The sequence below is a fragment of the Anthonomus grandis genome, chromosome 5 (genome assembly GCF_022605725.1).
Source record: "Anthonomus grandis grandis chromosome 5, icAntGran1.3, whole genome shotgun sequence".
Classification (NCBI taxonomy): domain Eukaryota; kingdom Metazoa; phylum Arthropoda; class Insecta; order Coleoptera; family Curculionidae; genus Anthonomus; species Anthonomus grandis.
The window spans coordinates 25,864,427-26,152,784 of record NC_065550.1 but is presented as its reverse complement, the minus strand read 5'-3'; the positions used below and the strand labels follow the sequence as shown (position 1 = coordinate 26,152,784).

At 28.1% G+C, this 288,358-nt stretch overlaps 1 protein-coding gene and 1 non-coding gene across 8 annotated transcripts; one reads left to right on the top strand and one right to left on the bottom strand.

The window, feature by feature from the left end:
- The first annotated feature begins 114,232 nt into the window (after positions 1 to 114,232).
- LOC126736637 (homeobox protein prospero) lies at positions 114,233 to 284,225 on the top strand. Of its 7 annotated transcripts, XM_050441095.1 has the most exons (9): positions 129,485 to 129,711; positions 136,410 to 136,454; positions 250,853 to 252,515; positions 252,618 to 252,758; positions 255,307 to 255,603; positions 260,079 to 260,366; positions 261,099 to 261,280; positions 279,485 to 279,644; positions 282,750 to 284,225. In XM_050441095.1, exons 3-9 carry the CDS (start codon positions 250,935 to 250,937, stop codon positions 282,927 to 282,929), a joined length of 2,829 nt encoding a protein of 942 aa, XP_050297052.1. In that variant the 5' UTR covers positions 129,485 to 129,711; positions 136,410 to 136,454; positions 250,853 to 250,934; the 3' UTR covers positions 282,930 to 284,225. The 7 variants fall into 7 exon arrangements, with proteins under 7 accessions (XP_050297048.1, XP_050297049.1, XP_050297052.1 ...); XM_050441091.1 differs by lacking the exon at positions 129,485 to 129,711 and adding an exon at positions 114,233 to 114,279 and having other exon boundaries at positions 250,853 to 252,758; XM_050441092.1 differs by lacking the exon at positions 129,485 to 129,711 and adding an exon at positions 122,124 to 122,195 and having other exon boundaries at positions 250,853 to 252,758.
- On the bottom strand, positions 242,498 to 242,570 carry Trnaf-gaa (transfer RNA phenylalanine (anticodon GAA)). Its single transcript has one exon. It is a non-coding gene; the product is annotated as a tRNA-Phe (tRNA).
- Positions 284,226 to 288,358: the final 4,133 nt, after the last annotated feature.

Sequence of the window (288,358 nt, the reverse complement as noted above, 5' to 3'; positions counted from 1 at the left end):
TTATCAGGTTCAATAGAAAAATATAGTAACATCTCCCTAATTTCACCTTAACATTTGATTTGGAATTAAACCTTATACATACCTGAAATAATTGGCAAAAGTTATAAATAACTCCAAAAACTTAGAAACAAAGGAAATCAAATATTTTTAAATACTTTATGACCCTAGACAATGACGCCTAATATGAAAAATAAAATGAAAAATGAGTACTCAAATATGAAATATATATGTAATACTTAATCCTAATTACGTTTACATATGGAAATGCATAACTTAAATGGATATGACTTTCATAAATTAGAATAAGTTTTTATAAGTGAGGTTAGTAATAAGGAGGCAGAATTTTAATTATTTTAAAAAGTATTGAAGCTGTTCAACATTTTGCTTTATTACAAAAGCATCATAAGGATTTTGTGTAGGGCTTTAAGCAACAAGGACAAAACTGCTATAAGAATGTACGTAAAAATACAGTTTCTTTTTCTTGTTCAATTACGGTTCTGATTTGAGAATCATTATGGCCAAGTGGATTAAAAAACACAGTAACATCTCCCTAGCCTCATAGTGGAAGCGGTAGCTAGAAAAAAACCGCAAATTGTGATACAAGCAAGACGTTTGGTACATGTATATTATAGACCCAAATAATCATTCTGGCCCGAAGTTCCTACGAAAATTTCCCTTAGGGGAGGAATGGGGAGAATAACTACCACTTACTGAAAATTTAAATAGATTTCTTTACAAATCGTAGGTAAGCGTGCATTTATCCTGTTAGAAAGTCTTGTGGTTGGTAAATAGACACTGACAGTAGTTTTAGTAGTCCTAAAGGGAGTAAAAAATAAGTTTTAACCCTTAAAAGGGAAGTTTACCGACTAATTTTTTTTAGAGACAAACGTATTAGTTATAAACATGTTAGTTATTATAGGTATTTTATCCCAGTTATGGCACAACTAAAATAAAATATGGTCTTAGAGGGTGCTACGAAGGCAGGCAGGCACCCCTAAAATGCGCCCCTTCTTGCCTTCTCAACTAATTGAATTGATTTTCTATTCATTTTCTATTCAGAGATTTTCATCTTTATTGCTTCCCTCTATAAAAATAAAAAGGAGTATTAGAATACAATAATTGATAAACACACGTTTTATTAATGCAGTCTCCGTGGCAAACTTTGCAGGCGGGTGTGTACGTGACTGCATATTTTTTAGAGCAGCATTTGTTTGTGTCACAGCCAGACCGACAACCACACCTATCCAGCTCTTTAACCGATGCCCATATCCAGTCTAGCTGCGACCAAACTGGCTCAAGGGAACCATCTTCCCGCCTCTTCCACCCCCATTGTTCTGGGGTGGTCGGCTAGATATGGAGCCTTCCAGTGCACGTCCCCATATCTCTCCAGCTTGGTACTTAACGTGTTTTATATGCTTTAAAAGGGCACCAGCGGTAAGAGGTATCCCTGAAATGGACTTCTTTCCAGTGACAAATAAGTGACGACGGGCTTCGGTGATATCGGTTATTTCGCTGCGTGAATCGTACATATCAATCGTACATTTTTCTAGAGCTTTTATGTGTGCATCAGTCAGCTGATCGATGCTGGAGGGGTAGGACAAACACTTAAAAGCTGAAGTAATGTCTGAGTCTTTCCAAGTAGACCAGGCACTTCTCTTACCTAAAACACATTATATCAAAACAATTTCTCTTACAATGATAAGAGTACGCACCCTTTGATGTAAAAAAGGAAGTTGAATCACACTCTATAAAACCGTGAAATCCACGCAGCGCAACTGCTTTTTCTCTACCAAGTTTATTTACGATTTCGTGGACGGGAATGTATTTTTTTAATTTAAATTTTTAACCGTGATCTTGAAGCTCGTGGAAATGAGATACTCCCACAACAACTACGTCTGTATCGGAACAGCGGATCAGAACTGACTCGATTCCGTTGGCAACCATATCTTTTACATGAAGAAGTATTCTGCCGTCAGCTTCCTCCATTTGGGAAATATCCAATCCTTGTAACTCAGAAGTAGATCTAGGTGACGTTACAATTTTATTGTCAACATTTGTAACAATTTGAAATTGTTTTAGTAAAGTTATAAGATTTCTAGCGAGAAAACGGAACAGTTTTTTAAATAAGTCGTTTCAGTTTTTTGGAAGAATATATATAACAAATAAAAAATAATGGTAAATACTATTGTTAAAAAGTTATTTGTGTCAAATTTTCTTACCTCTTTCGGGAATATCTGTCTGGCGAACTCGAGTACCTCTTCGATGATCACGAGTGGTCGCTTTAAGACTCATATTGCAGTAAAGATCCCAGGCCACATCTATTCTAAGACCACTTACGCTGTTAGCACTTTTTGTTAGAGCAGGAACTAACTATTTAGAACAGTATTCGGAGACATTTGGGGAAGTGCCCGTGGGCTTATATAGATAAAAATAATATTATAGGGTAAAATAAAAAATAATATTTTAGGGCATAAAAAGTCACAAACAAGTACAATTTGTTTAAAAAAGAACTGTCCTAGAATATTGTCCATAAATTTTTTTTTGTTTCTTGTAAGTTGAGCATTAGGGGTGCAAGAGAAGGTGCCTCTCCCCCTCCCCCACCACCCCAAATGCTTCCAAAGTTTCTAGTTTTTTGATTTGCATCAAATTTATTTTATGAAAATGTACTAACTTAAACATTTATCTTTTGCGCTAAAGTTTCAAAAAATTAGAGGGTATCCACCCCCTTTTAGGGGTTAATAATTGTTTTGACTACTTTTAAAGATTACTGTTACCTTTTTTTAACACCTGATCGTAATTCACAATGTTTTGAAACAGAATGAAAGCTGGTTTACTGACATTTGGTGAATAAATACATCTGAATTTTGAGGGGGGTTAGAATGGTGCTTCCACTCCTCCCCTAAGGGATGTATTTATAGGAACTTCGGGTAAAAATGATTATTTGAGTCTATAGTACATGTGTACCAAACGCCTTGCTTGTATCACAATTTGCGGTTTTTTTGTAGTTATTCATGTGTACCGCTTCCACTATCATATAAACGTATGATTGTGAATTAGAAGTTTATTAAGGGCTGTTGCAGGTATGGGTATGGAAGTTTGCTAGAACTTCACAGGATATTTCCGAGATGTTCTAAATTTTCTACGTATACATTGAAGGCATGTTTTTGAGAGATTAATAATGATGATGTAGTTTTTTATAAACTATTTTTTTAAATAGAAAAACCTAAAATAGAAAAAATTAGACAACATGAAATAAAAGGCTGCTCAACTAGCTGGAATTGAAAAAAAATTAAAAATTGAAGCAAAAGGCTTAAAGCAGCTGCCTGATTGCTTGGAAGTAAATAGAAAATTAGAGAACTGAAAGAAATATTCAAAAATCAAAAGTTCCAAAAATTGATTAAATCCTTGAAATGCAAACATCAAAGGGATAACTACACTTAGGAAAAAAAGAGCCTAACTGCCTGGAATAGAGGCAAAATTTACTAACAGGCAAGAATAACTACTCAACTGCCTGGAATTGCAAAAATATTGAAAAGCTGGACTAAAAGACATAAAAAAGCTGCTAAACTGCCTAGTGTTAAAAAAAATTAAAGAACTTAAAGACTGAAAAAAATATTTAAGTGCCTGGCACTAAAAAAATCATTAAAAAAAATATATATTTTTGAAGCATAAAAATTAACATGAAAATTACACTTAGGAAAAACACTGCTAAACTGCCTAAAGCAGAGAAAGAGTTGGCTTAAAGTCAAAAAAAAAAAAACGTTGGCTTAAAAGATCATCAATAGTTGCAAAACTCCCGGATAATGAAAACAAAATTAAAAAACTTAAAGACATAAAAATTTGAAGTAAATATTAAACTGCCTGACAAAAAATATCCAAGGAGAATAAAAAAAATCAAAAATAATACACTTTACAAAATACATGGCAAAAATGACAAATGACTTTAAAAATACTTGGAATGAAGCAAGATATAGGCCCTAAGCCTAAAAAACATGAAAAAATTAGTCAAATGCCTGAAATAAAGTAAATGTGTACAAAAGAAGAAGACAAATAAAAATGTTTAAAATAATTACGTTTACAAATGCAAATGCATAATTTAAATGGATATTGTAAAAAATTATGATAATCTTGTCAGAAGTAAAGTAAGTGATAAGAAGCAAGAAGTTTTACTATTTTAAAATCTATTGAAGCACGTCAACGTTTCGCTTTATTACAAAAGGCTTATAGGAGCAAAGACCAAACAACTATAAGATGTACGTAAAAAACACATTTTCTTTTTCTTTCTTTAATTACGGTTCTGACAAACAGAAAAACCTGAAATAGAAAAAATTAGACAAAATTAAATAAAAGGCTGCTCAACTAGCTGGAATTGAAAAAAATATAAAAATTGAAGCAAAAGGCTTAAAACAGCTACCTGACTGCTTGAAAGTAAATAGAAAATTAAAGAACTGAAAGAAATATTCAAAAATCAAAAGTTCTAAAAATTGATTAAATCCAAAAAATGATTGAAATGCAAACATCAAAGGGATAACTACACTTAGGAAAAAAAGAGCTTAACTGTCTGGCATAGAAGCAAAATTTACTAACAGGCAAAGAATAACTACTCAACTGCCTGGACTTGCAACAAAAAAAAAACCTTGAAATATAAAAATCAACAGGAAAATTACACTTAGGAAAAACACTGCTAAACTGCCTAAAACAGAGAAACAGTTGGCTTAAAGTCAAAAAATTAATAGTCCCGGAATTGGAAAAAAAATTAAAACGTTGGCTTAGAAAGTCATCAATAGTTGCAAAACTGCCAGATATTGAAAACAAAATTAAAAGGTCAAAGACACAAAAATTTGAAGTATATAATATTGAAGTGCCTGACATAAAAAATATCCAAGGAGAATAAAAAAATCAAGAATAAAACTACACTTTACAAAATACGTGGCAAAAATTATAAATTACTTCAAAAATACTTGGAATGAAGCAAGAAATAGTCCCTAAGCCTGAAAAACATTAAAAAAATAGTCAAAAATAAAATAAATGCGTACAAAAGAAGAAAACAAATAAAAATGTTTAAAATTATAGCGTTTACATAATATGCAAATGCATAATTTAAATGGATATAGTAATAAATTATGATAATTTTGTCAGAAAAGTGAGTGATAAGAAGTCAGAAGTTTTACTGTTTTAAAATTTATTGAAGTACGTCGACATTTTGCTTTATTACAAAACGCTTATAGGAACAAAAACCAAACTACTATAAGATATACGCAAAAAACACTTTCTTTATTTACGGTTCTGATTCTGTAATTATGATGTTCGAGTGACTGTGGTAGTTAAGTGTTCATATCTGTTTTGGAATGTGCATGCATTAAAATTTTTTATGATAGAAAAATTATGTATTAAAAACAGAGCCTTTTTAAGTAATCAATACAAACGTGGAGGCTCGTAGTTCAGAATCAATGTTCGTAAACCAGTAGCATAATGTAAAGTTATAGCAGCTTAGCGTGGTTTTGAAATAAATTTTGATAGCATTAATGGAAGAAGCTGCTTCACTGCTTGAAGATTCATACATAATAAAATACACTTATTATGAAGTGCTTTAATCTTTTCGCTAGAATATTATTTTCTATATTTTTTATATCGTGTTTTTTCCATATCTGCTCATCGCAGGTTTTTATTTTCATACTCAATACACACATCATGATGATTCTTTTTGGGGGAAACCAAACTTAGGTTTTTTTATTTGTTTTTCTTTAAAAGTATGAATCCTAAGAATTTTTTTTTTATGTTTCTTTATTACCTAGTCAGACCGCTGTTCACGAATTTCACTAAAAAACACTTAATCAATGATTTATTTTCTTTGAAAACTTTAAAGTTGTCATTGTAAAAATCAATGGTATAAAGAAATGCTTTTCAGCATACTTGGATTAACTTTTTTTCATTATGGAGCTCATAAACCGTATTACGTCATATACAATCTTCATTTTCTTTGGTTTTCTTAGATGTTGGTTATAGACTTACATGCTCAGCGACAAAAATCTTCTGTTAATTCTAAGTTATTTTCTTCCAAAAGTTAAAAGATAATTCTTTCCAAATATCTTCACTAAAAGTACTGCAGAACTTTTCCTTAGCATATTTGTGATAAAAGTTTATCATTAGTTAGTGTGATAAACATGGCTTACTTAGTTTTTTTGCTGCAGGTGCAACAATATATTTAAATTTATTGTTTTTGTTCCGAGAAAAACCTACATAACCCTCACTCTTAATTCTGAGCACTCTATCTTTATTTATTTTCCATTTATTTTTATTAGCTATATTTATCTTTTTTGTTCTCAAAATATCTCCCCATTGAGCTCTAGTAACTTTTTAAACTTCATAAATTAGAATTAAAGAAACTCAAATTACAATAAAATAAACTCTCAATTTAAGCATCATTTTTAAAATCATCCATTGTCTTCGCTATCGCTATCAGGCTTGCTGCTAGCAATATAATCAGCATTAAAGACATGATTTGAGAACTATATTATTGGTAGAATAAACACGACTCGTTGTAGGTTACAAATCCTTATCACAATCAATTTCTTGTTCAACAGATAAAAAAATATTAAAATTAATATAACTTTTTGTATGCCTTTTTCTTTGTTTTTTGCTTACCGTTTTTTTAACACACCCTTTTGAAATTTATTTTAAAGTAAAAATTACGTTTAATGATATAGAGCATTGAAACGTTCATTATAACCTATAATAATGGCAGGCGATGACCTAACGGCAGATTATGACAGCTAGCAGGTATTGTTGAATTAGAGAATTACATTTATAAATGACGCCCAATACTGGGAATAATATAATAAATTTGTTCAAAAGCCTCTCAAATATAATACTTAAGCGCAATTACGTTTATATGTGCATATGCATAACTTTAATGGATATGATTCCCTATAAGTAAGTAATAAGGCAGAATATTAAGAATCATAAAACCTATTGAAGGGGGTCAAAGTATTATGTTAAAGTTCAATAAAAAAATATATTAACATCTCCCTCACATCATCCAAACGTCTGATTTTGAAATAAACTTTATACGTTTAATAATACGTGTAATACACATCGAAAATGATAGAAAGCATAGCATCAGAGAGAAGTAAATCTAATTTGGCGGATGTTGTGTACGATATGCAAATTCGACCGCGTCCCAAGGCGTAAAGTTACCATCTAGTTTTAAAATTTCAACTGACGCGAACATATTAGGGACAAAAGTCGATACGGCCACGTACGGCTCTATTTTCTATTGGTGAATTTACGCCGTCACGTGACCGTTAAAATTTTCCCGCAAAGCGTAAAAGCCCTTAAGCCCCCGGCCCTCCCGGTCCGTCCTGAAATTTATTCGACGTTAGGCAGATAATGTAAGGGACCTCTGCTGGGGTCCAGTCTAGGGACTCTTTTCCTAGTATAGAGTTTCCACTCTGGTTACAATGTTGCTCAGTCTAAAATATATATTTGCAAATATAATTTTTAAATGTATGTTTCATTTATTTTTTTTATGATTTAGTCACAAGATCAGCCATGGAAGACAAAATATTATGCCAGCTTAGGGCTGTTTATTAATCCGAGCTTAAAAGAGCTTTATACTCCTAAAAAATAAAGAAAGAAATAATGTTACGACCACTCACAAATTTATTTTTCAAAAGCTGCACGTGTTTTGCTCTATTATCAGGAATAAAATATAATTAAATAAATAAATTAGTAACAAAATAAATTAAATTAAATTGCCTAAGGGTGTTCGAATTTCAGCATTCAGAGAATGTTATACTAAAAAAATTAATACTGATAAGCAAAAAAATAGCAAAAAGAATAACAATAAAAAAGCGCATGGATTTTTTAGTCGTAGTTCATCAGAATCCAGATCTCTGGTGGTTTTAAGCTCAAAATAAAAAATGTGGAGGCTCCTGGATCAATAGCAGCTTAATCAGCACTGATACGAGCTGTTTTTAGTTTTAGCTATTTTAGCAATATATTTGTTGCTAAGAATATATTTGTTGCCAAGAACATTAAAAAGATTCTGGAAAGGCTTGCGATAAAACTGATGTGACTTTAAAAACTGAAGTAAATTTTATAGGACCTTATTACATTACTCTGATGAGATGCCTAAGATACTACTGATTTTAAGCTGGTATAATTACGCTTAATAGGCTGGTGTAATAATGTTGCGTTAAGTCAAGCTTAATCACAAAAGATATGAAGAATTATTTGAAATACCTGAAAGATGTAAAAAAATTACGTCAACGAAAGATCAATAATATTGACTCTAAAAGCCTAAAAGATATAGAAAATTAATTATTGCTACCTTATACCTGTTTTTAAAAGGTGTTCTTTCCCTGACATATGATAGTCAAGAGTATCATATGTCGAGCTTATATTATATATAATAATGCTGTTTTTATATAAATACTTGATCAGGTGAAAGGTTTGAATAACATGGATATGCTATTTACATTATTTGAAATATCTAGAATAAAGTAACAATTGATTTTCAGAATCAATTATTCGCAACATTATAATTTCCTTGTTTCCTGAGAACCTTGAACAATTGTCATCAGAAACGAGGTCACAGGCCTTGAATAGAAAAGTGTTTAATAGGCTAATAGATAATATATAATAGATAATAATAATCGATATATGGAAAAACTACTTAAAATACCTTAAAGACGTAAATATAAGTCAAATGCGTAAAACATAATAAATAATGAATGATATATAAAGTACAATACGTGATAGGTAAGATTGGCTAATACTTCGGTCTTTAAATATGTTATCTTCTGTAAATACTTAAACAGTTTAAAAATCTGGAAGATAAGGAATAATTATTTTAAATACCTTAAAGTTTCAGAACTTAAAGTAAAATATTAGGTTAGTGCAAAGGTCCAATAGACGAGAAACTAAAAGATCATTATTTCAAGTACCTCAAAGAATCAAAAACTAAGAAAACTGTTTTAAATAAAATAAGAAATTAATTGAAAAGAAAGGCTAAAAAATATAAAAATGAATATTGTCCAAAGTCATGAAATAGTAAACTTTCAGTGCCTAAAAGTTACTAATTTGTCGTAAAATACCTGCCGTAAAATCCAATAGCCAATTTCGAACACTTCAAAAGCATACAAAATTATGTCAAATGACCGAAATAAAATAAAAAATGAGTTTAAAAGTCTGGAAGACATACGACAATTTTAGATGCCTCAAAAATATAAAAAGTTACGTCAAAAGCCTAAAATAAAATGACAAATAATTCCGAAAGCATGTAAGGAGGAAAAAATATTAATATCTAAATTATATAAGCGATTATTTCATAAATCTTAAAAGAATGAGAAGTAGCGTTAAATAAGTAGCATATAGGAAATTATCCGAAATGCGTGGAAAAAATCACATAAATATTTCAAATGTTTGGAACACGTAAACATTGAAAGAAAAAATCTGAAATTAAAGAAGAAAAAATTAAAAATCCTGGAAAAAATGAAAGAAATGTTTCAAATTTCCAGAAGACCTAATTTAAATATCTGGAATAAAATTAAAAATATATTCTAAGGTCTAAGAGGTATGTTTTTTTTTCAAATTTAATAAAGTCAAGTATTTTGAATAAATAGAAAGCCTATAAATTGACGTAGACTGTCTGACGTAAAATCACATAGCCTGGAAAACATGCAAACATTATTTAAATATTATTGATAAAAATGCTTCAGGGACATAAAAAATTACATAAAATACAATAAATAAAATAGAATATAGAATATATAGAGTCAAAAAAGTGAAATATAAAGAGTATTTATCATATTATGTCTAATTGATAGTTCTGCTGAAGTAAAATCAAATAACCTGGACAAAATGCGAAAATTATTTAAATACTATCTATTAAAAAAATGCCTCAGGAACATAAAAAAATTACGTAAAATGCGCAATAAATAAAAAATGAGATCGATAATGTGAAAAATTAGGAATATTTATTATATTTTGTCTAATTAACAAGTGACTCCTAATAAAATATTTTAAATGTCTTAATGACGTACAAAATTGCACGAATACGTGAAATTAAATTAAAAAGTATGCCAAGTACTTATACAAAAAACGCGAGAATTTAAATAAAAATTCTAAAAAAATTAGGTTAAAATCTACCAAGAAAATTACAAATGTAACAGCACAAGAAGAAAAAATAAATTCAAAAGCGTAAAAACAGAAAAAATAGCCTAAAAAATAAGTCGAATAGAGTAGAAGATATAAGATCATTATTTGAAGTGCATGAAAAAAAGCAATAAATTATGTCAAATAAAATTAAAAGAAAAATAAAATCATAAGGCTGAAAAATATGGAACAAATATTTTAAATGCACCGAAAACATAAGAATTGAAGTAAAATTGCTGGAATAAAGTTAAAAGTTATTTCAAAGACCTAAAAATTCTAAAATTCACGATTTTTTTTTTAAATTCCATGTGGTCAAATGCTTAAAATAAGTTGAATGAAATTGATCAAAGACTTAAATTAAATAAAACAGTTATTTTTTTAAATGCACATATTATTGACGTAAAAATTTCTCAAATAAAAAAGGTTTGGATAACTTAACACAATTATTTCAAATGCCTGACAGGAAATAAGAAATGACTCCGAAAGCTTGAAATATATAACAAATAATTTGCCTAGAGCATAGTAGATTAAAATAAGTATTTAAAATAAAGAAATTTATGAAGAATTAAACCAGTATAAAAATTTATATATAATAAATAATATATAATAAACAAATACAACTCTTCTGTTTCTTATATATTTTCGTTATGATTATTTAGAAATGACTAATATTATTTTAACTTATTTTTATTGGTTAAATTAATATCTACTAGAACAATAGATTTAAAGACTAAAATGCATAATTTAAATGGAGACGACTCTTGCAAGATTTAGTAATTTCAGAAGAACCGGTCTAGATGTTTCTTTTATGCAATGTGTCTTTAACGTCAAGTTATTTATTTAAGATAATAATATTCTAGAAATCAAAAGTTATATAAATATAAAAGTTGCATAATCAAAGAGATAGTAAAACGTAAAAAAATTAAAAAATAAGATTGTTATTAAATATTGTTTTTTATTTTCCTTGCGATTTACTGGTCTTAGCTTTAATCAAAATTTTCTGTCAAAAAAATCTGGCAAATGGCCGCCTCGACTTTCGTGACAGACTCTTCATTTTCAGAAATTTTCAATTATATTTTCACATAATTGCGTCCCAATTTTGCTAATAATACGTCTACTTTCGTTTTTTAACTGTGGAATTGTTGGTTTATTAGCGTATACGAGGGATTTTAAAAAACCCTAAAGAAAAAAGTCACAAGGCGTTAAATCGCATGATCTTGCGGGGCAGTTCTGGTCTCCATTCCGTGAAATGATACGACCGGGAAACTTTCTTTGCAACAATTAAATTGCTTCACGTGTAGTGTGACATGTCGCACTATCCTGTTGGTACCACATACCGCCCGTATCCATACCATCCAATTGAGACCATAAAAACTCAGTGAGCATATTAGGATAGCGTTCGTTGTTCACGGTAACTGCATTTTCAGCCTCGTCCTCGAAGAAGTACGGTCCAATTACTCCACCTGTCCAAAGTCCGCACCAAACAGTGACTCTTAATGGATGCATTTTCTTCTCATGAATGACTCTAGGATTTTCTTCGCCCCAAATTTGGCAATTTTGTTTATTAACAAAGCCATTAATGTGAAAGTGTGCCTCATCGGTAAACAAAATTTTTTTCGAAAAATCGACATCCATTTGTTGTTTTTGCAATACCCAAGAAGAAAATATACGGCGCGTCGCATGGTCCACTGGCTTTTATTCTTGGGTCAATTGAATCTTATAGGCATGCAAATGAAGATCTTTTGTTAAAATTCGGTAGGTAGTGGATTCTCTTCGAAATATGCAACTGCTGTGCACGATGACGGATAGATGTTCCCGGATTCTCGCCAACACTTTCACGCACTGCGGCAATATTTTCAACAGAACGGCTAGTACGGTGACGCACTGATGTTTTTACATCCACGACAGAATCATTTTGTTCAAATTTATCAATTAGTCTTTGGACGGTCGTGTGATTTGGTGCATCGTATCGACCAAAAATGCCCCGCAATTTACGAACTGTTTCCGCAAAACATTCTCATATTTGAGAAGTGTTATTTCAAAAAGGGACATGTCCACAAAAGTTCAAAATACGTTTTATACTAATTTTTCTATCTTTTATGTCATTCCTATCGACTAACCCCTTCAAATCGTTTCAAGAAAATACATGTCCCCGTTAAATTCCCATATGAAGGTGTTGTGTTCGATCAAAACTAGACATGTCCACCTCACATGAAAATTAAATCTGTTTTATTTAAAATCGGACAAGTCCACTATTATTTCTTATGGGCAAACACCGATTTTATCCAAAATCAGACATGTCCATTTTGTGCCCGCTTTCTGCTATTTCTGTTATGACGATTCAATTACACCAACTTTTAATCGCAACGCATCTCGGTTTGAGAGTAGGGAATGGGGGAACCGCTTGAAAAAAACACAGACGGGAAGAAACACAAAACTAAAAGAAAAAAATTTAGAAAATTCAGTTTCAAACGAAAAAAAACTTAATGTGAAGGCGTTTCTTGCAAAACAATTTAATAATGAAGAATGTGCAACCGAGGACGCAGCAGCTGAAGAAGGTGAAAATGAAGCAGAAGAGTGCGACTGCTTAGAACCTGACAATGACATACATATTTGAAAAAATATGTTGTATTTTTCATTTAAATAAAAGTTTATGAATAAAAACAGTGCCTAAAATTTATTTATACTTTGTAAACACGTAAAAACCTAAATTAATAATTTAAACTATTAGTTCAAACAAAATGGGACATAAACATTTAGTTCATTCCAAACAAGACATGTCTAAAATGATTTTTGATTTTTCTCTTAAAAAAAAAGAAGTATTCAAAACATCTTTTGGAAATATGCTTTTAGGGAGTCAAAGAATTATAATTTATTAATTTTAATATTTTAGCTCTAAAGGTCTCATTCTGAAACGTTTTTTTCGTTTTTCTCAAAATTATAAAAAGTGGACATGTCCTTTTTTGAATAAACACTCCTCATTTGTAGTGTGTTTTAACAAGAATAATTCGTTGTTCGACCGTATATCGTTCCATGGCTACTAATCGCAAACTGTTTACATTATTCTTTTCATTTTTTTTTTTACATACTGCGATAAAAAAAGAAAAGGTGTGTTCCTATTGGGACACCCTTTATGTTTGAACTGACATGGCGTAATTAATCACATGTTTATTTTACCCGACTTTTTTTCTTTAGGTTTTCCTCCACATAATCTACCACAATTATTAGAAGATGTTTCTCTAAATGTAAGACCGAATATGTGGTCCCTACGTATTGGGGCTCCACCACATTTTAGACGAACATTTTATAAACATCTAGACAATTATTTGTCAAATAGATGGATAGTACGAACGCATATAGATACGCAATGGACCCATTTCTTGGCCTTCTCCGTCCCCAGATTTAACGCCTTGCAATTTTCTTCTGTGGGGTTATTTAAAAAGTTTGATGTATTATAATAGAGCAGTAAATACTCCGAAAGAACTTCAAGAGCGCATTTAAAATTCTTTTGAGTTAATTTTGAATAATATTTGTACAAACGGTAACGTGTATGTTATATGTAACTTTTATATAGATATATGATTTTTGGTATATTAATTTCTTTTGACGAGTTCAACCAGGTGTTAAAATAACTGACTGAACTTTGAAAACAACCTGTATATCTCAAATATACTGAACCAATTTAAGATAAAATAAGAAGATTAATTATAAATATTCACCTTAATGAGAATTTACTAAAAATTACCCCAACAAAAATTCGAGGCTATTATTCAAATAGTATGGAGTTCGTTTATAAAGTATCATTTAATGTAAATATAATACACACATACAAATATAGATTGCATATAACTTAAAAGCACCCAACTCAAAATTCAAAAATAACTCCCCTTTAAAAACTCATTTCAACTCATGCTTTCCAACGGGTATTACCATTCCATTTTAAGTTTTAATAAATAGAGTTCGCAGCGCACGTAGTTTTAATGTTAGTGGAGATTTATCTTTAATTATATTGGAGTTTCCAAACCCAAATTACCTAAAAACTAATAACTAGATAAAATTGCCCTAATACCCCTGCGGCAGTGGTGAATGTAGAATTTGTAATGCAAGAGGAAATTCAACTATTTATTTCAGTAATCTACTTGAGGCTAAAAGCAATTTATTGTCAAATTAAGGTTTTGTTTCAGATTTTAATATTATCTAGGCCGCATCGTATTGTCTGTTTAACAAAACATTAAGTATGTTTAATTAATACTTGTAAATATAATTGGAAATAAAATTTATAAAGAGCACATTATTAGTTCATTATAAATTTCATTATAATTTCATGCCCGTAGCAAATATATATAAATGTAAACATTTATATTAAAATAATTGATAAATTATATTTTAATGAATACGGAAATGATCTGAAAGGTAATATTTTTAAAGTAAAAATATACAAATTTTATTTATGCTTATTAATAAACCTTTTATTGGCATGTTACTTTTAAAAATACGAGTTAATAAATTACGTTTTCTCTTCACGTACATTTCCTTTTTAACCCCTTTGTTTAACCCTTGCAGCAGCGTGAAAATTAAATTATTTATAGACCGTTATAGCAAAGAAAAACAGTTAATTAAGCAGGATGTGAACGGAATTTTCACTTTCAGAGCGAATTTTCTTATTCTATTATCTTTATCTTTGTATGTCAATATTTTATGTAAGTGATATTAGGGATATTTTACAGTAAATAACGAGAATTTAAAGAGCGAGCAAAAAAAAACTAAAATATAATTTTTATTTAAAATATTACGTAAGTTTCTTAGAGAAAGAGAAACTTTATTCCCATAGTCTTATTTGGTTGGTAAAGGTAATTTAATAAAAGGTATGTGGCCTTAATTGGTATTTCTCGGTTTTTATTTTTCTAAGTGAAGTAAATATCCTTCAATTTAAATATTTAAATAATATATAAATTTAATAATTATTTAAAAAAATAAATTAACATATAAGAATTTATATCTAAAATGCATAACTTAAATACACTCGCCGGTACAAAATTCCGCCACCCTGAAATATTGACCTAGTTTGATGTTTTATAAATTTTTAATTTTTTATCAGATTCTCACGATTTTGCCATCAGTTTTTAAATACATTTGTTGTGATTTTTTAAAATCATTTTGTAAAGAACCATTTTTCGATTAGGCTATATTATACAGGAGTTAAAAAAAAACTGTTGTTTTTTCTCGTAATTTCAAAAGAAATTATCCCTGTGGGAAAATTAAGGCTGTTTACATACTGTTCCTTGTAATCTTTAATCTATTCTAAATATTTCGATTTTTGATTCATTCTATTTTCTCATTTCTGCTGCGAGCTGCAAATTTTTTATTAAAACGCTGATTTGAAGCTTATTTTTATATAATTAATGTCAAGTTTTCGGTTAAAAATTATCGACGTTGGCTAAGGACGCAATTAATGTGACATAAAGTTTGACAGTGTAATAATTATTATAAACAATATTTTTCCATCGTTTTACAAGCTGTGGCTGACGCCAACTACAAATTTGTGATCATAGAAGTGGGTGCATATGGAAAACAAAGCGATGGAGGAATCTTTCAGTCGTCACAAACATATGCTTTGTTAAAAAATGAAGGGTTTAATTTACCCAAGACAACAACATTAGCTGATTCAGACATAGAATTCCCATTCTATTTGATTGGAGATGAAGCATATCCGTTGACACATTTCCTAATACGACCATTTTCTCGAAGGCAACTTACAGATGAAAATGAGAATTTCAACCGTAGGCTATGCGGAGCTCGGAGGTGTGTGGAATGTGCATTTAGTATTCTAGTGGCTAGGTGGAGAATATTAACGAAAGCAATAGAGACCGACCCTTCCGTAGCAGAAATCATATTTAAATGCGCTTGTTTGCTACACAATATTATAATATACCGAAAAGGAATCCATGAGTATGATATAAACAATCACGATCAAACTTGCAGTGACATGATCAGCCAGCCTGCCTCACGTGTAAACAGCAGAGCATCAAAACATAAGCAATAAGCATATAAATTAAGAGATATTTTGAAATCGTATTTAGTAAGCCACTAATATAATTGCTATTATATTTCTCGTAAATTAAAAAAAAATGTTTTTTTTTTAATATAAAATAAACTAGTATGTTTAACTTACGTTTAGTTCTGCAGCTACCTCCTGCCATAATTTGTCAACTTTGTCCCGATCTCGATAGCCTTTGTTTTGTTGATCCCATAGTGGAAGACGCACTCGGACTGCATTTATTAATTTTTCTGCATCCATACCACACGAAATACGGACAAATATAACTAGACAATAACTAGCAGCACGAGGACCCAAGCGATTAAAATCAAACTTGCTTGAAAATCAAACAGACGCGCGAGATCGCGTTGCATCGCATCGCATCTTAAAGCAGCAACAAGCGCGCTGTTTGGACGCTTGCTTTTGATTTTAGAGGTTTGTATTAATCGCACCGCATCGCATAGCATTGCTTATCGCTTAATCGCGTCCTGTGTGCACGTACACTAAGCTTAGGAAATTTATGCTGATTTCCAAAGGCAAGCTGCTTAATACACATTATAGCTTAAAAAAACATTTCATAAGTAACATTATTTAACACAAAAAAGAAGAGTGGTTTATTTGGAACATTTCTCTACACAATTTTTTGCAAGCACTTCTTTTCCGGATCGGCGAGAATTTAGGCATACATTTTTTCTATGTCCACTACATCTACAACTCTTAATAAAATGTGAAAAATAAGATTTTGCTTGGGAAGTCCTTTATATCTCCCAAAATAATAAATCTTCCAGAGTAATCCATTCCTGTATAAAACTAGTATATACCCTTAATTTACCACCCTTTATAAAACCGGATTTTAAACTTCTCTTCGAATTTTAAAAATGCATAATTTAATTGGACATCACAGACAACTGATAACAAAAACTTGTTATATGAAATTGAGTTCTATTCCTTAATAGACCTCGGTGGCATTGTCTCTTTGACGGTCAAATAGTGCCGGCGTACAATTAACACTGCTAGTGTGCGTCCGCCGTCTCGACATAATACACAACACTATAACTACCGCTGAGGTTTATAGATTAGGCGTGGGCTTATTAACACTTCATTATGAGCTGGGCGACAGATTTACCACCTGCTCTCTCATTGACACCTTGCCCTGCGAATATTATGCTTCAGGCGGACCCGATTTGTACGGACGGGACTTCTCACTGGACACAGGACGAAACCACATGTAAACGCATGGATGAAATTACTTTTCACATCGATTTGATTTAATTTAAAATATTGTTGTATTTATTTAGTTTTATGTTTAATATATCGAATGTGATAAAATAAGACTAAAATAGTTCAAAGATAAAGATAAATCAAGGGGTGTTGCAACGTCTAAAGAACGAAAATGAGGTTATTTATGCCAAAAAAAATGCTACTTTGCACAGGTAATAAATATGAAATCCAAAATATTAGCTAACGTTACATATAGTATCCAGTGTTATCATTACTCTTAATAATAAAAATAATATTAATCTATGTTTATCTTCGAAATTGTACAATGTATAAAAAAAGCCCTAAATAAAAAGAATAATAAGAAAAAATATGGAAATGTAAATAAGCAAACGGTTATACACAAAAGTCCTTGTTAGTGGAGGTTAGGATATATTATTTAATTTTTTTTTCAAATTAGTTATAATATTATGATTATAAGCCAAAAGTAAGTATGCACGATTTATAGCTAGTAAAAATAGCAAAAATTAAAACATTCAACATTTTTGAGACTCCCTCTTTATGTAGTTACATAAAAAGAGTTTTTTTTATAAAAAAAAGTTTAATTTTTTTTTGTATATCTTTGTTTTTCTAGATTGAGACCATGGTTCCATTAAACATTCACTAGTTATGATTTGATCGTATCAATTTTGTGTCTTCATAATTTGCTATATTTTATTTTGAGTCTAGTTTGCTTGTGTGCATACTTTGGGTAGGTTACCAGTTTATCTTTTTGCTAGGAGTGTTTATTAGGCATAAAGGTATCCTTTTTTTAAACCGTCTCAGTACTATACTTTTAACAAATAATTGTCTTAAATCTAAAATGCCTCTGCCTTGGTAAAGTTTATTTGAAGGATACTTTTTATTTTTCCCAAGAACGATTTTAAATAGTAATTTTTGCAAAAATTCTAGACATTCTGAGATATGTTTTTAACCCATTATCCCACGCTAATATACCACACGTGAAGTGTGGTTTTATAAGAGATGTATATAAAGTTTTAAGATAATTGACATTAGAGTATTCTTTTAGTTTTTTAAATTTTTCAATAAAAGAACTTTAATTATTCGATACATTAGACAAATGATTTGTCCATTTAAAATTACGATCTAATAGGATTCCGAGATACTTTATTTTATTAGTTGAATTAACTTTAATTTCTTGCAAATTGGACAGGAAGTCGGAGTAGCTGCCAGAGGGCATAAAAAACATTTTTTTTTCTGAATATATTGTTAGCATTTGGTTAACAAACCATTAAAAAAGTTTACCTAGATCAGTTTCTCCTGCTTCTTTTAGAGTTTTCCACGATGCTCTTCTATAATTTAACACTGAATCATCTGCAAAACAAAGAATTTCTCCAGCGGAGTTAGTATGGAATAGTTCATTTATATCTTTTATAAATAGAATGTGCCACAGGAAAATTTCTTAAGAAACACCTATTTATGTGGGAACTTCTGGACTTTGGTGGTTCTTAATTTCTACACACTGTATTTTTTGCGATATATAGCTCTCAAGTAGCCTAAGTGGGAACATAATTTTCAATGATATCCTTCAACCTAGTATGATCAACAATGCCGAATGCCTTGTCTAAGTCCATAGATACACATATAATTTTTCCTCTTTGTCTATATTTGAGTAAATAGTAGCAACTAGCTTGGCCAAAGTATCCTTGGTCAATACACACGCTCTTAACATGTATTTATGTGGTAATTTTGGTGATATTTTTTTTAAATTATATTAACAGCAGTTAGGATAGATATTAGTCGATGATTATTTATAATTTGTTCTGATCCTGATTTGTAGATTGGTTTGATCACAGCTTTGGAAAGACCTTTGAGAAATGACCAATTTCAAGAGACTTAATAATTTCAAAAACGAATGGCTGGGTTTTAAGTTGTTTATTGTCTTTTAATATTTCACTTACAAAGTTGTCAAGGCCTGCTGACTAGTGTAGTGTACCTATTGTTTTATCAACCTTTGTTTCATTTGTTGAAAACAAGAGTAAGTTTTCATTTATTTTTTGTACAGAGACATTTATATTTTTATCTATTTTTATTTTTTTTTACTATTTCTTTCCCAATTTAATTAAAATTAAAATGTTCCGCTTTAAGTTTTTTGTCGTACATAATCTATCAATTTATATTAATTATTTTTATACCTGATTTCTTAGTTTGGTTTTTGGTTAGAATGCGTTTTAAGTTTTTCCAGAATATGTCGGATCTATTCAGTTAATTTGTAATCCATTTTAGATTTGTAATTAGTAATAAGCGCCCGTTGAACTAAGTCATTTTACGTATTACGAAATTTTTTTAATTGTTCGTCATAATTTAAATCGCCAGGTTGCTTTTTCATTCTTTTGTAAAGTTCAGGTTTCCACAGACTTTAAAATCCAAAGGTTTTTCTTCTTTTTGTTGTGCTAAAACGTCATTGCCCATTTTATGCAATTATACCTGTAACTCTCTTAAGTGTAAGAAAAGGCTTTTAATATTACTATAGAACGTTAAAAATTGTTTATTGCTATCTAATATTAGTTTTTAAAACTCTTTGGTCTCATTTACTGTTCAATGTTTAACTGTTTCTTTTTGAAAATTTATTATGTATCTATCTATTTTAAATTACCTTTTTTTTTACAAAAAAATAATTTAGATTAAACTTAAATTAGTATTTCTTTTTTTATTTTCTTTTAGTTTTAATACAGTACTTGAATCTTACTATTTAAAATAAAAATTTGAACGAAGAACACAAGAAAAAAAACAAACTAAGAGTAATAAAATAGGCACTTACGTAAAACGCTTTAAAAAATGTAGATAAAAATTATTAATTTTTTAACTACTTTAGTTATTAACCTAAAATTAAAGTAAACAGTTGAAAATTTTTATGATTGGAATTAGAAATAAAATTTAATCAGTAAAATAAAAATGCAATCATTAGTATAATTCCTTATTTACTATAATTACGCTGTTATCCAGGGAAAATAGCACCATGACACTTTTTAGGTCCGTTGTGCAAAGTATAAAAAATAGGCATGTAATAACTGAAATGGGGAAAAAGCTCAAAAGGTGAAAAGCATACCTGTCAGAAATATTTAATAATGAAAGAGCTCCTAGACCACTACTAGAAGCAATTTTTATGTACTTAGATTTAAATATTAAGACTTAACATCACTAGATTTTGCCATTTGGGGGTATTTAAAAAGCAATGTTTTTATAATCTCACCTGAAAATATTAGTGATTTAAAAAATCGAACTTCTCGTGAATTTAGAGAATCAGCGGACAAACACTTGCCAAGGTTTGTAAGAAATTTTAAAACATACTTAATACACTTAATAACATAAAATTCTGTACTCTGTGAACTGATTAAATTATTTATTTTTTAAAGACGTTTTTACAGCCTCACTTTATTAGTTCAGAAACGTCATTTTCTCTATACAGTTGAGTTATATATTGTATGCACTTTATTCTGATGTATCACACTATAGGATAGCTATTTGACATACCAAAGGATAACGTCAATAAAATATTCATTATTACCAGATATTTTAGCTAACTATTTACTGGTACGTCAATCGATTTAATTAAGGGTGGTTCGTTTTGAAAAAAAAGCAATGTATATTCAGAATATGGCATATTATACAGTGACCGCCTAAAGTTCCGCATTAATTCGACAAAAATTAGAGACATGATTTTTTGAGATAATGCTCGGACCCGTCGATTTTTATTTTAAGTTGCGCATTATTTCACATAAATTTTTGTATACAAGGTGGAACAAATAAAAGATATGACGTCATCGGTCATTTTTTCTAAATGGAATGCTATATTTTTTATTGCATTTATGAAATATTGGCGAAATATCAAGCAAGTTTCGTATAACACACCTTATATCAAAACTCAACTGTTTCCGAAATATTTACATTTAAATAACAAGAAAACAAATAATAAGTACGTCAATTTACAAATTAAGGTAAAATCGAGGATAAAAACAATGTTATAAATACTGCCAATTATTTCTATTTCCATGGTTGCACTTGTAAAGAATCTCCATTTTCGAATGTCACTGTCTGTTCGAAAATTAATAGTTTTTATCAGAATAAATTATGGCTAATTTAACGGACACCCAACGAATTGAAATGCTAAGGTACGGGGATCGAGTGCGCACGCAAAAAGAAGTGAACTGTTTAATGCCAAATACCCAAACCATCCTATTTCTCAGTCAATAGAGCACAAATTCATAACTCAGGTCATGTTAGAAATTTTCCAAGATCAATTCATCTAAAAATTTCTGAAGAAACAAAATTAAACGTTCTGCTCTCCGTCGAAGAAAATCCAAACAATGCAACTTCACAAATTTCAGTTGATAATAATATAGCCGGAACGTCAGTAAGACGTTTTTTAAAAGCAAATGAATAGCCCCCTTATAAAATTAGACTAATACACGAATTAAATGAGGACGATCCTGATCGAAGAAACCAATTTTGCGAGCAACATAAACATTTGCAATAATAACCGTCAGTTTGTGTTACGAGTTTTGTTTCCGGATGAAGCAACTTTTGGTTTAAACAATGTCGTAAATCGGCAAAATTGTCGGTACTGATCAGTGTCAAATCCACACTGGGCAACTTTTTCAAAAAACGAAGAAAACTTTACAGGATAACGCTATTTCAATTTTCTTCAAGAAGATCTTATCCCTGCTTTGGCTGCCCTATACCCAGACGAACAAGATCCTGCTGTCCCGACCGATAATTTGTGGTTTCAGCAAGACGGCGCACCGCCATTTCTTTCGAGATGTCTGTAAGATGGATTGGACGAAGAGGGCCAACAGAGTGGCCTGCGAGGTCACCAGACCTAAATCCCTGCGACTATTTTCTATGGGGGTACCTGAAAAGTAAAGTTTATATTGAGAAGCAAAAAACAACGTAGAAGATTTGAAAAATAGAATAAGATATGAAATTAGACGTATATCACCCGAAATAATTGATAGTATTTTACATAAGTTTGTATACCGTCTTGCTTTCTGCCAAGAAGTAAATGGGAATCAGTTTGAACCCTTGATACAAGAGTTTTCACAGTATATAGCATTTTATCCTCCATTTTATCTTAATTTGTAAATAGATGTACTTACTTGCTTTCTTGTTGGTTAAATGTAAATATTCTTGAAACAGTTGAGTTTTGAGATAAGGTGTATTATACGAAACCTGCTTGGAATTTTGACTGTATTTCATAAGGACAATAAAAAATATAGTATTACATTTAAAAAAATTACCGATGACGTCATATCTTTTTTTTTGTTCCACGCTGTAAAATAAAATTTATGTGAAATGATGCGCAACTTAAAATAAAAATCTACGGGTTAGAGCGTTTTCTCAAAAAATCATGTCTCTAATTTTTATAGAATTTATGCGGAACTTTAGGCGGTCACTTTATGTATGGAAAACTTTATCTATACATGATTGAATCAATTTCTGACAATTAAATAAGTTTAGAGTCGATTTTTTTTAAGATGTCTTAATTAATAAAGGATCACTCATTTATCTCGATATGAAATGTCTTTCAATTACTTATTATTTGCAAGTATAGAATGCCAAATAAAGACAGCGATAATCGATGCAGTTGTAGTATATCATTTTATAATTTATTCAAAATTTTAATTCGAGATCGTCGAAAATAATTTGGAGAGGCAATTTTCATATGGATCTATTAAAGATGTCAATCTGGAGCAATTTGAACTCGATTTACCTAGCTGCGGCTGGAAACAAATATTTTATGTACTAAATATTGATTAGAATATAAAGTACTTCAACTAAATTATACTTGAACTCTTTAATTTGCACGATTTAATAAAACAATATGAAAACGGAAAAATGACAAATATAAGGCACTAGGAACTTTTAAGCCAACAAAACTTTCAAAACATGAAATGGAATGAAAAATCAATATAAAACTTATTAAATCAATTTATATAAAGTTTATTTATTTATTATATAAAGACCAATAGCCAGAGCTACGTAAATTATGGCTTATAAAATCAAGGAATAATATTTTACTAATAAATTTAAGTAATAGTATCAAAAATCTTTTGATAAAATATTTAAACAATAATAACACTCCAGCGCCTAAAATTTTGAATTTTTTATGATAATCACAATATACAAAATATAAGCAATTGTCACTTTACTTTTTTGGTTTGGTTATATTTGGCGAAAATAAAATATTGTAGATAGTAAAACAAATAAAATTAAAAGATACTGATGTGAACATCCTTAATATTTATATAATCCAGTGTTGCAGTTTGTTTATACCTCGTTTTATTACATATATTATAACTGAGTGAATATTAAATTCCTATTTTTCGGTTGCATGGTAGCATGTGCCTGTTCATGCTATCCCTCTGTCTAAAATTAAAAATCCTATCGAAAAAATCTTCAATTTGCGTTGCGTAAGAAATCCTACGTAAACTTTTAAAAGTATTTAAAAAAAAATTGGAAAAATAAATTTACAACAGTATATTATTTTACCGAAACATCAATACGGTTTCAGAGCTGGTTATAGCTGTAAGACAGCTTTAGCTCACAATAATGATGATATCTTTAAAGCGATGGATAAAAGTTAAATAACTGCTCTAGTTTTTCTCGATTTTAGTAAGGCGCCTGGTATGCTAAATAATGGTTTTTTACTCTCAAGTTTATATTATATAAGATTAGACGTAAATGCTTGTTGCTTTAATCAACTTGGTTTTTAACTAATAGAATACAGAAAGTAGTATATCAGTATTCTAAAACCAGTCTGACTACTAATGGTGTATTGCAGGGTTTTATAATTGGCTCTTTGCTTCACACCATTTATACTAATAAATTTTTTTTATGTATTAAATATTGCAAATCTCACTTTTATGCCGTCGATATGCAGTTATATTTTTGATGTCCTTTAAAAGAGGCTTAGCTAGCTGTAAATTATATAAATTCTAATTTTGGTAAATACTTTGTTAAATCCCAATAAATCATTCAAGAAAAACGCCATAACTTCAGCAATTAATAATATATATTTATAAACAAATGCTTTTTTTCTCACCAAAGATTATACTATTGAAAAAGAAATACTTTCATCTTTAAAGAATCCAAAGTTTCCTTAATTTTTTAGGCAAAAAAATATTCTATTTTATTTCATTTCATTTATTTATAATCCAAAAATGTCGTTACATAAATTACATAATATCTAAGTAACTTATTACTTGTGTATGCCTATATATAACTATATTATTAAAGAAATCTGTCAATCTTTACCATGTTGGATTCCAGCTCTTTCTTAAAGTTGTATGCAATCCGTTATCAAAGCTATTTGATACAATCAATAATAATAATATTAATAATAATAATAATAATAATAATAATAATAATAATAAAGAAAAGTGAGGACCCTACTTACTAAAATGCACAACCACCACCCTTGAAGTGCCACTGAAAGAACAATGCTTCCCCGCTACCTTGGAGGAAAAAGATTAATAGATCTGGGTAAAGAACTTGAAAAACAAATCACTAACTTAAGATCCTATTTTTACAGGCAAGGAGAAAATTCCACACTGCATCGCGCAATAAATCAAATAGACGATTCCACTCCTCTACAACTTAAGAGCGAGAAAGCGCGCAGCTGCCATCATACGGACCAGGAAAAACTCCGCATCTGTATGGAGAAGCCCCTTCATGGGCGGCATCCTAATGAGATCAGCCAAAATCATGTCGACACTGGTTCGTCGAACTATTGGTTGGTATCAGGCAAGATGTTTCCAAAAACCGAGGGCTTTCTACTCGCCATCCAAGATCAGGTTATACCAACAAGAAATTATCTCAAGCACATCGTCAGAGATCCGTCCGTACAAAACGACAAATGCCGGTATGGATGCCAAACATTAGAGACAATCCACCACATAACAGGAGGATTTCAGCGACAGAATATAAAGAGCGGCACGACTCAGTTGGGAAAATTTTACATCAAGAGCTGGCAATGAAGTTGGAACTTATTACAACAGAGAAGGTTCCGTATTATAAATATACTCCAGAACCCGTAGTGGAAAATGACCGATATAAGTTATATTGGGACCGCAGTGTACTTACCGATCAACATGTAAGGCATAATAGACCAGATCTTATTTTAATAGATAAAATTTCCAGGAAAACAACTCTAATTGACGTAGCTATACCGAACAACAATAATCTGCAAGAGAAACACACTGAGAAAATCGCCAAATACAGAGATCTAGAAATTCAAATCGGAAGGCAATGGAGAATGGATAATGTTCAGACCATCCCAATTGTTATATTGACAACGGGTGTAATACCAAAGAGTCTACTGGAATACCTTAAACAACTAGGAACTGGCGAACATCTATATAAGCACATGCAAAACGCAGTACTACTGGCAACTGCTCGCAGCACCCGAAAATTCCTAGGAGATAACTCTACACTTCAGGTCACTTAAGGGCACCAAAAAGGCCCCCACAGACCACAGAGCTTAATTCTTTTGATATCGGAGGTATCTGGGATAAGTAAATGATCCGCCCCCCCCCCCTTAGAGGGAGTGCGAGCCTTAACTGGCTTTAAATAATAATAATAACAAAAGGACAAGATATAAAGAATTCAATATACCATAGAAAAAAGAAACAATTCAGAAATTAGTTAGTAATCTGCAATATAACCTATTATTTTTTGAGTAAAAAAATAACCCTAATAATGGCCTAAAACTATTAAAATTTTTATGAATATAATTCTTGACCTTCCGATTGAAGACTTTTTGATTTGTTATATTTTTAATATCAGAGGGGATTAGGTTATAAAATTTTGCTCCTAAATAATCTATAAAATAAAGGTTAATTTGCTTATGATTCTGTGGCAAAGTAAGATTGTTATGCATATTAATCCTGGTACCTTGGAAATGCGTGATTTGTTTTTTTGAAATATTAGTACTATGTGCAAAAGAATATGCTTTTTCTATATAAAGATGATTTTTATCGCTAATATTAAAGTTGTATAGTAACTCAGTTAAGTAAAGTCTATTTTGCTTACAAATTACTTTAAGAATGTAATTTTGGACAACTCTTAACGGTTGAAGAGTAAACTTGCAAGTACCACCCCATACTATTATGCAAAAATAAAGGAGAGACACCACTGAAGACTTATGCAGAACCAAACATAATTTATTGCTCATTACTTCTTGAAGAACGTAAAATTTTTGTATTAGGTTTCGGAATTTACCACAAAGATAATAAATATGATCACTCCATTTTAAGTATTGGTCAATTATAATTTCCATATATTTTGATTTGTTTGTTTTTGACAATGATACTAGTGAAAAGTAGTCTGCTCTTATTACATAAGGAAAAAGCTATATAATTTGTTTTTTCCATGTTAATCGTGAATTTCTGGGTACATAAACAATCTCTTACTTGCCCAAAACCCACATGCAAAGTATTTTTTACTTCTTCCCATATATTGTCTCTAAAAATTAAGGTTATGCCATCTGCAAAGCTAACTATTTGATCAGATATTTAAGTTTAAACAAAGAGTTTATGTATACGATAAATAGAATTAAATCATATTTAGCTTCTTAAGTATAAGGAAATTTTAAATTCAGGGGTTGGAAATGTGCTACTTAAAACAAACATAACAGAAAGTAGGAAAAGCATTATTTTAAATGTCCCTTTGTGCCGAGCTAAGGCAATATAAAGTTCCGTCGAAACTGCAATTACGAAATCTAAATTCGAGGCAGTAACAAGGCAATTTTAAGGGTCTTGTTGGCAGGGATTTCGGAACAAACGAAGGCCCCCAAAACTAACCTTTAAAGGTCTCTCTCTCGCAGTTGCCCGAACTGTTATCAAAGAGAACAAACCCAGGAAAATTAGTCAGCTAAACCCAAAAGAAATAGCTTCCGGCCCTGAACGTAATTTATGGAACATTTACCGAAAATTTAATCAGACTTCCGTCCGACAACTACACAGAAATTGCATCGACCGCAGAGCTATTTTCTCTTATGATATTAAGCCAAATCCTAATCCAGCACATTCTAACTAAGCTCAAACTAATGTCGGGCCCTACGGAAGCACTAGGGGCGATGGGAGGCGACAAGGGTGGAGGAGGAGGAGGAGGAGGAGGGTGGCGAGGGCAGACGAGGGTCCGGCGAGTTTCCATTGTTTTAATCGAACTCATCTCCAGTTCTCATTTCGTGCAAATGTTAGCGACCATGGCGGGGGGATATTAACGCTCCTGAGAGTGTTCGGGGGGGACCACTAGAGGAAACTCCTGCTATGCCGAAGCTTTATCGAACCAGAACTCCGAATTTAATCTAACTTACGATTTATGTATTAATGATGCTAGATCTACTTTATTGCACCGTGAAGATTATCAACTGTAGAATGCAGTTTGTGTTGTTGGAAGTTTCCACAAAGCATTTGGTTTTCCATTGGTTTTTATATTAAACATTGCCCTTTTATGTACGCTTACTCCATCATGAAAAAATTCTCCGAATATTGGCTATAATTTATTTAAGCTATAACAAATTACTAAAAAAATTAGCAATTCTAACCAAGTCAATGTTTAAAAAATGGTTTTTATATGGCAATTTAAGTCGTAATTAAAAGAGGGAAGGGACTGTATTGCTTACAGGATAGTACGAAATAATCAAACCAGATTTATCCGAAGCAAAGTGTTTATTAATGTCTTAGTAGAGCGCTTTCGGTGTGTGAGCCATCATCAGTACTAACGGAAAGTGAATTCAACGTGATTTTTTAAAAAAAAATTTATTTAGAAAAAAATATTTAAAAAAAATGTGTGCGCTTAATATCACACAAGTGAAATAAAACTTCTTTATTCATATGTATATTTATGCATAATTTCCGTAAGTAATTTTTTCTTGGTTGATGGTCCTGAAGGACCACTTTTATATTCCGTGTCTGATCACTGCCTATCATAATTTTTTAATATTCACGGGAATATTCACAAAATCTATTCACTAAATTATAAAAATATACTTCAAAATGAATTTATAATTTTATTCACTTTAGACGTAGAATAGTTAATACATTGAATAACAAAAATTAATTTATAAAATCGTTCAATAATGAAATGAAATTACGAAATAATAAAAAAATCACCGTTCGCGTAACGCTAGCAAACTCGCAAACGAATTACTGGCTAAAATACATATATGTATTATATATATTCCAACCACTGGCTATGAGAGGAAAAAAGAAAAACACGGTGCGCGCGCAAGGCTCTCTCTTGTTGCTTTTACAGCAATACAGGGTGTTTCAGAACAATGGGATCAAACTTCTAGGGGTTGTTCAGTCCAACAGTAGAATCCATTTGAGTATAGGAACCCATGTCCGGAAATGTGTTACTACGCCACTACGGCCCTAAGACGCGTTTAAATTTAGAAAAAATTATAATTACCTAAATAGAATCTGATGCATTTATTTTCACCTTTTGTATATGATACCATCACAACAATTGTTCAAAATGTCTTCCTCCAACCTCAATACACCGATTTAAACGCCGCACATGATTTCGGCGGACTACACTAAAAATTTAATCCTCGTTTTGAATGATTTTAAATGCTGCTGTTATTCGTCCAATTAAGTCTAGCTCTGATTCTACTGGAGTTTCGTAGACTAAAGACTTTACATGTCCCCATAAGAAAAAATCGAGCGACGTTAAATCGGGTGACCTAGGAGGCCAAGAAACTGCTCCACCTCTGGCAATCCAACGGTGCCCAAACCGCTGAGCCAAATACTCGCGTAGTTGTACAGCAAAGTGAGCCGGCGCTCCATCATGCTGAAACCACATTTGCTGTCTAACGTTTAGTGGATTATTTTCAAGGAGTTGTGGGAGAACTTCCTCCAGGAAACGCAGATAAATACGTCCTGTTAACCGTTCCGGTAGAAGGTATGGCCCAATTAAATAATCATCAACAATGCCTGCCCATACGTTGACACACCAACGATTCTGATGTTTTCTTGGAAAAATTGCATAAGGATTTTTATATATATTCCTACTATTAAAAATACCATCTCTTGTGAAAGCGGCTTCATCGGTCCACAAAATATATCGTAAAAAATTTGGTTGTGCAATGTTGTGATCCAGAAGCCATCGACAAAATTGAACTCTTGGATGATAATCGGCTGCAGTCATACGTTGAACTTTCTGGAAGTGGAAGGATGGAGTTGTTGCTCGTGTAGTACCCGCCAGACAGAAGCGTTACTCGTATTCATATTCTTAGCGACGTCACCTGTGCTATTTGATAGTTTTCCATGAAAGTTTTCCATTAGCAATAAATGTTTAAAAATAGTATGCTATTTTTAAACATAAAATTTTTAAACATGACATTGAGAATTAACATTGATAAGCGTTGATTTTAAACAATTGTTGTTATGGTATCATGTACAAAAGGTAAAAATAAATGCAGCAGATCCTAATTAGGTAATTAATGTTTTTTATAAATTTTAACGCGTCTTAGGGCCGTAGTGGCGTAGTGACACATTTCCGGGCATGGGTTCCTATACTCAAATGGATTCTTCTGTTGCACTAAACAACCCCCAGAAGTTTGATCCCATAGTTCTGAAACACCCTGTATACGTAATGTAGCTCTCTCTCAAAAAAGTAGTACATTTTTCTCAAAAAGACCTCTTAATAATAAAAATCCAGAGATTGGAGGGACACAAAGTCAATGGTCTCAAATTATGTTTATTTTTTAAAAAACGATTACACGTGTTTCGCCCTAAGACATCATCAGATCGGTAAAGCTATTTGTTTAACACCACAAACATTTCATTAAAACAAAAAAAAGGTACAGAAAAAATAATGCTGACGTTCACATTAAATCCGGTTTCAAAACTCAAAACTCGTGTTGTTTTGTTTATTATATTTATTATGATTATTATGTTATTATGTTAATAAACATAATTTGAGACCATTGACTTTGTGTCCCTCCAATCTCTGAATTTTTAACTCTCTCTCTTTCTATCTCCACTAACTCATATCTTCTTCTTAACTACCGTTTGCCCCGCCCAATCACACTTTTCGTAACGCATTCACTAGCTTACTCCGCAACACAAATTAAAACAATATTTTAAGATTAGAAATAAGACACCACTAAATTTAAAAGAACGTAAAATATTTTAAAAAGTGGGGGACGTTAGTACCCTTTCATGTTTGTATGTAAACTATGTTAAAAGGTGGAAAACACAATGTTAAAATAGGTTAGAGTCATCCTACTGTCAACTCTAGAATCAGTGTCAAACCTGTCGAAAATTTAGTGGCAACAAATCGGTTTAGAAGCATGGATATATAATAGATCGATAATTTTGACCACAAAAGTTGGATAATTAATCAAAATCGTGGAATAAACTAGACTTCATCAATGAACTTGTGTGTGGGTAGAAAGCCTAAAAATAGGGTTTAATTTAGTTAAAGATGTAAAGGAACACTTAAAATGGAATCATCAATCAGAAAAAATGTTAATTAAAAAATTGTTTATTGTGCAATCTCCTATGTAACGGAACGTAAGGTCTATTGAGGTTAACTTGTATATTTATGGGGAATTATTGTTAGGCACATTAGTGATGCAGATATCTTCAAGAAAATCCAGTCAGTAGTAGTTTTTAGAAGTAACTTGTTGAATGATTTTGTAATTAGACTTTGGACTAAAATTATGGTTACTAAATCAAGTATGTTCACCAAATGCAGAAGAGTTTACTTAAATACTCAGCTATGCGTGTTTTTAAGGGTCTACAAGTACGTCTCACGTGTAAACAGTCTTACAAATCACACTGTAGCCCGTATATGCCACTTTTTTATAATGTATCAATTTTATCCTTAGTATTAACCAAAATTGAACCTAATATGTTTTTAGTTTTATAAGAAATTTGTAATTCTGACTGGTATTTAATGAAGTGATTGTAAATTTTCTTGTTGAGATAAAAAATAATGAATGGCAAAGAAATGAATTTATTGTCTTTTTTATAGTCAAGTCTTTTTTTATTGATCAAAGTATTAATTAGGTTAGGATCATAGTTGTAGGAATGGAACCTTTACTTCTTGCAATTGTTAAAGCAGTTTTAATTTATGTATTATGTTATTGTGCTGTTGATGCTTCAATTACGTAAAGAAATGAGAAATTTCTTAGTAGATTAAGTCGAAATCTTTTGTACTAAATGTAAAATAAATCTTTTTATAAAAAAAAAATTATGACATTGTGGGCGAGATAATAAATAAACGATAGTTTTAAAGTTTATTAAAGTACCTAGTAGTTAAAGTAATTTTTCTCATTTATTTTAAGCAAATAAAATGTCGATCCTCTATTCTGTCAAGCATATATTAATTAATATGTTATGGTCTCGAGGCCATTTTTCATTTCCTATAAGTAGTTTAAGTAGTTACTTTACTACTTTTATTTATTTCTGTTAGATAGCTATAGACCCATAAGCCTTCTTAAAATAGCTTTTCCCAAGATATTGAGCTTGCTTTGTATAGACGGCTAACTAGTGTTATAAACCAAAGTAAGTTATTCATCGAAAATCCACTTCGTTATTTAAAAGCTAAATCTTAACAGTATACATACGCTTTTGTATTTTTTTATTTAAACAGTACATAAGATTTACTTAACAGTAATACTCAAGATAAATTAATGTAAATGTTGCAAAAGTACATTTAAAACTGAATAGTTTAGATAGGCATAACCATTTTATAATTAAATACAATAATTAAAAATTATATATTTCTTGAGTAATCTCCATCTTGTGGAGTTTTAATCAAAATTGTCGTAAATTTCGATAACTTACACGAGTATGTGATAATATAAAATGCATAATTTGAGTAAATATGATTTCTATTTTTTATTGGAGACATTATACTTCTAGAAATTATATATCTCCTAAATAATCTTCACATTCTTTCCGTCTTTTAATTATGTTCGTAAAAACCGTAAATTATTAAAAGAAGTATTTCAAATACTTAATTAGGCTCCCATTTATAATTAAATATAATAAAAATATTTAATTGAAAATCATTTATTTTATGAGTAATTTAATAACTTGGGATTTTAAATGAAATATTATTAAATAATTTAAATTATTAACACATATATTAAAAATGCATAATTTGAGTACAAATGATTTCCTTTTTATCACTGAATACCTTATACTTAAATAAAAATTATATTTCTATTGAGTAATTTTTCTTTTCTTGAAATTTTCAATACTTTAAAATAAGTTAAATAGCACATGATATTTTTATAGACCTATCTAAAACCTATGACTATCTAGATAGTTAGAGAGTTGCTAGTCAAAAAAATTCATTTAATAGTCAAAATAAATACGATGTCAGTGTAGTTAAATGGTTGTCTTCGTATTTGAGCAGCAAAATAAAATTGGTAAGTTTCTTCATGATCATTATATAATGCGCATACCACAAGTATTCTATGGCCAGTATTTAAAATACTACCTCCTTGCTACAGATCTCTATTACTTAAGATACTCACAGAATAATCAAAATTTTGCTGATAACACCAATTTAATATTAGATATGAAAATATTGATGATCTAAATATAGAAAGTGAAGATCTTTTATAAAGAGAAACTTAATGATTTATAAAAAACTAGTGCTTAATTCTAAAAAAACAATGTTTAAAATAAAACAATCAAGAACGAGGATATATGAATGATTTAAAACTGCGGGGATGGAAATACAGGAAATCTTATTGAATTTTTATATTGATTACATTATATAACATCATTATTAAGTAAATTAGATTCTATAAGTCATGGCATTAGGGTAGTTAGAAAGTTAGTAGAATATGAATAAAAAAACAGGAAAAATTATGTACTTTGTAATAAAGCTATTCTTAAGTATGATATTATGTTCTAGAGCATACAGTTAAATAAATAGAATCCTGTAGATTGGCCTTTAGGAAATTAAATGATGACAATCTAGCACTGCATATTTTTGAATGTTTCTCTTAAAAAATAATAATTTCTATAGTCACACATTACGCAGCATTGCTTAAACTGAGCACTTAATTTATCCTGTATGAAGACTTACCTTAATAGAAGTGTGCAAAATGTGCACAAAGTTATACAATAAATTTCCTTAAAACATTAAGAGACTACAAATTATTAAATCATTCAAAATGGAGTACTAATTTAGTCCACGAGCTACTAATTCAGCTAGAGCTTTATAATTTAAATGAATATATAGATATATAATTAAATATTAAGGTAGATAATTAATGATATTGCGATATATTATATTGCTAATGTTTTGTTGGTGGCTGTATATTTGATAATTTTACTTTTTGCAATTTTTTGTAGCATTATGAAATAAATTTGTTTAATATTATTATTATTTTCACTTTTATCATAATTAATATTTTTGGGGTTCAGTTGAGGTTTTTATAGTTTGTAATGCAAAATGCTTAAACAAAATGAGAAATTAAAAATTTGAATATACTCAACCTAACTAGAAATAATCTAAGCCCATCTATAGAAAAAAAATTAGATTCGTGATATAAAAATTTTAATTCGTGTTTAACTATTAAGCTTACGACTCAAAGATAAACAATTAAATATATATTTTTTTAAACTTTTGAATAAATATTATTTTAAATAAAAATATTTAACCATATTTCCAAACTTTATCCAACTTAAGAATTTGATATAAACTATTTAGCATATTTTAATACGTTTTAGAGGGAAACTCGGGGCTTTTATGCTACGAAGTAGAACTTTCGGAATGCTGTTGTGCCAATGTTGGACTTTAAAACATTATTCATATGTACGGTTATAGTCTATGGTCAGGAAAGTTTCGTTCGCTATCTGTAGGAGTTTAGAAACTAAAATTCATCATGCCAGAATTCGAGATGGAACAAAGCAAATAATGTTTATTTAAGGTAGTATTGGGGACATTTTAGAGATGGTCGTTGCTTGGGTCGTTATTGTTTTTAATAAAAAATAATAAGGAAGATTTAGTAGCGGGAAAAATTAATAAAAGTAGTCGAACCTTTTGTAAGTAAAATCTGTATATTAAATATAAGACTATCGGTTATCGAAAAAAAACATTGTGATTTTAGCCAAAAAAAAATTGATTGCATTATATATTAAAACTTAACAATAATCAATTAATTGTAACATTAATTTTTATAATTACAGTTTTAGTATAATTATATATAATTTAAATCGCTATTAAGGTAATAGCAAATAAATGAGTCGGTGAGATCATGCATAACTTAAATGTTTAAGAAGCTCAGGTTCTTAAATTAAGCATTCTTTTCACCTTACACCAATAAGTTTATTATTTTCTTTTAGTAGGTGAAATTACAGTGAAGGTGAAAAGTAGTTTTCTTATTATTCCTGACAAGCGAATTGTAAAATTTCATTACCAATTGGTGGAATAAAAATCTATAGTTTTTCCAAGGAAGAGATGATTGTGAACAAATTTGACCTCTAATCAAATTATTAACATGAAGTCTACAGTAGTCGAGGAAATAATATTAATATATTCATTATATAATATAATATCCATTTACTACTTGAAATTCAAGTGATAATTATAAAATTCCTCGCTTTATAGTCTAAATGCAACTCCATTAGATAATATAACTATTTTGGCTTTAAACACATACAATAAACTTATATGGAATTTATACACTATTAAGATACTTTAGCCTTTTGATATTTTAATTAAATAAAATATACCTAATTTTAAAATGCAATTTCGGAAAGTTGTGATTTTTTTTTTAATATTGTATACTTAAACTTGAAATGATAATACTAAATCTCCGCGTATAACATTAATTTCTAAAGTTTTTTGTTCAAACAGATATAATAACAGTAAAGTTAAAAAAGGCATAACTTAATTAAATATGATTACCATTTACTCATTATTTATAGTAAACTCATATGCTAATTAGAAATTACTTGTGTACTTCTAACCTTTTGAAATTTTAATTAATTTTTTGGTTAGTTTTTTTATTTTATCATATTATGTATGGTATTTTTAGTTTTTTATTTGTATATTTTTTTATTATTTTACTATCTTAATCCACAAAATTTTTATTGTTTAATTATCTAGAATATTGATCAATTTAGATCAATCTAAAATGGTGTAAAAATTATATATTTGACAAGTAATCTCCATCTCTTGGAATTTGGTTAAAATGGTGCTAATTATTGTAAATTATGAAAACGTGTATTCAAAATGCATAACTTGAACAGATATCTCATTTTATAATTATATACATAATTTTTAAGAAAAAATTATATGTCTTTTTAGTAGCCTCCATTTCTTTAAATTTTGATTAAAATAGTCATAAGTAATGTAAATGATCAAAACAGGTATTTAAAATGCATAATCTGAGTACATATTATTCATATTTCTTTATTCAACAAAGAAATATACATTTATTTACTTATATTTACCTCATATCAATTTATATCAAAATAGTGATAAATAATGAATGTTATGAAAAGGTGTCTTTAAAATGACACCATTTCAGTAGACATGACTCTCGTTTTGTATTGCATGAAGTTTATAATAAAATAATTTAATATTGATTGTTAACTTCTTGGAATATGAGCAATAAAATAGTATATAAATAGTTAAAGCAGTCAAGATCTATTACTATAAAAAAAAAAAATAATTAAATTCATTTATTAATAGGAGATAATATTCCAGGGTGAATAGGGTTGCTAGTTGTAAAAGCCGAGCCTAGATGGAAAGATAATGATATATTTGAAATGTTTTAAATTATTTTTAAGAGCGAAATTTAGGAATCCTTCTGGACAACCATAGCTAAACTCGTTAGATACAGATAGAGAGTATGTTAAGAGGCTTAGAATTGCCATTGTGGAATTTATTGATAATTGTCAGTTCCTCTTTATTTTACTCCTTTATTATCTCTTGAGTGTAATCTGTGATATTTTAAACTAGTATCATTAAAGCAAAATGCAATTTTTATTAAAATAAAATTCAAAGGTCTTATTAGAAAATGGCAAATTACTTAGAATATTTTTAACATGATTATTTGGTCATGTAGATTGATATCTGTTAATGAATTCTCGAAAATGTGTTATTTATTTATTAATATTGTTAAATTTTGTTGGCCGGTAAAATATATTTTTAGCACAATACTTGAAAAGAAAGTAATCAACAAATAAAACGTTTTATTAAAAAAAAAAACATTTAAAATAAAAAATACATAGAAAGAATACGAAACAGAATGAAAATTTCAAAAGATCTGAAATTATGTAAAACGAAGCCGTCGTCGAAATCCCTTTATTAAAACTGCATTGAAAAGCAGTGGAAAGTCCACGTCCCAACACCGATTCCATAAATAAAATAACGAACAGAGAAAAATCCAAGTTAAATATTCTATAAAGAGACTGGTATGCAGCGCCGGCAGTAATTTAAATTCAGTTAGCTAGCGTTGCTTTTAGAATATTTAGGTCCAATACGACCGGGCACGGTAAAGTATAAATTCATAAAATAGATCCAAAATTGCTTAAGTATGCAGACAGTGAACGAATTATCGAATGCCCTTTTGATTCCTATCGACACAACAAACTACAACAAATTGTGGTGGGGTACGTGACGCGTTCAATATTAAAACCACTATTGTTTGACAAAACATTTGTAATAGATTACCACTTGCGGTGGCGGCTGCCAATTACACCTGCGACTGTTAGGTTAAACAATTTATTTTACTTAATAATGCAACACTGGGTAAACCAGGGTAAACCTTACAAAGAACACATTTTAAGTTTTGCATTATAGATTAGGTAAACATACAATACTATTTCTAGCTTGTAGAGAGCTTGTAATCTACAGGATTAGTCTGTTCATTTAACTACAAAATTAATAGGCAAATGGTAATAAATGCAGTTTTATTTAGCCGATAATTTATTATTAACTTAAGTATAAGTATGCATAACCTATTTGCATATTTTACTCTTATTGCTAAATTAGAAAGTAGTAGTATATTCATTTGAGTATAACTTTAAATTTTCTGTATTACCAAAACGTAAAGATAAATAACTAAGCTAAAAGTAAACAATTTCTTTCATTTTAAATATGCATAACTCAAATGGCTCTGATTTTCAGAATATTAAATAGGTTATTTAAAACACAATATTGAAATAGGCTTCGATATATAGATTAATTTTTAAATTAGATGTAATTTAATTATGAAGAGATAATAAGCGGAAGACACAGAGAAAGATAGTAAAGAAAATATCAGAAGATAGAACAGGTAGAAATATAAAGAGATAGCCTAGTTATATGACGTGTAAAGCTCTAAAGTTTTTTTTAAGACTCATATCATCAAACAGAAGCCCATTATTTTGTATTTATTAATTAAGGTGAATGAATTTTAAATGTTTCGGTTTTATGAGGTACTATAGTTTAAATAGACAATTTGTAAGGTATTCTTTGCCTACGCCTGATTCTAAATATAAGTCTCAGACAGCAATTTTACATATTTCGAACCCTTTTTATATCCAGGCTGTTCAAGAAAGTCTGCCATATATAAAAATTTATAATAAAAAAGCTACTTAAATAAAAACATACATTTCACAAAAAATGGAAAACCTAACATAGAATTTCCTGACTTCTAACCAAGTATAAGAATATTTGCCAAAATTATTTAAAAAAATTAATGATCAATTATACTTTAACACTACTGCCAACATACATCCTTGACCTATCTACACTCCTATGCAACCTAAAAAACTTAAATGATTTTGTTTGTAAATAGTTTATACATCTGCTATTCTTTTTTTAATAAAAAAGCTTATTAAGCTCAACAGGAAAATACTTGGGATAATTACTGGGTTTGTATTTTTCAAAGGAAGAAAAAAAGCAATTCCTAAATTTAAAAGGGTTAAGAATAAATTTGTCCTGGTTAAATAAACACTAAACCTAATCTATCCTTGCTAAATAATTACTAAAACCTATAAAGTAATAAGCATTTTTAAAATCATTGTAAAATCCTTTATAATACATTGATAGCTGACATGATGTAAACTATCTCGCAAAAAGTTAATCCAACTAAAAATTTCTTGCAATTGTTATCCGATACATTATTACCTTCCTTTCGACCAATTTATTTAACAAAAAAGAAATCTAAAAAGTAAATTTTCAGAGTCCATTTAAAAACACAATTTTGAAAACCAACGGCCTGTTAATAATGAAAAATAATGGTGCATCACTCTCCCGTGCATCCATGTCGTTAAATTTGATAAAGGTCAGTTAAATTTTGCAAACATGGGGACGGCAAGATACGAGATTTTCAGATGAGATTCAATTTATTTATATTTGTGTTAAAACAACATTATGAGTTTAATTTTATTCTGGCGTACCACGTAAAATAATAGAACGCATCTGACGCAAATCGCTCATTTATCATCATCAGCTTAAATTACCCGATAAGATAATATCGAGTTACGGTCAGTGACCAAAAAGTACATAACTCAACCCTTCTAAACCAACATGACCCATTAATAAATTCTTAAAAGCAAACTCTGATGGATGTAATTAATAAAAATCATAAAATCAGTTTACTTAGCAAATACGCTCTTTAACTCGAGATACACACATTAAAACCTGTTTGCAGAATATAAAATTTCCAAAGGAAACTACGTCCCCAGGGGGCGAACAATTTCTTAATGATTTATTAACGGTTTTTCGTAGAATGTATTGTATCAGAAGGACCCTAAGACTTTAATACGTTATCTCAATATTTAAATAGCAAATACACTATGTAAATGGTATGCACCCAAAGACAACGCTAACGGTCAAGCAAGAAAAAAATTAAATTATTTGGGTTATCTAAATACCAAATAAGGGATGTAATGGTAAAAAAATATTCATCTGCAAGGAGGGTCCCTTACGATTGACCACCTTGAGTATTTAAACTTGTTTGGGCTAATTTAGTTTTAAAATGATTTTTATTTATTGATATTTGTCATAGCAAGATCATGTTTTTATTATTAGTTAATTATTTATATTTGGGTTTTTTAATTTAAAAATCATGCATAACTTAATTTAATATGACTCAAAAATAATAGTTAGTATTAATTTATGATTAATAATGATGAGCACTTTATCCTGTAGGGTGTTATCCTATAATAAAATTATGTTTTTTTGTCGTGTCTTACGAAACCATACCAAAAAATATGCAGATAGTAATAGAAAAGAAACGATGATATGGAAAAACATTTTTCACCCGTTATAAAAAAAATATTGATATGTTGATTAAAATAATTCTATTGTTTTTGCAATTTGCGATCTTGGGCACTGGAGAAAGTTGAACAATTGCAATTTACGTAATTTGATTTACATTAGAAAAGTGTACAAACTGTCTTGATTAATTTTTTTTTCTTGCGTTAGTCTAACCACAGATTTAACTAGCTACGCTCGTAGCTAGCGTAGCTAGTTAAATCTGTGGTCTAACATTAGAAAAAAAAAACTCAAAACCCTTAATCTTAGACAATAGACGACGCATTTCCCAGCAAGTCCCGGCCGGACGATGGGCAATTGTTCCGTTCATTAATCACGTCGATTCTCCGCACTCTTGAACGTCAAACGCAAAGCCAACTGAAGGGTCGACGTTGCTTTGAGGGTTTCATATATAGCTAATTGCTGCCAAAGCGACGATTTTTTTTAATATATTAATGGCATAATATTGTGTAATTTGATAAAAATTATTTGCGGTAAATCAAAAAGACATAATTTAAGTCTGAGCTTAGTAGAAAAGCACGAAATTGTCGTCAGAGTATGAAGAAGCATAAAAGTTTCTTTATTTTTTACTATTAAACTAACTGCTACTTTCCTCTCAGCCTTTTAGTGCCGTACACAAGAGCTATCATATTCTGTTTCCGAAAGACCGAAATACAGAAAACAAAAATCGGGGATATTGCGAATATCCAAAAATTTCACTACATTGTAAATATCTATGATACTTATATTATTAAAAGAAGTTGAGTGTAATTAAACAGTGTAAAGTTAATATATCAGGTTTTTTAATATCTTTACGCATAACTTAAATGAACACGACGATCATATTAATTAAGAGCCTAAAATTCCATAAGAACCTAACAGTTCTATTTAAGTCTTAAATGATTTCGATAAATCTACATTCAACAATGCAATTTCAGTTCACATTTGTTTACCCTTTTCCTTTTGCGGTGATGCAGTTTACCGATATAAAAAATTTGAAAAAACGTGTTCTTTTTTTCGGAGAGACCCGTCCAAGCTTGGGGAGTAACTGAAGGTCGTCATCAATTGATAGGGTTTAAACGGATATTTGGGGTAGCTTGCTACAAAAGGGGAAATTGATCGAATATCGGCGAACGTAAACGTATATCAATTTAAGTAACGACTATTATCTCGCTTAAATTGTTTGTTAATTTGCTGTTTAGGTATTTTGATTATCTGTAATTGTATTATTTGATTTATTGATATGGATCGGCTAATGAGGTTCGCATAATATGCTGTAAAGCGTACAGGTTTATGTAGATTTTGTAGTTAAATATATTTTTTTTACTAGCTTTATGGTTATGTTAAGTGGAAAAAAAACATTCCGATACTATAAGGTAATTCTTCTAAGAGAATCCGCTATCAATGACACTGAAAAAAAGCAGTGGAATAAAATTAAAGTTTGGTAAAAATTTAATTACGTATTAATAATCTTACATGAATTATTTTATTTTATATTAAACATCTAATGTCACTAACAAAAAAAAGCTGCCTTTTGGTTGGCCAGGGCAAATTTTTTTATTAATTTATTTACGGAATCCATTTACAAAAGTGTTACATAGCATACCCATAAAAACATATATATTCAGATACAAAACCATCTATAAATCAATGAAAGGTGTAGATGAGTAAATTAATTAAAGCCCCTATGAAATAATATTCTTTAACTGCCCCTTAAAAGATGTAATCCTAGAGTCAAAAAAGCTTATCTGTCCTGACAGACCATTAGCACTTCGAGAGCCATTCGTGTAATTGGCTCATTAATACTATAATTGATATGGTGGAATGGGACTGAAAATATTTCTGATTGTCTATTCAATCTGAAAAGCGGCCACCCTTAAAAATTTATTTTGAGTTTCTTCAATCTGCTCAATGTAGCAGTTATATGACGGGGACCACACAATTGAGCCATACTCCAATATGGGCCTAACAAGAGAGCAATAAAGTAATCTAAAAGTAAACAAAGACAAATCAGTTGTAGACCGTTGGATAAAACCCAGCATTTTCATTGCCCTACCAGTCACCTGATTGATGTGACTTTTAAAAGACAACCTGAAGTCAATAAATATTCCTAAGTCAGAAACCTCTGTTTTGACACCAACTGCTACATTATTTATTTTATAAAGAAAAGCAATAAGGTTTTTTTGCTTAGAAAAAGTAATCTTATGGCACTTATTGATATTAAGGGATATTCTATTCAAGTGGCACCAATCAAAGAATAAATTAAGGTCTTTTTGCAGGAGCACAGCATCGAAAAGGGATGTGATAGGCCTGAATAGCTTCACATCATCAGCAAACATCAGCACACGACAATTTTCAAGTTTCCAAACTAAATCAATCAAAAAGAGGCAAAACAAAGCAGGGCCTGAGTGAGAGCCCTGTGGCACCCCAGATGGCACCAAAATTTCAGAGGAACATGCACCTCCAAGATTAACAATCTGGGTTCTACCTCTAATGAATCCCGAGATCCACTAAAGAAGAGGCCCCACAATACCTAAAGCCCTAAGCTTCTTTTCCCTAAGCTTTTTAAAAGCCTTGGAAAAATCTGTATATATTGAGTCAACCTGAAGTCCCTTCTCCAAGCAGCGGTAGAGATAGTTAACATACAGCACCAAATTAGCATCAGTAGATCTGCCTTTTATAAATCCAAATTGCTCAGGATTAAATAAAGATTTAAAACTCCAGGCAATCCTATGACTGACCAGGCAGTCAAGCAGCTTTGGCAATTCAGATTGGTTACACACAGTCCGATAATTGAAAATTTCATTTCTACTACTAGATTTAAAAATATTAAAGGCTGTAGTATAATGTTATTACACGATTTAATAATGTGAGCATTACAGCCATTTAGGTTATGCATAATTACATTCAAATTATCGATTTATCGTTTTTTTTTCTAATATTTATCACTTCATAAAATAAAATTATTTATAAGGAGCCCTATATATTTGCGATAATATCATATAAAATGGATTTATAAAGTGATTTAAATTTAATTTGTGGTAGTAATATATAGTTTCAAGAGAATTATAATACGAGAGAGATATACGATTTTTTTTTAAATGCGTTGTAGCTTTTGCATTGGGAAAAAGTTCTCTTTAATGGGATTTAAGGGAAAAAGGATTTTTATTATTGTGCGTTTTTATGTGAAATGTATATTTTTGTGTATGGTACGGATTTTCCAATTTTTAACTTTAAAGATTTTATACCAGGAGAACTAATAAATAACACAGTAAGCTCGTAATTTCAATTTAACTATTTTTGTTTAGAAATTATTTAAATATTAAGTAAGTATTAGACAACATAGTTTAAATTTCTAATTATTTAAAAATAAATGAAAAAAGCCTCTTTAGTATGTTTATATGCTTGTGTAAAGCTTTATTGATTATTCTCAGATAAACTAATCTCTAACTTGAATCATTTAAAATGTAAAAAAGCATTCTTGAGAATTTTCAAAAGCTGCTCAAAAATGACTTTTAATAAACAAATATATAATAAAATAAATTAAATACATATTTAGCTTTTTTAATTGTACAAAGAGAAGTGAATAGGATACAAAATAATAAACCTTAATTTAATTAGAAAATCATTACCTATTAGTAATATCTACTTGAGTTATGCACAAAATAAATGAACTTATTTTATTTTTAGGCCTATTTCTTATTTCGATTTATATATTTATATATAACTAATAATTTTACAAGATAATACAACTAACAATCTTTTCTTAAATATCTATAGAATAAGATAAATTCACTACAGTATCTACTGTTTAACAATCCAGCTACTGTATTTTACATAATAAAAAAATAAAGTCGGTATTTGATCAAGTACACTATCAAAGCAACAACAATCAATTAAAAAAAAAACTTTACAATTGCAATGACACCTCCTCAATATACTCTTTAAGCGATTTTCAGTATAAGAAAAGGTACTGTAAGTATTGCCAAACCTTAGCAGTCAGTTATTATCAACCAAATTGATGAAAATTGTGAAATAAATATAAAAAAAAAACATAATATCATTATATTAATTAGCAGTGGCATATAAACCATTTTATAAGCTCTAAGCATAAAATAATTTTTGATTTAAGAAATATTTTGTTTTAGTTTATTTTTTGTTTAATATATCTAATATTACAAAATATTTCATCACTATATTATATTATTACCAGTAATGATGATACAATTACTTACTAATATTAAAACACTCGTATCCATTTAAGTTATGCATAAAATAACTTTTACCAAGTTTTCTTTAACTTTCCTTTTTACAAAATATTAAATACAAGGTGTCGTTATTAATTTTATTTTATTAAAGGTTTTGTCTAAAATTTTTTTTTTTTTAAATTCTTGTATATACGAAGTAACACCAAAGTTTTGCGACTAATATGCCGTCTTAAAGTTTATTTCTACTTTAAGTTTAGTAACAGAAAATCAGTCTTATCGAAGTAATAACATTTTTATTTATTCTCTATGACACCTCATTTTTCTATAATTGCATAAATCATTTAAAAATTATTACTTTTTGAGGAACCTCTTGAAATGAAGTTATGAAAAGTAAGAAAATTGCAAAAATTTTATATTACCCATATAATAAAAACAAGTGAAATATTAATCAAGACTAATAATTAATAACGGAAAAAAAGTTTTATATTCAGTATAAACACAAGTTTGATCTGCATTTTTTATTTACATTGAAAATTATATAGAATATAAGCTTACAGGTTTATTCAATAATTGAGGTAAATAAAAGCCAATGAATGAGACTCCTGCATTGAAAATGCAGGTTCTGTTCTACCTACATAGCTACAACATAAAAAAACTTTTTAAACTAAACTAACGAATTAAACTAACAACTAATAAATTAAAATAAACTAACTACTAGATATAATGTACATACATTACATCTAGGTAGTTGATGATTTGGTACAGATTACAACAATACAACAATTAAATACGGAAGAATTTATCTAATACTAGCCATTCAATTACAATTTATAAACAAGAAAAATGAAAAATAAGTCTTCTAGTTCTAATGTGCATGTTACTGATTATCTAATAAGATTTGCCTTACTTTTCTTTTGAATCTATAAATGGAATTCGAAATATCAGTTATATCGGGTGATTAATGATATTAGAAATATTATAAGAGAATGATTTTTTGAAAAATTGATTTTTGTGTTTAGGAATAGTTAAAGATTTACTTCTTAAATTTAAGTGGTGAATGTCTGTCCGAAATGTAATTTTGTTGTATAGATAGGGAGGACTGCGGTATTTAATAATTTTATAAAATAGCACACTGGAATGTAGCTTACGTCTATTAAACATATTAAGCCACTCAAGATCATTAAGCTTATGTGATACATGACCTCGCCTATTAATACCATAAATAAAACGAATACAAGAGTTTTGCATTTTTTGAACTCTATAGGAGTCTTGACCATCTAGACAAGGTCCATAAACCACATCACAATGATTAAAATTTGGCAACACAAGAGAGTCGCATAGCTCACGTTTAATATTCAGATCTAAGTAATGTCCATAAGGGTACATGGTTTTTAGAGCACAATACGACTTTTTAAGATTATTTGATATGTGTCCACTAAACCTTAGCTGTGAATCGAGTGTTAAACCCAAGCTCTTGGTGCTCTCAACTACTTGAAGTTTTTGATGTCCAACAAACAAAGAAAATTCTTCATAAATAGTCCTTATTTGAACTTTACTTCCAAAGAGAATAACTACACATTTTTTAGGGTTTAATTTTAATATATGTTTACTAGAGACTTTAATAAGTGCATCAAGATCAGCATTTATATGGTTCAAAGCAGTTAAATAATCAGAAGGTGCAAAGGAGTGATACAACTGCGTATCATCTGCATAGAAGTGATACTTACAGTATTCAAGATATTGAGGAAAGCATGTTGTATAAATACTAAATAGTAGTGGCCCCAATATACTACCTTGGGGCACCCCATTAAGAACCGAAAGACCACTTGAAAAGGTTGCATCCATTTTTACCATTTGAGACCTATTACTTAGAAATGACCTTATTAAAGCTATAGCATGATTTGAGAATCCTATGTAGTGCAGTAAGGCTACCAATGTTTGATGATTTAAAAAATCGAAAGCTTTAGTAAAATCTAGCAATACCAGAGCAGTGACTTTGTTATTATCTCGGGCACGAAAAATGTCATCGGTAATATCTGCCATTGCTGTTGCGCAACTATATCCACTGCGAAATCCAGATTGCTTAATGGGTAATATTGAAAATCTATTAATATGGTTCCTTATTTGTACATCCAATACGCGTTCTAATATTGTAGACATAGTTGGTAGCACACTAATGGATCGAAAATATTTATATTCAGTAGGAATACTTATTTTTGGAAGGGGTAAGACAATCGCTTCCTTCCAACAATTGGGAAAATAGTTAGTTTCTAAGCATTTATTTATTATGTGCGTAATATATTCGCAAATATGAGGACAGCAAAGCTCAAGAAGAGTTATGTTAAGACCGTGTGATCCAAAGGCTTTACTTTTTATTTTTTTAATTATGTTAAATACCTCATAATTTTCCACTGCTCTTAACTGCAAAGAGACATCTATGTCACTTTTTTATTGGTTGAATAAAAATTTAAAAGTTCCTGATCTAAAGACTGGTTTGAGATAGTAGAGTATATAAAAAAAATTGTTAAATTGATCAACATCATTAAACTGCACCGGAATATCTTTTTTCTTAGACGGAGTTAGTTTATTAAGTTCCTCCCATTTTTCTCGAGTACTGCAATTTTTAAATTTATGCTTATAACAGGCTTTGCGTTCCATTCTTATTGAAGCTGTTATTAAGTTTCTTAATGATTTATAATATTCCCATTTTTCTGGACGTTTAGTGCGTTTAAACTGCTGAAGAGCTGCATCTCTTAATTTCTGCATTTTCTTAATATTCTATGTAATCCAGGGTAGGAAAGGTTTTTTAGGCAATGTGATTGTTTTAAGAGGAGCGTGAATATCAAATAGGCTAATTATAGCGTTGTTAATAAATACGACTTTTTGATTAACATCAACGATATTGTAAACATTATTAAACGGTATCGATTGAAGGTCATTTTTAAATAGATTATAGTTTATATTTTTTAGATTTCTAGAAATGATAGTTTTTGGTTTATAATTTAATTTGGCCATTTGTATCTCACAATAGACTATGAAGTGGTCGGAAAAATGAGAACAAATAACACCAGTGCATTCAATTTGGTCATAATTAGTGACTATTAAATCAATTAGGGAACTAGAAGATTTCGTGACTCTGGTTAGCTCCATTAAAACTTGTTTCAAATTAAAGGGCTCAAACTTCGAAACTAACTTTTTTGTGAAAAGATTATCGCATTGTAACATATCAATATTAAAGTCTCCTATACAAAATATGTTGTTATACAAAGAAAACAAATTAGAAACAATATCCTCCATTTCATTTAAAAACTGCTGAATATTCGATCTAGGTGGTCTATAAATTACTCTAATAACAAAATGTTCTTTATTGTAATTTTTGCCCAGATACATTCTAAAAACTCATAACTCTCAGAAAAGAGAATTTCAGTTTTAAATTGATTTCTAACATAAAGACCCACACTGCCCCCGCGGCCATACACCCTATGCCTTGTCCCTTTAAGTATGTCTTTTATATTATCCTTACATGTGCAAAAAAAAGGACAAGCATTTAAATCTCCTTATAACTAAATAAAAACCTTAAATGAATATTTACGTTAAATTTTTTTAAAATGACCACTAGCGTTTTTTTAAATATTTAAAAAAATAACAAAAAAAAATATGTGCAATTTATTAACTACTTAATTATTTTTCTTATTAAATAATACCGTAATAATTAACCTATTAAAAGCTCAAACTCTAATAAAATACGAAGTTCTCTTAATATTTGTCGTCTCCTGATATAAAACGTCAATCGACGCCGACGCTGCAATCTTACCCTTTTTTTAGTTCTTTGAATAATCCCTTCTATAAAAACGTCAGTTGCTTAAATAGCCGTTGGCGCTGCCTCCTGGGTATATATTCCAGCCATTTTTCGATCGAACGGAGCTTCGGTTAAGGGTTAATAGAGGGCGAAAGGGTACAACTAATGCACAATTAATGAGGCGGGAGGATTTGAGCAGGGGCTTTCAATCAAGAACAAACGGTTTTAATTTTCATATTAACTTGGTTGATGTAATATTAAAAAAAAATGCTTTTCATATGGGTGTTCAACAAAGAGCTTCAAAGATAAGGGAAATTTTATTGTAAATAAATGTTTTTTTTCTTTAGGACTTATGTTTAAAATAAATATACAAATGTATTTATTTTCGATAATATTTCGTTTGAATTTTGGTTATATGTTCTTCCTCAGATATGTCGAAATCTTTTAAATTTTTAAACAAAATTTAATGTTCTAGTTATTATTTAGTAAAAAAATAGAAATATATTAGCTTTTATCTGAAATCAAGATATGTTACATATATTTACCAAAAACTAAATAAAAATGTATGTCTTAAAACACGATGATATTACAGTTAAATACTGATGGAATATCTGAGTCCTTAAGTGGTCCTAGGATATTCCAGGGAAGGCTTATGGCACAAAAAGGAACACACTTGAAATTTTCCACCAGAATATATTCTCAAAATATGTTTGATGACTTTTAAGTGTAATTTCAGATTTTATACACATGGAAAATACAGTTGTGGCCAAAAAAATAAGAGTGCATATTAAATTTCAAATCAAACTGAATTAGCTTTCCTATATGTTGGAATTTGCAAATAAAATACTACGCATTTTCTTTCAGCATTTAATCTGCTTACTTGGTAAAACTTATAAATAAACCAAGAATACCTTATCTTTTAAAAGCAATTTTTTTTCATTATTGTTTAAGAATCTTGTGAACAAAAAAAATAAGAGTATTTTTTTATTGTAACTATTTGGTCTCTTTTTATTCAGATAAAAGATTTGTTTTTGATATTTTCCATAAATACAACTCAGTTTTAACAAGATCGTTGCATCGCGTTGGTAAATATGGATCGCTCAAAGCATTGTAGCCCCGAAGAAAGGCGTCTAATTTTGCAATTGAAGAGTCAAAATAAATCCTATACGTTTATTGCAAATATGCTTAAAAGATCACCTTGTGAAATCTCTAGAGTTTTAAAAACACAAAATATAACGGAAAATGTTCCTGGAAATCGCGGCCGTCCAAGAAAAATCACACGGAAGACTGATAAGCTTATTGTACGCGAGGTCAGTAAACAACTTTTTCCCACATCTACCTCTATAAAACGAAACTTCTGCCTAAGTATTAGCACTAGGACGATAAGAAGACGTTTACAAGACCAAAAATTATATGGTCGAGTGGCCAGAAAAGGCCCATTTCTAAGCAAAAAGAATATACAACAAAGACTGGCATTTATTAAGAATAATTTTAATGAAAATTTTCAAAGAAATTGGTGCAGCATTCTTTTTAGTGATGAGATGAAGATTATTTTATTCAGGTCAGATGGAAGATGATTCGTTAGAAGAAGGAAGAATGAAGAATTAATCCTAGAAACACAATAGGCACAGTTAAACACGGAGGTGGAAATATTAAACTGTGGGGCTGTTTTTCCTACAATGGAGTAGGTCCCATATTTTGGATTAAAGAGCCCATGACAAAAGAAATTTATTTGGATATCTTGGATAGAGTCGTGGCTACCATATGCCAAAAAAAACATGCCTATAAGGTGGGTGTATCAACAAGATAACGACCCTAAACATACGGCATGGATCGTTAAATAATGGTTTACACAAAATAGGGTTACGATTTTGGAATGGCCATCACAATTGCCTGGCCTTAATCCTATTGAAAACCTGTGGAACGAGCTGAAAAACCGAGTAGCTTGTAAAAAAAAACAAATAAGCAAGATTTATGGGAGGAAGTTCAGGAAGCTTGGTATTCCATTCTAGTTGAAACATGCCAAAAGTTGATCGATTCGATGCCATGAAGATGCGCAGCCGTTCTCAAGAATAAAGGTGATTCTACCAAGTACTGACTCACTTATCTAATGCTGCTGTCGTTTGTTTTGCGGTACATTGTAATTATAATTTTTTATGGCCATTTTTGAAAAATACTCTTATTTTTTTGTCCACCATAAAACGTGTAACAAATAAATAATTTATTTATAATTACAAATTAAACTGGCAAAGAATAACGTGTATTTATTTTTTTATCACTGATAACATATGTTGTACAAATATGAAATCGTTATTGTTTTTTTCTCTATGTAGCACAATATATTATTAGGAATATTTAAATAAAATCAGGCACTTTTGTTTTTTTGGCCACCACTGTATATGTACGACATTTAATAAATATTAGAAAATATACTGTACGGAGCTCAAAATTGAAAAGACATAAATATATATTTTTGTACAGTCGTGTATTTTTTTTAAGGAAAAATAAAACCAGTAAAATAATTAATAATGAATTAAAATCAAAATTAATTTTTCAATTTTAATCCAAATATTAATTATTATAATATTTTTTCTTATTTGTATTTTGTTTTAATTTTCTTTTTACACACTTTTAATTTTCTTAATTATATAATTGATCAAAATTTTAGGAAGATTTGTATCAAAGAAATAAAAATTTATAAAAATTCAAATTTAATTAATTTTTTTATTAATCAAGGATAAAGGTTTATAATGAATTAAAATCTATACATATTTTTTTATTTTTAAATAAAAACAATCGATCAAAACATTTCCTGTTATATATTTGTGTTTTTTTTAAATCCTTCTTAGACTTTAATTTTTTTTTAATTTTATTTTTTGATTAATATGCAATAAATAAAAATAATCAAGATAATAATTTTTAGAATTTATTGTTTTATTTGTGTTTTTAAAGCTTTGCTTTTTACAGCTTTTTTTTGAGTTTTAAAAATATTTTTAATTGCAATATATATATAATAATATTAATATTAGTATAGCTCCTTTTAAAAACTATTAATTTTATTACTATAATTAGGAAACACCCTGTAAGGAATTTAACTATATTTGCCTCAGTAAAGGAAAATCAATATGGTCCATTCTTATTCATCTTCTATTAGTTTTTTTGTCATCACTATCAAAAAGCAAAGTCTGAGCATTTGAATTCAAAATAATTATGTTGTTATTAAATTAAATTTAACGAACAAAGCTTAAAAATATAAAATTAATTTTTTTCACTAGCCAGTTATCATTTTAATTAGAAGTCAATACTATTTAATTAAGTTAGCTCTTTTGACGTATTATCAACCCAAGACTCTCTTTATGCCTTATTTTTATTACCAAAATTTAAAAAAAGTAACTTATTAAAAAAAAACAAATAAACTAAACATATATTCGAGAAAGAACTGCACCTAACCGCAGCTTATATTATGGTAAAAAAATAATATAATAAATTAAACAAATTTGTATAATATAAAATATTCTTATTTATTAGCTCCAAAAGTAGAAAAAAAAACATTTTAGCAGGTATAACCTATGGGATGTATTTGCTGACCTAACGTTTACTTAATTTAATTTTATTTATACTCACGTTTGCTTCTTGACTTCACTCAATCCTTACTAACTAGGAACAACAGTTTATACTCTAATCACAATGGGTTAAGCACTTTAACCTATTACATCAACACATGACAACCAAACTCGTATTTAGAGACATTGATAATCAATTATAAAAGTAGGTTTTAACTAGGTTCAGAGTATAAGTTTATTTACGGACCTTCAATAGGTCAGTAAAGTCGAAATTATACCCATTTGTAGTTACGTCATCCAGGTGAGAAAAAACGTATGGCGTAGATATTTTTGCCAATCAATATTAGTTTAGAAACTTTACCATCGCCATCAGAAATTAATAGTCTGCTATGTATTTTTATACGTTCAGAAATTAACAAATGATTTATTTTAGCAGCATATTAATATATTTTTATATTCGTGTATATACTTTCATTCCCAAAAAATTTTAAAAAATCTTGTATTTATTGTATTATTAACAAATTTAACAATTAACAAATATTATTATAATTAATCATAAATAATGGGACATAAACAACAAGTTCGAAACGGAATTTCACTTCAAATTGAGAATGTGATAAAATCAAATCAGGATTACGCTGCTCATATATTTTCCAAGCAAAAGACCGCAAAAACCAAATCTACAACATATTTGAAAAGTAGAATTCGGCACGAGCAAGCAGTAAACGTAACAAAAGCGAACTTACAAAAATTGTGAATAATGGTATAAAATTATTTATCTCACTGGGGAAAATTTAAATACTGACAATTTAATTTACTTGTTCATGAAAAAAAATGCTGCTTGAAGGAATATGTTAACACAATAAAATGAAAATACCATTCCAAAAAATAAAACATACGAACTCAAAAAAAACACGCCATATTGCATTACCAAGTTAATGAAATTGCAACGATATGATTGAATACTTAAACGACGATCATAAAACAAAATTTGCTAGAACAAAAAAGCTTAATCAATCTCGTCAGTATTGTCAGAGTCAGAACTGAAATCAGAGATATTGTCTTCGTCATCGTCGTCTTTGTCAGTCGTAATCACAAGTGGCAGAATGTCATAGACATCACATACTTGTATTGCCTCCCAAGCCTTTTCAATTACCTTTTCTGTATGAAAAACAAATTTTTGCCAATGATTCTTGTAATGATCTTTGTGAACTTGTTCCTTTTCCAGTTGAAAAAAAGCCAATATATTTAAAATCATCAGCTGCGATTGTTCATTATACCTATTATATTTTTTTTAGGCATTATCTAATACTTTTCGAAATAACTTTCAAGAACAAGTTGACAAACCAATATTTTTGATTGACAGTGACGGATATTTCACATAACCTAGTATATAAAAGATGAATAATCATGAGACACCAATTTTTTTCGAAAGTTTGTTGTCGCCGCTGTTTGGAATATGCTAAACAAAGATAAACAAAAATGACGTCATTACAAATAGGTATAATTTCGACTTTGTAAGTGCTTCTTTCCATTGTTGATCAAGCGGCGCCTCCTTACAGTAAACAATGGTTTAAAAAGTTAATAAAAATTATTGTGGTGGATAATTTGACCATGTAAAATCTTAGCTTGAAATTAATACTCAATAAATTTAATGCGAATTTGGTCAAAGTCGAGTTTAGTGAAAAAGATGAAGGGCAACGGATTTTGTTTACATGTTAGGTGACGAGTGTTTAAATTTGACTTAAAATGTTTAATTTTAATCTAATATAGTAAAGGGCCTTGTAGGGAATGATTTTTAAATAGAGTGTAATGGTATTACTGGCGCTTACTAATTTTGTTTTTAATCCCCTCTCGATCATCTGGGTTATTTATAAAGTTTGTAGTTGGTTATCGTTAGTATATGACACGGTCGGTATTAATCGGAATGGTAAGCGGTAAGTCATCCATAGGATAATATCCAATGCAGGGTGATACCTCGTAACGGTCCGAAACCAGGAACCCCCTAGCACTTTTTAAGGAATAAACAGTGTTACCCCGTAATGGTCCGGCACGCAACCCCGTGTATCCTGTAGACACTAGGAATAATGGGATAATGTCTAATGCAGGGTGCTACCTCGTAACGGTCCGACACGTAGCCCCCTAGCACTTTTTAAGGAATACACAGTGTTACCCCGTAATGGTCCGGCACGCAACCTCTTGTATCCTGTAGACACTATGAATAGGAAAAGGGAGTTTGCCTACCTTCTTACCTATTATACTTACATGCTGACAGCAGCGGCGGAGTGAAGGAGCTGGCTGGTATTAACGCGGTGATAACTTAATAATTATCGCGGTCGCGCGTTTATTAACAAAATAGAAACTTTCCTAACTCTACTGGGCAAAGCTAAGTTGTCAATATGAATCTTGAAAATTATTAATTTAAGTTGGAAAAAGAACCGAGTAATTCTATAGATAAATAAGAGAATTACAGAAAATTTAATAACTTCGTTACAAAAAGAGGCGATCATAGTGACTCAACGATCAAGTGGTTCTGGATGCAGAAAACTACAACACCGAAGTTGAAGTACTCTTGAATAAAGTTGAACACAAACAATTAGCAAAATTTCACATCAACTTTTAAAAAGTATTATGCTTATTTTTTTGAAGCATTGCGGACCAAACTCAATTTATACCATAGCAAGGCACCATATTTCTACGGGCTTCCTAAAATCAGTCACTAAAAGTATAAAGATACGAGTGTAGAAAAAATATAAGCGTGTAGAGACCCATTTTTGGTTTATTAGATATCATGGATATAAGCTTGGTCACCAGAGTTATAAAAAGAGAGAGAAAGAGGAAAATTAATCCTAGATATTAGATATTAGAGGTGATTAAGGAAACAGGGAAAACTTCATGAGCAGTTTCTTACTGCGACCGCAACTACTACACCTTTTCTCCTATCTGGATAATAAAGCTTCTGGTGAATAAATTTCCTTGATTTTTACACTGAAAGCTAAAAAATACTCCAAGGAAACTTTTAAAATAAAAATCAAGGTAATCTGAGTACCAAAATCAAGGTTATGGAGCATGTTACCCAAGATTGACATTTTTCTCTGACAGACAAGACATGCGTTACAAAAACCTAAATAAAAAAGCTTTTGGTGCATGGATTTCCTTGATTCTTACACTGAAAGCTAAAAAATATTTTAATGAAACTTTTAAAGTAAAAATCAAAGTAATCTGAGTACTAGAACTAAAGGGATAGAGCCAGTTATCAGAGAGTGACAAATTTCTTTTCATATACAAGACATGCGTTACAAAAACCTGGATAAAAAAGCTTTTGGTGCATGGATTTCCTTGATTCTTACACTGAAAGCTAAAAAATATTTCAATGAAACTTTCAAAGTATAAATCAAAGTAATCTGAACACTAAAACTAAAGAGATGGAGCCAGTTATCAGAGAGTGACAAATTTCTTCTCATATACAGGACATGCCTTCCAAAATCTTGAATAATACAGCTTCTGGTGGATACATTTCCTTGATTCTTACACTGAAAGTTAAAAAATTTTCCAAGGCAACTTTTAAAATAAAAATAAAAGTAATCCGAGTTCTAGAACCAAGGTTCCGGAGCATGTTACCCAAGACCTTGTGACTTTTTACTATTTTATCTAGTGAGTGCAAAAATGCTCATTAAATGCATATTTCATCAAAGAATAATGTAAAAAAGGGCCTAAGATCCTGACTTGAAATTGATTGCTTTATGACCACTGGGAACCTTCTAGGCATCCATGATAAGCTTAAAATTGTGAACATAAACAAAATAAGAATACATTCATCTTGATGGATTCATCAAAAGGGTATTTTTGAGTTGCTATTCAACAATACCTTTTTATAAAGTTTCACTTATACCATTAAAAACCACAACCAAAAAAAACCGTCGGTCCCTTACACGCGTCCCTCCCCTCGCCCCCGCTTTCCGTTCCACAAATTCGGTATTCGGGACCGTAACCGAAAAAAATAAAAACGCAAAACTGCACAAAGGATAAACATTTATGGCCCAATAAAACAAAAACAACAATGTGTATTGTATATGTAAAATAGAATTTCCTATTATGCGTGAAATAATACCGCGTTCGTTGGGTTTTAAAATGCTGCCCCGCCGCACAGTCAGTCCTATCGGGGCCGCGCTGGTCTAGCCAGAGGACACAGAGAAACGAAAGCTAAAATTGGCATCAATAAATCAAGCTTAGCATTGAATAATATCCGTATGGCAATAGCCCCAGTAGGCATATTTCCAAGTGACGTACGGATAACTTTTCTATCAAATTCGTTTTGGGATCCATGACAAAAATATATTGCTCAAATCCGGAACTGGATTTATCGCGAATTAATGAGCAACATTTTTAGTTTAATTAGTCAACGATGCCAAATTCAGTTTAGAGAGTCACCCAGATGGCAGCCTTTGACACATTAATAAACTGTGAAAGCCGTCATAAAACAAATTAATTAAAAAAAAGTAATGGGCAAAATTTTCATCAATGACCAGCAATGCATCTTAATCAATAGAAACCAATACTCTTTTCTACCAAAATATTAGAGGAGTAAAAACCAATCTAAAAGACCTTTTCGCCTCTGCTTAAATTAAGTCGTATTCTGTAATAATCTTAACTGAGACTTGAATAAATCCCTCTATTAGTAATGCTCTATTGCTGATGCTTAGAATCTTGTTGGAGAAGAAAAAGATGAAGAAGAAAAAGATAGCTTCAATAAGCCTCTTAAAGTTCTGGATTTAAAAACGTTCATTAAGCAAGAGTGAGCTGTAGTTAACTTAACAAAATTGTTTTTGTGAAAATTACCGGCATTAACGTTAGAAATAAAAAAAAGAGAAGATTAAAAACACCTCTACTATGAAAATTTGACATTTTAATTTGAATAAGTCTCCTTTACAGGCCAAAGTTAACGTTTACGTTAAAACATAAATTTAATTGTTTATACGGTTCCTTAATTTATACATTGGCAATTGACAATTCATTAAATAATTTTCAATTAGAACTTGTCCTAATAGTTTTTATATAAAAAATATTAAAAAAGAAGAGGAAGAAAAAGAAGAGGATAGTTTACATAAGCCCCTCAAAGTTTTGGATTTAAAAACGTAACCTTAAAAAAATTGCATTTGATTTTGGGACAAATTAACGCGATTAACGTTTGGAATAAAAAAAGAAAAGAAAAAGTATTTGATATTTTAACCTAGATTATGCCAAAATTAACGGTAACGTTAAAAGACAAACTTAATAGGTTTTTCGGCTCTTTAATTTGTCTATAATATTAAATATCGGCAATATCTCTCTAATTTAAGACTTGAAAATTATTATGATGCTTAAAATGTTTATTAAAAATCAGTTCTCGTTAATATTAATTTAAGATTTACAGCATTTTTTAGAATAAGACGTCTCTAATATTGGTTTAATTCATAATTTGTTTCTTACAAGTTACGTTAGATTAACGTATCCATTAAACAATTGTCCATTATAACTCGGCTTAATGTTTTTGGAAAAAAATATTCTTTATTTAAAAAACTTCGAAGAAGAAGAGAAAGAAGAAAAAAAAGAAGAGATTTTTTTATTTAAAAATTGCGTTTGAATTTGGAGATATAGGTTATATGGCTCAAATGGTTATATGGCTGTCAATAGCTTATTTATAACTCTTTTGGGACATAGTAACCCCAATGTAGATGATTAATAAATATTTGTAAGAATTGGAAGTTGAACAATCTGTATTTGTTCTGTTTCCCTGATAAGAGGGGGAATAGAAAAATTGATTTGAGAGTGTTATTCTAATGAGTAACTTTATAACCTTCCAATAATAATTCCTTCCTTACTTAATAACCTTCCCAATATTGTGTATTGCAATTCTAATAATATTCGAGGATTCTTGCCTATAAATATTAGATGAAAGACGCTTTATTCTGTGATTCTTTTGCATCCTTAGATTTACCTTAATCTAATGGTATAGTTTTATAGTCTATAACTTTTTTGTATTTTTAGTAAGTAATTAATGAGACTTAACTACTTTTTTGGGTCATGGTAATTTTAATAAATATTTAGAAATAAAGGACTCATATATCAGTAATTGTGACAACCAGTCAATTGATGATTTGAACCATATTTTATTTGAATGTAACAATAATGTTGACGCAGTGATGTTTCTGCATAATAAATTGAAAAAGTTTGGCTTGCTTCCTATGTGTCATACTTCACTTATGGCAAACGTAATTGCGGACGGTAGAATGGAGTCTATTTTCCTAAAATTTTTGAAATTGTACAAAAGGAAAATATAACTTGAACGTAAATGCACTAGTTAATAATTTTAGTTACTTCCCTTTGTATTTCCTCTATTGTTTACCTACCTATCCGAGCCTCCCTATGTTTTGTCTTTAAAAAAATGTCCTGCATTAGCTATAGGACGAGAAGCCTGTGATCCTGTCTAAGATCTCTAGTATTAATCTTTCTTGCACTATTCTTTTTTTATACTCTTTTTATTAGATACAATGTCATACTACCCAATAGTATAATGTATAATACTATATTAGCAACTGTTCTATTATGAATGAGTTCCTATGGAACACGTGGCTAAATGTGCCAAGCACAAGGCCAAAAAACGAAAAAAAATACTTTTTTTTTTAAACGCAATGCCTTGTTTAACTAAAAAGCACAAGACTGAAATCTCAATGATAATTGGGTACAGAGCTAAAACATGAATCCAAGATGAGGTTATTGACTTATTTCGATACATGTATCCTGATTTACCGCCGATATCGCAGGGTACTGTAAGCAAAATTGAAAAATAGTTTCGGGAAAACAGCCGCGTTAGAATAACAACTATTTCTCGTAAATCTGCAACCAATTAAAATCCGAAAATTACTGTGTGATTATCCGTTTAAGAAAATCCTAACATTTCGACTAGACGCGTGAATTGGAAGTGTCAGTCTTCTCTAGTAAGGGCATAGAAATTTCATATCTTTAAACTAATAATTCTCCAGGAACTCTTTAAGTCCAGGGGTTTAGTTTTGTAAGTAATATTTTTGTCATATCCCCAGGAAAAGAAGTCAAACGAGGTCAGATCAGGAAATTGTGCTGGCCATTCCATCGGCCCGCGTCGTCCAATCCACCGGTTTAAAAATATTCGGTTGAGGTACTGGCGGAAATTATTTGGTAATAGGGTGGTACTTCATCTTGCAAAAACCAAATGATATTAGCTGGAACTTGAATAGAGAACAAAGTTGGCACGACATTATTTTAGAGCAGTGTTAAATAATTATCACCATTCAAATTGCCATCGATGAACAAGGGACCTATGATATGATTTCCAATAATTTCCGCCAAACATTGACCTTTTCAGGGCATTGGGTATTTGGATCTGACTGTTATCTAGCTTTGCCATCATTTGTTTACAAAAATCTATTTTCTTACCAAAGTCGACTTACATGAGTTCGAGTTTATATCAACTAATAAGGTTGCATTCAATTTTTTTTCAAGTTTCGAATAATCGATAAATGACTAGCATCGAACATTGGCACTACTTTTTGACCAAATGTATCTGGATTTTCCTTAAATTCAAGCAAAATATCCAATTTGGGGAACTCTCCCACCGCGGGAATTCTTTCGGGTTACTATTATTAACTGTGAAAGATGAACTGATGGGGTTTAGACAAATTCTTAGATTCTGATAGCAACAGTAATGGGAGACCTTTAGCATCAACTCCTTACATACTCCTTAAAACCGTAATAATATTAATAATTATGTGGTAAATATTACACCATTTAAATTTTTCATATAATTAATTAGTATTAGTATACTTTACGTTATGCCTTTAATTTAATATTTTAGTGTTAATAAAATTGTATTTAAAAAAATTTATATGAAATAATAGCCAGGAAACTATTAAACAAAATTGCATCAAGTTTTTCCAATTAACCGCCTTGGAATCCTGATAAAATTTTGGTGTAAATTTTTAAAGAAAATTTGCAAAAAAAAACGTTCCAACTAAAACTACTCTAGGTGCCCAAATATTTAACGTAGAATGGCGTTTTTTCCCTCAAATTCATTCTCAGGAATACCTCTTAATAATCCAAAAAAATTGAAATCTATAAAATATAAATCTATGAAAATATTTTAAGTGCATCCTAAGCTAAGACCAAAAATGTCTGCTAAAGAATTAAAATCTTGATCTTGCATATGCGTTTAAAATATCTCAAATTTGATGGATGTTGGACCTTGTCTGACAAAATTGCCTCTAACTAAGAAAGTTTTTGAGGGACAAAAAACGTTTGCATATGAAATTATTAGGTAGGAAATGCTCTTTCTTTTACTGAAGCCTCCTTAAGAATATTCTAATTATCAAATATTAATAGACTATTAATAAAACGGCAATTTTCAGTTGGCTTAAGATCCGGTGACCGAGGCGGTCACTTGAAAAATTCAATATTGTTTTCACTAAGCCACTGTTTCATAATTTTTTCCGTATATTTAGAGTCTTTGTTATATTGGAACATTTATTTCAATGGCATAACATGTAACATTATCAATGTATCTAAACTGAACTAGCCTCAACTTGTGAGGGTTTATATCGAAAAAAGTAGTCAATCCCTATTTTGGGTTGAGTCTGGTTTTTCTGTTGCGATAATTTCTTTTTAGATTTATTATATTACGATAAATTCTAACTTTCTAATATCCATTTAAGCATAATATCAATCATTCTTCTGATAAGCAATAACGAAATTGCTGACCGGAATAATTTCCAAGGCCAAGCATGTTAAACCAAGGTAAAAAATACAATTTTATTTTATTTTTTTTTTATCTCATTTTTTGAAATCTCGAATTGGTTAATGTGTATTTTCCCATTATCAAAATTGATATTGGCTACTGCTAAATACCTATCGACGTGTCTCAGCATTTTTTCGACAATACTTCCATTTATTTATTATGGAAATTATTCCATTTGGTACACTGTTTATCTTAACTCCGTAGTAAAGAATATTGGTTTGGTAAACACTAATCATTTCCATCCACTTCTAGATATATCATTTTATAGCATTGCTCTTATAATCTAAAATTAAATGAATGCCTTTATGATTTTAAAAACGCTGTGATATCTTTTTGCTTTGATCTATATGTTCTGGTTAAAGTATTTAAAGCATCGCATAAGTTCTCACAGTGGTTTACCAAGGAACTTAAGATTAGTTTATCAAAACAAGAGAAAACATAAAAAATACAAACGAACCAATAGCGAGGCAGAGTATATCCACTCAAGCAACCTAACAAAACAATGTTATCAGTTATCGAAACGTGCCACGGGTTATGCATTTTGAAGATAATAGAGCTGAACTAGGTTTTGATGCAGCCAACTAGTTTGCAAAATTATTTTCTATGTTAGATAATCCAAATAATCATCCTAATCGTGATACAGATTCTTATATTACGAATAATCAATTAACTATGCATATTAGTCTTGATGCAATAAACGTAAGTGCCCTTGAAGTGGAAAAGACATTAAAGTCTCTTGGTCTAAACAAAGGTAAAGGTGCTGATGAAATCACTTATACAGTTTTGAGGTTCGGCTCCCTAACTCTTTATTACCCATTATAACTTATGTTTGATAAGTCTACACTTTGGTTACTTCTCTGATATCTGAATACTCTCATTTAACAAACCCATTTATAAAAATGGAAAAAGAAACAATGTCAAAAACTATAGCTCTATTAGTATTCAATTAGCAATTCCAAATATATCATGTTAGTTTTATCAGCTCATATTCAGCAATATGGTTTTATGCTTGGACGTTCTGTTGATACGAACTTGTACCTTTTTAGGCTATCTTTAAAAAAAATGGAATATGTGAAGAAACTCGTACAATATACACCGACTTTAGCAAGGTCTTTGACATGGTCAAGAGCAAAATTAATATATAATAAAGAATCTCAAATAAAGATTTTCAATCATTCTCAATATTATTAATTAGGTACTGAATATTGCTTTTAACTAAATTATTCCAAAAAAGTACTTTCTGGCTAGGAATGATGGACAAGTTGGTTAGAAATTTTTTTAGAGGATAATATAAGTCCAGTTCCTAAAAGCATTTTTTGTAAAATAATTGAGTAGATTCTATTTTTGCTTCTATTAAAACAATGTTTTTCATAAGTGGATAATCTTTAATAAGTTTGTTGAGCTGATAGTACTAAAATATGGCCAATGTTTAAAATCTGTAAAATTTAATTCTTTGACATTACGAGATTCGTGTTTTGTGCAATTCCGAACTACATTTTGAAAACCCTGAAAGTCAAAGACCTTCAGGTTTTCTTTTAAGCTCTTTTTTACCAAATTATGCAAACTATGTGCTGACATATAGCAAATTATGGCCTGTTGCTAATGAAACTTTCTTATTATGATCTATCTGATGTCCTACTAAGCTTGATAGGTCCCATCATTTGTCAATCATTTGTTAAATCCTTTCAATGTAACATCCGGGGTTCCTAGAGGTCTCACTTAAATCCTCTTCTGTTTATTTCACAAATGGCCTAGATACTTTGTTTACAATATGTGGAATAATAATATATGTAGATGATCTAAAATTATTTATGGTTGCTGAGAAACTGAATGCTATGGTAAAACTGCAAAGAAATATTTACATTATTTTTTCATGGCACCAGGTTACTAACATATTTTTGAATGCAAAAAATGCAAATATATTATGTTATTTAGTCGTCTAATAAATAAGCTTTCAGTACAATATTCTATCAATAATATCATTCTTGAAGAGGTAATTGTAATAATAAAGAATTCAGAATCTGGACATTAATTTAATAAAATCAATAATAAGGCTAACCATATGTTATGATTTATTAAAGACATATTTAAAGACCTTTATAATTCGTTTGTACTTAAAACATTTTATATCGCCTTTGTTAGGTCTATGCTGGAGTTTAAAATTGTTATTTAGTGTCCTTACAACTAGATTTATATTGAAAAAATTAATAAGATTAAAAATAAGTTTTCTACTTATATTCTTCGAAATCAGGAATATTCAAGATGAGCATCAAATAATAGCGCCAGTAGCGTACGGACAACTTTTCTGCTAAATTCGATTTGGAATCCATGACAAAAATATATTGCTCAAATCCGAGACTGGATTTATTGCGGATTAATGAGCAACATTTTAAATTTAATCAGTTACTGAGGCCAAATTGAGTTTAGAGAGTAACTCAGATTACTCAAACTGCAGCTCCTGATCTAGGTTTAATGATAGATTTTGCACTACATATCTTATAATTAAATATAACGATGTTGTTCTAAGTTTAAAAAATAATTTTAAATCAATAATGTAAATCTTAATGCGTTTTTCCCCATATCACCAATATAGCTAATGGACATCAAGGGCCATAAAAAACCTGCCTACGTAACATTCCTTTTAAATGTGTCATATTACTTAAAATTGACCATTTCTTTATAATCTCCCTAAAAGGACACCATTAATTTTTAAAGCCTGGACTTCGAATGCGGAAAATAAGGGACAGCAGAAGGAAATGAGCTTTAGGGGCTTTTTCCAAATTCTTTTATTACTTATTTCGTTCTGCTAATGGTCCATACTAATGGCACTTTTTTAAAAGGATTTGTTGACTTTCTTCTATACTGATTTTATCAGTCTTTATATTTTAAGTACTTTTTAGTTTTCCTGAGAACTACTTAACAAAGTATGCATAAAAGGTATATGGTAAAAATATTTTAAACTTATTTATTTATTTATTTATTTAATTATTTCAATAAATGGCAGAGCTAATTTACAAAAATTATGTAATCCTAATAGATAGAAAATACTTGATATTATAACAATATAAAACTAATATTTGAACTACAAAAAAAATATATCAAGATAAAACCCAGAAGCCTAAATCAAAACAAATAATCATTAACAAAAGTTAAAAACCTAGTTAACAAAAATAACTTAGCCCTATACAAGGCACGACCATTTACTACTTCCGCTGACATATTCTGCTTCCATTCAGGACAGGGCTACGCAGTTCTGCTTTTTAGAGTGCCAAGTAATCACAGTTCCTGCATGGGAACCCACAAATCCAATAATACTTTTTCTGCTCTACTTATCTCCACCTCAGCCTGCATTACACATTCCCTCTAAAATACTGCCTTCATTCTTTTTCGTGTCAATCCATAGTCTTTTGTAGGTGTGCTGTTGGTTAGTCTAAGTATCTAGCCTTTTTTCAATGGAGAGATACATTATGATACAAATGAGTCTATAGGGTACATTTCCTGAGATTGGTTGACTTTCAGTCACGTGAAAGTTTTGTTCCATAGGTGTTGCAATGTAGCGACACTCCATCATATTAAATTTAGTCAAGAGTCTTAAAATCATCCTTGTTTAAGTAACTTTTAACCCATCTTCCAGCTTGGGAATTTCCAGTCCAAGAAGAGTTGTTACATCTGACATATTTTTAATATTCAATATGCTGTATAAATCTTGTGTAAGTTTCTTGACTCTTATACCGAGTTTTGAAATTAATGCGACATCAACAAATTATACTGTATACATCATCATAAATGTAAAAACAGAAATCATTCTCCGATCTTTTAAAATGTAATTATGATATCAGTTCAGCAGACATTGATGGAAAAGTGTCTATTAATATTCTATCCTAATAGTGGGTAGTCGAAAATCTAGTAAGTAACGAAATTTTTTAGATTTTATAGGAAATCGTGTGTTAATGGCTACTTCTCGTTTAAAGCTTTCTCTTTAATAATGGCTTTCTGTCAATCTTTATATGTTCTTGATTCACTTTCTGATTGTGAAAGCATACAAAATACGACATAAATCATTGTCACCGAAATTGCTAGACTTGTTACGTTCTTTTCCGATCTGGTACACATTTCCGATGGTGAAGCTTCCTCCTTAGTTGATTCTTCCTTAATATTTTCCATTTCGTCATGGTCTTGGTCTTCTCGTTTGTTTTGCCTCTAGTGGTAGTTTCTTCGTGTATTCCATTACAGCTTCATTAAACCAGGCGTCTCTTAATTTAATTATATTTTTTTCCTCCGGCTCTCACAGCCTGTATCCTTCTTCACAGTAACCAACCATAATAGCTTTAGAGAAAATGAAAACTCTAAGTCTCAGTCTCAAAATATCTTTTTAATTAATCAGGTAACATGTTTCGCTAATAAAGCATCAGTAGGTCATCTAGCTATAAGGCGTAGGTCTCTTTGAGATAATGGACGAGTTCTTTCAACATAATAGCTTTTCCTACTTTGGGTTCAGTTTGTTCCTCTTTGGCATAATCGTGTACCACCACCTGAAGCCAAAAATTCTTAGCTTGCTGAAGAAGTCAATTCTCCTATTTTAAAACTCTGATGGTGTTTGACCTGATGTTAAGGTAGAGGTTGAAGTGCGGTTTAATTCATGAGTGGCTAAACACTTGAGTGGTTCTTACTATATTTAGTAGAGGTTTATTTATCCTTCCTGAAATAAAATTTAACTGAGGACTATAATCCATAGTTTATTCAATCTGAATACCTTTTTGTCTACAGTATGACAAAAAGTGGATTTGACCACATATATTACTATGGACCAACTCGCCAACCAATAAGGGAAACCCTATAACTGACCTTGCTGAGTTAAAAGATACATGGAAAATACACATAGAACAACTCTTTTATGATATAATACACGAACCTCCCAGAGTCGATAGGTTCAGATATAAAAAAAATATATATAATTACATGTAATAAAAACCATGAAGTAAGGTAAATCCCCGAGACCCGATAATACAAATATAGATTTTTTAAAACTTTTTAATAAAATTGTGTCAAATTTCTGGAAAGACTACTGCAAATAAGGGCAGTTTTTATTTATCAACTTCCTGCAGGAAATTTGTAATTCTATTAATTCCAGGCGACTACAAGCAAAATTGGATATTTAACTACCTGATAACTAGAGATTTTTTTAGTGTATGAAAGAAAATACAAAATTACTGTCGATTACTTTAAAAAAATTGCCTGGAAAAATATGTCTTTAATTCCAGACACTTGCTGATCATACGGTGTCAAATTTCCTGCAAGACTGCTTTAATTGTCACATAAAAAAAAAAATTTTTTTATTTTTCAACTGCCTGAAAGAAAAATGTTATTTGAAAAATTTCAGGCATTTTCTTGACAGTCAAATTGGTTGATCAACTAACTGATATGTAAAAATTTTCTAAGTGTATTTAAGAAAATATCCCTAAAAAACTACTCTAATTATTACCTCAAATAGAGACACTTTTTACTTCTCAACTGCCTGGAAAAAATGTTATTTTATTAATTACAGGCAGCTAAAATTCATATTGGCTGTTCAACTACCTGATATCTAGAAATTTCCTGAGTGTCTTTAAAAAAATACTAAACGACTGTTGATTACCTAAAGGAGCTGCCTGAAAAAATATGTTTTTAATTCCAGGCAGTCGATGATCAAATGCTGTTAAGCTTTCTGCAAGACTGCTTTAATTGTTACCTCAAATAGGGACAGTTTTTATTTCTTAACATTCAAGCAGCTAAAAGTTAAATTGGGTGTTCAGCTATTGTAATATCTAGAGATTCCTTCCGTTTGTAAAAGAAAATAAAAATTAACTATCGATTACTTAGAAGAACTGCCTGGAAAAACATTATCTTTTTAAACCCAGTTAATCAACAAATGGCTTTGGTGATTTTGATGCCGATAAACATTTCTTAAATTAGAAATTTGGACATAGAGATAGAAATAGAAATGTAAAAAAAAAGAAAAAAAGAAATAAAGAAAAGTTTAAAAGTTTCATTTATATATCCCTATTTTAGTCTGAAGTATGGTAAGGAGTCATAATAGAATAATGTTTATCTACGTAATTCGATTGGTGATATAAAGACAAAAATTAAAAATGTAATTTTCATCTAAATATTCCTTTGTACCTAATCTGAAATAATAAAATAACCTGAGAATAGGAGAAACATTTGCTACATGCATTTGTAGGAAAACTCTAAAAGAACCAACTTGCCAACCAACTCCAGTTTCCTTAATGGTTATTTGACATACTAAATATTATTATCTTCTTCATTATTTACCTGCACACAAATCATTATTTTTAACTTTACACCCTAACTAATAATACGACATTCAGGTTTATCAAATAATGTTAAAAATGACCGATGTTTGTAAATAATAAATCACTAAGTGCGTGTCTCTTGCGTGGCCAGCGCGGCTTTTCGTTGATCATATTTGCTGATAACTAATGATTGTCTTATATCTGCTCGGTTTTTCTAGTCCAGGCTCGCTAAGTGTTGTATGAAAAACGGACATAATGAATATTTAAAGACACCTTTCTGCCGATGGAAGTCATTATCATTTATTCCGGTTTTTGTAGAACCGTTGGGAAACATTTTTCATTGCGGGTTGTCAGGAAAGGCGACGATTAACTTAAGAGATTATTTTAATGAGCAATTTATGATTAATTCAAGTTATTTGTATATTAAACGGACATTCCTTAAAGTTATTATAATTACTAGGTCTTATTTTAAATTAAAAAAATTATGAAGTAGTAATATTTTAAAATATCAGACGTGTTTAATAAAATGGTTAAATACTAAAGAAAACTATTGGTTTCTTGACGTCAATTTAATTTAATTGGTCTTTAGGGCTCGCTACCATAGATACAGAAAATTTTGCCTAAATAAACCTTTTCTAAACCTTGCTGACCTGTTTTTGATATACAGAGTATTTGGTAATAGGATGCAAAGCTGCATGGTAGTGATAGTCATACATGTCTTAACCGAAGTGTTTTTTTTTTTTAGTTTAGGATTTAAGGGTTTTCTAGGAAAGCTTCAAAATTTGACAACAAATTGCTAATATATCTTGAACAAGCTTAAACCTAAGTAAGACACGTGTGGTTCAAAATGTTCTAAATGATCTATCACATCCAATTAAGTACTCGTTTATTTGCTTGTGATAGTCTTATTTTAGCGATATTCTTAGATTATAAGAGAACCTTTTACATAGTAAGTAGGCAAATTTTCATTCTAAAATAGTTGTTTGGGACTTATTATAAGAAAACCCGACCCTTGTCCTGTGAAAGTTTAAGAACTCAATAGTATAAAACTCCGAAAAAGACAAATACTTACGGGATGTCTGAGAAAGTATATTTTAAAATAATAATATTTAATTTAAAGATTACTGATTTTTACATTTTAATATGGTTATAAAAAATGTTTATTTTTAATTTTCCCAATATCAAATTTTACTTTTTTCTTTTGTTTGCATAATTTATTAAATTTAAACTTCTGTTATTTTTACTGTTTTTTTTAAGAATCTAAATAATCCATTTAAAATAAAAAGTCTCATAACATTTACAATGGTGCTGACTTGTGAGGTCCATCATATAATGTCCATATTTTTTGAAGTTGAATATTATTCGACTTAAGTATGTACTTTAATAATAATTTTGATTTAATTTTCGTAGTTCTTCAATTTAGTATCTTTTGGTTCTTCTCATTTTTCTTTACGTTCTTTCCTATTCTCTTCTTCCTTCCTTTAATTACCCTCTTCTTTTTGCTAAATATATCTAAGACATTATTTATCTCCATTTTATAAAATAATGTTATTGGTTCTTATAATTTTTACTTTGTATGAACTTTTATACTTTTTACTAAACTTTCTAAGGACATTTCTTATTCTACGATAACGTATTTGTCACAAACCTTTTCTGGATAGATTGTCTATTTCTTCATTTTCATGGTGGCCTTCATTATATAACTATATTTATTTAGGTATACCTTTATATGTTGTGATGTTCCTCTATATATCCTTGTATAAATGTTCTTTTAGAATATTATTGGTATATTTTGAGAAAGTTTCGGTATTATATATGTTTGTATTTATTATACTGAAACTACTGTATATTACCAATATACCTGAATAAAACAATAACTTAAAGATGGTTTATATTTTGTAATATTAATTGAAAAATTAATTTAATAAAGAAAGTAATTTGTAGATTTTAATTTTTTTAATTGAAATAAAAAAATTAAATTAATTTAAAATACACAAAAAATTAGATATTAAAAAAACTTTTAAACTAGAATTAAATTTCCTTAATCAGAAATAATACTAAGAAATTACATTTAGACATTTAAAAAATAAAGAATGAAATTTAGGTTTTTAAATAGTATTTTAATTCTAATTATGGACATGTTAATTTTTGTCCTTTGGAATTTCTTCGTGATTGAAAAAATAAGAAAAGTAAACCAATTTACTTAAAAAGAGGAAACTTAACTACAAGAAAAAATTTAAGTTCAAAATTTTCTCAAAAAAAGGTTAAAAGTAATATATTTTTTTAAAGTTTGAAATAGTTTTATAATATTAATTAATATATTTAAAAAAAAAATTATACAATAAAATTTAAAAAAGCATAGGTACGTACAACTTAATCAAATTTAAAATATTAAAATAAAAATTATATTTTCCAAATAAAAATTTTTGCAGAAAAAGCCTTGACGAAAAATTAGATTTTTTTTTTTAAATAAATGAGTGTTCATGTATTTTAATCTTAATTATAAATGTTTTTAAGTTCTTAAATAATATTTTAATTCTAATTAAGCGCATTTTAATTTTTTATTTGGGAATCTTTAGTATTTAAAAATAAATATGAAAAGTAAACAAAAAGTAAATAAGAAAAGTAAATTCACTTTACACGTTTTAATTACGAGAAGAATTATATTACATTAAATTTAGAATCATATATACACATTTTTAAGAAAAGTATGAATTCTGTAACTATTGCTAAAAAAATTAATATTAAAAGAAAAAATAAATCGTTAGTTATAATATTACTATACTAAATGAGATATATATTTTTTAATGCCAAAATTTTTGATTTAAAATAAGAAAAGTAGATCTTTTTTAATATTCAAATTTAAAGATAAATAAATTTAAAAACAAATCTGGGTTGAAATACTTTTATTAAATTTAATTTAAAATTAAATATACAATTTAAAAAATATATATATATATTTTTATTTCAATTTGAAATTACTTTAATAAAAAATTTGATATTAAAAGGAAAAATGTATACTTAAAGTTCTATAGCAAGAAAAGCATTAAAAATTCAAATTAAGGTGAGAAATTGTAAGTACAACTTAATCAAAATAAAAATGTATTTAGGTAGAAAAAAAAATTAAATTTTTATGAATATTTTGAATTTTTCCAAATATATATATTATCTAAAAATAATTAATATTTAAATAGAAGGATAATTTATACTAGTATTATACGAAAAAAACACGATAAATTAAAAAGAAAATACAACCTAAATTATATTAAAATATTTATGTTGAAAAAATCTATTAATAAAAATTTATATAATAATAAAATATATTAAAATAAATATATATAAAAATATTGTCAAAAAATATGTATATTTTTTCTTGAATTCGAAGTAGTTTTATAATATTAATGGAAAAATTAAATTAAAAGAAAAAATTTACAAGTTATTTTTACAAGTAGTATAATAGGAGACAAATTACTTTTTTTTAAATATCACATTTTAAATTAAAATGAAAACATTAGTACAACTTAATTACAGCTTGCTTAGGTATATGGTACTCTGACTGAGGAAAATATGTTATTGAACTAGGTGTATAAAAATTATTGTTATTGTTATATGTATTTTTATTTTTAATAATTTTATGTTTTTATATGTATGTATTTATGCTTAATAACGATTATTATTATTATTATTATTATTATTATTATTATTATTATTATTATTATTATTATTATTATTATTATTATTATTATTGATTTTTCTATATTCAATCAAGAGTGGTCATCATTTTTCATTGAGATGGTAATACTGGTTTTTTGTATCGTAATTTCATAAAAAAGTAATAATACATCTTGTGTGTTAATACGTGTTGTTTGTAAGGTACCCTACATCAATAGTTAAAAAAATGTAATAATTTTCGAGAACGTCAACTAATCAATCCTAAAAAAGCCAAAATCAAAGTTGAATTTCTAAAACTACTAGTGCCATCTAACGTACCGCTCTATTAGTAAATCCCCTTTTATTCTCAATATAACGTAGCACCAAAGGACATTTTTACCTGGCCAATTGTATAAAAATAGGGTCTAATCGATATTATAATCTCGTCTTTTTATTCCCCAATTCATGTTAAGAGGTCGCTTTAGAACATAACAAATAAACCTATAAAACCACATGAAACTACAAAAAATCTGGGTTAATATCACACTCTCACCCCGTAAGTCCAAAGAAAACTTCCTTGCATTTATGCCTTATAAAAAGGATTTTACTTAAGACGGACCATAAAACAGTAATAACCCTTAAGGCACTTAAACGCTACTAAAGTTATATTTCCTGAAAGACTCAAGGTTACTGTGGGGATTTAAACGGCTATCGAACAGTAAGATTCCCAGCTGGGGGTGAAATCGGACACAAAACTTCCATTGAGGCATACTTAAATATATTTATGAGATTTGTTAACGTAGTAGGAACCGATTAGACTGTAAATTAGTTTCTGATTAGGTTGCTTTAAAAATACATTTTTTCCATCATTAGTATGATCGAAGTAATAAAACGAGCATCATGCTCATTAGAGTTATGCACTCGTTAATCTTAAGGTTTGATTTAGACATTTTTGATCATTATAAAGCTTTAAAGAATGCAATGTCTATTAAGCTTATTTAGGTGATGCATTAGCTAAGCTCCTTAGTTGACATAATTTTTTTTTAAAGAATATAGTGGTTTAAATACAAGGAAATAGGTATATTGGATCCATATAAGTTATCTTTAGGTTATAGTAAAAATTGATATACAGTGTGTGCATAATTGGTGATGCTTATGTTGTAATCTCGACACTTGTTAGGAACACATAAACGATTTAATAATAATAATAATAATCTTTATTTAGCAAGTTACATAGATAAATTAAAAAAAAATTATACATTATATAAACAAATTAGTTATTATGTTTCTATTTTATTAATGGGAGAAGTTTAAGGCAACGTGTTTGCAATTTTTTATCTCTTACAATTTTTAAGATATTTTAAAGAATTTAATGCTTTTTCGAAAAAAAACCTTATAGTTGAAAATTTTAAAATCCATATTAGATTTTTATATATAAAATCATATTTTATATAAATATTGTATATAAAGAGCCTGTTTTACCTTTTCAACGATGATTTCAGATAATATATATATTTTAATTAATAAAAAAATCTTTAATTTTATTACAAATAAGGTATTTCGACTACAATAACTACAAGGTATTTTCGAAAATTTATAATCTTAGTTTTTTTCTTTAAATAATGAGAAGGGTTTAAATATTAGATTGTGGATTAAATCTATTAAAGTTATGTATCTAGGTTAGTCTAAAAAGTTGCTACAGAATTATTTTCTTTAAATAACAAGCCTTAAAATAGTAATGTATGCACCATATTTATTTAAATTATGCATTTGTTACAATTATAAGTAGAATGAAAAGGAATAATTTTATTAAATTTAGTTTGAAATTAAAATTACAGAGATTTTTACAAATATTTGAAAAAATAAAAATCTTTTTTTTTTATTTAAATTCAATGGGTTTTAAAAAATCAATAAAGAATTAAATATTATTAGGAATACCAATGTTGTCTTTAAAAGAATTCAATATTAAAAAATACTCTAAATTGTTTGATTGATGTACGCATAAAATCTTTAACAAAAATAATAGAAATTTTAATTAAAACTCACTGCACAATGAAAATATATAAAAGTAAGAAAGTTATTTTAAAAAATAAGCGTTAAAGATAATTTAATTTATAATATCCTTTCTTTTATTGAGAAATTTCTTCTAACACATTTGTTTATTGAGTTACGGAGATTATCACGAAAAACTTAAGTAAAACATTCCGGAAATATTCGAGAACTTAATAAAATATAATCGAAGTATTTGTATATTTCTTTTTAACCATAACATGGACCAAAAATTTCCACCAACACAAATTATAATGCTTAAAAATTTAATAGAATATAAAAAGGAATATTAAAAAATGTATAAAATATTTTTTTTATAACTAATACAGGAATAACTTAAGTGCCATAAATAACGGTGTATCATGTCGATTTAAGTTATGATTTGGTTATTATTAGGGGTTAGTTTTTTTTATTGTTAAAAAATTTAGGGAGTAAAATGTGCACGATATTCACTTAAGTCATGCCTTTGTTAGAAATATACATGGATAAATATTAAATAAAATAATTAATTAAATTTTTTAAATACCTGTCATGACATAGAAACGCCCATTAAACAATTTGTTGGTTTTTTTATTTAAAAAAAAAATGTTTTTGTAAACAATAAACTAAATATTTAAAAACTTTTAATAACATTGTAAAAATACCTTAATTCTTATAATTACTTGGTCTTAGAGTTACCACTTATTTATTTTTTATCATTTTATGATTCCTCATTTGTGTTTTTTAGTTTCAACCATATTACCTAGAAACGCCCATTTCACCTATTTCTCTGGCTGAAATAAGGCAACTAGCAATGAGTTCGTATCTATCTAATTGTATGTAGTATCCGTTGCACCGTCACGTCAGTAAATTTACCTTATAAATCATTCAGATACCTTGAGGTTTACGATATTTATCGGCATATATTCACGCAAACTTCTGTTTTTCCTGCAGTTTAAGGAGATATCTTTTTTAAAATCTCACATGTTAAATAGAAAAGTAAAATTTGACACGAATACCACTGATTGCACCTTTATCTAATTGCTTTGTGTCTGTTTTATGTTGTCTTGTTATGACCCTACAAAATATGGTTTTTAAGGGTAATAAATTATACGCATTACATGTTAGATGATGAAAGTTATTTCAAACTAATTCAGTTAATAAGCTAACGTTTCAAGTATTTCCAAACTTTCATATGTTCATCGAATATGTATGCATACGCTCCAAATAATCTATTCTTAATGGTGCAGGATAAGCTAAGAAATTGGCAAGTCTTGAGGCAATTTGCGACCGGTCAGCAGACGGAAATATCATGAATAGACTATGATTAGGGCAAGGGTCCTCAGGAGTACAAGTTTCTAAGGGCTGCCGGGTATTTATAAGTTCCTAAATCTGGAGCCTCCATTTACCGATTATGCCTCAAGTGATATTGTGTATTATAATAGATTAAACGATATTATGTTTTCAATAATTACAATGGTGATTATTTAAGACCTTGCATAGTTATAGATATTGTTTTTTTTACCTCTCCTAATTTAGTGCTGTACTGGCATTTTTTGCAAAGCAAATAAATAGTATTAGGTGGCTATGTATTAGTGATATAAAGAAATGTATATATTTTTTTTGTTTGGTTCACTTCAATAAAACAATTATCAATCACACATAATAATGTAATAAAGTCTGCATTATCTGCACAATTTCATGAACTAAAACAGCTAATTCGAAATAAAAAATGTGATATAATCGGTTTGAGCGATACTTGGTTAAAGAAATCGTTTAAAAATAAATCTTTAATATTACTAAAAATAAAATCGAACCTGTATGATAAAGATTATATAAAAGATGACGCGAAATTTTTTCTAATTTCTGTAATTCTGTAGAGTCAATAAATTAATTTGTTATACAGGGTCAATTTGTAGAAAAATTTCAATTTGGAAACCTTGATAATAAATGATAACAATGCAACCCGGAACCTAAACGAAGATTTATAACATTTTCAAAAAGACGGAGCGCCACCCCACTATGTTCTTCCTGTGAGGCAATTTATATGATGCGTTTCCAGATCAGTCGATTGGAAGAACAGGTCTAATGGAATGGCCGGCGAGATCACCAGCTCTAACACCCCTTCATTTATTTCCATAAAGTCTTTTAAAAACTGTTGTATTTAAACGACGACTAGCTTCACCCGATGATCTTCAGAAACGGATTATTACAGAATGTGCATTTATTCCAAGAGAAGTGTTTTAAAATGTAAGAAATGAGTTTGAAAATAGATTATACCTATCAATAGAATCAAAGAATTAAATATATCTTATGAAAACATAATTTATTTTATTTAACTTTTACCTTTCTTTGACCCAGTATAAGATTTACGAAAAATGCAGCTGAATACTACTTTAAAAGACCTTTAATTTATAGTATTACAAAAGGGGTGTTGTCATTTAAAATTTTAGAGTTGAAATGCATCGAATCCATTGGGGTCCCACCCTATATGCAGAATATTGTGGTTCTAGTTCCTCCTACCTGTATATAACATTTATATCAAATTAAGCTTTTCTAACTTTTTAGTTTTAGAGATATTTGCATTGAAAGTTTTTCAAATTGTCATCCCGTATATTCCAATGCTATAAATTATAAAAGGTTGAATAAAATATTTCACAATTTTATGAGAATGTTCACATTTTAGTGTGGTAATAGATGTCTTGATTTTATTTTTTTGACCTATGTCGTTGGTGTAGTTTTCTGCTATTTTTTTGTATTTTTTTTTTATATTTAAGTTTTTATTAAGCTCTTCTTTTTCCTATAGATGTTTTCTTTTAATAGCCTAACTTCCTTTTCGGCAATCATTTTCTTACAAATTATTTTGAATCGTGTCTTGTAGATAAAGGATGAAAATCTATCATTTTCTAATCTTAAATTGTTATAGTTTTCATGAAAAGAAGGAGAGGTCCATTCTCTAAGAATACTCTAATTCAAATAAGTTTTTACTTTCTATGAGGCCAAAAAATTTCTTCATTCTTTCTTGAAGACAAATGAAATTCTGGTTTCAACAACAGTACTTTTCCACCTGTATAAAGCCTTCGACTGCTTTAGTCGTGCTCTGTATGCTGGATGATGCATATTTTTACTTTCTATTGGAAAGCCATGGAGTGGGTATTTTCTAAGCTGCTTCCAGATCTCTACTAGAAAAAAAATACTGCTCGTCTGCACTATCTTTATCTTCAACTTCCCCAGTTGATAAATTTAATTATTGTTTTTAAATTTAATGTTATGACTCAATAGCCACCACTTCGTGGATTTCAGGTCAGGATCGTCCGAATGTCTCTACTCATGGTTACGTAAGTCTCTTTGCCAGATTTTTTGCTTAAGATGTTTTGAATTTTGCTTGTGAGAGAGTCTTGAGTAAAATTTAAAAAAACTCTTATTATAGAAAAATTTTTAGATTTTCAGAAGTATTTTAGGACACGGTCTTGAGAATTAATAAATAATTAATAAGTTATATTAAATTGACAGCTACGGGTTTTAATGAAATGAAATAAAACAATTAGACTGTGTCTACCTTTTTTTGTTACCTTATATTACGCAGGTATAACTCAATCATATCCAAGTGGCCGAGGAAATGGGCATGCAAAAAAGTAAAGGAGTCAGTGTGCAACAGGGATAGAAAACGATAAACGTAATACAAAATTTTAATTTTTTAAGTTTTGAGTGAATTTACTCCCGGCATATTTTAGCCGTGAAATTTTTGAATTTGCGTATATTTTAAAGTAAATATCATATCTATTATAGTAAATAAAATTCAATTATCTTAGCCACTTGTAATATTATAATAAATTATTGTTTAACGCATTTCATATTTCCCTTATTAGTCCGGCCTTAATTCTTATACCTTTTTAAGATTTTAAACTGAAACAACCCCCTATAGCCACCCTGTATGAAATATTGTCTTTAAATAGTAAAAAAGTAAATACACTTTTAAAAAGCAACGAGATCATCATGAATTTTTATAAATTTTTATTAAATTTTAGATACAACTAAAATAAATTATGAGACAGTCTTACCACTAACCAAAACTCTTAATTTTTACTTTGACACGTGTTTCGCTAACAATTTTTGCTATCGTTATACTTAAAACGATATATATCTAACTTAAAATTGTTAATTAGGGTGTGTGATTAATTGTTGAACTTAATCTCGCCTTAGAATTAATAAATTAAATCTAAAATATTATACAGGGTGTCCCGAAATTACATCGTAATATTTTACTAGCTACATCTTTGTCTAAAAATAAGACAAAAACTTCATATAAAGGAATTTTGAAAAGTGAATCGTTTTCATGTTACAGGGTGTTTTATAATTCCTATTGAAGATGGTTTTTTGTTAATATTTTCGAAACGCCTGGTCGATATTTTTTAAAATTTTATAGTACTACTGTTATTGTTATTAGCTGATTTTATAACATTTTATGCTAAAATGTATACAGGGTCGACTAAAATTAGTGGTCAGCAAAGATAAAAATGTTATAACTTTTTTTCTGGGTACTTTTTAATTCTTTGGATAGTAAAATTAAAAAGAACCAGCATTTTTACATAAAAATGTGCTCTTGTCTTATTTCGGTAGGAGCGCCCGTTTTTCAAATAATAAGACATAAATATTTTGTAACCTACACTCATAAAGTATTTGTGATCAAGTTTAATAAAATTAAAAGGTATGTCACATCATCAGGTATAAACATGACATAAGACTATTTCAAATACTTAATTTTAAGATTAAAAACTATTTTCTTTGTTTAATATTTTATTTCAAAATTGTAAATAATATGTAAATAATTGAGAAAAATTAAAACAATTAACTTATTAGCTAAGAAAAAAAAATGAAAATACCAAGCAAAACAAACAAACAAAAATCTTCTTAAAACCAGAGGCTTCTAACGAAATAAGACAAGAGTACCTTTATGTAAAAATGTTGTTGTTTTTTTTTTAATTTTATAATCCAAATTATTAAAAAATAACCAGAAAAAAGTTATGTCATTTTTATCTTTGCTGACCACTAATTTTAAACGTCCCTGTATACATTTTAGCATATAATGATATGAAATCAGTTAATAACAATAACAGTAGTACCCATACGATAAAAATTTTGAAAAATAAAATAACGACCAGGCGTTTTGAAAATATTACCAAAAAATCATCTTTAATAAGAATTATAAAACACCCTGTAACACGAAAACGATTCACTTTTAAAGATTGCCGTATATGAAGTTTTTGTCTCATTTTTAGACACAGATGCGACTGGTAAAATATTGCGATGTAATTTCGGGACACCCTGTATATCAAAAGACCTATATTAATATTATTATTAATGACTGATTCTTCTTTATAAAGTAAAGTTTGTTGCCATATTAAATAAATTTTTAGAGAAACTACATGCCCTCTTTGTCATATATTCCACATTCCTCTATACTCTTATAAAGGAAAGGTAAAAAAGCAATTATACAAAATAATAAAAAAGCAATTTCATGTCAGCTTATGGAAAATAAGCCCTCAAGTCGTGAAATTTCTGAGGGACGAAAAAAAAGTCACGAAGTTTATTAATTTCGCCCGAATAAAACGTACGGGGACTTAAGTAAATTACCATTACCTGGTCGTCCAAGGTGCGGTTCCCGAGAGATGTCTTTAGGAGCGGCCACGGTTTCTCTCTAGACAAGCAGGTGTGTACTCCCTTAGCGTGATGCCGTGGCAAAAGTAAACTTCTACTTGTAAATGAAGTCCGTGAGTTTTATGAAACTCGATATATACAGGATGACGAGTTAAAAAAATTAAGTTTGAAGTACTGCAAATGAAATTTCTAGGGAATAGCATAGGGATTTAGCTAGAAAGAAGCTTAAGATATATACGAGTATTTTTGTAATCTAATAATTTGGAATTGGGATCAGTGTGTCTGAAGAACTCAGAAGAGAATGGGTTCACTGGCTTTTATTAAAAGTCAGCGTAAAAAAATAAATTGTTGTTTTTTGGTTTAATATTGACTAAGTAATATATGATTATTAATAATTTAAAAAATATGTAAATTTAAAAAAACTACAGAAATAAAGCTCTTGATTGGAAGATTGGAAATTTTTAAGTTTATACTGCAAAGGAAATAATTTAATTTAATTTAATAAAACAAATCACCCTAATTTTCCCTATAATTTTTCACAATTTTTAAAGAGCAAGAACAAGATTTATTTGTAAAAATTTAAGAATTCAAATTCGAAAACGTTATTATATTATATATTATATAATAATATATTATATAAACCTGTACAGGAAATTCAACGTCATTGTAATGGCTTATGAAAACAATAATTATATCCAATAAAGTTGTAAAGTTTTTAATTTTAAATGTCTAAATTTATTTTTAAAAAAATTTATAACTTTTTAATGCATACATTTTTAGCTTTCTATATTAACATACCAAATTCTTAAAACTATTACAGAGATTTAAGTTTTAAAAAAGGATAATACGAATGTTTAAATTAAAACATAACATTTAATTAATATGTATCATATACATTTAAGTTATGCATCGTTAACATAAACATATAATGATTATTTGCTGCAAACATATTTTAAATATATCTTAAAAATCTTATTAGATTCTACTTTATTAAAAACCTAAATAAATATATTTAATTAAAACAAAAATGAGGTGCTGGCAATTATCACCATTTAAATAAAGTCTTTATTTAAGTTTAAATGCTAAAATTCAATATAGCTTTCGAACTCGCAGGAAGACTACTTCGGGTATTTTAAATAACGCTTCATAAATTTTAAATTTTTCAGTGTGATGCTGTTTTTTCTGTGAGTTAAGCAAAGCATTTCACTATGTACCCCATAATCTATCTCCTGTTAGGCAAACTGGCATACTACGTACAGTCATGATAGTATTTGACTTATTGACTATCTAAGAGACAAAAAGAGTGCCTCGAAGTTTTATTTTTAATTTTCATCAATAATCTTTCGTTAAACAGAGGGAATAAAAAATATACCCTCTGAATCATTGCTGGCTTGCATTTAAGGCAGAACTGTAAGAAAGGTATAACATACCTACTCTTTTCTATCTATATATACTTGAAAACTTAAAAAATGTATGGTACATGGGGGCATAGCTATGATACTAGATATAAAAGCTTGTTTATTCCACCATATAATAGGTTAAATAGGTGTTAATATGGCCCAGGTCATAATTCTCAGTGTTCTTCCAAACCAAACTTTAACAAGCGTTATGTGCAAACTTTTTTTATACATTTATTGAGTCTGTTAAATACACATTTTGATGAATATTGTATGTGTTTAAATCCAGCTAGATTCGCTTTATGAATTAACCATCAACAGGCCTAAAATATAACATATACCTCACCTTAAGTGTTAAAGAGTTAAAGAATGTAAAGATGAGACTTATTATGATGATTATAGATACGTTCTGGCTAGAAGGTAAAAAATCATTTCTGCGTGTTTGAATTGAGATTTTTTTGACATTCGTAATTATTATCTATTTAAGAATATCTGGCTTTCTCCTCTTGTGGCACTGATTAATAAGCGACAGATTTTTAGGAACCGAAAAACTATGCTATTAACTTAGTTCCAGATTTATATTGTAAATATTAACAAAAAATAGTCGAAAAGTAAAGGAAGCAATGAATGTGTACTACCCCAAGATAAAAAACCAAACTGGAAAGGGTATCTAAAGATGCAAAGCAGGAAGGCGATATAATTTCAAGTTCCAAAATCATAATAAAAGTCTTAGAGTTAGCCCTCATTTAAACTCATTTAAATTTATGCATTTGTTAGCCTTTGTAAGCTGATCTAAAAATAGTAAGCAAGTTCCATTTACTTTATGCATCGTTAGAAAGTAATTTAAAAAACTATTTAGAGGTATTAAAAAGTGTACTTTTTTAAGTTACAAAATTTGAAAAATCTAACGTATTACAATTTACTTTTAAGCCAATTTACAAATAGTAAAAAACGTCATATCTTTTTAATTTTTTCCATGCATCATTGGGAGGTTGAGAACTTAAAAATAATTAAAAAATAATTAAAGAAATGAAAAAATGTATTCTTTTTGTTACTAAAATAACTTATAAAAATCAGACTAATTTTATTTACTTAAAAATTGAGGTTCTTCTACATGATATAAAGCTCTATATGTATAGTTAAATATCATATATTTGAATATATAGTTTTTTTCTTCCGTTTTAAAAGAATAAAGCCTATTTTAAAATTTTGTATTGGTCAGTGTAAATCTTGGAAGGAAATTAGTTCACTGGCTTGAATACTAAGAAAATTTTAGCCATAAATAAGTTGCTGCATTTATAGCTGTGTCAAGTTAAAACAAGTAATAGTAAAATATGAAACTAAAACAAATTATAATTTAGAAATGTTAAATAAATATAATTAATTTTATTTGTCTTGTGTGTGAACTCAATGGCTCCGGATAGTACCAAATGGCTAGGTTTTAGTGACAATTAAATTATTTTTAACATACATACACTTTAGTTAAAAATAAAATACTATATAAAACAATATTTAGCATGGGAGATTATTATTATCTTTTTTTAAGAATTATAGTATTTTAAACTAAGAAAAGTTCATCCTAACCATTTGGGTTATGCGTCTTTTAGCCTTAAGAAATAAAAACATTTTAATTGTTTTTTAATCTCGAGATAAATTTCTTTCAATTTTGACTAGTTAATTTAGAAAAAAATTTAAAAGCTCTCAGATTTTCTAAAAATAACTAAATAGTTACAAGCATACTGCAAAGGAAATACCAACAAACCATTGTCATTGGAATTATTACAATTTTTTTAATAGCAAAGTGAATTCCTTTATAAAAATGCAAAGATTTAAACTATAAAACTACGTTACTTCTTAAAACTGAGTTATATAAAGCTTATCATAAATATTTTTCAGTTTTGACCATAACTTATAAATCAGAAACTCATGTAATAAATAGAAAATGCATTATTGGATGTAATTACTTACTTAAACATATAAACTAATGGAAAAAAAATAAATATTCACTAATAAAAATGTTCAGCATATCTACTTAATTATGCATTTTTTGCTCCATAATATAAGGCAATTATAAAAATGATTATTACATAACAGAAATTCAAATTATAAAAAAAGGTATATATAAGCTTTTACATATGTTTAAGTTGTGAGAGAGTATAATAATAATATAAGTGTCATATAAATGTAAATTAAGCGTCATGAACATAATATACAAACCTACAAAAGAAAAGAGCTTGTATAGGTATATTAATTTGCTCGACAGATATTCAATTAAATACTCTTTTATGAAAAAAATCCATAAATATATTTAATTTATTTAAAAGTACTGTACAATTATCGCCATTGAAGCTATGCATTTTTTAATAATTTTAGATGCTTTTTAATGCATTAAGTTCCAAAACTATTATAATGGCCCTAGAGTAAGATATGCATTTAACTCATTTCGTTTATCATACTTTTTGAACTAATTTAAAAATAGTACAAAATGCATCATAAGCACTTCATTTATGGATCGTTAGAAAGCCAAATTTATTTGAAAATAAAGGCTTTTATACATGATAATATGAAGATCTATACACTTGAATATTACATATTTAAATATAAATTTTTTAGAGCCCATTTTAATCCAAATTTAAATTATAGCAACTTAAAACTTAAGTAGTATAGATATTAGTACATTACAACAACTACATTTTCCATCGGAATATCATAAAGAAAATATATTATGAGAGTATTTTTTTAACCAAATTTATTATTTGATTTTATTCATGCTTATGATCAGTTAAATCATATAAAAAGAAATGATACTTGAAGATGTTTAAAACAGTATTAGAGTAACTAAATAAAATAACTACCATTAAAAATGAAAAAGCCGCTATTTTTATAATGTTTGTAATAACCAAATGAAGAGTGATGAATAAAATAACTCTTTATTTTTCCAGATAACTTTGATGCAAAATAACTTAGCCTAAGCTTAAATTTACAATTTAAGTGATCTGGTTGTTAGAACTATTATTATAAGTGTATGTTTTAATAAGCGTATGCTAAATTAAAATATAGCAATACTCTATAAAAGTGAGACAATACCAATTTTTCTTTAATAAAATATCTTTCATTATCCAATTAAGTTATGCATCTACAAACTTCTATCATATAAATTCATATTAAAAATATTTTAATAATAAAACAATTTTTTACAGACATATTAAAAAAAAATGTTTTAAATTGACACAGTTATATTAAATTATATAAATGCATTGTAAATGAATCTAACCCAGTTAAAATGCCAATAACAAACAGTAAATAATTTATTTTAAGACTATTCATAAATTGCCAGGAATTGACAGAAATATTATAGCCCCCTATAAAAGTATATAACCGATTAGATAATTAAACGTGGTATGTTACGTAAAGATGCTTAACATATTATTTAATAAAAGCAAACCCTTGGTGTGGCTTATTGAGGGAATTTATGGAATGCAAAAGAATACATAATGAGTAGTACTTAAAATGCAAAACGTGCCAATTTATTTAGAAAATTAAAAATAAAAAAGAAAAACCAATTCAATACATCAATTTTAATTACGGCTGTCTGAGAGATTGATATTATTTTTTTTGTACCAATATAGTGGTTTTATTTGCAAAAAGTGCATCATATCCATTTAGATTATGTGTCTTTTATGCTTAAAAAATTTTATAAAAATTTTAAAAGCATTCAAGCAAAAGCAAGCAAAAGTTTCGCTACATATTTTTCTTATTAAAAAAGGATTTATCAACTTTTTTTTCGAGATGTATTCCTTTAGATTATTACAAATTTAGAAAAAATTTAAATTTAATAACTTAAAATCTGGCATTTTTTTAAAATATTTAAAATCTTATAAATATACTGCAAAGGAAACATCAATAAATCATTTAAATTGTCTCTGGAATTTTGACAAAAATGCAAGAATCAAGATTACTCAAAAATATTGGAAATTGACCTTTATGGTATATATACGTTTTATTATAAATACTTGTCAGTTAGGACCATTATTTATGAATCATCTTATATAAAAAAGTATATCTAATAAATCATTATAATAGTTTAAAAAAGTTGTAATTATTTAATAATAAAATGTATGCATTTTTAGCTTTATAATTTAATATGGCAAAATAATATTTCAAAAATGATTACAAGGGCTTAAGTTATAAAAGAAAGTGTTATACTGCTAATACGAATGTTTAAAATATGACAGAGCATAATATTAATATGTGTATCGTATAAATTTAATTCATGAATTTTTAACATAATATACAAACATTTTTTATTTAAGTTTTATAAACAAGTTTTAAATATATTAAAGAAACTTCAATTAAGAAATTAAATAAAAAAGAATAAAAGAAATTAATATAACTATAATTACTTTCTTTAACAGCAGTTCTAATAGATACTTTCTTCTTCACAACTTTCATAAATACATTTACTTAAATTAAAAATTAACTAGTGCAATTATCGCCATTTAAGTTATGCATTATGAAAATCTTATTTTAAAGTTTAAAAGTGGGTTTCCAAATTATTATAATGATCCTAAAACAAAGATATACATAATGACTCATTTAATTTATGGCATTTGTAAGTCTTTTTAAGCTGATTTGGAAATTGTAAAAAATGCGTTATATTTATTAAATTTATGCATCGTTAGAAAGCCGAATAATCGAAACAAAAATTTTGAAAGATTTTAAAATATTTGTTTTTTTTATCTTGTAAAAATAACTTTAAAAATTCAAGAAGTACTTTCTTAAAAATTAAGATCCTTGTACATAATAATATAAAACTCTTTTACATCTAAGTATCATAAAGAAGGCCTTATAAAAAAATACTTTTATAATCCTAAACACTTGCTTATAAAAGTAATATTTTATAACCGTCAAATGTCATATATATGATTGGCTTATGCTTATGGGTATCAAACCCCATAAAAAAATTATATTTAAAAATGATTAAGACAGTAATAGTAAAGACGATTATTTAAAAAAAAAAAACACATTTTTTATGAGCTTACACTACCATCTTTGTTGTTTTCAAATAATGTATATAGTAATAAATAAATGAAATAGGATAGTGATAAATAAAAGTAAAATAATTAATTATTTATCCTGGCAACTTCCAGGTGAAACTACTAACTTAGGCTCAAATTTACAATTTATGTAAATTGGTTTTTTATTATGAATATTTATACTAGTCTATATAGCTAAAATGAATTATAAGAAAATTCTTTAAGAGTAAGACTATTTTTCTTAATTTGACAATTTTTCGTTAATTAAATATCTAATATTATCCAATTAAGTTATGCATTTATACCTTTTCGTTATATAAATTCACATTAAAAATACTTAAGTAATAAAACAATTTATTACTGACATATTAAAAGAAATATTTTAAATTAACACAGTTATATTGATATATATAAATGCATTTTAGATGCCATGCCATTAGCAAACGGTAAATAATTTATTTTGAGACTATTCATAAATTCCCAGAAATAGAAAGTATTATATCCTCCTATAAAAGTATATAATCGATTTAATAATTAAATGTGTGTTTTGTTATGTAAAGGTGCTTAAAATAATATTTATTAAATAAACAAAGCCAGTGGTGTGGCTTATTGAGGGAATTTATGGAAGATTACAAAATGATGAACACTGAAAACAAAACGTGCTAATTTACTGAAAAAATAAAAAAGAAAAACCAAATACAAAAAATGTTTCATGGTTTTGCATCTTATATCCGATGTTGAAATTAAAAACTAGCATAACAAAGTTATTACCTGTCGTACAAAAACGGGGATTTTAAAACTTTCTTAATTGGCCCACAGTTCTTAAGCACTCTAATAAGCAAAGTAAAAAAAAAATACATTTCCCCCGCCGGAAAATTTTCCCAGCCTCCGCAAAGACTTTCCCGGGCATTTTTCTGCTGCTTTGAAACAACGAGGCCCCGACTACTTAAATACTTTTTAATTAAAGCTACTTTCGACGAGCGCATCGAGTCTTAAACTACGTCAACCCTTTCATGACTCATTGGTACTTGTACTTTAATCCTTTGGTATTTCTTTCGACAGAAATGGAACTAAAGATGCTTAGTAGGGGGAATTAAAGACGATGTTAATGAAAAGAGAAAAAGTGCTTTATTTGTTCTTTGCTTGGTAATTATGACCGTTATTAACTCTTCTTTCTGCATTCGTATGCAATTTCGCTTTAAGCTATAAACATTTGCTCTTATTTTCCCTTTTAAAATTGCTTTTTTTATGTATATATTATCTCTAATATATTTTATATTTTCTGGAATTTATTATTTTTAAGTAAGTATAAATTTCAGTAACAAAAATGTACTGAAAGATATTACAAGTAGTAGCCAATTACCTAATATAAAGGACATTATATGTATATAAATTATGACCAACCTAGGCTATATTATATGTACATAAAGAAAAAAAAGTAAAATTGAATTTTATTAGTAGAAAGTTGGCTTAGAATTAAAAGACTATAAAGGTACTAAAAAATAAAGAAATGTGTTTCCATCTGAAATGTTTTGTTCTCTAATGAAGATGCCACAAATGATCATGTTTTTTTTTATATAAGAAATATCTATTGTTTTAATTTTATAAACGTTTAACTCCTACAGCAGAAAATACGTTTTTTTTGCTTATTTTTAATTGTATAATAAAAAAAAAGTAAATCATTATATCCAAAATATATTCTCTAAATGGAGCCTCAAAAGTTGATTTTTTATAAAAAGAATGAACATTTTAAAAATCTGTATTTTTAAAAAGAACTCTTTAAAATTTTTCATAATCATATTTTCTTTAAATATGTTAATTTTTTATTAAATTTTTTTAATCGTATTTTTCAAAAATATATTTTTTTTTTAATTTAAAACAAAAATTTTCTTTAATTAAGATTAAAAAAAGAAAAATTATAAAATTTTCTCGTAAAATTTTTCAGTTTTCCCTTAATAAATATAAAAATCAATCATAATTTAATAAAAACATATTTTTTGTAGTTGGTTCGTGAAACTTAAAAAAAATAATAATAATCAAAATAATATCAGATATTAACACAACGAAAGTAATAAATTCCACACAAATATACACCGGAAATATAACTGAAGATCTTGTAGAAATACCAAATGTAATAGTTACCTATTTTAAGAATGCCAGCTGTACTATTAATTATAATGCCAATTTCCTGAAAAATTAAAATAGCCTTGAAGTAAACAATAATTTCAATACTTTTGAAAATCTAGACTATAACTCATCTTTCAATATAAATGAGCCCAATGAGGCAAGTAAACAATCGTAAAATCTGCACCTGCACTAAACACTGCTCCTGCACTAAACACAATCACAAGGAAAATGCTTGAAAACATATTAAGGAGTTCATAGTAATATTACTTAATGTATACAATAAACTATGCAATAAATGTATATATGCTGGAAAGAGATCATTTTAAATATTATATCCAAACCTAAAAAAACCAGGTTATCAAATTTAAGACCAATAAGCGTTACCTGATGTTTTTATTTTTATACATATATTTCATTACGTGATCTAAAATGTTATTCATACGGTATTCATAAAAATATTATAAAATTAATATGCTTGTCCACTAACCTTTAAATAGTTATATAAATTATATAAGTTAGAATAACTGCTAGGTATAATTTTTTTAAATTGCTAGTTTTTCTTCTTGAAAAAACCGAAAATATCAGGAAATTTTAAAAGGAAAGTTGAAAGAATTATTTTATAAACCATATCTTAGAACATCAAATAATAATAGTGAGGCAATTAGATAGCCATCTTCATCACAGGACACTTCTTAACTTAAAACATTTGAAATTGGTCAGAATGCTGACATATCAGATATGATAATGAAGTGGAAGATATAAATATTGCCAGTAAGGTAAATGAACTTATTGAAATTTCTAAAAACATAGAGACTAGTGATGAGCTAAGAATGTGGGCAATAAACGATAGTTTAGGCAAGATATTAGAAAGAGTAGTTAATATTAGGCTTCAAGAATATCTAGAAAATAGTTGTTTGTTAGTGCTGTATCAAACAGGAACTGATCTACAATAAGTAATATAGAAGTATACTACTTTTAACAAACTTTACAAATTAACATTGAAAAAATTATACAGGATGTTATAAAATTCGGTGCAAATATACTAAGAGCGTATTGTTGGAGTCAAAATAAGACTTTTTTTCCTATAAATATGTACCCTAAAATGCCCTCGCTCAGAGCTACAGCCCGTGCAAATTGCTTGAAGAAAATTGATTATCTGGAACTGTGACTAAAATTATGCGTCAAATTTCCTGAAAATTTGCCAATATTTTTTTAAATTTTCTGACCCAAAAATGGTGTAAGTTCCATTATTGGTGATGATCAAGAGAACTTACCCTTCTGATGACCCCTATCTTATTTTTATAATAAGAAATTTAAAAATCTAGCAATACCATCTAATTAGCCATAATAAATTCTAAAATTTTTGTGTCTTGCATTTTTTTGATACAATTCGAGAAAATCGCTGGTAATCGAAAAGGGAGCATTATTAAACCCGATTAAACTATTAAACTTAAACAAATTAAGTGGGCCCTGACTGCTTTAATTTTTAACAGATTAAATTAATTAAATCAAAAAAATGCATATGGTATTCTAGAGTTTCAAATTTCTTTATGGGAAACACAAGATATGGGCCTTGATAAGGGATTTTTTGGATATACACCATTTTTGGGATGAAAAATATCAAGAGCACCCAAAACAATAAAAACTTGCTAAGTTTTCAGAAGATTTGACACATAACTATAGTCACTGTTCCAAATAATGAATTTTCATTAAGAAATTTTCTAGGGGTGTAGCTCTGAGAAGGTGCATTTTAGGACACATGTTTATAGAAAAAAAATTACTTTGATTCCAAAAATATGCTTTCAAAATATTTGCACTAAATTTTGTAACAATTTTTAGAAAGTTATGCGAAAAAAGGCGAGTGCAAAATAGATTTCATCATATGAGATTTTGTTTGTTTTATGATAGCCTAACTTTATTTTTTGAAAATTAATTATATTTGAAATTTAAATCTTAATGACAAATTATTTTCTTCTCTTAATAGATAGATTAATATACATGATTGAAATAAACATTTCGTTTTATTCTTTTAATGCAGTTGTGCCTACTACCCTAAATCATAATTCTATACATTTATACATATTTTCATAATTCATTATTTCACCTGTTAAAAGAGAAATGTATGGAATAAGGTTTATTTTTTAAAATATTCAAAACAAAAATCAATTAATTATTTGTCGGCTGAATATTCTCTGATAGGTAACCTGATTCATATTATACTGGTACTGCTGGCAGATGAATCATAATGTAATTGACTAAGTTTATGGTTGTGCTTACGTGCGCCATAATCTGTCAGTTATCATTTTATTGACTTCAGTAGAGATTTAAGATTTAAAGTTCAAACCATATTGTATACATAATATTGGTTTAATTATATTGATTAAGTATTTAGAAAGAAAACATTTTTTTTTCATTATAATCGAACAAATAAAAATATGCTGTGCATAACTTAATTGGATTCGAAAATCATAATGTTCCAGTAATACTATTCCTGGAATTATTTGTTTCTTTTCAATTTGGAATACTCAAAACATAATATTCTTATTTTTTAATACATGTCTAAGATTAATATTTTTTAATTCATAAATAAGACTTGATAAGGCAATTTAATATTTTGTATTAGATAAACATAATTAACTTTAAAGCTATTGTGTCCTGGAAAAAATTGATGTTTGGTTTATCTGACTGATAATATATCTATACTGATCAATTGATAAGGATAACTATGACTATCTTATGACTATATAAATAGACCTTACTAAAAATGTCTAGTAAAATTTGCTTGGTGTTTTTGGGCAAATTTGAAAACATAATATATTGGTAAATCCAGGAAACGTATTGCGTGTTCTTTCTTAAAAAGCAATCAAGTTCATTTAACGTTAAACGTTTATGTAAAAAATTATTTTCTGAGTAGTTTAATTTATGGGTTTTCTGTTCTCTGTTAACAGTAGGACGAGTAACTTTATTAATCGATCTAAATGTGACAACAAGCTATAAACTTAATTATTATAACTTGTTGTCACATTTTAGATCTATTTAGGTTTAAGCACCATGAAACCCATGATTGTCTGTTGTTTTGGTTAAGAATTTTTCTAGCTTTAGTGCATTTAAAAATGCATTTTTCCTTTTTTTAATTATTAGATCACAGTCAGAAGAATATCACGATGGAGGTGGTCATTTACAACAATAAAGTTTGTTTACGGCAACATATATTCTAGCAGCATCATTTATACTAATAGTTAAAAAATGATAATAAAAATACGTTTGTGTATAATAGAATGCTACTAAAAAGGCCTTATGCGTGTGCTGTTGTTAATTATTTAGGCCTAGTTTGCTCTAGTTTGATGTTTATGTTCAAATCACTTTAAAAAAACAGTGATATTTAAACTCAAATAATTTTTCACTAATGAGTCAGTAAAGCTTTTAAGGTAGACTAATAGGGCAGCAGTTTAATGCAGTATTTTTGAAGATTTTAACGTTTTAGCTCCAAATTTTTTAATATAAAAAAGAAATAAATAACAATATTTAAATAACTTTTAAATTAACAGTCTTAAAAGGATGAAAGTTTAAGGGTAAAAGGGAGCTTAGCCATCATTCCAAAAAGAAAAACTATTCTAGCTACAATAATTTTTAATTTAAAAAGTAATTAACAATCGTCTCGTGTTAAATTATGCACCAGTTTGATGTTTAAGGCAGTTTTAGCTAAAGAAATTTAAAATAATTAAACTTTTACAGTAAATAGACACTATTTTAGGCCATTGTTCCAGAAAACCTTGGACTAAATACTTTTCAATTACGAAAATTCACAATTGACCAATATATACAATTAATTTATGCTCCGGTTTGATGTTTAAATTCAAATAACTTTCTCCTGAAAAGATCTAAAAAACCTAAAAGTTTTAGGCTTTATACGCAACACCTTAGTGTATAATTCCGTATAATTTTAAGTATTTTGCTAAAGTACTTTTCAATTTGAAATATAATAAAAATGATAATCATGTCGAACTTTGACCGAATAAATCATGTAAGTAGATAAAGTTTTCTTGCAGAATTTAAAAACTGAATAATATTTAAAGAGTCTTAGTAATCTTAGGATATGGTAATGTTTTATAAAATCTTACATTTTCATTTTATTGACCATTTTATTTTTTGTGTGTACCCATTTATTTCTTTAAGTATCTATTTATTTACTCTATAATTAAGTTAATTGTCAACAACATTTTTATGTTATGTGGAAATAAAGCATATTTGATTCGATTTTATTTGAATAATTTAATATTTTTTATTAATTATTTAAATTCCAATTAACTTTTAAATAAATCTCCATACTGTACATAATATAACAACTCAATTTTAATTATATAAATGTATGCCAAAGCCAAATTATTTCTTGCATTTTTTTTTACTAATAGCAACAATACAAGTTCATTTGTTTTCTATTAAAAAAATTTTTTTCATTAAATCTCTCTCTTAATGTGACTTACCGTATATTTTTCTATTCGAGCTGATCTCCGTGCCCTTAGTCTTGCCCAGTTTGTTTAAAAATTTCTCTTCTTTTTTTATGTATGGTAGCTGAATTTTATTATATTGACTTTAATGTTAATTAGGATAATTTTTTTGCTGTTTTTTAATATGTGACGCAATCTTCATGTATATTTTGTATCGAAAAGCTTTGAAAAAAGAATAAAGAAAGAATCTTTCACAAAAAAGTCAATTAATTTTAATTTACAGATCCAGATCACCTTTTCCGTTCGCTGTTCCAACATTGGACAAAATAGGCTTTATTCAAATCTATTCTAACTGGTTAAGTGCATTTATTAACTATGCAAAAACAGATCAATTTTAATTTTAAAAAGCAAATATTTTATTATAAATCAATAGTCAACAGGCAATAAACGTAACGCCACTGAAGAGACCAAGCCACACTCCTGCAATTTCCCGGCGAACGACCGATGTCCACCCACCTGCCTTCCTTGCTTTACACTTAATTACTCTGGCCTGTCCAAAGGACGACCCTAATGAAAACTAATGTACCATTACCCATAAGCAGAAAAAATACTTTCTTTATTATGGACACACCACAAACAGGGATCAACATGAGTCTAATGTAAACAAATTAATTGTCATAACTAACATGTACATAAGAGTTATGCCAAGCCTAGGTAAAGAGAGTTTGAAAATTGCCTGAGGTAAGAATATTTTCACCAAATAAATGTTTTTTTTTTAATTTATATTTACTCCTCACTGTATACTCACAGTTCTGTAATACTGACACAGAAACTTCATAACACGTAAGGGCCACACTAACGTTTTGCATGTCGACGCTGAAGACTCCTTGGAGACCAACTTTTTCTGTTTCGCCACGTTCCGGTATAATAACTGCCACAGGTATTACCCTAGATCCATATAAATAATTACTAATGATTACTTTATAAAATAATATATAAATTATACTTATGTAGGGTTATTATCTGTAATCAACCACGCCTGTTGAGATAAAAAAGTTGTTTATAGTAGTCTTTATTAAAGACCGTTCATTAAAGATAAAAATGTGATTAAAAAAAAAATTCTATAATACTGGTTGACTAAAGATATGGCGATGATACCAAAATCATATCAACTACCTTCAAGAGAAACTTTCTGGTAACTCAATTATGCAAATTTAAGACACACACTATCTCTCCTTCACATCTCAACTACCCATATAGCTTTATAAGTCCCTCTCTATCGAAAATCTCCCAAGATAGTTAGACGGTAAACTGGATTAGTAAATTAAAATAGTTTTGTTAAAGGACCCTTGATAGGGTAATAAAAGATCTTATTTAAGATAACAAGAAGGTTTGACTATTTAGGATTAAAACAATGGAATGAAAATATATATTTTTTTTTAAGTTTTTAAGGCAAAAAATCACTTTATAGCTGTCTCTTGTTTCCACCCTTATGGCGCGATCGTAAAAGGGCTAATAAATTATAAAAATAAAGACTCGTTAGCTCAGTCGTAAAACGTCGACTAGGTGATTCGGTTTGTTTTTTATTTTATAATTAATAAATGTTTTTAATTTATTATATTTCTTTTGGTGGTAAAATTTAAAAAAAACATATGGTTGGCGAAAAGTAAGAACTTTATAGCCTTAGTTAATGAATTATTATTTACTAATTATTTTAGATTTAACAAAAATATTGTAAGTACTCTAAAAGAGATGTTTAGTGTGCACGTTTCATTTTGAATTTAGTAATTTCAGAGTTTTCTTATATTCATTTTTTTTGTTATTAATATTGTGGCATATTGTTTTGAGTATAAAAAAAAATTTATTGAATTTAGGGTATACTGTACATATAATTTTATTTCTTTAATATTGTAGCTGTAATAAAATTATGATAAATTATTTATATATATATTACAATTTACAATTTATTGAAAAAACTTTTAAATAAATTAGTCTCAAAGTATGAATTTATGCTAGACTTATATTTTATATATATTAGAGATATTTATATTTTTTATAATCTTCAAATTATACTTTTGAGAAAAATTATTTAAGTAATTTTTATTAAGGTATATAAATTATTTCGTTAATATAATAATTATTAATATAATACAAAATTGAGTAATAGCATTTCTTTATTTAATCAGTATCGTGGTATAAAATATTATTATTAAACTGTAATAAAAATATTTAATAAAAGAATATAGAGTATGAAAAATTTGTTTATTATAAAAATTTAATACAAATCAGTTTTATAAAATCTAATTTGTCTCTGAGATTTATCATAGTATTATTTTTTTTACTATTTTTTTTTTAATTTCTAGAAAAATTGCCAATAAATTAAGTTTTTTTTATAAAAATTTTAAAAAATTGGTATAAAAAATTTAATAAATTTATTTATTCAAAACAATCTAAAATCATTTGTTTTTGAATTTCTTTATATTAATTATTGGTTTTTATCCGTTTATAATATTATTTTTTAATTTTTGTATATGACAGAGAAGTTAAAAATTATCATAAATATTAAATTTCTTATTAAATTAATGAGTAATAACGTAAATGTTATTACTTATTAAGCGGTTATTTTAGATAGTACAAATTATTCTATATTAACTTAAAACTAATATAAATAATTCAAAATTATTACGAAAATATATACAAAATATTTTTTCCAATCTGTAAGTTTTATTTTTTTAACACCCAAATTTAGGCAAATTAATTTGTCAAAAATTTGTAAACTAAATTTTATTAAAATTAATAAATAAATATAATAGTAATAATAATACTTAAAAAGATCTAGTTATATGATAATTATTATGCCAAATATGATTATTTAATATATAAAAATGTAATACAAATTAGTTAGTTTAATTAAAAACTAATTTGTCTCTCAGATTTATATTAATATTTATTATTCATTATTTGTGTTTTTTTTGTTAAAAAAAGAAAGAAAATTTAAATATGAAATTTTTACATAATTTCATTTGCCTTAGAAATTTGTCATAATTTTTATTATTTAATTTGTTAAAAAATATAATTACAAAAAATTATTTTTGAAGTTTATCTATATAACGAAAAAAATTGGAAGATTCAAAAATGTATTTATTCAAAAAAAAATATAAATTTATTTAGCGAAGAAATAGTCCAAACTTGCAGTGGACATTCTGAATTCCTGACATGTTTCGGACACAATGGTGTCCATCATCGGGAAATAAAAGGTTTAAAATTGGTATCAGATATACGCCCCAGGATCTGATTCTATATCAAAAAAACCCCTCTAATTATTATTATGGTTTTTATTTTATTATTCTTTATTTTATTTTCTTACATTCTGTTGTTGACAAGTATGACATCCTAAGTTAGAAATTATTACTAACTAAGTGGTTATTTTAGATTAATTAATTATTTTGTATTTATTAAAGATTATATAATTAGTTCCAAATTTTCATTAAAATATATATATATATTTTTAATTTTTAGCTAAATATTAAATTATTTAGGATTTTTTTTGTAAGATAGTATTTATTTAATTACACAAAATTTAATTAGAACTATAAAATGTAGTTAACGAAAACTTTTAAAATATTTCTTAGTTCCATTAGTTCCAAAGTGTGAACAACAATAATAAAAATAATTATAATAATATGGTATCCATAGGATTAGAAATTTTATGAATTTTATACAAATAAAAAAAACTATTAATTAATATTAAACAGTGAAGAAAAATAGCGGCAGACAAGGTAAATAAAATAATATCAAATTACATACATTATAAAAAGAAAACATTAAAGATCTAAATGGAAAATTTAAACATCTTTTTTAATGAAAAAAAATATATGAGGAACTTTCTTATAACCACCTTCTCCAACAAAATCAGCCAAGCATAAGGCACATGTCAAATGGTCACTCAAGAAGAACATCTTAACGGTCGCGCGTGGCCTTATCTTCAGTATAAAGTACACAAGGCAAAAAGGGAGATGAAACGCTCTGATGAATAGCACGTGTCTCTTTTATACAGGGGCCATCTGAAAAAAAATAAATTTAATTTAATCGTTATTTTACAAGAGTGTTTAGAAATTAGTTATTATTTCTATAAATAATTTTTTATTAAAAAAGTTCAGGAAATTATACAGAAAACATTAATCTATTACATTGAAACGGCGATAGAATGAAAACTGAACGTTTAGAGTTTCTTTCACCGAACCATTTCTTATTGAAAAAATGTCTGTCTGGAAATATTTTCTTCTGAAGATTATTTCTCTAGCGTAGTTTATTATCACACAAATTGGTCAATAAGTTAATACCGTTGGGCGCCAACATTTTGTACCTAAAACTATTTATTTTTTATTTTTATCTATCATTAGTTCCGTATAATCCGACTATATTTATTTACTTTTTGACTTTCCTCTGTAACAATTTTTACTCCTTTATTAAGCGATCTCACCCCCTTTTAGGTCTCGACGGATTGTGACGTCAACCATGAACCTTATTGTCTTATACAGTGCCATATGTTCTATATAATTTCAAACGAAATATTCGTTAAAAAAACGTAAAAAAGGGGTGGGAGAAACGTCTTAAGACGTTGACCAAGGACTTTTTTCCTGACCCTTATTAGTCGGTTACTTAATGTCGACTTGACTGACTAATACGGGTGCTGTAATATAATAATAACAATTATTATTAACATTTTCAAAGTCTGATTATGTGCATATAAAACAAAAATAAAACGTAAACGGTCTATAAATAAAAATACAAAATAGAAATAATAAATAGTAAAATTGTATGTGATATCCGCGTTGCAATATTAATTTTTTGTAATTTATAAAAGCGTTTTGTTTTCAGTGGTTTAATTTTTTAGTGTGGATAAAAATATCGGGAGTTTGCAATATTTTTTTAATCGACTGTTAGTGCCGATTTAACGTTGGTAAGTAATCGTTTTTGAAAAATTAACTTTGCGGTGATTTTAATTTTAATTTTTTTTTATATAAATAGTTGGTCTTTTAGGAATTTCTTTTTTTAATTTATTTTGATCTTATGATAATTTTACGGCAAAGAATTTTATAGTTAGGATTAGGAGTAACGAGTATAATAATTTTTCTTATTAAAAAATTAAGGGTTTATATTTGATTATACAGAGTGTTTAATTAAGTGTCGTGAAGTACCAGATCTTTCAGAAAGTAATCGAAGGCATCAAATCTCGGCAAAAGACTTTTTGGGAAAAATCGATTATTAGGAGTGGCCAAAATAAATGACTGGATAAATTCTACTATAACTCTGCTGCTAAGAGAGCGGTTTTATCTTGTGTTTTTTTTTAATATTATATTTTATGATTGAAAATTGTATAATATATCCTATTTTTCTTTACTTATTTCTCTCATTTTAAAATTGTACATTTAGGAAATAAAAAAAATTTAAACATTAAATTACAAAAATTAAAAAAATTTCTTTATATTTAGGTTCACTTTTAAATCGCTGATACATAATTTTTTAGCACCTTTAATGTTTACTTATCATTCACTTGTTTATAATTTTAAATTTAACAATGTTTTCTTAGTTTCTTTTATAGAAAATAACAGATATGATCATTAAAGTTATGCATAAAGTTGGCTTCTTTTAATACAGTTTCATATAAAATTAAAAAAAAATTATTTTTAATGAAATGAATATAATACCCATTTAAGTTATGCAATATATTAAATATAGAATTCATTTTTACCGTTAACAAGAACATATCTATTTTGGTAGATATTTTAAGTCGTTTAAATTATAGATTATGAAATATAGAAGGGGCTATCATTTTTCTTTTTTTATAAGTTTAAATTAACGTACTGAAAAGTCTGATCCTTTCTTTAATAAAATAAGAAAAATAAAGAACCTTTCTTTAATCAAATAAATTCCAGATCTATTTAAGTTATGAGGATGTCTTACATTTATTTTAATGAAGCTTTGTCTCCATATAAATTTTAAAAATTGCAAAATCAAAAATTGACTTGATAGATGCGTAACTAGTTGAATTATTGATTTTTTAATCAAAATGTTACTGTTAATCTAGATAATTTTAACAGCAAAAGTTTAGTGTGTTGGGAATGACGTTATAAAAGTCAAAACGCCGAATTTGAATAAAAAGGCTTTTGTTTTTGTTACTGGAACTTCATTTTGATAAAACTTTGACTAAGAATAATTAATAATTTTTATAATGTCATCTCTATTTAAGATTCCTCTATGCAGATTTTTAAATAGCTTTTATTTTAATGACATTTCTTCATTCGTCCTTTTAATAAAAGTCATGTCATGATTATTTAAATTATGCTTAACCCGAATGTAAACACGTGAAGCACTTGACGACTATGAATAGATATATTATTTTATTTTATATTCTTTGATACTTAATACTATAATTTTCAATTTTTGATTTTTACGTTAAAAATAAAAGAGTATAGTTCATTTTTCATGTTTCTTTTTAAATTGCATCGTGGCGTTTCAAATTTAAAATTAGATGTGATACCCACTTTAGTTATGAATAAAAATGTTTAATTAACGTTTTGTGTTTATAAATAAAAACTCATACTGTAAACTAAATTATAGTGTTGTGGAAAATAGAAGTTATCGTTTATTTTTTTTCTCTGTAAGATTAAATTTGTTAATTTACAAATATTTTTAGCCTATATTAGGCCTTCTATAGGCGGCTACAAGAATTGTAAAGTATTTGAAAAATTTTATAATTGTTGTAGCATCCTGAAGAAGGTCTAATATAAGACAAAGTGTTAGCATAAAGGAAAATTTTAAAAGCTTCTGGTTTTTTTTACTAAGTTAATTTTAATTATTTGTAAAATCTTTATAGTTTTAAAAGCATAGCAGAAACTTTTTTAAAGCCCCATCTTAATTTAGGATACCTTAGAATTTGTTGTAAGATATTTTATCTGAGTCTCACTCTGACTGAGTCTCAAAACAACTCAAATAATAATAATAATAATAATAATAATAATAATAATAATAATAATAATAATAATAATAATAATAATAATAATAATAATAATAATAATAATAATAATAATAATAATAAATAACTAATAATAATTAATAATAACCCATGAGTTTTTTTTCTTTAAAAATTTCTTTAATTAAATAAGACTTAAAGAAAATTATTTTATGTTCACAAATTTTCTGTATTATATTTCTAATTCTATAGTTTAAGATGATTCTTTTTCACTATTATTTAACTTATTAACAGTTAATATGGTCAACATATGTATGTGTAATTTGTAATTCGAAAACTACTTAAATTTATTTAAGTGCTATTATGTTATTATATTTATTTTATTTATAAGTAGGGTTGCCAATAAGCTCGAAACTAAAAATATTTTATATATATAGGGTGGTTCACAAAAACGCTATCCTCAAATATACGTAAAATAATATCCTCAAATAAACGTTAAATATAAGTACGAATACAACCTAGACTTACGCAATTTATTTAGACTAAGAAACCTGTTAAAGACAAACAGTGACCATTATCTTGCAAAGTATTTGTTAAAAACGTTCGAATTTACCAAAATTAAAAAGGCAATATCTTAAAATTTTTAAATGAAATACCAAGTGTATTTTAAATAATATACATAGCGTTCCATTTGAAAATAATACATATTTTATAATAACTTTTTCGTGACTCGCTCTGTATTTATAAAAAAAAATTATTTAGTTAGATTTTTGACAATCAATCAACTTAACTTTTCTATAAAACTTACCTTTATCTCGTTTAGTTTAGACGATATCTTTGTATATAACATGATGTACCAATGTAAACTTTGTCTTTCACATAAAATTTAACAATGTATACTGTATAGGGTATTTGAATGAAAATAAGCAAGTTGAGATATTTTCGTAGTACAACAGGCTGTCAAATGTGTTTCAAATTTTTTAATATACTGAAAATGTCATAGATATAATATTCTATTTTTTCAAAAAAAAGTCGGAAAAACACATAGTAAAATATTCCTTCACATTTATCACGACTTAATCCTCATTAGTACTTCGAAAGAAATACTCCAGAATTTTTTTTTTTAATTTTGAGATTTTTGCGATCTCTAACTCTGCGATCAAGGATTAGAAAATAAAATATGAATAAAAAATATTCCAGTATTATTTTCCAGTTATGGTATGAAACTGTATAATGCAAAAATCATAAATTAATTAATTTATTTTTTGTACTTTACAGATTTTATTACACTAGTAACTTAATTGATTAGAAAGTACAATCACACTTTTAAGTTCACAGCTTTTTGATCCTATATTTTGTTAGACATTTCACACACTAAAAATTTGCATGTCTATTATTACTGTCTACATATGGGAAGCAAAAACTAAAAATATTTATAGTATGGTATACTGGCATATTAAGAATAAGCTTATATAAAAATCAAAAGGCCATTAAGTAGTTTCAAAAGACACACTACGGCGAAATTATATCTACGTCTTTCAAGTGACTTCATATTGTAAATAATACATAACTCAATTAAAGATAAATTAACGCGCCATTTTTAAATCATATTTGTAATATTCATAGTATGGATTCTAAATTATGCAAGCATATTCTAATAAAGTTCTAATGCAGGCATATTACAGATGCCTGAAATATGCTGGATTATTAGATTTATTACTATGAACTCACTCGTCTCAACACATTTGAGACGATGTATTTGTAATGAGGTTTAGATGTTAATTTTTGATCAAAAAATACTCGTCAAAAACTTTATTAACGCACTTAGGGAATACATTATTTAATTTTTATGATATGAAAAGATTATATATTTACCTGTATTAAAGTATATTTTATTTTAGAGCGACAAATAGATAACGCTATTCACACTTTTGTAAATACAAACAGTTAGCAGTGCTTTTATTTTTTTTTAAATAAATTTTTAAATCATTGGCAAGCAATAAACCTGTTGAATTCTTTAAAACTTTTATAATACTAACAATAAATAGTAAAAATAAAAGTGGGTCGAAATTGGAACCCTGTGGTACACCAGATAAATAAATGGCTGAGATTTATAATCTCTAATATTCACCGAATGTACCCTCTCACAAAGATATCATTTACTAAATTGTCAAGGAATCCAAATTAATATTATAATTTATCTAATAATATTCCAGACCCAGCTTTGTCAAAAACAGTGTATATAAAATCTATTTCTTCTCAAACATTTAAAGCATCAGAGATCTCTTGGTAAGCAGTCATTAAATTATGCAAAGTGGACTTACGAATACCATGCTAAAAAGTGAATATACCATTATTAGTTTACTATATATTTTTTTTGATAAAATTAGTTCAATTGCTTTGGCAGGGATAGAGAGTATCACAATTGGCCGATAACTTTTCTTAAAAACTGGATATAAAATTCAAATACTGTTCATTCGGTAAACTAAACAGCTGATATTTTATTTATTTTGAAAAAAACAGCTGGGTTCAACCCTTTAGTAGTGGTAATATTAATAAAATTTATATATAAAATAAACTCATTCATATATTTTTATCAATTAAATCATCGGCCCATAAAATATATTTACGCTAAATTAAAACAAACAAACAAACAAACGGAATCGACCACCAAAAATAAAAATTTAACCGGCATAACCCAAAAACAATTTAATAACACGCCCGGCCGCTAAATAAAAACAATCAATTAATCGGCGTAACAAAATAAAATTATCAGTTATATATATATTTTATATTGAACATTTTCAGTACGTGCCGGTCTACAATAAAATAAAAAGTAACCCCGTGTACATAATTTATAATGTTTAAAAAACGCATTACAAAAGTATGAATGCGGAATAAATAAATAAAAGTGCCGTGACGTGCACTCGACCGGTCCGGAGACCGCGGCCACCGGACAAAATCGATGGCCCCGATAAACCATTATAATATTTTTGGTACGTAATTAATAAAAAAAAAAAAAACAAAATTTTTACTCGCACTCTCAATGAACGGGGGCAATCGAAAACGCTAAAAATGTATTAATGGGTGTCATTGTTGCGAAAAAAATTTTTAAAAAAGCCCGGATTTTTTTATGTTTTTACTTTAACACCTGTTGTGCGGTTTTAGGATAGCGTGTGTAACAGCTGGATAAAAAGTTACATTTTATTGGATATTGATATTCCCATTTTTATATAGGATAAATATAATCGTAATTAATTAATGAAGATTAATTTTCGTCTAGTTGCGGATTATTATTTGATTAACCGGGAGGTAAAAGGAGTCATCCGAAGGAACTTAATTATTTCGTATTTAAAAGGGATGCTAAATAAAAATAATTTAAAGCTTTTAAAAGAACCAACTATGTGGTGGCAAAGTACTGCAAAAAAATGTACAATGCAATATAATTTCTAAACTATAAACTAAACTCTTTGTAATTAAAAATTATTTTTTACTTTTTAGTTCAGTTAGCAATAAAAGCGTATTCTTTAGGTTTTTTTAAACTATTATTTATTATCCAGTTGAAAGCATCTCATATTACCTAGATACTTTCAGGGGCGGCGTCATATTCAAATTTTTTATACTCTTATTATTAAATTAAAATGAATGTTAAGTGAAAAAGTATACTAATTTGATAAATAGAAAATACAATGAATTTACCGTATAATTAAGCAAAATTCTGCTAGTCCCTGCAACTATAAGCAGACCCATTTAAATGTCATTGATCACAATTGTTTTTGAACGTTAACCAAACTTGTGTGTCAATGTAAATAAAAAAGAAATATTAATCCTGGCAGTCCTAATAAGGATAATGGGAAACTATTACCAAATTATTGCATTATCATCGGTCCTTTGTACGTGTGCAAAGTTTCAAGTTGATCCGACTTTAAGAAATCAGTGAAAATTAAGCTCAAAAATTCCATTCCATACATACATAGAGACAACCTGAGCTAATAAAAGAGTGTTAATAAGCCTGTATTTGTTCAAGATTAGACTATAAAAACTAGATTTAAAAGAAGCGTTTAATCTCATGGAGGTACTATGATACTGTTTACTGACAACGACTTCTCAGCGATAATTACATTTATTAATCTATTATCTAAAAAAATATTTGAATTTTCCATTATCTGCCATAATTATTATGAACTTTATATTTTCTTCATTCTTCACACCTAATGCTGATACAATACATGAATTATATTAATAATTACTGATCTTTCTGGAATCTGTGCTTTTAAAAAGTAAATTAATATCACATAGCGATCTCAATATTCACTCAAGAATCTCTTTAGTATATTTTTGTTTCCTTCGGTATATTTATACGTATGAAGTCACTTACTGGAATAACTATAACCAATTCTACTACTATAAACTATATCTTCTTCTATCATCTTTTTATCCAAAATTCGCTGACTGTAACATTTTTAATTCTGGTTTATCTTATCATGAAGCGGTACTAACTAAATTTTCTATAAAATCCAAAAAAACAAATGACGCAGTTATCTACAAAGAAAATGCGCTCATTATCACACTTCAAGAAGTTCTTCTTCGTCTGGATCAATCCTATCTTCCGAATTTAATCAATAAGTCATTTTAAAATGAAGCTTTTTCAAGCTGCCTGAAAACGGAAATTATTATTCCGCTACATAAAGGAGATGCTAACGAACAATCCAGGAAATTATCCAGGATTATTGAACAATTGGCTAAAAAAGGCTTCTTTTCTGTTTAAATATAAAATACTGACTTCCCATCAGTTTGGATTCTAGTAAGTAACAAATGCTCCAACGATGCTATGATTTTCCTTATTAGTAGAGTATGCTCCTTTTCAGACAACAGTCACTTAACATCATTAGTTTTTCTGTGATTTTTCTAAGGCTTTCAACTGTGTAAATCATATTTTAATTAATAAAGTGCAGTGCTATGGGTTTAGGTTTGGGACTTATTGTAGACAAGCTTTTAAAATCGAAATTACGTATCGATACCCTATCCAAAAAAATTAAACTCTGCATGCTTGGCACTTAGGTCGTTTTCCAGGGAGTTAGACTTAGCAACGTCTAGATCAGTATGTCACGCTCTTTTTAAATTGCATTTTTTATACGCCCTGCGATTCTGGAGTACGCGTTATGCAACCCAATTTCAGCGCATTTTTAAACCACAAGAGAGAGCTATTCGTTATTCACTGGGACCTAATTAAAGAACTCCCTGTCAAGAATTCTTCAAAAAATTTAAAATAATAACTCTTTCTTCTTTATTGAAATTTGAATCCGTTTATTTAATACGCAAACATATATCAGGAATTAATTCCAGAAAGGCCATCTCACAACTACCCACTATGAGGACAATGATCTTCATCTTTCAACCCCATGGATAGATTTAGTTAAAAGCTTTATCCTATGCAATGCAAAAAATGCACAATCATCTGGCACTTGAAATCAAATCCATGTTTTCCTGAAAGCAACTGAACCTGATTAAGTGAGCACTAAAATTTTGAATCTGTTAGGTGGTAAAGGAATAACAGCCCTTACAAAACTTGATAATCGGTTAGGTGAAATCAACATTTGTCATGATTCCGAAAAAGAATAGAGCAATCGAATGTAAAGAACATATAACAATTAGTCTAATGAATCACATCCTAAAGATATTTTTGAGAGTGATACAGGGCAGGGTATCGCTCGAGGAAAGAATCGGAAATAGTCAGTTCTGTTCGGTTTAAGTGCTGATCCACACATGTGTCGTGATGTCAACCATAGTGTGTTTCTTTGCTCAATTAATTTCGAAGAGGCTTTTGATAAAATACGCCCTAACAAGATGCTACAAATATTCAAAACAACAAGGATAGATTGCAAAAATATTCGTTTAATTGCCGATTTGTACTGGCACCAGATAGCTGCAGTATTAGTGAAACATCAACTATCACGAAATTAGCATCAAGCATGGAATGCGACAGGGATGCATTTTGTCACCCTTGATTTTCAATCTCTATTCAGTGAAAATATTCAATGGTCCTACTGATGGAATTGATATTAACGGAGTCAACGTAAAAAATACCATATACCCCAATGATACACTTATTGTCACTAATAATAAAAAAGTCACTAAACCAAAACATTGAGCATGATAGTATCACGGTCAATGGCACAAAGCTGGAGTGAGTTCATAAGTTAATGTATCTCAGTAGCAAGATCAATAATCAGTGGCACAAAAATGTGGAGATCAAATCAAAATGAGAATGGTGAAACCTCGAGCCCCCTTTATGGAGAACCAATAATGACTTGACGCTAAAGTTGCGAATGCTTTTCAGTTCTCTTGTATGGCAGGGAAGCATGAAGCAACGTCTAGAATGATAAGATGTGGATGTACCGACTGAATTGCATGACAAAAGATTTAGAAGAAATTAAAACTATCAATAGACGCAAATTAGAATATTTTGCTTATATCATAAGAAACCTGGATAAATATGGGATCTTGTATCTTATTATATAGGTAACCGTAGTTTAGAGAAAAACAGAATATCATGGTTAAAGAATTTAAGGCAATGGTTTATGAAATGTACAGTCCAGCTTTTCCAAACAGCTATCAATAAACAATAGTCCTCAACTTAGGTACCAGAAAAAAGTACGATAGGAAAGCGTGTGTAAAAATTTACATTTTATTAAGATTCTGGATATTGATATTTCCATTTTAATATATTATAAAATAAAGGTAATAAGAATTTATTTAACAGTATTTTAGTCCAGTGGCGGCTCGTGGTTTGTGCCGAAGTAAAAGGAGTCATGATACAACTTGTTCTTTACATATAGCTTTTCTTTAAAAAGTAATTCTTGTAAATTATTTAAAATGTATATGTACTATCGTAAGGTTTTTTTTAATACCGTTGCTATATAAATATATTATTCATTAATTATTATTAAAAAATATTGAATAAAAATTGTCAAAATTCAGAAAACATTTTTGATAATATTTTTAATTGCCTAAGAATGAAATACTAATTAGAAAAGTAAGGGAGAATTGCCAATTCTACTGATTTATTAGTTGTTTTACAAGTAATTATTAATTTACTGATACTAATATAAAATATACTTTAAAAACGACTCATAATTTTAATTTTTTTTTTTAAATAATTTTATTATTTCTAATTTAATAAAAGATTAATAAATGAATAAATAAATGTTAAAAATATAAGTTTTTTGAATATGTGTGAAATTGAGAGGTATTCATTTATTATTCTGACGTCACTTTGAAATCACTGGTTAAAAACATTGAAAAAGGTCACACAACAATGCTCAAATAGTGTATTGAGGTTGAAAAATCATTGCAGAAATTTCTTTTTATGCCAGCTTCTTTCAGTTAGTATTACTTATACGTACTACTATTTTTAAATATCTTTAGGCATAATATTTACTCACTAATAAATATATATCAAATCAACAGCATTCTAACGTCAACGAATTAGAATAATAGAAAGAAACCTTTAAACCCTAATTAATAAGGTTGTTGTGGAGGCGATTCATTCTTATTTATATTCTTATTCATATCCTTGCTTTAGAAGGACAAATTCTTGCTGTAAATATAAATTTGAACAACAAAAATTTTTTATAATATAATCGAAAATATTTCCTATAAAATCCGTTCAAAATAGAGGCCCTCGTACTACAAAATTAACATGCCGTAATGTATTTACAGGCTAAATCCTACAAAAACAGTTCATACACACAAATATACATTCCATTTTTCCATGGCAAATGACAGTATTATCCCTTGGACAAAAAGGCCATTCGCTTATCAGACTTTCGGCCACGGGTTGGCAGAATGGAACGTCCGCTCGCGTTCATATATCCAGCGTTCGTTCGTTTACGTAGGTATCCGTATCGATTTCTGGAAAAATAACGGATCGTGTACAACATTTCGCTTATTGAGTATACTTGCACAACATTCTAAACTCGCTCTTTAACATTGTTTTCATTATTATTAATGGATATCGGTTGCCCAAAAATAGTCTCTGTGAAGCACTGTACACGCTGAAATTAGATATTGTTTTAGTACAAAACGAGTCAGGGCTGTGAATATTTTTGGGAAATTGTTTTGATTACTAAAAAATGTGCAATAAAATCGATGTAATGTAATTCCCATTTGGGAAATCTAGAGTTCTATTTTGGAAATAGCTTAATGGTAGAATGGGTTTTAGTGCCTAAAAAAACATTAGTGTTAACTTTACTCGTAAAATATATAATTTCTATTATATGTAATAATAAACAGTGCGATTCTCTAACTTAGCATAAATTCACTAAATCAAAGTTGTTCTTTTTTTTTCGGGTTTATGCTCGATTAGTATTTTAAATTGCCTTAATTTTAATGAAAATATTTTTTATACAGTGTTTCTTAAAGTGTCAGATATAACGTTATCAATAAATTTTTAAAATGGCAATCCTATTTTTTAATGACTGTTAATAGAAGGTTAAGCAAGGTAACATATGCGTGCAAAATTCTAAAAAATTTAAAATCTTAGCAGTGATTTTAAATTTTTATTGACTTCTTTTTATCAGCTCATTAAATTTCATTGACCAGTAATCAATAAAAACATATTATTTTGCGTAAGAAATTTATATCGAGAATCTTAATAAATGAAATAATTAATTTCTCTAATAAATAAATGCATATTTTTTACTCCTTTATAAATGCGATACCATAATTTATCTTAGCCATGATTGCTAACGCTTCAATTACCAACAAGGTAAAAAAATAATGTAAGATTGGAAACTCCTTAAAAAAATATTTGCATCCTTATCTGAGAAATTATTTACAATGAACCGTTAATATGTAACCTGGAAAAATTTTTTTTTTCTTAATTTTTAGCATTACTTATAACCATATTTTTTTTTCTAATGTCAACTCGTAGAGGTTATATCGTGACAACAAAACATTTATTGACTTGAAATCAGTTAAAAAATGTTTTTTTATTAATTTTATTGTATATAATGCATACATTATTATTTAGCTCACCAGTGAGTATATATAGTTTATTTATTTTTTATATCATAGATATACTACAAATATATATATATTAATTAAATGCTTATATATGCATCTTCTTTAAAGGGTAATTTTAACAAATCATAAGACCAAAACATGTTGATTAACTCATATCTAAGATCAACATTAATTTTAAGGTTAGTACACCAATAATCTAAAAAAAGCTAATTATCCTTTACATGATCATCTTTAGAGTTTACATCAGCAGTGATTTTGAACCAGCTCATTAATCTGGATTCATTAAACAAATTAAGATAAATAATCGCAACATTGATTTTAAGTAAAAAAATCTGTGATCTTTAAAAAATCGTTGTTTTTTTCATTCTCGTCCTAGACATGAAGATTAATAGAGTCTTTACATTGATTTCAAAAACCAACAAATTATTGTCCAAAAGTAGTAAAAAATTACCTTTTTCTTATTTTTAATAAACACCTAAAAAATTTCTAACTTATTGTCATCTGTCAATGTCAAATTTGGTAAGCAGGATTGTCCCATTGCTAAATTAGATCCTAGACTTTATGACGTGTTACGCGATAACTCCACGGAACTGTCAAAAACGTCTAAAAACCAAAGAGATAAATCCGGTATGGAGTGTAGAAGCTTCGTTCGATCGTATTTCTCCACTTGGCCGGACAATTTCCGTATAAATGACCATTTACAGAGGCGGCATCCATGAATTTTGGTTAGCCGCATTTGCAATAAATCGACTTGTTTATTACTACCAATTAAAGGAACGGCCGACCAATGCGTCCGCCGATACAACTGAAGGGATACAACTGAAGGGACACAAGTAAGAGAATAAAGACACCGCTTTAGGAAATTCGTTGCATGTTGCAAAAGGTTCTTCTTATTTATTGACATTCTAATTTTTTTTCGAATTTTAACCAAATAGATCTAAAAAATGGAATAATAGCTTCCTATCAGTTGACTTATATTTTTATTTTTTCTAATTGGTTTGGGTTGAGTTGGGTTAGTCTGCCTTTTTTAGATAAATTTATAAATATTTTGATTTTAATGTTTTAATTTTTGTTTCTTTCTCTTAAATTTTTGTTGCTATTCAATATTATTTTTTTTTTAATTTTTAAAATTGCTTAGGACTATTTCAACAATAATTCTATATCAGCACATAAATAAATTCAAAGATAATTTTTTTTGTTTTTTTTTTTCATTCAACACATTCAACACATTTCATTCAACACATTTCGTTATTAAAATTTAAATTGAATTTTTCGTTATTTTTGATGTTTTAATCGTTTTTTCCATCACTTATTTTTCTCTGTTCTCATTATGCCAATTATTATTTACTTCATTGTTTTTACTATGACCAATAAAAGCTAAAGGTCAGGAACATTAACAAAAGATTATCTGTGCATAGCGCATCTTAAAGTTAGATCCCTAAATACTGGGTTTGATGAACTAGTTACTAATATTTTTAAATAAAATCTTTCATCTGTTGGTTATCAGAAAGGTGTTTGACACTTCAACATGACTCAAATAGATTAAAGATTTCAGAAAACAGAACTCGATACTATAAATATTGTTAAGATTCCATCTACTGCCGATCCTCCTCCGATAAAAGTTTATTTATGGATAACTATCCTAGAATCCCTTTTGAATTTGTCAATACTCTTTTATGATCACGTTATTTTTACAGTAGATTTGAATATTCATTTATATGGCACAACAGAGTAATTCTAGATCAAGATTATTCACTTTACTTTAGTCGTTTAATTTAAATCAGTACATTAGAGACCCCATTCGGGTAAATATTATTGATCAAACTAATACTCTTCTAGATGTAATTATATCAAATGGTAACATTTTTCCTAAAAACACTAAATATTTACCAATTTCAGAATATTTGTCTGATCACTATTTAGCTTATGGTATTTTTGACCTAATTGTTAAAGTAAGAGAAAGGTATTTGAAATATAGAAACTATGCGAATCTCCATTATAGCTCTCTGGAACTAGACGGATAATATTTACCATGGGATGATATTTATCACATGAGAGATGGTAATATGAGATTTAAATTATTTAACTCTGAAAAAGTTCCTGAACTACTGAAAGAGAATATAGACCATAGATTACATCAGATATCAAAATTTTGATGAAATATCGGAAAAGCTTTTAATAATTATGTCAAAGATAAAAGGTATTCACGTCTATGATATTATCGCGAACTGTACCAAACACGCCATTGCCTGGGAAAAAACATGCATTATTTAATTCAGTCTGTTTAAAGAAGAAGTAATTATTTAAAAATAATAACATTAGTTAAATTTTTGGATTTTAGTAAGGCTTTTGATACTGTATTTTTAAATAGAATTTGGCAACAGCATCAAATTTCACTTTTTACCTATGAATGATCTTATGCTAGCTAAATCTATACTGCAACGATCCATATTGAGGCCAGTTAAGATAGAATTAATTTAATTAAAGCCGTTTTTATAAATATTTTATTGTTCAATATGTATTAAAGAACTAAGCTTAACACAAAATTATGATATTAACTAATATAAGTTCAAGTATTAAAAATCAAAATTCAAGAACAAAAAAAAAGGATACGAAGATTCATTGACAATCAACTTAGTTTATAAAAAAAGGCCAAAAAAAGCTCCCAAAAGAGGCTTTGAATGAATGAATTTTTGCCATAGTTTTATCCTGTAAAAAGATACATGAAAAATTTGGATCGAACGAGTATTGCGGGATGGTATATGTAAAATGATTTGTAAGGTAAGACATAGACAATCTCTACACAATTTTTAAATCTTTTGGTTTCTTCGAGCTGATAAGGTTTTAAGATCAAGTATTAAGCAGAAAGTATTATAATGAAATTCTTAATCGTTGAAACACCTGTAGTGAATGTACCTGCAAAATTTACGCTGAAATCTTTCCAGTTTGTGGATTTAAAATGTATACATAGTTTGAGTTCTATAAACAGAGGAGACATATTACAAGTGAGTCCAAACAAAATATAGTGTTTTAATGGTACTACGAATAAAATTTCTAATATTAAGTCTAGATTGGAATCGTGTAGCAGTACCAAATCTCCTATCTGTTGCACACATTCTAAAGGTATAGTATTTATATGATAAATAAAGTTACATAATTGTTTTATCTTAGAAAATTTAATGACATTGCATTTGGAGATGTTGGAATTGAGACCGTTGGCGTGGCACCAAAATGCCAGATTACTGAGGTCATCTTAAAGTGCAAACCACTTGATATGCCAAGACCAATAAGTTTACTGAGTAAAATCTAATGATTCACGTTATTAAATGCCTTAAGGAAGTCGGTAAAAATTAAAGGAACCTCCTTATTGCACTCCAAGACACCTGCCAGTATTTCAACATAGTTCAGTTCTACTGATGAATTCTGTTTGTATTCTGAATTGTTCCTGAATCATTTCACAGCCTAAAGAAGAAGTAATGAACTTTGTTAATAAATGAATTTATTAAATTTTCAAAAACTTTAGGGATGGTTGTTGGATAGAAAATTCTTTTATCTAAGGTATCATCAGATTTATGGATGAAAACCACAATACTCGTTTTCTAAAAATTTGAAATGTGACCCTTATTTAATGACTAATTATAGATAAAATATAAAGGTCTAGAAAGGATAAAGCATCATTTTTTAAGTAAAATGGAATGTATGTTATCAGGACCAGGTCCCTTGTGAAGGTCAAGACTTCCTTGCTCTGTAAAAACATCTGAGATTGAAATAAAAAAACTGTTTAAGTTGTGAGAATTAAAATTATTTGTAAAGGGTATGTTCATGGCTTGACTGATGTATATAGAGCCAAAATAGGCAGCAAAAAGTTCAGCATATTACAGCCTTTCTGTCATTGAGAAAAAAGTTAGTGGAAGCTTGCCAGAACTCTGTAAGTAGTTAATGCATCACCAATAAGTAAATATTTAACAATCTCAGAGTTATTGTCTAATCAGTATTTAGTTTGCAGTATTTTTGACTTTACTATTAAGCATTCCGGGAGATTTTATTACAATGGTACTTCAGGATCTCTAATACAGTTCTCATAATAAAGCCTAGTTGAAATTTTACACTGTGTGCACAAATGCCAGAAATGTTGACAATCAAGGGAAAATCTAGCAAAAATTCTCTGGCGAACTTCCTACTGGCAATCTTTTTAAATGCTGCAAACATATCTAAAATATTGTTAAGAACATAAAAAAATATTTAAAATTTCCTCAATGGTTTTGTTGGATAAAAGGTTGGCTCATGATACAGATTCAAGACGTTCATTTATGATGGTGAAGTCTGCTCTTTTTAAATCATAACAGTAGCAAGTTCCATGTGGACTTATAATATTGCAGTTACGCAATGATATTTTTAACTGCTTTGGAGCATGTTATTATGTATATTACCATGTTATTATCTATGGAAAGCAAGTACTCGTCAACATTTATTGTAATGACAAGGCTTTTCGATTGACGGTCAAGGATAACATTATTTATATTTCGAATGCTAGTGAGCTCAAAAAAGTTGTACAAAAAAGAAGTTTCCGATATATAAATGATCTTATTAATTTCAGCTGGTGGTTGACCATTGGATAAGCAGTAGAGCAAAGATTATCAGCGAATCGGAAATAGCTGAATAATCTTGCATGGTTTATATCTGAAACTGTCATATTTCTCTAATGGTGAGTTGGGTGGTATATAAGCACATAATTCGTATGCACTCTAGACTTCATATGAAGAACTCAAAACTACTCTGACAGGACAAGCATTCTTATATGCAATAATAGTTTCATATTTTTACTAGATAGATTAGATTCATATTATTGCAAACTAGAGATCTATCTCTTATGCTGGAAATAGCAGCATCCAAATATGACATTAAAATATTGAAATGACATCTTTCAAATGATCATAGGGGAATCCAAATATCTCATTGGTTGTGAGTTTGTTAAAAATTACTGTGTTATTGCATGTATTGCAATATTATTATGTATTGCATTATTAGGTATGGTAATTTTTTTTTATATTTCAGTAATTCTAGAGCTTTTTGCTATTTTTCTTCTTTTGGATGGTGGATGAATGATTTCTCGATATGCTTATGATAATATTTATTTTAATTTTACAACAAAAACTTGAAAAATTTCTGAGCTTGTAAAGTAAATAAACTAGTGTAAAAATAGTATATTATGTAATAACTTTGTTGTATGTTTTTTTTTAATTTTTGAATATTGCTAAGCTTTTGTATGCATCTAATTTTCTATTGCTATTAAATGTTTAAGTAATTTTAAGTTGTCTTTCCCTATAAAGTGACCAGTATTTAAAACATGTTGATCCAAACTTGACTTTATAACTCTTCCATAATTCACATGAGCTACATGTCTGTTCAATCTGACATTATTTGATCCTCTTGTTTGCCTTATGTACTTCTTATCACAATCGTTACAATTAATCTTATAGATGTCGGACTTTTCATTGGTCTTTATTTATCTTTTGAGTTTCTTAAAAAAATCCATAACTTGGCCGAACTTTGATAGACCTAAAAACCCTATCAAAACCTCTTCTCAAGAAACGATCATTTAGTATTGCACTCAAAGTTTGCTTATTTTTGTCTTTTTGAAATGTAGTAAACTTTTTAAAATTAACTTCTAATCAGCTTATCAATAATCATCATAACACTTGACTCTAGCAATTATTTTGATTGTTGCTTTTTCTTTATTGAATTTGTAACTACTTAGAGGAAATGAGACCAAACGATGTACCAAAAATGCATGCTAGCTATTTTATTTTAATAACAATGTTCAAAGTCAAAAGCATCTGTTTCTTTTTGAGAAATATCAAATTCTAATTGATGATTATTTTTGATGACAAAACTGAAGGCAAAAATGGAAATTGGTAATTTGTTTTTTGTTCGATATTAAATTTAATGGATAGTAAACAGTAGATTGTTAATTGATTAAAACATTGAGTTGTATCAATATTGCATTTGCGTCAAACACGGCAAACACATCATCAACGTATCCTAACTAAACTCGTGAAAAGTACTGGAATGTACTTTTTCAATTTAACTAAAAATGGTTCATGAGGGAGGGAGGCAATGACCCATGGATGTACCTCCAGTTATTCATAAAAGTTGTTTTATTAAAAAATATTTTGTGACATGCAAAGTTTTGTTAATTTAATTATTTCTTGGATATTATCGAAACCATTACGTTCAATCAGATAATCCAAAGTTTCTGGTATAAGACTGCTTGGGAATAAAGAAAATATAGCAAAAGAAACGACAATTAAATTTTCACTTAAAAATATACTATTGACTTTTGAAATAAACTGATGGCTGTTTATGACTAAAGAACGTTTACAAGGTAGTTTCAATGCTTTAACTTGCTTTACTAGAAACTTTTAAATGTAAGTTGGACATAATTGATCTCATTTTATTGCCAGGTTTATAGATTTTTGGCAACCAAAATTATTTTTTAATTGTTAGGTTCGAAAGTTGTAACTTGAATTTATCTAAAGAGGAAATAAGGTTCTTTGCAATCATTGAATGTTGTCTTAACCTGCGAGATCATTTTTGATAAAGGGATTTTAGAAATCTTTTTATATGGGACATGTTCAATAAGATCATCAACTCGTTTAAAATATTTTGCTTTGTTTATAACACCCTCGTTTCTTTTGTCAGATTTTAGATAGAAACAATTTTATTTTTTCAGTCGTTTAACAATATTAGAACCTAATGTATTTTTCGATTTGGTAAGATTTTTTACAATTTGGTTGCGGATCTTTTCTCTAGCAAAACTAAACTTTTGAAGACTCTGGCAAGTACTGAATTGATAATTCAGCACTCACTATATTCTCCTCCAGGTTGTATATGCAGTTTGGAAGTGGTGCAAAGTTAAGACTCGTATTAAAATATCAACTGATTAAAAGACTGAGCATGGTAAGTGGAATTGTCTAAAAAAACAATGTTTATGGTTGATATGACTTCCTTTATTCATTTGAAAAGATTTAATAGGGTTCGTCCACTGAAAAATTCCTCCCTTAGAGATCCACATTAATTGCAAAAAAAGCACGCAAAAAAAATATTTATCTTCTCATTCTTTCGTAACAACAAAGCAGCAGCAACGGCAGGGAATATAAATGAGATAACATTTACGCAACGGGCGTCCCTGGATCCTCTGGAAAATGTATGCGGGCCCATTCCACCCTTTCGCCGCCCCAACTCACACCACACTGTTCCTCCTGCCTGCCGCCGACGCCGCCGCCGCCGGATCCCGATGCCTCTGATGATGCTTTTGCTTGGTGCGTGCAAAAAAACTGCGTGGAAAGTTACGGCGTCTGCCGGAGAGGACGCTGAGGGCGCCACCGTCCGGCATCCTTGCCGAGCGTCGCGACGCTGCTCATGCGTCTACCCCACTCCTTGATAATGCCTGATAGTATCCCACAAGACGGACATTCATCGCTATGTATCCCAAGTGCTATCAGTCCTATTTAGTAAGTGTACGCGCCTTTTTTTATTTTTAAGAACAAAAAAAAAACAAGGTAAGGATTAATTAGGAAAAAAATTCTGCTTTTTTTTCGCTTTTTTTTTTTTGTTTTTTGCTTGCGGTTTTTTTTTTTTGGTTGCTGCGTGGGTGTGTAAAGTGACGCGCGTAATTACGCGGTAAAGTGAGGAGCGACAATAGTGACGGTAATCGCGAGGAAAACGGTTGCGAAGTGTTTTACGAAAGACACTTCGGTTTCGGACTGGATAATTAAAAACTGTCAGTGCCAAGGAGTTAATGGATTAAAAAATACTCCAGAAGTGAAAAAAGTTAAATGTAGTTTAGTGAACTGTTAATGTAGTTGTAGACTGTAGATGCTCTAAGGCATGTTTTGGCGGCATTACCCACGTGTCAGCCCCAATAATGATATCTAGTTGCATGCGTAATGATTATTTCATAAAACATTGTTACATTTATATTATTCTTTACATATCCCAATAAGTAATAATGCATTTTCTGTTATTGACAGCCTCAATAATTAATTATTGGGTTAACGTGGGCTAACTAAAACAAACTTACTAAAAAAAAAGTAAAACTTCCCAATTTTTCAGTTTTAAAAGTGATATCAGTGTTCACTGAACTCCCTTCGCTAAACTTTCATTACGAATGTGCATGTTAAAAGGGGTGACTTTTTGAATAGAAGACGTCGCCGTCCGGCAAAACTTCCACCCTAACTGACCAATTTAGAATAGGAGGATGTGCAGGGGTAAAAATTGTTTGGTGTTAATCGATAATAACACGTTTATGAACGCTCGTGAATTTCTAGAAGATTTCATTTTTAAATGGGCATAAAAAAAGTTTTAAATTTGAGATTGTTTGGAAAAATGTTTAATCGTAAATTTAAGGAAATTATAAAGATATATTGATCTGTGTAAGCCGTTTTTATCGTTGCTGCTTAAATCGGGCACAAATTTAAAAAAAAAATGGTTATATTAGGATCTTTTAATTGCAGCCCTATCTTCTGAATATCTGAATTCAGTATTTTGCTCGTGTTGTTTGCTTTCTTGCAACAGTAGTGATTCAAGAAGCAGTTGCCACTATATTTCTTACCTCTTACAATATCTGTAATTTTCTTTTAAACTAATTTTTTTACCTAAATTGCTCTTTCTAATAAATTATTTACACATTAAAACTTTTGGTTATATTATATGAAACAAAATAATTTAAACATGCATAACTTTAATGGATATGGGAGCTAAAAGTTATTTTTTCATTTTTTACTGCTTTAACAGAAGTTACGAGGCCTCATTTTTTGTGGGTCTTAAAATGAGCTAAGCATTTGTTTAATTCATATATTATCAAAAGAAAATGAATAAAAAACCTCATAGAATTTAATTCACATTTTTTTTGCTAAAACTTATTTTTTTTAATATAAAATACCATTTAAATATTTCACTTTTGAATATTTTATAGGCTGGAAATTAGAAAAAAAATTTAATGCATAACTTAAATGGATCTTCCAACTCATTTTTTACTTTTACAGTTTTATTTATTTCTATTGTTTTTATTTAATATTAAATCTTTAATATGACTCATATAAATATTCCAAAAATGCCCAACGGTCAAGTTTTTTTCCATTATTTCATCATAGTTTTTACTTTATTTAATATTATATATAGCTTATAAAAAAATATATTTGATAATTTAATTTTTTTTAATATTAATTTATATATATAAATTAATTTAGACACCTTACTAGTAAGTATTTTATATTCATAAATACTCAAATAAGCCTTTAATTAAACCTTAGAAATTAGCTTTAAGATGCATAACTTAAATGAATATGGGCTTTAAAATTAAAAATTTTTTTTCAACTTTTTTAATATTTTAAATTAATTTAGCTTTACTTTTTTTTAATTAAACCACTTAAATTTTATAAAGATACCATAAAGAGCATAAAACAGAGGTTATTTTATATATATACAACATATCTTGTTTGTTTGTTATTTGGGGATACAAATGTTTCGCTATAACAATAACAGTAATAAATTAAAAAGTTATTAATAACTGATGGAATAATTACAAATACAAAAGTTTTTAAATTTCATCAAATTTATGTTTTTTTGCTGAATTATTTTCTATTTAATAAAATAATCATCAATAACTAATAAATCATTAAAGTTTTTATATTCAAACTACCATATTTTATTGATAATTTTATACAAGAATTTAAATTATATTTTAAAGTATTTTTCATTTTTAGTAGATATTTAAAAAGATATTATCCATTTCTTGTATTTCATTGAACTCGTCTTTAATCGTTTTTTATAAAAGTAAACATAGAAGAAAAATATAACAATATAAAACTACAAGAAAACAATTATTTCAACAATTAAAATGTCGGTTTTTATCACCTAATAGTTCTTATAATTGATAATTATGAAAATATTTAAAAAGATTTTAGTCACTATTGAGACAGATTAAGAATATGAATACCAAAAGTAAATTGAATTTTGTAAGAAACTTCAGGGAATTTACGTTGTCCTGTGGTAAATTTGGATAATCTTCAAGCTTTTCAGATCAATTCCTAAAGTGTAATAAAAAAATTAAAAATGACAAACTATTATTGAACTACATTAACAACAATAAAATTGGTGTATAAACTTTTGTTTTTAAAAGTTTTAAAAATTACATTTTATCCTGATTTATCTATGAGCCTTTTTAGTACATGACGTACTATAGTTTTCTGAATTTTTGACATACATATTTTTATATGAAATTTTGATTTTTCGTTAATCATTCTCAGTTTCCCACTTATCTAAAACTGTTGGTAGTTTCTTATGATGTGCCACTTAAATAATATCCAGATTCTTTTTGTTTTTAATTCCTTTGAATCCTTGTAAGCTTTATATGTATAGGTGATTTTGTTAAAAGAACCTTAAAAAAACCTCTATAACCACCCACTTCTTGCAAAAAACACCTTTTAATTTGTTAATAGAATAAGATAATAAAGCTACCAAACTGCTAAGGAATACAAATTTAATTACAAAATAACCGCTAGTCTTTTTCTTCAGCACCCTCTAATTAAAAACAAATAAAAAAAAAACTAAAATACGTTCACCCCATTTCAAATCGCAATTCAAAATATTTTTTCAATATCCGCCTCATCTAAACTAAGTTGAAAGAGAGCGTCCTGTTAGCTTTCCTGACTCTATTTCAATCCAAACGAACGGACGTAGCGGACCGTGATCCTGTTTATTATCAGTCTGAGTATAAAACGGTTTTTTTTTGTGTCATCGAGAGGTCAGATAGGAATACAATGCCGTAATGAAAATACCCAGCGTTTATATTGGTTTAAACCTGGAAGGGCTGGGGACAGGGAAATTTTACGTAACTGCGTTAACTGCTGTCGATAACTTCTATGGTCAATAAAATATTGGTTATTATAAGCTGATTTTTCTTCTTTAAATCTTTTATGACAAATATGCAGAATATAAAAACGTTTTTTGAATTGTTTTTGTAACAAATAGTGTTTTTATAAAGTCACCTAAATATTAATAATTCTAGCAGTTTTTAAAGCATTAAAATATTATATGAACAAGTTTTATGACAAAGAACAATAAATTATATTATTTTATAAAAATTTAATAAATCCTTGTGTCCACCATAACCTGATTGATTAGTTTACTCCAAGAAATTTCTATTAGTTTTCTTCAGCGTAGTTTATTTAATTTTTTTTAAATATTTCACTATTGTTGTACTACTATGTTTTTGTTTCTAAACAAAATTTAAAATATTAATTATTTTTTATCTTTTTTATACTAATATCTTTTCATTTTTTATTACTACAGTGTAAAAACTACATCTTTTTACATTTATATGGAAATATTTTAAGGACAAAAATTATGAAAAAAAAAATGCATCATATAAATGATTTTAGTTACAGCCTTTATAGGGTGACTTTAATACAAAATGTTTTCTATTCAGCTAATAATCCATTTTATTAAAATGCATTGCATGTAGACTTTTATTTGCAAAAGTTTTTTCAATAATGAAATATATGGAAAAGCAAAAAATAGTTGCCTGACTTTTTTAATTTCAATTTTATCTATTTTCTTCAAGATTTGCTTAATAATTTTGTTTAATCCCCTTAATTATTAATTTTGTTAATATCTTCTTTTCTATCTTTCAGTAGAAACAAATCTCTTCTTATTTTATTATCCAGGATTTACCTATTCAATAATAAACCAGTGTTATTATGCATAACTTAACTAGATATGACAAACTTTTTACTATTAATGAATAGATTTTGTTACCAATTTACGCCCTATAATAAAAATTTACTTTTTAACGTCCGCTGTTAGCTAATATATGTTATATAATAAAATAAATTATTTTACAAGAATTTTAAAACAAAACACCTTTACAAAATACTCAATATTGTTATCTTTTTCAGGAACATACAAATATATTGATTTATTTATATTTTTCTTCTATAAATAATGATGAAAGATTCAACTTTTTCAATACAGTAAAGCTAAAGTAAAGTAACTATAAAAAATGAAAAGAAACGAATAATGTTATTTCCGTTATCTTGTTTTAAAAAAGTCAACAATAACTATTTAACCAATAAATAATTATTATTGTTATATTTCTGACAATTTAGAAAAATGTTCTTGATTTCCATATCTACTTTCACCAACAATTTATGCAATTTGTTTTCAAGAAATTTATCATTTTTTTTACAGTGTTTCAGAAAATGTATGTCTCTTCAATAATATATTACTACTACTATATATTACTACTTCAATAATACTTACTAATAAGTATTTTAAAACCTTTTGTTTTATGTTTAATTATTTAATTATAAAATCGCCTGGTAGCCTGCAGAATAATAATCCAAGAATTTGTACTTTAAATTTAATTAAATAAACATAAGTAAAACAAAAACTCTAAAGTATTTTGAATATAATGATACTAAATTTTTTGACTTACTTCCATTAAAATTAAAGAACTTAAATAATAAGAATCTTTTTGGAAGAAAAATCACGATTTTTTTAAAACAAAATTTTGAAGAATTTATGAGCATCCTCGATAGATAAGAGCAATAAAATAATAATAGGTATTTTCTTTTTTTGTAAATTTTAAGAAACTAATTACTTAGTCTATAAATAAGTAAAAGTGTTAGTTTGTGCTATAATGATATTTATGTGGGTATATAGGTTATGTTGTTTGTTGAGTTTAGGTATCTATTGTTATTACACGAATTTATTGTTTTTATTTTTCTTTTTCTTTTTTTTTAGTTTTACTAGAAAGTGCTTAAGTTAACAAATGGCTACAGCTAAATAGACTTTATAACACGCAATTTATGTTGCAAACACACAGATGTTATACATCTAGATATAGAACTACAGTCAAATATTGTAAACTATATTAAGCTTGATAAGTAAGCATAACCTAATTGGATATGATGAACAATTTGTTAAAAATATTCATTCATGCACTTCAAATACTTTAGGTAAAATATTAGGATTCAATTAATTATATATTTCTTTATCTTTTCTTACATAATCACATGTTGATTTTTCACATGAACCTCATATGCTTACATAAAAAAAAATCCAAAAAAACCTGGAAAAATTATTATTTTGTTTTTTTTTTGTTTGTTTATAAACTATTTTATTATTTATAGTATTTATTTCAATAAATGTATTAGTCATTCTGTTCACTTATATATTTTTCAATAATTATAAATAATGAACGCTTCATCCTTTTTATCTAATTTCATGTCAAGTATTTTAAGTAAGAATTTGCTTTCTATAAAAGTCTCTTACTGCTACTATTTTTAGAATATATAATTAAAAATTTAATTAAATGAGATTTAGTAGGCATAATTTAACTAGATATGTCGAAAACTTTATTACTTACTTATAAGATACATAGTAAGATATATGATAAATAGTTTAAGTGAAATATTATTCTTTTTATTCATCCTTTTAGTACTTTTTATGTCGTTTAATTAGCAAGGTTAAAAGAAAATAATAATTTAAAAAAACAGGATATAATGTTTTTTTCTTAATAAATTAAAAATAGTACTGCAAAATTGATTGCCAAAAATGAAATTAAATCTAAAATCAATATTAGTGTACATGACTTAGTCGGATAATATATATCTCTCGTCCTTTTTATCTAATTATGTTTAAGGTTTAATTATCAAATTGCTTAAATTTCTTAAGGACTTTTACTGCTAGTATTAAAAAGTTAATTATAATTTAATTTAATTAAATGAGATTTAGTAGGCATAATCTAATTGGATATGTCGAGAAATTTATTACTTATGTTTGAATTCTAATAGTAAGATATTTAATAAGTAGTTAATCTGAAATATTAGTATAAAAATGGCCATAAGTATCCATCCTCTATGTGTTATTAGTGCCGTTTAATCCAAAAGTAACAAGCAATAAAAAATCAAAAACTAAAAAAAATATATATAATATTTTTCTTTTAATAAATAAATTAAGAATAGCACTGCTATTATGGAAACAAATAATAGTATAATAAGATATTTTCTAAAAAGGAACTCTTTTCTTTACAAAATAAATGCCAATCTTGTTTTAAGAGTTATACATTTACATGAAATAACTCAATATTATCGGACTCAACACTTAGTTTAGAAACAATCAAAAAAATAAATTTTTAAAGTTTTTTACCATATTTACGATTACAGCTAGTTTTAAAGCAAAGTTCCCAGAGTTAATATTATCGAGCAAATTAAAACATGTAAATAATAAGGCTTACAACATTAAAATCATTAAAATTAAAATTATGATGACTGGTCATCGGAGTTCGTTTTTGCAGCTCGGTTTCCTCATTCTTTGTTAACATATACATATAAAAAATTAATTACATATATATTTTTTAAATGTATTAGATTTTCTTTTTTACTTATTTTTTTTTTAAATTTACATATTTTGTTAGCACTTAACTTATATATTTATGTTTTTGGTTATTTTTAGTCAGCAAGACTAAGAGCTGACTCCAACGTTAATCACATAAGAATGCATCACTCTTAAAACAAAATTGAATAGACTTAGGACTTGTTTAGACGTAGGCATAACTTAACTGGTTATGATGAATCTTTTATACGGATCTTATGAATGCTCACGATTAGGTACTAGTAAATAGTTTTGTTAAAACATTCATACATTGCCATCCTTTCATGCTTGCACATTCCATTAATGTCCTCAAATTCAAGTTTAACCAGCAAACCGAAATAAAATTGAAAACTTAAAAAAAAAGGCGAGCGTCGAAGAGAGCAAGAGAATGATGATGCCGCGGATCCACAAGTGTGAGGCGTCGCGGCGCCACACACACACACACTCACACTCACACATCCACAAAACGAAAAGAACGTTAATAAACAATGAAACCGAGAGTCGTCCGCTTAAAAATCTTAGCAGTTACTTAAAAATATCACTTAATTAGGCGTCCCTTTGGCTACTACCCCTACTTCGGGGGGGCGTGCCTGGTGGTGGGGAGAGACGCGGCGTCGGCGCCGTCCTGCACCCCCGCAGCGTCTTCTGCCAGTCGACGCCGGGCGTCCTCCTGCACTGGCGCTTTCTTGATACACCAAGAGCGCCTTAAGCCGATGTCTTAGCTCTACGCCTTCACTTTCCTGACATCCCTTGAACTGTGAGGACATGAAACACTCTGCGCAATTTACTGGTGTCCGTATTAGCAGCGGTGACTGGTTTAAGCCGACGGACTTGGACTTAGAGTTTTTCAATAACCGGCCGGCGGTGTCGAACTACCGTAGCTACTAGTGTTTTGGTTTTTTATTCGGGTTTAGTTTTTTTTTTTTTTTTGGTTTTGGGACTGTGTCAGTGAACTGTGGACAGTGACATCGGAGGACTTTAGATGTGGTGTGCGGTTTTACTTTTTTATTTTGTAGTTTTGGATTAACTGTGAATGAAGGTAATGATGTGTAGTGATGTGCCTAGGAACGTTTTGTGTTTTTTTTTTTATTTTCATTTATTTTCTTGTGTTTTCCTATTTTTTATTATACTTTATTTTTAAGTAATAAATAAATGTATATTTGATTGCACTTTCTACTTAAATTTATTTTTTCTTTATTTATCATTTTAACAACTAAATAATACAAATAAACCTTACAAATGATAAATAATTTTGCTTGCTACAATAAGTTTTCTAAAAGAATAATATTTTTTCTTTAACTTTAATTTAATACAACCTTTTACCGCAAATCTTATTTTACCATTTATTTCTAGTTTTTAAGTTGCTAAAAAATTTAATACAAGGACTATTTTGAAATCACAAAATACATTACGATATTTTTTTTAAATAACTAAACTTCATAATGAAAATGAATTAAATAAAAATGTAATATATAAAATTCCTTGCACTTGTGGTAAATTTTATTTCCAAAAATCATCCCTTAATTATGCGTACTATTTTAAAAAATGGTGATTTAGTTAAATAATTTATAACTCGATAAATGTGTGGGGTGGGTGGCGGGGTATGGGCAGTGTTCATGAAAAACGGTGTTTTTTGCAAAAAATTATTGATTAAAAAAAATTAAATTTATGTACTTATTCAGGTTACATAAAATTAACCATAATTTATATTACTTTATAATATTCTTTATTTCTATACAATTATACACAGCATGGAAAGTTTGGTATTTTGTTATCAAATTATTTTTTTTAAATTTATATAAATGATTTATAAAAAAATATATTTTGTGGAATTAGGGAAGCACTAATTTAAATAATTTTTGTATATGTCCTTATTAAGGCTCTATTTATTATTCTTCTCAATAAATGGTCTATTTTTGAGCCTTGGCTAATTTTACTTTAAATTCTGCCTCTTTATTCTTTATTAAATTTTCATTTTAATTCAGTTGTTAAAAATAAACAAATTATAGTTAATTCTTTCTAAAGCAAATATTTTTTGAATTTTATGTAATATTTAAATTAAAATATTACATAAAATTAACTATAATTTATATTATTTTAATTTTTTCATATAATTATACACAGCATAAAGAGTTTTGTATATTTTTTATTAAATTAATTTTCTTTCATGGAATTTTTTAAAATTTATTTAAATAATTATTAAAAATATATATTTTATGAAATTAGGGAAGCAGTAATTTAAGTAATTTTTGTATCTATCTTTATGAAGACTATATTTATTATTCCTCAAATTACGTGATCTATTTTTGAGCCTTGGCTAATTTTACTTAAAATTGTGCCTCTTTATTGTTTATTATATTTTAATTTTAATTCAATTGCTAAAAATAAATAAATTATAGTTATTTCTTTCTAAAGGAAATCTTTTTTTTGCAAATAAAATGTTTTTTAACAAACATATCCTTGACCCCCCACCCACCCCACAAATTTAACCAGTAAGAAATTATTCTGCAAAAATCACTGTTTTTCAGAACATTCCAAAAAATTAAAATAAATTATATTTATAAAAATAAATATATATACGTCTTAGTAAATATTTATATATATAATATATAAAAATTATATAAAATTTAGGTAAACAAACATCGTTATTACATTGGATATTATCGACGAAATAATTTCTTGTTCATGCGTAATATTTTGAAAAATGGTGATTTTGTTGAATAATTTATAACTGGATAAATGCGTGGGTGGGTGGGGGCGTAAGGGTATTGTTTATATAAAACGGCGTTTTTTGCAGAAAATAATTGATTTAGAGAAAAAAATTAACTTTATTAAATAATTCATTTATTCAGGTTACGTAATTTATAAGTGAAACCGGTAAACCATTACCAAAAAGGATTAATGAACATGAATTTTACATAAAACACGATGATTGTTAAAAATTCAACACAACACGCATTTGACAATTTTATTGTAATTTTAGAATGTATTTCTTATTTTAAGCAAAGAAACCCATTTCAAAATTACGCAAGTTAAAGGAAAGTACTTTTATATAGTTATATAAAGATAAATGCATAGCTACTTGTTCGGTTGATTTTAATAATACATAGATTCCTTGGCTAAAGAGAGAAGTGGGACAGGCCATTATTAAAATGAATTAATAATTAGAAACACATATTTTATTTATGTATTTTTTGTCATTAGATATAGTAGAATGGCACCTTTTAACAATTAAAAAAGTAGCTTTTGTATTTTCTTTTTGCTTTTCGAAACATTTTCCAAGTCCAGCAAGCGTTAATTTAAAAAAAGTCTTTGATTAAGTATTTTAAGAAGGCTTAAAAAAATGCAAGAAATACAAGCAATTTTATATATTTAATGTTATTATATTTTATTTATCTTAATAACAGTAGTATATGTAACTACTGAAACGTCATATTCAATAGATAGGTTTATTTTTTTAAAAAAACAAAGTTTGGTAGGATATATAAAAAAGGAAAGGAGCTTAAAGGTTTATAGATTAAACCTCAGCTGCTGGGTATATAAAAAAACTATTATATCTCAAATAAATCATTATATTTAAGAATTATTGGACTTTATTGTTTAAATTAACTATTGTTATTGTTAAACTTTTAAAGCAAAATTTTTTTTATAATAATTTATATTTATTTTATTAGTCCAAAATTTAAAGCCTGTGAGAAAATATAGTAAAGCAAATATGTACACTAATTCACTTGAATTAAAAACAACTTTTAAATTACTAGGATTAATATATCTTTCCAATAATTTGCTGATGTATTTTAACCATTGTAAAAAATTTAATTAAGTATGAAAAGAAAGCGGGAAAAAGAAACTACAAAATAATATTAAATTTAATGTTTGTTTTAAATGGTAAATCATAAGATTAATTAAAAAAACTTGATATTGGAAAGATTTTTATTTAAATGTAACTTATTTTTTTGCCATGGCACAATCAATTTTAGTAGTATTACTTTAAGTTTGAACATTAAGAAATAATTTTTATATTAAATATATCTCACTAGATGTATAATCTAAATAAATATATTAGATCAATATTTAATTGATGTATATAAGCATAAAAAATTATCTTAGTTCTATAACTTAAAACATGTTGTTTTATTTTTTATTTTGTAGCTTTGGATTAACTGTGAATGAAAGTAGACAGTGATGTTGCGATTTGCCTAGGAACGTTTTCTGTTTTTTATTTTATTTTTATATATTAAGTTTTGTTTTGTTTGTTTTGACTTTTATTTTATTCTTTAATAATGAATAAATGCACATTTTGCTATTATCTATTTTTTTAATCCGTAGGTTTTTGCCAATTCAATAATAAAACTTAATGGTCAAATCTTGATACAATGATACAAAAAATTAATAATTTTGGTAGCTAGAAAAATTTCATTAAAAGAATATTAATTTTTCTTCAATCTTAATATAATATATTTACGATATATTTCTTGAATTAATTTTATTTTAAATGTTTAATCCTACACTATCAGCTAAAAGTTAATATTGTTCCAAGAGTTTGAGGTACTTTTAACGGTAAATTCAATTAAAAATCTAGCAAACTTCGAAATTAACAAAATTTTGAAAGTCTTGGTTTGTTAGCTTTTTAAAAAATTATAAACTTATCACAGATCATCAACCAATAAGCCTGTATAAAAATAATTATTTGTATGCATAATTTAAGTGAATATGATACGTGTAAAATAATATTTTCAATTTACATTAAATGTTTATGATTTTTTTTTGTTTCTGTTTAGGATATTTTTTATCATGTCATCTTTGTCAAAAAAAAAATCCTTTACAAATGATGCGTAAAATAAATGAATATGAGAAACTTTCATAAGATTTTTTGCAATAATTTATATTTGTTTCATTATTTTATAACTTGAAGTAAATGCACTTAAATTAAAAACAACTCGGTAAATATTGATTAAATTTTTAAGTAAAGAAAACGAGAACAATAGGTCATCAAATTAAATTTTAAATGAACAATATCATATTGGAAATTGCAAAAAATTTAAATATTTCTTAACTTTTGTTTTCTTTGTCATAGCACTAATAAATTTTGGAAATACTTCCTGTTTAAGCATTAAGTAATAATTTTTATATAAAATGTGTCCCACTAGATGCATAATTTAAGTGAATATAATAATCCAAAAATAAGTTTAAATGATTTTCCTCTATATTTTTTTTAAATATCAAAAATAGTATTTATTTTTATCTACTTGCATATATCATACGAAAAATTGAATGTAAATATAATAAAAAATCACACAAATTATCTAATCACAGCTAAAAAATACCAAATAAATGGAAATTAAGAATAATAACTAAATTATTATAAAAAAAGTATAATTTTTTAAAACTTTCCTTTTCGTTATTACAATTTCTTGCATGCGTTATATAAATAAAATATATTTTAACCATATAAAAACCTTCAACAATATATTTAATGTACATATTACCTTCTATACACCACGACACCGAACGACATTCTGCTCCCCTTTGCAGACTACTCAGTTCGTATAATACATAAAACGCATTTTAAGAATTGTCCGTTGAGTCGAACAATAAAGAAATCCAAACCGGTAATGCTGAACAAGGATAAATGAAAACTTACTGGGGTAGATTCCCCAGGGCTGGATTTTGCCCTTTTATATAGTTTTTTTTTATATTAAATTGTTCGAGTTTCATAATATAGTTACAAAAAAAATTAAATGTTAAAATTTTTCAGGTAAATGAACCCATTAGTCATATTTAATAAAATATTAAAATAAATGTATATATTTACTTTTTAGGTGAAAACTAGCACACTTTATACATTTACAAAAAAAGTATAGCAAAAAATATTAATGAAATAAATTGAATAATACTATTTTACTCATAACAAATCTGCAATTTCAATTGTCAATTTGTTAAAAAAAAAACTAATATCGACAAAACAAAAGTGCAAATGTATTTATAAACGATTGATACCGTAAATAAACAAACAAATTGAATGATTTTAAACGGTTTTTAATAATGTGCCAATTTATTCAATCAATTTTTGCCGGAATTTATAAATAAAAATTAAATATTCTGTAAAATTAATTTATTTAGCGCGATCTCCTTTTTCAATTAATTTATGATACGCAATATATAAATATGTAAAAACCGGATTTATTTTATTTTAATTTGTGACTTTTTGTAGTAGGCTCATAAAGTTTTAGTTTTTTAATACTTACGTAGGTAAAGTTTTGGAAATATTTGGTAGATACGCGGTTTCTTTATATTGTATTTGTATTATCATCACTACAAAGTTTTTAGTTAAGTAGAAAACACTTTGAATTTTTACAATAATTATTAAAAATGATCTTAAGTGCTTTTTTCCAAAAAAAATACGCATTTTATATTGATATTTTTGGGATTTTTAATACTATACATTAGGGCCACATCCAATAAATTTAAAATTAATAATCGTATTATCGATTAATATATATGCCAATGTATTACGGACGAGTGTAGGTCAGCTTCGAATGATACACGTGTAAATTTCAAACCTAATTAAATGCGATATCTATTTATAAAATTAACTTCGCATGCTCCCCCAATTCGGTTTTTACCGTAAAACTGGGGGTTAATATTTGGAATGTCGCTGGTTTTAAATCATAATTACTATTTGATAGATTTAACCAATAAATATGTGGCTTATGGATAATTTTGAAAATTGACATTTTTTTTAAATATAATTGTTTCTTAAAGGGCAAATTGATAAACAAGTTATTGGTTGAACATAAACTAGGATTTTTGGACTTTTTTTTGTTCTAAGGATTTTTGGTAGTTTTAGCGCTATCTATAAAAAGGATCCATTTGTAATAAAACTTAGTCATTTGCGATCATTCACCAAGATGTCAGAAAAATTTTAATTTTTGGTAAATTTTTTTATTTTTTTAAATTCCAAAACTGCAATTAATTGATTCCTATCCAATTTACAGAACTAACCACCTTCCTGTCGAAAAAACCAAATAACATTTTTCAAAAAAGAATTTTTGGTAGTGCCAGCGTCATCTCTGTATAGGTGGCTCATACCAAAGTACTTTAGTCAAACTTCTTCACCATAATATCAGGTGAATTCGTTTTTTTTTTAGTTTTATAGACCGCAAAACTACGATTCACAATTTTATTGACAACCGCTATTTACTGGATAAAAATACTTTGACTCCATAATCAGTTTTTCTTGAATTTTTAATCCCATCAGTAGTAAAGAAAGTTACAAATAATGTTGGTAGTATCAGTACCATTTCTTGGTTCCATTCATCACAACAGTCCAGAATACTAGATACTGGGAAAGATAGCATATTTTGCTTATTTCTTTAAAAATTAAGAATTTTTATATTGGCATCAATTAAAGCGAGTGTACTTGCATCTTTCAATTCACTCCTTCATCAAAGTATCAGGAAAACTTTAACTTTTGGTACTTTTGAGCCTGCTAATGAGAAGCATTATTTATATTCATATAATTTGTTTATTTTCAAACTTCTAGCATTAATCTGCTTTTAATGAAAAATTAAATAGTCGATTTTGCTAATGGCTCTAAAATGATAATTATAAAACACGCAGCAAATAATTTTACGCATGTTAATTTATTGAAATTTCTAAAAAGTGTGCAATTATTAACTAATAAATATAAATAAATTACAGTATTTAATCAGAAATGGGTTTATGACTTAACATAAAAATTTTATTAAAAAACAGAGGCATATCTTTTTAGCCAAAAATATCTTAATATATTCTGAAAGTGACAAAAATAATCGTAGAAACGTGGATACAGATAAAACCTTAAAAATTTCATAGAAAATAATCGATATCAACCAAACAACGGTGAAATCAACCAAAGAATGGTGAATGCACTGGCAAAGTGACCATACGCTTTTTTATGTTTGTGAGCTCACACTTAGTACGCCTTTATTAAATTGACGCTCCTCCACCATCTTGTCGGGATAAAAGATCATAGAGCACACAATAAAATTATAGCGTCATATCCATTTAAGTTATGCATCGTTGTTGCCTTTTTTTTACATAAAAATAATTAAATAAAGATCACAGAAGGATGTATAAGATTCAGATAATCGGATATAGGTATACAATAAGTATACATGTTCCGACGTATATGTACGTATACATCCGCCGACAGTAATAATAATAGAGATGCAGTATAATTGTTTACTATCGTCGCCCCACGTGTTGATCACGTGATACTAGCGGCGTAACATTTAATGAACAACAGTGTGGTACACCGCAATTAACCATAATGTGTAATCCATTGACCAAATTACGTACACAGAGGGGCGGGGGTGTCACAGGGATTCTCCCATGCACCCCCTTGTGGGCTGATTGATATAGTCGAATTTATGTATGTTTGATGCATATATGTACATAATATGCACAACGGGCTAATGCTAAAAGTTTATTGAGTTAATTCTGATTATAAGTTTTATGGGTAAAAGTGTTGTGCAGTTATGGGTTGGTTATCAAAAAAGGTAAATTGTTGGGTAAGTTTATGATTTTGGCATTTTCTGGAATTTATTTAATATTGTGATATATTTGGCAGTACTTTTAAAAAGTATGATATAGTCCTGCTTAAGGAATAATTTATTGACTTATTTTGTTTTTTTTTCCAAAGAAAAGTGTTGGAATAGAATGTGTTTGAAATAGACAAATTATTAATTTTAAAATTATGTTGATTGTTTATTTTTATATAAGAAATTAAACCTATTAATAAATAGAGAAAAATATAACATAATGTCTCTGTTTTCCTTATAGGGTTTTCCTTTGTTTTTTTTTTTAATTTTGTAAAAAAAAATATAAATTGTTTGTTACTTCTTAAATAAATAATATCAATCTTCTCTCCAATTATTTAACTTCTTATTGTTTAATTTGTTAATTTTTTTAATTCTGCTTAGTTACTTAATGAGTTTACATCTTGGTTAATATTTTTTACTGAAAATGAATAAGGCATTTAATTTTTTTAAAGCCATTTTTATAAGGAAAAATAAAATAAAACTTTAAAATTTGATTTTTAAAGAGAATTTTAATTTTATTTTTAATTTGTAAATAGTATCACTTTTTAAATCACTGAAAAGAACACTTATTTTTTTTATTCAAAATAATATTATTTCTGCATTTTTTTTTTAATTTTAAATTTTCAAATTTTTGATTTTATAAAGCTATTTTTTGATTCTTAATATTCGTAGGTTTTTGTTATTTACAGAAATTAACTGTAATTTCTTTAAAATGTTGGAAAACATAAGTTGCATAATAAAAAAGAATCAAATAACCAACACAAAAATGTTAATTTTTTTTTATAGCTTTTAAGAGTTTATAGCTCACAAATAGGTGCACGCCTTTGGATTACTTTTTACTATTAGTATAAATGTAAAATATTTAGTATGCTTAATTAAGGATTTATGCCAAATATTAAAAAGTACAAGACAAATATAAGAGCTCTAAATAAATTTAAAAAGCAAAAACCAAACAAGATATTTTCATCTCTTATCATCATTCCTATAATAAACATGAATAAAAAAACTTTCTAGAAACATAATTATAGCTGATTTATTCACTAATTTTAGATATATCTACTAAACTTAATCAAAAATTTCCTTAAATATAAAAATTGTTATATAATAGTAAGACAACAAAAAAAGTATTTGTACAATTTTAACTACAATATAATTGTACAAACACTTCTTTTTGTGTCTGCCCTGAAGATACAAATATAATTTACGAAACGTCAGCTAGTCTAAATAAGATTGAATTTTTATTTTATAATAGTTAATAAAAAAATTGTATTTTTTTATATTTCTTAAATTAAACACTTTCAAGAGCTTTTTATTTTTAGGTTTGTTTTTTGCAAAGTTTTGGCAGCAAAAAATAGCTTGAATGCTCTGAAATTGTTTACTTATTAAGTAATTTTATAAGAAAACTAAAAAAAGAAAAAACCTCAGAAAAAATTTTAAAAATTATGCATTATTAAAAAAAAATTATAAAAGGGCTAGATTCAGAAACCCACATAAATGAATATTTATATTTTTTTAAAATTACTTCAAATAATTGGTATAAAAAAACTGCGTTAAATTTTTTGGAAGAATACATGTATTCCATCTAACAAAGGATTTTAAAAAAATTATTTTAAGTTTAAATTTTAGTAGGTCTCTTTCAACTAATTAAATTTAATAGGTATAAAAAAACGCTAAAAAATTAAAAGAAATCTAAAATTAATTAACAAAATGTAGGAAAAGCGAAAAAAAATTAATTGTCAAATTCAAGCAGGTAGTCGAAACTAAGATTTAGCGTCTTATTCATTTGTTTATAAATAGCTTAAATTATTTTTTATCTCTTTCAGACCGGGTATGATGGAATTTTTCTGTAAATTTCCTTTGGGCATCTATCACTTTTTCCCAGGCAGTTAATTATGTTTTTTTAATTTTGCATTTTCATTTATTAATTTTGTCATTCATTATTAATTTGTCTATTTTAAATGCTTTGTAAGTCTTTAGCCGCTTGTCATTTGTTCTCCATTACCCGGAAACGTGTGATAAAACTGCCTGGAAATAATTGTACCTTAAAAATTTTAAGAAATTCGTAAATAGATATCTAACCGAGTTTGCCTTTACTGCCTTGAAAAAATCACTCTTTTTTCATACATTTTTCAAAATTTATAAATGTATTATTTTAAAATTAGAAAAATTATATTGGTTATATAAGAAATTATATTTAATAATTCATAGACAAATTCATGAGAGCACTCTTTTAAATTTTTAATGAAATTTATACCATAACATTTAAAATTAATTTTCAATGATCCATTTTCTTTATTTTGAATTATAATTAATTAATTATAAGGACTATCAAAAAAATTTATATATACCTGAGTAAGTAATAAAAAATGGAACTATAAATTGCAAGATATATTTTGCGTTAATTAGAATAAGTTTCATTTTTGAAATCGCCTGTACAAATTAAATTTAATCACACAGAATGTGTGCCCTATCGATAGGTTCTATAGGACAGTATAGAACTCGCAAATTACATTAAAGCCCGTTAATGTCGGTAAAATTTGTCGTCTCGCGTATTGCTGACAATAATACATAATTGAATAAATACCGACACCGGTCACATGTCACATTTATACAACAAAACAAATTCCGTAACGTCATCGGCCAATTTGGCCAACGTTAAATTACGTGGCGCTGGTTAGGGTTGCTGCATATGGACCTGTTAAACGTTCGTTTCTATTAGTTATAATTAATAATTGATTATGGGATATGGTTAATTATTCGGTCAGTTTTTAATCGCTTTGGGGGTGGTTTAAGTGGTTTTAAAGTGTGGGTAGATTGACAGTATATAAGCCCCAGAGTTATTCTTTATCTATAGAGACAATGCATTGTTAGAACAGCCTCGAATCTTATCGACTTTATAGTTAAAAGTTAAAAAAAACTGAAGTGTACAAAATTGGGCTTTAAAGACTTAAAAACCTAATTCTTTAATATTCAAATTGACTTGCTTTATTATGAAAGCTGTTGAACCAATTTACGTTAGTTATGAAGCTCTATTACTCCATAATGCTTTACAAATTTTTGTACAGTTTTTTAATTTTTTTTATAAAAGCCTTTAAAAACCAAAAACACATATTAAAGATTAATTATGAGTAGCACCTCTTTTACAAATTATACATAATTTACACTATACTATAAAATTAATTTACCTTGATCAAAATTTTGTCTTTATCTCTCTTTATACGAAATTTAATTTTTTTGTAACTTAATTAAATCTACAAACTAAATTTTCAATTTTAACTAATGAAGCATTAAAATATTACACCTGTTAGTTAATACCCATATTCTCCTAGATTTTCGGTTGAGCTTCCTTAGCCAACACGTAAAATTATGGTGAAGGCGTCGGGAAAGTAGTATTTTATTTCTGTATGTCCCAATGCAAGAAGTGAAGATTTTTAAGCTCTATGTAGTTCTATTCTATTTTAAAATGTTTACTACACGATAAACAAATTTTATAATTTTTTATTATTTTATATTAAACTTTTAATAAAGCCATGAATGATGGCTGAAATTAAAATAATTTTTAGTTTCGTGTTTGTGACCCAATATCTTCAATATTGCGGAGGGTTGTTGGGTGGGGTCAGAAATAATAATTATTAAAACATAAAATATTATTTCTGACCCCACCCACCAACCCTCCGCAATATAAAAAAATTTTCATAAAATAATAAAAAATAATTTAACTTAACAAACTAAAATTACATAATCACTGACTGAAATTAAGAAAATAGCCATTTATAAGAATAATAATTGATTTATTTTACAAAGAATTTAATAAATAATTTCAAGTATACCTATATTTTTTCTCGTAATTTTTATAAAATTATTTTTTATACTAATTAAATTACTTTAGTTTTTCTTATGTTTAAGAACGTTTATGCTAACTAAAATTACTAATTAAGCAATTTACCATAGAAAAGGATAAAAAATTTAAAAAAACTAATAGCCATAAAAAAATATAAAATTAAATAAATAGAAATTGTTTCAAATAAAATTCAAATCATTATTTGTTGAACAAAAATATCGCTAAAGTTAACTACAATATTTAATAAGTCTACAAAAATATGTAAGAAATCAAAGACATGTATAAGATTTTTAACCAATTATTTATTCATAAATTTTGAGTTTGCGGCTTTTCAGGTGATTTTTACAAAGTTAAATATAAAATAAAAAAACAAAAATAACATCTATTACTAGAAAATAAATAAAAAATAGATGTCTAATAATAATGACTATAAAAACTAAATAACAATTACTTAAAATAATATATTTTTTTACAATTTTATAAATTGATATAAAATGATCTAAGTTAACGTTGAAATAATTTATTTAAAAAATGACTTGGAGCGAAGCCAATTTTATTTTTCTTTAAATTTTAGAAATTGTTTATTATCTACGATAATAAGAATTAAACTGATTTATTTTTAATAGTTATGGTATTTTAAATTGCAGATTATTCCCAAAAGCAAGAAGAAAGATTAATGAGTTAAATTATTCAAAAAAATATTCATTTATTTATAATTATGTTATTAAAATGCTAATGAATTTAAAGCACCAAAATTTACAAAAAAAATATGCAATGGTAATATATTAATTACCATCATCGCTACATGTAATTAAATATTCCTAATTTTATTTGTAGAATTCAAAGGAAAATAGAAAATATATTCGCATAAAAAGGAAATAGAAGACATTAAAAAGAAAACACGAAATTATTAAAAAGCATTGAATGAAATATTAATAGCACTGAAAAAATCAATAAATTAGTAAACCTTGAACAAAATAAACATTTAGTAAATCTACAAAAATATGTAAGAAATCAAAGCCATTGATAAGATTTTTTTATAAATGTAAGCAAATTTTAAGTATATAGGTGGACACATTTTATGATTGGTATTTGTCTCTTCACCCCCCTAAGAGAGAGGAAAGGCCACTTTCTTATTTTAATTAAACAAATGTGTTTTTATTTTAAAAATTAAATCTTCGTCACTTTAATAAAATAAAATTCTTACCACTTAATTTTTAATTATTTATGAACCATTATACCCAAGAAGTTGTATAAAATGACAGCCTTTGATTTCCACAAACTTTCTTATTATTTCTTGAAATGAGTTTTGTAGCTACTGTAACATTGTTGGTTTCACTAAGAAACAAGCAGAACAAATTCCATTTTTTATGTGCTCTGGAGTCGTAAATGCAGTAGCGATTACTTTATAAATGCCCAACAAAAAAATCAAGGGGGGGTCAAGTCTGGTGAACAAGCAGGCCAATTGGCAGGACCCAACAGTTAGTATGTTTAAAATATTTAAATTATTTATAGATTTAGATAAAAGATTTTTGATCGTAATTCCGTAAAAAGCAAAGCAATTTTAATTTTATTTCAAACCGACAGAAATTATTCATTTAACTGTTTTAAGTATATATCTTTTTGGGAAAATATCTACCAAAGCATTTAATAAGTAAATAAAATATATATTCACAAGTAACAAAATAAATATCTAACATTAACTACGAAAAAAAATTAATAGCAATTATTTAAAATGATATATTTTTAATAGTATAAAATTATATAAGTTAACCTCCAAAGAAATCATTTAAAAAATGGCATAAATCAAAGCCTCAAAAAAAACATTTTTATCTTATAGACTATACTAAACTTATATTATTTACGTTTTAAAGAACTACACAGATTTATTTATGACCGTTAGGGTAATAATTAAATAGTTAGGATCTAATCTTATTACTATTAGAGAATTCATTTCAGAATCTATAAATAATAACTCTCAAAGTGGTGTAGTTTATACAGACTTCTCAAAAGCTTTCGACTGTTTTGACCATTGTATTCCTACAATAAATCTCTCTGATCAATTTGGTGTTTTATCTCGTTTTTATCTCTTCCCATCTCACAAATTGCTCTTAATATTTTGTGTGCTTTGGACACAGCTCGTAAAATAGTAGCTCCTTCGGTTGTGTACCATAGGGCTCTATATTGGAACTTCTACTCTTCAACTCGTTCATAAATAATATTTCTTAGAATATTGAAGTTAACAGGTTGTTATACCGTGATGACAACCTGTTATACTTAAAATAAATTTTGGAAAAAAACATTAAATACCTGTTGTAACATTCAGATATGGCAGACGCGTAAAAATCCCTTTCACTTCCCGCGGTAAATACATAAGTTCGATAAAAATAACCTGCCAAATGAAAACATTAGGGGGCATATTAATGTTAATAAAGGCAAAAGGGTGGTAAAATACACGATATATGTATAGGGGTTGCGTGATGGTGCGTGCAGGGGGCGCTGTATGTGCACTTCCGTTCCGGATATGTCCACCGGTAATTGCAACTAATGCCCTTGTGGATTCGCGTATTATCGCCGCTAAACTGACGCTCGCTCCCTTGACATTTAAAAATATGATGAATTTTAGTTTAACAAAAAAAGCATTAACTTCTAACGAAATATAAGACCGTAAGCGGTCATCCAATATGTAGGCGTTGCATATGGGATAAAATTACAACTGAAACTTGTTCTTTGTTTTTTCATTCTTTTACGCCCTATATTAAGTTTTCGAGCATGTTAGACGTATTATAATGTTAACGTTTAATTCTAATATAAGGTTTTTTTTCAGCCAACGTATACATGGACTTACAAAAATGACTTCTCCCCCCTAAAGGTAAGTCTGTTTATTACTAGCAAAACTTAAACCAGACATCTTGAAGGGTGATTATGTGAAATTTTATCAAAAATGGCAACCTACTGTTTTATCGTTTTAAAAATTCCCCATGCGCACGAGGTTCCATGTGGGTAGTAGCGATACCGTTAATCGGGAAGAAAAGACGTTTCTGCTTGATAAAAATTGACAACGAAAGGAAACGGAAGTGTTATCGAACAAATAGTCTAATTATAAACTTGTATTTCTTATAAATTATGGTGCTTATCGTGTGACCGCAAAAGTTTTTATATTTTAATGCTGAGTAAAGCTCATAAAGAAATTGAAGTGAAAACTTTTTATTTGTATTAAGAAAACCATATTTTTTTTGCAAATAAGCATAACTTAAGTGAATACTGTTTACTTTTGTACTTCTTAAAATGATCATTTGCATTATTTTATTATGAAAAATTGCTTACTCATGCGATTGTTTTATATAACTTATATGTATTTTATGCAAATAACGTCTTATACCTATTAAATACGATATTATTAAATAAAATAAAAGTTATTGTTTGTTAGTATTTTTACTTTTTACTATTTAATGTCAATTTTATCTACCTGGCCTATGTTACACTTTAAATTTTTTTAAAGCAACAATTTTTCATTATAAAAGAGCATAACTTAAATGGATACCAATTATATTTTTGTTGTAATCTGTAAAATTTCCTTTTCATTATCCTTAAAAAAATTATATACATTAACTCCATCATTATTAAGGTTATCTCTCTCTTAATTTGCGAGTCACTTCATATTGCGACAAAGAGAATGGTATGCGACTCTCTGGTTCTTTTCGTTTTTAATTATATCCATTTAAGTTATGCTGAAGTTTATACGAATTACTTGGGATTTTAGATAAAAGATAAATACAAATTACTGCAGATTTATATGCCGTTTGAGAAAATATAACCATATCTCTAGTGACAGATGACCATGTCTCAATTACATTGGTTAAACATAGAACAACGTCATAGCAATCTTTATCTGAACCTCGTACGTCGTAAGAATTATTTGTCAAAAAATAATAATAATAATAATCAATATAACAGATTTAATATAAATTTAATTTAACCAATTACTATAAAACTTTATATGCCGACAGTCTTTAAATTTAAAGTAAAAAACCTCTCTATGGCAAGCTATAATTTTATAAAGGTTTTAAAGTTGTCATTTGCAAAAACTTTAAATATTTGTCAAGACTTTGTTTATATTTATTGTAATTATTTTATGTATTTTTTTTTGGTAAAAGCAATTATTTAACATAAGTACTCTTTTATTTATAAGTTAATTTTTAATGTAAGTTATTAATTTCTGTTTTAATAGCCGAGGATTAAGTGGAAGATTACTTGACAGGCTTTTTATACTGCCATGATTAACTAGACTTTGCTCTTTTTTGTAAACTAACGTTTATTATATAAAATATATTATTCATATTATTAAACTATTATATAAAAAACCACATCCCTTAGTTACTAACTATAACATAAATGAATAATATTTACATTTTCTTAAAAGCTTATAAAATTCTTCTTTTTTCAACGAAAATTGCATTGCAACATGCAACAGTTTTTTATTTTATTTTGTGGGTTTAATAATATTGACTTTTAAATTATTTTTTTGTCTATATTTCCCGAACCACCACATACGATTTATTTTATTAAGATACGATGATAATGTTTACTATTATTTTATACATAAATAATAATATAACCTAAAAATAATTGCTGCAATTCAATCTATATTAATTATCAAAAAAAAAAACGATTTTTGTAAGTAATTTAATTAAAATAATTAACTAATAAAAAAACATAACATCTTCGTATATAAAAACATTAATTTGATAGGGCTTATTCTTTTAAGTTTCTAATATTTAATGTATTCTTTTTATTATTTGGATTTAAAGTCTTATTTTAAATTGATATTTATAAAATCTCTAACTTTTCAACAAATTTTTAATTATTTGCAATTCGATAAATAATATTTTCCATAAGATATATTGCCTAAAAAGCCATATACTTAAATGGATACAATTTATATTTTATTCAAAACTGTTTTAATATAGATCTTTTTTTAATTTTTTTAAGATATTTTATAATTTCCCAACGTTAACTTTAATATCTGTTACCAAGCACTGAGTCAAAATTGGAAAAAATCTCTATCTATATTAAAGTATTTTACTTGGTCCTGGCTTTAACAATTAACCAATAAATTTATCCACTATTAAATCTTACTTAGATTTGAGCCCTATTACTAATTGTCTTTAAATAACAAGTTATTTTTCTTCTTTTTTTTTACCAAAACTTCTCTTGTTTTAGGAAATAACTCAACAATAAAAAGAAAAAAATTATTTATCATTAATTTGCATTAGAAAAAAGTAAAAATAAAAAAAATGTTCAGAAGTATACATAACTTACAGCAAATTAATTTTAAGTTTTAGGTAAATTGGAAATAGTATCCATTTCTATTATGCTTTTTACTCAGAAAAATCAACAGTACAAAAAACATATTTTATGGTCATTTTAGGCTCTTAAATGTACTAATTCAAAGTCCTAGTACTTTCCCATATGCGATAAAATAACTAGAGACGTAATATAAAATTGTGTTTGACTTATTAAAGTATATTATAATCAAGGGTTTAATATTTTATTTTAAAATTTTCCAGTAGTCTTTTACTTTACTTCATTTTCTCTATTTCTTAATCAATTTAAATAAAAAACATTATTTCACTATTTATTCTTTATGTATAAACTTTCAAAAAAATATCATAAATGATTAATTTGATTAAAGTTATTGTTTTGAATTTCTAGTATTTTATAAATGTTCTTCATTATTGAAATATAATGCGGTTTGTTTTAGCAAGTTCCTTTATAAAATTATTAATGTAGAATATCACGAAGAAAACAAATTATGCATTTTCAAATTTCAGGGATTCAATTAATTCCATTTCAAATATATTGCATAAAAAACAAAGCTTAAATAAATATTATTTAAATTTTTATCAATACTCTTTGAATATAAATATTTATGTATTTTTTAAGATATTTTATGAAAATTTGAGGTTAAATATAATTTTCTGTTAAAATAGTTGTTGTGTTAAATTGTTTTTTGTAATTATTGAGTAATTCTCTTTAGACTCAGAACTCAAGTGAAAATTTAATAATTGGGAAGGAATAAAAATAATATGAATCTCTAAGTTGATCCACTTACCCACCATTCCTAAAGCGCATTTGAAAAAGTAACTTGTCTCACTACATTTGAGCCTTTACTTAATTCTTTTTAATAGCTTAAGTTATTTTTTTTTTGTTTTTTTTTAATAAATTTATAAATAACGAGACCCCTCTAGTTTTACAAAATTACTCAATAATTTAAATTTAATTTATAAATAAAAAAGGTTTAAATCTTTAAAAAATCCAAAGATATGCAAGGTATTTATATCTAAACACTCTAAGTATTAAGTTAGAAATAATATCCATTTATGTTACGCCTTTTACCCAAGAAAATCAATAATACAAAAAACATATTTTATTGCTATTTTGGGTCGTATTTAAAATTCCTAGTTCTTTTACACATGCAATACATAACTTAGATAAAATATTAAATTATGTTCGACTCATTAAGGTAAAACATAAAAGCATTTTCAACCAAACGCGTATTCTCTTTAGATCTATCGACAAAAAAACACAGTATATTATCTTTATCTGCCTTTCGCATCAGCATTTTCCCCACATTTCTTATTGTTTGATATTGGATATCCACCAGAGACATTACCAGACCAAACACATCAATTATTAATGTATTGAGGCGACGGCGTACAGATATTCCGAGCAGATAACTTCTATTACGGTAAAGTACGTACAAAAAAAGTAACTTAGGAATATTAAGGTGCTTATCAACGTCTTGATCGGGCCACGCCTACAGTCACGCAAGGATCGGGGCCAATCGCGTCAGGTGAATGAAAAAGCGAACCAGACGAATGAAAGACTTGAAACGAGAGTTTCGGAAAAGTTTAATTAGTTTTTGAGAATCGATAGTGTTTAAGATCGGTTAGTAATTTTTGGTTTAATAAAGTATTAAAACAGAAGAACAAAATCTTAATTTAGCACTGAAATATCTTAAATAGAGAAACGCCAAATTGATGATAAGGTTTTCGTATCAAAGTCAACTTTCGGAAAAAATGTATAATGAAATGTAAAATGAAAAATAACGTAATTTTTTTGCTAAAAGCAAAGATAGATTTGTGACCTTTGGTACATGTGGCTTAGTAAATATATAACATAAATAGTTACAGTGACGCATCCGTGCGTCGTATGTTAAAAATTTGATCAGTTTTTGAGATATCATCCAAAACCAATTAGCAAATTTCGTTTAATAAAATATAAAAACAAGAGAACAAAATCACAATTTAACAGTGAAATTTTTTTGTACGCTAAATAGAAAATAATGTTTTCCTGTAAAAGGAAACGGGCGCATTACAAAATCCGTTTTTTATGGAGGATATTTACTCTGCTCTTTGAATATTGGCTAACAAAGTATAATTAAAATTGATTGCTCAAACGACATGGGTACATCGGCGGAGGAAAAAGTGCCTACGGAAACGCGGAATTGTTATCTCGGATCCATTATAGCATGAGAGAATTCATAATAGATTTTAATAGCACAGGATTTATAGCCCATGGACATTGGGTCTACAACCTTGCTTGTACGGTTGCGGATTTCTCTAGTTTTTTCATTGACGTGCATTTTTTAAAATTATTTAATCAAAAAATTATTAAATTTGCATATGCACATTGAACAGTAAAGTTAAAGTAACTTGAACGCTTTTTTATTTCGTTTTTATTTTTAGATATATATCGAACTTTCTCGTGTTCTATAGTCATATATTTAATTAGTGTTTTTTTTAAATTAAAATGCTATATTGGTTATGCTGAAGTTCTGGCTTCGACTTATGGTATAATCTCTTATAAGATAATAATTATAACCAACCTTATTAGCAAATCTAAAAAGAAACAAAAGTATAAAATTCGAAGGTTAAATGTGACAAGGAAGCCAATAAAAGCTGTAACAAGAGAGAAAATGAAAAAAAATGCAGTAGTAACACTAATATATAAAAATGGAAATCGTAATATTATTGAAAACTATTGGTCAGTTATTTTTTAAATTCCTTAACAAATATTTTATAATTATTTCTTTTTAAAGATATATCAGATAATATATATAATAAATTTTAAAAGGCATTCGATCTTATAAATCACCAAATTCTGCTCAAGCAGCTGTACTCAAAAAAGTAAATTGCTCGGCTATGGTTTCTCTGAACGAGCATGCTTATGTATGAAATTGTACCTGACCCCACAATAGGTTAATAAATTTGCAAGATCAATATCTGGAGGTTTTCCTGGAGTTTTTATAGTACCATAAGGTAGTAATTTAAGAACGTTGCTTTTTTAAAATCTTTATTAATAGCCTTCCGAGAAAGGTAAAACACTAGGAACGTGTTAGTTCTGCTGATGACTTTAAGAACTTTAAATGTACAAATTTAGAAACAGACTGCTAAAACTTGCAAGAAATCAAAAAGATTATATGTCGTTTAGGTTGGTAAATGCTTAATAGAAACTTTTATAGATAAGGAACTATTCCTGAACAAAACAGAGGTAAAGGATCTAGAAGTCGTTTTTAATTGCAATTTCAAATTTAATAGTAATTTTGAGAATATCACTAATAGCGCTTATCATGCACTTGGTTTTGTTATCAGCAATTTAAAGAATTTAAGAAACTTTAGAACTTTACAAATAAAAACTGTTCCTATAATATCAATATTCCAATTAATGTTCCTAAAGTTAACGCGTTAGAAGCACGTTTACTTTTTTTTTAAATTAAAATTTTAGTACCCATAAATTCAACTAACCCAAGACATACTTATAATTAAAATTTAAAACTAAGTGCGAAATATTAAAACGATTTCCCAAATTAACCATTAATAAAAAAATACTAAATAAATACTGCTCAGAAGTAAAATATATTACTAAATGCAATCTATATTCGGTATATATGTATAATAAATGCAATCTTATAGTAATTTTTAGTGTTGCTTTCCATGTTTCTAATTTTCCATATTTTTTTTTGCACATCATAATCATTATTTCACTTGAAATAATTTCTCTGTTATTATTTTAAAGCATGTTTTTATGTTTGTTTAATTCAATATTTCATCATTCTATAGGATTTTATTTAGACACATATTTTGTCTCTTTTTGGTTCTATTACGAGTCTTTTAATTATTTTTACTTTTCTTTTGCATTTTTTACCACTTAATAATAATTTAAATAAACTGACATATTCAAACCAAAAAATTCAACATTTAAAAAAATTATATGGGAATAATTTAGAAACAAACTTATATACTTAACAAACAATTTTAAATTTAAGAAAAACATGTAAATTATTGTAAGTTATACCCTTCATGGGGTAATTATAACAAAATATTTTCTATTTGACTATTAACATTTTTATTTAATGATTTTGACTTTTACCTTTAAAATCCCTTTCAGTAATAAAAATATAAGAAATATAGAAATTCATGAATTTTCTTAATTATCTTTTTTTTTTCAATCTTTTTTTAAAACTTTTGTAATAATTATATTTGTATCTTCTTTACTTTTATGATTCAGAATTTATATCGTTAAATAAAAATCTTTACTAAAAACCCAGTAATATGCATAACTTAACTGGATATGACAAATATTTTACCACCAATGAATAGATTTTGTCCAAATAATAATAATAATAATAATAATAATAATAATAATAATAATAATAATAATAATAATAATAATAATAATAATAATAATAATAATAATAATAATATTAGTAATAATAATGATTACAACAGATGCATTAGATAACATGCTTTATATAGAAGCATCTGTTTGATCTACAAAAATAGAGTTAAGAAAATATACATTTATTATTATGACTAAATAAAAATATTATTGCAAGTATGTATAAAACATTAAAAAGAAAATAATAATAATATTATATTTACGGCATATGTTAATAAAAGTACTATTTAACATAAACTATTAGCTATTACAAAATACCCATTATTGTTATTTGTTTAGAAATTGAGAAATACAAATGGTTATTTATGTACATTTTCCCCCTTTAACATTAATATTTCATTAAAGATTCACCTTAACTAATAAAATAAATGAAAAGATTTATAATTTTTAATCCTAATTTTCTATCCTTAAAATATCGTATATAGATTTTATAATTTTAATTAAAAAGCAAGAAACTGGTATAATTATAAAAAAATTTCACGTATCTTCATAACTTGTGCAATAAATAGATAAAAATATAAGTAATTTTTTTTCATAATAAAAAAATTGACTTAGATAACAAAATCCTAAATATTGAAAATGAAATAACAATGTTAAAATAAAATTAGGAAAATAAATTAATAAAATATAAAAGTCTTATTAAATATCCTTTAAATAAACTGTTAATACCAATAAATTTAAATATCTCAAAAAATCGTTATAATTATATAAAAATATTTTAAAAATTAATGGACAACTTGAAAATATTTATTAACTTAATAAATGAATTTCCTAAATTAACTATTTGCAAGAAAAATAGAGAATTATTCTTAATTAATAATAACGAGTTAACATAAGGTATATATAGCGAAATAACAGAAGGGTAAAATCGAAAAAGTAAATGAATCCTAAGTTATACTGGAAATACGTTTTTAAGCTAAAACTTACCAATAATGACTAAATATAAATGAAAAAACTATAAAATAAATGAAAAATATTAAATATAATCATAGGCTAATATTAAATAATCATAGGCTAATATTGCTTTGAGATAAACAACGTCATTAGATCATAAAAGACTATAAAAAGTTTCAAATCTATAATTTTTTACTTTTCTCTGATTTGGAAATAGAAAAGTTTTAATAGAAACATTTGTCTAAAAAAAACATAAAAAGGAGGATGCTCCTAGTTAAATTAAAAGTGAAAAGGAGAAAATCCAAAAAACCTAAGCTGGTTTATGTTTGATTTAGCAAAGAACTTAAAAACAGATAACTTCTTTTTTCCTTAATTTTAAATTCATTAACCAGTTAAAATTTGAAAAATCTAGTAAAATTGTCAAAATGTTATTAATTCATTTGTATTTTGTCATTTTAACAGTTTGATCTATCTAGAACTATAAAAACGACAAATAAATACACTTAAGAAATAGAATATTATACAATTTGTTTTTAAGTGTTTATTTTATAACTTTTATAATAGAACTTGGACTACTCATTGTACTTTCCATTATACTTTTTTGATATTTTTCTCAGTATACTTTTTAGCAAAAAAAAATTAATTGTAATAAAAACGGTAAATTTATTCCTTATAACTTTTTATCTCTGACCTAGTCTAATCTTCATTTAAATATACGTAAATTTATACTTTTTAAAAAAAACACATTATTTACTTTAAGGCATCTATTATCGTAATATTCAAGCTATTAATGTATATACAGCATTTTAAAATTCAATATTTACATAACCCGCTATTTAATGCACTTTTTCACTTAATACACCTAAAAAAAAAGACAAACAACAAATGAAAGCGCGTTACCCACCGGCGACGCTTATGTAAAGATTCATTTCATTTACATTAATGTCGATTTTTTAAACAAGATACGGGTGGGTAATGTAGATTTAATGATAGTTAAACTACCTGTCCTTATTTGAAAAAACAGCCTTTTCTTTGTTATTTGTTTAGAAAATAATAGCATGATGCCATGACAAGATTTGATTTGCGGATGTAATCTTTGTACCGGCCAATAACAATCGGCCGGAAGTTAGGTGTGTATGCTGCTTCTTCTTTTATTTGTTCGCGAGCTATTTTGTTTGTTGCTAAGTACCGCCTATGTAAAGCTTTTTGTTAATTTAAGGTGCGGAGTTTCAAGGCCCTATTTACTTATAGAGAACTAGGAATTATATAAGATACAGCAGAAAATTGAACTGTGTATACTTTTCTTATCGAAAATTATTTATATATATATAAAATTCTCTTCAAGACTTTTTCTTTTATCAATTTTTTTTAATTTTATACACAGAAAAATAACTTTCTAACTTTTTATTAGAAAGTATATAAAAAATCACTTCTTCCCAAAAATTATATAGTGGCTTTTTTTTATTAATAAAAAGAATTAATAAATTATATAGGCATAACTTAAATAGATACGATTCCAATTTTTTAAAAGTTTGAATCAGAAAGGAGATTTTGAAAGTTAAAACATACCTAATATATTAACTTTTCATTTATTTTGCAATAAATTAATTATAATATTTAATTATATTTTCCCTTATATCCCAGCTTATATCCTTCAACTTTTATCCTCTATATTCTTACAAAATTTACATACTCTTTTAATTTAGTATTTCCTTGCAGAAAATATTCTGTTTGCATTTTTCCTTAAAAAAAATTTTTATTTATTTTAAAATTTTTGTAATACTTTAATTTTCGAAAAGGCTGCTGGACGCTGTTATTGGAAAAACTACTAGAATTTTTCATTTATACTTAACAAATTAATTATTAAACAGAAAATTAAAAAATGCCTAGTTTCTTTTTAATTAATAAAACATACTGCTATGTGAAGCATTTTGTTAATTTAAGGTGCGTACTTTCAAAGCTCTATTTACTTATATAGAACTAGGAATTATATAACACAGAGCAGGAAATTGAACGAAAATTAAGAGAAAAGGCATTTTTTCTATATAATAAGTTTTTTACAACGTCAAAAAAATTATATTTTTTGGTAAGGTTTATCAAACTACATAGATAAAGAAATCTGTATAATTTATTTTTATAATTTCTATGTTTGTTAAGTAATTAATATTACTGACTTAATATTGTCCTAGTAAGAAACTTATAATATTATCACCTGACACTAGCTTTTTTTATCAATAAAAGCAATTAATAAATTATATAAACATAGCTCAAATGGATATGATTACAATTTTTTATTTTTCTAAACGCCATCTTTAAAAAAACTGCTAAAATTTTCCATTTGTACTTAATAAATTAAGCAGAAAATAAGAAAACGTCTCGTTTTGTCATTCAGGCTTCTATTTTCGATGCATTTTATCCTTTTTGCTCCTATCTAGGAAATCCATAGAATTTATTAGCATCCTTTTATTAATAAATTTTTGACTCCTACTTTTTGAACCTAAAATAATTTGTCATCACACTAAAACAAGAAACTGCCAAAAAATCACCGATTTGTAAAAAAAAATCGTCGAAAAACTCTCATCATGCTGAAATAAAAGCCGGCGTTCGTTTTTCAGGAAACTCCCCCAGTTTAAAAATTGAAAACTTCTGTAAACTTTAATTAGTTTTTAGTTGTTTATTTTCACGTTTGTTTGCCGATAGGAAAAAAAATTCCAAAATGCACTACGGACTAGTGATGGAAACTTTACTCGACTTGAGCACCGTTAGGCCCTTTGAGTTTTCTACTGATTTAATTTACTTCGGTAAGAATTTTAAGAGGAAAATCAGGGTTTTAAATTGAATAAGTTGAAATCCTCATAATTTTTACTTTACAAATGGGTTTTTCTGAAAAAGAAACTTTTATTTGTTTTCCTATAAATTCCCCCTTAAATTTTCAATTAACCTTTAACGAACCCTCTGGTAAACTCGGACTTTCCCATCAAGAAATCTGAACGCGTGAATAACAAATCTTAAAGTTGATCCACTTGTAATTAAACTGCGTCCAAAGACGATAAATTACTTGATAACTTGGCAAATTGTTAAGGACCGTAGTGGCTATTCAATAAAATTAATCATACAGATACAATTACAAACTTTGGAGACGAGCCGTTTCCTTTTAAATCTACTTCAGATTAATTAGCATTTTAAGTCGAGGGTCTTGATAAAAACACACAAACTTTTTTTAGTCCGTTCCTGTATTTCTTCTAGACATTCGTCATAAGCGCCAGGTACATTTGCAAGGTTTTCTTTTGTTAAGAAAGCTCAAAAGGAAGGTTGTCATTTTTTTTGTGCATGTTGCACCTTGATATCCGGATATTAAGGTATAAGGATGACCTGCTATTGAGAAAACTTCGAGCTTATTATTCTTCAGTTAATCTTATAAATGTGGGTGCAAGAAAGCATTGAGTCTTGTATGTTTTTGGTCCTTAAGTTGGTTTACAAATAAATTAATATTTTTTTGGGTGGGCGGTAAACATAACTTATAGGGATTAAATGTGTCAGGAGTACTTCATAAGAAGCGATTAGGTTTTTTTATTGTGTTCTCAGTTTTTTTTTGGTTTTATTTTTTTTTGTAAAGAGTTTTAATTGAGTTGATGCTTTAATAGATAGATAGCAATATTGTAGTAATAGTTTAAAAACACAAAGTCTATTTAAAATATAGATTTTTAGTTAATTAAACATATTCTTTTTCTTAAACATCTTATTAGACTCTCATGCTTTTAAACAATTCATTACTTATACTATTATTATGAGTTTTTAATTTTTTAACTGAAGTACACAAAATTTATGTAGTGTGCCTTTAATTAATTATGTATTTGAGCCTTTTTCAAAAAAATAACTGATAATTTCTGAGAAGCGTATATATTTTTTATATTGTGTATTTATTTTTATATTGTTATTTATATTTAAATAATATTTTTTTGTGCAAAACGCATTATATCTTTATTGTAACTATTTAGAACAAAATTAAAAATTAATTCTGTTTTTAACAAAAAATGTCTTTGATTATTAATGCACCATAACATCTTAATACGATATTTATAGTTAATACTTTACACATAATATAACCTAATAATTTACCTTTAATTAATTATAATTTAGCTATTATTTTTTACCCTTATATTTTAGTGTTTGTATTTAAAAATGCATAACTTGAGTGGGTAGGATTTATTATTTCTTATAGATTTTTAATAGTTTGAATGAAGGTTGCCCTTAATTATTTGTTTCAATTATACTAATTAAAAAAAATTAATTGTAAAAACCTTTAATTTTTAATCCACTTTGGTTTGCCATTTATCATTGTATTAATGTGCTTATATTTAATAATGCATAACTTAAATGGACATGATTTATGATTTTAATTTTTTTGTAGATTTTTACTATAAAATAAATATTTAAAAATCAGTGAGAGGTCGAGCTTCAATTTTATTAAGATTGCATTAAATTATTAATAATTATACTGTAATTAAGAAAAATATATATAAAGAAAAAATTGCTTTTTTTATTTTGGCATAGTACAGGCTATATCAATATAAATTTTTATCTTAGAAGAAATGTATACGATGATAAATGACTTAATTAATATGGTTATCTTTCAGACATAATAAAAGTTTTGTTTTGGTGAATTTGTATGTAGTTTACTTTAAATTAATTATAATTTTGGTTACAATTTTTAAGAAAAATTTATTTTGCAAATTTTAAATTCCTTTAATTATTAAGCATTTTAGTGTTTAAAAATGCATAATTTTAATAAATACAATTTAATGCGTTTAATTTTTTATGGATTTTAAATAGTTTTAGGTATTAAAAATTAAATAAGAGCTTTTGAAGAAAGGTTACCTATCATTATACTACTTATAATTACAAAATAAAATAAAAATTTTATCTTTATTAAAAAAATTCTTTTTTTTTATTCTCAATTAATTCTTGTATTTTACTGGTGCCCATTTATTCATAACTTGAATAAACATATTTCATTTTCATTAGTTTTTTTTTATAAAATTTTAATGAATTTAAGTTCTTAAAAAGTAATTTTAACAGAAAGTTTTTAGTAAAGGCAATTTTATTTTTATCCAAATAGAAATCTATACAACAATAAATGACTAAATTAATATGATTAGCCTTTAATTAAATATAATTTCGTTAAAGAAAAGAACCTAATATTTGATACTTCTGCTATCTTGGTACCAATGTATACATAACTTATATGGACACGATTTAATGTTTATATTTTTCTAAGCTTTATAATTTAAGAAAAAAATACATTCTAACAAAATAGTTAAAGAGTGATGTCAAATAGTCATGTTGTGAGACTGTGACTTTTTGTTTTATTTGTTTTCGACATTTTTGTATGTTGGTCTCTTTGAGAAGCATAGATAAGATTTTTGGGTTTGAAAATAGTCAGAATTAAATAGGATTAATAATGTCAACTAAAAATTTTAAGTTTAATTCTTGAGCCTCTTTAAAAATAAAATATTAAATGTTTCTTCTTAACGTATTTCTCTAATGACTTTAAAGCTCTAAGGAGACCGAATTATGTTCTAAGTCATGTATCAAATTCTCGGTTTTCTTTTATTTGAACCTTTAAGTGTTAGTTTAATTTTAATTTTGGTGTTTTTTACTCCATTAATCTTTATTAAAAATTATATTTTAAAAACTTTTTTTTATGATTCTGAAATACACTGCGAAAGATTCATGTTTGCATTCTGAATTATTATGGAGTTGGTTTGGGATATGAAGTCAGAAGAGAATCAAATACTGTGTCTTTTTAGATTACTAAAGAGATTCTAAAAAACTTTTTTATTCTATAATATATATTTTAAGAAAGCAATAATAAAACTTATATATTAATATTATTTGTTAGATGTTGCTTCATATATGTTATACTATTTTTGTTTTAATTTTTTATTTAATTTTTATACAAGGACTTCACTTATAGCTTTAATGGTGATGATTGTAATATGCATGTGCTCGAAACATTTAAATAACCATTTCTTTTTTGTTTGCCCTTTGTACCTAAAAGTAAGCCCTACATACTGGTCAAATGTAGAGTCTCTTACGCGGACTTGGTTATTGAAATTCGCCAGGTAGCTACTGTTGATCGTTACACTCAGAGCATTTCTGCGAAATGGATGAACGATTGTGGTTTTGATTTATTGCAAAAGTGAAGTACTAATACTTTTAGTATTCAATTGTTTATGAATTAAATATTTCTTTATCTTTTTTTGTTATCCTACCTATTCAAATCAATAAGTTTAAAATTGAATCACCCTAATTCCATCCCTGTATTTCAAAACCCCAATGAGGCTTATGACACGGGCGTCGCTGCATCGATAAGAAAATAATCAAACCGTACCGCGCTGATGGTATGTGCATTCGGCGAAACTCATAAGGTAAGGGGGTAAACCGCGTCGTAAGGGGGTTAAAGTCAGTACATCTGCCGTCCCTATCCCTTAAAAGAAATTACCACCTGGCGGTTGCCACGGTCTGTAAACAAGGGCTCGGTATATATCGCGACTTCGCCAGCAGATGTCTGATGATCGTTCTTATAATATGATGTGTGTGTGTATATGTTTGCATTGCAAGAGGCATATGCCACCGTCGTAATTAGAACAGTATCGCCTGCGAAGGTATAACTGTAACACCTGGGCTTGCGTAATTTGGTGGGTGCACTCTTGAGGGCACTTGTGGATTTTATCGGGTGAAAATAAATAATGTTGTACGGTTATTAAAGTATCTTTTATAAGGAGGTTTCTTTTAGGTTTTTTTTTTAAATGTTTCTTTATTGTTTGGTCAAAAAAAAAATAATCAGAAATCTAAAAAGGTGCTCATACCATAGGTCTTTACATCAACTTTATATCCTAAACCATTTCCACAATAATTCAGAATGCTAACATTTAGATCTTTTACAGTGTGTCTCAATATTACCAAAAAGTCATCTAAGATATTTTGTTATACCATATAATTCTTAGTGAAAATGAATGACGTAAAAAACAGTACAAAATAAAAAGTGAAGCTAATATTTAAAAATCCAAATAAAAGAAGGAAACTGACAATTTCATAGATGATGACTTAGAGGATAATTTAATATTCTCAAAGCATTTAAGTTCGTTTAAAAAATATGTTAATTTTTTGTTTTAAAAGAATAAACTTAAATTTTTGCCAACACAGAATAAAAATAAAAACTTTTTTTTTAACGAAATCATATTTGGTTAAAAGTTAATCATACTAATTGATTCATTTATCATTGCATAGATTTCTACTAAGATAAACATTTATATTGACATAAGCTTTACTATAAATTTTCTGTTAAAATGCATAAAAATTAAATAAAAAAACAACTTAAAATATGTCCATTTAAATTATGCTTAAATAAGCACATAGTATAACACAATAATTAATTTCGAATTAAAAAAGGCAATTTTTTTGGAAGAATTTTTTTAAAACAATCTTAAAAAAACTAAAGCTACCTAAAAAAAACTAAAGTCAGCCAACTTTTGAAGATTTAAAATTCCACTAAAATTAAACAAATTAAAAATACAAGCTTTTGCCTTATGGTTAAAATTATGTGCAATCAAGTGTGTTAATAATGTGAAAAGTTTTGAAAAAAATATGTGTAAATTAATTGATTTAAAGGTTTCTTTTTGAAGCTTCTTGTAAATTGGGAATACAATTTTTGTCTGTTCATTTTTTAACCGGATTTTACTAAAATTTACATGAAATCGAATTACGATGTGCGAGTAAGCATGTGCCCAGCAAGTTGCGATAATAAATTTATTTTATGAATTTATTATAACGAGTATGAAATTTTAGAACAATCAAGAAGTATATTTTAAAAAATTCAGTTATAAATTTAGTTAGTATAGTTCAATTTTTTTTCCAAAATTTTTTTTTTGCATGATTGGAGCAGCATATATTTAAAATTTAAATATTTTTTAATCTTTTAAACATTAAAATTTTATTAACTTTTTTTTATTTTCCTTTTTCCTTTATGCTGTTTTGTGATATATTCTGGTATAAATAGTAAAAGAAATAAAAAAACTCAAATTTAATTAAGAAAAATTGTTTTAATTTTATGTCTAAATTTTTGGCATCAGATTTGACATTTCATTTGTTATTTGTAATTGATTACAAAAACCTAAAAGATTATTATTGTTTTATTATTATTTCATTAAAAACCTTTTTTTTAATAAAATTGCCTAGCTTAATGTTTTCTATTAATTTTCTATAGCTCTGCTTTTTTCCTATAGTTCCCTAATAACTTTTTTTTATCTTTTTGAGCAAATTTCTTTATTTCAGTAATTTTTCTTAACGAGGATATTCATACCATTTTTTAATATTTTTTATAATATAATACCTTTCTATTTTGTGTTTAAAAAACATTTTAGAAGGTGGCTTAAAATTTTATTATGGATGGAATAAGGGTAATTTAATTTGTAAGTAAAGACTTAAGGTTTAAGTTTTATTTCATTTTTAGAATATTTAATTAAAACGTCTATAAAGTTACAATTTAAAACAATCGAGCAGTTTTTTTACTTTAATTTTTAATAATTTAATCATAAATATAAATTATTATTTAATTATTTTTATAAAGCCAGTATAGAATTTAAATTGAAATATTTTTTGTTGTTTTAAATAGCTTAAATTATTTTTTTATCTTAGTGAATTCATTCACTTGTTTATTTAATATTTTTCTATTTCTTTCATGCAAGTATTTACATTTTTGTGTACGTTCCAGACAGTAAAAGAAATATAAATTTAATTTTTGAATTCCGTTAACTAATTTTGTTTTTTTTTAAATAAAAAAAAACAAAAAAATAAGTAGGTGCGTAAAAAATATTCTTTTAATATAAATTTGAAGTTCCTTTTTAATATCAGAATAAAAACTACGTTAATCACATTTTTATGTTAAATTTTAAATACTACATTAAAAATTTTATTTGTCATTTAAATTTGTACTTAAATAAAAGTTGTTAAATTTCTTGTACAAAAACCTTAAGTATTATTAACATTTCATAACAAGTTTTTTTATTCAATTAAAATTGCCTGGCTGAGCTTTTCTGCTAATTCTTTTTTACTATATTTACTGTTTTTTTCATAATTTTTTTTTAATATCAAATACAAAACAGACAAGGCATAAGATGATAAAACCTACAGAGCTATATTTTTTGTAAATGACATACACTTCTCTTTTGAGTTAAAAAATATTGAAATAGGGTGGTTTATAATTTTTCCTATTATTTGTAGGTATTATAAAAAATCTATATAACAGCTTATGTTAACCATATAACCTACAGAGCAACATTAACGATAAAATACGATGAACTTAAACATTACATAATTTAAATGTCATGCCACTGGTTAATAACATTTTTTTTCAATGCGAACTACAATGCAGAGACTCGTTCTAATTCGCAGGGAATCGAAAGTCACTAGTTAGAAAAGTTTCCAAACGGAAACGCTAAATTTACAATAAATTTCTTTTATTTGTTTAAAAACATTTAAAGTCGATGCTTGCCGCAATAATAATAACAGTCATCCTGGCGTATTTCCTGCTTCAATGACCGGAAGCTTACATCTTTTAACCGAGATTTTTGCGTATTTAATCATTAATATTAAAATATTCTTTTATGGGTTAACCCATTGTGTGTTAAAGTGGACATAAAGTTTCATTATTACCTCATTTCTTCATAAATTATAATTTAACAGATGCATAATTTAAGTGGATATGATTGACATTCTTTTTAGCCGTCTTTATTTTTGGAAGAATATTTTATTATAAAATGCCCTTTAAAGAAGTACATTACTAATAATCAATAATCCTTAAAAAAAAAATTAATAAAATGTAATTATTAAGCTAAATATAATTAATATTATAATTATTATTTTTTTTATCATATATTGAATTAACTAGACTTGAATTAGCATCACTTAATGAACCCAAAATCAAAAATTCAAACGGGTTAGATCCGACGATCCAGAGAGCTATTGAGTATTGCAATTTTAGTAAAGAATTTTCGACTTTCTTTTGACTAATTGACTAACTTTAATTTTAAACTAATAAGACATTTAGCCAAAGCATAATTAAAGGGCATATGATTAATATTTTTTTGCTTGCAGGCGTTTAACGTAATATATTTTTTTTTATTTAAGGCGAATATGGGAGGTATTTTAAAGATACTATCTGAGTACTTAACTTTAAAATTATTGAGTTTTATCCTTATAAAACACTTATAATAACACTTAAACTCTTTTAATCATGAACCATTATTAAATTATTTTAACTAAAATGAGCAATACTTAATTCCAGTGGTCCAGAGGGCCATTTAGCTCTGCACTTTTATCCCTATACCTTTGTGTCTCCTGAATGTTTCCTTCAAAAACTTTTATGAAAGAAAATCCATTTTAAGTCACTTAATATTGATTAAAGCTCAATTGAGTCAAGAATTATATAAACTTTCAAAAAAGGTTATTCAAAACCAGATCGATCAAACCTCTTGTGCGGTCCCGGTGACATTTAAACCACATACGCCCACAAAACTTCGGCGTGATCGCATTTATCTTTATTGTGCGTCTCGCTTACAAAAGACGCTCAATAAATAAGATTAAAACTATCAGTGTCCATTGGTACTTTTGATCGATCGTGATGTTTTTGGGCAATCCGATATCTTCTTTAGATTCGCCACCTTTTCAAAGCAAAGAAATTAAAATGGCATCTGCACCGCTGCCAAATGGCAATACGTATCAAATTTCCTTCTTTCTTATTTCTGTTTTGATAATTATTGGTCGGATTAGGTTTTGTTAACGGTCAAAGAGATCTTTTGAAAGTGGTCAGACCCGCATAAAAGCAGATGCTAATCTTTTCTTAAAATGTTTTCTATTATAAAGCCATCCAGGTTTAATTAGTAAAAAAGCATGTTTAAAAATATTTTGTTTTAAAATGTCTTTTATCTGAAAATAGCCCCATTGTTCTTATTATGTACTCACATATTCATAAAATGCTCTTTTCTCTACTAGCGCGCGCGACAGGAGCGCCCTTAGAGAATATGCCGGTAAAGCTCATAACTAGTGGAGTGCTCGTCAGCTATAATGGCCACAAGTAGCTCACACATGCTTTTATGTTCTTTCTCATGTAAAACGTGTGGTTTTCTACAAAATTTGTCTTGTTTACCCATTTTACTGCCGTTCGCCAAACAATTTTCACGTTTTTTTAGCGGATTTCCTGTTGGTTTTATAAAATGAAAAATTATACAAGGCTTTTCAGAAAACGCTGCGAGAATATTTTAAAAATGCCCAATTAATTTATTCAGTATTTATAAGTGAATATATGGTTGAAAGGTATATAATTAATCTTTATATGGCACGTGTTTCACCCTTAAGTCCAACGTGGAAAAAGATTGATTAAAAAATGCTGATCGTATCCATTTAAGTAATGCATTAACTGTATGTGCAAATTTTGTAACTTTAAAAAGATTTATATTTAAATAAATAGCTTATAAGTTTTATAATTATTTCCGTAAAAACACTATTATTTTTATGAGTTTTAACGCAATAATCGTGTGTAAGTGGCATACGTTGTGCTCCTGGCTATAGAAACATCGGATTTGCTAATATTTTCTTGAACATGCGCTAATTAAAGGTGAAACGAACTGGGTTTCGCCCTTAACTGGGGATCATCACAGTAACTATTATTTTTTCAATATGACCATGTAATTATAATATTACCGCAACAATTTAAAAGGAACGGTAGTAGAGAAAAGAATTTTATAATAAATTATGATTATTAAGATTTTCAGTTTAGATTTAGCTTAATAAATACGCTTTCATTAAAGTTTTTATTGGCATTTTGTTACTAGTTATCAGCCATTTATAATCGGTATGAATGGTTTAAAAAAATTATACTATATAAAGTCAAAGTTGGGCAAATATTAAATAAAGAATGTCAATCGTGTCCATTTAAGTTATGCATTACCTACATGTGCTAATTCTTTTATTGTAGAAAAGTTTATAATCAAATAAACAGTTTATATATTTAATAATTATTTTGTAAAAACATATTTATTTTTATATATTTTAAAGCAATAATCCGTAAGTGGACGTGTTTCGTCACTGGCTAGAGAATTATTAGATTTACTATTAAAATAGGAGAAATTATGTATTAGTTAAGGATAAAATGCATATAAAAAGTAATAAAAAGATTAGAATAAGGGAAAAGGATATAATTTTTTTAGGAACTTATGCCGTAATATGTCTTTTACGTTTCATTTAAGATAAATCCAGTAAGTTTTCAGTGAAAGTTTTTTCCTTTTATACAAATAATTCTAAAACTGTTTTTAAAATAGTGAATCTGATATTTACGGTAAATTTTCCAAAGAACCTAATTATTTTATTAGAGCTCCAAAATGTCTTAGAAATTTTTTGAGGGTGATTTTTCTTTATTGCTTCTAAATGGAACTTAATAAATATTATCAAAAGATGCATTTTTTCCTAATAATGCTATTATTTCTCTGCTGCCAAAGTATTATGTAACTTAAAAAATGTAAAACCGATAGAATTTTTTTATCAATAATTTTTCAAAAAATAGCATCAGCAAAACTATTTTAATACAAATTCCTGGAAGAAAATTTTAAGATTGATTTACAGGCATTTGGATTTTCGTGTTAAATTAGTATTGTAGTTTTTTATTCCAAAAAAAAAGATTAGGAGCAGCTGAGGACTATTTTAAATTTCTTAAAGCAATTTAGAGCAATCTATATTAGTTTTACTAATATAGATTGCTCGATCTATATTAGCCATTTAAGGTTAATTTATAACAACTTGCATTAACTCTAACTAATACGAACAAAAAAAAAAATACTTAGAGGGAAAGGTCATTTTGCGCTTCTTAGAGAAATTTTAGAGCCATTTGAAGCAACTTGTATTATTTTAAATTGATGAAATAAAAAAATACTTAGAGTTGTTGAAGAATATTTAAGCTCAAAAATTAAAAGAAAATTAAATTATTTTTATTTAAAGGCATTTCTTACTATATATAATACCTTAGAATCATTTAAGATATCTGTAGCTGCAATTCATGTAGAATCAATAATAAATAATATGGTTTATTTTGATGTCTAAAGCAACACGTAATTCCTGGTTCCAAGTTCTTGGAATTAAAAATTAGGCTTATATGTCTATTGATGTAATTTTGAAAAAAAATTATTTTAATTTAGCCTTAGAGGTATTAGGAAAATCAAAATTTCAGTATAACCCAAAATTATTAGGGACAATAATCATGTCATAAAACTAGATAAAATAACTATTATTTCAGCAATATAATTTTATAAAAAACTATGGTTGATATGATTTTTAATATTTATATTTATCTTAATAAATACGCTACTATGAAACTTTTTAATGACATTTTTATTATAATAATGGACCTTCTACAATTATTATAAATGCTGCTAGAAGTTATTCTTATAAGGTCAAACGTGGACAAAGACTGATTAGAAAATGTCAATCGTTTTCATTTAAATTATGCATTAACTGTTTTAGCAAATCTTTAAATTTCAAAGGAATTTTTAATTTAGTAAATAGCTTATCAATATTATAATTAACTCTTTGAAAGCAATACAATTTTATACATTTTAAAGCAATTGGCACCAGTGGCACGTGTTTGGCCCCGAACTAGAAAATCATTAGACTTATTATTATTTTTCGATCTTGTCATGCACTAATTAAAGGTAAAAGGACTTTGTTCTCAATTGTAATACAGATTTTTTAAGCTAAATTATTTTAATCTCAAATGCAAATTCTAAGGAAGTACGTCAAAATTTAAAAAAAAATTGAACTTTCTTTAAATAAAATATCATTGTTAAAGCCGCACGTGTTTGATATTTTTTTAGGGTATCCTCAGATCTAGTAGGTATTGTTTTAATGGTATTGCTAGCTATAGATAAAATACGTATAAAAAATTTATAAAAAAATTAGAATAAGGCAATAGTATAAGTTTTCTATGAAAACCTTTTTTTTCTGCTCTGCAAATAGTCCTAAGCTTAATCCTATCCTAATTATAGTAAATTTTCTTTTAAATTTTATTATTTCACTAAAGCTTTAAGATGCCATTAATTTTTTAGAGACAATTTTTCCTTATTGATTCTAAATGAAACTCAATAGGTATTCCTCAAAAATTTTTATTTTTTTCAAAAAAAGTACTTTTTCTGATAATGTAACTAAAGAAATATTAGAGCGGTAGTAATATTTTTTTCTTTTATCAAAAATTTTCCAGAAAGGAAGAAAATGATATTGATACAAATCTCAGAAAAAAGAAATTACTTACAGGTAATTGGAATCTCCTTGTATTAACCCAATTTTCCAAATTAAAAAAAATTATTAGGAGTATTTGGGAACTATTTGAAGCTTCTTGGAGTAACTTAAAGTAATCAAAGTTGGTTTTACTTACACGTATTTAAGGTAATTTTGGAATAATTTCCATTAAGCCAAATTACTGCAAACAATAAAAAATACTTAAAGGCTAGTGGAAATTAAGGTATTTATAAGGGTAATTCATGTCATTGATTAGAAATTCAGTTTCTGGTTTTAAAGAAAAGCTTCTAAAGAAAAAAAAAACTTATATGTGTGTCATTGTAATTTTAAAAAATATTTAATTTTTAATCTTTCATTAGAGGTATTGAGAAATTCAGAATTTTAGTGAAACCTAAATTATTTAGAGATCATCAGACATACTTAAATAGGAGTTTTTTAAAGCATTAAAAAAAACTAGTAAATAAAGGTAAAATTTAATTTAACTAGAGTCGGCTTGGATCGACTTTGAGCCTTTTGGTACCATTTTAGAGCAATTAAGTTAGAAGTCGTTCAATTAAGATGTATTTAATGTAAACCTTAATTATCTTGTGAGCATTAAGCCAGATTAATAGAGCAAAGAAAATATTAAGAGGCCGTGGAGAATAATTTTAAAATTTCTAAACTAAAATTAAAGGAATTAAGGATCTTTTATAGACAACTAAAAAAATATGTAATTCAGGATCCTTATTCCCCTTTCTGAAATAATAAGTTATTCTTATGGGTCTGTACATAACTTAAATGTATTTAGAATAGCAGCTACTTGGTGCTACTGAGTTAGAGGTTGCATCCCTTTAGAGCAATTTATAGTAATCTAAGTTCCTGGAAAAAAAATCTACCTAAAGGCATTAAGCAATGAGCTTAAATTAAATTTTCAGAATAAGAGCTACAAATTTTCATATTTTTCTAAGATGCATAATATATTTTTAAAAGTCTCTAAAAGCGCAGGTAATAACAGACTTGCCCGAAATTAACCATTTAACCCTCAATGAATAATCTGATCTAGCACATGATCATACGCTACACGCTACACGAGAAACGTACACACATCCATAGACAGAAGGAAACAGAATCTGCAATTCGGTGTAACGCGATCTACATATTCTTCGGTCAATTACCATTTCAGTTCGCACTATTACCCACTTAATACGTGTAAATCATCTCATTATCCCCGTGCCTGCCGTTTATAGTTAAAATTAATCTGCAATAGACTCTAACCATTTGACGAATTAATTATCAGAATTTATTGGTTTAACCAATAACAATATCAGCAGCTAATTGAGCGCTAACGTAAACAATCAATAAAATTAGTTTGAAATAATGGTGTTGGGCGTTGGGATGATGATGGGACATTTGAATGGGTGTGTGGTTTCAAAGGGTTGTATTATATAATGTATTGTTTATCCATGTGAAAGGGGATACGTGTAGGTTTTTGTCAGTTTTTTATAAGCAAGGTAATTTTTTTCAACAATTTTTTATTTCATTTATATTAAAAGAAGTTGGTGGTATAACCATTTGAATTATGCATTGGATAAGAAAATATTTTTATTTTTTCTTGACGACAAAACAAGCCAAAAGTAGAGATATAACCAATTAATTTAGGTGTGAAAAAAATAAATGTAATTTTTACAAAATAACCTTTAATTTTTTTTTAACTTTGCCTCTTCAGCCTATTACTAATTACAAGCAAGAGTCTTAAAAGGTATAACAAATATATCTCTATTTTTCCGAAGATTGTATAAGCCAGAACGCGGAGTAATATAACAAATGACAAATTTTTACAAAATAATTTAGAAATTTAATATCACATCCATATAAATTGTACATAAGAAACATGATTTTTTTTTTTTAAATGTGATTTTCAGTAATTTAAAAACAATTAAAAAAATTTAAAAACACTTTAAATTTGAAGAAAATATGGGGCTTTCTGTCAAGTACTTAATTTATAAAACTGGCATCATATCCATTTAAATTATACACGAGGGAATTTTTTTCAAAATATTTTCATTTTGGTACGATGGTGACTTTTACATTAAAAAAGCTCTTGCGTTAATATACCAATTATATCAGGAAAATACAATTTCGAAATGATCGAAGCAATAATAAAAAAATTAAATGGTGATATATTTCTATTCTCATCTCAGTCTAAAGTATCTTAAGCAATGAAAATTTATATTTTTCTCATGTATGTATGTAAACTATATCAGAAAAATGCAATTTTTAGATTATCCAGACAGTTTTTCATATTTTTTCTTATTTTTGACTAAAATATTCTTCTAATAAAATTGATAAAAAACACATATTTTTTAACTTAGAAATGTTTTGCTTAATATTGTAAACAAGGACACAATAAGAATAAACTTTTTTTATTTTAAGGTATTTTATCTGTTGTTACCGATCTCAGATTGTTTCATTTTCATAATATTAATTTAAACAAAAATAATTTTGTCATATTACTGCTTTAATTTTATCACGTAAAAACTGAAATCTAAATAGTTTCATGAATAAACATATTCATGTATAAACTGCAGATGCAAAACTATACCGAACCAAAACCATTCTAACCCGGGCAGCTGTATTACTCCTTTTCACATAACTTAAGCAAAAATAATCTTAACCCTTCGCATTTCAACCCCAACATTCAAATTCTTTGATTTATTTACCTGCTTCTTATAAAAGTTGAAAACAACTTTACAAAGAAAACCTTCTTTAACCCTAAACAGGATACTTTTAGATGTGGTTTTGGATATTTCAAGTATTTGTGCTCAAAGGTTTCGCAAAAGAAAGGGGTCTTGAGGTTTTCTTAACAGATGTAAAATCTCAGTTTCTAGAGCGGCATTTTTGAAATTTTTGATTAATGAACGAGTCACTTCGTGACATTTTTACGAAAAAAAAACTTTTCTCAGCGAGATAATCTGGTAGTCAATAAAAAAGTCTAACAATATACGCATATGGTTACTTTTAAGCCGCTCTACTTGAGTTTTAATTACCAACTTCCCCTATGGATGTAATAAAACTCGGATATAAAAGTAACAAAGAAAACGCCATGCTACACACTGTACGTACTGGTATATATTTTTATTATCTTCTATCTTTGGAGGGTTAAAGTTGCATATTTGATCGCATATTGGGGTGTTATGATTGAAGCATCAAAGGAAAAATATAGATGCAAATCTAAATGGAAATTATGTTTTTCCTTGATGGTTTTCATTGTCTTATAATTTAAAAATAGTTGTAGTTATGGTTAAGTTTTTTTGATTTTAGCACTATCCTTAAAATAATATGTTCGTAAATATACAGTATTTAAAATAAGCAATATAAATACTAAATTAATTGTAATATATGTCATATATTTATAATTAAGCAGAAGAACTACGAGTAATTTGAATATTGCTACATTTCTAACCCAAGAAAAAAAAATTACTTTTTGTACCAAAAGCTAAGAATGCCATACTACATTATTTTTTTTTTATTTTTCTTAAAATCCAAAAATATGTTAATAAAAAAACCGAAAGCAGAATGTCCTTAAAATAGTTTAAAAATAAAGACCTCAAATATATTGAAACGTAAGGCAATATTAAATTACACTAATTAAAAACGTTATGAACTATAACTTGATTATAATAAAAAGATCAAATATAAAATGTTTAAGCATAACCTAATTGGACACGAATGCTATTTATTCTTTTAGTTTGGTTAATTTTAAATTTATGAGTTTAACTTTAAGTATTAGGCATCTTGTTCTAATGACTAAGTAAAATGTTTTATAAAATTAGTGGAATGATTTTGTTTCTGCAATGAAAAATTAAATATCTTTTTTTTTATTAATATACAATAATTCTTTAATAAAGTTACTGCAAAATAGCATGTTTAACGATTTGCTAAAAGTTTTACTCCTATACACAGCATTTTTCTTAGAACTTTACGTAGAAGTCAGTAATGAGCTCAAGAATAAAAATGCTTTACTGGTCAAGTTGGACTTTAAATACAAATAACTCAAAAACTTTAAATTAAATAACTGTGAGTCTTTTTTAAGGTTTCTAGAGAATAGGTGTCTTAATGACTTACTGAAAATTTCACCTTAATACACATAACAGTTTTCCCAAAATGCCACTTGAAAGCCAGTAATGGGTTTCAGAATGAAAATGCTTTACTGGGCACGTTGGACTTTAAACGTAAATAATTCAAAAAGTGTTAATTAAATCAATTTCAGTCTTTAACTATATTTCTAGGAAATTATTTTCTTACCGATTTACCGAAAGTTTTATACCAATACACAAAGTAATTTTTTCAAAATTTTACCCTAATGCCGCATCAGTGTTCAAGCAGTTCAGTGTTAAGCTCAAAAATGAAAATGATTTATTAGGCATGTTGACCTTTGAACTTAAGGAACTCAAAAAATGTTTGTTAAATAATTTTAAGTCCTGAATGAAGTTTATAGAGGAGCACTTTTTAAACGATTTGCTATTCTCATTTAGATTCTTAAAGCAATTTCGCAAAATTCGTATATTGAAAATTAAGTATTATGAAATTTTACGTACCCCTAGTTATATTGTCCCTCTTAGTAACCTTATAAAATTATAATTTTATCAGCTATACTAAAACATAAAAAAATACTACTTAAAAGAAAAATTAAACATTTTACGAACGGTAACTTCATTCAAATGAAAAGACAAAATATATTTAAGCATATCTTAATTGGACACGAATGATATTTATTTGTGCTTTTAGTTTGGTTAATTTTAAGTTCATTAGTTTAGTTTTATTTATAAATTGTTCCTAGCTAAAACTATAATAATATAAGTAAATAATATAATATAAGATAAAACTGCTTAAAGCAATTTCGCAAAATTCGTAAATTGAAAATTGACTAATATGAAATTTCACGTACTTCTAGTTATTTTGTCACTCTTAGTAATCTTATTAAATTATAATTTTATGAGCCATACTAAAATATTAAAAATAGAAATACTACTTAAAAGTAAAATTAAAAGTTTTACGAACGGTAACTTCATTCAAATAAAAAGACAAAATATATTTAAGCATAACTTAATTGGACACGAATGATATTTATTCATGCTTTTAGTTTGGTTAATTTTAAGTTCATTGATTTAATTTTATTTATAGATTGTTCCTAGTTAAGTGATAAGACTGCTTAAAGCAATTTCGCAAAATTCGTAAATAGAGAATTGAGTAAGATGAAATTTCGCGTACCCCTAAGTATTTTGTCACTCTTACTAGTAATCTTATAAAATTATAATTATATGAGCCATGCTATAACATTAAAAATAAAAATACTACTTAAAAGTAAAATTAAAAATTTTACGAACGGTAACTTCATTCAAATAAAAAGACAAAATATATTTAAGCATAACTTAATTGGACACGAATGGTATTTAAGTATGCTTTTAGTTTGGTTAATTTTAAGTTTATTAGTTTAATTTTATTTATAAATTGTTCGTAGTTAAGTGATAAAACTGCTTAAAGCAATTTCGCAAAATTTGTAAATTGAAAATTGACTAATATGAAATTTCACTTACCCCTAGTTATTTTGTCACTCTTAATGATCTTATAAAATTATAATTATATGAGCCATGCTATAACATTAAAAATATAAATACTACTTAAAAGTAAAATAAAAAATTTACGAACGGTAACTTCATTCAATTAAAAAGACAAAATATATTTAAGCATAACTTAATTGGACACGAATGATATATATTAATGCTTTTAGTTTGGTTAATTTTAAGTTCATTCGTCTAATTTTATTTATAAAATGTTCCTAGTTAAGTGATAAAACTTAATTTTTGGTTTTTTAAAAATCAGAATTCTTGTTAATTAATGCAGCTGGATCTAAATACAGTTGATATTGAGTTGATTTCAAGAAAATAAAATGTTTCTCAAATTTAATAAGACACATAATTCTGTTATGACATTTACAAGAAATAAAAACTTTATTAAGGTATTTTATTATGACGAATATCATGAATTACCCAGAAAGTATAGGTGTAAACGTCTAGGTGTGAACTTTCAGGTAAACTTAAGGCCTAGTAATATTTATAATATATTAACAAATAAATCCTATACAATTTTGGGATTTATAATTGGGAACACAATTTTAGACAGGTCAATAGTATAGTCAGATTGTATAACTTCTTGGTGAGACTCCATTTCGAGTATGCTTCTGTTATATTAGTACCACAGGCAAAAGTTAATACAGACCTTACTTAAAAGGTACAGGAAAGATTTTTGCCGTACTTATATGTTAGAAGATATAATGTTTATCAATACTTGATGTCTTACAGCAGCATGGTTGAGAGTTTTCGATTTGAGATCTTTATAGCAACAATAAAAATATTTTATTAATTACAAAGATATTTTATTCATTAATTATCTAAAATTCCTAGTTCCTAAGATTATTTTATAGTTAAATTACAAAGAGTTGTTTTTAGCTAGTGCGGTTGATTACTCTCCAATAAACATTATAATGAGAAAATGCATTCTATTTTTGATCAACAATAATGTTAACCTTGTTGAAATTGGCGTTCAAAGAATTAGGTACGTAGGATAGGTAATTGCTTTTGTTTCCGTTGCATTTGTTATTTTTAAATTTTTGGAGTTACATTTATAATTTTTTTTATTTATTATTATTTTTTGTCAATATGTAATGTGTAACTTCCTTCCATTTATATGTGAAATATGTTTATTGGAAGTAAATAAATTAATTAATTATTCATTACAGAACTCAAAACGCAGATAAATTTTATATTCATTTTACTCATTTGTCGCAGGTATAGGATGGCTCTATGATTAACTCTCTGAAATTTTTTAACTAAATTTTTTTCTTTTAAAAGGGTATTAGGGAAAGGTATAAGGGAAACGATGCATTCTACCTACTGACTGAGTTTTTTTAAATATCATTTTAATTAAAAGATTTTTTTTGTAGTTTTCATTGCAATGCTAATGTTATTTTACGATGTATTTTATTTCGTACTTTGTATACTTATTATTTCATTGACACCTCCTAATTGACAATAGTTCGCTAGCTACCACTTCTATTTTTAAATTATTAATTTTGCTCTTTTATCTGTTGTTACAAAATAGCTATAATTGATTATCACCAACAAATGACTAAAATTCAAAACAAACCCTACCACGACAGCGCTAATATGTAAACAAGGGTACAAAACCGGGAAAACGCGATGCACCACGCATCCATATTCATAATATGCGAAAAAATATTTCGCGGACGGTCCACCTGAGCTGCAGTTTTTAATGGAACCAGAAAAGTATTTTAAAAAATAATTTGGTCGGCGCTTCGTTTTTTTTTTTTTTCGTTTTTTTTTTGATAAAATGCAAATTCGCTGCAAAAAGCGCAAAAACGGGTTTGGGACGGGCAACGTCCGCTAATGTAAGTCCGTCCCGGGCTCGTGTTATATACGAGCGACATCCATCACGGGGTCCTGTCAAAATTCCAACAATATGTGTGCAACGGCGAGATGCGCCGGTCGAATTGTATTTCATCTGGGGTCCGAAATTGCATCCAGAATATTTTATAACCTGTGCCGATTGTTCCTACTTCGAAATTTTCAGTGCGACGCCGAAATAATTAAACTATTCAAATTTATCGTCAGATTTTCCATAATGGCGATCCTGTTCGTCGATTCGATACTGACAAATTTGCTAACGGCTACGTTTTCGCACGAATACGCTTTTTTTTTCGCTTTTTTCTCTGGTAATTATTGATGCTTATTTCACGTTTATACTTTCATATCGAATACTATAGTAAATTCGTTTGTTGCTGGTTTAAATATAGTAGCAATTTTTTTGCTATGTTTAACAATATAATTTTATTAACAATATATAACTTGATAATATATTGACAATTTTAGTTGACTTTAAGTATCTCCGATTTTTAATATTTGTGAATATGAAATAGTAGGCTAACCTTTAGACTATTTTAAGTAAGAAAATATAAGGATGATAATTTTTTCGTTCGTAAGAAACTAATTAAAGAGGAAAAATAAATAAAGACAATGTGTACCTACAATGATCTTTTTTAGGTAGTTGCTAAGAGAAAATGCATTGTTATTAATTTTTCTGAAATCCAATTGATCCAATCGGTTCCAACCAGTTGCTGAAAAAATCATGAATTGTTCTATTCCAGGCAGTTGAAGATCAAACAAACCCAACTGCCTAAGAGAAAGCATAATTTGTTTGGATGTTTCTTTAACTGTGTGAAAGAAAAAAAAATCAATCTATTCCAGGAGCTTGCTGGGATAAAACATTTTTTTTTTCAACAGTCTGGAAGAAACAAATGTTTGGTCTATTCAGGCAAAAAAATATGCAATTAAAATAAATTTTGTATTTCTCTCAGGCATTTGAAGAAATGAACAAATTTGAGTTTGATTAGGAAAAATATGTAAATTTTTGTTTCTTGCACAGTTGAAGCAGTTTTTTTAAATCGTTAAATTATTTTCTCATTTTAATTTTTTTTCTAGGCAATTAAACTAATTTTCAATTTTATTTAGACAGTTAATTTTTAGTTTTTTAGGCGCAGTTAAAAAACAGTAATTTTTTATCTAGGCAGTTAAAACGATTTTTTGGTTCCTCCAGGCAGTTGCGTTTTTTTTTTTATTTCTTTGAATATGAAAAAGTTTTAAGTTTCTAGGCAGCAAAATATTTGTTTTGTTGCCTGCAAGTTATTTTTGTCTTTTTCCAGGCAGAAAAACTTTTTTGGTTGTTTTTTGATTGTTTTTTATTTAATTGAAGTTATTAAATTTTTATTTTTGTAAAAACATTCGAAATCATTTTTCATTTATGTATTTAATTTTTATTTAGCACTATTCTAGACAGAAGTATTATTTTTATTAATAAAATCAAAGGTTTGATTGAGTCGTATTGATATGGGTTGATATAGATTCTGTATACTCTTTTAACCTATTCTCTTCAAAGTACTCTTTCTACTTAAATTTCAAAATATTATAAAATCGGAGATTGTCAACAAGAACCAATTGAGTTCAAAAAATGAAACCTTAATCTTTTTTTATATTTGATATTGAAAATCATTGACGTATAATATAGTTATTATAGTTGTAAGTTCTAAGTAAATTTTCCTTATTTTATTTCAACTTCAGTTATACTTCTGCAATCTAAATGACTTTAAATATATTAAAAAAGAAACAGTTTAGTCATCCAAACACGTGCAATGAAAGACAAAAAGTCAATTTATTCCACTCTTGCAATCTCCTAAAACTACACATAGTATTGTTGACAAAACAGAAAAAAGTTACAGTATGGTTAGTTATTATTTAAATCTAAACTAACAATTGTTAAAACATTATAAAACTGGCTTGCTACTTGCTTCCTTACTACGGAATTACATTATTTTTTCATCTGTTTTTTTATCAATTATTGAAATTCAAAAATACCTTAAATTGTTTATTATAACATGACTCCATGCAAGTTCACATCCAAAAATTACACCTCAATTAATTTAAGTAATTCTTTTCCACTTCAGTTTCACTTATACCCCTGCAATCTAAATTACTTTCAGGTGCATCCAACTTTACCCACCTCAATAGAACTTACCAAAAAGTACGAACTGAAATAGCATGCGTACATATAAGGGCTATTAATAAGTAATATTTCTGTAAATGTACAAAGGAGTTTTAATTTAAAAAAATATATGAACCAGTTAATTGTTTTTAGTATTTTAGTTTTTGCTGGATATGGGACCAAGTAAAGCTCCAAGCTTTTAAGATTTTTCTTTACGCCAACATTTCGGCCTATATTAGACCTTGTTTAGGTCACTATAACTCAACAATCACAATTAAAAACTAAGAGTTGAAATTGATTAATTAAAATGTCTAAAATGGTTAACTAAAGTGTTAAATATAGAATTTAATAATTAAAATGTGGAAATATTCAAATATATTTCCAAAATTAATCCATATCAAATAAAGCTGAAAGACTAAAAACAATCATGCATAACTTGATAAGACACGAACGTCATTTATTTACTATTTTATTAGGGTTTGCTACCTTCAATCGATTATTTTATTTCATTCGCTCTAAATTATTAAATAATAATCTAAATTTTTAAATTATTTTTGTCGTCAGCTGAATTTAGTTATTCTGCTGATATTCCAAATTTAAAAAAAAAATCACATTTGAATAAAAAATTAATTTTATTTTCGTTTATTTTTTAATTTAAATTAATTAAAGGATCAAAAATTCTTACATTGTGAGATTAATTAAAGTCAAAATATACTTTCTATATGCATGATATATGGGAAGTTAGACATGTATGCTTTATTTTAAAAAAATATATTTACTTTTTTATAAACATTAAATTATATATATGTAATTTTATAAAGGTGCTTTAATAATTGCTTTGTTTGTTAAACATACTTTACTTTTTACAATAAATACAGATGTTAAATTAATTCAGGATCCACAAAAAATAATTCAAACAAACAAAAAAAATATTCCTACCCTTTACGTGGTCACATATCTCGAAAAAAGATAATAACCACCCTGATACTACGCAAAATACCCACGTATAAAGGGAAATAACGCAGGAGTGTCTGGAAGGCCGGGCATAAGAAAATGACGGAAGTGTTCCTGCGGAAATACGCGGTAGCACACGGAAGTCGCTAAGTAGCGAACACAATGAGCAAATCCGGTAGCGTGAACGCGACACCGGCCCCCACAGACATGGGAAAACCGCTTTTTAAAGATTTTTATCTCGTCACGCAATCTTTAATAATTAAATTCTTAAGGATTAAATGAACTGGAACATCAATACAAAGTCAAGACTCCTGAACTATTTGACTCCCGACAGGTTCAGGAGCTATTAATCTAAAGATTTGAGTTATCTGATGTACCAAAAGATCATTACAAGTGGAAATCGAGACAATAGAACAGTAGGCAAAGGAGATGACAAAGGTCCTAAACTTAGCAGCTCTAAGGAATCCGTGTCTATAGATCAACTTTATTGATATTGATAAAGTTTGGTTAGAATATTTGCTTGATAACGCTTGGGGCTGTTTGAGGGTTAATCTGTCACAAGTAGTTTGCGAATTAAGAAACTTTAGTTTTCCACTATTATTAACACTCTAAAACACACAAAATTAACTTGAAAAAAAAGCGTGACTTAGGTTCAAGGCCTCACCGGAAAATTTGTTTTAAAACACCCTTGCCTGGCAGGCTCAAACATCCAATACCTATTATTACGATACCTTTTAATGTTTTTATAATTGACTAAAATGCATACCTGCTAGAAAACCAACTATAGAAAAACCCGACGCGATGTTTTCCTTTTATCAATAATCTTATTGCGTGCAGGGTGCAACGGATGTCATTTTTTAGAATTGAAAACCCTATTTTTTAAAATAGAACATTTTTTTAATAAAATCGTGAAATTTCATTAAGCGAGCACTTAACTATCAAAGAAACACGCCCCAAAAACAGAACACAAAAGAAGGAACGAAAGAAAATTTAATAAGAGCGATAACTTTGGCGGAGTTTACAAGATATGGCGTGATAAGAAGTTACTGGAAGGTGCCACTTGTTGAACTTTCTTAAAGAGTTGGCTTAAAGGCGAGGGTGTCGACAAGGGTAAATTTCAAGATAAGACGTTTGCGAGCAACAGTTTTAGAAGGGGTGGACTTTTCTTACTAATTAAATGTTGAGAATTATTAAAATTACACGTTGTCTTTTATGGGTATTTAAACTTAATAGTTTTTTTTGCTTTAAAAAAAGATGATTGCAACATAATTAAAACTAAATATTATTGACACCATGCTTATAATTTGCATCTTCTTCAGATAGGTTTCATAGAAATATGTGTTTAATATTCATACTTATAAAGATATACTTATAACAGAGAAATACAATCTAAGGGTATAATAAATGTTTTTTATTTAATTTTTTTAACTAAAGAAATTTTAAAATCATCTAGATGCATAACTAAATAGTATACGGTTGCTGTAACAGAAAGTTATATTTATATACAATAATACGTGCTATAAGTTCTATGTATCATTTTATTAATTTAGTTACTTGTTGCAGATGAGAGCTTTTATTAATTATTAAAATTCGAAAATACCTTGAATTATTTATTATCACATTAATGGAAGTAATTTGTTTTCACTTTAAATTCACTTATACTTCTGTAATTTCTAAAATCTAAAAATAAGTATTTTTGTTAAGTTTAAGGGTTGTACTACATATATCCTAGGAACCATGCTAAAAATTTTGAATTTATATATTAGTATTATTAAAATTAGTAAAAGCAACTTTGTGAAATTAAGTGCAAGACAAAATTGAGTCAAAAATTAAAACAAAAAATGCAAAGACAAGCTGATATGGATTAAATCACAGGTCTGTAAAATGAGTTTTAAGATCTAGGAATTGTACAATTAAAGGCACCAAAGGGAATAAAACTGACAAGGACAAAAAATTAATTCTAAAGAAGCTAAAAAAACTGATGTAGTTTGAAGAAGAAGAAACAGGAAAAGAAAAAGAAGAAGAAGAAAAGGATGAAATGATAAAAACTTGACTCACAGATACTTAAATTTTTTGATAAAATACTGCAAATAAAATTTGATCGATACTGGGCTTGACATACCAAGAACTTCAGGTATTAGGTAAATTTTCTATCGATTTTTCTCCTTATTTTTCTTCAAGAGAAATCAATGTTTCAAACATCTTAAGAGGATTAATTTGGTTCTTAAAATTCAAGATCAACAAAATTAACACATCACTAAATTATTTCAAATTATTTTTGGAAATTCAGATAAAAATTAAAAAATTTATTTGAAACGTTGTGAAGCGTCAACACTAGCCTTTTTAAAAATTTACATTTATGAGCTACAGTGAATTATAGTGTTTATTATGGAACTTTAATCATGAAATTTGACAAGTATGATGGGTGTATAAGGAAGATCCTGCATATGATATTATTTGGCATTAATTTGGATCAAAATGAGATAATCGATCGTAATTTTAATACCCGTTTCATATTGTTATTTTTTCCTTACCTTCTTCAGAAATATTAACTTTTATTAATACCCTTATTAAGTTAGAATAAGACTATACTTAATTAAGCATTAAAATATTTGATCAACATTATGAAATAAAGAATATTTTTCAAAATACCGTCGTGGTGCGTTAATTTAGCTGCCCAGTATAGTATAATTGGGTAGTATTAGAAATTCATGTCATAAAAACACTTTGGAAAATGGAATTTACATTTTCTTGAAAGAGTCCGAGACAGCAAAATAAACAAAAAGAAATTTAAGTTTTAACGTAGTTGGAAGATGTAATGCTTAAATATTTATGTAAATGATAAACTTGGTTGGAAGTTACATAAACTTGAAAAGTTGGAATTGGAGCAAATTATGAAAACTTCCATAACTAAAACTATCAAATTTGAGCCTATTCTAATAATCCAAGGTGTGCCAAAGCATGAAAAGAAATATATTATATAGGGCTTGAAATGACAAGAATAAAGAAGATTCAAATTAAGTCTAAACATTTTATTAAATAAATTCTTTGCATAGCCTTCTAAAGATTTCAATTAAATGGACTTTGAAATTATATGGATAGATTATAGATGCAAGAAGAATTATTTTTATGCTTGACATATTGCAGCTAAGAGGTAATACAAATAAGGCAGTAAAAAGAAGGTTAACGATTTTGCGCTTACGCGTTATAAGCTTGATAATACTCGTAATGGAGCTTGCAGCTTTTCAAGTCCTCCTTTCAAATTTACCAAATGATTCCTCTAATACTCATTCTACCAAAATTTCTTAAACTAAATTAATTTTTATTACATTAAATACCTAATAGAATTAGAAACTGTAGGAAAAAATTAAATTACTTTAAATTTCTGTAAAATATAAAAAATGATTGAAAACGCCTGGGAAATATGAAAAATTGTTTGTTATCCCTAATAGACATAAAAAATACAACAAATGCCAGGAATAAATAAACAATTTTTTCACGTCTCTCAAATACAAAAATTATTCATATGCCTAGAGTAAGCTACTGAAATAAATGAATAAAAAGTTATTCCAAAAACGCGAAATAAATAATATACGAGGGTGGTCCCAGAAGTACCCGGCCTGACCTAGAGATATCGTTAGTAGTTTGAAAAATATCAGTGTATTAGAAAGTATACAATCTATAAAGCATATGTTTCAAGTTTAAAGACGCCACGTTGTTTAGTATTTGTTTAGCAGCCATCAATAGTGAACGTTTTCAGTTAATTTGTGAAAATGGAGAAAATTGGTCATCGTTATGTGATATAATACTTTTATTTGAAAGGCCTCAGCCCAACCAATATAAAAGTTGAACTTCATTCTACTCTGGGTGAGTCTGCTCCTTTGTTAACAACAGTAAAATATTGGGTAGCAGAGTTTAAACGAGGCCGTACGAGCTGCCAAGACAAGCATCGCAGTGGTCGGCCAAATGAGCTGACGACTCCAGAAATTTTAAAGAAAATTGACAAAGTGGTTCTGAATGATCGTCGACTAAAAGTGCGCGAGCTAGCGGACATAGTAGGCATTTCAAAAAGTGCGGTACATCGCATATTAATTGAAAATTTTGACATGAGAGAGCTGTGTGCGAGATGGGTGCCGCGTTTGCTCACACTCGAGCAAAAACAGTATTGTGAAGATGTTTCAATTGAGTGTTTGGCGAAAGTTAATAGCAACAAAGCAAAATTTTTACGTCGTTTCATAACCATGGATGAAATATGGGTCCATCACTTCACATCTGAGACAAAAGAACAATCAAAACAATAAACTCAAAAGGGAGAACCGGCTCCAAAGAAGGCGAAAACCGTTTCATCTGCAGGCAAGGTAATGGCGTCGGTTTTTTGGGATGCGCGAGGGATAATTTTCATTGACTATCTTGGAAAAGGTAAAACTATCAACGGCGAGTAATATGCAAACTTATTGCAACGTTTGAGCGAAGAAATCAAGCAAAAACAGCCGCAATTGGTTAAGAAGAAAGTGTTGTTTCATCAAGACAATGCACCAGCTCACAAATCCGTTATTGCAATGGCCAAAATTAACGAATTAAAGTTTGAATTGCTACCTCATGCACCCTATTCGCCAGATTTAGCCCCCACAGATTATTTTCTGTTTCCAAACTTAAAAAACTGGCTCAGTGGTCAAAGATTTTCCAACGATGAAGAAGTGATGTCTGCAGTTAATGGCTATTTCGAGGCGCAAGACAGTTCATATTATAAAAAAAGTATCGAACTTATAAAACATCGCTGGGAAAAGTGTATAGAGCTGAAAGGAGATTATGTTAAAAATAAATACATTTTTTTCCAAAATTTTCGGGTTTTCTTTCTTGGGTCAGGTACTTCTGGGACACCCTCGTAAATGCCTAGAATTTAATAGGAAAATAATTCAAATAGCTCCAAAACTGCAAAAGCCTGTATTTTACTAAACAAAATATTTAAAATAAATGGCAAATAACAAAATATTAGACTCATTTTTTTAGCCTGTAATAAAATAAAATAGGTTTCTAAAACTGGTGTAGAAGAAAATTAAAATAACTTTAGATTCCTGAAAAACATATAAAATTTTAAAAAATTGACATGTGAGCTCTTGGGGGTGAGGGGATAACGTCAGAAAAATGCAATTTCCGTCAATGAATACCCCTTTTAATATTAAATTTGACGTGCTCGGCCGTTTTTGGCTAAACAATTTATTTTCGGAATTTGGAATATGTGCAAAGGAAATTTTTGAAGTACCTGGCATTTAAAGAGGACCTAGTTTATTCTTTTAGAGGAACAGGCAGTGAAGAACTACTACAAAAATTTTACTTTCAAAGTCTACTCAAGCGCAGACAATTATGCTCAATCTCGTTTTTGTATAAGTTGATAGGTGGTGTCAATGCTGTTCCTCTTTGTTGAGCAGAATTGATTTTTTTTTGAATTTTTGCTATTCAACGTAATTTTTTCTACCTACTATAAGCTGATACTAACTTGATTCAAGCATCAGGAGTCTGCTCAGTATTCAATAAGGTTGCAACCCAAATTGATCTGAGTTGGCCTTACTCGAGATTCATTCGAACAGTTATAAATATTTATTTACTGTTTCTTTGTCATTGCGTGCTATACAATTTAGTTATCTAACTTATATAATTATACTGGCATAGTACTTTAGACTAATTATTTTTCTTGATTAATTCATGTATTGTTGTACCATTAATGGCTTACTGTTGGGCTGTTTTCTAAATAAGTAATCATGTAACAGTTAGCCTGCTTCTAATAACTTATTTGCTCATAACAACTTTATAAGAATCATCTGCAGCACAATATCTATAGAACAAAATCTCTATAAAGACTCCTAACTTCTTTAGCAACATTAAGGCCCAAACAGTATCTAATCAAAATTACACGACTATCAATATCATCAACCTCGGAAACGGAAAGAGCAACAAAACAAACAATCGGTGGTTTCCTTCAAGACGCCCTTCAGCCGATTTAATCAAATATAACAAACGGCACAGACCGTGGAGAAGGTCCTTGATGATGACGTCACCGGACGCAACACAACCTTGAGACCGTTTTCTTACATACTTCCGTGACGTCACACTTACTTGAGACGTCTAGAAGGGAGGGCAGGAGGAACGCGTGCCACGTGACGTAAACGATGGGCAGATGTTCGTTCTCCACGTTTTCAATTCGTAGGGCCCATTAACATGACAAAGGGCATTAAGATTACGCTATCCCGTTGCGTATGATATTATATAGTATGTACAAGTTTTATAGTGAATTGTATAAAGAGGTTTTTGATTATAGGTGCAGTAAGAGAGAGAGAGAGAGAGCGAGAGAGGGACTCGACGGCTTCTTTTGTTTGAGATTGAGGGTCAAAAAACGGGGTCCCGTGTATGACACGCGTCCTCTCGTACGCTGGTAGACTGTTCTTTGTTTGGTTTAAAGGATATAAATTCTTGATAAAAAAAATAAACGAATTACAGGGGCGGAGAACTATTTTCCTCAATTTTATTTAGACGTTTGCATAGGAAACTCAATTAATTAGTAACACGACTCTAAGAAAATTAAGATGAGGAAGGAATATCAGTGTTACAAAGCAGTCAATCCTTAATTCGTTTTTTAAATACTTCGGATTAAACATAGAAATCCGAAATTTGATATTTATTAATATACATATATCGACACATTATATGAAATATCTTCTAAATATTTCTTATGGGTATGAAAAGGAATTATTAACGGATGTTTTCTACGTATATTAATATTGGGTATATCTATTCTATTAACAATTTTGTTAGCTAAGTATGGTAGAGTGTTGTATTTTCATAGTTTGGAAAAAAGAACATAATAAATAGAAAATTTGCTCTCTATGCCGTATTTCAAATATACTTGGCAAACATGAGTTCTGTAACTTTTGAATTCTTTGAATATTTGAAAAGTCTAAACAGCATCCATAGATATTATCACCGACATTTATCGGTGAAAGCACTAAACTTGCGTATGACATTTTTTCGGTATTTTAATGCAGATCGTGCCTATGTAGATATAACAACCTTAATGCTAAATAAGAATGATTCTAAGTTTAAACGTTACATGCTCTTTCTACCTCGTTTTACAGTCAATGATGAACTTTTAAAACTTTATAATAAAATTATGAAATATTTATCAAGAAATACTCTTTTTACCTAAAATCCCTCTTGTGGCACGATTTTTAAAAATTGGTATGTTAAAAAACTGTTTTTTTTTTTAGTTCATTTTCTTTTAATGTAAGTGCCTGGATTTTTTTTTTAAATAAATACCATAGAAGAGTACATTTTTTATTTTAATTTCCTTGCAAAAAAAATAAAATAAAAAAAAATTACTAAAAATTCTTACAGGGTATATTAAAAATAGTTATTAATATCGTTTAAAATGTATAACATATTGGGTAAAACTATATGGGTTTCAAAACTGCATAATAGAAACTAACTGTTGCATCCATTTAAGTTATGCATTTATTTATTAATTAATTATTAGAATGCTATTAATTTAAGGATTTCTAGGACCAAACTTTGATTTTGTAAAATGTTAAATTTAATTTATTCAACTACAATCTAATTATTTTGTATATATTTTTTTAAATGTAAAACCCACAAATTGACCATAACTCACTAAATCGATTGGACACGTATTTCAGCATTTCTAAAAGAAATTTATTAAATTTCAAAAAAAAAAATGTTTTTTGAAGAAGATGATTTTTTTATAAAAATCACAAAGTGGCCATAACTCCAAAACCATTCAAAATACAGTTTTAAAAATTGGTACATGTTATTCTCAATTAAACTGATTAGATACCTATTTTAGCGTTTTTTCAAAAACAAATTCAAAAATTATATTTTGTATGGAACATGACTTTTTTTAATGAAAATCCAGAAAATGGTCTAAACTAAAAAACTACTTAAAATATAGTTTTGAAAAAACACATTTTCCTCAATTAAATTGATTAGACAAAATTAATTTGTTAATATTACATGTGCCATTTTATTTATTTTTTCATATATATATTAATCTAGTTTACTCTTTACATGAGTTTTTTTAAATTAAATGTGCCATTCTAATTTTTTTTTTAATACATTTTAACTATTATGAATAACGGAAATGGAATTTTTAACTATTCGCGATTTTTTTTTGACAATTTTTTAGTATTATAACGGAGGTAAATTTGTTTAAAAAAATTTTAGACGATTATTTAAAATAAAAATAATTAATTTTTTTAATTAATTAATTAGAGGATTAAAATCATAGGTCTCTAAAGAGTTTTTTATATCAATATTTAGTGAAAATGTAATAAATTTAGAGTATCATTTAAATTATAAAATATTTATGAAAAAAACTACTTTTTTACGTAAAACCCTGTGACGGGTTTTAAAAATTCGTAAGTTAAAAATTGCTCTTTTTGAGTTTGATTTTCGTTGAATGTTGCTGGAATGTTGCTGGGATTTTTTTCAAATTCACTTTAAATTAACAACACACATAAGAAAAAGTATATTTTTTATTTAAGTTTTCTTGCAGAAAAATAATATAAGATATTAAAAAATAACTAAAAACTCTTTGTTTGTTTTTATTGACATTTAATTTTTGGTAACAAGAGGGATTATGTATTGTCCAACGTAAACGTAAAAATGATAGGCGAGGGAGTACCGGTGGTTACTGAGTACACAAACTTGTAGATAGCAATTTGCGATTTAAGTTGCATGTTGCTAAAATATACCAGAAAGCGTACTATGCGCTGAGAAATCTTTATAAAAGCAAACATTTTATCAATATCAATTGCACTTAAAAAAATACTTTGTGAATCACTGGTGCTCTCTCATACCAATTATGGCAACTATGTTTACGGACCTTTTGCAAAAGATACAGAATTCTTGTGCACGATTAATTTTCAATTTAAGAATCAGGGATCACATAAGTCACAAAATAAAAGAACTACAGTGGCTTAATATCGAAAAACGACAAAAGTTTCATTTTGCTTCCTTTCTAAATAATCTCATAACAACACAAACAGCTCAGTATTTAATAGACAAACTATCATATAGAACTTCTGTACACAACTTAAATACACGGTACAGAAATCGACTGGAAATACCAAAATACCAAACAAGCCTTTTCAGAGGTTGTTTTAGCTACCAGGCCAGCAAACTTTTAAATGAAATACCATCCAGCTTGATAGGTTTGCAAAGACAAGCTTTTAAAAAAAAGTACAAACAGACTTTATTAGATTAATAACAATGCTTTTTTTACATGATTTTTTTTCCATCTTATTGCTTATTTCTTGTGTCTTTTAATTAGATATTACATTGAACTTCCTGCCCATTACTGTTTTGTATGCATGGATTTTTGTTATTTGTTATAATTTATGGTTTAGTTAGTTAAATTCATAATTTAATTTTTTATGATTTCATTATTTTGGATTTACCTATATATTTTTTTCTGTTTTTCTTTATCATTATTAAGATTGTGAATTTAGATACAGTGGTAATCTTTTATATTTTTGTATTCCAAACATTATCTATTATGTATACTGATCATTTATGTACTCGGTTAAAAGCAGCATTGCTGAAATTCGCCGAGTCAAAAATAAAGTCCTTTTTATTTATTTATTTATTTATTTATTTATTTATTTATTTATTTATTTATTTATTTATTTATTTATTTATTTAATTAGAATTAAGTTTTATATTAAGGTTCAAGAGCATTATTTCTTTTACTTTCACTACAGAATACTATTACAACTGACTTTGCTGGAATAATTTTTAGTTTATGCTTAGTAGCTGATAAAATTCTTTTGAACACTAGATTTCAGAATTTGAGAGAATTTAAGTTCAAGCATTCGAAAATTTGAGTTTTGATATGAAATTTTGAATAAAAATTAATGACTTGACTCTTAGTATGATTAAGTTGAATCAGATCTGTTGTTTGGTTTTAAGGGCATATTTAAATACTTAAATTTTTCTTATTTGACACAAACAGATGCAAGCATTCTTCTGGAAACTGTGGGTCTTCAAAGAGAGTCATTTGAGTTATAGAATTTCATTTAATAAAAATAAATAATAAAGGTATTGACATTAAGGTGTTGAGATCTTTATGATTTTTTTAAATGTTAAATTTCTGCAGACTATAATTATTACTGCAGACTTATAAGGAAGAAAATTTAATTTTTTAAATGGGTATTAAAAATTAATTAAAATGTAATATTTTTTTAAATATTTTTATACTTACACGATTTTTCAATTTTTCTAACATGTGGAAATTTTTTTTAAATACCTGCCACTTAAATTTTAAAACTTTCAGTTTATGTAAAAAGAAAAATTGACTGTCATATGCGTTATCAAAAGAGTCAACTGCCTGGAAAATATCTTAATTGAAGAGTGGAAATTAGAAAGGGCCTAAGGGCCTTTTTTCCGAAATTCAGTTTTTTACATAGAAACGTTCTATGTGCCATGCTTTATGTCCTATGAAAGGTTTTAAGTGCCAAAATTACATTTTTACCTTTATAAGAGTCCCTCGTAAATGTCGATAGTTTTATGTGCGCAAGCATTTTCCTTAGAAAGGTCCTAAGTCCCATATATTTATTACCTTAGTTATGTCTAGACATTTGCACGTGTACGTTGTGTGTGATAATTTACCCTCGTCAAAATAAAAAATATATTTTTATCAATTTTAAAAAAAAAATACACTCGTAAATAAAACATAATTAAAACTAAACGTAATTTTTCTAACCTGAACATTGTAAAAACTTTATCTACTACTAAACTATCATTCCTACTTTCTCTTTTCAACAGAAAAAAACAGGCTGTAAAATACATAATTAGAGTCTTAAACTAAAAAATAAAATTACTTGAAATGAAATGAAAACTACATGAAATAACTGGGAGAAAAAAACTTCTTTCAATTTTTAGCAGGAATGCAGTCTTCTGGAATGGAATAAGTAAGAAACTGTTTTAACTGCTTGGAAATACAAAAATAATTATTTTAACTATATGAGAAAGCAAATATTTTTAAATTTAAAAAATCCAACTAACTAAGAATAAAATCTTGGAAAGCCTGCAAAAAAAAGTTTTTTTTAGTTCTTGTTAATTTTCAAATATAAATATTATTTAAGATTCAGAAATATTTTGTACTTCTAAGCAGTTGAAATATTTCCTTAATTTCTTATGCATTCTATAGACAGTTTTCTTCTAAAAATCTGCTGTCTGTTTTTCTTCAAGGTATTTGGACAGTTTTTAATTTGATAATTTTCCAGACATTGAAATTTGGGAATTTGAAATATGTTATTTAAAAATTAGAAAATACTTGTTTCGTCAGACTGTCAAGTATTGTTTCCAGATAATTTCACATATGACGTATTCTCCAAAGCTGTTGGTAATAGACCTATTTCAAAATCTTATAATATTGGAGTTCTTTAAGCAGTTAAAAAAATGTTTTAGTACATGATAAATATCTCCAACATCTTGGAAAAAAATTTGTATTTAACTACCTCAGAAAACTAATATTTTTCAAATTATCAAAGAAAATTTTGCCTGAAAAATACGAAAAAAAGCACATATTTACAAATTCAAAAAAAATGAACTGCCTGGAAGTATTTATAAAAATTACTACGTAAAAAAGCTATTTTTTTTGTTTTTGGAAAAAATTATTTGGAAAGCCAGAAAATGCAAAATTTTATCCTTGGAAATGAAAATTACTTAAAAATTGTAATCTTTAGGTTTAATTCTATAGGCAATTTTCAACCAAAAACCTGATTTGTCCTGATCTGTCACTTTTTCTTTAAACTAATTGGAAAGTTTTTTATTTTTCAGATACTGAAAATTACAAGTAATTTTTTCAAAAATTAGAAAAAAATTGTTTTCTCAATCAGGTCATAATTTTTCCAGATGTTTTTCTATAAATTTCACCTGTAGTTTCCATTCTTCAAAATAGTTAATAGTTAATACATAAAAAACTAAAAAATGTTTGTAAAATCTTGCATATTGGCTTTCTTAAGTAATTTAAAAAATATATTTTTGGTCAGGTGAATATATGTCTTATATATCCTAAAAGTAACTTTTTTCAAAAACTAAATGTCTCTTCTCCTAATTAATAAATTTTTTTGATTTTTTGGGTTCAGTCGGTTAAAGTAATTTTTTAGGCATTTTACAAAAAAAACAAATAATTTGGATCTATTTTTTCGGCTAAAACTTAAAAAACAAAAACCTTAATTCTTAGTAAATATGAGGAACTACTTCATTCCCCAGAAAAAAAGTAGTTATTCAAAAATATTTTAAATGCATCAAAGTGGAAAAGTCAAGAACTTTATTAAGCTAGCTTTTACGAAAACATATTAGAGAAGGTTTTAACTGCTTGTTATAACGAGTTGAAGATAAGACTTGTACTAATTGACCTAAAATCCTTAGGTTGCTTTAATAATTAAATTTGACATTGCAGAACATCTTAGTAACATGCAAGAATTACTTAAAAAATAATAATCGTAATCAAAACCTCCCCACTCGAACGTCACTGTTTTTCATTCAAAAGTGACGATGCAAGTCGACAAGGCAGCTGCACCACCTATGAGGCACACTCTTTAGGCCAGCTGACTTATTCTCCATCTGGAGAACAAAGAAAACTCCCCTTCTTTCGAATTGTACCGTACCCTTCTTTCCCTAACAGGAGCTCGTGCTACAACAAACCTTCCGAATTTTTTTTTCCGATCCCTCTCATTTTGCGGGGTCTTTATCATTTGTGAAATTTACAGGGTGAACCGTTATGTTACTAAAGGTGGAACAATACGGAAGATTTACAGTTTTTATTATGGGGCCACATATGGGGTGGATGACTTTTTTTGTCTTGTTTGTCAAATATGTGACTTTTAGAGGAAATTGAACTAAATGGTTTAGGAGTTTTTGCAAAAATTACCTTTTTGATTTCACTCTCTGAAATTTTAATAAAATCCCCTATAACTTGCTTATTTTAGCTTGTAACAAATACTCTAAAGGCTTACCCAAGAACTTATCATTAGTATTTCTGAGGCACGTGTGTACTTAAACGAAAACAATGCATTCACCCTATAAAACCTGATAATAATGCGTCTAAAAATCTCTTTTCTGATGTGAATCGATACAAGCAGGGTGAATTTATCAAGCGTTTATAGGTTGGGGTAAGTTCGTATATAAGTGAACCCCAGTGGGACTGGGTCACTGGTTCATCATTCTTTTGATGTGCGTTTTATTAATATAGTCTCATGTTGCGTCCACACGCGTATTAGGCATTTATAAAAGCGAAACGAAATCTCTGAGAAAATACCGGGTGTTATGTTTCAATTATGATTATATCGAGGTTATTATGGTTAATTTATTAGGTTAAAAGAGCTTGTTAAAATTATTTAATAAGATTTTGGTTTAAGGGGACTAGGAATGGGTATTTTTAATAGGATTTGCTTACAAATTAGGATTTATTATGAACCAGAACATGACAAATTTAATTACATTTCTTTTTTTTTTAATTCTGTCTTAAAGAGCTTTAATCTTCATTGCACACTTGGATCTTCTTCTCAATTTTCATTACACGTTTTGAATTTCTATTTTTCTTAAAATGTATCTGTTATTTTTATTAAATGTCTATCAAAATATTTACTAGTGTTAAAATAAGTTACTTTTTTATTCCAGGAAGTTAAGTTTAACGATTCAGATTAAAAAAAATTATTAAATTTATTATTTTTGACATTTAAAAGAGCAATTTTTATTTTTTTAAGACAGTTTATTTTTTTTAATTTTCAAACTTATTATAGAATTAAATTTATTATAGAATTAAATTTGTTTTGTTTACATTAATTTAAACTTTGTTGATTTTGACCAAAAGAGGGAAAAAAGGAAACTCAAAGTCCAAGTCTCATAAATTCTGTCCGTAAGTCCAAGTCTCATTTATGAGACTTGGACTTTGAGTTTACTTTTTTTCCTCCTTTGGTCATATACTTTTAAGTCTCTTGAAGAGTAATGGATGATTATTTTGAATTTGTTGATTTTAATGGACCGACACTATATCCTGTTTTCGGTTTTTTTAATTTTTGGTATCTCTATCTTCTCTCGTATAAACAACTTCGATCTAACCACCTAAATGCACATCGAAAATGATGATTGACTTCAAGAGCCAGGAAAAATTGAAGGAGAGAAATTTGATTACATAGAAGATCTAAAAAATTATTTATAGTACAAGGAATGAATTGAGGAGTCGAAGAGACATGCCTAAACATGAAAGACATGGAAACATTAAGTCTAATGGTAAAATAAAATAAAGAATGAGTTTAAACGTTTAGAAGGCAAATTTATTATTAAAAAATAATTAAATTTAGCGTCTAAATGCATAACTTAAATGGATATTACCCTTAAAATAATTGATATTTTTTTTAAAGTGAAATATGGTTAGTGATTGGGAGCCAGAAACTTTACTATTTTAAAATAGATTTGTGACATTCACGGCTTCTATTCCTTATAAAGAATGTAATTAGGACTTTGTAGTATAACAAAATATGATTTTTAGTCAATACAACTGTTGTTTTTCCTTTTTCCTTAGAATTTATTACAATTCACTCATTAAACAGAGCACCAAGAATGGCAGAAATTTATTTAACGCCAGTTTTTTAAGACTAGAACATAATTCTTAATACCAGAAGTAAAATAAAGTCAATTATTTAGAATAACATGAAAAATTAATTCACAAGCAATACGAATATTAAGAAATATTTACCTATGCAAAGGCATAACTTAGATGGAGTTGACTTTTGTAAATTGATGAATGATATTATTTTATAAGTAAAATAAGTAATAAAGAGCCAGAATCTTAATTATGTTTAAATCTATTGAAAGAGGTCGACGTTTTACTTTATTACAAAAGCGTCATCAGGATTTTGTTTAGGACTTTGTAGTAACAAAGACCAAAATGTTATAAGAATATACGTAAAAAATTCATTTTCTTTATTTAATTACGGTTCTCATTTGATAATAATTATGATCAGGTTCAGTAAAAGAATTTAATAACATCTTCCTAATTTTACCTAAACGTTTAATTTTGAATTGAACCCTACATATACTTGAAATAGATGGCAAAATTTTGAATAACTCCAAAGCCTAAAAAAAGAGGAAAACAAATATTTTTGAATACCTTGTGAACCTAGGCAATGACGCCCAATATTATAAATAAAATAAAAAATGAGTACTAAAACCTGGAAGATAAATATAATACTTAAACCTAATTACGTTTACATCTGTATATGCATAACTTAAATGGATATGACATTTATAAATTATGATAAGTTTTTATAAGTGAAGCAAGTATTGAAGCTGCCCGACATTTCGCTTTATTACAAAAGCATCATCAGAATTTTGTGTAGCGTTTTAAATTTTTCAATTTCTTGTCTAAAACTTACTTTTTTTAAAAATTATTTAATAAGTTTTTCACTATTTTTAAATATGAGTAAAAAGTTCTATTAATTTTTTTACAGCTTAATTGTTTTAGAAGTGATTGAATTTTTCTACAGACAGTTCAGATTTACTCATTAAAAATAATCAACGTTTGAAGAATGTTTTTGACCATAAAATGTAAATGCCTCGCAAATTTAAAGTCTTCTCACAGTTTTTATCGTTATAGTTTCGTAAGCTTATACTAATTCAAAACTATTCAAATATTAAAAGTTGCCTTCAAATAAATTTGATTTAAAAATATCTCCTACGCAACATGGTTTTTTTCTCGGCAGATCCATTGATCCATTATACAATCTCTTACTTACATTCTGGATAACATGGTCAATTAGAAAATAGAGTCCAGGTAGATTCTGTTTATACTGACTTCAGTAAGGCTTTCGATGAAATTGATCATTGCTTGTGAAAAAATTCTCTGATTTCGGTGTTTGTGGATCAGTTTTGGCTTTTCTTAATTCTTATTTACATGAATGAACACTGATAGTTTCGGAGTACCTCAAGAAAGCAATCTTAAAAATTGGTTAATTATTATTTATATAAATGATATAAGTATGTGTTTTAAAAATTCTAATTATTTGTTGTATATTGATGATTTGAAATTTCATAAGAATATCGATAGTCTTTTTAAATAATAACAAAATTAAAACAAATTTTTCTGAATAAATTAAAATTATCTGGCTTAGAACAAAGGACTAAATTACTGGATTTAAAATTAAAATAGATTTAATATAGGTTTCGGGATTTTGGATTAGGTATATTTTTGCAATGTATTTAAGTCTAATATAATTAGAAACATAAAGATCTTTCAAGAAGAAGAAAATATTTATTTACTTTATGTTTTTTTTAATTCTAGAAAGAATACAAAAATGAATTACAATTTCGTAAAGAAATTTCTTTAATCGTATCAACAAATTATTATAAACTTAACTGACTATAAAAAGTTGTCAAAAGTCATATATCACCTAAAAATTATTAGAAAAGATTAAAGTAAAAAAAAAAATTAATTTTTTTTCAAAACCTCAATTTTTTTTCATTTTTAAAATTGATATTGTTAAATTGTTAAATTGTCAAACGAAAAATATTCAATCAAACAAGAATTCCTTGACTTCTTACAAGGTGGAGTATTTTTAAGTTTTATGTTTTTAAAATCGTAATTTAAAAGTCATTTTGTATTGTAATAATATTAAAATTTTAAGAATAATTTTTTTGTTTTTTTCCTAATTACAAATTCTTGGACAAAAAACTTACAAAAGTTATTTTTGATGCTTGTGTTACGAAAAACGAATAAAAAATGTGTAAAGATTTTTTTCTATAGCTACTTACAAGAAAAAAACTATGAAATTCATTATTAAATTACGCCAATATAATTAAGGCATAATATTTTAATAATAATGTCTTCCTTTTTAGAAGTTTTCAATAACTCTAATCTTAATTTTACTCAATTTCTTAAAAAAAGATTTATTAAGACTAAAATGCAAAAATAACAAATATGCGGAAAAGTTAAATACTATTGCTTCGAAAACTATTTTCTTATTTACGTGACCTAGAAGGCATTTAAAAATATTACAAATAAAAATACATATTTAACGTTAAAGAGTCACTAAATAAACTAGATCCTCCCAACGATAAATTAAATTAAAAACAGGGTTAAAAACCCCTAAAAACGGAGCAATAAAAGTGAAATCGGCAAAATAAATAAATTAATTTAACATTGCCCCATATTCCGAATATTAAAATGTAATATATAGTAAAAAAACATTTTAAATACTTTTCGTCCATATTTCCCGTATATTATTTAATAAACACTCGGCCCGTTTAAAATATTGTTTTTAATTTTTATTGGGCGGCCGTTTTATTTAAATATGAATTATAATTGTAAAATTTCGATAGTATAAATACGACACGCGTTTTAGCAACAATTAATTTAAAACTCCAAACCAATTTTGATCGAATTAAATGGGAAAAAATAAAAAATAACTTGCACTTTCATTATACAACATATTATTGGCGTATATATTTTAGATTATGGATAAATGGTGCTAGTTTCATTGATACAAAAATTAGATGAATTAAAAACGATTTTTTAAACGTTTTAGAGTATATATATTAAAGTGCATTTTATACTTGAAAGAAACTATATTAGATTAATATTTATTTTTATTTTTTCATCTGAATAAAATTAAAAAGAACTCTTGTGCCAAGCAGTATAACCCTTAATCAGCGGCTTCTCGGATGACTTTACCACCGTAAATCCTGAATTTCTAGTGCTCCTTGGACCGTGCCGTCAGCGGATATCCTTACGTCCACATACAGCCCATATCCTTTCCTATAGACCGGACATAATACCTACTTTGATTTATAACAGTCACAGTATTCACACCGTCGCAAACGAATTGTAACCCTAATTATAATGACAGTGTCTCTCATGTTATTTGTATTATTTGATTGCAAGTTATCATTTTATTTTAAAATAATAAATGAGATGGTTTCAATTGTTCTATTTCAGCATTTGGGCAGAAAACTATTGCATTTAAGAGATATTCAATAACATAACTCTTAAGTAAGTTAAATAAATTTTGCTTGCTAAAAGTGCAGTATAATTGTTCAATTTTATTGACAATTGACAATCAGCGTGACACTTTAGAGTCACTATTCTCCCAAAACTAAACCGAAAAATATTCCGTTAAATTTTTTGGGTTAAAATATGGCAAAGAAAGAATAGAATGATATCCATTAAAGTTATGCAGTTAAACCTGCATATAAAGCTTAACCTTTCTAAAAGCTTAGCTAATCCCATTTAATTCTAAACAATTTTGAGAGTTTATGTTCTAATTTAAATATTATGAAGTTGCAGACTCATTTTGTTTTTTATATTTTAACTAATAAAAGGCTATATTTCCATTAATATATTTAAATACAAAGAACGTACATAGCATGTTTATATTTTCTTTATAGTTAATAGTATAGATATGTCGAGGAGCTTTAGTTTTCACACTCAGCATTTTTTCGGAAACAGCTTAGCACTAATGTACGTTTTGTTGTAATATTACTCAAATTGCCAGACTTAAAAGGCCTAATAATAATATTTCTAAATAAAATTATTATTATCATCAATATACCCTAAAGATTATCTTTTTGAGTCAGTTAAAACCAATTCATTTTAAGTTTGTTAGTTGTAATGTGATAGGTGTAAGTTTAGGTCTACACTAGGCCTGATGATGCTCTGACAGGAGTGAAACACGTAGCGTTTAATAATTTTATATAATAAATGACACCGTGACTTGGATTTATTACAAGAAGAATCTTATTGCAAGAAAAAATTTACTGCTGAAAATATGGTTTTTTCATTGTTTATCATAACTTAAGTTTCTTTATTAACGGTATCTTTTAAATATCTTAAGATTATAAAAGTTAATTAAATCGATTTGAGGTTCCATTGTATTCGTTGACAGATACTTCGTTTTTCTTAACCTTTTGTTTTTTGCCCTAGTATGGAAAAGTTAATATAAATATTGACATTTTTAAAATGACAATGTTTAAGTATCACTGTACAATATAGCATCATTATATTATTCCAGAAGCAAACCTAAAAAGTTTCTCTTAAATCTTTCGGATTCAAAAAGAGCAAACAAAGAATATAATGGTAGTTATATCCATTTGAATTATGCAATAAAACCTAAAAATGTGGAATTAATCTCGCAGTTATTGCTCAATTTCGAGCGTCGTGGCTATTCATGGTACAAGCCTTCGCCATACTTCTCTGTCCCCTACTTTTCTTTGGATCTCGAATATTCAGTTTTCTGCATATGCAGACATTTGTTGACCTGTCCCAGGAATTCTCAATATCCTGCGGTAACATATCAGTTCAAACGCTTCTATTTTCTTGCAGCATGCTGCGTTAAGCGCCAAGATTTCCATAGGTTGCAATGGAGAATATCATCGCTTTGAGAAATCCCATCTTAGTCATTTTCCATATATTGTGATCTTTTCAGATTTTAGCTAGTCTGTCCAAGGTTCTTTTGCCATTCCAATCCTTCTTTTGATTTCTGGTTCGGAGTTGGTTATTTTTGCGTCAAGATCAATGACAGGGTCATTGAATTCTATATCGTGGATAAGTGGAAGTAGGCATTAGGATTGTCTGAGATCTATTCACAATCAACAGAAAGCATTTGGTCCTGTTTAGTTGTAGACCTGATTTCAAACTAGTAGCTACTACTTGGTAAAGTATTTCAAACTTTTCCTGTTCGTTTTACGCCAGAACTATCATTTTATCCGCCGCATATCGTAGGTTTGACACTTTTTTCCTCCAATAAAGACTTCACTCTCTCAGTTTTCTAGGCCCTTTTTAATAATTCATTCTCTGTATATGTTGAAGAGAATTCAGCCTTGTCTAATGCCTTATTGGATGCTGAAATCTGTTGAGGGGTTCCTTTCTATTTGTACCTGTACTCGTTTCGAAAGCGTTATCTCACTCAGGATGCTCCATAGATGTCCCCATTGTACGATGTCAAAGGCTTTGGTCGTAATTCTTTGTAAGTTCATAAGTTGTTCGGAAGGGATTCTTTCTGAGGTAATTATTTAATCGTTCCTATATGATTTATAAGAGAACTTTACTAGCATGACTAATCAAAGCAATAGTTCTATAATTGCCAAATCTATCTTTTATATAGATATATGTAGACTGATTTTGTTAATTTTCAGGCCATTTTCGGGATTAATAGTTAATATATTAAGCTATTGCCTCACTAGTAGCTTAGTTAATATTTATATATATTATATTTAATAATGAAGTTAGGTTTAAAATGCTGTGTTCGTAACCTTATTTTTATGTAGGTTATTGTCGAAATTTTTAACTTTAGAATTTTAACTAATAAAAAGTGAATTTTCAAATAATATTATATTTAAATACAAAGTACGTGGACATTTTTTAAAATTAAGAGCAGATATTAACGACCTTCAGTTTGGTAGTTAAGTACTTTGAGTGCAGCTGAGCAGATCAAAATGAATGTTTTGGTCAAATGTTACTTAATATGCCACACTCAAAAAAAAGACTTAATATTATCATTACCAATAATATACTCATTATTTCACTAGAAAGATTCTGATTATTATCATAATTTAGACACCTTTTAGAGTCACTATATATAGGGCTGTCATCTAAGAAACAGACTCACTAAGATCTCATATGTGTGTTAAAATATGACAAAAGAGAACGGAATCATAGTCATAGCCATTAAAATTATGCACTAAAATTCAAAAAATTTGGGATTAATTATTATTGTGTTAAACTATTGCTATGTTAAGCTGTAGCTTAGTTTATCCCATTTAATTATATATAATTTAATAATTTTATTCTTGTGACGTAAATATTATTGATTTTCCATATCTTTTTTCTAAATGGTTAATTTTCAAATAATATTGTATTTCAATAAAAAGTGCGTAAACATTTTGTTTTCGTATACGCACTTGGGATTCTAAAAATTAGGATTAATCTAGATTCCGTTCGATTAATTAATCGATATAGCAATATTAAAGCAACCATAAGAAACTTTTTGTTATCAGTATTAGTTTCATTATTCTTGGATTAAAAACTAAAAATAAATTAACCCCAAACTTTCTTATTCATTGATTAAAATAATGCGTGAGATCGGCAGTTATTGGAGTATTTTGATCTTTGATCTAGCAAATTCAGGGTTGTTCCAAACTTTAAAATTAGGTATTTTGGTGTACAGTTAACTATAACTATAGATGAAGAAGAATAAACAATTACTGATATACTTTTTGTAAAATATATCGACTAATAACTTTTGAATTTAAAAAAAATATTTATTAAGAGCGTCATATACAATGAGATACAAGTCTATAGTTAAGACTGAAAGTCCCATATATTTTAAATTTGGAATTTATTTATTATTATCACCATTATGATCAGATATGATTTGGGATTTCTATTACATATATAAATTACTTCTTTTAGTTGGCTGAAGATTTAAAATAGATCAAAGTAATGTATTAATAAAGGCTGGATCCCAAAAGCCACAAAAATATAGACAAAAAAACCTTAAATGCACCACCAATAAAAGTTGATTTTTTTAAATTTCCTATATAAGAAGGCACTTTCTGTGCTGCTTTAAAATTTAATTTTAGAAAAAATTAAAATGAATGCGAAGATCCAATTGGTAGGAGTAAATAAATAAACATAAAAAAACGTGATGATTATATTAAATCACTTTCACTCGTAGTAACTAAAACAAATTACTGTCAACGCTAATAATTCATGATTTGTTTTCAATTTGGGCAAGAATTCAAGCCGGGGGACAAAATTAACAACCGCGCGCGCTCGTATGTGTGTGTGTGTGTATGTGTGCGGTGCAAAGAATTGTGGGGAAAATTCTAATTTGGCATTGCGCTATATTCAATTTTATTTGACGCAACTCTTTGGTGCTGCCCGGTTTTGCTTTTTGTTTATTTTGTATATCATTCCATTTCACACTGTCCCATTGTGTCCGGGCCCCCGGTCTGTTAATTTAGCGTGCCTACTTCCAAAAAACAAAATATGCATGTAGCAGCAGTAGTGCACGAATTTGCGGTTCAACTGGCCAGACCCAATACGTGAACTAATTTGTAAAGAAAACAAGTTAAAGCTCATTTTACCTGCACGCAAAACGATTAACGGCTAGAAGGAAAATATTGGGTGCAGGTTTTTACCGATTTGCCCTTTTTTCTACTGATTGGTTTTGCGGAGAGAAAAGTGATTAAAACTCTACTATTAATTTTATAGTCAATAAACAACTGCAAAGCACGCTTACGATTTTCAAGATTTCATTGTTGCAAGGAACTTTTTGAGACAAAGATCACACCTCACAGCCTGGAATTAAAAAATTGATTCTATGGCTGCACTTCTAAAAAAAAATCACTTAATCCAAATTATAATTTAAAGAATTTTGGAAAAAATCCTTGCTTGAATTTAAAAATTTAATTCTGTGCATAACTTCTGACATAACATATTAATTAATCAAAGTTATCGTGCAACTTTCTTGAGAAATACCCCTTGCTCAACTGCCTGGAATCTAGAAACTGATTCTTGATGTATTGGCTTTTGTTGGCAAAAATATAATTTTATTGTAAATTGTGGTGAAAGTTTTTGCAATAGAAATCATAACTCAATCATCACTTAATGGGAAATGACGATGAAAAATTTGGAGAAAAAAATTAAAAAGTTGATTCTCTGACTTAGGACCTTTTAATGCCCTGTCTTGGTCGTGGCTAATTTTGAATTGCTTTTACTTTACCTGGGTCAGTCTTGACATTATTTTCTGATAAAACATGGCTGAGGTATCGAACGTCTTTTTGAATTTAACAACATTTTTTAGGACTTCGTTTAATAAGCGCATAAGCTTTTTAACAGTGGCTGGAGCATTACAGAGGTATTGTGAAGCTGATAGTGTGTCCAGCGTGTCGTCAATGATTGGTAGGAAACAACTTTCTTTCTTGGTAATGTTATTCGGGTCACCACAATGTGGTAGTTCCGTCTTTTGTCTTTACTAGTACAACTGGAGATATCCAAGGACTCTGGAATGATTCTATCACTCTTTATGTCCTTATTTTCTAAGTTAAAAAGTTAAAATTAAGCCTAATTAGGATTAAAAATTAACATCTTCTGGATAATAATTCTGGTCGATCCAATGGACTCTAAAATAATTTTGTCCTTTAAAGCATCATTGACTTTTCAAAAGATATTTTAAAAAAGATAGTTGACTTAGCTACGTCCGCTAATAAATGTTCTTTGGGCAGCTTATTGTACTCATATTTTAAGAGATACGTCAGATATGTCTGGTCGAAATATGTTTCTTTTTAATAAATATACAGGGTGATTTTGAACCTATGCGCATAAACTTGGGAAATGATAGCTGATGAGTAATAATGAGTGATAATGAAAAAAAAATATTTAGTAAAATATTTTTATTTTGGAGATATCTTAATTTTTTTAAATAAAAAACGTGTATTTTTTAACGTGTTTAATTTAAACTAATTTAAAGCAATTGTTTGATGTTGTTTATTTTATTGCAATTATTTTCGATACAGACTTGAGCTCGTCGAATCCATGAAGACGAACATGCACGGGTCAAACAAGGCTGTAGGCGAATTGCGTCACTGGCAGCGTTTATGCGATGTCGTAGCTCTTGCTCGGTATCAACTTCGTTTACATACACCATTGTTTTTATATGACCCCACAAATAAAAGTCTAATGGATTAAGGTCAGGCGAGCGAGGGAGCCACCCAACTGGACCATCACGGCCTATCCATCGTCCGGGAAACTCACAATCTAAATGTTGTCGCACTGGTCGTGAAAAATGTGGTGGAGCACTATCATGAAGAAACCACAACGTTGAGATTCACATTTTCAAGGAGCACTGGTAAATTGTTGCGCAAAAATTCTAAATACCGAGCACCAGTCAAACGATTTTCCAAAATAAAAGGTTCGATGAGCATCCCGTTCAGAATTCCAGCCCATACATTTACTGAAAAACGTTGTTGAAAGTATGTTCTCCAGTAATATGCGGATTTTCCAAAGCCCAGTAATGAGTGTTATGAAAGTTGAAAATTCCATTGCGCGTAAAATTTGCCTTATCCGTAACTAAAATGTTCATGGTAAAGTTTGGGCTTAACTGCTGGTAATGTAACAACCACTCACAAAAGTGTACTCGAAGCGGCAAATCTCTTGGAAGTAGGGCTTGTACCCTCTGCACATGAAACGGGTACAGCAACTCGTGCTTTAAAATTTGCCAACTTGTAGATTGCGATATTCCAAATCGCGCTGCAATTATCCTAGTGCTAATTCCAGGTTGTTCTTCGATAACTTCTAAAATATCCTCCTCCAGATTTAGAATGTGCTTAGGTCTAATAGCTCCTACATCTTGTCCAGGCCGCGGCCGCAAATTGCTAGTTTCTCTACCCCGCTAAATAACACGTAAGAAAGCCCCACGTCTCGGGTGATATCTTCGGGGAAATCTTTGGGCCTACAGATCAGCCACTGCATTTTGATGCGTTTCTCCGTCAACCAAAACCATGCCGACAAGTTCTTCGTTTGCAAAAATGTGCGCCATTACATTTGACGCTTTTATTTTATTTGTGTGAACATAACGATCGAAAACGATTACAGCCACCAACAAACTAGGTACTGCTAAAGATTCCAAACAACAAATTCCAAACATTATGGCTTGTTTACTATCAGTTATCAATAAACAAAATAAGTTCGTCTGATACACGTTCTGTTGATATTTGTTTAACTTTATTTCGGAAACCAAAAATATTTTAGTACATTTTTTTCTCATTATTACTCATTATTGATCTTCATCTACCATTTTCCAAGTTTATATGCATAGGTTGAAAATCACCCTGTATAGTATGGATTTATAAAATAGCGCAATGATTGGTGAGGAGTTGACTTGCTTATAAGATAATGTTGGAGAAAGTCTTAGGGATATTAAAATGTATATTTTTACTAAAGTCTCCAGTGTCCTATGAGTGAAAGAAAGATGAGTATATAATGTAGACCGCTCGTAGTTTGCGTATATCATGAATATAATATGACAAAAAGATAAAAAAAGTGTGGTTTCCTCTAAGAAAAGTTGATTTCCAGAAATCCAGAAATCTAATTCCAATTCTTATTGGAAGATTTGGTTTTAAAAGAAATTCCAGGCTATGTATTGTCCTGCAAACGTAATTTTTTTATATAAAACCTTAAATAATCCAAAAGCAGCCAGACATAGAATATTATAGTACATGAAATATGTATAGAATTTTATGTAGATTGTAAAAAAAATATACAGAAGGTTTCACTTAAGACAGCAAAAATGTTGGCGATTTTATATAGAAATTTACTAGATAAGAGAAGAGCAAATGAAAATCGTATTTATGTGTTGAGAAATCTCTTTTTATTAGACCTTCTTTTTTTAAGAAATAAACAACAAAGGAACCCTTTTTTATTTCAGAGATACAAGATAACAATTCTCATTTTCACTTTTAATCATTATATTATATTTTGGTAATTGCTTACCTAAAGTCTCAAGGGTTTCTTACTAAAATTATACTAAAGACGCCTTAAAACTTTAAAAAAAAAATCTAAAGACTTTCAGCTTAAATGCACATATTATTGTCATTGAATGAATTTCGTGATGGAGCGAGGCCTTTGGCCACGCACAAGGCCTTTCCAGTACAACTTATTAAATAATAGAGAGTTTATTTACTATGTTATCTTTAATCGTAAAGCTTTCTTTTTAAAATTGTACTAGAAACGCCTTATGCGTGGCCAGAGGCCTCGCATCACTAAAAAATTTCTAAAGCGTTTTAATCGATATGAAAATATTGTGATAATTGAAGGAATTCTGTGGTGGCGCGAGTACAACTTAATAAGTACAACTCAAATTGTACTAACAAGTATTGTTAAAACAACTCAGTGAATGAATGGTCAAAGAATAACAACTTGCCTCTAAATATCTCCTACTCCTTAAAAAAGAACTGTGTTACTTACCAATATTACATAATTGATAATGTGATATTACCTAGACCAACCCTCTTCAAAGACTTGGGAGTCATTTTTTAAAGCTCACTTTCATTTAGTTTTCATATCGATATCATAAAAAGAAGTTATAAAATGCTGGGTTTTGTTGTCAGGAACTCTCCATTCTTCGAGAATATCTCTAGCATTAAACTCCTGTACTTTACCTATGTTCGTTCAATTTTGGAATATTCTTCCCAAGTCGGGTCGCCATACTATCAGAACCATATTCAAGAGCTTGAAAATATACAGCGAAAATTTCTTAAATTCCTTTGGTTTAAATGCGAAAGAGTGTACCCGGAAATCGGCTTCTCACATGATCGTTTGCTTGAAAGATTTGAAGTAAAATCCTTACAGGAAAGACGGGATTCGGCAGATTTACATTCTTACATAAAATAATTAATGGCGTAATTGACTCGCCAGAGATCTTGCAACTTCTAAAGTTACACACTCCTCGGCTATCAGCTCGCAGTTCTCAAATTTTTTACCTTTCAATACCTCGAACAAACATTACAAAATTTTCACCTATACGTAGAGCTTGCAATATATACAACTCTATACAGAATCAATGCAATATATTTAACTGTAGTCTAGCCGAAATTAAAAGAATTCGCTTAGTTATTTTGATAAGATGATTTCATGTTTATATACATCGTTTCCACTCTATTATTGGAGTTTCTCTGTTAAGTGATGTAAATAAATAAATAAATAAAACTGCACCAAAGTTAATACTTCCTAAAAATATTAAAATATAGACACATTTTAATTAGAGACTAAAAACGGGCCTTCACAGTAGCAGTAGACGTGAAATAAAAAGAGTTACTCTCGCTAACAACAGGTCGCATAAAAACAAATTAACCGACATATAAAATGTAATAGAAATAACAACATAGAACCACTAACAGAAATAACTTACAATAACAAGTAACTGTTTTTGAGTCTTTTCTCGGGATTCTTAAGCGAAATAAATATTGATGTTTCAGGTTTAATGTTATCCTTATTATGTTCAGGAAAGTTTTATACTTTCACAAGTCTCACTGTTCATTGCCAAGTCCAGCAAAACATATATTTTTCTTTTAACTTGACATGAATATATTTATATTATATGGCACTTTTGTTACATATTTTTTTTTTTAAATCACCAAAATATTTTATTAACTTTTCTGTTTTATTACTACATAACACGAGAATGTAATATTTTAATAGATTTATTTAATGTTTTGCCTATATAAAATTAACTTAAAAAAGGTGACGTAAACTGCTGCACTCTGTAATTTTAAAATAGAATACCTCAATAATTATTTCTTATATGATATCATCCTTAACTTTAGCAATATTTTAAACAATGTGAGCCAAACATTTGTACAAATATTTGGTGAATCGTTGCTACATATACCATTCTTGGCTAACTTCGAAGTTATATTCAGTATATAGTTATTTTGTCATTTTAGCCTTTAACCTAAACGCTTCTTTACAAAAATTTACTAAAAACACCTTATGCGTGGCCAAATACCTCGCATATCTAAGTAATTTCTAAAGCGTTTCAACTTAAATACAAATATTGAAATAACTGAAGAAATTGCGTAGTGATGCGAGGTATCTGATCACACACAAAGTGTTTTTGGTACAAATTGTTAAATAGTACAAAATTCTGTTTATAATTTGTACTATTTGTCACTTAATTTTATTATAAAATTGTACGCTCACTTTTAAATGAGACATTCAGTTTCACATTGTTTTACAACTTAAATAGATGCAAAATGTCAATAATAATTACTGAATTCTATTTTAAGGGTTTTGACATTGTCGGTTTCTAATAAAATCAACTTTTTGGTAAAGATTTGGAAACCATCATAATATGTCATGATAGACAATTCCTTGGTAACTTGTTTAAATTTTACTTTGAAACAGTCTATGTAAAGAGCAGCAATGTGAGTTTGAGAATGAATCTCAATCCGTCAACAAATAATTTTTCCGAAAATTTAAATTTCGCAGCATTTTCGGTTCAAAACTTTTTGAATAAAATTTGGTGTATAATCCTAATCCTAATAAATATCCTTTGGGTTCTGATGATATATCAAATGTTTTTACACATTTCTAAAACTTCTTCACATATTTAATTATTTAATATTTAATTTATATAATTATTTAATATTTCCCGACAGATAGAAGAATAGTTGTGTAATGCCTGTTTTTAAGAATGGGGAAAAGAGTGAGGGCAGAAACTACAGAAGTGTCTGCATGCAGTCCTGTATACCCAAATTCGTTAATAGGTTGGTAGGTAATCAATTGGGGTGGCTGTACTGAAACTTTGTGAAACACACAATGCCTTGGAAGATTTTAAACAAGTTGGGAGATTTTTCAGATCAATTTATACAGATTTTCAAACGCCTTCAATCGGCTTAATTCTAGGTTTTTCTGAGTGGGCTGTTTGATTTGGATTTTGCTCCGGTTACTCTCGGTTAGATTTAGTTTTTTGAGGGTCATCAACAAATGGTGGAAATAGGTTCTTTTTTATCTGTATAAAAATTTTAACCCCAGAGGGACAACTCTCTAATTCTCTTTGATTTATTTGCAAGTTGCTATAATTGCTGTCAAAATAGTTTTGCTTTGGATTTTGCTGATGATCTTATAAATATGAAATAATTGACTGTTAATAGGCTCAGACACTTTTGCAAGAAGACTTGGATAGACTTGCTGATTGGTGTAGGGATAATAAGCCTGAATGTGTCCAAGTGTTGTCTTATTAGCTTTTATAAAGAAGGGTTTTGTAAGAGATTTAAAAGTACTTTTTCAAAAGAATTAATCTTTCAATAAATATCTGAACGAAAATACAAGTAAATAATCAGAAATGCTTGGATGCATTATAAGAATTTTTTATTGAATACTATAAGAGGTATATTATTATGCTCGCTGGTTCGTTTAAAACTAGAATATGCCTGTTTTTTTTGGTCACCTTATCAGATGGTACATAACTTGTCAGCGCAAATATTTCATCAAATTATTAAGATTTTGCGCATTCAGGTTGGGTTTGCTTATGACCGATCATGATTATGCAATAGTTGAGACTAATATGAATCTGCTTACTTTGGAGTGTAGGCGGAATATATCAGGTATTATGTTTGTACATAAGCTAAAGGTAACACAGATTGTAGCAGTTCATGTTTATGCACTTCAAACTTAGATATACCAATTAGGATTAGAAGAGCTTTTTAATTTCTTCGTATTCTATTTCACCGTACCAGTGATGGTCAAAATTCTCCCATAGATCGTTAGTATAAACTCATAAATAGTTGCAACGTTGCAGTGTTTGGCCTGTCGGTGAATTTAATTAAGAACCAAGTGGTCAATTATGTTATTTAGTTTTATAATTTGAACTTCTTAAGTTTATATCTAGGTTCGATTTGATTTTGTTATATTATAAAAGATTACTATTATATTGTCAAATTATGTAACGAGGTATCTCGACATTAACAAATCCACAACTTAACCTTAAGATATTAAGATTCAAGCACAAAAAATAAAACATTTAACCGTTTCTTGATACCTAAGATAAACCTCCAACTATATGCGTAGATCTTCAGGCGTTTCCTCCACCACTTCTGACAGGAAAAAAATCTTAAGTTTTTACAAAGCCTCATAAACGTATCCCATTCAATAAGAATACTAGAGCAATAAATCTATAACGACCCCCGGAATACAACCCCTCACGTAGATAGACTCATTATCTTTTATAATTCGGAAATGGGCAAATTTCTTTGGCCACAATGCCATTTTACGTTGTCGGTTCTTCAAACGCGACACGCCTGCCACCTGGTTTTTCGGAAATCTTCCTTTTCGAAAACTCTCGTAAAACCTTTATTACGTGTTACATTTCTTAAGATGCCACCTGTCTTGGATGGGATCGAAGAGGCGAGGGCGTATTCGCACTTAAAACGATACAACCTTTTATTCGTATTCGCCTTTTACTTCCACTTCCGGTTTTTAGTGTAGGACAAACACGATGAAATTCTCTTAATTCTGTACTTGAGGTTAGTAAGGAGCTTTCTTATAGACCAGGAGCTTTACTTGTAAAATTTTCTATTTCAATTTTAGGAACTGATTAACTGTTTCAGGGATTTTTCGTGACTTGTATTTGTTTCTAGGTGACATTAAGAGGATAAAAATAAGTTTTCGATTGTTGAGGTTTCATGGCATTTTTGCCAAAAAAGTACGTTAAAAAAAGTGACGGTTTAAGGTGAATTTTAATTTATGACAAACGTAAAAAATATTAATTTTATAAAAGTATTTAAGGTGGCATTTACTATTAATTGCTCTGTTATGTTCAGTGTATTTTCGTAAATAATTAACTTCATGTAGCCCCACATTTAAAAATCTAATGGGTTAAAATCTGGACTTTATGCCTTAGAATAAAAGAAACATTCTAAAAACTGGAATCCCATTACTATAATTCTTACTAACAAGTAACTAATTATATTTTTTTTTACTTATACCCAAAGTAAGCTCTTATAAAATGCATATTCTTACGAAGTATAATTAGGCAAATATCCGAATAGAAAATTCTGAATTAAAATTATATAATTATGGTTACAAAAAAAAAGACACTTAAAAGATGAAGCTATGAATAGTTATTAAAATGTTATAATTATACGAAGATGAAATATAAAAAACTAACGTCCTAAATAGAATTTGAATTGTCCAATAAATCATAAATATTTAATGTTAAATCCCGACAAAATTGAAAAAGGCTCTTTAAAGTTTTTCCTTTTATTTCTAGAGGTTTTTTTTTGGAATAATTAAAGTTTCACATTGCGCAATCTAATATCCTAAATAAAATCGCTGATAAACGGGTGGTCCAATAAAGAGCCATCGGAATTGGAATAAAATTCCTGGACCTCTACATTAGGCCTAACGCCGAAATGCTATTTTGGTATTAAAATTCTTTTAAATTAAACTTTTTATTGCATTTGGTCAAACCTGAAACGCAAAGCCGAATGAATAATTAAGTTTCGAATAAAATTTATTTCTAATTGTGCGCATAACTTAATGTGCCATGATTGAAGCTTTCTTGTATTTTTAAATGTAGTGCCAATTAGTATATTATGTAAAAAAATAAATAGTCATAATCATTCTTAATTTTCACAATGGAACATATTGTTTCCGCTTTTGAAATTACTCTCAAGGTGACACACAAGCACCACTTTTCTATTTTTAATGGTCACGTTGTCTATAAAACGGAAGCCAGATGGATTTATTAAGTTATATAAGATGTCCCAAAAAATGTAATAAAATAATAATAAACGAATAAACGTAACATCACTACTTGAGGAGCCACTTTTTATATGGAAAGGTTTGAACTTTTCCCCCGTCATTTTAACTTGTATGCTCGTATTGTCTTTCTTTTCTTCATTTTTTAATTTTAAACTCTTACTCATTTTTCATCTTATCTATTTGAAAGTTAATTAAATTTCAAATATCCTGTAGACCAAATCAATGACAAAAAAAATAATTTACGAACTAATTCAGAATATTGTAATCAATTAATTTTGTTGCTTTGATAAAGAAACGCCTTTAATAAGGAAAATACAGACTAGTTCATATTGTTATTTGCATTTCTGCTGGCTTTGTCTCGCATAGAATATCAAGTCAGCATTTTCACTTTTATTAGCGTTTTCTTAAATATTTTTTAGATTTATTACTTTTCTTATTCACTTTTTTTGTCTTGAAACTTAGTTTTCTTTAATTTTTTAGTTAGACTCATTTAATTAATTCTCATAAATTTATCATATAACATAGAAGTTTTCCCACAGTTTATATGCGTGAAACGATCATGAATAACAAAGTAGATATTAAAAAATAAGGAGCTCATAGAAACCCCTAGAACTGCCTCGAAGAAACTTAAGAAACATTACAATATTTATTTAAAATATGTATAATCACTTGAAAACTCTTGGCAACAGTAAAAACAGAAAAAGTAAAACTATCAATAATCACTAAAATTGTTTATATACATCCCTTGTCTTAAGGTTTAGTAATGTTTTCTTAAATATTTTTTCGCTTTCTTAGTTTTCATATTTAATTTCTTTATTCTTTTTGTTACTATTAATTTTTGTCTTGTTTTTTAATTGTTCTCTATTTTCTATTAGGAACCCTTTTAACTGATCATAACTTGGCAGCAATATTCAGCTTTCCATACATGTTTATTTACACGAAATGATCAAGTAAATAATATTAAAAAGCTAAATTGAAAACTTTTAAAAATAAGGAGCTAATAGAAACTCCAATTGCCTAGAAGAAGATTTAAAAATTTTATTGCTTTAGTGAAATATTTCTAATTATTTGGAAACTTTTAGCAACTGTAATTGAAAAGGTAACATTATCAGAAATCACTAAAATTGTTTCTATACATCCCTTGTCTTAAGGTTTAGTAATATTTTCTTAAATATTTTTTCGCTTTCTTAGTTTTCATATTTAATTTCTTTATTCTTTTTGTTACTATTAATTTTTGTCTTGTTTTTTAATTGTTCTCTATTTTCTATTAGGAACCCTTTTAACTGATCATAACTTGGCAGCAATATTCAGCTTTCCATACATGTTTATTTACACGAAATGATCATGTAAATAATATTAAAAAGCTAAATTGAAAACTTTTAAAAATAAGGAGCTAATAGAAACTCCAATTGCCTAGAAGAAGATTTAAAAATTTTATTGCTATAGTGAAATATTTCTAATTATTTGGAAACTTTTAGCAACTGTAATTGAAAAGGTACCATTATCAAAAATTACTAAAATTGTTTCTATACATCCCTTGTCTTAAGGTTTAGTAATGTTTTCTTAAATATTTTTTTTGCTTTCTTAGTTTTCATATTTAATTTCTTTATTCTTTTTGTTACTATTAATTTTTGTCTTGTTTTTTAATTGTTCTCTATTTTCTATTAGGAACCCTTTTAACTGATCATAACTTGGCACCAATATTCAGCTTTCCATACATGTTTATTTACACGAAATGATCAAGTAAATAATATTAAATAGCTTAATTGAAAACTTTTAAAAATAAGGAGCTAATAGAAACTCCAATTGCCTAGAAGAAGATTTAAAAATTTTATTGCTGTAGTGAAATATTTTTAATTATTTGGAAACTTTTAGCAACAGTAATTGAAAAGGTACCATTATCAAAAATCACTAAAATTGTTTCTATACATCCCTTGTTTTAAGCTTTAGTAATGTTTTCTTAAATATTTTTTTGCTTTCTTAGTTTTCATTATTAATTTCTTTATTCTTTTTTTTTCTGGAAACTTTTGGCAACATCGATCAAAAAAGGAACACTATCAAAAAACACTAAAATTGTGTCCTTACGGCCTTTTATTATGGTTTTCTTAACGCCAAGACCATTTGGTGTGCTTCAGTTGTCCAACTTCAATATGCTAATGATAATATGGATCTGCATTCTTTAAAATCTTTCACCTATAAATGATTTTAAAAGATTCACTGCTTCCTCACTAAACTTTACATAATGCAAAATTGATGTCAGCATATGATAATCGACACAATCAAAGGCCTTACTATAATCTAGTAATATGAACGCCGTGACATTATTCTTATCACGTTCAGCAATTATTTCATCAATTACGTACTACGCGATCTAAAACCAAATAGCTTAGAAGGCAAAATTAAATTACTTTCGAAAAAGTGACGCATTTGGTGTTTCAGAATTCGTTCTAGTACTTTCGAAAGGGTGGTTAAAATACTTATTGATCTAAAGTCGCCGAATTCAGAAGGGATGGGATTTTAGGTAAAGATGTAATAAATGCCTCTTTCCAAATTTTAGGGAACTAATTTTTTTGGTATGCACTTATTAACTATATGGGTTAGGTATTTTACAATAACAAGACATCAAAGCTGAATAAGAGATATATTTAAATTGTCTACTTTAAAGATCTTGGATTTAATTTTTAGTAAAATTTAACTTACTACAAACTCTTCAACATTTTCAAAATTTAATGTTTTCCGTAACACTGTTAATTGTGTAAAATCGTAAAAGTTCATGATAGTTTGCATTTGTTGGATTATTACCGCCAGTAGTAAAATACTGATTAAAGTCATTAACATTTTTCATATTATTAGGAATTTATTGATTATTAATTGGTTTCAGTTTATTTAATTTTTGCCACTTGTCTTTAATACTAGAACCTTGAAATTTTATTTCATAGTATGCTTGCTTTGCAGCTGTTATTGCAGAGTTTGCATAGTTACATAGTTGCTTATATTAATCCCACTTAAATTGTAATTTGGAAGTTTTAAATTCTTTTTATTTCTTAAATTTTATAAAAGATGCTCATTATCGATCATAATTTGAAATATACAATTAATTAGAAACAAATTTTTTTTATCAATATCCGTAATTTCCAGTATGTTTTTAAACAGAATTTTTTCATCAGTTTGAAAGAATCTATGTTTTTAAACACTCAAAAAAAATTGCTTAAATACAATTACAGAGGTAGATTCGTTATTAAATAAACATAAAATTCCAAAATGTTCCGAAAATTTACAATCGAAAATATGACCGAAATCATTCTTAATGCGTTAGAATGATTCATAGGGCTAAAGGTAAATACTAATGAAACTTAAATACTATATCAACTTTTTTTGAATAACCAATCATCCATCGGATAGGACTATTGATAACTATAATGTTGACTGAATCGAAGGCCTTGATAAGGTTTATAAAGGACATACAGACTGATTGAGTTTACTCTTTGCATTTCTCCTGTTTTTGCTTCACACAGAATATTATGAGAGGAGTGCAAGGGTTTCAAGCCAAGATCAAAATTCAGTTTTTGAAATTCAATATGCCAATGATAATATGGATCAGATAATTAACAATGCATTTAATGCTCTTAATATATGATGCATATGATAGTCTGGAGCTAAAGGTAAATATTAATAAAACGCAACTACTGTTTCTGAACAAAACGGATTGTGCACACCAACTCTCAATGACTAGCTCCTATAGACCATGAAACACTTTCCATATCTTGGTAGGCTCCTCTCATCAACCAAATGCAAATATTGATGTTGAAATTCAACATCGACTGAGATGTGCTTGCAATGCCTTTGGCCGATTGCTGAAATGAGTTTGCAATAACCACGATCCTATTGTTGAAACTTAGCTCCTTCTGGTATTACCAACTTTAACGTACAGATGTGAGACCTACTTAATCTACAGAAAACATATAAATGCCCTGAATTAATTGGCTTGGTCAATGAACCAACATCAGTTAATTGAAATAAACCAACTCTTTGACCCAAAAGTAACTATGAAGGCAATAACTTCTAAACATAGAAAAATATTGAAGACAGTACTTCTTAAGAAATGACCTCTGCAGCAACTACAAACAAAAAAAACGTTTGCTAACTTTCTATATTATCATAAATCCTTCATCGAAAATCATGAATGCATTTAAAATATAAAACGTTCAAAACTAATTTCCCGGTCCAGTTTCAAAACAGATGCACAAATTACCGTCCAGCAATGCGTTAGGAGAAAAAGAGCGCGCGAGAAGTTGCATCAACGTTTTTTTGAGGGTGCAACAACGCGCGAGGGAGGAAGGAGGGAGGATCGGCGAGGGAGATGGTGGTATAGTGGGTAGGTGGAGGAGGAGGAGGAGAGCCTGCTTCGGGTCCACGTGGGGCGTAGGGGCGGAAAGGGGGACGCATGTGCCCGGCACTGACGCTGGAATTAAAGCGGCAATGAGGGAATCAAAGAGCGTACTTTTGAAACGATGACCGCTAGTTCGATCGATGTTTTATAAAGCGAGGCTGCGGCCACACCCAGGGCTAATTGAATGATGCCTGCACTAGACTTGTATGTAATTTTATGTATGCACGTACGAACGTGTGCGGGCTCGATTTTGTGTCCGGTGGGGCCTTTCTCGGTTACTGACCGATCCGTTGTTTTCCACCAATTTACTGGTTTGTAACTAACTTAAGAATAAATTGTTTTAGTACAAACATTTGTCGACTGGCAACCATTAATGCACAATAGAAAATAACATGAAAAAGGGATATATTCATTGATATATCGCAAATAAATAAACGCGCTTAAAACTAAATCATTTTACTGGAAATTATATATTTGAGTCCAATTTTTCCTTTTATATTTAGTTTTCCATTGGGGTATGATGAACGTCATATCAAACAAATCCTCCTTTTTTTGTATTCATTTCTTTTTTATCTAGTTTTTTTTTTTAAATATAAATCGTGAATTTTTACAATATTTTATATTTTTTCTATTACAGAAACTTGGCATTCCGATGGATTTCATGATGATGTGTTACGCATAGATTTCCAAATTTTATGATCAAATTCGGGTCCAGTTGAAAATTGGTGGAATTTTACGCAACCTTGGTATTTTCTATATGCCACCCGGGGTTACTAATACAAATGAATTTATAATTGAGCATTGATTACACATTTAGATTATCCCGAGACCATTAGTAATTTTTACGTAAATGCTGCAAGCTCAGATGCTCTAAATCCAGAAACTTTGGCCTTTTATCTCCAAAATAAAGAAGAAAAAGTTGAAAATATTGAGTATCAACTTGTATCTCTCGTCGAAGATATTTATTCTCTTAAATCTGAAGCCCTTGGTACTACTAGTACTAATGGGTAAGCTTGGAAATACCCAAAGTTGCATTACCAAGTCAATGATCCGAACTTAAGAATAAATTGTATTTGTACAAATATCTTTTAGAGATTTAAGAAATTTATTTATTAATATATCATAAATAAATGATCAACCTAATAACTGAAACCTAATAAAAAATTTCCATTAAAACCTCATTTTTTCTATTATATTTAATATTTTTAATATGATATGATGAAATTGATTTACCGTTTTTTTTGTATTCATTTCTTCGTGTAGCCCTGTTATTGCTTTTTTCTTGGTTTCCTTTATTTTTACTATCTTTTTAAATAATATTTTATCTCTTCTTTTATTACTGTCATTTATCTTTTTTTTCCCCAATTTTATTTACTACATTTCTTTTTGATGTATGATTTTCTATTTCGCTATTCTAGAGAAAAAAGGTATACATTTTTTCTCTAGTCTACTGTATTTTAACTACTCTCTCAACTTTGACTTAAAACTTTTGCATCTTCGTTGGTCTTTGCTTCATTTATCCGAGGTTTTCATTGTCCTTGCTCTTCTTTATCTTCGTTTTCTGTATCATCAGTCCATTTAGTTTTCATTCTTTGTATCCTTTTTATTTTTTTCTTAAAATATTATATGTTATAATATGATATTTTAAATCGTTTTTTTTAATTGTTTTTCTTTCTCTAATTTATAGCTTTCTTCTCTTCTTCAAATTTTTCGTAATTACTCAATTTTTAATTAGTATTTGAGGGTCAGCTTACGATCAAATTTAATTATACTCAACAATTTGGCTTCACTAATTTTTAAATCATTACTAATAATTTTAAGTAATTTATACTTTAGGAATTAATTAATAAAAAAAAATTTAATTCACGTTAAAAAATTCAAGGAGAAAATTGAAAAAATCTAGATTTTCTAAAAACTTGTTGACTGTTGTAGAAAATCTGTTTAATGGATCCTGTAAACAATATGTTGTTCGGTAGAAAGGAACATGGAGAAATAAATGGTTTCGAGTTGTGTAAGGTGAAACATGGAATGAAAAGAGAGCTAGTCGAAACATCCTGTTATTCCATTTAGAACCTTAAAGGCTCAATATACATCATAGTATTCTCTTCTACTTAACAAGAGATACAGTGATAGATATAACATGGCCTGATCAGTTAAAAGAAATAGGATAAATCTAATAAGCTTGTGCTGAACATTTTAATTCCAAATCAATTTCGACAAATTGAAAATTATCTCTGTATATTACAAAACTATCTTTGACCAGGGACAAATATTTAAATGCAGTAATACTACTGAAATATGATATCTTTACAAAGCGTAAGGTTTTATTTGCCTCAGATTTAAAATGACCAAAGTCATGAAAAAACAAAGCTTAGGGTCCAAATATATAGCAAGTTCCTTTACCTTGCATACAGGGTACGGACTCCTTTTTTACTGTATGTCATTAAGCACCATTTATTAATATTAAGAGCCATATCTCACTGATTTACAATTGTCACCAAAACAAGATTATAATAATGTCATTTTACAGAATTTGAATATAAAGTTTTAAATTGTTTTAGTAAATAGGAGACATTGTGACTTCAGGGGAAAAACAAGACCGTTTATAAATAGAATAAACACAAGAAACATATGATGCGAACCTTGTGGAACTCCCGAAGAAACTTTAAAGCATCGACACAAGCAACCAGCAATTTTAACTTCTGCTCACGATTGCTTACATATGATTTAATCCAAGGTCACACCGCGCCAGCTTTGACAGTTAATAAATCAAAATGGAATGATTAAGCTTGTCAAAGGCTTGACTAAAATCGGTATAAATGGCAAGTACCTCATGGCCTGTATGAAATTAACTAAAAATACAGTTAGTATATATAAAAAGGTTATTATCGACTGACAAATCTGTGTTGTTGATCCACCAAAATCTCTTGAAAAATCTTTTTTACAATAGTTTTGACATATTGCTAAACAGCTTAGGAATAGATGCTTATAGGGAGGTAAATAGATACATCGTCTTTATTTCCAGACTTAAATATTGAATAAATGTTGGATAGCTTCTAAATTTTCAGAAACCAGAGCCTGATTTAATAAATTACTAACTATTTTGTATAAATACTGATATAGAGAATTGCAGCAACTTTTTAACCTTGTTGAGAATTTGATGAGGACCTGCATCACCTTTTAAAAGTACATTTTCAACATTAGAAGGACCTATTACAACCTCAGATACTAGAAGTTAAACCTACAATAAATATCGTTATCGGAATCTAATGAGGCATTTTTTAAACTCCTGTAAACCTTTTTTATCTTTATTTACTACATTATTTTAACCTTTCATGGACAATTAATTAAACATGGCTTTTTGATGGTGTCTATTCTTCAAGAGACCTGAGCTTAATACTATTAACTCTCACATTAAAATTTTCAATTTCACTAACTCATACATTGAGTGAAAAAGAATCAATTTTTCAACTTTTTTTTTTTAAATATTATCTTGTTTGTATCCTAAAACAATTTAACCGTTTACCAAAAACCTCATTTCGACTCTATAATTATTTCGCTAGTCATTTTCTTCCTCCTTTCAGGTCCGAAATTGGCCTCGGTATTCTAAGACAGTTGACAGGTATCAAATTCGTATAAGAGCTTCTTCCTTGGCACCCATTTCCAATTATTTCGAAGTCATATAAGCATGCAATTTAGACGTTTGGGGTTACAAGGCGAGATAGGGAAGTTTCATTACCTAAATGTTCGACTTCCGTGCGCCCACGAAAGTGTAAAACTCCAACAGCCGTTTCGTTATTTAGAAAATTTCGCTGTGCCAGTCGCCATACTTTTAGAATGGATTTTAAGTTAATTAGAAGTCAAACGCTTGAAATGTTATATAACTGTGGTAATTTCTATGTTATTCCTACGGTAGTTCACCTAAAGAACGACACCGGATGTAAAACAATAACAAGCTCATCTCCGGCGGACAATCACACCTAGTGACGTCGCACCTCTTCTTCCGGTAAATAGGGAAAAAAAATTGTTGTGGTCTCATTTTGACCCTCGAACGAAATACCGGTCGGTATTGAGGATCTTTCCGCTTGGTACCGCGGAAACACGGATTGCTGGGTACTTCTTTTCGGAAGTACTTTTCACTTTTTATATGGTCTTTATTATATTTCTTTTGTGGTGATTGAAGGGTTATAATTGAGGCACACGATAGAAGTGTGACTTAAAGGATGTCATTAGGCCTTTTTTATATTGACTAATTATTTCAGTAGCCTAAAGGAAAAGGGCGTGGAGATGCACGCTTATTTAAGGGACAGAGCCCTAAAGTATCTTTAATAACTATGAGGACAATAAAGGTAATCAAAAATGCCTTATATTATCAGTAATGAGTGCTAAAAAGGCATAACCTAAATGGATATTAAGACCCATTTTCATAAAAACCAGCAATATAAGATTAGAGTTTTACATTCTTTATCGGATTTAATGTGATTTCAAAATAAAACCCATAAATTGATTTAAAAGCAAAGGAAATTGAAAATCAATAAAACATCCCCTGCATAATGAAAATCTCGACGTGATGTGGTGTGAGGAAGGTTAGGGAAACCCTCGGCCCTTCTTACTTTTCGCCGCTGCACTTCGGGATGCAGTCTTGGGGGAGACAGTTTGATCAAACGCTGTATTTGGCTAGTTGTTCCATGGATCTAACTTCTTAAAACTCCTTCTTCGTCTAAGAAAAATTTTCTACACAAAGATGAGTCCTTTAAGGAATTTGACTTTCTGCAGGCTTCATAACTAAACTACCCACTATTTTGATATTGATTTAGTGACGAGAAGGTAAACAGCGAGCAATTGCAAGCATAATCTTCGAAAAAGTAATCCAGTGCCATTGGAGCACTCAATATAAAGAGATTGAAAAAAGAAAGTACAAGCTAACAGTCAATCAGCTCATATGTTTCACAACTTTTCGTCTTTATTCTTCTTTAATTTATTGATTTTAATAATTCATTACTTCTAAGTACTATTTTTGGAGAAGTTTAATTTTTCTATTTTAATAAAATGAGTAGTGTCGTCAACTCATATATTGGAGATTTTTCTTGTAGCAAGGATTTAACCAGAATAATTTAGAATTGATAAATTAGTATGATCAAGAGAGTAAAAATTTGATTTAAACATTATCTACATTATTTTTCATGTATATCTGACCAATCTTACCTAAGTTTAGGGACAATTTTTTTGGTGTAAATTTTTACTAATGTTTTCTTTAAAATAAGTCTAACTTTTCGCATGATTATCAAATAATTAATATAGAATATATATTTTATCTTTGAGCATGCTAATCTGAGTATATAAGGAAATCTTGGAAGAAGTAATCCTTATATAATATAGTCCTATGGTGGGAATCTTTGCTATGACACTCAAATTAAAAAATCGTTTTACTCTTATCCAACATTTGTTTTACTAACCAAATGTAACTGTAACAGCAAATAAAACTGCTTTGTAACATTTAATATGTTATCAGTGTATAGAATTCTCAAATAACTTATTTCCAGCTATTGTTCAGAAAACTGTGAAGACTCACTGGTGAACCTTGAACTTCCCATTTAAAAGATCAGATTTACCGAAGAAGGATCTCCTGTGTTGTAGTAATTTTTCGTGATCCCTCAAAGGAGTTTGATTGTATCTTCCATGAAAGTCTATTAGGAACCTTGCGTTTCCAGAACTGCTGTGGTTAAATGAGATGGAGAATTAAATAATTTAAATAACTAACATAAAAGAAATCTGAAGTAAAGCTAAAAGAAACTTGTAAAATAGAAAATACAGCTCTATATTAATTATTATTATAGAAACCAGTTCTAAAGAGTAGAGTATATTTAAGTCGTAACCATAAAACTATTTTTTTAACCTCTTACGTATACCTCAAGAAATAAGTTTAAATAGTTAAAGTTTTAAGACATTAGCAGATTTTTATTCAGAAGTTCATCTAGTAATACTCTGAAGTGACTTTAGGATTGCACATTATAGAAAAAGAGCATAATTCCTTTAAGGATTTGTGTGAATATAAAGGGATTTTTTTAAAGTGGGTTTAAGCTGATCAACCTTCTTTCTTGAATGAATGAAAAACAAGATTTCCATAAAAAAAATCATGGCTAATGAAGACTCTAAAGAGTTCCATAAGAACTCTGAATATCAAGGAACTCCTTGGAGTTCAATCTTGGCCTTTGCCTGGTTTAACTTAAAATACATTATAAAATTTTTATTAAACTTACTTATATGTCTGAAAAAATAGAATATTGAAAAAAGTAGATCAATTTAATAGTCTATCACATCATATGTCGACACTTGTGTGTGACAATATGATTTTCTTTTCATTAACAATTTAACCAGAATAACGTCTAAGAGAAATAGTGTAAGATCTTTGTTATGATTTAGACAGTAATTTTAGTATAATTAAGAGAGTATATTCTGGTTGCATTATTTTTTCATAATCTGATTCTTCCTAAAAATTTTGTGCATTGATTTTCATCTTTATTTGGACGATCTTATTTAAGTATGATTAGTGATTCTTGTGAAGTGTTACACCCTTACATAATTTTCTACTTAAAGGAAATCTAACTTTTCTCACGATCATCAAATATGTAATCTATCTCGTTTTTGAGCGTGTATTTTACAGTTTCAGATTAACATTCAATTTAATCTGGATGAGATTTGCATCTGAAATCTTAGAAGGAAAAATCTTTATATAATATGTTGTGAGTGTGCAGAATTTTAAAATAACTTATTTTCAGTTGAGAAAATCATGAAGACTCACTTGTCAACCTGAAGGTTTCTAATTTAAAAGATCAGTCTTATCGAAGGGTAATTACTAGATCTCCTGGATAGCTTCTAAGATTTTATGTTGCAACGATTTTTCGGGATCACTCAAAGGCCTTTGATTGTATTTTTCATAAAATGTTTTTTGTGGTACGTTTCGAGAATGAACCGCAAATGTAACTGGATAAGACCTTTTACGAGAAATTCAATCATTTAGATACTTAACATGGAAAATTCGAAAGCTAAGCGTAAATAAACTTGCAAGTTAGCGAATAATATTTCCAGATCTATATTAAGAAATTGATTGGAAAAGCTGAAGAATATTTAAACCTTTCTTTGAAAATTCTTATAACAAAACGATCATGAATTTCAACGCATTTTTTTGGATTAACGGATTTAACTTTAAGGGTCATAGCATCAGCGTTAAAGTCTCAAGTAATTTACAGATTTTTCTCCAGGATTTCATTTAGTAAGATTGTAAAGTTTGGAGTAGCCTTAGACTTGCTCTTTATGAAAAGGTACTTTAAGGAGTTGAAAGTTTATAATGTGAATATCAAGAAACTATTTTTGAACTATGGAATTTGAGTTCAATCTTGGCCTTTGCATGATTTAACCTGAAATAAAATATAAATTTTTTATTGAACCTAATTAGTATGTCCAGAAAAATAGAAAATTTAAAATTAATTTATTACTTTTTTTATTAAACTTATATCCTGAACCTACGCCTTTGGTTGCTGCAGTAAACCACTTACTTAATTCTTCTAACCCTTAGGCTGCATTAATTGCCGAAACTCTTCTTTATTCTGCACCCTTGCATAAGTCGCAATACGGAAGCGGGAGCCGATAAACTTTTTTAAAATTTCCACCCTTCACTACCACCCTCTCCCCCTCCTTATGCTTGTTCTTAACATTGTCTGGTAACTGAATAAAATCTTTGACGAGTCAGCAACACTAGTGAACTTTACTGTCTACGTCTGATTATCACAGATAAAACCCCAAGAAAAAAAAGTTAACGGTGCATTGTAGTAAGTGTCAAAGTGTATTTTATAGACGATTTGTTTCCTTATGTCTTGCAATTCAAACTTCAATTTCCAACCACTATATGAGACGTCGTAAAGAATAACAAATGCCAAGTGGGTAATATATCCGTTAAAGTCCCTTTTTTATTGTATCGAGGTGTCTTTTTTATTAGGCGTTTTATAATCTGACTCGTGGGATAAAACGACTTTTAAAAAGAAATGCCCCCCGAAACATTTTCCTGTTTATTATATTCCTTGCGGTTATGGCCCTAGAGGCAATTTTAAATTTACGTCTACTTGATGATAAGAATTTTTATAGTTAATTCTTTCGTATAAAAGAAAGCGCATTTTTACTACGCAACGTAATTTGTTTTGCTTCCATAAAGCAGGATCAAATGATGGCTGCGATAATGTGTGTGGTGTTTCCCAATAAGTTATCACCGGTGTAACGTTCTGCTTTATCGATATGCTTAAACATTTTACGACTATAGCCATCTATAGGATTAAAATTTTTTTTTTCAAATTAAGTCTAGGAACAAAAAAAAAAGTGCTCAAGGTAAAAACCTAAAAAGATAAAAATTAAAATTTGCCCTCGAAAACGAAATAACGTTTCACGGGGCACCGATGAAAAAGAACGGCTTTATAAATGCGCCCGTTCTGGAGATTTAAAATACGCCGGAATCCATCCTTTTTCTGCATCTTGTTAGGGATACTTTCCAGTGGAAACCTTGTAGCTATTCATTTCGGATCCCGCGGAATTGTTCGAGGAGATATGATTAAAAGCCTCACAAGACGCTAAATACATTTCAGCGGAACTCCAGTCGATCAGACCGTTTCTCTGTATGGAGGCTCGATGAACGAGGGTTTTTTTTTGTTTTGTACACTGAGAGAACGACTTTGAACAATGAAAATTCATTTTAATTACTACTTTTGATTTTTTTTTGTTTTATTTTTTTAGATTTATTTAATGTTTTACTGGTACGAAACCATAAAAAAGCCATTTTTAATTATTTTATCTCAAAATTATCCGATATTATTAAAAAATTTAGAAGAAGGAGAATGAAGTAAGAGAAACACTATATTTTTCTTTTCAACGTATAACTAGATTTGTAATAACACGTAAATATATTGATTTCCACACTCAAGTTAAAGTTGGCCCGACTGGTATATCGTATTTTAAGAATATGACTATTTCTATGATGTTATATATTCATCTGATGAATATTTTTTGTTTTTTACCATTATTAGTTGCTTACTCATAACCGAAATAATTTTTCAAAAACTTTGTCTATACAAAAGAACCGTAAGAATTTGAATAACCCCAAAAAAGTATAACAAATATCTTTTAAGTATTAATTATATAAGTTCTTGGAAACAAAAGCTAAGAAATAATTTTATTAAATCAACAAGTATCGCTTATAGATTAGTAATAAGATGTATATACGTGGTATATCAATTTTCCCCTTACTTACTTGAAAAATGTTAAAGTTTTTAAAAGTCTATAAATTTTTAAATTTTAAAATAAATAGAAATAAAAATTGCTTTTGTACTAGGAGTTTTTTACAACACAAACTTTTGTAATAATTAATAATATTTTTTATTAATTTTTTTCATTGCTACTTGTTTATTTTTATTTTTATTGTTTTTCTTCATCTTGATAATTTTTAAATTTCCCAGCAAAAAAATAATTTAATTTTTTTTTCTATTTGATTTTATAAAAATTCTTGCAATCAAAGATTTATTTTTTTGTATTTAACCACATATTTTTTACTTAATTTTAAATTTAAACTAGAGTTATTTTCTATTGCTTTTGTACTTAAGGTATTTTATTTATTTAGTTTACAGGGATTATTTACTCATTTCTTAATTTTTTTGTATATCAATACTAATTTTTTATATATTTTATCCTTTAAATAAAGGTTAACTGTACATTTCCCTACTGCCGTCCTTATTTCTTCCTCTTCTTTTTTCTTGTCGTTCTTTGTCTTAATAGACTTTGTTTCCTGCAAAAATATATATTTTTGTATATTGCCATTGGGTTAAATTTTATTATTGGTTTTATTAAAAGAAGTTTACAGTAAAGAAGTATTATTTTTAATAAAAACTTACGTTAGTTTCTACTGTTTTTATTTAAAGATTATAGTGTTTATTTTTTTATACGTAATCCTCTTTAGGTAGTTTTTTACCAGTTCTTCATTCAATGAAATTATAAACTAAAATCAATTTTTGTTTATTAATATATCATCTTTGTTTATTACAACTTGAAGATATGTTATTGTAAGAAAGTATATTGATTGCCGCCTCAAAACGTCAGTTGGTTGGACCGGAATATACACATTTATACAGATCCGATTTATATTTATTTTAACATTATTAGTTATGGAATCAAAACCGAAGTCACTTTTCTAAATTTCTGTTTTTTGTGACCCAATTTTTTTGTATGCTTTCGTTTCGGCTTATATAAGACCATCGTCAGGGTGATAAAAACTGAAAACCTATTGTCCATAAACATTACATATACAAACATAAATATGTCAGGAATCATAAAAAATAATATAAATTATTATATTCATATAAACAATTGTCTTTCTGGCTCTTAAACAGAAGTGGAACCAACAAATTATTTAATTATCTTCCTGAGGATGGCCGAAGTTTTTAGGACGAAAACCGCGGAAATAATTTTATGAAATCAGCAAGTAGCGCTTATAGATTAACACTAACATGTCAATAAATGTAAAATTCTATAAAACCTGTAAATTTTAAGCTTTTAAATAAAATATAAATAAAAATACAAATAGCCATTTCAAGGAAATTTATGTTTGGCGAATTTTACTATTCTAATTATCCTGATGTTTTTTATTATTTATGCCTATTTTAAATTTATTTCACTTGCAGTAGGATTTTTATATTATTATCTGTTCTATTCTAGGCGAATCTGAATATATTTTTTGGTATTTTCTTAATTTGATTTTATTCTTTCTTCATTCTTTTACGTTAAATTTTAATTTATTTTGTTTTTTACTTACAGTTTAATATTGTAATAATATATTATGATTTATATTTTTTTCTACTAAATTTAATTTCATTACCCTATAGTGATGCTTGAAATCAAAGATTAATTTTTTGTAGCTGAGCTTAATGCCTCATTTATTAATTTTTATATTTAGCCTATCAAGTTATTTTTTATTGTTTGCCTTCTTTGTTCGCTTCTTTGTAATACTTAAGATATTTTATTTTTTTCGCGTACTAGGATTATTACCTTTTTTTTATTATTTGTAATAATAGTTTTATGTATATTTCGCCCTTAAGACGTAATAAGAAGTAGATTAATTGTACATTTCCTTACGCTCAGCAGTCTTCTTTTTTTCTTGCTTTTCTTTGTCTCAGTAGTTTTAATTTTTCCCTGCAAAAGAACAAATTTTTGTAATATGCTTTTGAGTTAAATTTTATTATTAATTTTATTAGAAGAAGTTGCCATTACAAATGTTTTTTTATTTTACATTTTAACATTAGTTTTTGCTGTTTTCATATCAAAATTTGCATTTTTTATTTTTTGATACATAATTCTTTATTTTCTATTAATAGTTTTTTATTTAATAAATGAAATTATAAATTGAAAACTATTTTTGTATTTATGTATCCCGTTTGTTTATCGTAACTTGAAGATTATTAAATTTTTTCAGCCAATTTTTATTTAGTAATTCCATATATTTTAAATTAGGTTTTGTAATGATAATATTTTACATGAATTATTTTTGAAAAACTGCGAATAAAGAAATTGGAAAAAAACTAATATATTTTAAAATAGGAAAAAGAAAAAGGTTAGTATCGCTCACAAATTAATAATAATTATTATAGTATATAATTTTGCCCTTAATTCGATATTAAACTAATGAAGAAATGTATAATAAAAATATAATTATCAGCACATTTTTTATTTATTTGCTTTTATTTCATATGCACTGGAATTTTTATAAAAAAATCTGTTCTGTTCTGGATCTATTTTTTAGCAATTCCTTAACATGATTCTTTCCTCTTCTTTTTGCTTTTACTAACCTACTTTTTTTGGCATGGGGCAGTAGCCTTACAGCCAATTGCAATTTGTATAAATATAATAATTTTTGTACAATCTATTCATATTTTTTTAAATATTTTTAAAAATGCTCCTGCATTTAAAATAATGATAGGGCTTATGTTTTAATTAATTCTCTATGTGCTTCAGTCTACAAGTCTATAACTATGTGTCGTCTAAAACTAAAACATAATGTATTTAAATATATATTCATTTTTTTTAAGCGCTAGCAAGCGCATCGCACTGAGCTTTTCATACCAGTATTTAGAAGGTATTTTTATAATTAACTTACAGTAATTTATTGGTGATTCCTTACAAAGTTTTTCCCATGATTTATTCCATTGCAGGTTCTATTGACTTACTTTATTGTTGGCTAGCGTATCTACGATCTGGTTACCACTTAACACTAACTTGCTTTATTAACACTACTTTAATATAATAATAATTATTGGAATGAGTAGTAATCTAGATAAATAATATTAAAATATATCTAAAATATATTGAAATCTTTACAAAGAACATCTTTCTTTCAGTGTAAGTCGTTTACGTACGAAAGAAAATATCTGTCCCGCTGTACCCCAAGAATTTTTCCCTATACATCCACCGGGAGATGAAGAAATCACATTTTCCACTCGAGATGTGCAGCGTCCCTCGCGTCCCGCTCCCCTTTCCCTCCCACCGGAAAACCACTTACAACCCTTTCAGTCTTAACTACTCGTTGCAAAGATGGTGCAAGGCTTTCAACACGGCATAAGGAATGCTCTGCCTTCCATAAAGGATTTCTGTTTTTATTTAATGAAGGCAGAAAATTTATTTAATGAAGAGAATAGCGAGAAATAAAACGGGATGGCACGGAACGAACGGTCTGGAAAAGGAGACCCTTGCACTTATCTTCCGTTTATTTTATGCAGTTTCTTTATTTTTTTATTTCGCTTAATTGTTTTAAAAAATATTGCTTAGCAGCTCCTGGACTATTAAAGATCATAAAGGAGAAGACACTCTCTTTAATATCCATTGATTTATGTTGAAGGTGACGTAAAATGGGAGCACTAGCGTGTCCAGATGTCTTATTTGACCAAAAGTGGACAAATTACTTCAAAAGCGATAATTTATAAGTTTACGACCGTTTGTTAATGGGCTTTTACCTTGTTGGACACGAGTATTTATTTCTTTCGCTATAGCGGACGGTTGCTTGTAAAATATTTGTAAAACGGTTGTTATTCAATTAGACCGGAAATTGATTGCTTTTAGGTGAAGATTTTAGGAAGAAACGGACTCCCCGGTGTACGAGATACAGATACAGAAGTTTGTTACAATAAAAGGGACATCTGTGCTCTAGTTATGTATGTAAAGCCGCAAAAGGAAAGCATTGTTTTTCTTATTAATTTTTTCTTCGAGTATTTGAAAAAGAGTTCTTAAGTATAGCCCCGTGTAATGTTACAGCATAACCTGCCGTAATGCAAACTGTCATAATAACAATCTAAATGGGGATTTAGGCTGAGCCGTTGAGCTACTAAACCAGCTTTACCAAACAATTAACTCTACCCCACTGATTAACTGTATATGTTTGTATAGGTGGACATACATGGTGCGGATTTTATGTCAAAATGTATCAAAAGTAAAAATTATTGTGGTTGCTTTCATTAAAAAAAAAGCTATATTTAATATAAGGATATGTATTTTTAATTAATAATGCTTAATACATGCATTTTAAATAAATTGTAATTTTTTTTCTGCAAAGTTCATAAATATTGAAAAATTGGGTTAAAAAAAATTGTGTCTAAAGAAATATATATTTTAAATGTACGGCTTAACTGAGTAAATAAATGAATAGAAAGAAAGAATTTATTGATAATCCATAATAAATACAAAATCTACTAAGTAATGTGTCCAACGGACATGTGTGAATAAATAGCAAACAAAATTATATTGCTTGTATACTATAACAAACTCAAAATAGAAAAAGGACGCAGTTAAGTCCATATTATTCTTAACATAAATAATATTTAAATTATATTATACAAAGTCTATTATTTCAAAACAAATAAATGTATGTTAACATTCTATAGCCAGTTTATTTCCTTACATATCTTTGATGTAAATTTCATATAAATCCATTAACAGAATATTTTTTCTCTTACTTAAGATAAAAAAGCAAAATGATAATGAAAAAACGGACTTAATATTAAAAAAAAAACTTGAAATCAAAACTTGGCAAAAATGGATAAAATATTCTTAATAAAATTAAACTCGTATAGAAACGTATCATCCATTTTTCTCTAAGAGACCAAACAAAAACAAAAACAAAAGTAAGGACACAAAGTCACGGTCAGATCACATTACAACTGAGAGTTGTAATGTGATCTGTGTAGGTCTAGGCCTGATGATGCTCCGACAGGAGCGAAACACGTGTAGCTTTTAACCTTTTTTTTTTAAGAAATTAAATAGATTGGATGAGACCGTGACTTTGTGTCTTTACTTTTGTTTTTGTTTAAAATTAAACTCGTTGTAACAAATTTAATTTTATGTAGCTTAAAAATAAATTAAGATATTTGAAAATTCATTAATCAATTGTCTATAATTTATATTACTTTGGAGAAGTCATTTTTTTAATAATAATTTTACAAATGTAAAAAAATAGAATTCTATACTTAAAATATATAGCTTAAAAATTTCCCCTTAATTTAAAAAAAAATAATAACCATAAGGTTGTTATTTGAAAATTATAACTAAGCCATATTCATTGGACGCATAAAAATAATAAATAAATATTTTATGAATTTGACGAAATAAAAAAAAAATGTTAGAAAATAATTAAGGCAAATAATAAAAATAACCTAATGCGTAATTTGTTCATAGAAAAAATTTTATAGTTATAAATGAAACGTAAATCAATTGATGAATAAATGGATATTTCAAAAGAAAAAGTGATTTTTTAGTACTGAACCATTGTAATATCTACTACCTACGATTACGATTTTTAAAGGCTTATTTGACACAAAAAAATTAATTAACACTCAGCAAAATTTGAGGTTAGAGGTTAAACTCAATACTTAAAAAAATCAAATGTATATAAATAGGAAAAAGAAAAATGCCCATATTGATTTAAAAAACTTTTTTTAAATTAGGAATTTACAAATGTCTAAGAATTTTAGAATTCTACACTTATACACCTACAATATTTAATTTAATTTAAGGGTATTATTTAAAAAAAAATAAAATCAATTCCTAAAGTTAAATAGTACAGTTAGTCAAGGAAAAAATGAAAGGACAGTTGAATCGGTCATTTGAGAAACAGCACATGTCATATTTTCGGCCATTTTGATTTTATACCGATAATGCAATATTTAAGGGTAAATACATCGTTCCATACTTGTCCGATAACATTCACACGATTTTATTCTCCTCCTAATATTCGATTCCGTTTTGTAACAACACAAGTCCGTGACATGTGCTATTGCTCAAAGCATTATAAGTAGTGCTATTTTTTGTTTTGTTGTTTGTTATTGTAAACCATGCCAAGTGGTAGTAACTCTGATAGTGCTCCGACTATTTTAACAAACAAGAAGGGTAAAAGTAATTTATACAAGTGTGAAATAATATAAAATGCTAGACTAAAGGGTGAAGAATATATTAATTATAAAGGTGCTGTAGTTTCTGCTAAGGAACAGGGTGAAAACTGCGGGTAAGTTGTTACGGGTTTTGAAGGTTAGGTTAGCTTTTGTTAAGTACATTTTTTTGTAGATGTAAGTTAAAGTGTTATAACCGATGTTCCGAAGGTGACCGTCAGGAGATTCTTCAAAAATTCAGGCTTTTGGCAACCAAGAATGAGCAGGATGCATATTTACAAGCGTTAATGTCTTGCCAAAACGTTAAAGTGTCTTGCCAAAAAGTTAAAAGGCCAAGGAATATAGGGCAAGCTAAACCGAAATCTTACACGCAATTACACCTGCTAGAGTTCGACGTTTAACTAAGTTACTTGTAGAGGGCAAACATCCTAATGACAAAAGAGGCAAGTGTATTTCTGGAAATGCAATTTCAGGTAATATAATTTGCCAGATTGAGGATCATATTAGGAGCTTTCCTACGAAAATTTCACATTATAGTAGCAAAGAAAGACATTATCTTGACGAGAAACTTAACGTGAAAATTATGTACGATTTATTTAAAATACAGAACCCGTCAACCAAAATAAAATACAAGTTCTACTTGAATATCTTTCAAGAAAGATTTTCCGTCTCTTTTGGACGACCGCAAGTGGACACCTGCTGCAAATGCGAAGAACTAGGTGTCAAAATAAAAAGTCCCTCGCTGAATGATACTGCTTAACAAACCGCTGCTGCAGAATTAATGGTGCATAAACGCAGAGCTAAGAAATTTTATAACAAACTAAAACTCTGTACTGAATATCCCAAAATCCCGAAAATGATGATACCGTCGTAATAACATTTGATTATATGCAAAACCTTCAATTGCCACTGGTTCCAGTACAAGAAACTTTTTATTTAAGACAGCTTACTCTTAATGTTTTTGGAATAAATTTAGCTGAAAAACAGAAAGCCAAGTTCTACCTTTATCATGAGGGTATCGCAAGAAAGAGTCCCAACGAAGTAGCGTCATTTCTTTTGGACTTTTTGCAGAATGAAATTCCAGTCGGGACTAAACATCTACATATTTTCTCCGACAGTTGCAGAGGTCAGACTCGAAACCATACTATAATCAGATTTTTAATAGCGCTGGTGCATACGAAGCGATTCGAAACCATTAACCAGTATTTTCCACAACGAGGACACTCTTTTTTACCAAATGATCGAAATTTTGCAACCATTAAACGAGTGATTAAAAAACATGATAGAATCTACTCAATAATTGAATACGTTGAAATGATGGTCAATTCAACAAAAATATTGAAATATTTTGTAAAACTTGCAAAAACTGAAGATATTGCTGATTTTAAAGGTTGGTGGCCAAAGTTCTATAAAAAAAATACTTTGTGCAGTAAAACTCTTGGTAGAGGTGTGCCGAGGGACCAAAAATACACATTTCAAATTTCAAACTTCACGCATTTTAGATATTCTTCAAATGAACCTGGCGTAGTTGAGGCGTTTTATTTTATAGATGGGGTTACAAGCCATAAATTTAGACTTGCCACCTCCAACTTATTACAACTTCCTACCCCTTTGCAACAACCAGCTTATTCACAAGGAAAGATTCCGATAAATTCAAAAAAACTTAAAGACATAAAGAGACTTTTTGCATACATTCCAGAAGAACACCACGGCTTTTATACAGAGATAATAAATTGGCCGAGAACTGAAAATGAAGACCATTAATTAGTTTTGTTTTTCATTTTATGTTTTTTTGACGTATTATTCAATAAAAATATATCCTTATATTCTGAGTTTTTATGTTCATTTCAGAAGCATCACATATCGCGCATTTTCAAATACCCATATTTTCTTCTAATTTTTCTTTAAGGTTTAAATATTATTGTATTATGCCCGAAATCGAACAAGTTTTTAATGCTAATTATTTAAAAATAATTTTTTAATCCATTCTTTGAGATTTTTAGTTTTTCTTATTTTCTGTAAAAAGGTTTAAAAGTGACATGTGCTGTTTCTCAAATGACCGATTCAGTTGTGAAAACACAGAAATAAATAAAAATAGCAAAAAAAATTAAATGAATACGTAATTTAATTAATTTAATTTTATAAATAAACTTAAATATCGTATACAATCAAAATAATAACCAATAAAAAATTAAGGTAAAAATAAAATCCCCCCACTTGTTTATTTTGCATAATTCTGGTTTAAAATTCACAACATGTTACGGACACAGTGTTCATCATCAGGGAGTATTAAAAGAAGTTAGGCTTGAACAAAGAAACAAGAAGCAAAAAGACACAGAAAAGACTTTAAAATTCATTTAAGTCACACTTACAAAGGTTTAAAATTGGCACAAATTTACAAACATTAAAGTTTGGGCTTATGTCAATAAAAATATTTTATTTATTTAGTTTTTTATTTATATTCTATTGTTGACAAAGGTGAAAAGAGACGTCAAATTGGACTATATTGACATCTATATTGAGAAGTCTTAAAAGCACCATGGTACCTGAGGGTGTGTAAATTAAACAAGTGGAGGGAGATTGTGGAATTTTTATTTTACCCTAATCTACGACTCCACTGCAAATTTGGACTATTTCTTTATTAATAAAAATTTCTTAACCAACATATTTTTTTCTCGTAATTTTAAGTAAAAAGCAAATTAATTGATAAACAAATTAACTAAATATTTAAAAAAACACTATGTAATTTGCAAAACTGCGGGACAAATTATTCCTAATAATATTCAATTTTTATGGAAATTCAATATTTTAACAATAATAATAAACCATTTTTTTTTAACTAGTAATGAAACAAACTCTAAGTAACAGGTCTCAAATTTATTAAAATAAAAGTCAAAGGATTACACATATTTCGCCCATACTAGGCGTCATTAGATCAACTTGTGTATTCACTAATAAAAAAGAAGCAGAGAACAACACCACATGATACAAGTCAAGGGTAGAAAATAAGTGAAAATTGGCAAAATCGGACGGAGATTAGTTACTACATATGTAATAATAATAACCCTCCGTAAATAAGTAGTAACTAGTCTCCGTCCGATTTTGCCAATTTTAACTTAATTTCTACCTTTGACTTGTACCATGTAGTGTTGTTCTTTGCTTCTTTTTTTTTTTAATTAGTTAATACACAAGTGGATTTTATCATGCCTAGTATGGGCGAAACACGTGTAATCCTTAGACTTTTATTTTAATAAATTTTGAGACCTGTGATATAGAGTTTGTTTCATTACTATTTAATGTAAGCCGGTCTCTTTGAGAAAAAAATGGACTATTTCTTGTGGTGTTTTTTCTAACATTTCAAAATTTAATTAAAGATTAAATTCTTGAAGGGTATTTTTACGTAATTTTAAAATATTCTTATAACCTTAATCACTTTCTGCCATATAATCTCCAAGTAATTTCCTTTCCTCAACTCCATTATATAACACAGTACACCGGAATAATTAAAAAACTACATACAGAAAACGCATCGGGAGGCAAATTGAAATGCACGCATCTAATCCCCATCTCTTTTTGTAAAACTCCGTAATACGGAAAATCCGGCATCAAGAAAAAATAAATGATCGATCTCTAGCAGGGGCGGGTGGTCATTTCCAGCCCTTGTATGTGTGCTAATTAGGAATAGGATGTATATAAAAAAAACAACCCGGGCAACGGCTTGCAGTAGCAGTAGCAGTACATTTTCCAGGGAAAAAAAGAGCATTCATTTTTTCTCCCGCCCATAGAAATTACGCCAAGGGTCAGTTATATTCACTCGACTTTCGAAAAAAAAAAGTTCGTTCCGTGCCTCTTTCACGTTTGATGTGTTACACAAACCCCTTCACAGTTTTATTTAAAGATATTTTTAATTAGGGGGCAAAGTGCGTTTCGCCGGTTAATAAAATATATCTGTTAGGGTATTCACAACCCTGATAAAATTATCCAGTTTTATGTTCTAATTCACGGTTTAAAGATGATTATATTAAATCTGTGGGGAGTTATGGATGTAAATAGGGTATTTTATTACGCAGATGTGCTTTACAGTAAAAGAAAATTGCATTTTAAAATTTGATTTTAATAAGTAATATTTAAAAAAATATATATAATTTTTAGTTAGACTTCTAAGTACAATGAGGGTTAATTAATAAATTACTAATAAAAACTAATTTATGCCTAGAGTTGTATATCAAAAAATATCATCTATAAAACAGAATTGTCAAAACTAATAATAGCTAAAAAATTTAAAAATTAATAAAAATTAATATCTGAAAATAAATAAAGTAGCGGTGGTACAGTTAAATTTGAATATGATGGATATCGATGGGTTAATTATTAATTAAAAAAAAAATATATATGGATAAAAGAGGAAGATATTTAATATTAATTTAAATAATTTAGTAATAACTAAACTTGGGAGCTTATGTAAACTTAAATAAATGAAAATAGCAAGATTTTTTTTTACTTTTACATAATATTTAAAAATTCTTTATTATTTGAATATTTTTAATATAATTTTCAACATATTTTTTTAATTAAATATTATCATTAATTTTTTCTGCAAATTAGTACTACTACTAGCAATTAAATATCATAAATCTTAATTATATTAGAATGAGTTTTTTTTAAATGCTATTAAATGTTTCATTAATTTTTAGTAATCTGCATACCCGTTTAGACCTTAATTAAAATGCAAGGTTTATAATATAAGGTTTATTAAGGGATTTTTTCTTACCTCTAAAAAAGCAAATGAAATTATTTATTAAACATTAAATAAGCATTTAAAGGCCTATATTAAGAAATTATTACTAAATCATCATGTTTTTAATTTTTCTATTTTTATTAAATATCATCTCTAAATGAAACTTTATACTTAAAATATAAACTTCAGCATAAAATTTTCGTTGTTTTATTTATTTTTTAATTAAAATAATTTTTTATTAAAGAATATATTTTCATTAAATTTTTGCTTTGTATAAAAATAAGTTTTTAGGTTATATTTGTTAATTATAAGCCATATTTTATTACCTACATTTTTCTACATTATTGCTCTGGTTTGAAGGTATTCTGTATTCAATTTCTTTATTTTAAAAATTTTCTATATATATTGTTAAATAATAATAAGAAGATACATAAAAAAGTTTAAAATTATTTTTATTTTTAGAAAAACAATGTTCTTATAAATATGTATGTAATTAATACTCATTTTAACTACTTATTGCTATTTTAAAAACTGAATAAAATATTTTTATTATTATGTAGAAAGGTTATAAAATGCATTTTTTTTTAAATTTGTAATAAGGCAATAAAACCTATTAATTAAAACAATATAGGCATTTAAACTTAAGAAATTTATTAGTAAATCCTAATTTTTTTAATTATTCTATTTTCATTAATTATTATCATGTTTAAATTAACCTTTTTTTTTAAATCTATGTTTTAACATCGAACTTCTAGCTTTTTTCTGTTTTTATTTTCTCCATAAATTGCAAAATCATTTTTTATTAAAAAAACTATATTTTTATTAAATTTTTTATTTATGTAGAAATAGGTTGTAAGATTAGATTTTTATTATACACCCTATTTTATGCCTTTACTTTATTATTTTTATTGGTAATTTTACTATTTAAGTTATTATTAGTTTGAAGTTATTTAAAAAAATTTCTGAGGAATTGGTTAAAAAATAATAAACTTATTCAAAAATTAGTATTTTTTTTCAATAAATGTTACTTATTTTAAAAATTTCTATTTGAACATCGGACATTTTTGCATACTAATTAATTTTAAGCTTTAAATGACATTCATTAACTAGTCATTATATTTTTATTAATTTACCCGAAACCCAAAACAAATGCATAAAAAACAGCAAATAAAACGAATAATTAACAATTAAAACCAATTTTAAAACATTTTTGATGTAATCTTATTAGGCCCCATAGGCATTATACCCAATTATCCTAATTTTTGTAACGAACGGGAATTATTTGCAATTAGGCAAATAATTTACTTCTCTGCGCTCCATTTCATATATGTTATAAAATCCAGAAAATTTTATTCGATATTAATAATAATTGACATGGAGACCTCAATTCGGTGACAAATAAAATGAAATTTGGTTTGGCCTTTATTGAGTTAATCCATTCTAGTGGGATGAAAATATGTTCGTGTACGTCCACCACAAAATCCACCTACTAGTTAATTCTTGCAGAGAGATTAGTCGTCTTTGTTCCACATCCACGTCGATACTATTCGTTTCCTTGGTCTCCCTTATTTCCTCATTATGCACTTCCTTTGCACTGATTTTCTCAGCAAGGGCTTACTTACGTTTCTTCCTTTCTCATAGTTCAGCGGTATCCAGGATGTCCGATGTTATTATTTCAATTATTACTTAGTCTTATAGCGTTAACTCTCCTAATTGATGTTTAGTCTTTGAAAAATTTAGTGTAAATAATTCTAATGACCTACTTGGCTAAAGTTTACATTAAAAGAAGCTTAATCTGTCACAAGATCATCGTCTTAAAAATGTTTACGCTAATAATAAAAATATTTTGGCTTCACAGTATAAGATTTGTTTATGGGTTTGGTACCAGACTAAACACTTGGGCACCTTAAATCTTAATTTTTTCCATATTAAGTCGTCATGTTCTTTTATAGGGTTAAGTGAGTCAACTGAGCTTATCGGTAATAATGCACATATGCATGTATATTATGAACTTGTATCTTAAACTCAGGAAATGTGTGGTTCGATATCAGAAGACATAATGCGAATATTGTAAAAAGGAAAATGGCTATTTTTAATGGCGTGATAACGCTTAATCTTTTAATGGGTTATTCACTATGATTAATTCATTTTAATTTTTTTTGCTGCATTTTAGCTAAATAAGTTAATACAAAAAAATGCTAGCTCGGTTTCTTCAAGTTAATTGTTAAATTTTTTAGGTTATATGAAAAGAGATAATCCATTTCTCTTTGTACAGACCAACCAAATATTTAAAATAAACACGTGTTAGTGATGTAAAGTATGTAAAGGTCTGATGATGCACAGTTTGAGGCAAAACACGTGTTGTCTTAAAATTAAATTAATTCAAAATGTGTGTCTTCTTATGTTTTAAATTCGTTGTTGTGTTAAGATATTTATTTAAAATGCACGAGCTAAAGTTAAGTAAGATTTTTTAGTTAAAATTAAAAACCAAAATTAAACAAACTATTAAACGTTAAAAAATATATCATAAGATAAATATTATGATAACTACATATATTTAATATTATTATGGGTATAAAAGCAATTATAATATATATTAGTTAATATATTAGACTATTTGTTTTTTTACTATTTTTAATTACTGTTTTTCTTTTATTGTTTTTTTTTTATTTTAATTATTTATTTCAATATTAATTCTCTTGGAAATTTCTATTTAGATTTTAATTTTCTTATTATAAATGTTTAATATCATCTTAATTATAAAAAATAAATTGGTTGCGTGAAATGTATTACATTTAATTTAATAATTTGTATTGGTAGGCAAAAATAAATAAATCAACTATATAATGTATTTTTTTAATCTTCTTTTTAATATTTCTTTAAATACTTATTAATTAAAAACATTATTTAAAAAATAATATTTTTGTTTTCTGTGTCGTAATTTTTGGACTCTAATTATAATTTTATTACTTTTATCAATATTTTTATAAATCAAAATAATGGTAATTAATAAATATTTTTAAATATGATTTATCTATATTTAATTATGACTATTATAACTCATACTTATAAATTTGTAAATAAAGAATAATTTTAATTTAATTTGTTAATATTTAAAATTAAATAAAACAAGAGCATCTTAAGGTAAAGCTAATTAACCTGAAAACTAAGTAATGGTAAGTTGTATTATATGTCAATTATTATATATTATAATTAATTAATAAATTCGTTTTTTACCTTTAAATTAATTATATTTTATTTACCAAAATAAAATATTTGACGTATTTAAAATTGGCGTTTTTCATTTAATCCAATTTACAAATATTACACGATTATAAAGCGAATTTTTCATAAATTTTGGTCAACTTCAACGAAATTAATTTTCCGAGTGAAGCTTTTAACAAATATTAATATTAAATCTAATAAAAAATTTGTTAATAAAGTTAAAAATATAATTATTTAACTGCCAAATGCAAAGATAATTTAAGAAATAAAATCTTTTAATGCTTAAGACTAAGTTTAGTTACGTTGTTTTGTACTTTTTTAATATTTTGTTTTAAAATTTACCTAATTGACAGATATTTATTATTAAATGTTATTTGTATTTTTTTTAATAAATCGTTTTGGCTGTTAATTAAATATCTATTTGCGTGTAGTATTTAAAAAAAAATATGCAAAAGATTATGTAAGAAAAACTCAAAAACTTTATTTAATAAATGGTATAAAATGCATTATTTTCATTTATTAAATGCATAACTTAAATGTATGTGATACATTAGTTTTATTAGCCGATTAAAAATAGTGTATCTGACTGTATGGTATTGAATTAACCCAAACTCATCCAAGTCAAATATATTAATGAGTCTTTTTAGGAGTTACAATTTTAAATTTTTTTAAGGGTTAACTTAAGAAAAAAGTGTATACTACTACTCTTGTCGATCCTTTATTAACTCTATTAAATTTCCTATTGTATTTAGCCTTCTATATTAAAAAATGTATTTGAAGCACTCACTAAATGCATAGTTTAAGTGGTCATAAGGCTTTAGTTCTTGGAGTTATTCTATTTTACACCGAGATTGCAAAAGTATTATTAAAACTCATTAACTGGTTTCTGACAAAGAAAAACTGGCAAAACTTGAATTTTTTAGGTTTCGAATGCTCATATCAATGTTTTTTCATACGAAAATTTTTTGCTTTTTTGAAAGCCTTTAACTTAAGCAAACATCCATACATATTCCTGCTCAAAGCAAACGGGCATTAACCAACCCATCGCGTTACAATTCGACCCACCCCTGTCATGGAAATTATTCCAAACGTTACCACCCTTTCGATCAATGCAAGCTTTTATATTTCACTTACCGTACGACAAATTACACGTCTCCTCTTTGATTCCTTTTTTTTACGTAATGGTTTTATAAGGTATAATTTTTAAATATTTAATAGATATACACGCAAAGTGCGTCACGTAGTTTCCTCTAGGTGCGCATTACCTTTTTTTTTAATTTTTCATATTAAGCAGCTCTTGGCTGCTTTTGAATTTTTAAATTTGCACCTGACTAAGCTTTTTAATAAATATTCAATTTATACGTACATGACGCAAAACCACGTTTATAAAACTCGTTAATGGATTTGCATAAGTTGTCTTGGCTTATTAGAAAAGCACATTCGTTTTCCTTAAGTGTTACATAATGGAAAGGCACTTAGAGTCTCCCTTTTAACAAACCCTATATATCTTATTTTCTGAATGTTTTATTGAAGATATTAGATATGACATATCTTGACAGGTTTATAAGGTAAATCCCCTATATTTAATAAAATCTTACTACTTAGGTTGGTAAATATAGATAGATTGTGAAATTAAAAGTCATGAACTGGGTTTTGACTGACATATGCAATTAAGCAGATAAAAAAATATGGTATTATTAAAGGAATTCATATTAGGATAGTGACGCTAAACCAGATCATTATGATGATGTATTTATTATTAATTTTATTAAGAACATGTTGACTTAAAGTCGTTTATTGTCGTACGAAATTTAAATATACCTTTTTTTAATATGCACTTTTTAGAATAAATTTTATGTTGTCAAATATTTACTTTTTCTTGCGTAATTTAGGAAAGAAACTTTATTTATTAGATTATAGATATTCTGTTGTTTTTGCGTAATTTCTTCAGTTATAATTAATTTTGACTAAATCAGCGTTTAATAAAAAAAATATTATGAGCAGCTAAAAAATAGATGGTGCTTGTAATAGGTATATTATGTATGTATATTCCAAAGACATATTTGGCAGAGAAATTAATTATAGAATATGCTGGTCCATGTTACAGAAACATATGATAATTTTTTCGGAAAAGGAAATATATTTTTTTTATACTAATTAATTCACACATCAAATAGAATATATTCAGTATTTCAAACTTAACTTATAAAAACTCATACGCATTTTTCCAAAAAATTATCATTATTTGTACAAGCCCAGTCTCCGCAAGATTTTTTTTAAATTTTTTTCCATATATTATTTTTCTTATTAAATTGTGAATTTTTGGTGCAAAATAATTTATGTGACATTTATTTTAATTTGTATCTTTAAAATTTTTTGAGTCTTTATTTTATATTATAACGGGTATATTAGGTATATGTTCCAGCAATATTTAGGTTGGAATGTTTATGAACAAAGTAAGAAACTTCCAAGAGATTGACCGGATATCAAAAATACTGTGACATATTGGTCAATAGATATAGCTTATTTTTCACAAATAAGATATTTAAAATGTTATTTTGTTTAAGGGTTTTAAAGAAGTCTGGTATATAAGAATATTGTATCAAAAAAATACTAAGCCAAAGCTTTATAAATATTTATTAGCGATTTCCAAAAATTTAAGCTGAAAATATTTGTTTTATTAAGGTGTTTGTTTTTTCTCAACCTTTTCTTGAACAAAATATTATTGTATCATCTGCTTACAATATAATAGATTCATTTACAATTGTCAGTTCTGCCAGTAATAATACAGTAATGATAATACACATTGAGGTAAATAGTAAAATATGTAATATTTATTTATTTATTTAACGGCATCCACCAATTTTACAAAAATAAAATAACACAAAAGATATCAATAATAATACAACTTAAGCTAGATAATAGTAAGACATAAATCAATTAAAATTACAAATTAATTTAAAGGAACCTGTTAAAGTAACGAGTCAATAATTAATTAATTAATTTAAGAGAACTCCTAAAACTGCTAAAAGAAATGTGCAAGTCAAGACTATACCTATCGAAAGAACGTTGCATTCTAGTTATAGGATTATGCTGTCCATAAGAATTACTATCAAAATCTACATAGAAGAGTTTTTTCAGTCTAGTCAATTTTTGCGCCCGAAAATTCAGCCTGTTTAAAAGATAATCACAATCAGTCATGCCAGATATTAATTTAAAAATAAAACACAAGTCTGAAATTATTACACCTTAACTCAAGTGAGTCCAAAGAGAGAACTGACATGACCGACTTGTAATCAGTATGACCATTAGCTAATGGAACCCTAAGTTTAAAAGAACAATTTCTTAAAAATTTATTTTGGACTTTCTCAATATTTTCAATATGCGATTTATAAAATGGAGACCATACGGGACTAGCATACTCCAAACCAGAACGGACTAACGAACAGTACAGAACTTTATAGACAGAGCATGAGAAGTCTTGACTGCATCTAGTTATAAATCCTAGATTTCTATACGCTTTCTGAACTTTTTAGCATGAGACAAAAATGTCAACTTAGAATCGAAAATTACTCCGAGATCCCTAACTTCCGTTACCCTTTTTAAAATAGTGGAACCTATACTATAATCAAACAATGTAAGATTGCGAATTCTTCCAAAAGTTATTGAAGAACACTTCGGAACATTTAAATCTAAACCATTAAGGTTGCACCATTCATAAAGATAATGCAAGTCATCCTGTAACAATTGACATTGAACATTAGAATCAATAGACTAAAACAATTTCAAATCATCAGCAAATAATAAAAATTCACAATTTCTTTCAAATAATCCTATATCATTAACAAAGATTGTAAAAAGCAACGGACCCACATGTGATCCCTGAGGAACGCCAGATAAGAAGTTATTAAGCCGTATACATTGCGATCTATCCAGTAGATAGTCCCTTATCCAACAAATAACATTTGATCCAAAACCCAAAGCTTGGAGCTTTGCCAGTAGAAGCGCATGATTAACTCTGTCGAACGCCTTCGAAAAATCCGTATAAACAGCATCAACTTGTGAACCCTTACCAAAAGCATTAAACAAATAATCTTCATAACATATTAAGTTAGTAACAGTGGAACGACCTTTTTGAAAACCATGTTGACTGTTAAATAAGGCTTTTACATTGCCATGACAATTGCTTGGTTACAAGTGCATTCAAAAGTTTAGGCAAGGTTGACTCTATACAAACTCCCCGATAATTACTGACATCACTAGTATTACTAGACTTAAATATCGGCGTAATATACGAATTTTTCCAAAAAGAAGGAAATACTCCCGACTTTAAAGACAGATTGAATAAAGTGCAAATAGGCTTCGACAGAGTACATACACATTCACAAAGTAGCAAGCTGGGTATGCCATCCGGTCCCGTAGAAGTCTTGCTCTGTAAGCCAAGAATCTCGTCAAAAACCTCTACTAAAGATAACTCTACAAATTTGACATCGAATTGATCACAAGCCCTGTTGAGACTCCTTAAACTTCTTATGAGCAATCCTCTTACGTAAAACTAAGCTTCTTAACTCTCTTGAAAACCATATAGGAAAGCTACCAGTATTATAGGACTTAATAGGCACAAAATAGCTAATTCCTTCATACAAAAGGTCATAAAACTTATTTAGGGAAATATTTATATCAGAAGTGTCGTTAATAAAGGACCAGTCGATAGATGCAAGGCAATTATTTAACGATACAAAATCAGCATTTTTGAAGTCAAAAAACTTTACTGAATATTTCAGAGACCTTGACATATATGGTACTGAAAAGACACATTCATACGGAGTGTGTCGAGAGCCAATGACCGGCAATAAAAAATCATCCGCCAATCCAGAAGACCCATTAATATTAGAAAAACAAAGATCAAGAAATGTGCCTTCCGGATTTGGTAGCCGAAACATTTCTTTACCATCTAAGTAGTTAAATACCTGTCCAAGCAGTGAAGTTGGTGCGACATTCGAACACCCATCCGAAAAGGTAACTTTAAGACTTTGATTTTCATTAAACCAAGTGCAGCCAGGTAGGTTAAAGTCTCCTGCAATACTAAATAAGCAATTCGGATAGGCCTCAAAGATCTCCAGTACTGTATCACAGAAAGCACTGTATTGACCAATATCAGATTTTGGCGGCAGGTAAACCACACCAAAAACAATATTCTTAAGATTAAGTTGTACAGAAACAAAAACTTGCTCTAACGATGAACAAGAGTGTTTAATTAATCGCGGTTTTAACTCCATCCTCACAGCGAGTAAAACACCCCCACCATCCTTCTTGGCACTTGTTAGGGCACTTCTATCACATCTAAATACTTCATATGCCGTAAACTCCAATTCAGATGACAAAATGTCCGGAAGCAACTATGTTTCAGCCAACAAAATTACATCATAACTGCATGCGGATATTGTTTGCTTCAAATGCTTCAGCTTAGACCTCATACCCCCAGCGTTAAAATAATACATTACCAAGGAATCACTTAATCGTTTTTTGGACCTCGTACTCTTAGAGATTGATGGAACCCCATTGGTAAATTTAACTATCACATCTTCACCTTTTTCCTTTCTTTTTGCCAATTCTCCATAAACTTCTCGGATTTCATCACGCTGTAATTTGGTGAAATCTATTTTAATTACTATATTGCTACCACCTAATTTTTTTTTCCCTCTCAAACATTTTTGTACAATCTCGGTATTATTAAAGCACACTTTTATAGGCCTATTATTGGCACCACGAAATCCAATTCTATAGACCTTAAAGGGCTCAATATGATCTATTCCCAACTTATTGGACAAAACATCAAGTATGAATTCCTTATCATGACTAATTCTATTATTCATATCATCAGAATTACTTTCCTGAACATTAAACATCATAATATTGTTTTTGCGCCCATTTCTATCATTTATCTCAGAAATTATAATGGAGTTACTATTCTTAATCTTATCATTTGTTGGTTGAGCAGGGTCGTTTTTAAATGTTTGAAGTTTCTGTAATTCCTAGTAAGTTTATTAATTGCTGATTGCTGACAAACAATAAGTTTATGTAATTCAATAATGCCGTTCATCAGATCACCAATGGAAGCATTTCTCTTAGACAAAATCTCAAGTAATGATATTACATCCCCCATTCCTACATTTTCCTGAACAGTCTTCATAGAACTTGAGCTTTCATTAACATTATGAACACCAATACTTAACAACGGTCTGTTGTTAACTGTACAACAAGAACTAAACTTCCACTCATGACTCTTCTTCTTTTTAAAAGTCGCATAGATTTTATCAAATTCGGTTTTGCAAAGATTAGAGCAGCCTTTGTGAAACCAGGAAGGACACAAGCTGCATTCAACGGAAATTGCTCCTGATTTAATTACTTTATCGCAACTGCTACACAGATCTATGACAAGAAACTCAAAATCACAACGACAATAAATTAACGAAAGTCCTTACTTTGCTACTTCGTTGACTCAATGCACAAACCAGCATTAGACAAACACATCAAAAATCCATACTTTGAACTGTTGTTGACCATAAATTTACACCTGACCATAGGAATTTAGTGTAAAATATACAAAACATGTGATAAATAACTACAATTGGAAATGCGGACAGGTGACTCGTTAGTTTTGCTAGATCAATCACAGCAGCAGGCAAAATGAGAGGGACCAAAAACTGTTACAGTTGTATAATAATATCACCGTAAATACACTTATAAGTACAAAGCACCTTCAACAATGAACTTCTAATTAATTAGCCGAAAAACTTTCATTTTGTCAAACATTTTGCAACAAACATAAACACGACTTATTCACTAGGCTGCCGCGACGTGAATAAATAGGTATATTTCCCAAAACAACTAAAATTCGGAAAATGTTTTCAAATATTTTACATATGTTGTTCAAAAACGACTATAGAAAAATATATTGTCATTTTTGTGATTTAGTATTAAAAATTTATTAAATTTCTTTTTTTTTTCAAGTTTTTGTCAAGATATATTTTTTACATAATGGGACAATAAGACAAAAAAAATCACATTACAAGTGTACTTAGAGTTTTCCTTTTAATGATTTGAGTACGATATTTATCTTATGTTTTATTTTCCTTTCTTCAAAAAAAATCCAGGCGATAGGTAAGAAAATAGGTAAGAAAATACACCTAAACCCATATGAACCCGTTAAAGAAATGTTGTTTTTTTTTTAAATTTGTTATTCAATGTATTGTATTAAAATTATCTCGTAAATATAAAAGCAAAAATCATAAAATAAATATTTTTTGTTTAAAATTGAGGTGCCTATAATATTTTTTTAAATCGATTTTTTTATATATGTAGTTAACTAATAAATCAAAAAAAAAATTATAAAATAACCGTAGAAAAATAAAAACTCCCTAGATTTAAAAAAATTAATCTCATCTAAGCAAACAAAAATAAGAATTTTATACGGGAAATTCATAACTATATTTTTTAAGAATTATCTTCTTTAGCTATTATTAAAAACTTTTTGTCATATATCCAGAATTATTAAGTATATTTTTGGTATTTTAATATGTCTAAGAAATTAGGGTATACTGTGCGAGTCTCAAACTTGGAATAAATTTACTAAATCAAACGTGTTCTTTTTTTCGGAAATATGCTCGGACACGTCTATTAATATTTTTTGTTAATATTTCATTATTAAAATTGTGTACGGGGTGTCTCGAATGCGATTTATTTCTATTTGTCTTTTAAGAGATATATAACATATTATTTAATTTGAAAAATTAATTCAGTAGTCTTTATTTAACAAGTGGTAAAAATGTTATGCATTAACTAACTGACATTAGCCTAAACGAAACTGAAACTCGTTTAAAAACTTTGCTCTTTAAGTAATCCCATAAGAAAAAGTCCAAAGGTGTTAAATCCGGAGACCTGGGTGGCAATTCGAAGAGTCCTCTTCTGCTAATTTCTACCTCATCCAGGTACTGCCAGGCAGGTCTTGCAATATGAAAAAGCTTGTTGAAACCAGGTGTTTCTCTTCGACAGCTTCTATAGAGCAAAAGAATAAAATAGCCAAATTCGAAACTAGGTCCTCATGCAAGAATTCTCTAAATATTTTGCATCCTTTAAGATTTTCTTAGAAGAAAATTAATCCTATACTTTAATAACCAATAATCCCTGCCCAATTATTGACTTTTTCAGGATGTCTAGTGTAACCTTTCTTATCCATAATGGGTTTTCGTCTGCCCATTAACGACAATTTTAACGATATACCTGACCATTCAACATAAAAGTTGATTCATCAGAAAATAGGACGATTTCCACTTGTAGAACATTGCTGTCTAGTAGATCCATCATTTCTTCGTAAAATTAGGATGTTCTATTCGGATCATCGTCGATGAGTTCCTTTCCTTTTCTTTTCTTCAAAAAAAATCCGGGAGAAAGATAAAAAAATACACTCAAAGAAATTTTGCTTTTTTTTTAATTTTATTTAATTTATTCAATGTCTTATATTAAAATTAGCTCGTAATTCTAAAAGCAAAGATCCGGAGACCTGGGATTTTCTGGAATTTCTTACTTTATAGGGATGAAATTTTTGAGCTTTAGAACTCTTGCCACTGATGACTGGGACTGGCTAATTTCGAGTTCCTTACTATGATATTTTTATAACTTATTTTTTATCACAATGCTAATGTTAAGTATTATCATACCTGACATTCCAAGCATTTATTAAAGAATGACTATTGAATTAAATTCATTTTTCGAATTAGATAATGTTTGCTAAACATCTTTTAAAACACAAGAAGTAGAAAGTTGAAATTTAGCACGCATGTGTAACTTGCTTAATCTTTTAATAATAGTCATTAAAAAAATAGGGTTGCCGTTTAAAAAAATTATCGATGACGACAGTTCTCAATTTCTTCTGAAAAAAGGAACAATTTAGTGAATTTATTCCAAGTTAGAGACTTGCACTGTATAGAGGGTGTAACATAAGTGATGACTTTTAAGAAGTAATTCCTTGTAATTTTTTAAGTAAAAAAGTTCCTATAAACGTATGTCCGGAAATGCTTCATTTTCGAGATACAGGATGATAAATTTTGTTAATCGACTTTTTATTAAAATCTGAAAAACGTTTTTTATACTTTTAATTGCTTAGTTTGATAAAAATATCAAACGCAGAAAAAATTGTGGCGTACACACAAAATAAATACATTTTAATCGGCTAACCATTTGCGACGCTATTGCAATTATTATTTAAAATGTACACCAAAAGTAGCATCTTAATAATTAGTTTATTGAAAGTTTTTTTTAGTCTTTAAATAATAAACATACTGGTAATTTTGAAGCATATAATTTTTTTTATGTAGGTCAGAAATCATTGTGAGTGCCTAAATATGAATGAAATAATATGAAAACGAAGAAAGAGACGCAAAATAATCAAGCGACAAATTTTTTTTTTTTAAATCGATGTAAAAAGAAGTTTAGCAAATTGTATCTTGAAAACAAAGCATCTCCGGACATACGTTTATATGAACTTTTTATTTAAAAAATTACAAAGAACCGTCTCTTAAAATTAAAGTCATCACTTATATATTTATAAACGGTAATAAATCAATTAGTTTAGGCACCTTATAGCCAAAAATAAATCAACTTGGGAGACTTAAATATATCTAAACATATGTGTACCTCAATTAAAAGCGGAAACAAAAAATTACAAAAACATAAATTAAAAAGCGGCTCTTGTCACTTTTAAACACGTTAAGCGCAAAAAACTAGCTAAAATATTATTAGAACCGCAAACAAAACTTAAATGCTTCTTCCGTTTTCTTTATTTCCAGAAGCCGGATAAACATAGTTAAGCCAAGTGCGAACGTATGACGCGAAGTCATCACTTTAATTAGCCGTTTTATTATAATGCATCACCGAGGTATTTTTTGATGATACATAATGAGAAAATTGAAATAATTATACTTTGTTGGTCGGAATAAGGAAGCAGTCTCTTTTGTGTACTCAATTAATAATCTACTATGTATACGGGCTTATGGGCGACATCACATAATACCCAAGCAATCTCAAGAAAATCTCTAATCCCGACCAAGCCACTCTCGTTAATTAAAGAAGGCGCAACGAAACCGTGAAGTATATATACGCCGCAGTCATATTCTTACGAACGTACATACAAAAAAAAAACCAGAGGGGTAAGTTTTCGTATTTGCCCATGTTTCCCTCTTTCAATGCACTGTCTTAGAGGGTTAAAACAAAAGCGCAGACTGCTCAAGTACATACTCTTCATTCTTTTCTACCCCCCCTGATCCTTGCCTATTAATATCTGAATATTTGTGTCGTGAGAACGGTTTTCTTTCGCCTTTGTCGCCGGCAGCAGCAAGATGAGAAGATTCAACGAAACGTCAACTTTCTATTTTCGCCATTCTCAGAGGGGATGAATATTTATATGACCTCTTCGTTAAAACTGAATTTTTAAATTGTCGATTCTTTTGTTATTTGAAAGACGACACTTTGAAAGTAATGTTTCTTTTTGTTTTAATACAAGTACTGATTTTATATTATATAAGATTTATTGTTTTTAGCAAAGAATGTGAATTTTGGAATTATATCAGGTTTTTCCTAAGGCAATTCAATTAAAAGTTTGTTATGCTAACAGAAACTTATTTTATTGAATATTTGTTCATATAAATTAACCAAAAATTAATCACTAAATTAACTAGAATTGTTATCACCAGTAAAATAAGGTATCACATCAATTCTAATTTAAGGAGCTCACCATGGTGAGAGTTAAAATTATTATTAAATGCATATTAAATTATGCACAAAATACATCTCCTGAATATTTTTCTTCATTGAGCAATCAATTGTTAATCCTTTTTTCCTATTTTATCAAAAAAGCTGCGTGCGATAAAGAAAACTAAGATACATTAGAAAGAAAATTTGATTATTGTTCACATGCGGTAATACTGGACTATAATTTTGGAACCCACCTCTGCTGAGGGTTTGAAGTGACAAAGTTGATGCTATGAGAAATTTGTTCCCTATATATACTTTATTTATATCTTGGCTCTGGAGAATATTTTATTTATTTATTAACGAGTCAAACCCAATACAAAATGATATAAATAACTAAATACAATCAAATTAATGTTCGAGAAATGAATGAATAATTGTTGGCATAGCTTGTCCTGTATAAAGGTACATGGAAAGTTTGGATGGAACATGTATGGCGAGATGGTACATATAAGTGATTTTTGAAGTGAGATATGCACAATCTTCTGCTTTCTTCTATCTGATGAGGTTTTAAGATCAAATATTAGGCAATGACCCTTATAATGAAATTTTTGATCATTGTAAGACTTGCAGTAAATGTACATACCGGCCAAATTGATGCTGAACTCGTTCCAGTCTGTGGATATCAAATATTTAGTTTGAGCTCAGAATAGAGGAGACATACTTCAAGTAGGTTCTGACAAAAGCAAAGAACAATATTTTAATGGAAGTATTGTGCTTAAAATTTTTTGTACCACGTTCAATAAATCTTAGCAACGTTAGAGATAAATATTTTAAATTTTTTAATAATGCAATTCATAATGCTTATGAGTAGTAGTAAATAAGTTAATATACATAATCTCAAATTGTTAAATAAAAACAAAGAAACGCTTGTATTATTTAGTATATTTTTATATATTGGCCTTAGAAAAATGTACGAATAATTTTAAAATACATCTCGTTATATGCTCTAAAAATTTTAACTCCTCGTCCATTATAAGAGCAAAATTTTAAATTGACCCTTTAAGTAAGTCTCTTTAAAGGTGAATCATTAATAGTAATATCACGCATATGTGCCTCCTTAAATTTCTCTCTGTAACTTTTTTCCCAAAAACAATGACAATAGGTCTGGAGGAGTTTCATAAAGTTATTATAAGTTGCTAAATCATAATTAATAGCAGAAATCGCTTATTTATTTTTGCCTGGTAATAGAGAGATAAAGCTGCATGTCGTCAGCATAGAAGTGACTGCTACAAGACAAAAAAATCTTTCTGAAACACAACGTATACAAGTTAAATAGTAGAGGACTATGGAACTTTGAGACACTCCACTCAGTACCATAAGATATAATGATGTTTTTCCATTTAAGATCACTGCTTGTTCTTTGTTGAATAGGTAGTTTGTTAGCAGGAATATTACGTTGTTAGAGAGGCCTATATCTTACAATAAAATATAAAGCACATTTCCTTATGACTGACGGAGTCAAAGGCATTACTAAAGTCCAGAAGCACTAAAGGAGCTTATTTTTGTCGGTACTAGGAATTATGTTATCAGTTATCCGCAATATTGCTGAGCCATATTCGTGCCCTGTTTTTGAAACCTGATTGATTACAAGAAACAATTTTATTTACTGTTAGGTATGTAGATAACTATGTATGCAAATTTTATTCAAGAATTTTGGATAACCTAGGAAGTATAGGACCTAGTTGGTTCAAATACTCAACTTTTAATACCTTGAGAGTTGGAATAATCAGTGCGTTATTCCATGCAGAAGGAACAATACATACTATACTAAATGCAATGGTTAATTGCGTGGGCTATATAAAGTAAAAAAATGGAAGACACAAATTTAATGCTTTTATATTATTTTAGGCCCTGCTAAATTTCATTACTCAGTCGTGGAATGAAACCTAAAACTGGTATCAGACATTTGGTTACTCTGTAATAATCGACACACAATCATCATTGACCTGAAGTGTGAATATAGAATTAATAAAACTATTAATTACATCAACATCAGTAATGTTGACAGGAATATGCCATTTTCCTAAATATACAAATAAAAGTATGTATTTTATTCATATTAGCAAAATCTTATTTTTCCTGTAAAAAAATACACTTTTTTGTGAACCTTACTATCAATATGGGATAAAAATTGTGCAAATTTTACAACTTATTACCAAAATATCATTTAGAACAAATAAGAGTGAAATTTAATAAATATTCAACGAATATAGAATTATAGAGCAATAATATAGGAAACTATAAAAATATCATAATTTAGTTAATATCTCAAATTAAATAATACGAATCTTATTTGATTATAAGCGGAACACTGGAATACGGTAAAATAATAACATTAATAATAATTAAAATTATACGCCACTTTTGCTAAAAAAGAATAGCTTGAAAATGCAAAATTCAAATTCCTTGGCTTTTCACAGGTAGCATTGTAAAAAATTAAATAAAACAAGCCCTAAAAAAATAAAAACAAAATTATACTCACGCATAAAACTACTAAAACTATCAACTTCTGGGTATAGCCTGTTATCACGTACTGCTTTGGAATTTCTCATAATTATAATACTCTATCTACAAAGGAAAAAGGGAGTAGAGGTACTATAAACCTGAAAGAGAGTCACGAAAAAAAATAGGAAATATGCATACTTACTTTAGATCAGTTTACCATTCACTGGATCAAGCACTCGTATTCATAGATCACCAGCTGACTTCTTAAAAATCTGGAAACAGTCACGCTGATTTTTTAGTATTATACTTAATCGAGAGCCCTCTTAGAATAGAGACTTGTTGGAAGTTGTTGGACCAATGTGCCGTTTACTAGTGGAACAAATAAGCCACCAGACAATATTAGATATATTCGAATAAATTGATTTAGAAACTGGAATTTGGTTTTTGGACATTATGTTAACATTCCTTACAAATCACTAACGATGTTTAATGATAAATTAAAGCTATTATCTGTAATGAATTCTATGTGGAAAACTAAGTACGGCATTCTGGTAAAAATATGTTTTTTACTATAGTAAAAAGTAAAATAAACACTATGAACGCCATGTATAAAATTGTATGGTTTTTTACTTAAACAATGGTATTCAGTAATTAAAATTGAATTATTTTGGGACATTTATTTTTACAGAACGAAATAAAAATGTGAGAAAAAAATACAAATGAAATTAAAATTGCACGAGGGACTAGAAAAAATGATTGAAATAATTTATTTTATTTAAATGATTTATTTTAATTGCTTTTATGATTTTAATTTTTTTTCTCAGTTATTTCTCCTTGGTGAATTGGTCCAATGAAGGCGAATATTTTTATATTAAAAGATACAATTGAGTAAAAAATTAAATTTATTCTACCTTTAATGTAAATTTTCCAATAATAAACGCACATATTTTCATATTAAACAAAAGAAAAGTTTTGCCGAAACCCGGGATCGAACCAGGGACCTTTAGATCTTCAGTCTAACGCTCTCCCAACTGAGCTATTTCGGCGATGTATCGTTAGTGAGACGACACGTTTTTGGTGGAACGTCAATCTAGATCTTAATATAAGAATAATGAGTTATAATGATATCCATCATTAATTTAATTTAAATATTTTAAATAGGAAATTTGTTATTAGTTTTTTGTCCTTTTTTTCGGTCTTCCTTGTTTTTTTCATGAATAGTAGCCCTATGCAATAATAAACCCCAACCAACCAATATTTAATTTTAGTTTATAATGTTAAAAGTTATTAGAATAACTAAAGAATTTTAAGTAGTATCACATATATAATGAGGCAAATTCGTCTACCACTGATATTTTGCTATCGACTTAGCCCAGGGATTGCGCTCTACGTTCTCCGGATTTTCGTAAAGCATTTGATAAAGCACAAATATTTCCTTAAGGTGTCTATTTTTGTGCTCTTCCTTACTTATTCTCAACCTCAAATATCTGGAAATATATAAAATTATTTGTACATAACACAACTGAATTTTCTAAATATTTTTTTTATATAAAATACGTAGATTTCTAAATATACAAATAGAAAAAAATATATTTTAATGAATTATAATTACACCAATCAAAATAATTAAAATTACTAATTTTGCACGTTAATGATGCCTTAATAAACCCTAACAAATATAACCCCTATCTCCTTAATTCCCATAACAACACACACACTGACCCACAGGTGGTTCCATAGTTCTCATAAGTCACGAACGCGAAACCGGCCCATAAAAACAACAAAATTTATTCAGAAAATAAAAAGTGCAACTGATGCATGCTTTGAAGATAAAACACCATTTCCGGTGGTGACTTACAGGTAACTCGCGAACGTCCGGAACTTCCGGTCTTCCGGTCACGCGATGCTGATCACCCTGTAAGAATATTATGGGAAATAGACGCGTTATCGGATGTATGATGGGGTTCTATAAATGAGAAGGAAAATGTATTATGTTGGGTCATATGGTGCCTTATGGGGGCGATGTAAAACAATGCATGGACATTCGACGGAAGTTCGTAGGATTGTTATTAGATTCGGTAGTTTCTTTTTAATGATTAAGTTTTTGTGGAGATAGTATCGATGGAATTAATTTGCGTGGGAATTTAGTTTTATTCAAGGTTTCTGGTTACCAAATAAAAAAATTGTTAATCTAATTGTATGAATGTAAAAATTTGTGTTACTAAACTCAATAGGATTTCTCTACTTATTTCTCTACTAAACTCAATAGGAAAATTCTCTTGAAGATGCATAACTTAATTGGACATGTTTGTCAAATAATTCTTAGGTTACTTTTTGTGTTTCTATTAGGTAATAGTCAAAATGTTGACCGTAAACTGAAGTGGCTTTTGAGCCGTTTTCTTCATTTGAAGTTTGTACCAAAAGCTCATTTTGTTATCTAAAACATAATTAAACATGACTGATAATATTATATTAATAATATTTGGCTTAAAATATTATATAGGATGGGCAATTTGATTTTTTTTTTAAATTTTTCATCTTAAGTATAGCAATTTTTTGACAGTTTTGCTTATTTTGACTTGTACTGAAAGATCATTTTTAAGTAGAAGAAAGTAAATAAAAAAAGATTTGAAAATATGATATTATCTTTTTATGATGCAAAACCTAACTAAATTTAAATAACATTTAATTATTTGTAAATTTTCAACCTTAACATATTTTTTTCTATTTTTGATGTTACATTGACATATTTTTATGTTTCTTAATTATTTTTCCTATAAGATTTTGTATTGTTAACTTATTTTTTAACCTACAATCTAATTTAAATAAATATTTGTTAATTCGTTTTTTTATGTTGCATAACTTTGTTGGACACGACTGACCGATTTTATTATTAAATTAATTTTTGCTTTATTATTACAGGATGGACAATTTCTTTTTTTAATTTTTGATCACAAATAGAGCAATTTTGCCTATTTGATCGTGTAGAGGAAGCTCATTCTTTAGAAATAACAGAAACTTAAACCTTGACATGTAAAAATAACTTTAACTTACAAATTAATTTTACAATTAATTGGATTTTTATGATGCATAACTTAATGGAATGTGAATGTCATTTTAATATTTTTTGTAGATTGTTAACCTCAATTTTTATAAAAAATCTTTTTTGTTTTCGTTTTTGATAATAAATTTTGTGATACTTAAGTATTTTGATTGTTTTGTCTATTTGAATCTGCATTGGATGCTCATTACTTAAAATTAATTTAAAAGTATTTTCCATGAAATTGTCTATTTCTATAAAAAAAAAACTTAAATAAAAAATTTTAAATAGTTTTGATATGAGGCAGAACTTAATTAAATATAAAAGAAAATTTATTATCAACCTTAACATATTTCTTACATTCTTGTACAGTCAGTTATTTCTTGGCCTAAAATATAATTTAAATTATTTTTAAATAAATTAAAATAATTTTTTATGATGCATAACTTTATTGGATACGACTGACTAATACTATTATTAAATTAATTTTAATCGCTTTATCACTATATAGGATGGGCAAATTATTTTTTTTTAATAATAAATAGAGCAATTTTGCTTATTTGAGCTTGTAGAGCAAGCTTATTGTTGCGAATTTTAAACAAAACTTAAACCTTGACATAAGTTACCTTTAACTCACAAATTAACTAAAAATATTTTACAACTAATTGGATTTATACGATGCATAACTTAATGGAATATGAATTTCATTTTATTTTTTTTATTTTTAGCTCCAATTTTTATAAAAACCTTATTTTTTTTATAATAAATTTTGTGATACTTTAGCGAAATGTAAGTGATATTAAATTATTTGTAAATTTGCAACCTTAACATCTTTTTTCTATTGTTGATAATGAAGCTACAAATATTTAGACTTTTCGATTATTTTTATCATACATTGCATACATGGATACCATACATGGCATCTCATTTCTTAACTTTCATTTTATTTTAAATTAATTGTTACTAAGTCGTTTTTTTATAATGCATTACTTTATTGGATACGGATACTACTGGTATTATTAATTTAATTTTTGCTTTACTAATATGTAGAATCGGGAAGTAATTTTTTTTTTTTTTGATCATAGATGGAGCAATTTTGCCTATTTGAGCTTGTAGGGGAGGCTAATTCTTAAAAAATAAAAAACCTAAGCCTTAACATGTGAGTTACCTTTAACTCATAAATTAACTATAAATATTTTGTAATTAATTGGATTTCTATGGTGCATAACTTAATGGAATTTAAATGTCATTTTAATATCTGTTGTAGATTTTTAGCCTCAATTTATATAAAAATCTTTTTTGTATTCCTTTTGGATAATAAATTTAATAATTTCATTGCTTCTTCGTTATTTTTTCCATTAGATTCTGTACTGGCAGTTAATTTTTTAACCTACAATCTACTCGTAATTTACATGACTTGTTACTAAATCGTTTTTTATTATGCATAACTTTATTGGATACGGCTGACTAATATTATTAATAAATTAGTTTTTACTTATTGTTGTATAGAATAGTCAATTTTTTTTTGTAAATTTTTGAATTTAAATAAAGCAATTTTGCCATTTGAGCTTGCAGAGACAGCTGATTCTTAAGGAAAAACAGAAACTTATACTTTGACATGTGAGAGTAATTTACAAATTAATTGGAAATAGTTTACAATTAATTGGATTTTTTTTGGATTGTAAATATGATTTTCTTTTTTTCTGCAGAATTTTATGAGACTTTAAAAAAAAAATTAAAGTGTAACTCACATGTTGACTGAAATTAATTGGATGTATATGGCGTACAATTTAATAGAATATTAAAGCTATTTTATTTTTTTTGTCGAGTTTTAAGTCCAACATTTATAAAAATCCAATTTTTCTCCGCTTTTGATAATACATTTTGTGATACACATTACTTAAAGTCAATTTGAAAACATTTGAAATATTTTCCAACTGTTCATTTTCAATATGCTTAACTTTAATGAATACGACTGGCATATTATCATTAATTTTGTTTCATATTTCTAACCTCAGTTTTTCTTAAAATAGATTTTAAGAATATTGAAGTGAAGACTATTCTTATAGAAACTTACGTGCATAAATTAATTGAATGTGATTGGAATATATGATCATAGGAAATTGCAAACAATTTAAAAACAAATAATTTATTAATAGTTAACTGATTAATAAATAATTTCCTGGGTCCCACTTGGTCTTAATGGTTACTTTTATTTTTTTTTCAATTTTCGTTACGAAAATTATTAATTTTTAGGTTTCTTTTCGCAATTTTGGCGGTTTGTACTTATATGAGAAGTACAAGTTAAACGTGTTTTATAATAATATTTAAAAAAAAAATAATTTTCTAAAACATAACTTAATTGGACATGACTGTCATATTATTATTAAAATAATTTGTTAAGTTTTTAATACGAATGTATTTTATTTAGTATCATAGAAAATTGTAAATAATTTAGCCTCAAATTATTTGTAAAAATCAATCGAAATTGAGTACAATATTGTTAACTATAAAATCAATAATCCCCAAAATACAGAAGAGTAAATTATAATTTTTTAACTTGTATGTACCTCGACCCCAATTTTTAACATAAAATCTATAGAAAAAGACTTTTAATGATTTAAATAAATTTTGAGACCTAATTAGGACAAACTGATAAGTAAATTTATACTTAATAATCCCGATAAGAACAAAAAAAACACGTTATCTTTCTCTAACGCCCACCAGTTAAAAACTGCATACGAAATACACGAAAAGCCAACGACTTTTGCTAAACAGATGGTCATTAAATTACTATGAGAAATTCGGTCTAGATCCATCATTTCGGGGGGGCCATATGGCACCACTTCAAACTTTTAAAAGATGTTTCATACAGTCGAATGTCTTGCTGGGAAGCATAAATATATATTTTCAAAATTGATTTTATTAATGATAACAGTAATTGAATAGTCTTTACTGCAGGTGTATCATCGAATGTATCGAAGGGTGTAAATTTCTTCCAAATTCTTCCCAAATATTCATTCTCGTGGGAATATCATGAGAAATCTTAGTACTATTGTCGGTTACCAGTATGGTTTCTTAAATGGTAACAATACACACTTCTTAACGTGGAAGAGGGATATTAATAGGGGATATATCCGCCTTTTTCTTTTGTTAATGTGCGTCCTGATAGTGTAACGGAAGAAATCATTTGAAAGTTTGTCTTTAGTTAATTTATTTTGAATTGCAGAAGAAATTACTGAAATGGTTTTTTTTTGTTGTAAATGGCAGCTGCAATTGAAATTCAAATCGTTAATTTTAGATTAATGTTAAAAGTAAATAGAAAATAAATTTTAAAATAAAATTGATCTTTATTTTTTTATAATGTTTTTGCGTATTCCATAATAATTTTTTTTAAGTTTATGGTCGGTCATTTTATCAAAATTTCTCATATTTAAAATTCTCAAAAATTAGTTAAAAATTAAAAGAACAACTTTTTTAGCAATTTTTTGATATTCAATTTTTTCACAAAAAGATTTTTTTTTAATTTTAAAAATTTCTAATTCATAAATTTTAAATTTTTTCATTTTTAGTGCCATATTTACTTACATTATTTTTAAACATTTTTGGTTTCTAGTTACTTCCACAAAAAGTCAAGATATCCAAACCTAATGTCCTAATGGTATGAACCCAATTTAAAAAAATTATAAATCATGTTTAAATTCAAACATTGATTTGTTCAGATATACAAGGAATTCCTGCGTAACATAAATAGATCTGACTCTTTGTTTATAAATTAAAAAATAATACATGTGACCAATTTTCAGATAATTACCCTGTAAGTTTAATGGCAAAAGGTTTAAACACAGTCTAACAGTTGAAATCTATATACTTTGGTTTAAACTTTTAACATGTTTCAATATTTCTTCTACGAGTGCGAATGAGACACAAATTTTTTAGAAGTGCCATTTGATAGTTAAAAATATATCATATATTAAGGTTTATTGCTACTTAAAAAAATATATTTAATTAATTAATATTTTTACGCTTATTTTTTCTAAAATTGAATTTTTAATTCATTCAATGATTCACAACCAAATAATAGAAAAATTCTGTATTTATTAGAAAATGTTAAATATTTCGTCATCGCTTGTACGAAAAACAATTATTATTTACTGTATTTTATATACAGGGTCTTTAAAGAAAACAGTATAAAAATAATAGTTTTTTTTATATAATAAATAAAACATCAAGGTGCACTATCTCTTGGGACACCATGCCTACATTCTAACTCAAAAATCCTTAGAAAAGCTAATTCTTTAACCAATTAAAGGTTTCTAGGAAAATATATTGATGCGCTAATTGCGATACTTATTAAATGTAGATACTTTGATAATTTAATTTTTAAATTTAATTAATTATTATCTTTGAAAAATCTTAAATTAAAAAAAATTAAAAGTACACCGTAAGCAAAAAGCTTTTACTGCCAAATATTTACTCAAAAAACGTTAAAAAGCTAAATAAAAAAATTTCATTTAAAAAAAGAAGGAATATATAAATTTGAAGTAATGTAAAATATTTTTCTAGAGTAAAAAATAATTTTGGAAGTTTCCATATTATTTTCCCAAAAATCATAAATAAAAAATGTGTGAAAAAAAATAATAATGTCTTCACTTTTGTTGGGCGCCCAAATGTTTATACAACTTCAGAAAAAAAATTCTTAAAACCCCAAGCTCAACTAAGCTTATTTTCTTTTTTTCACCCTATCAATTGAAAAGAAATACCTTTTGCAAAAAATAAAAAGTAAATTTTTTAATCTTTTAAAGATTTTTGAGCAAAAATTGGTATATTTTAATAATGTTTTTTTATATTTTAATTATTAATATTAAAAAAAAATGTTAAATTAAGAAAGTCGTCATAGGCAAAAAGCTTTTCTGTCAAATATTTACGCAAAAAACCGTTGAAAAAACAGTTCTTGGTAAGCAACAAACTAAAATTTAATTTCAAAAAAAGGGAATATATGTAACTTTTTTTTCATATTTAAAAACAAAATTAATTTGAGGTAAGAACCTTCCACTAGAATGAAAAAATTACTTGAAGGTGTCGATATTATTTTCCCAAAAATCAGAAATAAAAAATGCGTGAGAAAAAATATTCAGGGTGTTTTTTTAATATTGCGATATAAGTTTAGAGGTGTGTTCCTTGGACTAAATCAAGCAAAAAAATTGCTATAAACATATATCCTAAACGTCTTAGATTTTACACTACAGTGTGGTAAAGTTGAAAGAATAAAATTTACTTTTTGATGTATTTATGTATACATGTATTCGATTATTTTGCGGGAAATATTTTTTAAAAAAATGCTGAAAATAATGTTATAAAAGTAATACTTGATTAAGATAATCAGATTTAGGCGTTATGGCTATCCAGAATAATGGTTTATTTAATACGAAAACCTTTCATCTGGCGACAAATTACCAAGAGACTAGATATGCTCTAAAAGAAATAGATATTTTATACAAAAATATTTTTTATTACAAGAAAAACCTGTGGCGTACCCTTTTCTTTTAAAAATATATGCAGTTCAAAGACTGCATGAACGCCAATGAAGAATATAAAAATTAAAATTACGTATAGAAAAAATGCTATCGATGTTTAGAAACAGCGTACCAATTTTTAGAAAAATATCTAAAGAAGTATGAAATTTATCGAAAAAAGTAAGATTTTTTTCTTTCGTAAAATTTAAGACGTTTAGGACATATATTCATAGGAACTTTTTTGCTTGATTTCGTCCAAGGAACATACCCCTGAATTTTGTCGCATAATTAAAAAAACACCCTGTATTAAGACAAGCTTACTACTTGTTGGGCGCCCAAATGTTTACTCAATTTTATAAAAAAAAATTGTTAATTTTATTAAGAAAAGTTATACGGAGGTAAAAAACTCTTAAAACCCAGAGATTTACTAAGCTAACTTCTATAACTCTCAAAAAATTTGTTTTTAAACGTTATAAGATTATAAAAGTTTGCATCGTGAAAATTTTAATTGGCTCCCGTGGGAATAATAATTATCATTTCGAAAAAGTCATAATCACCCCTTCAAGAAGCGATTAGAGTAAAACATAAACGGTGGTCCTTCGATCCGCCGCCTAAGCTCGACAAACGGCAACTGTTTGCGCCTTCTGCCCATCACACTACTACCGACTAAAATATAAAATATCAACAGTTGTGTCGGCAGCGAGGGCAGGTGATCGAAAGACCCTCTCTCTTCTCGCCAGAAACCGTGACGAGACGCTTTATTCCGTTTCAGGTATTGACATGGGCAACAATTCTTAAAGTGGGGACTCGGCTTTCTGGAGGGGGCACCTGGACGACCAATAACGCCCCAACCTATGATGTCATCGGAGGAGGAGACAGAGTTCGGTTTGTACACAGATAAGCTCTTGAAGAAAACTAAAAGAACCAGACAGCGCGTAGACGCCGGCGAGCCGCGTAACTCTTACTCGTCGATCCCGAACTTCAGTTCGCGACCGAATTTTCTTGGCACCAGTGGTAATTTATACGGCGCCATTTTTACCCAACACCAACAGTTCGGTCTTTTTGGACCGGGGTTCGCGCCCGCTAAAATGCTTAACGAACTTCTGGGTCGCCAGAAGTCCGAAAACGGTGGTGATAGTGAGGACTCGGTGATACGTTGTGACGGTAGTCCGCCTTCCGGGGAGGCTCTCGCGCATCACATGCTTCGCGATATTTTACAAGGTCGTAAACATGAACTGCTAGCCCTCGAACACGACATGAGAAATGGACAGGAACACATTATGAACAACAATAACAACGAGCCTAAAGCCAGTCCAGAACGAAGCGATCCAGAATCGGCCATGAAGGAATGCTTGGCCGAGGCGGGCGTCGATAACAGACAACAAGAACTTATGGAAGATGCCATAAACGGCATGGAAACTGACTCATTACCCTCACCTAAAGTGGAACCTGCTAGCCCGGCTAAACCTGAAGATGCAAAAAAGGCACGAGTGGAAAACATCGTGTCGGGTATGAGATCCAGTCCGGCACCTCCACAAGTAAACGGATGCAAAAAACGTAAGTTGTACCAGCCGCAGCAGCACGACAGTAACGCCGACAGGTATATCGATGATGAAGAAGAAGACGCCGAACCAATCAAACAAAAACGAGTAGAGAAAAACTTGCTTAAGTCACAACTAAGAACGATGCAAGAGCAACTAGCAGAAATGCAACAAAAGTACATGCAACTTTGCACGAGGGTGGAGCAAGGCTCAGAAGAAAGTCAAGAAATCGAAGAGATCCCTAGCGATGGTGAACAAAGCCCAAAAAGATCTCCACCGCCATCACCAACCACGACAACATCACCCCCAACCCCAACCCAAATCACACCAACCCTAGCCCAAGAGGTAAGCAAAATGAAAATAAGTCCTCCCGGACCCCCATTCCACAACGGTCTACTACACGCTCCCCATCACATGAACAATGCCGCAGCAATGTACTTAGGCCACAAACTTCTTATGGAACAAGAAGCGCGACTGGCAAAAGAAGCAGCTGCAGCAGCTGCCATGAACAACGAAGTTCAACAGCAGCAGCAGCAACAGCAACAACAGGCCTCTCAGCCCCAACACTTACCTCCAAGTAATCCAAAACCAGACAATATCTCCGAACGCCTTCAGATGATGAGGAGTATCACAACTCCCACGGGAACCGACCTCGAAGGGCTAGCAGACGCTCTTAAAACTGAAATTACCTCCTCACTCTCGAACCTAATAGACTCGATCATGTCGCGGTTCGTACATCAGAAACGGTGTAAAAATCAAGACGCGGCAACCGCGGCCGAGCAACTCAACAAAGATTTGTTGATGGCCTCTCAATTATTGGATCGGAAATCGCCGAGGACGAAAGTGGCGGAACGGCCCCAAGGGCCGCCGCCCCCGCAAAATCAAAATCACATGGTAAATGGAAATGTAGGGCCTCAAATGATGCACGTACATAGCATGCATAATAACAGTATGCAAAAACCTTCAGACCTTCATATTCGACCTCCAATGTTTCAGCCTCCTAAGCCGCCACCCGGTATTAGTCAGGCACCACTTTACGGTATGAATCATCCCTTTTGTGTACAAAAGCAGCAGGATGCACCAGAACAGAATGAGGCGTTAAGTTTGGTCGTGGCACCCAAAAAGAAAAGACATAAGGTAAGAAGTTAACTTTTCTCATTGACTCTTTTTTGGCAAGGCAATACTGTATCAATATTTAGAATTTAAAGAAAAGGAACTTTGGCGCCCAACGCGTGGTAATTGAAATTTTTATATGCAGCCTTATGATTTGCTTATAAATTTGAAAAACCTCATTGAAATATTAGTCAAGGGGCTTAGCAGATAAAAACTGTTACCAACATTGTTAAAAAATAGAATTTTACTTTTTCCAATAAGAATATTCCAAAGAATTTCTATTTATGTATAAAGTGATTTAATTAAAAGAATTACATTATTACGTAGCATATGGCCACGAAGGGGTTTTGGTACAAGTGAATCAGCCAAATGTTCTGTCAATAGTCTTTACTAAAAATAGTCAAGAGCTAAATTCTATTAAAATCTACAAATGAAAAAAATACAAATATACACATTATATTTCGTTATTATCTTCACACATCTCCAAAAGTCTTGCTGCATTTTGCCGTGTTTAATTTAATGTGCCCATGGAAATAAACAACAACATATGGCAAAAGATTGCTTTGGGTCGACGATATGCAGCCATTTATAAAATGAAGCAGTTCTCAACTGATTTGACAAAGTGACAAAGTATCGATTAAGTTTTTGATAAAATGCAAGGCAATCTGATTTCTCAGTTTGATCTGGGTACGAATAGTGGTCTTATATTAGGAAGGTTTATTAAATCACCAGATTGAGTGTCATTTGAATATTCCATAAGGACTTTGATAAGGCGCATAATGGCCCTTTTTTAGGAGATTGGCAGCATTAGTCGTCAAAGAGACAAGATATGGTTAATTTCAACTGGAAAAACCGAAAGATATTGGTTCAATAATAGCTGTTCGAAGTATTTTTTTGCGTACATACTGGAGAGTGGTTTCGACAAGTACCATCATAAGAAAGTTGCATTATTTAATTGTAAATGCAAAAAGGCTTTTAATGATGCCTCAACTTTCACCTGCATGTAGTGCAAAACGTCGCCAATGGTCTGCTGAGCCTCAGCATTGGCTTTTTTGGAGGGATCCAGATAGATTAGAAGGACTTACTTCTGCCAGGTAACTTGTTCATCATCAAGGCGGATCACTAATGTTTTTGCGGGGTATAATGTATTGTATGTGGCAAAGTCTTGTTCCAGTCGAGAATGCAGTCTTTTCCTTATATTTTGAGTGCATTTTCAGACCTCAGACTCGTAAATTCTTGTAAGGGACTTAGTTAGTATTGGAACTGATGTGCTGATAATGTACACAAATTCTGATAGATCCGTCCTCTTTTCTTTACTAGTACAACTAAAGATGTCCAAAGACTCTGGGATGGTTTTATCACTCCTTCTGTCATCATTTCTTGAAGCATTGAGGAAACTTCAGTTTGTTTAACTATTGGAATCCCTCGAGGTGCTTAATAAAAATCTGTCTTTTTTAGATCATTATCGTGTAAGGAAAACCCATCTTAATTTACAGTATTCTATTTTTGACTTTGAAGGGCAACAGTTTTGTTAACTCTTGTTCTCATAGAAGAAATAATGGCAGGCAAAATGTAGAAAACGTGTTACGAAAAGGCAATGTCCAAAGAATGCACCGGCCAGCGAACTCTCCAGACATAAACCCCACTGAGTTATCTTGATAGAGCAATATCCAATCGAGACAATCCTCCTTTAGTTAAAACATTGGAACAATTTTTCAGAACACTTCTTCAATAACTTGATTCGTTACAGACTACTAAAGCTATATTTTTCCTGCCTATTACACCTTTATCTTCAAATAATTTTCTTACGAAGTTTCTATATTCAACACAATTTTCTTTTTCTTGCATTACTCTGCCTTATTTAGAAAGCAAATTAAAATTATTTGCCACCTATAGTATTCAAATGAAATATAGAATGCAATATATTTAATTTGTTTAGATATCATGTGAAACCAAGGCTGTTGGAGTTGTCTTTGTAATATTTAACATGTATTTTCGTGCATAACCTAAATGGCTATGACACGCCGTTTCCTGAAACTACCTTTAAACTAACATAGAGGCTTATTTAATAGTTTCTATAAATAATGTTGGCAGCAACTCTTCAAGTCAAGCTACTCCTTATTAATCTTCTTCCAAATTTTATAATTTAAAGAGCATTTTTTAAATACTTATATGGCAGTTCTTTAAGCATCAAACAGTTCTGTTATGCTTTAACAGTTTAAAACTACCATTGGGTGCATAACTTTATAAAGCCTGATATGCCTGTTATTATTAATATTTATTTCCTTGTAATTAAATAATGCCTATTTAAAATTTAATAGCAACATCGAACCTGATGCCTTAGATAAAAGTATTAATTGAATTTCAAGTAGCTCTAAATAGGTGTATTAGAATAATCTATATTTATGTAATAAATTGATCGTTTTTACAAGACGCTTCATGAACCTTTAATATGTTAGAATAATTTACCTCCTTTAAGAATCGAATGTCCAGACGTCTTAAACTCGATCAATTTACCACTTACACCCTTTAAACCGACCCTTAGTTAAAACACTTTTAATAAATAATTCAGGATTTTATGCCCTTCAAGGTGACGGACACCAGGATAACGCCGCGTACAGTAAGCCGCATCCTGGGCCAAGAAGGAGGTATGGGAATGTCACCAGCTTCTATGGAACCAAATAGCGGGGGTCAACCCTCGTGCCCTTCACCACGGCCTCCCCCATATCACCAGCCGCCACCGATGTTACCCGTATCACTACCAACATCGGTGGCGATACCCAATCCAGGCCTCCACGAATCGCAGGTCTTTTCGCCCTATAGTCCCTTCTTCCATGGACCAAGCCATGGCCATCACATGGCAATGCAGGTAATACATTCTCCATGCAAACATATAAAAAATCTACAATAAAATGTGTGAAATTCAATTTAAATAAATAAAATACTTTCACTAGAAAAACGAATTTATCAATATACAAATGCATTATAAAAATAATAAAACTCTCGCTCTCGTTAAATAATGAATTTCGTTATGTAGGTCAGTGAAAACAAAAATATTTTTTAAACTTGGCAAATGAAATAAATATTAAAATATAAATAACTCGATCTGCTAATTTACATTAAAAGTGAATCGGGTATTCGCCGGGGCAATATAAAATGCGTGTAATTTGTTGCAAAAATATTTAATTTTATTGTTTGTTTTTCAATAAGCCGATAATTGTTTTTATATATTTTTGATTCGGCGATCCACGTGATTGTGGGATATTTTAAAAGGGGGACCACGGTTATATAATATTTGAATAATTACGGTGTAAAATTGCCGTTTGTTTAATTTAAATTGATCGCAGGAAATATAATTAATAACGTAATTTGTTTGTAGGTTTTAATCTTGTTTTATTTAATTTTTATGTTAAGTTTTTACGTTAATTTTATTCTTAATTGAACTATACACTTTTATATCTACGAATCTGTAATATGATATTTAAAATTATTACAAGTATTTCATATGTATTTCATATTTTGTTTTATATGTATTTTTCTCTATTCTTCTTTACGTTTTGAGCACTTGAAATTAATTCATAGACAAAGAAAAATATCCAGTATTTATTAGCAACAGCTATTTGTGTGGCTAAATAGACAGTATCACATTTTCATTATTTTTCTATACATATTTAATATGCAGAATGGCCTTCTGAATTACCAGATTTATTACCATTTCAATTTTTTTGTGAAAATATGCAAATTTTACTAAATAATATTCATTCATAACTTAATATAAGAGATTAAATAAAAAAACAAAAATTACGTCAAATGTCTGGAGTTGTTCACCTATTTTGTTGGGTGTTACGTCAGTATTTCAGAAAATATCAATTTAAAAAATACTATTTCATACGCCCAATTATTGAAAAGAAAAAAAATAGACTTACGTTAAGATTCCTTTTGTTTTTATGTTAGATTTATTGTTAGATGCCCTATATACTTTTAATACCCATTTTGCCTTCATAGCAGAGTTTTGTATGCGATATCTTAATTAATTATAAACATTTATTTTTATTTGATGCTTTCATTGTAATTTTTGTGTTAAGTTTACTTACACTGTTATCGTCGTAAATATTGCCTTTTCTTGGTAGTTTAAAAAAAATGCGTTTAATTACTCTTTAATTAATTACTCCCGTTAAGTTCTCATGCATAACTTAAATGTCTATGATACACATTTTGCTTAAACTGATACGAACTTGAGCTTATTTTTAATATACAAAATTAAGTAGATTTCAAGAAATATAAATTACCCACATTTGATAAGTTGTACATATTAAATATGCAAAATGTCACATTACAAATATTATAAATAGCTGTTTATTGTCAGTCAGGTATTTCCCAAAAGCCTCAAGGTTTTATTACTATCCCTAAAGTATCCAATCCTCAAAATCCTCAGGATTTGCCTCCAGTGAGTCTTTTAAATGTATTCTTACGTCATTAAACGAGTGGTTTATGTACAGCTTTCTACTTACCTAGTAACTAATAATATTCGGCCTGTACATCAATCTGGATTTAGAACGAGATAGTACACTATTGAATATTATTGACAATATAATAAGTAATATGACAAAATATTTTTGAAAAAGGCGTTTGATGTCATAAACCACGATCTACACAGAAAGTACGCATACATAGCTGCTTCTTTCATTTAAAACTTTTCACAGGTGCTATAAGGATCCTTAGCCCCTTTTTATTTCTTCTTTACATGTCAGGCTTACCAAGTATTTTATAATGATCAAAAATTCACCAGTATGCTGACGATACAAAGGTTATTCATTACTGTGATCCTGACGATGATTTGGTTGAGAAAAAGTAGGATATTAAACTTAATTTAATCTCGAACTACTCAAAAGAACATAAATTAGGCACTAACTTTAAGAAAACCAAAATAGTACTATTTGTTAATAAAAATTTGCGTAAAAATATTGCTTCGGCCGTCAATATTAGATTGCGAGACCATAATTCCATTTTCTAATAATAGAAAAGTGACTAAACTATTACACATTCTTTGTTTCTCTGTATATTTTTAATATACACGTATTTCATTAGTTGTATATGTAATATTCAGAATGACCCTTCAGATTACCAGATTTATTACCATCTCATTTTTTTTCTTTTGTGAAAATATGATGCACATTTGACTAAACAATGCTCGTTTATAACTTAAATAGATAACCAAAAATTACGTCAAATGCCTAAAGGCATTCCGAATGACTACAAAAGCAACCTCTAAAAATTAGGATATAAAGCCGAAGCCATATTTTTGAATAAGCTTGTAATAAAATTATTTTTAAGAGCATTCTCGTCCATCACTTAAATGAACATAAGTAAAGTCTATCTTAGTTTAAAATTTATCAATTTGCGAATTTAAAATTTACATGGTATTTTCACAAAATCTAAAAATCAGATAGTAATAAATCTAGTAATCGGAAGAGCCATTTTGCATATTAAATAAGTACAACTAATAAAATATGTGGTAATTTGTACTCCTGGGGTCTACTCAAATTTGTATATTAAAAATAAACTGAAATTTGTATTAGCCTAAGCAAGAGGTGTATTATAGACATTTAAATAATACATAAGAATAAGTTATATTTAATTTCAGAGTTCACGTGAAAATTATTTTTTTATAAACTACCAAGAAAAACGTATTATTTACAGCGATAAAAATATAAGTGGACTTCACCCAAATTCAAAATAAAAGCATGAAATAAATATAGTTACATATTAAATAGTTATAATACTGGTATACAAAAAAAAAGTCTTCTCTTTAATGCAAAGTTCTTAATATATTTTTTAGGGTACTTAGGAGTCATTGATTCCAATAATTAAATTTATTTGTTCTGATCAGGCTTTTAAGATTTTTTGAAAAAAATTTTTTTTTGCATAAATGCGAAAATGCATTTTTTTTCTTTAAATAGTGACCAAAATTTTGATCGAGAACAATCATAAGTGATTGCAATAAACACTGATGATTTCTGATTAAAAAGTTGATGAAAATCATAGTTGAATAAAAATCAACATGATTTTTCTAGTAACTTCGATCATTCTATAAAATTATTTTCAATAATTGAGCGTATGAGAATATTATTGATAATTAAGCGTTTTCCAAATGGATATTTACTGAATCTGATTAGGAATTCATCACAACAATATAGATTTTACTTAAATACTTGTAAGACATACATAATTACTCTGTAAGAGCTCAGAACTCTTTGGGAAACAGAAAATTACATCAATTGCCTTGTATGAAATGAGAAATTGCTTTTAATGCCTGAAACGTTTTCTTGATTTAAATCTTTGTTGCTACAAACCAATGTTCTTTCCCTCTCATGCATAACTAAAGTGGACACGACACACTTATTTTTTAGTTGCTTATTTACGCGTTTAATTGGATGAGTTTTAAAAATTGTTATGGTACACGGCATCCTCAGACCTAAATAAAAATACAGACAGTATAAAACCAAGAATAACTTATTTAAAATATCTAAAACAGCTAGGGTCGTGCTTAGTTTTTTTTAAGTGATGTATTTTTTAAACATTTTCCAATTTCCTCATAACTTATAAGTGATACGATAATATTCTTATAATATGGCATAGTAGTGATGATTAATTAGCTTGCCGATATCTTTTGTTTGTTAATTCTTTACACCCCAACATTTCAATTCACCTGGACTTTTGACCCGTAAAAATGATCAAATTGAATTTGAAGTTTATAGGAAAGACAAAAAACATCATACAATTTTCATAGGCCAATCTAAAAGATGGGTTTCTACTAGGGTTCGTGAACACCTCAGTTTAGAAGACAAATTTAAAAACTCACATATAGCTGAAACCAAATTAGGTTTTGCACAACATCTTCTGGCCATTTTTTTCCATTGAGAATATAACCTTGTGTAAGAAAAGCGTTAGACTTGACTCCATAGAAAAAAATGGAAATCACTAGAGCTAAGATTTAATAGAACCCAATTAGCTGAATGAAATTGACTTTCTTTGAGCCTGTGGGTGTTGAATTCTGGCTTTTGGTAAAATAAAACTGTTTATACCTCTAGTTCTAATTTTTTGATTTGATGTGCGTTCGCTTTATTAACTATTTTTGTAAACGATTTTTAAAAGTTGTATCTAATTGTGGCCATTTTTATTTGCTGTCCCGGTTGTATTAGTAGCTGTAGATCTTGTTTCTATACTTTCTAACGTATTTAGGTTAAACTGTATTTTTCTTTAGGCCTGGGGATGCTGTGTATGATTCATATTATGCTTTTTTATGAAGTATATACGATTATCAAATTATTATGTTGTTTTTAGGCCTCCTCCTCACCACCTCGCATGCACAAGATGGAGAGAGAATCGCCGCCAGTTCACCATCCCCCCACCTTGTTGCACCCGGCGCTACTGGCGGCCGCCCAGCACGGTGGTTCCCCCGATTACGGGCACATGCGCGGTCCCTCCGGTGGTCTCAGCATGGACAACGGAGACCGGAACTCGGACTGTAACTCGGGCGACATCTCGTACGACGGAATGCAACCTACTATATCCTTTTTATGCAAAAGCAGTGCTGATTATAGTAAAAGTTTGCATAGTTCTTCTTGCCATGTACGTTGAACATTTTTATTAAAATATTGTAAAGAATGTTAATCAGATTGTGGTTAAGTTAAATCCGGGCCGATTTGTAACCTCAAGCTTAATAGGTTACGGTTTATTCTTTTAACACAAATACGATTTATATCTTTTCAGTTGTGGGTTTTCCTATAAAGCCGCGCGCCTAAGAGTCCAGGTTGGGGGTTAAGTTTTACTGATTTTTTCGTGATATAAGGTCTCTTTAGACGGTTTCAACCGACTGAAATCTAAATAAAATCCTTATTAGCGAAGCCATAAAATCCTAGGCGGAATTACATAGGCTCAGAATAAATATAACGTCGCGATTTCAAAGGGAAGAAGTACACAAGCGGACGGTTTTAAAGCAATTAAATATTCACAAAAGGGTCTTTTGTTTGAAAATTATGGAGATATTTTACTAAAAATCATTTTTAAGTAGCTATACGCCCACTGTCAATTACAAGTTGCAAACTTTTTATTTTATTTTTTGTTAAAGGATAGCGTGAGAGCACTTCCACGTGCTGAACAAGCATGAAAGAAAAAGTTAAGGTTATACTTAATCGAGTCTTGTTAGCCAGAAATTGATGGGCTTTCGCCACATGTCCATTAATAATTCCTGAACTTTATGACGTGTTTTTTTTTTCTTTGACTCTCACCGTTTAATTAAGTGAAAAGTATATATACCCCTTAGTGGTTTTGTACAACGATTTTTCTCTTTGTCCACTGTAGCCAAATATTTCCTTAACTCCCGAGCACTCGTCAACATTGACGCCGATGCACCTAAGAAAAGCGAAACTGATGTTCTTTTGGGTTCGGTATCCGAGCTCGGCGGTCCTAAAAATGTACTTCCCAGACATCAAGTTCAACAAAAACAACACTGCCCAGCTGGTCAAATGGTTCTCCAATTTTAGGTAAGTCATCTTTTAAGAAAAAATTGAATATTTTGTCTTTTAATGATAAGAATCTATTTACCTTAATATTTCATACAAGTTATTTTTATTCTAAAACATTGAGATTCCATACATAACTTAAACGGGTGTGATACACCTTTTACTAAAACCAATCTTAACTTTTTTCCAAGGCTAGAAAAGATCATAATACAAATTTCCATAAATCGGTAATAGAATATAATGTTATAATTATGCATAACTTAACTGACTATGATGCACTTTTTGCTTAAACTGAAAATAAATTCACATTCAAAGCTTATCTTAATTTTAGTAAATCAAACAGAATATAAACTGGCTCAGAATTTGTATTTAGTACACTTCCTAACAATATAACCCCAATTACAAAGCAGGAGACTAAATCTCAAGGTATTAATCAAGTAACAATAATTCATTTACTTACTAAAACAAATTTTAACAATATTTATAAATATACAACAAAATAATATATTGGGACAGTAAGGGAAGGTTAGAATAACATAGGAATATGAGCAGTAAATATCTAAAATATTTTAATTTCTGTAAGGAACGTATTAACGTAATATCAAAGCCTATTAATATTGGTATGTGTAGTACACATGACATAAATAGGAAAAAAATTGCAGTTTATTTGTGCGAACTCTACATAAAGAGAATAACAAATGTTGACGTGGTGATTGGTGAAGTACTAGAAATTTAATTTTGTATAATAGCTCGCGACACTCAGTAGCTTAAATAAAAGTATAGAAGCTTTAAAAACCTCCTCTAAACCTTCTCAAGATCCTCAACGTGTTGATAATATTCAGATGACGAGACTATCGATGCCCACTCCATCCTAGAAATCAAGGAAAAAAAAGACTTTTAAGAGTAGCTATTATTAAATTTATAGCATAGTCTGGAGATAAAGTCAAATGTCTTGAGGGACTCGGATACTATGGATTCATTGTACTTGGTGAAGGATAGCTTGACATCAAATGTCAGTCCATGATCCTGAAAAAGGTCTGGTCTAGATAATCTTACATTATTTATAGAATAGTTATCTGTGGATTTGTTTTTAATGAGAATGATATAACTTGCCACTTATCAACATTTAAAGATAATTTTTGAGAGTTTTGAGCAGTCATTTATTAAATTTATTTGAAAGAGGAATTTAAGATCATAAGCATAAAGAAGTACTGTGAGTTAAGACTGACACACACATCATAAATAAAAATATCAAATAAAAGTGACTCTTGAGGTAGGCCTGATGTGGACAGGTATTCACTTGATTTAATGTCTTAAACTGTCATCGTTCTGATAGCTATCAACTAAACAACAAATGAAAGTTGAGTTTTATTAATTATAAAGATTTAATATCGATTTTCATGCATAACTTAAATGAATATTATATGCCGTTTTCTAAACCGAATTAAATTACTTTAACTTTATTAATATAAATATAAGTAGAGAATAATAAATTTAAATAAATATATATTTTAAAAGTTATTATGCAGAATGGCCCTTTGGCTAACCCGAATTGATACCATTTCATTTTTTTTGTGAATATGTGTTAACAGTTTATCACAGGATGTTATAACTATAATTTTTGTATTTGGCATTTACATTTAAGTTTAAAAAATATATATATATTAATATATTTTTTTATTCCAATACTAAAGAAAATACAATTACGTTCTCCAATTCTTGGGTAATTCATCTTTTAAGAAAAATTAATTATTTTGTCTTCAAAGGATAAGAACTTATACTGATTACATTCATTTTATGCATAACTTAAATGGTTGTGATAAGCTGTTTACCAAAATCAATATTTTTTTTTTTAAAGGATTGTAATAATACAAATTTCTATAAGTCGGTAATGAAACATAGTTTTATTATTATGCATAACTTAAATGGCTATGATACACTTTTTACATAAACTGAAAATAAATTTACTTTTAGGCTTATTTTTAATTTTAGTTTTATTAAGTAGATGAGAATGTAAACTTGCTCAAATTTTGATTAATTGCAAATATTAATTAACTATTTTAATGCATAACTTAATTAATTTTCTTTTTATTACAGATTGTTAAAAAAAAACACAATTTATAATAATTTCTCGTTTAATACGATTTAAATATTTAAATATGTAATGAGCAACAAAAAATTTCATTTTGGTTGTAAGACATAAAAATTCCAGGTAAGATACAAAAAATTGTTTACTTAATATATAATCTTTATTTAAGAAAAACCGTCATTAGAATTCTCATAGAAAAATCAAAAACTCATACAAACCGTTTTTTCTTACTTTATATAAAAATTGTTTTACATACTATAGGGCATGATAGGGCAAAAAAGTCATATTTTAAATTTTTTAAATTGAAAAAAACTATATTCATAAAAAAGTATAATATGCATTAAATCGTGTCATAAAAAAAATATTTTTTTCCTTAATTCCAGTTGAAATTTTTTTTAAACCCTGGTTCAATTGATTTAAAATGCCTCTTTCCACCTTATTTTTGTTAAAAATTAAATAAAAGATCAAATGGAATAAAAATAAAAAAGCTCAATTTTTCGGGAGAACGTTTTTAGAAAAATGGATCATTTTCATTAAATATATTATAAAATACAAACATTGGCATATATTTTAATAAAAGTTTATTCCTTAGTATATCTTTAATAAAATATTTTTTTTAAAACAGTTTTAAAATAATCCAGTCAATTTTGTAATTTTCATTAAATATATTAAAAATATAAAAATAGACTGAGTTACTTATTATATTGGGTATTACGTCACTTATAGCAAAAATCAATTTAGAAATTTTTATCTCACACGCTCAACAATTATTGAAAAGAAGAAGAAAATAGACTTATTCACGTATTTAAAAGAAATATGAACTTAAATCTGTAACGATACCGTTCGATATACTTAATTTAATTTAAGTTCAATAAGTTTTAAATACAATAATTTACTTGAGGTATAATAGATTTTTTTATATACCTAGGAGCTGAGGTTTTAGATAGATTAATAGACTGTAATTAAAAATTAGATTTTCGATAGTAAAGCTTTAATAAAACAAGCTTTTTGCACTACAAAATTTTATAAAAAAGATCCATTTTCAAAAGAACATATTAACAAAATTGTTCACAAAATGCATTCGTTTTCATTAAATATGTATATTAAAAATGCAAAAATTTCCCTATTACGTAAAATCAAGCTGTTCCATAGTAGAAAGTTAACTCAATATGCTTTTTTTATGACAAAATGTTATAAAAAGCCTTAATCTTAGTCAATCAGGAATAAACTGCATAGTTTACAGATTTAACTCTTCTGGATTTTTTTTTCCAGGGAAATATGTGCTTAGCTTCACTTTTTTGTTGACTCCACTCGAGATTGACCGTATTTATATTGACCCACTCTCTGTAAGTTTCTCATTTAGCTTCAATTCTACTAATTCTTTTTTTTATTGATATAACTAAATGGTTGAAAAATTCTAAGGGCGCGTGTAGTGCAGCATACTTTTTGATTTGAAAGGTAGGATGAAAGTTCTTTCTGACAATAATTTACAATATTATTTTCATGTGAACAACGTAACTGTTCAACATTTCTTAAATTACATATGCATTCCAAGCATTGTTTCCTTATTACCATTAGTATATTCAACGAGTTTAAGGAGAACACATCGTTTTGCATTAAATAATAATCTCTTTTTTTTTTTTTGACAAAATTTTAGCAAAAGAGTTAATGCTATTCAACTTTAAAACCCGAATCTTGATTTTATTTAAAAAATCACACAAAAAACGTTATAAAACAAACTTAAATATCATTTCATATGGACGTCTTAAGAAACCAAACACCTTTCCGAATCACCCGTCTCGTGCCTTATTGCCTTTTGTGGAAACAGATGCCTTATAACCCCTCATAAAACGGAAATTTTGGCGGTAAAGACGCGTGGCCAACGTCTTAAGACGTTACCGGAACGTCTCCCAAGACGTTCTGTGAAAGGCAAAAGTAAACGGAAAAGGGAGGGTAAATCAAAAAGGCAGCAGCTGCCAAGACTCCTTTTGTTTGGGCGTAACGTCTTTTACCTTTAAGAAAACCGTTTAGACGATTGTGATTTACCTGTGGGAACTTTAGAAGATTTAAAAGAGGGTTCGGGGCTGTGAGAGCCCCCTAAGAAAACTGGAAGCTGTACTAGAGATGTGGGTATATTTTTGCTGTATTTAAATTAACTTTTTGTGCATGGGAAAATGAATGATTTGCAAAAATTTTGGGGTAGTTAAACTTGTTTTTTGTTAGGATCTATTGTATTTTAAGAAGAGCGTAGAAGGAGGAAATTCTATATTTAAGACATGAATCAAGTCAAAAAAGTTACTCAGTATATTTTGCAATTTATTACCTTAATAATATTCTTGTATCAAATCCCCAAATGAAGCTTTTAAACAAAACAGATGTTGTATAACTTGCGATAAGATAAGAATATTAATCCACAATACCCCATTTTTCGCCAAAGAATATTATGAACTTCGTTTTGTTTATCCTCGAAATTGATTAGGGCGATACATCGAAGGAAATTACAGGTTGGCGTGTATTTGTTATCATCTTTAGGTTTATTGTAGCCACATATGGCAAGATAAGCCGTTTAACCACATAATGCTTTTTGGCGATAAAAGGTTTTTCTATTTGTCATGGCGACAGGTGACGTTTATTATAAGAAAATGCCAGATCGATTATCAAAAACGAAATAATTATTAAAATCGAGACTACAAAGAAAAAAATGCATATACCCCCTCATATGTCAGCATCTAGCAACAACGATAAAAAAAACTTTTCCACCAGGTTTGATTTAAAAGGCAACAAACAGGCATGCATGGAAAACAAGCAAATGAAACAAGGGCCTTTGTTTTTTCTGAACCGCCCTTAATAAGCACACACATGACGGTATTTTAGGACTGCGGGGGAAAGAGCAACACTGTACCTAGAAGTCTAATAGTTTAATGGATCTCCGTCCTTTTTTTTATGTTTTCTGAAAATCTTATGCGAGAAAACAATGAAGTAATGATTTCTGCTACGTCAAGAGTCTCACCTTAAGGGACACATGTCATAATGAGTAAGCTGAAGTGCATAAAACGTAAATAAAGTCTTAATTTGTAATTAGCTCATTGCAGCATTAACGCATGCACCTTAATAAAATACGGAAATCCCTTAACGAAAACCACTGCTCAATTAAAAATAACTTAATTAAAATCTTGAGACTAATTAGCGTTGGTAGGCGTTTTCTTTCCCTCCCGTCTCTTTCCGTGCTATTTAGCTCTTTCTTTGGGGTTGGCTCTCTTTTCTCGTAACCTTAGCGTATATTTTAAATTAGTCGCAACTGCCGCTCAGGTTTAAATAATATAGCAGGTTACTAATTGGGGTTAAAGATGACACACCACTGTCTGTTTGTGTGTGTGTGGTATTTTCCATAAGATTTACTAATTATAAATGTGTAGAGGGGGTGGTAACATAAGCAGCTTTAATTAGCAACATTTTTATATTAATTAAAAAATAACCGCATAATTAACAATATGCGTGAAAATATTGATTTTTCCAGTAGATATTTTCATTTGAAATACCCGAAAACGTGCAAGTTAGCTGCGTCAGCAAAAGCCTATAACATGCTGGATAAACCTGGAAATGCAAAATAATCGGAGCAAATAGTTTATGTTTTAATAGGCCCCGTTGAAAATGTATATTTTGAGTGACAATAATATGCCCGTGAATTTGCACACCCAAGCATATCATTCGTTTGCTCATTATTTTATGTATTCACAGGCCTATGGATATTCAAAAAAAAAGTGTATTTAATTATAATAATTGCATTTAAACATTATTTAAAGGATAAATAGATAAATGTGTTCTTATACTAAATGTATGGAAAAGTGATGGTATTCATCAAGATCCCAGAGCTTGTGAGCAACACTATAAAAAACAAGCCAAAATTTTTCACAATTTTATGCTTATTTTACGCAGGAGGCTTACGTTATAAAGATTACAAATAGGGGAAGTCTTTGTGTCCTTCCTCGATATTAAGATGTTTTCTAATTTATGTCCATACCGATTGTGTCTTCCTTCAGGAACGGGTGATACACGTAGTTATCCTAAATTGAGTTAATATGAGAAGATAATTTAATATGAAATAATTTTTTTTAACAAAAAACTGGATTAGCAATGGGCTCTAATTTATCACTTTTTTTAGCCGAACTGTTTATGTATAAACTAGAAGAACAAATTTTGGAACACCATTTATTTAAAGAACATATAAAAACATGGGTTCGCTACGTAGACGACATTTTTACTATTTTTAATGGAACCAAAGATGACCTAGAAAACTTTGTTGATTTCATTTATTCTGTTCATCCCAACATACAGTTTACCTATGAGTTAGAGAAAGAATCAAGTTTGCCATTTTTAGACCTTTTAATCACTAATCACAATAACCATTTTGAATTTCAAATATATCGTAAACCTACAGCCACAGATACAGTAATACCCTTTACCTCTAATCATCCCTTTAGCCAAAAATTTGCCGCTTTTAATTGTTTTTTTCATAGATTGTTCAATATTCCACTAAACGATATTAATTTCAAAAAAACTTAATAAACCATTACTCAGTAAACCCAACACCCTCGGATCTTATCGATCTATTACTTACTTTGGCAACGTCTCTTCTAGTGTCGCACAGTATTTTAAGTGCAATGAATTTGTCACTAAACCTAATATTTGTTTTAAAACCAAAAACAACTTGGCAAAACATTTAGTAAACACTAAAGATAAAATACCGATAACACACCGATCTGGAGTTTACAAGTTAACTTGTTCCCACCCATTATGTGATATCTGTTATGTCGGCCAAAGCGGAAGGAAAATTGAAGTCAACTTTTAGATTTAGAGTCAACGAACATTAAAGACACGCGAAATAAAAATACTTTTATTAACAATACCAATTCTCCTTTTGCGAACCACATATTAGAGTCTGGAACACTGAGGTTCTGCATGTTTGTGAGAAAGGGTTACAGTTGGACTTGTTGGAAGCATTTGAAATTAATAGGGCCATAAACTCCCCAGACTGCACATGCATTAATGAGCAAACTAAGTTTGACAGTTTACGCTTTTTTTAATTTAATTAGCCCTAGAAAATAACTTTTACCTTTATTTTTTTAATCTCTCTTTCATCTTATAACATTTGTATTAGTCAAAATTTAAAATCTTTTCTTTAACGCAACGCTAATATACAATAGTTCCTTATAGTACCTTCTTTTAATATGCAGAAATCTGTATCGTCCTAAGTATAAATTTTATATTTTAAATCGTAGATGTTGTATTATTACCTTATTGTACTATGTGTTTAATTTTAATTATTTTATTTATTGTTGTTTTTTTTTCCTGATAACGGGTAATTTTTGTTTTATTTGGTGAACGTATAAGTTTTTGTAATGTTCTGGTAAGTTCTAAATCTATATTGTTATAGCGAATAAGCTCTTTTTTAAAATTTGCCTTGAATTACCTGTATTTTATTTTAGTATCTGATGATGGCTACACAGCCGAAATGCATAATACATTTACCTAAGTGACCTACATGCATTTTTCTTGGAGATAAAGACTTCCTCTATTTGTAATCTTTATATACACATTCTCCTACAAAATATGGACTTCTATTCAACGCTTACGTTATATTTTAAATTCCTTTTTTTTTTCAAAATCTATATCTTTTTAAAGTGTTTTTTTCCTTAAAAACAAATATTAAAGTTAAAACGTCGTATCATCAATTTTAGATCAACGTGAAAAGTGGCTACAAAGTGGTGGTAGTAATTTTGCTCTACAGTTTTAAATAATGTCAAATTACTTCGAAAATATTCGTTTTTTTTTAAATTTTCAAAAGGTATTTTAGCCTCAAATTTGAAACATTTTGTATGTATAATATATTTGCACTGAATTTCTAAAACTAAAACTAAAAATGACTAGATTTTCTACCTATTTATACCGATTTAATACCTAATCTTTCGGAGCAAAATATAGGTATTAAAAAAAAATGGCATCCCAATAAACAACTTAAGATATGCCAATGACTCGGTTATAATTACAGAAACTCTAGAATATATTGAGATACTAATTAACAGAATAGTTTAATGTAGTGACGAATACGGATTATCACTTAACATCAACAAAACAAAAATTATATTGGTATTTAAATCACCACAAAACTTCCTTGACATAGTCCTGGAAATGATTATCAATGAAAATAATGATAGCTCTAAAAAAGTCAGGATCAGAGTGCAAAAAAATGAAGAAAAATGAATTGAAGTGTGAAAAAGATCGATACCAAGAGGATAGAAGTATTTGAAATGTAGATGTACAGTGGAATACTAAAAATATCGTGGACAGAGAGAGTAACATATAAGGCGGTTTGGCGAAGACTGCAGATATAGAAAGAATTGATATTTACTATTAAGAAGCGCTAACTGCAATACTTGGGGCATGTTATAAGAGGATATAAATACAAACTATTATCCAGGAAAAATTATTAGATAAAAAATTATGGCTAAAGAACGTTAATTGCAACAACTGCCAACTGCTTAGATCTTCAGTATTAAAAATACACATAGCTTTGATGATACCCAAACTTCGGAACGAAGACGGCGCCTAAAGAAGACGTATGTATAACTAATTATCTTAAGATACAAATTAAAAGATTATCAAATTTAAGTTTTGTAATAATTAATTTAGTTATTATTAGCAGAAAATATTTTTTCTGAAGAAATCCAAAAAAGTAATTTTAAAACCTTTTATTTTTTATTTTTTCCTTAGACGTATTTTTAAAGTCAAGCAATCTGATGCTTATTTAAATTCCATTAAAAAAAATATTAAATATTTCTGGAAATTGTACCAGAAAAAGCAAAAAAATTCAAAAACTACTTATTTAATTTTTCTGTAGTTATTTAATATCTTAGATAAAAAAAAAACTCTTTCTCGTGGTAGCTTTTTTTGCCTTAAATAACGGTTTATTTTCTTTTACCATTTTTCTTTTTAACTAGCTTTATTTTCACAAAAAAAGTTATCGACAAAGACTTGCTATAAGCTAAAATAAGCCTAATAATATACAAATATTACAGAGTACAAAAAGTCGTTCAGTGGGAATAAAATACACATAAAAAAAATAAAACTTATTATAATTATAATACACAAACTAATTAAATAAAAGAGAAATAGATTATTAATTTCAAATAATTACATTAAGATATTCGTCCAGGGTGTAACAAGCTTTTGACACCAACATTTTCTTTAAAGCTTTCTTAAATCTAACAGGACAGTCTATTGATCTAATTTCAAGAAATAGTTGATTGAAAACTTTCTTACCCATATGTGAAGCTGTAAGTGAGCTTAGTCTCAAAAGAATTGTCTCTTATAATTTCGTTTTTAGGAATTTTGAATATAAAACTTGCACTTCGTAAGATATATAATAAACCACTATGTGAAATCTATATGAAAGTCTAAACTATGAATAATTACTCTTAGAGCATACAAACCAGAAGAAACCTTATTATACACATTGGTAATATAGTCTTCAAAATTACGCCCATCGGTAGTGCCTTAGAATAGGCTTATTGTTCAACACAACATTATGCACCGAATACTTGGAAATTTACACATTTGTTTTCAAGGAATTAAAACAGAGTTTATTTTCATCAAACTACTCTTTAATTATTTCAAGTCATATTGAGATCTGTTAAATTTGTCTAATGTCATAAAATGGTGTCGTTAAATCGTGGATCATCTGCAAACATTGTCACCTTGCCTTTTATTGGTTGGTAAGTCCCAAGACAGAACACTGTGAGGAACAATTGTTGACAAAAGTTGACCTTCTATTGTTAAGTAGGATCTGAACCATTCCAAAAAAGAGCCCTAAAAGCCATTATCTCTATAATTTCGACAGCAATTATGTGATCCACCCAATTAAATGCTTTAGATTCATCACAGAACACTACTTTAATTTTTTTAATGTGTTCCTGATCTCGAAATAATTTGTTGCGCTAAGGAAAAATGTAGCTTTAACAATTATTTTACTATTAACTATTAAAAAAATACCTTAGTAAAGCTTTGTTATTCAATGAAAGTTTACTAATATAATGCAATTACCTCATATTCTTCCTTGATATTTTTACGCCTTTGTGTTCCGCGGTTTTCTTTTTTTACACGCTTATATTAGCTCTGGTTTTATCTATGTACATATGTAACGGAATCTTTGAGCTTAGTTTCCACTGGTTTCTAAAGGTCTGATCAACTTGAAACTTTGCATACGTATCAAAGACCGATGACAATGACAATTTGATAACAGTTTTTCATTAACCTTATTAGGACTAACAGGTTTAATAAATAATAGCTTAAAAAACTAAAAAATCACGCTTTTATTGCTAATCGAACTAAAAAGTAGAAAATAATTTTTAAATACAAACAGTTTTAATTACAGTAGTAGAACGTCGGACAAATATTCATAACGAATTACCTCAAATAAAAATCATTATAAAATTGAAAAAGCGTGGGGAGCTCGATATATTAAATATGCTAATTATTCTATTGGCAACTATCTATGAGAGAAGAGTTATGAAAATGAATTAAAATGAATAAATTTACTTCAACTTGCAATTTCTAAATAGCGTCAGATAAGAAATTTACAATTTTTTTGAATTTTCGGCTTTTTCAGCTTAACTTAGAAAATGTACGATGATTTGAACCTAGGACCCAGAAAAATCCTGATGGTATAACTAAAACTTGGGCTTGTAACATAATCTCCATTTTGTAATTATTATTTTATATGCTTTTAAATTGCCAACAAAAATTTTTGTTAAAATAAAAATAAATACAAATATTTACAAAAAAAAAATAATTTTCCCAATTTTACACCTGCAACAGAGCAATGATGATAAAAACATTTTATCTCGAACATTTCTTAGTGACAAAAACAACAAGGAGAAAAGTACCAGTTCAGTAGAAAACAAAAGGCGAGCTGCTATTATCTTAAGTTCCCTTTAAAACATCCCATCCCGCGGGCACAATATATATTTTCAAATTAAAATCGTAAACTTTCTTTTAAAAATTAAAAATTAACAAAAAAAAAACGCGGGGGGGAAAAGATCGTCAGGCCCTTTGGATCCCGGTTAGACAAAGGGCACAATCCGGCATTGAAAGTTCTTTCTAGAATAATTGTTACTTGAAGTTAGTTAACGCTAATTAGCAATTGTTAATTAAAAAAAAACAAACACGTCGCATTGAATATGTTACCGGAGAAGTTCCATAGTTTTTAAGCCGTGAGACGTGAACTTTGCATTTTCTTTCGTATTGTCTTCGGTTCTTTAAAAACCCAATTCTTGTTTTATAATGAAAAAGGTTTCTAGCGGCTTTTTGCCAAAAACAAAAAGAAATATTTTTGATTTTATTGAGGTTTATAGGCGCGAATAATGTCGACTAAACCGGCTTATTATATTAACGCAAATGTTTTGCCAGGCAAACCGAATTTATATTACCTAAACATTGCAGTGTCATGTCATTGAATTCAAATGCCAATTATAGGCCAATTGGGCATGCATAATTAATATGCTTGTATTAGCTATGGTAAAATATTAATGGTAACAACTGTTGCTTCGGTGTAGGCACGTACCGCATATTAACCTGGATCGGTTGGGTGTTTGGCGGTTATCTTAGGAGATAATAGAGTGGTTTTTGGATTTGATTATCCAAAGTTGTAACACTAGGTTAAAGGGTATTCAGAATTAAATTTTGGATATATAAGGGACAAAAATTAGTTTTATAATTAAAATAATGATTAAAATAACAACAGCAAAAAAATTTATAACATTTTTCAATTTTTTTGCCTGTTTAAAAATGTACCTGTTCGAATCGACTTATTGCCTATGAAATATTTTTTTTAATTAAATAAAAGAAACCATAATTTAAAACTGATAAAATAAATGTAATTATGTAATGTACGCTAATTATAAAATGTAAATAATTTATTATACTGCAAACAATAGAAATATTTACTATAAATACTGATGACAATATAAATATTTGTTGCAATGTCTTAATTCTTTATTGGTTTCTTCCATCTATTTTTTTATTACAACTTATTCCTATAATAAATTTTTACGATGATTTATGTCATTTTGTTTTTAAATTAGTTATTTGCTTAATTTAACTTTTTGTATTTTTTAATTTAAACTTCTTGAAACCATGAAATATTTGAAACGAGTGCAATGAACTGTAAATTAAATTATATAATATATTTATTTATTCACTATACATTCCTATAATAAATCGTAAGTTGCATTACAAAATAGTAAAAAATAATAATTTACAAATTTGAATCACCTGATTTTTTTATAATTTTTAAATTATTTATAATTTTAATTAAACTTTCTTTGAATAATAAATGAATTAAAATTTGCAGAATATACCTTAAATAAAATATATGTTATATTAAAAAAATATTAATGAGGAGTACAAGGAAAAATTTTAATAAATTACGGTATCAAAAACTAATAGTTAATTAATTTTAGTGTAAAATTTAAATTTAAATTTTAAAAAATTCAATAAAAAATTATAAATTTTTTTATTTTTATTAATTTTTTGTTTTTTTTTTCATCTATTTTTTTATTTCTAATTATTTCTTTAATAAGTTTTTACCATGATGTCATTGTATTTTTAAATTAAAACTATTTACTTAATTTAATTTTTCTTTTTAATTAAAACTTCTTTAAAGAATGAAATATTCAAAATGAGTGCAATTAACGTTAAATTAAATTATATAAACTTATTTACTAATTAAACTTTCTGCTTTTCCTTATAATTAATCGGGTTTTGAAGAAAAAATATATTTTTGAAATATCTATGGTCTACCAGATTACTTGATTCCATGCCATTTAATTTTTTTTAAAGCAAAGCTTGTTGGAGAAAATTTAAATCTCTAATTAATTAAAAAGTCAATCATTGGTGTGTTTTATGATGTCTTATTTTATATAGACAAAATTGAGAAAAAAAAACAAATAACAAAAAGAATGTATAAAGAAAAGAATAATAAAAAGAACAACAATATAAGAATTTTTTTTATTAGATTATATTTAAATGGCTTAAAAAATACAATAAAATCCTAAATAAATAAAATGAAAATTATATATTTTTTTTATTTTATTACAAATATGCCAAAATGAAAATTAAATTGCAAAATTATTTAGAGAAAAAATTAATATTCAAATTTTAGGCTCATCTGTTGTTGTTTTTAAAAAAAATTATTGCCTAAATTATTTTCCTAATTTATTTATAATTCTTAATTACTTTTAGGTGAATAATTTTTTATTTAAAATTTGCAGTGTAATTCCTAAATAAAATATATACATACATATATATTAAAATAAATTAAAAATTATACAAGAATTTTTATACTTTATTGTACCGAAAAGGAATAGTTTATTATATTCTTGAAAATATAGGAATTCATGGAGTAAAAAATTTAAACTCACCTGAAGTTTTTAAAAATTTAATTGCTTAAATAATTTATTTAAAATGTTTAATTATTAAACTGTCTTTGAATAATTAATTAATTAAAATTTAAAAAATAAACTTTAAATATAGTATATATATTACAATAAATTTAAAATCATACAAGTAAATATTTTCATAAATTGCTGTACCGTAAAACGAATAGTTTATTATACTCTTTTAAAAATGTAGAAATTTATGAAGTAAACCTTATAAATTTATTCAAAAAAATACAAAGAAAATCTTATAATTTTTATTTTTATATTTCCTAATTCTTCCTTGCTTTTCTTAATGATTTTTTTTATTGTAAATTATTTCTTTATTACATTTTACCATGATTTACGTCATTTTGTTTTTATATTATTTATTTGTTGAATTTAATTCTTATACTAAAAGATTATTTTCATAAAAGATAAATATTTTTGAAATGTCAGTGGTCTACCAGATGGCTTGATTTGATGCCATTTGATTATTTTTTAAGCTTATAGGAGAAACTTTGTATGATTGTTTTTAATGATGCCTTATTTTATAATAAAAAAAAAATGAAAAAAGAACAATTAATAAAAAATATACAGAAGAAAAGAACAATAGTGTACATACAAAATTAATTGCTTTAAAGGCAGTACAATAATAAAAGATATTTTTTTATTAAAATTTTTTAAATAAGTAAAATGAAATCAACTTAAATAAAAATTTACGAGTATGAGTTTTTTTAATAATTTTTTTCCAAATTATCATTAATTTTAATTTTGTTTCAACCTCGTTTATTGTTTGTTAAAATTTCTGAATTTTCCTTTGTATTTTTTATATTTTTTATTAATTTAAAATATACCTATAATAAATCGAAAGTTATATTGCAAAATAAATAAATAACTTACATATTAAATCCACCTGATTTTAAAAAAATCAAATGTTTAAATTATTATTTTAATTTATTTATTATTCCTAATTAAACTTTCTTTGAATAATTAATTATTTAAAATCTGCAGAATAAATTAGTATGCCGAAAGTAAAAAGTTTATTATACCTTTTTAAAAATGTACCTTGATATTCATGTAATGTGCATAGTAAATATTAAGATATTAATTAAAAAACAATACAAAAAATTAAATTTTCAACTTTAATCCTTTGGAGCAAAAGAATAATTAGCTAAGGAAGCGTTTCATAAATTTAATCAAAAAACTAATTTATTTTAAATCTAGAGCTTATATTAGGCTTATTCTCAAGTTTACAAAATTATAATTCTTTCAATACCTTGTAAAATCCTTATACTGAATTCATTTTAATATAGGTATATTCAAGATATATTGGCTTTATTGGTGCAGATAACCTATATCCCACCAAACAATAAGTCCCCAATGTACGATCACAGGCAGATGTTAAATCCGTAAAAACCGTTAGAGAAAACTATACCTCGTTTTTAAAGATTAGTTCGTCCGAATGGGGTGCACTGAGCAACCCTCTTTGCCTTTCACAGAATAGTTACTTTTTAGGGGTTTTTAGGACATTTGGTCGCGACATTCTTTGTAAATATAAATGAGGGAAGTGCATTTTTTCTTGTTTGTTTGTTTGTTAAGGGTGCAGTTTCGGGAAGTAAAGCGTAGCTTTGAAACTAACTGTTATCAATAAAAAACATACCCATATACGTATGCAAATTTATCGCATATACGCAAGTGGAAAGTCTTAGTTTCTTTGACCCCTTGACAGTTCAAGCCCGCATATTGAAGAAATTGTATTCAAAGATCACGTATAATAGCGGTATACGACACCTGCTTATTTCAAGATTGTCATTATCGTGCCCTAAATAAATAGTTTTTTCACTTACAAAAAAGAAATCATAAGCTAGAGAGGTTGATGTGATGTGAAGTGCCCCGCCCTAATACGTTCTTGCCCTTTTATGCAATTAGGGTACTTAACCGCGCCTTTTCTTAATTAATCAGAAATCTCAGAAAATGCTGACAAGGCAAATTAATTAACCGCAGCTTAAAAACTAAGTAAATTTTACAGTAATTAATTTTCCGATCGGGGGGCCGGTCTTCTTCAATTAAAAACCATCGATCTGAGTGACCGGAAGCAATTTAGCCGGTGAGCACCTACAATCTGCCCCCACACCCCCCTCGCCCGAGATTTCTCCGCATAATTATCATCCTAATTAATTACCTTAATTGGAATACTCTGATTATTCCTGATTGATAGTTAATTATTTAAGCCTACATCATCAAGCAATAGCGCCGAACCTTATCGTAATGGGCATCTAGAGGTTTCACCTAATCAGATATGTTACTATTAATGTGATGCTTGTCGTAAGAAAATTATTAGTGTTGTCGTTCCATTATTCATATTGGCATTAAGCATATGTGTCTCAAATCCCAATATAATAGCAATTTTGTCAACTTTGTTTCGCGTAGTTTTCCCAGGGTGTGTTTATTGAACTTTAATTTGATTACCCTTTTACCTTCATATAAAAACTACTTATGTACTATTTTATTTTTTGGTTTTAAAGCAACTTTTTGCCTTTTTAATTTTATATATTTAACCTTTGATTAATTGTTTTGCCTTTTTTCGACTCTTCACTTTTGATTGTTATTTAAACTTGAAAGCAAAGCTTATAGGAGAAAGTTCAAGTCATTAATTTATTTCGAAGTCGAGTCATTGCTGTTTTTCATGATGTCTTATTTTGTATAAAAAAAGAAATAACAAAAAGTGTATATAGAAGACAAAAACAATATTATACATACAGAATTATTCATTTTAAAGGCAATGCAATATTGAATAATTAGTTGAAATTAAAAATTTTTTAGAATAAATAAGATAAAAATAAATTATTTTTGAACATAAATTAAAACTTAAACGCGTATAAGTTTTTAATTTTTTTTTCAAATTATCATCAATTTCAAACTTACCTGATTCTTAAAAAAATATTTGCACTAATCATTTTCTTAATTTATTTCAAATGTTTTTAGATAATTAATTAATTGAAATTTGCACAATAAGCTTTAAATGAAGTATCTTTTTATTTTAGACCAACTTTTGGCCTTTTTAGTTTAATTTATTTACCCTTTGATTGGATTTTTATATTTATTGTCTTTTTTTTTATCTCTTAATTAATAAAACTGCTTAGACTTTGCAATTTTCGTTTTCTTGATTACCCTATTTTTTTGCTATTTACCCATTATTAATTTGAGATATTTAAGGGTGTTTTTAACCTATTATGTCGATCGTATTTTATATTTAACTTACTGGGTTTTTATTTAATTTAATTTTTTCACTCTTATCCCTTTTAGTTTATTAATTCATTGATTAAAAAATTATTGTACCCGTTCATTAATTTTAATCATTCTTTTTATGGCATTTTATCCAAACTTTTGCGTCTTTGATTTAATTACCTTTTTATTATTTAAATTAATTTTATCATCTAATGATTAATATAATTTACTTTACCCATTTAATTTGTATGGTCTTTTGCTATATTATTTATTTTTTCTAAGTAGTTTTTTGGTTGATCTACTGGGTTACTATTTAATTTTAGTGTTTGATTTCCTGCTGCTATTTAATTTATTTATTCATTAATTAAAAAATTGCTATAAAGTTAGGCATCATTAATTTAGAAAATTATTTTCATGGCATTCTACCTGAACTTTTAATTCTTTTAATATTTAAAATTATTTATTTTATCTGCTTCATTTGCATAGTTTTTTAATACATTATTTTTTTCTTAAGTAATTCTACTCAAACTACGCTAATTAAATTCCTCTACCTTTGACTATGTGATTTTTACAATTAGAGTTAATTACCTTTTTAGCTTATTTACTTACTTTTATTTTTATTTCTTTCTCCCCTTTTATTTCTTGAATTTGCGACTCTTTAATATTTTTAATTTTACCTTTTACTTACCCATTTGTCTATTTGATTTTATAATTTGCTTTAACTTATTTTATTTTCTTTACTTTACCTCTTTTATTTAACCCCTTAAATCTATTAGATATTAAATTGGGATTTCTTTTAGGAAGTTCTATTCGAACTCCGAGACTTTTTTACCATTGGAATTAATTAACGTTTTATTTCATTAATAATTTGGGTAATATTATTCGAACTCTAACTTTGATCAATTTATATACTTTAAGGCCATTAGGCTTGATTAATCTTTTATTTTGTTATACTTTTGACTTTTGACCTAAATATTAAATCAATATTTTTTCCAGAAAATATTCTTTTCAAACGCCATGACTATCACCCTTTCTTATAATTTTTTCCCTATTTACCTTTTAATTTAATTAATAATTTAGGTAAAATTATTTAAAATCTTTGACTATTTGTCGACCTTCCGGCCATAAGATACGATTGATTACCCTTTTACCTATTTTATGATAACTTGTTTAATTTTTTTTCAGGGTGTTCTTTTAAAACCCCGACACCATTTACCTTTTACACCACTGGGTTTAACTACCCTTCAATTGTATATATTTTTACCTTTTAATTTAATTAATAATCTAGATAATATTATTCGAACTCTGTAAACTTGTACTATTTGTTGACTTTACAGTCCATAGAGTTAATTACCCTTTTACCTATTTTATGATACCTCCTTTGACTTCTTTACCCTTTCGACCTTAAAATTAAATCAATGACTTTTTTTCTAGGGAGTTCTATTATATCCAGATGGAAAAGTATGCGAGACAAGCGGTCTCAGAAGGAGTCAAGAACGCCGATGATTTACACGTCGGCGGCGACTCAGAACTCTATCGGGTGCTCAATCTGCACTACAACAGAAACAATCACATCGAGGTATGGGGCCCACAGGTTCGTGTAAACCGAGACATCGCAAACTTTTTTTAATTTAATTTGTAGTTTTATTATTATTTGCTTATGCTTATTTTCAATTTAAAACTTAAAAGTCACCGCCTTTTAAGATGTCTGGTTTCACGCAACATGCTTATTATTACTATTATTAACATTGTAGTATTTTGCTATGGGTTTTCTTTTAAACATTCTTAGCAGTATTTCCAGTCAAGTTTATAAATTTATTTTTTAGATGTTTTGTGGCATGAACGTGTATTAACATATACAATACTATATTCTGTCTATAGTTAGCTCAAAAGTAGATTTATAAACTTGAAGTCTGACATTAAAGAAAACTAGCTTTTTTGCCCGAAGTAAAATTATCCTATTGCACCAGCCTAGTTCTAACATGTTCCAAAAATGCAGAAACTGAAATATTCCTGGAATGTTTCTTGTTCCTATAGAAAAAGTAGGGTTCATAAAATACTATATTGAACATTGACGTTAAATGAATATCCCAATAAAATATTCCAGGACTATTTTAATTACTGACACTGGACTGTTTACAGCATAAGTGCATATTGTCTTAATTTTTATATTTAGGTTATGTGTGGGTAAGATGAGGTATGGAGAAAAAAATATGTAACTCACTGGTGTTGAGTCTTTTCAAGTATGGTGATTTGATATTGGGACCCTGATGAAAGAACCAGTAATTTGATTTAAAAAATACAAAATAATTGTATAAGATTCATTTGCGGAGTGTCAAGGTGGTTAATATGGCTAAATATACATGAAAGTTAAAAGTTTATCTGGCAAGTGTGATCAAAAAAATTTTGCTTATGAAGGTTGTGAAGTATGTAAGAGAAAAATGAATCTTAGATCCGCGATTTTCAGTAGATTTAGTACGCGAAATGAGAATATACTGGAAACATGCCGTCACAGAACAGTACTGTTCAAAAGATCCTTTAGATATAGAATTCAATTCCGCTGGCAATTAAGCTACAGCATGTATGGTGCTTCTCTTTTGTCTAAATCCCAATTGACAGTCCGAAAAAAGATAATATGTTCTAGAGAAGTACAAAGTTTGGGTGAATAATACTTTTTCAAAGATTTTTTAAATAACCGAGACTAAAAAGATGCGTCTGCAGTTATTAGCAGAATATCCTTTTTTAAAAATTGGAGAAGTTCGAGTTTTTTAATGTCTTTCTCTTTAATCGTCATTCGTCGTGACTCTTTCATGAAAGCTGCACAGTGATCATTCGTCTTAATTCTCTATCTACCTCTTGCATTACTTGTGAAAAGGACATTTGTGTGTGATCTTTCGCGCCGGTAACCTTCCTCTTGCTCTTTTACCATCAACTTTCCCTTGGATCATAAGTTTTCCCATGCCGTCCTTCCATTCCATGAATAAAAAATTTAAGCATGCGTCCTTCGATTGTTGGTAATAATCGTTCCTTGTCACGAATTTTAAATTCTCTTAATATAGATATATTAGTGCGATACGCCGTCTATGGTATTCTTAGCATTCTACGGTAGCATGTCATTTCAAACGCCTCAATTCTTCTTCGACACGCCGAATTTATGATCCAGGATTCCGATCTATATTTTGCAATAGGAATCACTAGGGATTTCATCATTAAGTCTCATTCCTTACGGATACGATTGTCTTTCCAGATTTTGACCAGTCTACCTAAAGCTTTGCTATCCCAATTCTTCATTTGATCTTCTACTGTGAGCCACCTTTATTTGTTATTTTCGCGCCTAGATAAATATGTTCGTCGTCATCGTTCCTGTCCGATCTATAATCATCAAATGATATTTGGATCTAATAAGCCGCAGTCCGCATTCCATGCTTACTTGTTCAATTTGTCTTAAAAGATCATAAATTTCTTGTTCATTATTAGCCACTGCATAGTGTCATCAGCGTGCCGAAGATTCGATAGAGATATTTTTTCCTCTAATAAATACTCTACTCAGTTGTAGATATTAAAAAATAGAAGGGAGAGAATGCATTCCTGCTATATGCCTTTGTCCATCTTGTTCCTTGAAATTTGTTTTCTGTTCTTATTTGAACTATCACACCTGTTTAATGAGGTAGGTCAGATGATCGAGAACTTCCATTTATTTCAAAATGTACCACAGCCTATTCCAGTGCACTGTGTCGAAAGCCTTGCTGTAATCCAGAAAACATATCATTGCCAGGACCTTGCATTCGAATAAAAGATAAAGAAGATAGCTCTGGAGTCTTTGTTGTATGATGTGCTGTAATATTTTGCTTGCGTGATTTATTAGGGCGACGGTTCTGTAGTTCCTGCATTCATCTTTTGGTCCTTTTTTGTGTACTGGAATTTAAACGGATTTCGTCCATTCCTTTGGTAATTTTTCCGTTTGCCATAGTTTTTTTACAGATCTGATACCTTTGTGATTAGTACATTTTAAAATCTCCACGGCAATATTATCTGCGCCGGGCGATTTTCTGTCTCTAAGTTTTTTGAGTGCTCTCTCGACTTCGTCCTTTAGAATTGTTGATCCATGCATCTGAAACTGGAGCGGAATGGTTTCCTATGCTAATCTTCTTAGATGCCATGAGATTCTCACAGTATTGACGCCATCTTCCTATGATTTTAGGTGCTGTAGTCAGTATGACACCAGTGGAGTCTTTTATAGGAAAATATTGTGGTTTGAAGGTTATTGAGAGCATCTTCACTTCTTTAAATAGATCCCGAGGCTGATTTTGATTTGTATGTTTTTCGAGATTCTCGTATATTTATGCATCTTTATTAATTCTAAAGTTTTATGTAGGGAAAATAGTGGGAAAAACTTGTACGCATAAGCACATATTTATTAATTTCGTTAATAGAATTATAATTAAGTTCTTGATCGGTAGTATGGTTTTACAATGCTGTGATATTTACACAAAAATATCACAGCATTTTTTTCTTTTAAGATTTTTTACTATGTCTATAAAATCATTAAAACCTACTTACAGTTGACACTTGATCTAGAAAGATTAAAAACAGGATCATGATCATTCACAGGGAGATCTCTTAGTAGGGTTTAATTTAAAGAGCATCCGAACTGAAATGAAAAAGACACTTGATATTAAAAATATTATTTTGGTTGCAGGTTCCTTCAAACTTCAGGTTCGTAGTGGAGCAAACGCTCAGGGAATTCTTCAAGGCGATACAGGAGGGTCGGGACGCGGAACAGTCATGGAAAAAATCGATTTACAAGATCATATCGCGAATGGATGATCCTGTGCCCGAATACTTTAAATCGCCGAACTTTTTGGAGCAGCTCGAGTGACCGTCTGACCAATGTGGGCAAAAAACGGGTCCGGTAGCGCCGCCAGCGCCGATCTCCCATATCGGCGCGATGTGGTACTAAAACCGGGACCACCCAATCAAACAGCGAATCGGTGACATATGCAGTAGGCTGTCAACAACAAAAAGTTTTTTTTGTCGGTTTTTTTTTTTGTTATTTTGTATGATAATGGTTGAGGGGCGTCCCCTCAAAGACATTGGACTTGTTATTGATAATAGTTTAGTTGACAGGACAATTTTTTGATTAATATAGAACGCGCCGGATATGGCGAACAGTGAATAACTAAAACACAAATAATAAAGAATCAATCAATATTTTACCTGAATATTTACCGGGTATATATTTTATATTGACGGCAATGTAAGTCCTATCATTTTTGCATTTAACCAGCAGGTAACAAGTTAAAAATCTGCACTAATTTTTGACTAAACCACTTTTGAGTTTACATTTGGCGTGTTTTTGTTTATAGCCACTGTAAACTGTGCTGTGTTTATACAACACTTTGTATATATGAGAGATAGTATATCTACCTACCTTGTATATAAAAATTATTTTATTTTTAACCAAAGGTTATATTTTTGCTAGTCGTTGAAAATGAAAAGTAATTCTTAATTATATGTTTTCTTTTTTAAACTTATTTTACCATCAAACTTCAAAAAAAAAAGTTAAATTCCAAAAATGTTTCATTCGAATTTTATTTTTGAATTTTGATTGGTAAAATCCCCCTGCTAGAAAAGGAATTGCATCTATTGTGGTACATTTGTAAATTATTTAGTGATAACAAGCATTCCAAAATACGTTGAAAAATATTGTAGATATCCAGATAATGTTACTTTTCCGACATTTCTACCACAATAATTATGTTTGCCTTTGAGCAATATAATTGCTGTGATTATGTATTAAGTAGATATGCTTTTTTTTTGTTCGCTACCCAAAAAAGGAACTTTAAATTGATTTTTTCAATGTTCCTTTCATTTCATACAGCGTGAATTGAAACGAATATTGCATGAAGTTTTTTTTATTTAAAATTAATAAAATATTTGATTTAAAGTTTTTTTTAACATTTATATTTTGATTTTTTGCCTTTAGGCTAGTTGCTGTCTTTAAAACCCATTTTATTTGCATGTCTGCTTAGTATGTTAATTTATATTATTATTATATTAATATTAATTTATTTCACTGGCACTATTTTAGAGTAGTACATACACGATCTCGCCGACACGTGTGAAGCAACTAGTCAGATTTAATTATAAATAAATATATTTTTATTTGGTTTAATATTTTGTGTTTTTTTTTTATTTTTTGCTTACGAATGTTTTATGCCTTGTTAGCTTAGTATCTTTTTTGAATTTTTTTTTTGATTATACAATACCATTATTTATTCTATAATATTAAATAACTAAATGCAGATTTTTCGTCAATATACAGGATGGCTAAGCCAATTAGGGTTATTCGAACAATTTTCATTTAAAAACTTAATTTGGTTTGCTATGGTCGATAAAAATGATTTTTTTTTTAATTTTTGCAAAAAATCGAGTTTTTGAAAGTGCCAGGGAGATACAAGTTCATAGATGATAGTATTTTGATAATATTGGACAAAAATTAAAAAATTTTCGGGAATATACTTGTCTATCCTACAATTTGTAGCTAATAACTTTGACCAAACAAAATAAAAACATTTAAACGTTTGACGTGATTTTTATCATATGCTCTTATAGAACAAAAATATTAATTTTTTCACGACTGCCCCTCAAAATAAAAAAATATAAAACATCTTAATTAATTCAATATATTCTTAGTAAAAAAATACATAAAAACAATATTTTATATGCTTAAATTAATAATTCGAAATTAACTAGATATTTGAGCTTTTATATTTTTTATGACTAATGAAACTACATCTCACATATTTCTATTGTTCTTAAATACAGGAAAAAATTAAGAAAAAACTTGTCATATTCATGGGTACATTGAGTATATCTCTTTAACTCTTTCGTTTTAGATTTAATTATCGCAATTATTAGAAAAATTAAATATCCCAATTTGCATGAAAATCATTTTGATATCGATTAAACACCAGTGTCAGACAAGACAGGATTTTTAGAAATTTGAGCTAGTTTAACTTCTTTGACATTTTACCAGGTAAAAAAATTCTCTCTTTGCTCTATGCAAGATAATTCTATCACAATTTTAATTTTTTTAATTATGATCCAAAAATTTTGGACCTATGTCGAAAAACAATTTTAAGAAATTGGATTTTTTATTCCAGGAGTGCCTGTAAGAAACAAAATATTTTGTCTCTTATTGACAAGTGAATATATTTTGTTCTAGTAGTCAAAATTTTGCATTTAGTAATTTATGAACTGCTCTGAAGACTCTTTTAGTCTTTCCAAAGCAAATGACTAAAATCCATCCTTTAAAAGTCAATATAATGGATTTTTTATTCCAGGAGTGCCTGTAAGAAACAAAATATTTTGTCTCTTATTGACAAGTGAATATCTTGAGTTCTAGTAATATAAATTTTCCAGTTATTAGTTAATAGACTACTCTGGATATTTTTTTTTTAAAAATGACTAAAATTCATGCACAAGTCAAGATGTTGGAATTTTTATTCCACGAGTGCCTGTAAGAAATCAAATATTTTGTCTTTTATTGGCAACTGAATACCCTGGGTTCTGGTAGTCACAATGTTGCATTTATTGATTTATAGACTATTTTGAAGATTTTTCTAATCTCTTCAAAAGAAATCACTAAAATTATTTTACTAAAAGCCAAAAAATTAAAATATTTATTCGAGGAGTGCCTGTAAGAAACAATATTTTATCTCTTATTAATAAGTAAATATCTTGGGTTCTGGTAGTATAAATTTTCCAGTTATTAGTTAATAGACTACTCTGGATATGTTTTTTTAAAGAAATGACTAAAATTCATGCACTTAAAGTCAACATGTTTGGAAGATGAAAGGAATTTTTATTCCACGAGTGCCTGTAAGAAATCAAATATTTTGTCATTTATTGGCAACTGAATATCCTGAGTTCTAGTAGTCAAAATGTTGCATTTATTGATTTATAGACTACTTTGAAGATTTATCTAATGTCTTCAAAAGAAATCACTAAAATTAATTGATTAAAATCCAAAAAATTAGAATATTTATTCGAGGAGTGCCTGTAAGAAACAAAATATTTTGTCTCTTATTGGCAAGTGAATATCTTTGGTAGCCCATTTTAGTTCAGATTGATTTTATTTTGTAATTTCTAAACCCAATAATATTACAAAACAATTTAGTTTTGACTAAAATTGAAATCCTAAAAATTTGGGAACGGAAATTTGAATTTAAAATTAAAATAGAAATATGTTATTATTTAGTTACTTGGTTGGAAAGTAAGCTTTTCTTTTAGTTTTTAGGCAAAAAACTATGAAATATTGGTTGAAATTGAAAAAAAAAGATAAAAAATCATTTGAGTAAAATCTAACAATTTTTTTTAATTCCAAAGAAATGGCATCTCAAACATTTAAATTAGAATCTTCCTCTTATACTACGAGAAGACCTTAAGGTCTGGTAATTAAAAATGCTCAATTTAGTTGGTTATCCTATGAGATAGAGTTCTAGCTATGTTTTCTATCTCTTAGGTGGTTTTCCTAGCAATCGTAGGCTTCCTGATTTTCTTTAGCGATGTATGCTAGTCTTTCTTAGCCTGCTCTATTTTTAAGCTTTAGATTTTATGTCGTTTATTGATTTATTGCTGCTTGATGTATCCACTCCTAAGTAACACATCTAAGCAGGATAGCTGAATTCGTCCGCCTTATCTTTTATTTATCTCAGAACAAACAGGGCATCAGTTGTCCATCTGTTCTTCCGAAATCCTTGTTGTTCATCTGTGTTTTTAATGGTGTGTTCTAGGATTCTTTTGACAATGCTAGTGAGCAGTATCATAGTGGTGCAAAGTAGGGTTATGCCTTTGAAGTTCTCCGACTTGGTGTTCACCTTTTTAAAAATTGGTCGTCCACTTTTGGATCTTCTCTGTTTTTCAAGTTTTTAATCTTCACACTAACCTCCTCCTCTGTAATCATTAATCTATTCATGATCCTTTTCTCTGTTTCCTATGATTGAGTTTCTACCGTGTTTTCAGTGCTGTCATATAGGTTTCTAAAATATATTTCCCACTAATTCAAAGGAACCCTTTTGATCTGGATGTATTCGTTTACGGGCTTCTTTCTCTTTTTGAGCATTTTCCAATTTTTCCTCTGGGCTCCATAAAGATCGCGTTCCATTTATGTCAGGAAATTCTACCAGTATTCTCTTTTGATTCTTTTAATTGACTCTATTTCTTGTTTTTTTATAGTTATTACAGTTCAGTTTTCTTCTGTTAGTGTACTTTTACATTATAAGTAGCTTTTCTTTTTTTCCTCTCTACCTCCTGTGTTTTATCTTCAAGGCTTTGTTTTATTTTGCGAGTTTAGGTTTATGGTTTTTTCCCTATTGATTCGTTAGCTGCCTCTTGTATGCATCTTCTAATTATATATTAAAATATACAAATTAAAAAAAAAACATGAAATTCCATTTTTCAATCTGAAAACAGTTTTTCAGTCAGTTTTTAATTATTTGTACCAATAAATTTAAAAATTCATTATAACAATTTTTTTTTATTTATTTATATTTTGATGACCGCTCTATAAGTTTTCAACTTTCCACTCTATAGATATCAAATTGTTTTTATTCAACTTAATTTCGCTAAATTCTGATTCAGCTTTAGTTAATTAAATTGCAATTGAATTAGCAAACAAAAATGACAGAGAAAAAGTTTAAATTATTATTTTCTTGTAAGAAACGTCCTCTAAGGATGGGCTATTTTAATATATGTACGCAAATTGCTCGGAAAAAAGTGGGATAGAAAAAAAATGTTGAGACCAAGTCATTTTGACCTTGATGTAGTTTTTCAAGATCAATTCAAGGTCAGAGTAATTTTTTTTGTAAATAGAAACCTCTATTTTTTGTAGCGGAGTGGAATTTTACTCTTATATTGTTATTTCAACGTTTGATATTGTAAGCTTGAGGTCAAATCAAGGTCAAATTACAAAAAGCTGTTTATCAAGCGTCAATAATCATGGTAAATGTATTTAAATCTAAAAGGTCTAAATCCAAATCACACACATAAATAATAAAATGATTGCACATAAATGGGCGAGATTTTATAAGTCTTAGTTCTAAGGAGGCTTAGATGAATCATCTTTCTTTGTCTGGTATTCCTCACATTTACAAAGAACAGCAGTATGGGAAAAAATTCAGGGCAATCAATTTTGCAACAACTTTAAACAACACTACACAATAAAATTCTTAGTAGACCTGATTATTTTGTATGCCTCATTCATCATAATAAAAATTTGATCCGTAAAAGCCAGATTGCAGTCAA

Coding starts and splice junctions, on each gene's coding strand:
- LOC126736637 (XM_050441091.1), top strand. CDS start 250,935: ATGATGTCATCGGAGGAGGAGACAGAGTTCGGTTTGTACACAGATAAG. Junction 255,604..260,078: donor GCCATCACATGGCAATGCAG/GTAATACATTCT, acceptor TGTTGTTTTTAG/GCCTCCTCCTCACCACCTCG. Junction 261,281..279,484: donor AAATGGTTCTCCAATTTTAG/GTAAGTCATCTT, acceptor CTTTTTTTCTAG/GGAGTTCTATTATATCCAGA.